A 268985-nucleotide genomic window follows, 5' to 3' on the forward strand; every position below is an offset into this window, starting at 1 on the left:
GGGGGTCATGACTGTTGTTGCCTACTATGCCTTCCTTGTTCCAGAGCAAGCAATTGAAAATAAACTGGTTTGTGGGAAAAGAGGACTGGAAGCTTAGAGGCCTGAGGGGGCCAGGGAAAGGATCGATGGATTCTGTCTGGGGCATTAGGGAAGGGTGTGTGAAGTTGGGGGGTGGGGGTGGTGTCAGGCAGCACTTTGCTAGGAGATCATTGGGAGGCAGTGGGTGGGGGGGTGGTGGGGAGGGACATTGTTGGCAATCGGGGACCAGCACAATGAGAGCAGCCAAGTTTAAAACAAAATAAAGCGGACATGTCCAAGTTGGGATCCCAGTACGAGGCTGAAACCTGCTCCAGGAGGTCTCTTTTAAATGGTACAGCTGCTGACAGAACAGTGCCATAAAAAAATGTATTTTTCCAGGAATGACAGGTTATGGTTTTTACCTGTACTACATCAATGCACTCTGTACTAACTCAATGTAACTGCACTGTGTAATGAATTGACCCATACGATCGGTATGCAAGACAAGTTTTTCACAGTACCTTGGTACAAGTGACAATAATATACCAATACCAATAAATACCAGAACAATGTGGCTGAATTTTCACAGTAATGATCCAGGACACAAGACAAATAACAATTAGAGACACCCAGTCAAATAGCCAGAGTGATGCAATTTGGTATAGAAATAGTTAGAATTGTGCTCCATCTTAGAAATACTTGATAAAAATCAGTGCTATGTACCCAAACTACCAGGCTGATGTTCTGTATGGAAAACATCCACTGAACAACCTTCACAATATTTTGAAATTCTGGATTCCCATTGCCCTTTGGTCCAACTTATGTTAATGAATATTCCCTCCTGCTCTCAGTGACTCTCTTGGAAGAGGAATGTACTTTGAAGCAAATAATTTCTGCAGATCAAAAGGAAACACCGTTCAGTACTATGGCACAGCCAGTATAGTTGCTGCCTTACAGCTCTGGTGACCTAGGTTCAATCCTGACCTTGGATGCAGTGTGTGTCAAGTTTGGACATTTTCCCCATGACTGCATGGGTTTTCCCTGGGTGCTCCAGTTTCCTCCCACATCCCAAAGATGTGTGGGTTGGTAGGTTACCTGGCTGCTGTAAATTGCCCTTGGTGTAAGTGCATGCTAGTGTTGAGGGAGTTTGTGGGAATGAGGCAGAATGGATTGCAGGGAAAATTAGTGGGGGAATGGGATTGCTTTGAGAGCCAGCAGAGACTTGATGGACCAAGACAGCCACTTAAGGAAATATAGAAACTCCAAGTAATACTGCCATGAGGATGATGGTACAACACACCCCCTGGTAGCTGTACTGCGTGGATAACCAGATGTGCTGGTTCATGAGAAGCAGGCTGCTGGACATCCAGTGACAACCCTTTTGTCCAACTTGTACTAGTGAATATTCACTCCTGTCTTTTGTCTTGCATACCTTAACTGCCATTATTGGCCAACATTTATTTCCCATCTCTAATTGTCCTTGAACTAAGTGACTCTCTGGACCATTTCTGGGAGGAAATCGACCACTTTGCAGTTACACAAGGGCAGATCGGGTAAGGGTGCAGGTCGCTTACCCCAAGGGTCTTAGAAACCAGATGGGTTTTACTATAAGCCATTAGTTTCAAGGCCATCATTATTGATTGTTTTTTAGTCAATATTATTTAATTAAGTGAATGTAAATGCCCCAGCTACCATGGTGGGAGTTGTGTCTCTGGATCATTAGTTCATGTCTCTGGATCTCTGGTCCAGCAACTTAACCCTTGTGATGCCATAACTCTAATATATCATTTATATGATATGTTAGTGAATATAATATTGTGTATATTTGTTGAAACAAACTTGTATCAATATGATTTTGTTCGTTATTAAATTGCCAATGATTTTATTCAGATCTTTTCACTAGAATTGTGACAAGTTCCCCAGTGCGACTCTTGCATTTTGTTGAGGCCAGTTGTGCCTAAGCCATTCTCCTCTTCCTCAAGGCCCTTGATGGATTTTGACTTTTATTTTTATATTTATTTTTACTCCAAAGTTGCCTGGCTTGTTCAATATGCCCTGCTTATTTGGTAACACTTCTGCCTTCGAGTCATAAGGTGCCGGGTTCAATTCCCACTCCAGAAGATTTGAGGGAAAATCTAGGCTAACCATCCAGTGCCAGAACAGATGGAGTGCTGCACGGTCAGCGAAACTGTCTTGAAAATCACACATTAAAATGTTTGTTTTGGCAGCAGGACCTTTAAGGATATCATGTCAGTTTTGATGAAGGGCAGGGGACTTCTGCCTGATGCCTAGGACTATCAATCTGCTGTTAACTAACAGCACTAAATCAGAATATCTGGTCATTATCAAAATGCTGTTCCTGGTAGTAAATTTTGGGCAAACTGACTGTCACATTTCATTCATTGCAAGAGAGAAAAACACCTTATTCTGAGCTCTGTTATGGAAGGAGATTTCTAGGTGAACAGAGGAAAAAGGTTCAATGATGTCCTCAAAACATCCTCGAAGAAAAACGACATTCCCACTGAGTCTTAGAAATCTCTGCCCCATGACTGCTTAAAGTGGAGAAGAAGCATTTGGGATGCCAATGAGAACCTAGATTCCAAGCATTGGGAGCACATGGATGCCCTGTATAAGTAGTGGAAGGAGCACAGCTCTTCACAAACTAGTGAGGTACCTCATGGCCCAACTGTGGAAGGGCCTACGCTTCCCACATTGGCCTCATCAGTGGCCCCAGAACCCACAAAACCAGAGAAGTCATCCTCATTCCTGAGTGACTGTCTAAGAAGAAGACAACAGTGATGCATATTAAGTTCTTCTATGCTTTTGAATTCCTGAGGTTGTGGATGGGACTATATGAATGCTCATCATACTTAATACCACAACAATACTTGACACAATGAATCTAGGAATGTTCCTTCATTACATTACTATGGCAGGTTGAGGGAATTTGAAATTTAAATTCTTCCCCCCCCCCCACCCCCAATGTATGATTGATTATGCTCCATCCTTTTTTAAAACTCTCAAATTAAAAAAAGTACTTTCCTCCTCTCTCCCAGAAGCAGCAGTCTGCATTCTGCAGATAGAGATATTTTAATTTGCCTGAACTGATCAGGTCATCTGGCACTGGTCTATAGTTAGTTCTGGAGGTGATAGATGTGGCAATCAGCACCACTTCTCTGGCCTTCCACAGGCATACAAAATATCTTTCTGTGGCATCTTCCCAAAGACACTCAGCATTTTTCTCTCCTTTGCTGCATCTCAGCCAGGAGTATTTGTAGGTTCGACTTGAAATTCTGGGCTTTACTTCACTGGCTATTTCCAATACTTTGCTCTTTCTTTGAGTGACTCGGTCAGGCACCTTTCACATAATATGGTTAAGTGTCATAAAGATTGACGTGAGTCAGTTATTGCACACCATGGCAGTTACTTGGTCTTGCAAAATGTTAATACTTCTACTCCCCCAGCTTTCTATTGGACCCTTTGGCCAATCTGGGCTCTTCAATTTCTCACTGTGATACTCCTGTGTTATATGGTAGCTGACCCACCAATGGAGGAAATTACCAGAAGGGTGGCACAGTTGTGTATAGAACATAGAACACTACAGCACAGTACAGGCCCTTTGGCCCACAATGTTGTGCCGACATTTTATCCTGCTCTAAGATCTATCTAACCCTTCCCTCCCACATAGCCCTCCATTTCTCTATCATTCATGTGGCTATCTAAGAGTCTCTTAAATGTCCCTAATGTATCTGCCTCAACAACCTCTTGCTGGCAGTGCGTTCCACTCAACCACCACTCTCTGTAAAAAAAAACTTACCTCTGACATCCCCCTTATACCTTCCTCCAATCACCTTAAAATTATATCCCCTCGTGTTAGCCATTGTCGCCCTGGGGAAAAAGTCTCTGACTGTCTACTTGATCTATGCCTCTTATCATCTTGTACACCTCTATCAAGTCACCTCTCATCCTCCTTCACTCCAAAGGGAAAAGCCCTAGCTCGCTCAACCTATCCTCATAAGACATGTTCTTCAATCCAGGCAGCATCCTAGTAAATCTCCTCTGCACCCTCTCTAAAGCTTCCACATCTTTCTTATATAATGAGGTGACCAGGACCAAAAAGAATACTCCAAGTGTGGTCTAACCAGAGTACTATAGAGCTGCAACATTACCCCGCGGCTCTTGAACTCAATACCCCGACTAATGAAGGCCAACACACCATACGCCTTCTTAACAACCCTATTGACCTGTGCAGGAACTTTGAGGGATCTATAGACATAGACTCCAAGATCCCTCTGTTCCTCCACACTGCTAAGAGTCCTGCCATTAACAGTACAGTTGGGAAGCAGCAGCCCTGGGAATCATCAGTGTAGGTATGATTGAAATCTCCTGCCATTAGGTCCAACATAAATGAGGAAACCCCCTCCTGATTGCCACCTGCCAGCTTTTGAACCTAGTCTTGCATATTGAACATCACCTGCAAGCAACACTGAGAGCAAGGAGACGGCATGTATTATGGGGGAGGCTGCATAATACACCGTCCAATATCCATGGAGGGTGGTCTCCAATATCCATGGCCAAAGCAAGGAATTCACTGGACAGTTGAACAAACTTTTGATGACTATAACCCTGCGAACTAAAACTCGTTTTTTCTCTTCCCCAGTTTTGACAAAGGGTCTTCAAAACTGTGTCTCTTTCCACACATGTTGCCTGACCTGCTGAATGTTTGCAGCCTTTTCAAAAATGCTACAGCCATTTTCCCCATGATCTTTATCAGCTGTGGAATTCAATAGTGGATGCAGTATCTGCTTTAGAGGTAGGTTTCAATTTCCCTTAGTGAGGGTCTCCACTTTGGGTTTAAGAATAGAAGAATATTGCTTAAATGAATAAGGTGGGCTTGATTACATCGCTGTCAATTGAGGTAACAAAGCCTTGAGAGAAAAAAACCACCAGATGAGGCATGTAGCAGATAGTGAAAGAACCAAGATGACGGAAAACCCATATGACTCCACTTTTACTGACCTACCTGTTGCAGAGGCAGCTGTCCCTGACAGTATTGTGGAGTCCATGATTTAACAAGGAGAGCATGCTCAGAGCAACACCCAAGAGGTAGCAACCTGGTGAATCGACAGCACAAGACAACATGTATGGTCAGCAAAAGAATAGGATGCAAAAGTTCAGTGTGCAAGTGACACTTCAAGGACAGTTAATGATGTCTTTCACATGGGAAATGCTACATTTCTAAAAAACATAAGAGATAAAAGCAGGAGGAGGCCACTTTTCTTCCCCCCCCCCCCCCCCCCCCACCCAATGCCTGCTCTGCCTTGAAATAAGATCATGGCTGATCCTATATTGGCTTCAACGCATTTTCCTGCCGGAGTCCCTTAACCCTTGATTCCTCTATCTTGGCCTTGAATATACAAAATCTCAGCCACCTCAGCTCCCCGGAGTGGGGAATCCCAAAGATTCATGAGCTTACATGAGAAACAACTGCTTCTCATCTCCACGTGAAATGGGTGACCCTTTATTCCAAAACTATAGCCTCTGCCTTTAGATTCCTCCACAAGGGGAAGTATCCACAAAGCATCAACCTTGTCAATCCCCCTGAGAATCCCTCCTCTTTCAGTTTGACCAATTATTCTTCTAAACTGCTCAATCACTCCTCCTAAATAAACTCCTTCATCCCAGGAATCAACTGAATGAACTTTCTCTGAATTGCCTCCAAGGCAAGTATACCACGACTAAATAAGGTGATCAAAACTGTATGCAAAAGTCTGAGGACAGATGAATCAATGCTTCTCTGCTTGTATAGCCCACCCCTTGTAATAAAGACCTACATTTCATTTTCTTTCCTAATTAATCACCGTATCTACATGTAAACTTCCTGCATTTTCATGAATTAAAGCAGTGAAGTCAATCTGTACACCTGCACTCTCTCCATTTAAGCAATATTTTGCGCTTCTCTTCACTTCATCCTGAAGTGGATGACATCACTAATATCGATTGCAGCGGCCCCTGTAGTGAAGACTGCGCCTAGTACTGAACTCCACAGCTGACGTGGATCACAGGAAAAATAGCTGTATTATTTTGAATAAAGGTGGGAAGTTGATTTCTCTGGATTCACTGAGGTTAGTTTACTTAATAATTGCTGTGGAGTTTCTGATGTGTGTGAAACCCAGTCACTACTGTCAACCACCTTTGGACATTGGTTACCCTCTGTATGTATTAAAAAAAACCTGCCTTTCTTAATTAGTTCTTCGTAATCCTGAGCCTATCCCCTCTCCCAACAATTCTGGTATTTCTGAAAGTATTGTCTATTTTCTCCACCTTATTAAGTACTATATCACTCCCCCAAGGCTGAAGAGTCCTAGTTTATTAATTTGTTTCTCATGGTCTTCCTATTACAACACTGGAGAACAATTACATTGCTCTTGTATTCTCCCCAGCCTCAAAAGGTGTTGAAAATTGGAATTGCTATTCCAGGGTGGTCCCAACAGGCCACTGCATAGTTTCACCATGACCTTTATGAATTTGAACAACTGCAATGTAATCTAGCTTTTTCTTTTTTTTTTGTTTTAATCTCACATTGGTGAGTGATAAGTAGTGAACATGCAGGTCTCCACTGGCAGAAGTGTACACATTTCTTACTATCTTTAATGTGAAGCAGCTTACACTTCTCCACACTGAAGCTAAAGTCCTATTGAGCAGCCCAGGTTATAACCCATGATCTGTGAAGAAAATCATCTGTGCCCAATGGCCCTGTCAAATTTAGCCAAATTTAACCCTTCCTCTGCACCACCACTGTGCTTTCCCTATCCATAACTAATATTTCACCCTGTCCCCTTCATAGACACACAAAGGGTCAATGACTAAAGCAGTGGCTGCCACTTCTGAGGTGTTTTCTTCTTTTCCTTTGTCCCCTGGCCTTGAAAATAGACAGAATAAGATGAGCACTTTGAAAAGAGGGACAGGAAAAACCAGCATTCATTGGCTATTCAAGACACCAGGACATCCCAAAACCTGCAATCACAGGCAATTTGAGGAAGCTAATTTACACAAACCATGGTCCCACAAACAACAGTGAGGTAAATGACCAAATAACTTTGTTTTGATTGAGGTATAAAAGTTTTCCAGGACAAAGGTATTTAGTTCTACTGCAAGACCACAAAATACAAGGACAGAATTTTCTTGGATGAATTTTTCTTCCTTTGCATTCGCAGTAAAGATGAGCCCTAGTAAACTTTCCCTTTCCAGGGTCACTGCTATTATTATATAGTTGTTTTAAAGAGGGAGGGAATTACAGGATAGTTAATTTAACTTCTATAGCAAGTGAATTGCTGAAATCAATTGTGAGAGACAATATAAACCTCCATTCGAAAAGACACAGCTTAATCAGGCACAGTCTGCTTGAAGTTGAAGGAAAATAATTTGACTGAATATTATGAGGAAATGACAGGAAGGGTCAATGAGAGCAATGTATTTGATGTGCTCAAAGTCCCATATGGCATGCTTATCAAAATGTAATAGCCAATGAGATTCAATGGAGAATGGCAAATTGGATCCAAAACTGGCTTGAGGGCAGGAAGCAAAGGGTAATGGTTGATGTGTGTTTTTGTGACTGGAAGTTTGTTATCAGTAAGGTTCCAAGAAACTCAGTACTCATTTCCTTGTTTTCTTCAGTGGATATTAATGGATTGGACTTAAATGTATGAGTCGTGATAAAGAGATTTGCAGTTGGTTCAAAACTAGCTGAGTGGTTAGTATCGAGGAGGAAAGCTTTAGACTGCTGTATGTTTTTTGGTGTGCATATTCAGTTGAATAGAATAGTGGCAAATGGAATACAATCTGGGGAGGTTTATGGAGGTGAACCAAGGCATGGTAATCCACAATAACTGGGAGGATAGAGAAGTATGGATAACAGAAGGACCTTGGAATGTACCTCCACAAGTCCTTAAAGCTAGCAGGATGGGTGAATAAGGCAATTAAAAAGCCATATAGCATGTTTTCCTTTATTATTTGAGGTATAGAATAAAGGAATGGGTAGTTATGCGAGAACTGTATACAATACTATTTAGACCACAGATTTGGAACTGCAAATAGTTGTGGTCACCATATCGCAGGAAAGAAGTTATAGGACAGGAGAAGGTGTGGAGGAGATTTACCAAAATGTTCGAAGATTTCATCTATGAGGAAAGGCTTTGAACAGAGAGACTGAATTGTGTAGAATTATGAAAGCTCTGAGTAATAAGAATGACCTATTTCCCCTTGGCAGAGAGTTCAAAAAGCAGGGAGTAAAGGATTAGAGTGGAGAACAAGAAAAGCTTTTTTCATGCATAAGAGTGTCAGGGGTCTGGAACTCACTGACTGATAGGGTAATAGAGACAGAAATCCATACTGCACTCGAAGAGCCATAATAGAAAGAGCTGTGGACCTGTTACTGGAAGTAGGATTAAGCTGCATATCTCTTTTTTTTGTCATAATTTTTCTGTCAGTCTATTTTCAATGCCACTGTTGTGATGGCAGGAACAACATGTATGTATTCTGTTGATATCAATGCTTCCATTGCTTAATTGTGACGCTGTCTGAGTGCTCCCAAAGTTTTTAAGCATTTAATCTTTTTATTTATTTGTGTTTGTCCTTGGTATCTGCAACCAATAATTAGGTCTATTAAAGCCTTTGCCAAAGAGCTTGGTGTGGCTTTAAGATGACTTAATCATTTTATGACCTGCAACTCATAACTATTATAATATAGTCATTAAAAATGACGAAACCAAAATCAATTGTTCTTTATTACACCACTTTGTAGAAAAAAACTTTTTTTAACCTGGTCTGTGCAGTTGATATGCATGTCTGAAGAAGAATAAATTGCAGGTAAATAAGGAAAGAGGGGATGAAACTGATGGGATTATTCCCCTTGGAGCCAACGTGGATCCAATGGGCCAATTGGCCTCCTTTTGTTTTGTGATAAGTATCTTCATGCAGTTGTTTGACAAGAATGTTACTGGACCAAACAGGATTACAGCAAAGATTTCTATTTTTAGTCCATCAACTAATGGCTTCCCAAAAGTATCAACATCATTTACATTCCTCAATGTTTCTTCAATAGAACCAGACTTGATGAATCAGAGCCAGTAAAGAGGCAGCATAGATTCACGGTGCAAGGATTAGAGGGAAGATGAGGGTTTGTTTTTGCATCCAATGAAGTTATGGGAAACTGGAATTTATGGCCTTGAAGGACAATGGAGCTAGAAAGCCTCACAACGTTTTAAAAGTTGAATGGGTGAGTAGCTGAAGTGGCATGTGCTACCAGGAGAGCTGGAAAATGGGATTAATCTCAATAACTCCTCTGCAGATGGAATGGGCGTGATGTGCAAATGGCCTCATATAATTCAGAAATTTATGAAAGATGCAAATTATAGCTGAATTCCTACTAATCTGTTCAATCTCAATTTTTTTATTAAAAGCTAGAAAAGAAAACACAAAATTACTAACCAGTTAAGTTAAAGGCACAGTTAGCTGGAAAATAAACCTTGCAATATATCATAAGCTTCAAGGAAAAGGCTGAACCATATCTAATTATGCCTGTACCTGCAATTTGTGAGGTTGTTTCCAAAATCCAATACATCTGCAAAGCTTGTGAGATCCCATCATTCATAATCTATATGATATTCAACCCATCATTTTAACTAGGGATCAATATGAAAGCAACAGTCCTAGTTAATGAAAACAATTCCAAAGTTTTGAACGGTTGAAATAGCATCTATTTCTGGATAACTCTGTCCAATCATCACCTGCAGAATAAGAACATTGAATCATGTCACATGTATCAGGCCCAATAATTGTTTCATTGTTCTTCAAACAATTATGAACAACAATTGTGAAACAATACATGTGACTGTCAAATGTTTGAGTTTTTTCTTCCAAGCAATGTGTGATTTTATGGGCCATTGCTATACTTACTTATCTTTTTTGAATGTTTATTATGCAAATACTTAATACTAAATTAAATAAATCACAACTATTATTTAACAAAACAAAATCCTTTATGTCTCTCATTAATTGTGGGAGCCCTTTTCCAATATAATTCAAAATTAGGCAATATATCTTGTAAAGATCAATACATTTTCAGTCAGCAAAGTAAATGTTGTTCCTGCATTTAAAATGTAGAACTGTGCAATACATTAAACTCAATTTGTAGTGAGTGTTTTTGCAGAATGACATATTCCCCAACACACGTTTGCATTAGGATTTATTAATCCAATCCACTAATTGGTTAATCTTGCAAAATGCCTATCTTGTGATGGATTGTATTTCAGCCGAATGGAGGCAATAAGCAATTTTGGAAAATGTGCATATGAATAATTTTTTGCTTTTTGGTGGGTTATACAATGAATTGCTTTTAATAAAAATACATGTCTTTGCATGGTATTAGCATTTGTTTAAAGGAAGGAAAAAAATACACAGCTTCACGATGTCCCAAAAGACTTCCGAGCCAATAAAGTATCTTTGATTTACATTCGTGAGGTCAATGCAGAAAAAATGCAGCAACATTCTATAAACTGCAATTTAAGAATAAATGATAAATAATTTCTTTTTCCATCATTCCCTTTGATGGGTAAATTTTGGTCAGGTCACCAGCAGATCAATCTTCTGTTGTTCACGTAGTGTCATGGCATATTTTACGTCCGCCTCAACGTGTAGTCTTAATGTGTAGTCTTAATGTGTAGCAGCATCTGAAAAGTATTACTCTCTCGGACAGCCTGGACTATGTGCTGAGGTCTCTGGAGTAAGGTTTGAACCTACAGTCTTCCGACTCAAAGGAAAGAGTATTGCCATTGAATCTGACATCCTTACAAAAGATGACCAGGTCAAAAATAAAAATATGGCAACAGGAGAAAGCCATTTAGCACCTCAAACTTGTCCTGCTGACAGAGAGACCAGAGCTGTTCTGTTTCCATTCTCCCTGTGTTCTTAATACCATTTGGTTAATAAACGTACATTGGTCTTGGATTGACAGTAAACGATTGCCCTAGCATTATTTGGCACTTATACAAGAGAAACCCAAACTCCTGCCATTCTTTAATTGTAGAAAATTTAGCAAACTTCACTTTTGAAAGACCTGGCTCTAATTTTAGGTGATGTGCTTGGCCCTAGACTCCCCAACTAGCAGAAATATTTCCCCTCTATATCTATCCTATCACTGTACTACAATACCTGGCAAATTTCAGGGAATAGAACGCTCGCTTGTGTAACTCTTCCTTGTAACATAAACATTATAGTCCAGTGTCATTCTGGTACATTGAACGCCATTTGCCATAATTTTGCACATTCACTTAACCTATACATATTTCTTTGTAATTTTATGTTTTTATCTACAATACAATGCTTATGCTACTACTTAATTAATAATGTTCACCATGGGCTCCACTTTTCGACAACATGTTACAGGCCATTTTGTTTTGTGCTGTGTATTTTGAGCTGCCTTGCATTATGTATTCCCTTGAGTCATGTGCATGGTTGAGACAACATTATATTTCTTATTTATTAAGGATATTTACATGTATGCAAATTAAATATTTGAGTTGCAAATTCTATTTATCTTCAGGGAAATGATTTTGGGGCAGAGTTATGTTAAGGCTTGCATTTTGAAATAAATTGAATCCAGACACATTTGAACAGAAAGGCCACATGCTGTTGGCATCATACAGAAGGGCTGAGCATGGAATTTCATCATGTCTCTTGCCTTATTCCAGGGTTATCAGACAACAGTTGGTTATGTCTCGAACATTGGAATTTTTAATTTTAGGTAACATACAACTCCTGTGTTCCTTTCCCACTTCCATCAGTCCACACAGGTTCTCTCTCCCTTTGTTCTCCCATTTCCACACCACTCCCCCCCCCCCCAACTCCCATTACCCTTGGCCACCTGGTTCCACCTGCCCATTACTCACATACCTATCCACCTGGCATTATTCTCCCTTGGTTCACTTTTGCTCTCCCCTCCCCACCTGGTTCCATCTGCCCGTCACCCTCCCATATCTGTTTCCACCCATCACTTAACAGCTTCTGTCTCAACACTCCCATCTCTCCATCCCTCACATGGCTCCATCTGCCCATCCTCTCCCCCACCCATCCACCCATTTGGTTCCACCTATCACCTCCCAGCCTCTGAATCACCCCACCCTCTCACTTCTATAAACTGGCCATCTTCCCTCTAGACTCTCAGTCCTGATACAAGATCTCAACCTGAAACATCGACTGTCCCTCTGCCTCCACAGATGCTGCCTGGCCCATTGAGTTCGTCCACCAGTTTGCTTTTTGCTCCAGATTCTAGCGTCTGCAGTCTCTTGGGTCTTATGCTTTGAAATATCCACACCAATTTCAGTGATACTTTTTTCTCCTTTGCTTTTTCAAGTCATAATTACACAAGAAGTAAAAAAAAACATGATTGCAGCTGTGGTCAAGCTACTCCATCTTTCTCGGATCACTACTCTTGGGATTGACATTTAGTGCCATGTGTCAGCAAGTGCATTTTCTCCCTCTATCTCAAAGCTCTCCTGTTCTTAAGTTCCTCACTAAGTGCTTCAATTAGAGACGTTTTCCCTTCACCTTAGACAACAAATTTTAATGAATGAATTTTAGCACTCCTTCAGATCTTCCTCCCCTTTATATCCTTACCCCCATTTTCATCCTGGCTTTCAATCTTTCTTTCTGTGATCCTGAATAACCAGTTTCATCCCCTACGTACCCATCTCTGTGAATCCTGAGCCCGATATGATGCTGAACTCTTTTTTTCATTCCTTTCATCTCTGTGCTCAATTTCTTTGGTCGGGAGTTTTTACCCAGACTTTGGACTCTTTCTCATATTTCCAGAACTCCCAATCCACCCTGATCCCTCCTTCTGGCCTCTTACCCTCTCTAGATCAATTCACCCATAACTGCTGATGTGACATCAACTGCCTCAATATTTTCTCTGACCATTTTCACTCTAATAACCTATGCCTCTCTGAACTAACAGCACTCCACTTATTGAGAAGCAATAATAACATCACACTGATTGACAAGGTGGTGCTGCTGTTATTTGGCAACATGACCTCTACCTCAATGAGACACCTCTTTACCTCCCTCTGGACCACTCTCCCGCCACTGAACATCAGGCCATTGTCTCCCAGGCAATCACTGATCTCATCTCCTTTGGAGACCCTCCCTTCACAGTCTTCAGCCTTGTAGACCCCCAACTTGGGACAGACCACTTTTATCTCCTCCCCAAGATCCATCAGCAGGATTGTCCTGGTAGACACGATGCTTGTCTACCTGTCTTTGTGACACTGGAACTTATTTGTTTCTACCTTGACTCTACTTTTTCCCCTTGTCCAATCTCTTCCCAATTAGATCTTTGACATCTCTGATGCCGTCTATCACTTTGACAAATTGCAGGTTTCTAGTCCCAACCAGCTCATTTGTATTGCTTGTATCATGGGCATCCAATGTCTCTGCACCTCCATCCCATACCAGGACACATTGAGGGTCCTTCATTTCTTTCTTGAACAGAAGCCCAACCAGTCTCCCTCTACCGCCAGCCTATTTCAGCTGGCTGAATTCATTCTCACATTAAACAACTTTGCTTTTAATCCCACTCACTTCCTCCAAATCAAAGGTGAAAATATGGGAACCTACATGGGTCCAGGTTATGCCTGTCTCTTTGTAGGGAAATATGGAATTGTCCTTGTTTCAATCCTACTCAGGACCCTCCTTCATCTCATTCCTGTTACATTGATGACGGCATGGGTGTTGCTTCCTGCACACGTATAGAACCTGAAAATTTCATGACCTTCATTGCCAAATTACACATTTTTTCTGCTTTCACATGGTCAGTATCTGACTGCTCCCTTCCATTCCTCAATACCTCTGTCTCAGGGGATAGGTTAGTGACCACTATCCAGTACAGACCCATACACTCCCACAGCTTTCATGACTACATCTCCTCCAACTCAAGAGTCTTGCACTCCAGTGCTTCTGAGATGTCTTCCTTGGTCTTTAACCATGGTTTCCCTTCTATATGGATGGACAGGCTCTCAACTGTGTATATTCACTTCCTGCACTTCTTTTCTCACTTCCCCCTAGCTAGAACAAGGCTAAGAACCTTTTTGTCCTCACCTTCTGGCCCGCCAGCCCCTTCAGTTAATAGATTGTCCTCCATAATTTCCAGCACCAGATACATCTTCCCGCCTACTCCACTCCCACTATTCCAAAGGGACTCCCTCCACGACTCCCTGGTTCACTCTTCCATTCCCACAAGTAGCCACTCCCCTTCTCATAGCACTTGCCCAATGCAGTTGCAGGAAATGCAATACTTTCCCTTTTACCTCTTCCCTTTCCACCATTCAGGCACATAATACTTCCTCCCGGTGAAGCAAGAATGCCCTTGTATTTCTTTCAGTTCAGTGCACAGCTTCACGATGTGGTCTCCTCTACAATGGAAAAAGACAAAAGCAGATTGAATGACCTTCTTGTAGAATGCTTCCTCTCAATCTGCATGGGTGATCCTAAGCTTCCAGTTGTCTGTCACTTGTAATTCTCTGTCCCATTCCCGCTCAGATTTGTGCCAGGATTGGCCAGTAAATGACCTGCAACATTAACTTAGTGTTTCTCCATGCACAGATGAAGCCTGACCTGCTGAGTATTTCCATTAATCTCTTTTAATTAAGATTTCCAGCAACATCTGTGTGTCACGGTTTCAGCAATTTTTCTTTTGTTTTCTTTCTCTCTCCTTTTATTCTCATTTACTCAAAACAGGTCAGCCGTGTTTAACAAACATTCACCACCCTCTTTCAGCTGGCACCATCACCTCTCATGTCATTCAGTCTCTTGATTTCCACACCATCTCTGACATTCTCTTTTGATCCTCCTATCCTCTGCAACTTAAAACGTGTTTGATTTCATACTGTTCTAGTTCTGATGACATCAATCTGAAACATCAATTGTGTTTCTCTCTCCATAGATGCTGCTAGCCTTGCTGAGTATTTCTTGAATTTTCTGTTTTTGTTCCCAGCATGTGCAGTTTTTTTTGCTGTTTGGAGACAGGAACCCCATTTGTGGGGACAGTCAAGTTTCAACAAAAGAAGCTGAAATATAAGACATCAATTTGAGCAGTTACAAACTGTTTAGAACGGAAATTATTGCTCAGAATAAACAACTAAACCACCCCGTGGAAGAGACCTGATGCACGTTTTATTATTTAATCCCATATTTTGATGAGAGAAATGAGATTCAGTTAAGTAACTAGAATTTGCTTTGTTGGTTACTCCGCATGATCACTTGTGTTTTTGAAGTAAAGCAGTTTGACAATTCACGTCTGGCTTTGTGCCATTGTGTTTCTCAGTATGCCTTTGAAAAGATTGGAAAAGAACCCATGAATAGCTGATATTGACTCAGAAACTCATGGTGTGTGCATTCACGATTCAGATATGAGGAATGGTGTTTGTATCCCATCTTTATAATGGCAACATAATCCAAAATAATTTCATTATGTTGTAATTAGCATAATAGCAAATCTAGTACCTTATAAAAAACAAAGACAATGATACTCCCTCTGCACAAAATAACTATTTAAACCCACCAATATTGCCATAAACGGAGTCATCTGACTAAATTGAGCTGGCTATGGATGAAGGTTCAAAAGGAAACTGCAGGTGTTCACTTACTCCCAGGTAGGTAAGACTGGGTGGTAATCCAGGAGATGTTGAGTGGTGGATGCTAGTGCATCTGTGCACATTGCGTTTAGTGGCAGACTCTGATTGTGCAGGACTTCCCCAGCATTATACTGGGGAATACACCTCTGCAATCCTGTCCAACCAGACCTGGTGCAGGATCAAAGTCCCATTCACCTGAAAGATGATTCTCAGCCCTGCAGAATAGATGTGGAAAGGTAATTAAGATCTGTTCAGTTACTCTTATTTTTTATTTTATTCTTATGTTTTTCAATATATCTTATGAGTTTTAGGGTATTTCCTGAATTTTAAGAAGTTTTAATTATTTTTATTTTTGCAATTACTTAAAGCAATTGTTATAGTTTGGAAACATCTCTGTAATCAGAGGCTGTCAGAGGGGTCTGGGATGAGGCTTGAAACCTAATTACTGCTGAGGTCCTGTTATGCCTTATCTCCAGAGTGTGGAGAGTCAGCTTATTTGGCCCTGAGTATCCAACCTGTGTCGGTGTGGTCGGACGGGCCATTGGCAGTAGTCTAAAAACAACCCAGTTTGGTCTGCTGTGTTTTGAACTTCAAATCCTTTCATCAAGCATGATTAATTACAGAGGTTGCTTCGGTTTTGGACAAACTCAAACTCCTGGGACCTCTCCAGATTTAACTTAGAGTTTCTGGCAATTCGTGAAACCTAATTTTCATTTTTTATTTTTATAGCATAGAAGGAGACCATTTGGCCCATTGTGCCTATTCTGGTTCTCATTTCTTTCCCATCAGTCCCATTTTCCCACTTATTCCCTTGTAACCTATTCTCTCACATGAAAATCGACTCCACCATCCTGTCCTCCCAACCCTCTCCCCCTATTCTCCTACACTGCGGGCAATTTACAGTGGCCAATTAACCAACTCACCAGCATGTCTTTGGGATGTGGGTGGAAACCAGAGCACTCAGCAGGAACCAATGTGGGCATTGCAGAGCAGGCAAACTCCACAAAGACAGCACCCAAGGCTAGGATAGAACTCCTGTCGTTTGGAGCTCTGCAGTAGCAGCACTAGTTGCTACCATAATGGGTCTCCAGGGACTTTGAAGCAAACTCGCGAAAACTGCAAAGTGAAAAACCTGTCTCCCATGCTCTGTCCCTTCCCATAGTGCTGAAAGTGCCTGTCATACTGTCGGGCTTTTACAGTATAAAACAGTAGAAAACCCATAGATAAGCTATTGTATAGGTTTAAGCCTCAAAGAAATTCTGAGTCAAAGAATGCAGTTCCATTCGCAATGAATCTTATTGTATACCTCTAGCTTACATGATTGGATATCGAGCAGTACAGGCAGATTATACCACATCCAGGAGTGACCAGGACTTGAGCAAGTCTGGCTCAGCACTTTCGGTAATTTACAAATACATTGTTATAAAGCATCTGCTTTTGCCTCACTCAACATTCCAGTTTACAGCAGAATGAAGAGATGAAGATGGCCCCTTGGTATGGTTTTGTTTGTCAGCACTTTCAAGGAGCTCCTTCCCTATTAATGATGCAATTAAGAAGGAACTTGGGGATGAAGACTTATTTGTGGATCACATTACTTATTATTCGGATGGCAATGTTTTCAGAAAAGCTTGAATCAGCTAATGTTGTAAGTGGATGAGTAAAGAGGTTTGGATGACAAATGAATATTGCCTCCCATTTTTAAAGAATAACCAATGAAGTCATTTTTTGTGCTACTTTCGAATTCTAGACCCCATGCTGGAACAACTGTAGGCTTCAGTAAGTCAGCGATGCCCACAATCATTCTTCCAGTCATTTATGCTTTGTGCAGCAGAAAGACTCATTTTCAAAGTGTCCCAACATCCTGAGAGCAGCAAAAGAACCATGGAGACACTATTCAATGCCGATGATTTCAGGATCCATCAATTACTCAACTATTCGCATCCAGGCACACGTTAAGAATGCACAGGTCTGCATACATAGAAAGGTCATCATTCTGTGAGAATGCATGATGATACATGATCGCAAAAACATCATTACAGGTGAATTGGTGTGTTAATAATTCTGCCAATGTCTATGACTGATTTTTTTTTTCTTGCTACTACTGGTACAGTCAGGACCTGATAGTTGACTGATGATTGCTGCTGCATAAAATATTAACTTATAATTCTCTCAGTCATTGAGTTATTTATTTGTGATATTTTATGCAATGCTAGTTTTTTTTTGAAAATGGCAAGCTTATGGCCTAAAGCAACAACTGACAAGTGCAGTACCTAATCATCAACAACGTGCTCAAGAGAAAGAGAACGGGGTGCAAACTAATGTCTCTCAGGAATCCTTTTGACTATCACTTCCACAATCCACCTACTGCATTTCTTTGCTTCCTTATGGTATTTGCCAGATCTGACAGGCAGACAGCCTCCTCTCCTTTATCTTTGGAGGCCAAGGTTTTCCTATTTAAATTAGGACCACCGTGTTTGTCTCTAGGTTGGCTATGAATGTTGACAAGGCTAACCCTTGTTCAACATCCTGTTGCAGTTACATCACAATCAATCATGCATCCAGTTCCCCTGCAACCACTGACATGATCTGTCCTAAGCCATCAGATTACTTGCTCATCCATGACTGTGAATTGTAATGCTGCCTTCCGCTTTGGGAGCTTTTCTTTCCTTCTTTCTTTGAAATTTTAACTCTGGTTCCAATTCCTCTCTGCCTTTATCATCTACAAAAGGCTACTTATATGCCAGGGAAATACTCAATAAGGCTTTGAGGATATATGTGTTTCAGGATATTTCCTAATTAAAAATTTCTAGTCAAGATCAACCTGTTGCTAAAGTGCTTTAATGAACTGCATATATAAAATATGATATTTATTTATTAGTCACATGTACATCGAAACACACAGTGAAATGCGTTTTTTTGCATTACTGAGAAGATGCTGGGGGCAGCCTGCGAATGTCGCCACTCTTCCGGCGCCAACATAGCATGGCCACAGCTCCTAACCTGTATGTCTTTGGAATGTGGGAGGAAACCAGAGCACCCGGAGGAAACTGGAGCACCCCAGAGGAAACCCACGCAGAAACACAGGCAGAACGTAAAAACTCGTTACAGAGAGTCATGCATTGATTTTATTTATTACTTCATTTTTACTGTCCTAAGCTTAAAGTGGCAAACAGGCAGAAATTCTATTGTCAGCTGGAGTACTTTCTCTGCTTGGCAGTAACTTATGAATACAGAAACCTCTCAATACAATGTAACCTGAAGGATAAAAGACTGACAATGCAATTGACATAGATGCGATCGTTTTAATGCAGTAATGTTCTTTATGCCATAAGTACATCAACACAATGGCAAAAGAACAAAGATATGAGACCTGTCCCCATTAAGACCACACATAGCAGAATGGTTCAAAGGTAAAGGAGCACAGGTTAAAAAATGAGGGCATATGTAGGAAATTTAGATAAATAGTTTCATCCAAATGCCTCCATAGGAAGCTGGTCCACTTCCAAAGCTGAAAATGGAGTTGTTGTCTCACTGACAACTGTTCTGGGGTGCGGACTGGTGGAGGTGTAGCACAGGGTGGGGGACGTGTTGGGTGTAAAGGTCTGAGCAGACTCAACACCAGCCATTGTTCAGCAGTAGAGCAATGAAAAGCTCAGGTACTCTGACCAGCTCCAGCTTCTGGTGTCCAGGCCAAATCCATGCAGTAATGTTTCCACTCAGGGCAGCCTTTACAAGGAGTATCCCAAAACAGGTATCCATCCTCTTGTTAGCATATGCAAGTAACAAATCTAGTTTTAGGCAGATGCTCTGGGACATCGAAGAGATGACCAAGCCTAACTTGAGCCAATTGTTTTCTCAGAAGTCCTTGAGATGCAGCATATAGAGCCCTAAACTAGAGCTTGTTGCATCCATTTTACAACTATAAAATGGGTGTCACAGTGGATCCATTTCTACGTTGGTGGGGAGAAGTGCAATAGTGCTACAAAGTGGGCATAAACTCACAATATATGTAAAACCAGCTCCCTCATGAACTATTGTAGGAGCCACATTGAAGTTATGCTTAACCTCATGCAACACACATGAAATGCTGGATGAACTCAGCAGGTCAGGCAGCATCTATGGGAAGGAAATGAACAGTCAATGTTTTGGGTCGAGACCCTTCATCAGGACTGGAGAACAGAATGCTTAACCTCATAATGTTTGCTGTATTCACTTAATTGCTAGCCTTATTCCTGATGCATTCTTCTTAGTTTGTAGCTCAATGGATACAATCCAGGTGAAAGTTTTGATTACGTATGGTTAAGAGCTGTGAAGACATCTTTCATTCCCTTTTCCCAAATACACAATTAGCTTTATGTCCTGAAATATACCAGATTTCAGATACTTAAAGTTTTCACATATTGCCAGCTATTCAAAATTAGATCCAAAATTAGCTTGGTCATAGAAGATAACGGGTAGTGGTAGAGTTGTGTTTTTCCGACTGAAGGTCTGTTCCACAAGGATCAGTGCCGGGATGTTTTTGTTTGTAATATATACACTGTATATTTTGGATGAAATTGTAAATGGTCTGATGAGCAAATTTGCAGATGACACAAAAATTGGAGGTGTTTTGGATGGTGATTAAGGTTGTCAAAGGATATAGATCAGTTGGGTATTTGGGTGGAGAAATCGCAGATGGAGTTCAATTGTTACATGTACCTGGAAATGGTGAAAAGCTATTGTTTGCATGCCATCCAGACAGATCATTCCATACACAAGTACATCAAGGTAGTACAAAAGGAAAACAAAACAGAATGCAGAATATAGTGTTATAGTTAAGAGAAAGTGCAGTGCAGGTGGATAGATAGATGCAGGTGCCATGATGAGGTAGACTGAGAGATCAAGAGTTCATCTTTATTGTAAAAGAGGTCCATTCAGGAGTCTTACAACAGCCGGAGTGAAGCTGTTTTTGACCCTGGTGGTATGTGTTCTCAAGCTTCTGTATCTTCTGCCCAATGGAAGGGGATGGGGGGAGAAGAGAGAATGACCAGGGTGGGAAGGGTCCTTGATTCTGTTGTTTTTACACAGAGAATGGTAGATGCCTGGAACATACTGCTGGAGGAGATGGTAGAAGCAGATACAATAGCAACATTTGAGGCACTTAGTCAGGCAAGTGAAAAGGCAGGGAATAGAAGAGTAGGGATCATGTGCAAACAGATGGGATTAGTTTAGATTATGATCATAGTTGGCACAGACATGATGGGCTGAAGGGCCTGTTCTTGGACTGCATTGTTCTATGTTCATTTCATTGCTGCAGGCACATCATTCAAATACATTGCAACACATTAACTGACACATCTCATTCTTTCTTGCAAGAGAAGGTGGCACACAATCACAAGCAACAGCAGCAGACTGACAGGGCAACCGTGGCTCTATAAATGTAAACCACTACTACTGTCTTGTATGGAATGGAATTCTTTTGTGTGCATCATGGTACTCCAAAGACAATGCACTTTGTGTATGCAAGGTCGAATATAAGATTCTCTGTGTTTAATAACTTTGGTTGCATTAATTCATTAACTAAACCAAAGACAAACTTGTCACGGTCTAAGAAGGTGTCAAGGTTGCAGTTCTGACACATGCTCTTCAATGAGGCATTATGCAAGCTGATTATCTTCCCTGACTTCTGCTTTCTAAATTCAAACCAATAGATCTCCACAATTTCTGACTGCTTAGGTCTGAAACAATCCTCTAAATTCAGTATAACTTCATTAAATGAAATATCTTTTGATTTCTATGATGTTAAAACGTGAAAGTCAACCAAACCAAAAAGGTTTACTCATATATTGTATATTTTAGAACTCATTTCATTTCAAAGATTGGCTTTCTTTCACTCCCATGTAGAATTGTTTTTACAAGCACATTCTCACCATCACCATCACCATGAATTTCACCATGTTATTTGCCCATAAAATAAATTTGCATATGTTTCATGTGCGAATTGACAGTTATGGGGAACTGGTACCTAAGAGGAAGTTAGGCCAACTTAGATTAGCCATGATCATATTGAATGGTGGACCAGGCTTGAGGGACGAATATCTTGCTCCTATTTTTCTTGTGTTGTTGTGTGTTCTTGAATTGAAAGACTCATGCATCCTACTGTACACTGTAAGGCCTGCACTGTAACCAGCTTGAGTATGAGCAGCCATTACATCTACTTCTGATTCTGTTCTGGCCAAAGCTGATGTCATCACTTCAATGCCTAAATAATTTGATGGACACACCACCTGACTCATTAAACTAACTGCAATACCTTCTTCAGTACGATTTCTACGTCAGGAGCTGTTATCTTGGCGTGTGTGTGTGTGCGCATGCGCTCACACACACACACACACACACACACACACACACACACACACACACACACACACACACACACACACACACACACAGAGTTGTTCTGCTGGTTGCACCGTATCCTTGTTCTTCACAGGAGTTATACATATCCTTGCCCTTCCCATGGAGAGTTTTGGTGGACATTGTCTCCCAGACCCACACTCACCAGTGCTCACTCAGCATTAGCCACATTCATGCTCAGCAACATTGCTAGTGGCTCAAACTGCCACTGCGGTCACCAACAATGTGGCTCACAGGGAGGTCTTCCCTTGTGACTCCAAGTTCTGATCTTTCTCCTCACATGAGGTCTGTTCTTGATACCCTTGTTATAGATACGTAATACCTATAAATGTGGGTTCTTATGCTAATAGTACGTAATGGTACATAGTGCCAGGAATGTGATGAATGACTGTGATGTGGAGTAGTGCCCAACACATGCATTTTGCTTATTCTACTTTCCCTAATTGCTCTCAAACGTCATTCATATATATCACATATTTACATACACCACAGATGTGTCTTCCTCAGAATGGGCAGAGAGCTGACTCCAAAGTGGAATGTAAAGACAGCAGGGGGATAGGTATTTGAGGTTCAGGGTCTGTCAGCCAGTTCAGTTTCAGGTCTGAAGGTTGAAGCAATGCTGTAGAGGTCTGAGTGTCAGCAGATGGGTGCACCTTTGCCTGTTCAGTGCCCTGAGAGTTTGCCTGGTGTTGGAGTGCAGCACGGTGATGTCCTCTGTTACGAGGTCACCAATTCACATCCAGCCATTGCCTTTCAGGCTGCACGCTCGCCTGTGCGGACAGCCATCCCAGACTAGTCCTTCGGTTGGTCTTGGCCTGCTATCTGAAGCCAGGCTCTTGAGGCCAAGAGTTCTTATGGGCCATCAAGGACATTCTTGTGGACTCAAAGTGAAAGGGAGCAGCCAGACTGCAGCCATCTGGGGGATACAGAGATGCAGTATTTGGATATCAACATGCACTGAGAAAGTTAACACATGGGAAAGGCACTAGGGTGTGAAACTTTGGAGACACATCATGATTTTCATTTATCTATTATTTGGTTTTACTTTGATTCTCAAGTTGATAGCAACATTCAAGTACTTTGTCATTCTGGGCTTCAACAGTGGTGTGGCAGTTGCTGACACTGCTGCATACTTTGACATTCTTAAGCCATACATTGCTGGTCAACATGCTGAGTTAAAATGTGATTGTGGCGAGACAGTGAAAGATGCTTTTCTTTTAAAAATGATTGCCTTACTGCAATGGAGCGCATGATTGTGGAATATTTTGAAAGATGCCTTTGCTGCTGTGTTATTCTGGCAATGATCAAACTTGACCTCCAATGTGAAGTTGATTCCTATCTTAGGATTCTTCTCCATTGCTTATTCTGCTCTTACAATACTTAGCACAGCAACCTCTGAGAGAGTGTTTGTTAGAAGAGGCTGAAAAAACTGAACAATTTTGCATGGTGTCCATAAACACCTGCTTTCTGTTGCCTATTCTCTTCCAAACTCCCTCTAAGTGGGGAACTGAAAGTTGCAGCAATAAATGGGAAAACATTAGAAAAATATGGTTGTTTATGCAGGAAAGCATTCTGCTTGAATGATTAAATAATGTCTAGTTGAGTGAAAACTAATCTTTCTACCTCTGAGATTTCATCAGTTCTTTCTCATTGTATACCATTTTATGGTCAACTAGTACAAAGGCTTTCAATAAACCGCAATTAGAGCTCTTTGAGGGATCTATCAACGTCAAACGTGTGTGGAATTCATTGGATTGAAACGTTAGTACCTGAATGCATCTTCACACCCACTGCATGCCAATCTGATCAATTTATCATGATGTGTAATATTACTGGCTACAGTGGTGAATATCCAACATCAGGTTTAATAGCTCAAAGTGTTCAAGCTTTCATCTACTGTTCACAGCTGCTCCATGGACATTTTCCAGGAAAAGTGTCTTTTGTGTAGGTTATCTAATAATCCTTTAAGCAAGGGAACTACTCATTACGAAATACAGCCATGTTGTAAAAAGGCATTTAACAAATGGGATCAAGCATTTATTCATTGATGTGTTGTAATTAGTGCAGATAGACCAGCACAGTAGGATGTGAAGGAATTTTCTGCACCAACTGGGCTTTCCCAGCTAATTATTGATGTCCTACATTAGTGTTAACTTTTGGAGTGTGGAGAGGATTATTCAGCTTACATTGGGCATTACTAATTAGCAGACTCCTCAGGAAAGATGCTTCTCTATCAAAAAGTCTCTTATATCCTTTGTGGTCAATGCCTCTAATCATCAACTAAGCTGGGAACTGTGGCTCTTACTATTGAGCTGGGATATTCCCTGCTAGCCTTCTGCTTCCTCCTGCTCCTTTTGTCGCTGCTGGACTTTGGGCTATGTCCCATGGTGCTCAGGCTCCGAGTCTGCTTGCTGCCCTTCCTTTAGCACCAGCTGACCAGGTTGTGCAGTATCGCACAGTGCACTGAAGTATCCATATCTATTGGGTGGTCACTGCAGGGCATTCCTGGACTTGATGTAGTCCAGAGAATTTCATCTCAAGGAGACAAATGGCATTGTCTACTATGTTTCCAGTAATTTACCAGCTCTCATTGTTTTGAACCAGAAGTGGAGGGTATTTCCTAGTGCTCTAGGATCCATCTTGTGGGAGAGTGCAAACCACTGAAAATATCTGGCAGTGCATACACCCTCAGGATGAAAGAGTCATGGGTGCTGCCAGGAAATGTGGCATTCACCATCAAGACATTCTTCACATGATCAATAACCAGCTGGACATTTAGAGAACGGAAACTCTTTCTGTCAATGAAAAGGTCTGAGTTATTAATCAGAGTCTTTGTTGCGCATGAGAGCAGTCAGTGGCTGCCTGCATTCATGGGAAGTCGGAGCTGCTGGCAAATCCCAGTGCCCAAATAGCCCGAGTGGGAAAAAAAAATCCAGGAAAGTGAGAGATAAGACAGAGAGAAACAGCTGCTGCTTGGAATTATCTAGTGGCCAGGACATTGAGAGTCACCTTTACCATGATCTCCATGGAGGGAGTTGTTCAGGCACAAGGGCATAGGCCTTGAAAAACCGCACGTACGTCTGTGAGGATTCTATTGAAAACCTGAGCCTGTGAATATTTTTCAGACAAGTCCAGGCAGGATGTGGTGTCTCTGAAGACTGTGGGAATAGGCTCTCCACAGATGGGCATCTCTTTGCCTTCTGCTCAAGATCTCTGGCTGTCACTGAATGACCTGCCGCACATATCTCAAAGCCTCCAGTGGTAGACTGCTGCAAGTATCCATTGATTGACTAGTTCAGTTGCTAAATGCTGGAAAGAAAACACTGGCTGTCAGTATAGAAGCACATGTAGATTTCTAGAATTACATACTCTGTGGTTTTAGGAAGTGCTTGAGTCACCTGCAATCAGTTCGGAAGGTGCCCAATGAAATCTCCCATTGTCAATGACATCATCGGGAATGCTAACATGGAATGCGTCTAGGATTGACACAATTTCATGCAGAAATGATTGCAAATGCAGCTGATTCAGGAAAATTAATTTTGCACTGCATAGTATCTCAAAAAATTCAACACAGTCCAATTTCTAGGGCTTCATTTTGTATGTCTTGTTCTTTGCATGGGTTGACTTAATTCTTTTCTCTTTGTCTCATAGTCCTTCCAAACAAAACATAACTCTCTGTGTCCTTTCTGTTAATTCCTGCCCCAAGAAACAGCAGGGGTAATTTGATAGAACCACCTCCAAATGCCAGTACTTGTGGCACAGGCAACAAGCCTAATTGACATGATTGCAGCATGCAGCCATATAAGTAGCCATGTTAGTTCTTGGCTGCACATCAGCAGGGAGCCAATGTTGCAAATGCCTGGTACCACGTTAAATTAGCCTAACCTCAGTCTGCTTCTCTTAAAGGAGATGTGTTGTTTGGCTACAGCAAGTGCTAGCAATTGTAAAATTCATTCTGAAGTGGAAAATAATGACACAACCTGGAAGACAGCAGGCTCTGAGGTTTCCCAGTGCTACATTGTTGGAGAAGGTGGAGTGGACCAGGATGCTTGCCAGATAAACTTCCAAAAGACAGTGGGAGGTGCTAATTACTGAGAGACAAAAGTTGTCGAACCTACTGATTAATCCGAATGTTTTCTATTTTTTGAGAAATTTGAAATGTTTCCAGGTTAAATGTGTTTCTTTTATTTTAATTTTATTGTAATGCTTTGAATAGTAAATAAGGATAATAGTATGACCACAGGGGATTGGAGCTACTGTTTGTCAAGGTCAGACACAAACGTAGACCAGATGAGCAAAATGGCCTTTGCCTGTATGACAAGTTCTATGTAATTCTATTAACTCTCTATGTGCTTCTGTTTGCTGATACTCTGGAATAATGCAAGATCATCTGCTACATTGATGTTCTGAGCAGAGAGCCTGAACTGACAACTGTGTGCATCTGTCTATGCCCCTGGAATAATTTCATATGATATTGCTGTTGTACTGTGAGAATCTCAAATAGAAACAGACAGGGAGCAGGGATAATTTTTAGTTTGAATTTGTGGAGAAATATATCTGTCCTCCACTTCGTTCTACTTGTGAAGCAGGTTGGGTGTATAATTGGTCACCAAAGTGCAACGGTTGGTTTAGCTCTCCTGTCCAAATGGACAATTGCACCCAATATGTGGCGGAGTCTCTTCAACCTGTACGCCAGGCCCAGGATTTTCCTTGGGCCTGTACTGCCACTCTTAACAGGCATTTGGTTGGAACCTCACTGATAGGTGGACACTTCTTGTGAGGGCATGATGGAAAAGCAGAAGCAAGTCGGAGGGAAGTCTAAGCTTTAGTGTGTTTGTTGTAGGGAATTGATTAGGGAATGTGGATTTGAAATAATTTTCATTCAATGCAACAAGTGCGGCTACAAAACACAAGAACACAATGTACAGGAATACAAAGAAAACAGGAGCAGGAGTAGGTCACTAGGCCACTGATATTCAATACATTCCTGGCTGATTGGCCCTTGGCCTAAACTCCTCTTCTCTGGCAATTCTCCTTAGCCCTCAATTCTCCAATCTTTTAAAAATGGATCTGTCTCCTCTTTAAATACCTACTCTGCTCTAGCCTCCACAGTCCTCTGGGGCAGAGAATTCCAGTGATTCAACACTCTCTGCATGAACATCACTTCAATGTTTGCCATTTCATCAGTTTCTGTTCTTAATGGTTCCTTGCCCTGCCGATATGTTGAAGGACTACATCCAATCTTATCCTCCATTAATGTTCCAATATTTGCACTTCCAGTAGGGATGGCAAGAATTCAATTAATAGTGGACAGACTAATTATCTTTTTCTCCCAAAAATGCAAAAACCAAATGTACTGTTATGCTGCCAACTCAGTTGGTCCTGGTGAAATTAGTTAAAAGCCATACTTCCAGCTCAAGACCATTCAGCCCAAAGAAGCTAAGCTTCCTTACTCAGCTCATTTGCCACTATACTAGAAGGGGTCATTCTAAGAACTCACCCACACCATCAGCAGCACTTCCAGACCACCAGCTTCCCACCTCCACTCCCACCCCCTGCACATACCCTGACACTCAACCCTGCTGCACAGGAAAATGACAGGATCAGATTAGTTGCCCATTTTACACCCGATTCTGTTTTACATTTCTTTGAACTCATTGAAATTACCCGCAGTATAGTTAATTAACAGAATGACTTGTAAGCACCTTCTTCAAACGACAGAGTCTGACTAATTGCATTTAAATGTATCTACAATTAGATGCTTACGGCTGTTAATATTGTTATCTCCTGCTGCTTTACAGGAGCTCCAGTGGCTGTTGGGCTGCTGCAAAATGCCTGAATGTAGGACACATACCGGTGCACTCAGAACACTGTGAAATGTTGTATCTTCCATATAACATAATGGCTGAGATTTTTAACTTCTATGCTCACTGTTCTACGATTTCTGATCCAATGCATGAAAGGGGAACTAAACAAAAATCACAGGCTGGTATGTAGAAGCAGAAAATCCCACCAGTGAGTCTTGGAAAGGATGAGGATTCTGGGATCAAAAGGAAAGAGGGTCTCAAAAAAAAAGCAGGATTTAAAAAAAAAGCACAGGGTAAGTGACAGATTTTATTGCACTACTGCTGTAAATTTGAACCTTTTCCATTTTCACCTCACCTCAATCCAATGCACATTAATTGAACAGGAATGAATAGTGTGGAGTTAAACTTGGAATGAAAAGGCCCACCTCTTGGCCTCAAAGTTGCCCTGTGCTGTGAAGCAGAAATTTGCATCAGGTTGGCATAGAAAGATGACATAAATCTTCTGCCATTTTCTCCTGAAGAAGAAAAAAATAAATGCATGAGTCAAGCTTGTAATTTAATACCCTCTGGAGAATCACTGCCTCTGGACAATACTATAGATAAATCCCAGAAGGTTCTCAGCAGTTCAGATCATTTTAAATTAACCCAAACCTGATCTTTACTGGGAACCCTGACTAAGCAAGGTAGAGATAATATTGAAAAGGAAGCATACAGACAATATGAGGTCCTGTTTAATTTGCAAATTAACACATGCATCTTAAGGAATTTGAAGAATATGCTTTAAAGATTCTTGCAAAAGCAAGAAAGTCTGTGTTATCTGAAGCTGGAACAGGAGTAGCAAGTGTAAAGAATCAAACTGAAATAACCATGAAAGGGCTTCGTTCTAGTGAGGAGCATAACATAACTACAGAAAGCTACAGGGTGAAACAAGTTACTACTCCAAAGGCCATGGAGCCTATTTATATCAAAGTCCACAGAAGATTAAGAATACTTCAGGCAACTTTTTCTCGGTTACCTTTGCATAAATCTGCAACAATAGTATATTTTGCTATTAAATACTAAATGTTATAACAATGAATTTGAATAGATTTGACATTTGAGAGATATTATTATCGTAAATATCACTCCACTGTATGCAAAATTGGCAAATACTTGCTGGGATAGTTCTATGAAGTCTAATACCTTTTCTTCACCAAGGGATATAAATTTCCTATTTTTTATTTTAATAAAACTTCTAAAGTGTTTTAAATAAAGTAGATGAGTTCATTAAAGTAGTGAATAGAAAAACAATCACTAAACATGTTAATTGGTTCATTAAAAACTGCACAGATAAATTTCTACCCCCAATAGTTTTATATCATGCACACAGCAAATGATTCATGTGAAAGTGATTCAGTATAACACTTATCAGCAAAATTGTATTGATAGAGTCACCAAAGATTTTTCTGGCACATTTTGAGTACTTTGCCAAATAATTATGTTGTACAAAATCCAACTGATGGATTAGATCATATTCATTGAAATCCTTACATTTCTAATGACTGCTTACTGGGAAAAAATAATTTGCTGTTAAAAAGCCGCAGCTAGAGATGAATTCAATACAAGACCCATATGGCTGGCCATCTGGGAATTCATAGATTTACTTCAGGGATATTTGAAACACATCAGCAAAATTGCATGAAGAAGTCATGTGTAATCAGGAGAAAAATATGAGACGTCTATAAAGAAGGCTGAGATTTTATGAAAACAATGACTCGTGCTTTGACTATAATTCAGGGAAGAAGAAAACTGAAACCCAAATACCCTTCCCCAAGATTGAGAGCTGGTGATCAAGCTATATTTCACAGGAATCATTGTGCAAACAGTTCCAGCACACTTCAATACAGTGTCAGTCGGGTAAAACAATGTTTTCAATGGGTTCTCTCTAGTGGCTCGTGTAACAGTAAATGAGGCAATTCAATTACGTTTTGCCTCAAGACAATATTTAGAAATAACCGCCCTGATTTGCTGTTCCTCTTGTGAGGTCCTTGAATACGCTCCCCTCCCTCAATTATATTGTTCTGTCAGACCTGAATGTGTTAATGTGACTGTAATGTGAATAATCATTCCATTTGGTAATTTATTGAAGGTGAAATAATGGGCTGTCATGTGGGCAGTTTGCTGTCAGCTGTCAAACTATAGTTTTTGCTTTGATCCCTATGAAACTCTTTTACCTGCGCTGATCTTGCAATGATTCTTATGAATGCTGTTGCAGCTGTCTGCTGGTTGGACGAGACTTGCCATGTGCACAGCTCTGTGAGGCTGAGTCAGTAATGTGTAGAAGCAGCATGTGACATATGTACTTCTCAGACAGCTTTCAGTATTAGGCTAGTGGCTTTCTGCCATTGGCCCGGTGCAATGGACCAGCAGCTCTTTGTGGTGTGTAATATTATGCCTGTGAGAGACTGAGATTTAGAACTCTCATTCGTGCAGCAGAGATGCAAAGAGATTGGGCACACTGCTTTAAGCAGGACGAATCAGCAGTAGACGGAAAAGCTGACTAGCTAATGCCTCATTTGCTTATGCTGATATACCAGTGTGAAACAAGAGAAAAGAGGAGCAGCATTCAATGAGCGCCGTGTGTTCCCAGCTCAGATCATCAGCAGGCTTCTCGTTTGCAGTCCACTTGAACTGTATGCACTGTGTGCATGGGAGCTACAGCACCATATGGCGTGTTACTATATTGTCATCAGCTCCACACACCTTAGCAATGGCCATTTCAGAAACATCAAGGGAGTTTTCCGGGGCCCACTCTGCAAGAATGGAAGCAAGACACTGGTATTTGTTTTATTTTAAGCTTATTGCAGAAAGTTAATTGAGCACTGACAGGCTTAAACTTTACTTGTTTATCTAGCTGGTATGTGTGCTGAGTGAAATTTAAATCATGGTGCTATTTATTTGCAATTTCTCTCAGTAGTTTTTGGGTTAATGAAGTAAGAGAAAGCTGATATATGCATTGATTACTTGCAGTGACTTAAGATGACTTAATCAATAAATGGCTGTAATAAAATATTTTGCAGGGGGGGCTAGAAATGCCAGTAAAATACAGCAAAATGTAATTACCTGCCATTGTATTATTTAGGGTTCTTTAGCTAAATCAATCCTCACTTTAGTGCTATTGCGAGTTCGCCAAATCACCCAAGACCAACTGTCATGAAAGCAGGATTCTGACAATTTTACGACGGGGGCTGTGCTTAGCTATTTGTTATTTCATTGTCATGGAAATAGCAACAGTGCTTGATTTATATGCAGATTCATTGTTATTTTCATTTTATCCCCTCCATAATCCTTCAATTTGTTACCATTGCTGGGCTACCTAACAACAGTAATGTAAAATGAGTGCAACTTGCTTACACTTCATCGGTTTGTTTGCTTACTGAGTCTAAATTTATTTCATCCTGGTTATGAGATTAACTGCAGAATGACGGGGTGAAAGTGAAAAGTACCTGGTTCAAGCACCAGCAGGGAAATCTCATAAAATGGCCTTTAGGATGCCTTTGCCTTCTAATATAAGTTCTGGTTCCAGATTTAGTCAATTCAATCCAATAGAATATTATACTGCCTTCACCCATAGTTACTTGTTTAGCAGCTTTTATAAAGTTGTACATACTTTGTGTTACCAAGAGCAGTCTGAGACTGCCTGGGTGTTTCTGTTGCTCTTGGCTTCCCTTGTTATTTTACAGTACAGAATAAGATTAACAAGCTTGTATTCAAGTTCATTTGACTTTGTTTTTGGATAAGCTAATACTGAACCAAAAACTAAATGGGAAACTAAATGTAGCTATAGATGGGATTGATTTTCATTTGTATTCCCTTAGTCAGAAGTTTATTTAAAACTTAGAAACCTAGAACATTTTCAAGTAGAAACAACATTAAACATACAGCATTAAGACTTTGATAGGAGGAATAGAGCTAAACTTACAAAATTCTATCAAGCCAATTTTTCAAGAATATTACTTAATTAATTGGACTAATTACAACATAATGGGGCATAACAACTGATTTGCCTACTCTGCAAAGTAACTGTTGAGTATGTTCATGGCTACTAAATGTAACTACATGAATTTTAGTACTTTCATTAGCTTTCAGCTGGTGTTTTTTTCTGTTGTAAGCTCATTTGCCAGAGGAAAAAATAATGGAAAAGAGATTGTAAAAACTCGAGTGGTCGTACTGTAGTGTTTCAGCTGTGTAAATATATATGTTATAAGTGCCTGTGGTTCAAATGTATGATTACTGAAACCATACCAGCAAATGAATAGCCTGGAGTGTGGAACATACTGAGAAACAGAATGTGTGAACATTTTCCAAGCTTGCAGTGATTGCAGGTCAGTAGCATGAATAAAAATAACCAGCCAATCAAGAAAGATTGTAGTTAAAGATTTAAACAAAACAAAATGTCAATAGGAAATACAAATGTTTCCTGACAATTTGGGGCAACTTATACCAAATTTAGCTACTTCAGCATTTTCAGATCTTTACTTTCAAATTTTTGTGCATTCCAAATTTGAAATGGTGAAAATGACCAAAGTCATAATATTCCAGGACGAATGAAAATCAGCAAATTTTCTTGGATTAAAACAAAGAATTGTAGAAAAAGCTGAGAAGTCATACATTGCACTCTACAGCCTCTGGTAGATGGCAAAATTACTCCACCTAGAAGGAATCAAAAAGGATAATGGAATTTTATCCTGAGGAGAATAAGTTTTTTTAATATATATATTAATGTTGCTGGAATACAAAAGTAAGGTATTTATTCCTTAGTGATACTCCAGCTAAAGTGCATAAATTTTTGGGCAGCACAATCCAAAAGCAGACTCACTAGAATGCTCAATGGGTTAAATTAAATTGATGAGTTATGAAATTTTATTTGCATTTCCTTAAACTGGAATGGTTCTGGGATGATCTGACTGAGGTATTCAAAGTGAAAGAATAGGTGTCCCAGAGAAGCTATCTCCTCTGCTGGGAGAAATCGAGAACAAGAGAATTTAACCTTAGAATTAGAGCTAAGGCATTTAGGAGAAAATTAGGAAAGTGTTTTTACACAATGGAGAGTGAAATCCTGGAACTCTCTCTCCCAACAGTCAGTGGCACTAGGCTAATTGCACCTTACAAGACCAGGATTGATAGAGTCTTGTTAAGAACATGGATCAAAAGATGAGGATCAAAAGTGAGCCAACAGGACCAGAGTACAGATTAGGTAGGCGTGATTTGAATGAATGGTGAAACAGACCTGGGGGAGGCTGAATGGCCTATCCTTATTCTATTGTCCCTAAGTAACCCAATTTTCAAGACCAAATTGTGGTAAATTGTACTATTAACTGAGGATAGTTCATATTTTCGTTAGTTTTATGTGCTATAAATGCAGTTGTTACTTGTCATCTTATGGTTTCCATTCACTGTTTGAATATTAAAGATTCCAAACATATTTTGATGAGTTTGAAATGATTTTTTTGAGAATTAAATATTTAACACAAGAACAGTCCAAAATAAAATATGTGAGATTGGGGAGTGTCAGTTCTTATAATACTGCCCTGATAACAATTAGGCACACATATACTTAATGAAGTTAAAAGGGTTGAGGTATGGATTTTCTACTAAGAAGAAAGATGAGAACTAAAATTTGGTTACTTAGTTACTTGTGTGCACAGAATGATTAAACACAATGTGCCTGTACTATTATTATTTTTATTCAAAATGAACAAAGAAGGGGTTTCATGATTAAAACTAAAGTTGGCATTTTGTAAAGCGACCAGGCTGTGGCAGCAGTCAGCAAGAGGAGATGGTTTGGAGCCATGTAGAATATTCTAAAAACGGTGCAAGAGACAGACTGATAAATGATACATTGTTTGCGTTGCAGTAATGTTCATTGAATTCCATCTCGATTGAACAGAGCACATTCAGCCGAGACTGTTGCTAGTGATTACTATTGCAGTATATGGTGTGCTTCAGTAATCTATAAATGGGATTTATTAAAGGATTGTTTCATTGAATGTAAAATCACAAAAGAGGATCTGTAAAACTTTTTTTTTTGAGAAAACAAAGCATTGGCATGTGGCTCATTAAATTAAACTATTTGGGAGTACCATTCTCAGTTACAAGATTGGGAAATCACAAGTGCCCATCATTCATAATAATTTGTGTTAATTGAATGAACTTTACAAGTTCTATTTTGAACTGTTAGGTGTTGCACAACAGAGAAGCTGTTCTGAAGGAAGGGATCAACATTTATGCCCAGCTAATGTAACTGATCTTGGGGTTTATTCTGGCTGTAGAAAATTGTGTTACTTCCATTTCAAGGATTATTCAAAATGTGTGGAAATCAAGGAAAGATTAAATTTGTAAGGGGATGGTACAGGTGAAAGGGAAGGGGGGTGAAAAGTGATAGTACTGTGTTCTCCACTAAACTTATAACTTAATAGGGGATAATTATATCCTGCACCGTGGACTTGTGTGATATCTGAAAACTTTGATGATGGTACATAAAGTGGACAGCTTGGAATTTGTTCAGTTGTAAGTTAAGCATAGATTAGTATTATTTAACTAATTCTCTGACTCAGAACCTAGCTTTCCACATGTGACATTGTTTAATTCACTTTATATCCAGGATGAGTGCATTAGTTTGTTTAATTCACTTTATATCCAGGATGAGTGCATTAGTTTGTTTTTAAAGTAAGGATAAATCAAATTATTGAAACCTTTCTCATTATTTTTCTGGTTTAAAGTAAATGAATCAATTGATTAAATATAAATGTATAGTATGAATGATAAGTTCCATCTACCTTTAATTAAATTAAGAGAGTGTAAAACCTCATCATGTGCATTATCTAATAGAGTGGGTGACCAGCTTCAAATTGAAAATTGTGCTTTTGAATTACATGGTATCTTTCATTTTGGGTAAAATAATCTGATGATGGATGTAAGATATAAACTCCAGGTTTGAATTTTTCTTTTACATGAATTGAGACAAATAAAATACTGGAGATTCATACCACAGTTTGTGGGGAAGGAAAGCATTATTGATGCAAAACAACTTTCATCCATTGTTCAATTCTGCTACCTGATGTTTTAAGAGCCGAATATGTTCACTACTTATTTGAAGGAAAAGATCTAGAAAATGGAGGATACCTGAAATATTTTGTAAAAATAATGTACACACTCATTCTTTTAATGCAGAGACATAAAATCAATACAAATCACTTTAAATTCATTGGAAAAGTTCTTTTAAGGCAGCTTTACTTTGGGACTCAAAAGTGCCCCTGATGGATGTGGCAAAAGTTACAAGTTGCTGCATAATCTTCTTCCAAATGTGGATTAAACTAAATCCCTCTAAATGTGCTTTAATAATCTTAAAGAACATCTGTCCGTCATTTAATTAGTTCAGCATAAGTTGCAATTTCATGGTCTTGTATAGGCAATAAGAATTAATGCAGGTTTATGAAGAATTTAAAACAAACTATTGAAGTTCAGATTAATTTAACATGAGCTGTGCTGAACAAAACTACCTCAATTAATTTTTTTTTTAATTTGTGTTAGGAAGCTGCAGAAGTGCTATATGTAAGGTATATATTGGAACAATTAAATTGATATGTCAACTACATCTGGCTGCATCATTATTCCTGTAGAAAGTTTTTTTTTATTGAGCCAAGGATTTCATTTAGCAGGAATATACTGGATCTCCAAGCTCCTCTGTCGTTCCCTAAATTCGAACGTCCTAAAACATAAGTTTCAACTTTTGGCTTGCAAACGAGTGCTAAAATTGAGTTAAAGATGACAACCAAGGGAGAATTAACTATCAAACTTGTACAGTGTTGGGTTAGCTGAATGTTAGGTTTTATACATGTGGGTATACCTTTGCACAGTTAAGGATGTTTTTGGATGGCTTCTTGTATTAATGCAGGCAATTTACAAAGGTTGCCTCCAAGGATTAAAGACAGGTAATGCAAAGTCTCCATTTGGTCCCCTCGAGCAGAAAGGCAGGGGAATGTAGATGATTTCAATACATGGTCAGTGATTCTCTCTCCCTTCAGTCCTGGAGATTAACTCAGTAAACATTATTACTAAAATACATGTTTTTATGCTGAAGGTAGTTGGAATCAATAACACAAAGAAAAGGCAAAGAAACCACTGGAAAGAGAAGAAGTGCTCCATGGATTAATAATACATTTGCATGTGTACTCAGTGGAGAACTGAAAAGAGCTGAGTCAGTTAAAGGACCCATTTTGTGACTGTGTCCTTCACACATGCGACCTAGTCCTTGTTCCTTGGGACTATGGGAATGTGTGTCCATTATTACATAATGTCATGTCAGCTAATACAATTATGATGTAGTGAGAGTACCTGAAATAACTGTGACCAAATATGATTCTGGCAGGTAACATGATAGAAATTGGAACATTTTGTACACAATTAATATTAATTATGTTACACAAAAATTAGTATCTGGTTTCTTTCCAAATGTTCAAACTGAGAGGTGCTTTATCTAGATTAGTTAATCAAATTTACCCAAGTTTAAAATACAATTGCATTAATATACTGATTTTTAAATCAGAAGTATGCAAAATGGAAACAGAGCTTTGCACTCATTTATAGCATTCATTGTGTAATGATAGAGATTGTGTTCTGAGTGCTTCAGAAGGGATTAGAGTTACAATTAAATAGAGTATGCACTACTTTGTGGAATCATAATTAAACAGGGGTGTGTGTTACTTTATGGAAAGGTGTTTAAATAAAGATGTGCATCACTTGCATGAGACACAGGTGGATGTCCCACTTCATCTGGGATACAGCTGCTCTCTCGATTAATGGTACAGATAAATATTAGTTCAATTACATCGTGGTCCACCTATCTTCAACCAGCAATGATGAATATTTTGTTTATTATGTCACATGTAGGCATATAATTCACATTTAACAATAGTTGATTTCAAAAGCTATGCATTTGGCCCACTGTTAAGATGCTGTTTAACATTGCTACTTCATATTTGACTTCATCCTACTTTTGCTTAACTAGATACACAAACATTGAAATTTTGTTTTGTTCTTCGGTGCTTGTAATACAGTGGGGTGATAACACTCCAGATCTGTGTTTCACTTGAAAGTAGACATTGATATCTTCACTGATGATAAAAATACTGTTGTGACTGGATGTACTTTCAGCGCATCAGTTGACACAGCTGTCGTTCCATTGAAATTTCACAGTTAAAACATCACAGGGAAATGTCTGATGACAATGACATCTGCTTCCCTCTAAGTTTTGCAATATTCTGCATTTCATTTGTGAATAAATAATTACTTTAAAATGGCTGGATTAAAAACAGAGGTCTTTGTTTATTTCACCTCCCAGTTTCACCCTCATTTAATCCATAATTTCTAAAGTACAATCTACTTACTTAGCAAATGCTTATGTTCAATCTGCTGTTTCTGTTACCCTCTTGCGAATACTCAGCCATCTTTATTTAATCATTCAAATTCAAGAAATCAGTGGGTAGGTAAAATGAAGCTGTTGGATTCCAGCACACAGTAGACATCACTACACCATTAGAAAGGAAATTGCTGAGGCAAAGGAGTTGGGGGAGGAAGTTTATTTCAAGTTGAGGGACTGCAAAAGAATTTTCGAACAGACAGGCTGGATTTTTTTTTGTTCTTGGAGAGCAAATTAAAAGGTGCATTCCTACCCACTGAGGGTAAGTACACAAGTATTTTTTCTTTTAGTGCTTCAGTTACATAAATAAATAGGATTTCAGGAGCATGGAGCAGGAGTCAGGGCATACATTGTGAGGAGCTGGATAGGCACTCCTGATTTAAATGACCACACAAAGGAAGGGCTTATCCATAGACCGACAATGGACATTAATGTGTTCCAGCCCTTTGCTTCATTTTTCCCTGAGACAGACACGTGCATGAATTATGTATATTCTTTCAATTTGCCCTTTCCTCCATTTTTGAAAGAACTCGATGAAACTGGGGTGAGGTTCCATGAAGATGGATAGCCATCTGGCGAAAGGTTTAAGTGGGCATTCATTATGTGGACCAGGATTAATGGAATGAAGTGCAGGTCTTGTGCAGATTAGGGGTTGAACCCTGTGATTGCCTTGGTCCATAATGCCCAAGAAAACACTACTCGCTTTCCCACTGCTTGCGATATTTTTGTGGTCATAGACAACCACCATCCTCCAAACCAGTACTTGATCATAAGCATCTAGATTAAATTTCAGTGCAGGACAGAGGGACTACTGCACTGCTGGACATGCTGTTTTTGAATGATTTGTTCTCAGAAGTCAATGTAAAAGGTCTTGGGGGAGCTATTTCAAAGAAAAGCAGGAAAGATACCCTGGTGTCCTGACTAATATTGATCCCTCGATACATATCAGATTATCTGGTCAAGGTCCCAATGCTTCTTGTGGGATCTTGCCAAATCTAAATGATCTGCATGTTTCCTACATTACAACAATGACTACATTTCAAAATTACATCTGCTGTTATAGACTTTGGGTTACCCTGAGAGGGATGTGAAAGGTAATATATGAGTGTGAGTCTTTCTTGCTGTACGTCAGAAATTTGGAAATTAATAGAATTTGGGACAGAAGTTCTAAAGGACTGAGCATATGACCTGATGTAGAGGAGAGTAATGTTATGAGTAGAGCTGAGATCACTCAATTAATGAGCTGGATTTGATTCATAATAAAGCATGCTTCATTTGAAATAATAATTGTCTGTGTCAGCTGAATATTTATTAGTTTCCTTAGTCTTGTATTTGTTTTCTGTCTCCAGTGAGTGAACCTGCAAATAATCAACCCTTAACATCAAAAAAGATGTTGACTTTGTGAAAATATTAATCCTTCTAGATAAGATATATTGATCATCTGACATAATGTTCCAGATGGTAAATAATCTTGGGGTTCAGTAAAACTAACATTGCTTGCACTTTGCTTCTCATTTATTTTATTATCTGTACCCTCTTATTGGATTCCTGCCCTCTAATATGTGGATGGCTATCTTGTTATCTTTTTATATTTTGAATTGCCACTTGAAGTACAATGCGGTGGGGGTGGGGGGGGCAGGGCGGGGCGGTGTGGGGAATCTGTGAAGATCACATGGGTAACATGAACTATGACATAAGTCAGTCCAATGGTTGTTTATAAGTACTGATACTACTCGCATTATGGCATAAATTCCATTGACAAGATATTCAAGCTGAAGTTATCACACATGTAACATGTATTGTTACTACCTGATTATGTTTGGTATCTTCCAATATTTAAAAAAGAACACCATGGAGTTAGAAAAAAAATTACCAAAAAAACTTAAATTTAAATGTTAACCACATATTTCTGGCCTGCTGGAATAACCTCAGTGTAAGCAAATTGGTTGATTGTTTATTTGATTTATAACATTTTCTTTTCCTCTTTGCAAGTAAGCCTAATTTCCATCACAGAAAATTTGCAGAAGAGATAGCTTACTCTTAAAAAAGCAGCTGAACCCTTGCTCCAAATTCTCCTTTCTAAAATTACTATTCTCGTTAAAAAGAATATCACTACTATTGAGTTTTGGTGCCCAAAACAGGGCCCAATGCTGCTTGCGATTTATTTTTTTTAAATTTAAAATTTTTACTTACAGCGTGGTAACAGGCCCTTCCGGCCCAACGAGTCCGCGCTGCCCATTTTAAACCCAAATTAACCTACCCGTAAGTCTTTGGAATGTGAGAGGAAACTGTAGCACCCAGAGGAAACCCACGCAGACACGGGAAAATGTACAAATTCCTTACAGACAGCAACGGGAATCGAACCTCAATCGCTGGTGCTGTAATAGTGTCTCGCTAACCGCTACGCTACATATGCTTGTGCCAGACTAAAACTCTGTCATTCTCTGTAGTTGTGGCAGTGTTGAGCATGCATAACCATTGTTACTTAGTTTCTTTTCTTATCCATGGAAAAAGATTTCCATGGCAGATTGCTATGTAGATGGTGGCCACCATATTAAAGTAGCACTAGAAATTCTGCTGCTACCTCACGGTTCAGTGAAACTGACCTGAGCTCTGAATAACTCCAGTATCTCAATACTATTCATCACTATCACACCTAGCTCTCTGAAAAGCCAGATCCATTAGATTTCTTAATACACTAAAGATTGATTTCAATTTTTTTGTTGCAGGAATATTTGATGACCCATTAAATCACCTATTTTAGAAAAAAATTATTTTCCTTGCATATACATTCAAACGAATGCACAATATTGAAATGTTGGTTTGAGTGACACTCGTACAAAGTTTTTGTTTGGTAGATTTATTTGGCACTAATAGTTTCAGATTTTAAAAGTAAAGCATGGGTTGTATTTCTGCATGATTTCCCGTTTTGACCAACACTTTAACTTTCATTAAAAATCAATGGTCATTTGAGTATAAGGGCTCATGTGTATGGAGATATCTGCCATCGTTCTGTTTTATTTATCAAAGCTGCACTTATTGCTAATGATTGTGGGATGTATAAATTTCATGACTGGCATTCCTCTTTTTTTATCTCAACTCCACAGCACCTCCCTTTTGTTTTTGAGGAACATTGGTGATAGAGAGGCTAATTATTTAGTCATGGGCTATTGCCACAGGCATCATTACTATTACAGTCACAGCTTTGTGTAATTAGCAGTACAATCATGGTGATATCCTTCACCTCAGTGGGGTTCTAAGATGAAGAGGCAAACTGATGTGTAGAAAATGAATTAAAATGAAGTTATAATATCTGTTCTATTTAAAAAAAACTATAATGATGTGATACCAATTCTTGTATCTACATAATGTTCCTGTTTTGGTTATTTGCTGTGGTAGTACTGTCCTACCACACTGTAAAAATATAAATGAATAATAAATTTGAGATGGGACTGCAAAATGTGGAACAGTGGGAAGAAATGCATACTTTAGGCAGGTTAGCAAACCTATGATGGTGTACAAACCCAATGTCTGTTTTCACATTGAAGTGGTACTTGGCTCAGAAGATAGCTGTGCATTAACTTGAATCTGAGAAGTCTAGGTCAATAAGGCAGGAGGGTTCAAATACCCCCATTCTCTGCTGAAAATATCCATATCTATGGACATGAAGAATATAATTAAAGTAGATTGCATTGTTTCGATGGTTAGTAAGTGTTAGGGCAACCTAATGCATCATTTGGAAAAGAAGATGGATGCTCTTTCTCAACACTGTTTCGACACTCCCTACACAGAATAAAGGCAGGGTTTTCTGAGTCTTATAAGAAATGACAATATTCAGTTTCAAAGACAAATTGCTGTGTAACAGGAAGGATGTTAAAATGAGTATTGATTTACTTGGCAAACCAAATTCATTTTGCTGCACTAGAAACATGCTGTGAATTGTCCCTATGACTTGACATTTCATTAAAATTCACCTGGTATGCCCTCAGTTTTTCTGGCTCTGATTGGAGCTTTACACATTTCCTTTCTCCACTCATTTATCCTCTGAATATACCACAAATTAGAACTGATAAATATAATCTTGAACAATGCATTGCATCTTGTTAAAATAGAAAAGAAATACTTGTAACTGATGATGCTTACTGATGCTGCAGATTGTCTTGGACTGGCTGTTGATTCAAGATACGAGGAAAGGCATATTTTAATCTTTGGCTCTTAGATTTGACTTGTTCGCAGGGAGACTGCTATTGAACTACACCTGTAAGGGGCTGCAAGTCACAGAGTTTCCTTAAACAATCTCTAACTCCATGTTCATTCTGTTAATACTTGTCCATACATTATTAAATTGATCTCAGATAGATGAACACTGTGAAGTGAATTGTTTTAGTTTCTAAGTTTGTCAGTTCCAAGCTTGTTCTTCATTTAATTTAATTAATTAGTTCACTTATCATATTTCAGCTTTCTCTCTGTTAAAAGGAACTGATCATAATGTTAGATAATTTCATTTTAGAGGAAATGCATCCACTATAAAGAGAGGGCTGGTGAATCATAGACAGTGTTCTCCTTCATGCTCACATGCTGCCATCAAAAGGATTTGAATAATCATTTTCACTCAGATCTCTCTACTTGTATCAGAGCAAGAGTCACCTAGTGGGATTTTCACTGTAATAGGATACAGAAGAAGTAAGTGAAACTGAAGTTGACCATGGGAATTTCAACTGGACAAAATCCAAGTAAAAGCTTTTTTGTTTAAGCGCACCACGGACACCACCCTCCCCTCCTTGGACTCTTGTCTTTACCTCTCGCTGCCTTGGTGAAGCAGCCAGCATAATCAAAGACCTCACCCACCCGGATCATTCTCTCTTCTCTCCTCTTCCATCAGGTAGAAGATACAGGAGCCTGAGGGCACGTACCACCAGACTTAAGGACAGCTTCTATCCCACTGTGATAAGACTATTAAACGGTTCCCTTATACAATGAGATGGACTATGGCCTCACGATCTACCTTGCTGTGACCTTGCACCTTATTACACTGCACTTTCTCGGTAGCTGTGACACTTTACTCTGTACTGTTATTGTTTTTACCTGTGCTATATCAATGCACTCTGGACTAACCCAATGTAACTGCACTGTGTAATGAATTGACCTGTACGATCGGTATGCAAGACAAGTTTTTCACTGTACCTCGGTACAAAGTGACAATAATAAACCAATACCAATACCTTACCATTTTGATAACTGTTTCTCGAGTGTTAGCCATTCCGCTAGTTGTCTATTTCATCTTGAATAAGCACATGAGCAATTAGTAATCCAAATATATTTCTTTGGGGTTTAGAGCGCAGTTAAGCTGACCTATCCACCTGTTGTCTTTCACTGTGAGTCTTTCCAGGATAAGCAGTGGAGTGGTCACATTGTGCAAGTTATGGTACAAGTGCAGATCCATATTCTCAGAATGTCCTCGGGTGCTTACATTTTTATGCATTAATTGGGATGCCCATCCCTACTTGCCCTTGAGGAGATGGTGTTGTGCTGCCTTCCTGAACTGCTGATGAAGCCGCTTCCTGAGTGCACTCGGTTCGGGACATCCAGGTTTTAGATGGCAGTATATTTCCATATCAGGGCAATGTATGTCTTGGAGGGGAACCTGCAGGTGATGGTGTTCCCATGAACCTGCTGCCCTTGTCATTTTTGGTGCTGGAGGTCACAGATTGGGAGGTACTCCTGCAGTGACCATAGTGAGCAGTTGCAGTGAGATTTGTAGATTCACCTCAGTATTGGATCCTTGGAATGCTGATGGTGTAGAGAATGAATATTTGGTGTGGTAGATGAGATGCTAATCAAATGTATTGTTTTCTAGCGACTTGAGTGTTGTTGGAACTGTACTCATCCAGGAAAATGGGGAGTATACTCCTGAGTTGTTTCATATATACTAGGAAGGCTTTAGAGTGGCTGGAGGTGAATCACTTGTCACTAAATACCTGGACTCTGACCTGCGCTTGCAGCCACTACATTTATGTGACTGGGTTAGATGAGTTTTTCACCAATGGTGATCCCCAGAATATTGATGGTGTGAGACTAGGTGATGATCATGCCTTTAAAAGTCAAGGGTAGATACTAAGGCTCCATTAACCACAACCTACCTCTGTTTTGGCAAAGTATGGTTCCAACTTTTGGAGTATTTTCATTTTGATTCCCTTGACTTCTGTTTCACAGTGAGGCTGCTTGAAGCCCCATTCATTCACATGCTGCTTTAGTCTCATTCTCACTTCACCTCACCCAAATTGATTGCTTTTTGTTGTGAAGTAAGTTCTTATATAATTAAATCCAGGACACAGTTTGGTCATAAAGTACCTGTAGAATGGTTGGTTCAATATATCTGTTAGGTTGTGTTCCAAATGGTATTCCAACAGTTGTCTAGAACATGACTTCAAATAATTGTACATGATTTGGAACATGGATAAAAAGGCCAATTAGTATTGATGTCCCATTTGAGTGTCGTTTCCACAAACATTTCCTCTCTCCCCATGATATTATCCTTCTGTTCTATTCTCGCTCGAGCTCTAATCTCATTTTCCTTTGAATTTTCCCTCAAACCCTTGTTGTAATGTATTCCACATGCTGAGCACCTTGTGCAAAGATGTTCCCCTGAATTCTTTATCTGGTTTGTTAGTGATGACCTTCTATTCATAACCCCTGCTGCTTTTACTTGCTAAACCTCTTCATCATTCTAAAATATTCCATCAGGTTACCTACGTCTTTTTCCTATTTTGCCTTTCACGACAGTTGTATGTTTTGGAGTTGACAAGAAAAGAAATCTTGCTGGATTTAAAGGTGAGCCAGCAGAAGATCAACTCAACAATCTGACAGCAAGGAAGGCACTTGAAAACAGTGACCACAACATGTTTGCTATTATACTTTTGAGGGGAAAAATGACGGTCACAGACTGAAACGTTTAATTCAAGGAAGGCAGATTTCAAAAAGAAGAGAAGTAAACTGACTGCAGTTAACGGGGCTGAACATTGATGCTAAAACTTTAGGGAAGACATACTGGAGAGCATTCAAAGAATTATTTGATACAATAAAAGTAAATACTTCTTAAAAGTGAATGCTAAACATCTGAAGTAAACATCCATATTGAAAAGGTGATATGGTAGCAAGGAGGTGAAGTTATGAGGCAACTAGTCAAAGGACTGGACTAATCTTTCAGAGCAAATGGTCTGAACATACCACCAGGCTCAAGGACAGCTTCTATCCCATGGTGATAGGACAATTGAACGGTTCCCTTATACAATGAGATGCTCTCTTGACCTCACAATCTACCTTGTTTGACCTTGCACCTTATTGTCTACCTGCAGTGCACTTCCCTGTAGCTGTGACACTTTACTCTGTATTCTGTTATTACTTTTACCCTGTTCTACCTCAATGCACTGTGTAATGAATTTGATCTGTATGAATGGTATGCAAGACAAGTTTTTCACTGTACCTCGGTACAAGTGACAATAATAAACCAATACCAATGGTAGCTGTGGAATTTCAATTCAAGTGAGTAAACAAAAATAGAATGAAAAGCTAATGTTAATAATGATGTCCATGAAACTACCAGTTTCTTGCATAAATTAGTTTCTGTGGAAGGAAATGCATCTTCCTCCATTGGTAGAAAGATCAGAGTGGATTTGTGATAAAGATTATTTCACTGAGTGATGCAGATCTGAAAGCTTCATCACATTGAAAATTTACCTGGATAGGTGCTTGAAGCGTCGTGACCTGCTGGGCCAAGCACAAAGAGCTAGGATGTAGGATTAACCTGAAGTCCACTTTTGGCCAGCATAGGATGACTGGTCTCCTGCTGTGCCATAATCTCCATGATTCTCTGTTAACTGATTTGGCCCAGTTTTGACTCTAGTCCACACCGAGGAAGGTTAAAAATTCTGTTAGCTGCATTCTGATGTGACCTACGTGCCAGTCAAAGTGTGACTGAATGGGGGAGGGTTGCAACTGGAGATGAACAATACATGCTAACATTGCCAGTGATACTTGCATCCTATGAGTAAAGTATAAATAAAGTAAATGATAATATAAAGCTAATGCAAATTTGTGCAGGTGCAAGGAAATAGTGAAAATTGGCAAACTAGGAAGGTATAAAGGGCATTAAGGGGAGAGGAACAATCTAATAAGAGATGTGAAAAATGAATAAGAAACCAACTGATGATATCAAAGCTAACATCAACTTTTTTACAAAAATATTTGAAGGATTGTGACAAATGGAGCAAGTTGATTCATTAAATCTGGTGGTTGAAAGATGATTATGATGATAATGAAAGAAAATGCCAGATTTGTTAACTTAGTTCTTTGAATTCCTTTTTTTATACTGAAGGAAGAGAACAAAATACTAACAACATTTGAAAATCTTAATGAAAGAACTATATTAGATTTAGTATAAAAATTATAATGAGACAACATTAGGATGAGATGAACATATCTCCATGATCTGATTGTTCCCAGCATTGGATAATAAAAGATAATTGATTTATTTTTCTTCCTCTTGAAGTTTGTTGTACCTAAATTAAAATCCTGAATTTCCAAAACTCTCTAGATTCACCTATTGAAATAGAAAATTGAACATGTTACTCTGTTATTTAAAATGGAAGTGAGACAGAAACCAAGAATTTTCTGTCGGTTCAGTTGTCAGTTTAATGTCAATTGTGAGAATGTTGCTGGAAAGTATAATCAAAGGCTGAATGGCAGACCATGAGGGTCAGTTGATGAAAGGGAATCAACATGAGTTTGTGAAGCTTAATCCGGTTGAATTTGTTAATAAAACACTAAATAGTAGGATAAGAACTGTACAGGCATATTGTTTATATGACATTTGCTAAGTTCCAAAATGGATGTCATTATTAAAAATGAGAGTATACTGTTTCAGAACTAAACTTGTGACATGGGTTTGTAATTAATGGGAGACAGAGTGGGATTAGAGGGTTCATTCTTTGATATTTCTCATTGGTATTGCAAGTAGCGTTTCAGCATTTGCATTAGTCTTTTTACACATAATAAGTTCATTTTAGTATATAAGTAACAGAGATGTGTATGTACAATTTGTAGTAGGTTGAGAAGCATGGTATGCCCTGAGGGTAGGAAGAGAAAACTGAAAAAAGGATCTATTGCCAAATAAGTAGTTAAAAGCAAGGTTGTAGGTGGGAAAGCACGAGTAGCCGATTTGGATCTGAGAAGTCCAAATCAAAAGCTTAAAAGTTTGTTGGATCAAGCCATCATAGGTTGGGTTATTAGGCTGGTGGTGTCGGATGGTGGGATCACAAGTGGCTGCTGAGGAAGAAGTTGCAATTGTAATCAGCTGTTGTGGGTGTTAGAGGAGCCAAGGGAGGGTGATCTCAAGAGATGGTTTTTAGGCTAAAGTGGGTTCCTGTTGCAGGACACTTCAAACTAAAGACTACGCAGAGCCTACAGTATTTCTGGATGAGCAGACCTTCCTGTTTGCAGGCCTTGCATGTGCCAAAGAAAGTCATGGAAATGTGGTTCAGGCATGCAGCATTGGTTGTCATTGTGTAGGACACGTTGTTAGCTACAGAACAATATTGATGAGTTGGTAAGATGAGCAAAGATATGGCAGATGGAATTTAATCCTGAAAGATGTGACATGATGCATTTTGAGGACTAATAAGGCTAGGATATACACCATGAATGGTACGGCCCTAGGAAGTGATTAGGAACAAATAGAGCATGGTATATATGTTCAAAGATCCCTGTAGGCACCAGCACAGTGGATGAATTATACTGGATGCTTGCCTTTATTATCTGGGGCATAGGATGTAAGAACAGGGAGGTTATAATACAGCTTTATAAAACATTAGCTAGGCCACAGCTAGAGGACTGTGTGCAGTTCTGGTTGCCATACTAGAGGAAGGATGTGATTGCAGTGGAGAGGGTGCAGAGCAGATTCACCAGAATGTTGCTTGAGATGGAGCATTTTCAGCTATGGGGAGACCCTGGATAGATTTTATTTTATTGGAGTGGAAAAGGCTAAGGGGGGCATAGATAGGATACCTAATGAGAAGCTCCCCACCTCCTGCACCCTCCCCCCACCCTCCCCCCACTCCACCCCACCCCCCCCCCCCCACCCCAAGCAGATGTGTTCACAACCAGAGGGCATAGGTGATATAGAGGGGAAGAATTTTTTTTCCACTTGAGGGTGGTTGAAATCTGGAATCTGTGGCCTGACAGGGTGGTGGACACAGGTACTCTCACATCATTGGAGGTTTTTTTGGATGGACACATGAACTACCATGGCATAGAAGGCTACAGGAGGAAATGAGACTGGTACAGATACGTAAATGGTGACTATCACAGACATACTGCAAGGAAACAGACATCCTGTTTCCTTGCAGTATGACTTGATGATTATGTGCATTAACACTTCAAGTGCATTGAGAACACAGAAAATGCTGGACTTTGCATTTTCTCTGGTTAGACCATCTTATTAACGAATAACTTTTTTTCCGCTAAATTTATGTAACATTCATATACAATATACTGCTTGATAGATTTTCTACCCTGAATCTTTTCTTGTCCATGCAATTATATAAAGGCCACATTTTGCTTTCAAAAAAAAAACTGAGTTTGGTCAAAGCAAGGCTTTGGTCTGGTATAGCACTTTCTGATGGTTTCTAACTCAAAGAATGACAGACAGAAAGACATATTGTAAGGGAATTCAGTTTGTTTTGTTTTGGAATGTCTGTTATTTATATTTAATACTTTTGTGCTGTTCTTTACCCAGGCTTGTATTTTGCCCATGTATTTTGGTCATGATAACTCCAACTAGCAGACCTTTACAGAAAGAGCAATGACACACATTGGGGATAGCCTAATACAGCTTTGATCCACAGAACACCAATCCCCATTGCAAATGTCATCAAAAATAACATCAACTCTTCCAAACTACAATAAGGCAATGTAACTCATTAGGAAAAAATAGTCAAGACCCATGACTATTCCATCCAGACCTGTTCCACAGCCACAAGGAGACAAATGACTACCCAAAGCAATATTCTTGCTGCACCAAACTTTGACTAAAAGTGAAAGGGCACTCACCATGGGCTACAGTTTTTTTAAATTTCATTTTCTTCCCCCAGCATGAACTACCTCTTCTGCTATCCCATCAGTCCCAGTGTCACTATAATTACCTGATAATTCTTTCTCACAATTTGCTCTCCTATTTTCCACAGTGTCTTTACTTTTAGGGTTGCTTGATTTTGGTTTTAATTTCACATCATGTTGCGAAACCCAGAATTCCAAATCTTCCATGTAAAACTATCAGCACCTGCCTATGCATTCCTGCTACATTATTATCCAGGGCATTGTGTGTGGAGAAGTTCATGTAAGATGAGGTATGGATATGGAATGTTTGATCAATCTGGTATAACAACTTTTAGTTTAAACAGTGAGATTTGAAACGTGGGTGTATGGGCCAGTTCAGTTCTTTCTTGCAATGGATTGTCTTCTAACTAGATATGTAAAATTTAATTTGCACTACTTTGCTGTTGTAACTGTAAAATTCTAATTAGCATTTCCTATCAGCAGTGCTGGTTTTTGCATATCACTCAGTTAAAATATCTATAAGATACATTTATTTTTGTTGTGCTGCTACTTAATGTTACTACCCTAGTTATAGAACATAGAACAATTACAGCACAATTCAGGCCCTTCGGCCCACAAAGCTGTGCCGAATATGTCCCTACCCTACCTTATCTTTTGTACATTTGTTAATGTCGTACAGTTTCTTCCCAGATTTTTGTCACTTTAAGGATGTGCGCCTCTTTATATCTTATGTTTTCCATTATGCACAAAACATGGCCATGTGATGCTCCATTTTGAAGCATGAACTACAAGAGCATGTTTTACAGCATTTGGAGTTATCAGTCTCCTGTAATTTAGTTGTCCAAAGTTTCAATGATTGTGTTTGAGGGAGTGATACTGATTAAGTGGCTTCTGTGCTGTACAACAATTATTGTCTGATGCTTCTTAATTTCCACAAATAGATCTACATCTGTGAAATTTTACTGTTTAAATATATTTTCCCATATTTTGTTAGTACTCTGTGATTGGCAAAAATAAAAACAATTTAATTTTAAGTTATTTAAAAAGGAATTCTCAGGCCTTAGTTTCAATTATATTTACTTTGGTGGTCAAATTCCATTTGCTTCAGATGAAGCATTACAAACCAGAAACACTTACGAAGCAATTTTTTCAATTGTAGAACACTTACGCTGATTATCAATATGGAGAGTAATATCTCTTAACATCACTTAAGGATTTATATTTATCCCAGTTTTGACATTAAGCTGATTAAATGCTTTCACAGTAACCACTTTCATTGCATCCAAAAGCAAGTATTCAGGGCACTGTGCATTGAATTTTAGCTGAACAGATGATTTTGCATTCAATCCTTTCATTGATGATAATTTATACTGTATTTCATAAATAATGCTTGCCTTTCAATCTTTTCTGTCAATTTTTATGGCTTATTGGAATTCCTAAGCTATAATTGGATTGGTAGTTTTTTAGCTTTACAATGCTAGATAAAGCTTCTGAAATGCACTGCAGATTAGGTATGCAATGCATTAGTGATTTGTTTAGTGAACTAATGGATCTATGAGAATGCTAAACAAAGCTCCTTATTACTTCAACATATTAATGAAAGTAACATTTGTTTATCATTGGCTACAAGATCTTTATGTTCCCATTACATGTTCAAATTACTGGTTGAATACAAATAGAAATGTTTGGTGCTATAACAATAGAATTTAGGAATTAATTTCTTTCTTCTAAATCTCTTCAAATTCTCCATTTTCTTCTGAATTGTCTGAATTGGGTTTCTACATGAGTCTTTGAGCACAGATTTCCTTTTGGTTCCTCATTTAAGTAAAGTTAAGTATTCTCAGGTTATGCAACCATGTGTACACACTATCCACCAGGATTGTCTGTTTAGCCACTGGAGTGGGAGCCTTGGCTGATTTTTTTTCCTCTCCCTTTCAATAAATAAACTTTCTATGATTGATGCTTTGGAATATTAATGGATTTGGGTGTCTTGCTGTTTATTCTGATGAGCTGGTTTTGAACCATGTGATCAGAGACGTTCCATTTGATCCCAACAGATCTAACACACACTGTAAACAAGCAGGAGAATGTCTGGTAACAAAGAACAAGATCCTCACTTTGAAAATGGTGACATTAGGATGCATGTCTCCCATATCACAGAATCATACAGCATAGCAAGAGGCTATTCAGTCCATCTTGCCTCTGCTATGTTTGATATTTCTGTGGCAGCAGTTTCAATTGCCCCTTGGTCTGTTTGAAGCAACAATTTTACAATTTCTGCCTGGTAGAAACAAGGCCAATTGGGATGGGGAGGAAGCAGGTAAAATACCCCCAATGATGACTGGTACTTTGCGTGGTCAGACTGTGCATTCTTTTATTTAAACAGGGACGTACCTACAAAACCAGTATGATCTCCAGGTTCTCGCTGTGCCATTGCGCTCTCCTGCACTGTAGCCAGTTACATCAAGGCCATTGCTTTTGACAGATCTCAGCTGGAACAAGTTAGACTTGAAATAAACAAAATCAGTCAAGGTCAGCAGGCAGAATAATGCACAAATGTGGTAGCCTTCAACTGCCAGTCTTTTCAGCAATATCATTATTTGAGGTATATACAATTGTACAATCTTCCATTTTCAAGTTTGAAGGCTCAAAACACTCAGCATAGCAAATACAAAAGAAAATGGAAGCAACTAAAATAGAAGGTGAAATCCTGATTGACAATTGTTTTGCCAGTTTTTCTTGCCTCATCTTTAGGAATAACAGTAAAATGTGATTCAGTCACTGTTCAGTGATAGATATCAAGTATTAGTGAAACCATAGAGAGTAAGTAAATTGTACATTATTTTACTTTGTAGTGAAAATAGTCTGCCTAGGAAATTCATGTATTGCTAGTTAACATATCTTTGTCCAGAGTAGATGGTCTAGATTTTGACTTTGTACGGTAGTGTCTTACGTGCAAAAATGAGTCGATGAAAATAAAAGTCCACAGAGATGGGCGGCTAATATGCTATTACCCTTCATACACTATCATACAAAATCAAAATAATCCTCTTTAATGCTTGATTTGCGCAGATGTGTAAAATTTGTATAATTTACAAATCAATGATAAGAATTTGAAGACTTCATTATAAACAGTATCCAGTTTGCAATAAATTCCTTCAGATTGCATAGCTCTGAGATTTATTCTGAATTATTTAATCAGCATTTATTTATAAATATCTATTAAACTAACTGAATCAGAAAATCCAACAGTTTTTTTTATATATAATTCTCTGCCATCTCTTATTACTTGCTCCTACTTCTGTGAAATTTCCTTCCTTCCTCATTTTTCTGAAATTTGCAGGAAAGCAGGCAACATAATCAAAGGCCCCTCCCCCTCCAGGCAATTTCTCTTCTCCCCAATTCCATTGGGCAGAAGATACAAAAGCTTGAAAACGCACAACACCAGGGTCAAGGATAGCTTCTATCCTGCTGTTACAAGACTCTTGAACAGATCTCCTGTATGATAAAGATGAACTCTTGACCTCACAATCTACTTCATCATGGCCCTTGCACCTGATTTTCTGCCTGCACTGCACTTTCTCTCTAACTGTAATACCTATATTCTGCATTCTGATATTGCTCTTCTCTTCGTGCTGCCTCGATGTACTTGTGTTTTCAAATGATCTGTATGGATGGCACGCAAAACAGTTTTTCACTGTATTTCAGTACATGTAACAATAATTAACCAATTACTCTTTGGCTCAGAACCTCCTTATCTTCCGTATCCTGGACATGTTTTATTGAAACCTTTCATTTCAGAAATAACTCACTCACTGTACTTATTGCTAAACTAATAACCTCCTGAGGAGAATTGAACATTCTATTTCGGTGGGTGGGTTCAATGGTTACTGATGAAAACCGAGCAAAACACTGAATTAGTTATCAACTTTTTGAAGATGTGTGCTTCAGGTCCTATAAATTCTACTCTCCCAGAACCATTGAAATAAAATAAAGACATTCTTTCTTTTTGCTCGATTGTGCGATTTCAGTTTGCTGGTTTAGATTGAGTCAAAAACAAAGATTTTTCAACCAATTGGAAATGACTTAAACTAACAGCAATTTTAAACTCTACTTCAAAACACAAATGCCAATGCTCACCCTAAACCTTTAATGCTGTCTCCCTCTATAATTATTTGAACCATCACTTAGGGTAGAAATTTGTTATAAGTGTGATATAGTAAACTATGGACATTGTATGCTATTTTCATTGTTGTTTGAGAAGTGTTACAATGCAGATATCTTGCATGTCACACACTGAATGCAGGCAACCATGGACACATTTCTATTCTCACAAATGCAATAAGGATGTAATGTGCATATACTAGAATTGTTATAACAGACAGTCATTCTAATTATGAAACTGCAGTTATAAATGGTAAAAGCAAGGGTCTTCTGTTGGCACGGGTACCTGAATATGTTCTGTAAAAACATAAGGTGTGCTTGCACGATTAATTTTGATTGCCAATTTTACCGTGTCCTTTTAACAGACGTACCAATATATGCACATAGACAAACTCCATTATAAGTGTTTTTAAAGTCTCAGTGGAATCTTTATTAGAAAAAAATTCTGCCCAAAGCAAAATATTACTAGAATTGTATTGCAATTTTCACACTATATTTGGATAGATATTCTTTTTATATGATGATGCTATCTCCATAACATTTTAACATTCCAATCAAGACCCATATAAACAAGCTTATTTGCATTGATTTGTAATATTAACTGAGCAATGGTCCTTAAAAAAAAATCCTTATGGATAAGGTAGTCTGCAGTAATGTAATTGTAATAGAATTCTCAAATTAGAAAAACGCTGTCATTTGTTTTTTTAAGATGTGTGGGGCATCTTACTCTGCATTTTAATTTGCTGTTTATGTTATGGGAAATAATATTTTATAAAATTAATGTGGAAAAACTATTTCAATGTTCATATGGAACATGATGTTCAATTCCCCAAACCAGAAATGCAAAATAATGAGCCAGAATTTGTTGTAGCAGGACATTGAGCATTAGTTAGGTTTTCAGTGGCATCCTTCTATACAAAGGTCATTGCTCATAAAGACGCTGAAAGTGTGACCTGATATTGGTGCTGTGAAAGAAACAGAACATTTGGTATCTGACTTGGCAAAATAACCAGCAGAGTGTCTCTTTAACCAATGAGGCTTAAGGATTGGGAAATTAAATGACATGAAGAATGGAGGGGAATGAACGTGATGTCAAATTGGTTTCATGACTTGTTTTCCCCTTGGCCTCATCAGTCACCTTAGAACCAATATGATATTTGCAGACTCTGCTGTGGGGGGGGGGGGGGTGGGGGGGTGCAGGAGGTGATTGATGGGGTGGGTAGTTTGAGAGGTGGTATCATTCCTTACTGTTAGATTTCTGAATGTTTTGGACACATGGAGTCGGGGTTTCTCAATAGCATCTTGAATGTTCCTCCTTCGTTTGGAAGATTTTGCAGAGACAATGTTGGTGGTGTCACTCCCAGCCCTTTGAAATACCTGCTGTAGTTAATTCATTTGTCAGTGTACTGGAGGGCAGTGATCACTGCTGCCTGGTAGACCATGATCTTGGTATTGCATTTGAGGTTGTCAACTTCAAACTCTCTTTTGCTCAGGCCAATATCAGTGCTATGCTGAGAAGAAAATGAGGTGATAGTGAACTTCATCATCAAAGTCTGCCTTCATTGATAATTGATTGCTGAGATAAAGTGGTCCACAGTTTTCATGTTCTCATTGTGAACCTTTACTGATTGAGCATGATGTTGTACAGAGGGGAAGATTAGCAGAGGGTCTTTGACTTGCAGATGCTGAGTGTAAGGCCCATTCTCGTGTATGCTTTGGTGAATGAGTTGACCTTGGCCTCCAAATTTACATATATACAAATGTCCTCTGAGGACAGCAGCTCAATGATCAAGGTTGGTTGAAATCATAACAGTATACATATACAGTATGATGTATTTAGCAAGAGTGATCAGAGATGAACTTCAAGGCAAATCAGTGTAAGATTTAACATGATTAACTGAAGTGGCATCTTTTTATAGAAGAGGGTTCCTCTCTTGAGTCATCAAGCTTATAGGAGTATTTTGAGTGAATGACATGACTCTAATTTTAAGATTATTTTCTGATTTTAAGAATCCTCAGCACTGGAAGAAGTTTCTCCAGGTCCACCTCATCAATTATTTTAAAATTATAAAACCCTGATCAAGACGCTTGCTATCCTCCAATTTGTCATGTAGATCAGCTCCTCACCTTCTTATTGCAATCATTTTTCATAACCTAACCCTTGGGGCTATAGCAACTTTCTAGTAAGTCTGTCCTTTACTCTTCTCAAGGCCAATCTACTTACTACAAGTTGTGGTGCCCAAGAATCTATATATAGTACTCCAGATGTCCTTCTAGCTAGGCTTTTCATAGCTGTAGTAGAACAACTTGTATTCCAGCTCTCTAAGTTTAACATTCCATTATTGTTTATTTTGAAACTTTATTTTTCTGCATAATTTTGTGATCTATGTACATGACCACCAATCTCTCTGGACTGCTACAGTTCCTAGCTTTCACAATTGCTTTACCCAACCATTTTGTCACCTACCCCAATATCTTATTCTGTTTTATTAATATTGTTCACACTAAGCATTTTGGGATGCTATGCCACCTTCTTGGCATGATAAAATAGAGGTTGTTGTTGAGACCACTTGGCTTACTTAAATCAGTGATTATGTAGGAAAATGAGAGATTTCCTCATTTATTCGCTCCTTTGCTCTGTCCGCCGCAAAAGCAAGGATCTCTTGGTGGCCGACCACTTCAATTCCACAATCCACTCCATGATAACATGTCTTCCACGGCCTCCTCTACTGCCACGTTGAGGCCAGGTGCAAGATAAAGGAACAACACCTCATATTCTGCCTTGGTAGTCTCCAACCCGATGGTATCAACATTGATTTTTCTAACTTCCAGTAACCCTTCCCCTCTCCACCCCCTCCCACCTTTGTCTTCCCTCGTTCCTGTGGCCCCCTCACCCTTTCTTCCTTCCCCCCTGCCCTCATGACCTGCCCATCTATTCCCCACTTTCTCTTTTTTTCCATGGTCTACTGCCCTCTCTTATTGGATTCCTTCTTCAGCCCTTTGCCTCTTCTACCTATCACCTCCCAGCTTCTTACATCATTCCCTTTCAACCCCCCCCCACCTCCCTTCTGCCTCTCACCTGGACTCGCCCATCACCTGCCAGCCTGTGCTCCTCCCCCTCCTCCGACCTTCTTATCCTAACTTCTGCCCTCTTCCTTTCCAGTTCTGATGAAGGGTCTCAACCCGAAACATCGACTGTTTATTTCCCTCCATAGATGTTGCCTGACCTGCTGAATTCCTCCAGTATTTTGTGTGTGTTGAGAGATTTCCTCAGTTGTGAGGTCTCTGATTCATCATCATGCGTACTCTTTTTCTCTGGTTCTTCACTCTGCTCTGGACCATCTGAACAATGGAAACTCGTACATCATGCTGCTGTTCATTGACTACAGCTTGGTGTTCAACATAATCATCTCATCCAAACTCCTGCTCAAGCTTCAAGACCTGGGCCTCTGTACCTCCCTCTGCAACTGGATACTTGACTTCCTCAACAGCAGACCTCAGTCAGTGAGGATTGGTAGCAACATTTCTTCCTTGCTGATCATCAACACAGATGCACCTCAAGGCTGCATGCTTAGCCCCCCTGCTCTACTCCCCATACACACATGATAGCGTGGCTAAGCACAGCTCCAATGCCATCATCAAGTTTGCTGACGACACTACCGTTGTTGGATGAATCACAGGTAGCGATGAGTCAGTTTACCGGAGCGAGACAGGACACCTGGTAGAGCAGTGCCGCAACAACCTCTCACTCAACGTCAGCAAAACTAAAGAGATGATCGTTCACTTCAGGAAGGGGAAGAATGGCAAACGTGCACCAGTCTGCATTGGGGGATCGGCGGTGGAGAGAGTCAGCAGCTTTAAATTCCTGGGTGTTAACATATTGGATGGCCTGTCCTGGGCACAGCACTTGGATGCAATCACAAAGAAAGCGCACCAGCATCTTTACTTTCTTAGGAGGTTAAGGAGGTTCAGTATGTCACCGAACACTCGAACAAACTTCTACAGATGTACTGTTGAAAGTATCCTGACTGGTGCATCGTGGTCAATTCAAATGTACAGGAGGGTATGGAGCTGCAGAGAGTGGCGGACCCTACAGGAGGAGCTGCCTCAAGAAGGCAACGTCCATCATCAAAGATCCCCACTGTCCAGGCCATGCCATCTTCTCGCAGCTAACATCCAGCAGGAGGTACAGAAGCCTGAAGTCCCACACCACCAGGTTCAAGAACAGCTACTTCCCTTCAACCATTCGGTTTTTGAACCAACTGATAAAACTGTAATCACTACAGTTTAGCAACACCATGACCACTTTGATCACTATGCATTAAAATGGACTTTGGCCATTTTGACGTATCCCCTGGTGGATCTGCTCTCCCTTCCTCACCCGCACCTGCCTATCACTATCAATTGCCTGCATCTACCTATCACCACCTTGTGCCCACCCTGCCTCCCATCCTTTGTCCACCTATCACTGCTCTGCTTTTCCCTCCTATATATTGGGCTTCCCCTTTTCCTATCCTTAGTCCTGAAGAAGGGTCTTGACCTGAAATGTTGACCACCTGCTTTTCTCCACGGATGCTGCCTGGCCTGCTGAGTTCCTCCAGCATCATCGTGGTTTTCATCTAAGATTCCAGCATCTGCAGTCCTTTGTTTCTCTAAAATGGACTTTGTTTTTTTTGGTGCTAATTGTATTCTTTCTTCTTTAAAAAAAATGTACATAATTTATGTTTAATTTATGTTTTTCTTGTGAACCATGCTATGTGTCTGTGATGCTGCTGCAAGTAAGTTTTTCATTGCATCTGTGCGTACCTGTACTTGTACATATGACAATAAACTTCAACTTACAGTACTTACAAACTTTTTTTCTATAAAGCTTGGGAGAAAGACTGGGGGCATGAAATTTTCTTCCTGTGGTTCCATTGTAACTCGTGTCTCTGCTCTGAAAGGCAATGGTGAACCATTTAATAGGAATCTGGCAGGGAGCACTACAGTTGGTTCATTGGGACTTGCAACATTTTGCTCCTGGTTAACACTACAAAGGAACAATTTTGAAATTCAGCACTGAACGTGTTTTTGCCTGGTGCTGTCTTTTGAAATGAGTGTGAGCTACCTCCAGCTGTCACCTTGGACAGCCAGCTCTTGCTTTGACAATGATTTGCCTCATTTGATTTAACCAAGATATATAAGCACTGGTGAAACTCATTACTGGGCACCAGTAAATATTTTTTATTGCATTGCCGTTAGAAATTGTGATCTTAGAAGTTAATTTCAAGTTAACTATCTCCCCTTTTGGAATAAAGAACATCTTGCGGATGGTAGTGAATCTCTGGGATTCTTTACCCCACAGGGTTGAGGAGTTGGTTCAGTGGAGGTATTTAAAGAGGACGTAGATACATTTTTGCAGAATTGGGGGCTGTGGGGAACTGACCCATAAGAAGAAGAGATGAGGCCTGTAGCAGATTAGCCATGATCAAATTGAATGACAGGGCAGGTTCGAGAGGCGAAGTGGCCTACTCCTGTTCTTATCTTCTTATGTTCTTATTTATGTCGATGCTTGCAAGTCACTAGTAATTGCAATGAATATTATGCATTTTAATGCAATGTTAATACATTTGGTCACATCTAACTACAACAGAACTATAGCCTGACATTGGTTATGACAGAAGATATAAACAACAAAGAAACTATAATTTCCTCCTATTTAAGTATCCATTGAGAACCAGTGACGTTATTTTAACTATGTGAATCAAGTCTAGAAGATTGTTCACAGCAACTCAAAGCACTGGTAGACTATATATTACAAATGCTTTAATTTAATATATATTTTGACAGCATTAATGTTGATGTCTAGTGTTGTCATGGTAATAAGCTAATAGTGGATTGATGTTTCATATTTAAAATTGCTGGTTTCAATATGCATTATCTTCCACTTCTGAACATTAAAAATCATTTTCCAATCATTTATCCAGTGGCAATTCCATCTAGAGCCATTTTGAATAATAGCTGTGCCACAATTTGCCTTCCTAAGCAATTTTGCACTTTCAGCAAATTTAGGAATATGGCTTCGAATCACATGATCGAGGCCATTTGTGAGATTGAAGATCAGCAGTGGACCTTGTCCAGTCCTGTAATTAATATTACCTAATGTAATTTTCAAATGACCATTTTAATAGCATCTTTTTAGTTGTTTGGACTTTGAACCTGTGACACATGTTTACGCATTTGATTGCAGTGGCTAAGTTCTAAGCTATTATAAGATTTCAGGTCTGCAACAGCAAGTTCTGGATACCAGGAATTTGGACATGCAGTCATAGTTAGACAATAACCACATTGGTTTTGCAATAAGACAGAGCTCTGAAGAAGCTCTACTCCTTCAACTGCTGGTACCACTATTTGATGGGTGATGGTGTTTCACATATTTTATCCAAGGGGAAAGATGGATGGCATGCACCCATTTATTGTGGAGTTACCATTCTGGTTGTCAGAAGCTCCTGGGATATTTTGCCACCAAGTGAGCAGTCAAAATCGAGTTTATTGTCATGTGTATGCATAAGTGCAATGAAAAACTTGCTTGCAGCAACATTACAGGTGCACAGCATTTTATGGAGTATTCACAAGAAAACATAAACTAAACATAAATTATGCACAATTTTTACATGAAAGAACATAATTGGAACAAAAAAAAGGTCCATTTGGCGATAAGTGGTCATAGTGTTGCTGAACTGTAGTGATAAGGGTTCTGCTGGTCGGTTCAAAATCAGAATGATTGAAGGGAAGTAGTTGTTCTTGTGGTGTGGGACTTCAGTCTTCTGTACCTCATGCCCAGTGGTAGCTGTGAGAAGATGGCATGGCCTGGGTGGTGGGGATCTTTGATGATGGATGTTGCCTTCTTGAGGCAGCACCTCCTGTAGATACTACTGACGGTGGGGAGGGATGTACCCGTGATGTATTGGGAAGAGTCCACTGCTCTCTGCAGCTTCTTGCGTTCCTGTGCATTTGAATTGGCACACCAGTCCATGATGCAACCAGTCAGGATACTTCTAACAGTACTTCTGTAGAAGTTTGTCAGAGTATTTGGTGGCAAGCCGAATGAACTTCCTTAAACTCCTAAGAAAGAAAAGACACTGAAGTGCCTTCCCTGTAGTTGCATCTATGTGCTCATACCTCCTCAGTGATGTAATGGCCAACTGGTGACCATTCTCCTAGAGCTGGAGCTAATATGTCTCTCTTTTGGGCTAAACTGACTCCAAAATGACAAATGCAGTATTGGTGGGTTGGAGCAGTGTGAGGCAGGACCACATCTCATGACACTGCTAATGACTCATGAATGAGATGTGCAAGTACAGATGACTGACACTCTTCCAATTCGTCTGAATTACCACTACAAGCCAAAATCCTGAGCACTCAGTATTTTGGCTGTATAAATACTGGAATGTTTTAGCTGCTTCCTTTCCAGCAGTACTTTTGGTCACAACTTGGAGGTACTCAAGCACTGGCTCGATCAACCTGAATCTAACCTCCTTGGATTTACGTCAATTGGTGAATGTATGTAGATTCAAAACACTTAAGTATTGTAATAATCATCGCACACTTCAGGTAATACATGGCCAAATTTATCTCTGAGCAGGGGAAATTTCAGAATGTGTTGATGGCCTATCCAATAGAGGCAGCAGGATATATGGGGGATTTAACCTGCAGAATTTGCTTTAATAACCACTACTGCCTGTCCTATCTAAAAAGGGGATCAAAGAGACTGGTGAACAGCTACAGGCACGCAAAGGTCATGAATGCTGTAGCTGCTGACTAGATTCCAGACAAGTAATGAATGGAGCTTTGTGAGGGTTCATTATTGCCATAGGATTGACTATGGCTTCTATTCTGGATTTTGTTAAAATGCATCAGGATCCTGTGACATTACAAGAACTCTTTGCATAAATTTCTAAGGCTGCATAATTAGATCTGTGGTTTCCAAGACGGTGAATGACCTATGTTCAACTGTAGATTGTGCGGAACCTATCCCCCAGGGGAGAAAAGAAAACATTTCGAGTGTTCGCTACAGATATCAGATGAGTATATTGACTGCTTACAGAACCCCGTAGGATAATATTGGTAGTGGCTGACACCTAGAGAGTACGTAACCAGTTCTTTATAAATGTACACGCTGTACCTGCACATCACCTCCCCCACTCCCACTCCCACTCCCTGCAGTTCCAGTGGTGGGCACACTTAAAGCCAATAGCCAAGTTGCCATGCAAAAAGGAATAGATAAGGAAATGGAACTTAGGCCAAGCTTAGATCAGCCATATGAACAGTGGAGTAAGCTTGAGGGTCCAGGTGGACTGCTCCTGATTCTATTGGTGTTTGTATTTGTCAAGATTTGCACAATTCTTTACTCACCATTTGGAATGGAATTCCTTGGGCTATTCCACCAGCTTTCTAGCATAACGAAATAAAGCAACTTGGATAAAAGCCAGGACTTAGATACATTGGGTTCTGACCATGTTCGTAAAATCCAATGCTGTCAATGGGCTGGATGAGATCTTATTGCTGAGGGATGTGGACACATAGCGACTCAGTGTTGGAGTAGACACCAGTGAACCACTCGGTCAGGACTTGCTATTCTGAATCTAGTAAGGGGATGCCACCTGCGAGGCTGGCACCCTGCAGATAGAGATTGAGTAAAATTCTGCTATTACACGGGGACCCAGAATGGGGGTTCAGCAAGGAGCCTAGGCAACAGTTCCCAGCCAGATTATGGGTGTCAGAGCTTCCAGGGTGAGCTGTTTGCCCATTGGCTCTTTCATGTGGAGTGGCCTCCTATTCATTTCTGGAAGCTGCCACGTCTACAGCCTTATCACTTTTGCTGCCAACATTGGATTCATTACTTAGTCCCATTTTATTTAGTTGCTAAAGAACAATGTAGTGAAAGTACATTATTGGCTTTAAGTTTAAAAAAATCAATTTTGGGAATGATGCCAAGGGAAAATTTTTTTTAAGAAAACTGAACTCAATGATAACTTTATACAATCATCCAGCAATTATTATTCATGTCATGCCATAATAGATTGAGATAAACAAATAAGAAAAGTCTTTATGCGTATATAACATAACGTAAGAGGGAAAGAAAGCCTTGGGTAAGTAGAAGTTATTAACCATGGACGACTGCCCCGAATCACAGACATGCAACTTGCTCAATGAGAATCTACTTCTCCATGTCTAGGAATAATTAGAACATCCATATGGTTTTGATCATTAGTTTTAGGAATTTGTGGCATGATTCGCAAAAAATTGCTGAAGTCTGGATCCCACATTGTCCTTAAGGAGGTTATATTTAAATCTTTCATTCTGTATACATAAACATTTTTATTTTGGTCAAATGTACTATGTGGTCTTGAAGATGGATTTGATTACATACAAAAATGAGGCTGAACTACTATGTATCTCTAGTGAGAGTGGATTTTAATGTGAGACTGAACCAGCCAATTCTGATATTGATCTCAATTAGGAGGAGATTCTAATGTTGGTAAAATTATTAGTATGAGAGGGAGGAGGATTTTATGATAACCATTTGGAAAATAAATCAACTCGTACATTTTTAAATATATTTCACCATTAATTATGAAGATTTCGATCATTTATTACTAACCAGAATGAATATGACTATCCATAGTTGCAGAATAATGCACTCCACCCATTATTCCCATTATTAGTTTGGATAACTAACTGGAATTTGGCTATGCTTCGGGGTACCTATTCAAAAAGCCATAAACTTGTAGCAACAATGATATTAGTAAAGTATTACTTTGGTCGGGCAGAAGTTAGTGTTGTGAGATTAAAAGAGGTGGTAGAGTTGAGTGTTAAGAGCAAATATGTGCAGGAAGAGGAGGAGCACAAAGGTAAAATCTTGAGAAACCGCAGTCAAACCTATATGGAGACAACAATGTAAACCACTGTTGGAAATACATCTGCTGTGCTCAGACAATTAGAAGAGGGACCACGTGAGAATAGTTCCATGGATTTGGATAAAGATGAAGGAGGATAAAGAATTATGAATGTTACCTGAGGCAAGACAGATTCTGTTGCTATCTCCTTGGCAGTTGTTTACAAACAAGACCAAGGATTTCACAAGAAATGTATAGCAATGGTGTATTTGAGATCCTCAGTAGGCACTTAATGGTGTATTGGCTGCAGAATGGATGAGGTGAAATAAAGTGGAGCTAATGGATGCAATGTATTTAGATTTCCAAAAGACATTTGATATGGTGCCACGTAAATGGTGAACGTGAAAACAAGTGCTCAAGGGATTGAAGGTACTGTAATATGTTGGCATGGATAGAGAAATGATAACTGACAGAAAACAAAGAGTATATCAATTTCATGTTGGCAAATTGTAATTATTAGAATAATACAGACAATGGTGAGACCACAATTACTTACAGTCAATTGTTAATTTCTAGATGAGGAGAGTGTATATATTGCATCCTGGTTTTCCATGATACAAAAATAGGTAAAGAAGTTGTAAGGAGGAGAGATTAAATGAGTGGGCAAAAATAACAGATGAAGTGTCATGAGGCAAAATGTGAAGTCACAGAGTCATTCAGCATGGAAACAGGCCGTTTGGCCCAACTGGTCCATGCCAACCAAGATGCCCATCCAAGATGCCCATCCAAACTAGTTCCATTTGCCAGTGTTTGTCCCATAACCTTCTAAACTTTTCCAATCCATGTATCTGTCCAGCTGTCATTTAAAAGTTGTTATTGTACCTGCCCCAAGCAATTCCTCCAGCAGCTTATTCCACGTACATGCAGGTACCACCCTTTGTGTAAATAAGTTGTCTCTCCAGTTCCTATTAAATCTTTCCCCTCCCACTTTAAACCTATGTCCTTTAGTTCTTGATTCCCCAACCCCGGGAAAAAGACTGAGTGCATTCACCCACATGGTCACCCCTCAGTCTCCTACACTCCAAGGAATAAAGTCCTAGCCTGCCCAACCTCTCTCTCTAACTCAATTCCTCAGGTCTAGGAAACATCCTTGTAAATCTTCTCTGCATTCTTTCCAGTTTAATAACATCTTTCCTATAGCAGGGTGACCAAAACTAAACTCCAAGTGCAGCCTCAACAGCACCTTGTACAAATGTACCGTGACTTCCCACCTTCTTATATTCAGTGCCCTGACTGATGACCAGTGTGCCAAAAGCTGCCTTAACCACCCTGTCTACCTGTGACTTCACTTTCAGGGAATCATGTACCTGAATTCCAAGGTCCTTCTGTTCTACAACACTCCAAGGCTCTGCCGTTCACTGAGAAAGTCCTACCTTGATATGACTTTCCAAAATGCAACACCTTGCACTTAACTGAATTAAACTCCATTTGCCATTCCTTGGCCCACTTACTCAGTGAAGTTGTACATTTTGATAGGAAGAACAAAAAGGAGTATTGAATGGTGCAAGAGTATTAAATGATGGATTCCTGGGATGAGAAGGTCGGCCACTGAGGAAAGACTAAGCAAAATTGGCCAGTACACACTGTTTAGAGGAACTCTGAGGATTGTTGGTTCTGAGAAGGCTTAATTAGTTTAGTTGTGGAGTCCAGAACAATAGGGCATAGACTCAGTCTAAGTGACCAGCCACATAATCAAGACATTTGGACAGGTACATGGATAGGAAAGGTTTTGAGGGATATGGTCCAAACGCAGGCAGATAGGACTAGCTGAGATGGACATCTTGGTCAGCATGGACGAGTTAGTCAGAAGGGCTACTTACATGCTGTGTTACTCTGTGAATCCATGGCTCTATAAGATAGATGTGTGGGAATAGCTTCTGAAGGTTGTAAATCTTTGGAAGCCTCAACCCAAGGGAACTGTGGAGGCTGAGTCATTAAGTATGTTTATGGCCAAGATTTTTAGATTGGGGGAAATAGGGATCAGTTGGGCAAGTGGATTTGAGGCCAAAGGTCAGATCAGTCTTGATCTTACCAAATGGCAAAACAGGCTTCAGACCTATTTCACCAACTTGTCTCAAGTTATCAAGAAATCTGTGAACTCTTCACTTTTTTTCTCAGCACATGCAATGTGATTCAAAACTTTTATTGAATTCGGTCTTCTGGTTGGATTATGGAATAAAACAAAGTGCTAGAAACACTCAACAGGACAGGCGGCATCTGTAGAAAGACAAATAAGTTTATTTTTCAGGTGAATAAACCATCATCAGAATAGTTGGATCATTTGTTTGCCCCATTCAGCAAGCCTACTTCACCTGGTGTCTCTAAGTGATCTCCCATCTAGGCACTGACCAGACCTAAGCCTGTTAAGCTAGTTGTTCGTGGGCTACACCACAAGGGCACTGATCAGTTGCTCCACAGCTGTTCACCTAACATTTTAGATGGAATTGGAGGGTAGGAATGAGTTTAAGGAAAGAAGACGTGGATTGTTCTTGGCTTTCAATTTGATCCAGCTGCAGTACTTTGCCATTTAGGACTGGTACAACAATCTGAAGTACAGTGGAGCAAAATCTCACCACGAATGACCAGAGCAGAGTTGTGACAAATACACTGCAGATTGTAAGCCCTTTAAGTTAATGCCAGAGATAAGATATCTTTATTAGTCACATGTACATTGAAACACACAGTGAAATGCATCTTTTGCGTAGAGTTTTCGGGGGGCAGCCCGCAAGCGTCGCCACGCTTCCGGCGCCAACATAGCATGCCCACAACTTCCTAATCCGTACGTCTTTGGAATGTGGGAGGAAACCGGAGCACCGCACCCAGAGGAAACCCACGCAGAAATGGGGAGAACGTATAAACTCCTTGCAGACAGCAGCCGGAATTGAACCTGGGTCTCTGGCGCTGTAAAGTGTTGCGTTAACCACTACACCACCGTGCCTGCCCGTGGGAGGTGGCGAGTGATTTAGATGAGAACAAAGGTGCAAAGGCATAGAGGGAGCAGTTTATCAAGTTAACAGCAGCAGAGTAATTGGCACAGCGACAGACAGGAGACAAGGGAATTGCTAGTTTGACCATGAATGTGTGAGGCAATAACTGGTGGTGGAGGGGCAGTGGACTTTGTGGTAGTTGAAAAACGTTATTACAACTGCTTTGTGATTGGTTGTGGATTTTCAGTAACTGTCAAAAAATTTACATTCTGCCAAGTCGGTAACATTACAACACTTCAAAGTTAATTAATGGGCTCTGATGCCCTCCGGGACATTTTTGAGATGCGATTAAAGTCTCTTTTTTAACTAAGTCTCACATTTAAAATTGTCCTCGTCAGGGTCTAGAAATTGGTCCACATATTTTTTGGCATTAACACAGGATTATGGATCACTCTAATGCTGTAGGTGGAAATCGCATAAGAGGCAAGAGCTTCAATGACCTTCAGGGCAGAGTTTTTGGGTTTCCATGTGTAACGCAGACCTGAAAGTGGCATTGTTGGTTTCAATGCAACATTACCAAGTTGGGGTAGTTGTTACAGGTCTAATCACCTCTCAAAAGATTATACACTGTACAAGCAACACCCTACTAGGTACAAGGGAGTGTTGCTGCTGAATGACTGGTTTGTGTAATGATAGAAGGATATGAGAGGGACTCAGGAGCACCTGGACAAGCTGATGAAGAACAGAGCCTGCAAGACATCTCTACTTGAGTACAGAGCTTGGGTGACATCCCTAGTGTGAGAAACACTATGATACTGGAGGAACTCAGCAGGCCGGGCAGCATCCGTGGAGGAAAGCAGGTGGTCAACGTTTTGGGTCAGGACCCTTCTTCAGGACATCTCTGATCTCCAATAAGCTCATCAATGGGGACAAAGAATGCAGCTGGCTCTTCAAATGGCATAGTTTTCAAGGAAGCAGAGTTGGTAAAATTGTGCATAAGTAAGAACGGTTGTTTTATCAGACAGTTTCGCTGCAAGTAAATTTTGCATGTCACGCTACTGCTGACATCATCTGGGGGAGTTTTATGCCAGAAGAAAAGTACTGGGAGAATGCAAATTCCACTGACACATAAGGAAATTAATTTCCTTACAGATGCTGATGCAGCCAGAACTGTGTGCAACACACTGGTATGGCACTTGGCACTGCCTCACAGACCATTGTTATAGTGCTCTTGGCCCTCCAGTCTGAGATACATACCCCTGTATTTTAAGAAAGATATTTGCTCAGGCTGCTGTGCTGGGAACCTGGTGCTCCCGCAGTCATGAATCACCCCACACCCCGGTGTGGAGAGGCAGCCTGTGAGGACTGGTGTTGGATGGGGTGCGGAGAGTGGTATGGCTTCTCAGTGTAGGGATATGGTGCTCGGCTGCACCCTGGCTGGCACTGAGAACAAACCATTGCTGGGGACTAACAGCAGCTGCTCTGTGTTGATAAGAGCACCTAGATCCCATGGTCTCCCTTCTGTTGGATGTAATGGAAGCTGTTTTCTACCCCCTCTCTTGATTTGGCTGCAGTGACTTCCCTATAATAACAAGCTCAAGAGCCAGAGACCACCATTGAATATTACCGTAGAGATCCCTGTTCTGGAGAGAGCTGTGCAGCCAGATAGTGAAAAAAAACAGCAGCTGTGATCACATCCAACAAGAAGTGATGAGTGAGATCGTAGGGTCTGAACAATCTGTCCACACAAGGAGTGGGTGCTACCGGTGCCCAGTAATGACCCCCAGACAGGGTGCAGCCCTGAGCCCACAGCTCAGTGCTGAGTGGCTGATACTTCTGTTCTAGCCTGCCCAACACCAACAGTCACAGGGTAGCCTTTCCACACTGAGCCATGAGGCAATTCATTGCTTGAGGAGCACTAGGTTACCAGCACATCACAATGTCAATAATCCACTTCTCTATATAGACTGCTGTCATGACCCCTTTTAGCATCGATTCCAATAGGACTCCTGTACCTGGGAATGTATCCTGAGTGCAAAGGGAGGCGCCCATGAATAGTTGTAGTCTGAGTTAGCCTGATTTTTAAACTGTGCAGCACTTTCATTTTATTCTCAGTGATGAGATAAACAAGGCAGATCATACACCCCTGTTTCAGCACTATTGGTGGGACCTGCCCAGGTATTCCTGTGAAAATCCTGGTTAGCACTGCTGGCATCCACCTAAATGGGCAGTGGCTTCTTATGCCCGTCTCCCACTGGCTGCAGTTTCTGGTTGCACCAATGCATTCTTTGTGGAATACCACATGATCATACAAACTTCCACAGGTTTCCCAGCACTCAAACTGGGAAATTTAACCTTTGAGCTCATTCCATCAGCTCCCAGAAGATGGGTAAGTAGTTAAGGTTTTATTATAATCACTTAAGTTTATTTCAATGATTTTTTAATTGGATGTGTTTTTTAGCTTTACATGTTAAAAATAATAATAATATTTTAATTACTTCAATGTGTCCCAATTGTTACTTGAAATTAGTGAGTGTTAAAGAAGTTTACAAACAACATTTTTTATATGTCAACCTGTGGGGTGAGGGAGGGAAGAGGATTGTCTCGCCTACAGTCAAAGTTATTGTGTGAGTACAGCTGACAGCCACTTATGCTGTGCTTGGCTTCACCAGTGGGCTGGGAGCTGGGTTCTGAGTGGAAGACTGCACAGGAACAAACGGTGTGGCACAAGGGCAGGCGGCTAGAGATCTGGGGTCAGTGGAAGATCTGTCATTCTGGAACCCAACAATTCTGGCTTGATCCTCGTTAATTCAAAGCACATACCAGAAGTCTGGTGGCTAGCCAGGCTAGAGAGAAAAAAGCAAATGTGCAATACAATCTACGGAATGGAAACTGACCATGTAAAAAGTTGCAAGCATTAGGAAAAGTTTTTCACTTAGTTGAATAGTTCCTAAAGCAAAATTTCTAAACTAGCTGTTATCCAAATTACCATATTGCAATTTTCACATTTCCATGCTCATTTGGAAGTGCCACAATTCCAGTGGGCAACATAATGCAGATGAAGATGGGCATTGAACTATCATTATTTTTCAACTGCTACAAATATGTTTTCATAATGGAGGTGCACATTTACAGACTTGGCATTCCCACTTGGCCTCAAAGGGAAATGTATGTATTTTGTCAATTGTCCTTTGTTAGTTTAATAAGCTTGGAAAAGATTGGAACAGTTTATAAATTACTGCAATACCGAAATGACAGCGTCAATATTTTACATTTAGTTTTGAGATGTGGTAAATCATTCTTTAATTTAGCCTTTCTACACAAAACAAGGCAACGTGATCTGTGTAGTATAACTCCCAGATGAGTTGAATTCTTCTTCCCATCAAGGTTTACTAGGCAGACGGTGAACTAATGAACACACAAGAGAGGTAATTAATGCTAAAGTTAAGATCATTTATGAGGAAAGGTCAACTTTTCCTCTCACTAGGGAAATGTAAATATTGTGGATTAAGGGAAATTAATAATTAAATTAAACACTTGTTAGCAAAGTTCATTCTGTGATATGGATGACAGTTTAGCCCATCTTCTGTCCAATATTATTATTATAACCTCTCTTGAGAAACAGACTGACCCTGGGCAGTATCTTGGATCTCTAGTGTATAGTTATCTATTATTGAATCTAAAACTAATTCTATGGTTGATATTAAAGGAATGGCCCATACCTAGGAACAGTCTAAATGCCTCAGGGGTTTATGAGCTTGTACAATATTTATCTGTTTAAATATTGGATCTGTATGACTGAGTTTTGAAAGTTGCATGGTTTGGAAAAATAGTCCATTGATTTAATTTATTCATTGCAACACACAGTTTTAAGGACAAATGGAAAGGGAGGAATAGTTGGGAGCAGGAAGTTTTATTAACTTAAAAGTAGTTCACTTGTAAAGCTAGCATTCACTATCCATCACTAAGCACCCTTGAGGAGGCATTGCTGAGCATCTTTCTTGAACTGCTGTGGTTATTCTGGTAAAGATATTCCAACATTGCTGTCAGGGAGGGAACTCCTGGATTTGGACCTAGTGTTGAGAAAGAAATGACAATATATTTCCAAGTGATGGTTTGTAACTCAGAGATGACCTGCTGCCATGTGCTTGGAGATTGTGTCCTTCTAGGTGGTGGAGATTGTGGATTGGGAGGGTGCTGCCAAAGAGATTTTGATGAATAACTGCAGTAGATGATATGCATTGCATCCACAGTGGACCAGTGGTGAAGGGGATAAATGTTTAGGGTGGTGAATGGGTCAATTAAGCAAGTTGCTTTATCCTGGATAAGCTTCATGAGTGTTGTTGGATCTGTATTCTTCTAGGCAAGTGGAGAGTATTCTATCACATTCCTGCCATGAATTTAGATGATTAAAAGCATTTAGAGTGTCAGGAGGGGAGTTATTCACCACTGGATTCTCTGTCCCTGACCTAGTCCTGTAGTCACAATACTCTTACAACTCACCTGGTTAGTTTCTTGGAAGTTGTGATACAATGTTGGAAGGTGGGGCACTCGGCAGTGGTCACAACACTGAATGTCAAGCGCAGGCACTCTCTTGTTGGAGGTGGTCATTGGCATTTGTACGGTGAAATTATTACATGTAGCTCATTAGCCCATACCTGAATGTTGTATTAGAGTTGTGCATGCCCTGCTTCATTTCCTGAGGAGTTGCAGATGGAATTGAATGCACTTCTATCCTATTTTCTGATCTGATCTGGGAGAAAAGGTCGATGATAGGGCAGGATGCAGAACGTTGATTTGGTCCATTGTTTAGCTCTGCCTATTGCATGCTGTTTTTTTCTGGTTAACGTCCATGTCGTCCTGTGTTACAGCTTCACCAGATTGGCTCCTGGCATGCTCTGCTATACTTATTGAACCAGAGTTGTTCTCCGGTTTGATGATAGTGCTAGAGTAAGCATACGCTGAACTATGAGGCAATAGTAATTAATGCAATTCTTCTAATTCCCACAATGGTATCCACAATGCCTCAGGAATGCCCAACTTTAATCTGTTGCATTTTTTTCTGAAAACTGCCTTATTTACCAAGATATCAGTGCCACACAAGGGAGTCCACTGTGTGAAGAAAATAATGTGTTTCTACAAGGATCATGTAGTGGACTTTCCAAGGATGGATGCATCTAGAATGGGTATACTGGTGAGTACAGGGTCAAGTAGGCCTATCCCTCATGTTGGATCTCTCACCGTCTGGGAGAGCCCCAGTCTAACAGCTATGTCCTTCAGGACTTAGCCAGATTGGTCAGCTACTGAGCTACTCCTAATAGTGGACGTTGAAGCTGATCATCACAGAATGTTCTCTGGGTGTTTCAAATATAATTGTTTGTTATTGTGGGTGGTAAATAGTAATCGGTACCTACAAGCTACTGGCCTCTGTTCAACAGGATTTTTGAAATATCTTGAGAGGGATTCCTTAACCTTGGAATCTAAAGGTATTCTCAGGAGTTACATTAAGATAACATGCTTGTGCAATGCTATATTTAAGGAAGGAATTGTGCATTTTGGAAATGGTACTCAATGGAAGGATTTCACTAAGTTAGAGGGAGAGATGTTAGGAAAGTAGAACTGTTGATCTTACTGATTCCAGAATACAATGGGATAAATCTTTATCATCAAAGAATGTGGGAAATAATATTAGCAGGCATACAGGGCTGGTTCCCAGAAAATATTTTATTCTAATTTAAAAAGTTGTTTGATTTATTTTTGAAAAATGAAACTGGTCAAATAAATAACGTTAAGCAGGAGTTAAACTGAGAACCAGTTGAGTTTCATTGTTAAATATTTAAAAAAAAATCATGCATAAAACAAAAATGTAGAACTGAAAATAGGGTGAGGCTCCATTAAGTGAAATGACATTAGCACATCTCCCCAGTTTGTAGTGTACTGATGTATCAGAGAGGACACGGACAGGGCTGAGTAGACAAGAGATTTCTCGATTTCAGCAAAGCTCATGAAGCTCTGGGCCTTAAATCTTCCATTGCAGCTTAGCAGCAGTCTCTGCACCTGGCTGAGTGTAGTAATAGCTACACTGACAGCATGCATACTGGGGACCAGGTCTGCTGTTACTCAGAGGAAGCACAACAGGCAACTCTTCCATGAAGCCAACAGATAGCACCTCAGCACTTCCAGGGCATTGCTAAAGAAGAGTTGGATGCTTGGCTGGAGTCTTGTTCAACGTGGTAGCCATGGCCCACAAACATTTTGAGACAAATCTGAATGTGGCTCCTCCATGCCCTATACATTGTCCTCAGGCTCTAGCACCTAATGTTCCTGTACTATTACTTAAACTTTTTACTCAATATTATTACTTAATTCAAGCTGCTGTAAAGTAAAAGCTTGCCTGTTCTCCATTGTCATATTTTTCCCCCACAGAAAAGAGGTATATGAAAGAATATACAAAGTACAGATATTTACAAAATGTAGTGAAACATTAATTTCGCTAATTTCTAGAAGTGCTTGTTAAGAATAAACATCTTAAGGCCACAATTTATTCTTTGTTGGAAAAGCCTGTTAAGAAGTTTTATACTGGTAGAAAATATTTTTCAGAACTGTGGACTGGATTTGTATCATTGATTTATTTTGGAGGTGGGTGGAGTGATTTTCCAATATATACTTGCCTGGAGTCTTAAAATACAGGTAATAGGATCATTCCATTAGAACTTACTTGCCTAGGATTTTTCTCCAGCATTATATTGTCACAAAGCATCTTTTACACTGTTTTTGAAATAAAACTCTTCACTGTCTGAGAGCCAGTAGCAAAAACTCATGTGTACATAGAAGGATACCTCATGCTGTATTATGAAGGATATTCACCCCATGCTGGACAAGAATAGAGCTATCTAGGTTTCTCCCACTTCCCAGCTCACCATCCATAGCCTGCAATGCTTATCCAGGTACCTTGGAAATGTGATGAGGTTTTCTGCATGAAGTCCCATGAAAACATTTCCTCAACCACCACCACAAATAACAACACCCCCCCCCTCCAAAACTAATGCTTCTTCCAATTAACTTAAATGGATGTCCCTTAGTTAACAACCTGTCTGTCAAGGGAAATAGAATCTTCCTTTTTACCCCGTCCAGCTCTCTCATTTTGTCCACCTCAATTAAATCTCTCCTCAGTCTCCTTTACTGAATACAATACACACCTCCATGTATTTTATTTAGCTTTACCATACATACTTAGTCTTCTAGTTCTGACAAAAGGTCATTGACCTGACATATTAGTTCAATTTCTCTCTGTACAGGTGCTGACCGACCTGCGAACTATCTCCAGTATTCTCAATTTCTACCTTCACTGTCATGTTTATTGGATTTAATCATTACCGCAAGGAGATTAATTTCACCCCAGATATTTCCATAAGTATTACTTGGAAATGACTGGGACGTATGCCACATTTTTTTTATACTTTAACAAAGCAAGTCAATTAATTGCATCAGCAGTATTATTGTATGTAAATAATGGCTCTGTAATTTGATAATGTTTAAAACTCCTTTGGCATTCCCTGCATGCTTCGCTTTCTCTTTAAAATAATTTAAGTGAGGCAGTTCTTTTAAATCGACACAGATTGAACACTTTTCAGACAGATACCATCCTGGCCTCGTTGTTGTGAAGTCTATATTGCTCTGGTTTCCTGAGAACTTCCATGAGATGTCAAAATCTTCATTCCCTGTTTAATTTCCAGAGTCTAGACTGGAAAAAGTGTATTTTTGTTATTTAGCATAATGAAGATGAATTGAAATCATTGACTATGGAACCATAGAAAAGCAGTGAAAAATGAGGCCATTTGGTCCATTGTCCCTGTGCTGTCTCTTTGATAGAGCTATCCAATCAATCCTGATCAATCACACTTTCCTCTTAACCTTACATGCTACTTTCCCGTCAGGTATGCATCCAATTTCATTTTGAGAGGTGCCATTGAATCTCCTTCCAAAACCATTTTAAGCAATGTGCCAGATCACAACAACTCAAGATGTGTAAAGTAATGTCTACTCCTGTCACCTTGTTGCCAATCACCCTAAAATTGTACTCTCCAGTTACCAACCCTTCTGCTGCCAGAAACTGTTTCTTTTCAATTACACTATCAAAACCAATCATCACTCTGTGCATCTCCATCAAATCTCCTCTTACTCTGCTCAAGGGATTACTATCACTGTTTCTCTCTTCTGTCACAGAATTGTGACAGAATCCCTAAACCCTAGTTTTGTTCTGGAAAATCCCTTCTGCACTCTCATTGAGGCCTTAATGTCTTTCCTGTAGTGTAGAGCCTGAATTAAGTCCATTACCCAGCTGATGCTTAACCTATAATAAAAACAGAAAATACTGGAAACACTCAGCAGGTCATGAAGCATCTATGGAAAGAGAAATAGTTAACATTTCAGGTCGGAGATCTTTTGTCAAAATTCGGGAAGATGCCTAACCTGTATTTTCATAGATATTTGACATAACTTCTTTGCTTTAATAAAGCCAAGGGTTGCACATGCTTTTATTAAAAGCTTTCTCAACCTGTGTCATCTTTCTAAGATCTGTGCATATGCAGCTCTGGTTTCTCTGTTACTTAACCCACCTATCTGAATGTATCACTTCACACTCAGTGATCAATTTCGATCATCCACATGCTTATCCATTTCACTACACTGGCTGTCTTCCCCAGAAACCTTTCATTCTCTCACATTAACAAGATTTACTTCATCCATGAACCTTGAAATCATGGCACGGATCTTAAATTTTAGGGTATTAACATAATATCAAAATAAGCAGTGGTCCTAACAACACCACCTCCAGTCTAAAGAACAACCATTCACACTACTCTGTTTCTGTCCCTTAACTAATTTTGATCAATCCGGCCAAGGTTCCTTTAATTATAATGGACTTTAAATTTGCATTAACCGCATAATGTGGTACTTCAGAAACCATCAGAAAGACAATATCCACAGCACCAACCACAGTATCCTCATCAATCCTCCCCATTACCTCATAAAAAAACTTAATCAAATTACACAATCACAATTTGAATTTAGTATCTCTGTACTGATTTTGTACAGTTGTTAGCTCATTTTTTTGTTAAATATGAATTCATTTTGTCTTATTATTTCATAATTTCCCAATTACTCGCTTTAGACTGGATGGCCTGTGTGATTTACCTTGATGTTCAATTACAGGCTCTTGAATAAACCAAAGTCCTTTTGCCAAAGGACAAAAGGTCAGAGCCTCTACACCAAGCCCAGTCATTGCTTGACTCAAGGATGCGGCGTGCCAGAGAGACTGGCTCCCTATATCAGGCCCAGGTGATACAAGCATGCACTGCTGGCAGTGACTTCCGATGGCAGGTCACTTAAGTGTGTCGGGGTCACATGGGTTGCCATTGGTGACTTTAACTGAAACTATTTTTGGTACTGTAAGAAGGTTGAAAATCCAGTTAGAGACATTGTAAAAATTCATTCGAGGTATGAAGGGCACAAATTTGTGAGGTTCAGTGTGTTTTAGGGCATTGGAGAGGAAAGGAAGATTGAAGATAATGAAGTAGTGTGCCAGGAAGGGGAAGTGGCATTTGTATTTTTTTTGAAGAAAAGGATGAAGAGTACAGCCTTAAAATTGAAGGGGAAGAGTACTTGAGAAGAAAGAGAACCATTAGGCATTAAGGTGAAAGGCAGGAGATTTAAAGGGAATCTTGGAGGGTAAGTTTTTTACATAGAGGGTGGTTGATATCTGGGACACGCTAGGAGAGGAGGTGGAATTACATACAATTACTCTGTTTAAGAGGCACTTAGACAGATACCTAAATAGGCAAGGCATAGAAGGATACATTTCTAATGCAGGCAAGTAAGATCAGTGTGGATGGGCAGAAAGGTCAGCATGGACATGGTGGGTCAAAGGTCCAGTATCTGTGCTGTATGACTCTGTGACTCCATCAGCAACATTAGTTGACGTGACCAAAAGAGGAAGTTGGGAGCTCAGCAGTTAATTAGGAATTGAGTCAAAGAACGAGGTGACGGGTATCATGGACAAGGTGAGTGTGGAGACAGTATGAGGGGAGATGATGCGGTGATGGGGATGGGAAGCAAACTTAATTCCAATCAGACCTTTGTACTTACCGTTGGAAGTAAGGTGGCAAACTGGGGGAGGTGTTTATGAAGATGATTTGCAAGAGGAAAAGAAGCCAAAGATTTCCTTCAACTGCAGGAGGAAGATGGAAAACTAAGCAATTTCAGGCGTTATGTGGTCTGGTCATATCTCCTCAAACTTGTGTTGACACGTATCTTTTGCTTCCACCGATGCTACTTGACACTCTGAGTTCTTCCAACATTCTGATTTTTTTTTTTGTTCCAGATTCCAGCATCTGCAGTTTCTTTTGTCTTTGCCTCCTCAGACTTCTTCAGTGACCGTGAGCAGGATTCAAAGTGAGAACCTGATACTCCCAGACCCAGTCAAAATTGCTTTCCTCATCTTCTAAACTTGTCCTTCACTTCAGGACTGCCTTTGGTGACAAGAATTCAGTACCATTAGTTTTATCCTGTGCTGCTATCAACGCACTTTAGGAAGTTAACCTCCCTCGGTACGATGGGACATATAACTCCCAGTCCTAATAACTTTTCTACAGAGGAACACCAGGAATAGCAGTAGGCCATTCAACCCCTTGAGCCACCTCTGCTGTTTAATTGGCTCGTGGCTGATCTGCATCTGTGTTCCTTCTACCCACCTTTGCTCCACATCCTTTATTATCTTCATATAACAACCATCTTGGTATTGTGAGTCCAATTATCCTAACACTCATAGCCTTTGGGGGGAGAGAGCTCCAGATTTCTGCTCCCATTTCTACTTAGAACACCACTACCTTGCAAGTCAGGCTTGCTTTTGAACATTTATCTTTCAGGGTGGTTCTTTCACATCTTCCCATGAGATAGGAAATTTTTATGGTCTAGTGAGACTTGGCTGTTCTGCCTCTCTAAAGCTGTTGCTTTTAAGAGAAACTCTTAGTAACTGAAGCCATTAATAGACAACTGAGATCAATCAGGGGCTATTGTAAATGCATATATATTTCAAAGTCTGGGAACTAAAGTTGACTGTTGTTCTTTCCCTGAACATTTTAACATCTGATGTATGTTAGATGTAAGCTGAATGCAGGACTTTTACACAGATTGTTAGATAGCTTTATTTAAAAACTCTAGAGTGGGCATATCACCTTTTGATTGACAGCAGTAATATATAAATTTCCTTATTAATTGAATAACATTAGAGAGACTCTCCAGGCTAGCAAATGGAAATTATCAGACTTAGGACCACCTTTATTGCTTAACAACAGTATGGACATGAATTATTTAGGCACTGTTAACAATTCAAAGTTTTGCGAAGTTTGACCATAGGGATAACACTGAACTGTTGGTTTGTTTTATCCTACACAATGTTGATTAGTAAATTGGAATTTAATACATGCGCCCTCCATCAGAAATATCTTGAATTAATCGTCAACAATAGGTGTATAGTGGTGGTTTTAATATGCAGTAATAAGCACCATAAATCTACATTTTATACTGAGCTTACGATGGAAATTAATTCCTTTTTCATTTCTTGCTATTTGGAAGGAGCTAGAGAATACCGTAATTGGAGATATAGAAATCAAATCAAAGAGCACATTTGTTTTGTGTGCTAATCGATTGAATGACAGTGGAGAGTCGATTGTTGAATGTGATCAAGACCTTTACGGCTTGCATAGTATATAATGTGATTTTCAATTGCCCAATGGCTGTGCAGAAAGGGTACTTGCACGAAGAATGCAGGAAGTGCAGGAATGCAATCAATCTTCATCCAATGGCCAATTGAGTCCTCCACTGAAATTGATTTGCACATATGTGACTACTACCCATTGTGTACCATTCCCAGGAAATCAAAGCTGATCATCAATTTCTCATAGATGTGTTGGAGAGTTGGTCGGAGTTGAACTCGCTACAATCAGTCACAGAAGTTCAGAGCAGCAGAAACTTGGGAGAATTCTGAACATTGCTGAGATGGTGCCTTTTGCTTGTAATCTAAAGAATGAAAATCAGAAGCAGGAGCAGATAGTACAAATGCCAAGCCTTCCTTGCAGAGTGAGAGAAGGGCTCTGGCCAGTGGAGCCTATCCCCTGGGTCTTCCACAAGCCTTATTCTCGCTGCCACCTGCATGAGGAGCAATGCACCCAGCAGTGGTAACAAAGATCATTCACCATGCCTGCATCACTCTTTTCGGTTACAGCCACCCTGAACTACTTAAGCTGTAGATCATTCAAAGTGGTGGGTGGTAAATATATTCCTGCGTTACAGTCTGCCATAACCTGTTGGTGCATTGGATGTCATGGTTGCTTCCCAATAAAGAAGAGAAAAATTTGCATGAACAATATAACATAAGAAAGATGAGCAGGAGTAAGCATATGGCCTCAAGGAGATCACTGGCTAATTTTGCTCCTGCTCCCCCCATGTCCCCTGATTCCTTTAGCGTCACACACTCCATTGATCTCAGCCTGACTGAGTGCTCACAAGGTTGATGATTCCAAAGGTTTGCATCCCTGTGCAAAGAATCTTCTCATCATCTTAATCCTAATGACCTATCCCCGATGCGGTTACTCTGCTCCCTATTTCTATACTCTACACTACCAGTTCCCTCTCAGAATCTTGTATGTCTCAAAGCGATCACCTCTCGTTCTTCTGAGGTCTGGTATTTATAGGCCAATCTTTCTTCATGGGAAAAGCTCGTGCCAGAAATCAAATTACTGAATCTACACGTCATGATTCCAAGGAAAATACAACTTGCATGAAGTATGAGATTGAAGCGGATTATGGTACACCAAATGACTGTGTGGCTAGATTTGCTCCAACTCCATCTACAAGTTTGCAGATAATACCACCGTTGTAGGCCATATCTCAAACAGCAATGAGTCAGGGTACAGGAAGGAGATAGAGAGCTTAGTGGAATGGTGTCATGACAACAACCTTGCCCTCAATGACATGCACCTGTCTACGTCAATGGTGCTGAGGTTGAGAGCTTCAAGTTCCTGGGAGTGAACATCACCAACAGCCTGTCCTGGTCAAATCACGTAGATGCCACAGCCAAGAAGGCTCACCAGCACCTCTACTTCCTCAGGAGGCTAAAGAAATTTGGTTTGTCCCCTTTGACTCTTACTTTTATAGATGCACCATCGAAAGCATCCTATCTGGATGTATCACGGCTTGGTGCAGCAACTGCTCTGCCTGGGACCACAAGAAACTGCAGAGAGTTGTGGACACAGCCCAGCACATTATGGACACCAGCCTCCCCTCCTTGGACTCCGCCTTTACCTCTCGCTTTCTTGGTAAAGCAGCCAGCATAATCAAAGACCCCACCCACCCGGGACATTCTCTCTTCTCTCCTCTTCCATCAGGTAGAAGATACAAGAGCCTGAAGGCATGTACCACCAGACTTAACGACAGCTTCTACCCCACTGTGATAAGACTATTGAACGGTTCCCTTATACTGTGAGATGGACTATGACCTCATGATCTACCTTGTTGTGACCTCGCACCTTATTGCACTGCACTTTCTCTGTAGTTGTGACACTTTACTCTGTACTGTTATTGTTTTTACCTGTAATACATCAATGCACTCCGTACTGTCTCAATGTAACTGCACTGTGTAATGAATTGACCTGTATGATCAGTTTGTAAGACGAGCTTTTCACTGTACCTCGGTGCAAGTGACAATAATAAACCAATACCAATAGCAATACCAAAATGAGTCTTGCCAAAGTCCTGTTTAATCTTAACAAGACATCCCTTATTTTGAACTCCAACACTTTGCAGGGAAGACCAACGTAACATTTGCCCTTCTATTATTGTTGTATCTGCACATTTGTTTCTTGCCTCTTCTGAGCCAACACACTGATACCCTCCTGTTGGCCAGTGTTGACTACCTGCTGCACCATTGTTGTGGTATGGTAGAACGGTCGGGCTTCAAGCTCTCCGCAAAGCCACACGCAAAGTTGAAGCTGGACTTCGCCCATGTTCTGGACATCTTGTATATGCACAGACAATATTGCAAACATTTCCATGTGTTGGCTTATAACCCCCTCCTCTGTAACTGTTAAAACTGAGTCCTCCAGAGCAGAACTGATGTGAACCCTCCTCCTGGGAAGCTGGTATTTTCATTACCATTTCTCCATGGCCTGCCTGCAGTCCACTCGTGTCTGGTGACTGACCACATGCAGATCCCACCCTCTAACTATCCTCAAGTGCCAGGATCAGAGAGGGTGGATGGATTGAACCAGGGTAGACATCACTCTCTTCAGAATGATATAGACTAGTTGCCAGAGTCTAGCATTTATTGTGCATTTAAAATAAGTAAGATGTAAAGATGGAGAAGAGGTGATGCAGGGACAGATTTAAACAACATGTGTGGTATCAGACATAGGAGATTGTGGGATGAGGGGCAAGTAGAATGGGAGAAGGAGGATTTACTACAAGTATACCTCAAATGTCTTTGAATTGCTGCTCACTGCTGGGTCTGTGGTAGCTCAGCCTATGATTGCCATCACCTTCTCCTCTGACCCACTTAGCCTGTGGGCTGATATGTGAACCATTCCCTTCCCCAGCCCCAACCCATGAACCTGCTGCTGCAATCTGTGCTGAGACATGAAACCGGCTGCAAGAGAGAGGGAAGAACTTCAGTGATTGTGTTGCTACATGCGCATGCCATGATTGAATAACTGATGTGAGATGTGTGGGCGTTGGAGTGGCGCTAAGTGTGTGAAAGGTGGGACCTGTTGTTATGAGTGGTACTTGAGCACAGTCTGAATTTGTTGTCCATCATTGGGACTATTTTCCAAATTTCTCAGACAGTCCCATCAAGCATGTTTTAATGACCAATTGAACTTCCAGGCCATATACTTCAGGCAAACCCACTTGTTAATTTCCTTGGGTGTAACATAGTGCATAACGAAATCTAAAAGGGAAAAAAAAAGAAACTCCAGATGTGGGAAATTGGAAATGCCGAGCAGGCCAGGTAACATGTGCGGATAGAGAAATAGATGAAACATTAACTCTGTATTGCTCTCCAGAGATGCTGTCTGACTTGCTGGGTATTTTGTGCATATTTGTTTTTTCACTATAACAAAATTTTCACTATAACAGAAGTTAACATTCATGAAACTTGCTTTATACCATGTAAAAGTAATATTTTTTAACTTGAAAAGGTGCAGTTCTTCTCTAATATTTGAAAGAATGGGTGTTATGACTATAGTACAATGTAAGAAGGATGCCTTCAAATTTAAATTTAAACAGATTACAAGTGGGAATAAAGTACGAAATAATTATGTTTTGTCTCTATAATTTAATCCCTATCAGTAGCAAAAGTGCTCACAAATGTTAATGTGCACAACAAATAGAAATGAAAAGGCTTTGTAAATTTAATTCTTTGTTATTAGGTGTGACGTAGAATTAGCCACAGAGCCTAAAGCACATATACTTTGTTGATGTAATAATAAGATTCTATGTTGTTCAACTAGTTTTACAAGAGGGTCTCATTAAATTTTCTAATTCATATGAATTAATTTTAAATCCATTTGTTCTGGTTGCCATTGGAATTGCTGGTGGAAGGTAAAAGCTATTGCAAAAAAAATCATTTATTCTTCAGCACAAAAAAACATAATTTTAGCATTCACCAGTAATTAATCAAACCATGGTTACAGAACTGTGACTTTGACTAGTAATACCTCCTGGCCAAAACAATTAAATAAAAAACCCAGAATGATGCTTGTCCGTACCAAGGACTGTTACTAATTGGAATTAACTGAAATGAGTGAAATCATTCACCAAATAAATTCAAATTTATGTATCTATTCGTACTTTGCCTGATCACAAGTGTTTCATTACACTATACACAGAGCTCTTATTTCCATCAGAATGACATGTTTCACGAAAGCACTTACTGTCACAATGATGTGGCAGGTTTTCATACAGCAGCAAATTTGTACGTGGGTTTGGAAACAACTTACAAGAAAAGAGTTGGTGGAGAAAATGATTTCTCAATGTGTGACTATTTCACCATGGAAACCACATGCAACAATAATGCAGAATGATTCCAAGTTTGAAATCACAAATTAATGACCAGATATCATTGTGTTTTCTAATCCCACAAATTACTGGAAGAGGAGATGACTGAAAGGCATCTTGGGCTAGGGTTGTAAGGGCACTGAGAGTGAGTTATTTTTAGAAATCATGCTGAAAGATTTCATTTCAGGAGTGTGAGGAGCAAATGGAAGGAGGAGGAGTAGATGACCAAGAGAGAAATTTGCAGCATTCATTAACCATACAGGTGCCAATAAAGAAGGCATCAAGAAGCTGTGAGATCAAAAGGCAAGAGATCAGAGACAGATACTTCATGAGACAGTAACCCGGTCTTTTATATCCTCCATATGAGCACAGGCTGTTAGAGCTTCTGGAAAGTGAGCAGGAATGAGTCAAGAATTTGAGGAATCTGCATTTCATGGAAAGCTAGATATTTATTATACAGGGAAATCCAAGGTTCTTAAAGAAAATTTAACTAAAGGAGGTGTCAATGATACACTTGAGGTCAACATGGTGTTGATACTTGAAGTAAGGCTGCAATTTGTGATTTTAGCTTTTCTACAACGTACTTTCTTTGCACTCATAGTAAGATGGTAGTTTAATTTATAAGCATGTGTTATGTTAAATGTGTCACAGGAGTAGCAGTTGAACCTTCTTGGTATGTTTCACTGAAGACAAGAAGCAATGCTTGCTATCTTTTCATGTCATTTTGATTGAAATTAATAGATCATATTTATTTCCCATTAATATCCTTGTAACATTAATATCTTGTCGAGGTGACACTCAACAAGATATTAATGTTACAAATAGTAAAACACAGAATAATTGCTCAAAGGATCAAATATAGCTTTTATTGTAAATGTGGGGAGGTGGTTCAGAGAAATGTCAGTCTAAATTTCCCTCATACAAGCTCTTACCAGTCGGTTCATTACTTTAATGACTATAAATGGTAATGGGAAGGTGTCCAGGCATTTTGCTGCCTTCCTTGAATTTAGCTGCTAAAGCAGATGACCTCAGAGATGGTCAAGGCAGAAACTTGCTATACCATGGGGTAGTGGAGGCCAAGTCATTGGGTGTATTTAAGGCAGAGATTGATAGTTCTTCAAATAATCTACTGGAAGAACTCAGCGGGTTGAACTCAGTGAGTTCTTCCAGCTGGTTGTTTGTCGCTCCAGTTTCCAGCATCTGCAGTCTCATCTGTCTCCGTTGTTAAGTTCTTGATTGGTAAAGGGGTAAGCTTTATGGGGAGAAGGCAGGAGAATGTGGTTTAAAAAAATATCAGCCATGATTAAATGGCGGAGCAGACTCAATGGGCCGAATGGCCTAATTCTGCTTATGGTCTTGTAGTCATAGAAGTTCAGCTGAAACTTCTTTTAATATGATCCCTTCCCGCCTTGGCCTTCATTTACCATATTGGGACCTATAGTCTTCCTTGCAGTGAACATCCATTGGATTCAACCCAGATGAATGATCCCGGTGTCGGAGAATAACTTAGATTCACAGCAGAATCATGATGGTGTACAGAGGGGGGGAACCTGGTGAAATATTTCTTGAATGGCTCATGAAAATATTAGAACAAAACAATGGTAGATTCTTCATTTTAAAAAAAATGATTATTTCTGATGAACACCTCGTGCTTACCACATGAAGGCCAATGAGCATGTAGACTAAATTATAAAAATCTACATCTCATATATTTCCTGGGTCTTCAAAGACATGCTCCATCACCTAAGATCAAAAGCATTATGTAAAATACTGTAATATGTAATACTAATGAACAAGTTAACATACATCATTTGGATCTCACTTTGAACTTGTAGAAGAAAGCCACTACTCCTTAGTATTTACATAACAGATCAATCAGCTTGGTCCATTTTCTCATGTATAAACTCCATTTTAAAATGTAGAACAATACAGAAGCCTATCCTCTTGAGGAAATAAAAGGCTTTGCCATTAATGTGCCCTTGGTACTGTTCCAAAAACTATTGAGGAAATATAGTTGTACATGTTTATCATAACCAAGTAGAAGCCACGTGAATGATCACACGAGCAGGGGGATCAGGGGAGATTTTCGTGAGTCTGTGAAACCAGAATACTCAGCTGAATTATATCAGATCATAAATGGTTGGTGTGTGCAAGATATATGTTGTACCAGGACTGGTTCAATTTGGGCAAACATTTGTATTTGCAATTTGGAAATTCTTTTGTCATATTTTGCCTCTCCTCCCTGGCTTGGTACCACCCCACCCCAACCATGACCTTTTTACCTGACGATACCCAAGTTGTGTCTGACAGGACACCAGTGTCATCTCACCAGCCCAATTACTTGTCAAAATAAGAGCATTAGAAAAACAGAGCATTCCATGCAGGGAAGACCTCCATACAAAATACTTTTTTGGACTAGGGAGATTATCTTCTTGGTACACAGAATTTCTGACCCAATGAAGGCTTCACTGGAAAATAAATACATCTCCATAGTACATCCATCTTCTTCCCTATCAGCAGTCCTTCTGGGGCTCTCCCATCTTGTATCTTATGCTTATGACACAGAAAGAGACCATTCAGCCTATTGGTTTCAGGCCAGCTCTCAGAGAAGTAGTCCCATTCCCCCACTGCTTATTACCTTGTAACCCTGCAACCTATTTTCTTTCATTCTCCTCTTTGATTTGTTTTGCCATTAACCTACACTAAGGGGCAAGTTACAGCAGCCAACAAAAATACTAGCATGTGTTTTGGATGTGGGAGAAATCCGGAGTATCTGGAGGAAGCCCATGCAAACCCTTTTCAGACAGCATCCAAGTGAACCCAGTTCCCTGGAATGTGAGACAGCAACTCTAAGTGCTGCATCACTGTGCTGCTGCTATAGTTGTGAAATAAGACTGCAACTATGGTGCATTTTGCCAGGAGTATCAAAGGCTAGGAGTTTGAATCCAAATGATGTCAATTGATACTAATTTTCTGATCCATATTGACTTTCTGTCTGTTAATCCCCATGCGTTTCACACCCACCCTCAAATGAAAGGATTGGAGCCAATGGGGGATTATATGATCCAATTAATCTATGAATTTTAATCATTATGCTTTGAAAGAATTTGGTTCTAGTTTCAGGTTAAATGTGCAAAGTGTAAAATGTATTACATTGGTGAGCTACAGATCATTGGGCATTAATGAATATTGTCAGTGCACAGGGTTTTGGTACCTTTGTCCTTGACACCTAGCTGCCTCACTTGGCCCAGAGACATCCATGAGTGGAGTAACTCATTAGCTTTGCAAGTGAATAAACCGTGCATAAACTTAAACACTAAACACTTCGCAAAGCAGTTCAGAATGCTATACTCATTCTTTATACTGATCTTTTAAAGCATATATTGATAATCTAGTTTCTTAATGAAAACATTCTGCAACATACTCCACGTATAACATTAAAGATTATACTCAACAGGTTTTACTGGAGGTTATAAATTCTACAGTGATACAGGATTTTGTAAGACTGCCCTTGACATCAAGGCAGCATTTGAATGAGAGTGTGGCATCAAGGAGCCCTGGTAAAATTGAAGTTAGTTGGTATAGAGGAGAAAATACCTCACACCAAGGAAGATGGTGGTTGTTGCAGGCCAATCATCTCAGCCTCAGACGTCACTGGAGTTACTCCTCAGGGCCAGTGAACTAGGCACTTCATCACTGAACTTCATCACTAACCTTCCTTCCATCAGAATGCCAGAACATAGAACATAGAGCATAGAACATTACAGCACAGTACAGGCTCTTCAGCCCACGATGTTTTGTCAACATTTTATCCTGCTCTAAGATCTATCTAAACCTTCCCTCCCACATAGCCCTCCATTTTTCCATCATTTATGTGCCTAATAGTCTCTTGAATGTCCCTAATGTATCTGCCCCCACAACCTCTGCCGACAGTGCGTTCCACGCATCCACCATTCTCTGTGTAAAAAAAAAAATTACCTCTGACATCCCCCTTATATCTTCCTCCAATCACCTTAAAATTATTGCCCCCTCGTGTTAGCCATTTTCACCCTGGGAAAAAGTCTCTGACTGTCCACTCAATCTATGCCTCATCATCTTGTGCACCTCTATCAAGTCACCTCTCATCCTCCTTCATTCCAAAGAGAAAAGCCCTAGCTTGCTCACCCTATCCTCATAAGACATGCTTTCCAATCCAGGCAGCATCCTGGTAAATCTCTTCTACACCCTCTCTAAAGCTTCCACATCCTTCCTATAATGAGGCGACAAGAACTGAACACAATATTCCAAGTGTGGTCTAAGCAGAGTTTTATAGAGCTGCAACATTACCTCGTGACTCTTGAACTCAATACCCCGACTAATGAAGGCCAACACACCATACACCACCTTAATAACCCTATCAACCTGCGCAGCAACCTTGAGGGTTCTGTGACATGGACATCAAGATCCCACTGTTCCTCCACTCTGCTAAGGGTCCTGCCATTAACCTTGTACTCTGCCTTCAAATTCAATCTTCCGAAGTGCATCACGACATACTTTTCCGGATCTGCCACTTCTCAGCCCAGTTCTATTTCCTATCAATGTCCTGTTGTAATCTACAGCAACCTTCTACACTCTCCACAACACCACCAACCTTCGTGTCATCTGAAATGTCAATGTCTGCCGATGATTGCACGCTGTTCAATTTCATTCACAACTCCTCAACAAATGAAGCAGCCTAGGCCTGCATACAGCAAAACCTACAAACAGTCAGGCATAAACTGACATGTGGCAATTGACATTCACATGATAAACACCAGATAACAACTATCACCAGCAGGAGAGAATCTAACCATCCACCCTTGGCAATCAATGGAATGATGATTACTAAGTCACCCATCGTCAACATTCTGGGACAACCAACATTGAGAAACTCAACTGGACCAGTCACTACATAAATACCCATTCTGCAGTGGGTGACTCACTTCCTGACACACTAAAACCTTTCCACCATCTATAAGATACAAGTCAGTAGTATAATGGAATACTCTCCATTTTGTGAGGGGCAGATCATGCCTCGCAAGCCTAATTGAGTTTTTCGAGGAGGTGACCAAACAAATAGAAGAAGGTAGAGCGGTGGATGTGGTGTACATGGATTTTAGTAAGGTGTAGGATAAGTGGTAGGCTCATCCAGAAAGTCATGAGGCGTGGGATCCATGGAGATTTGGCTGTGTGGATTTGGAATTGACTTGCCCATAGAAGGCAGAGGGTGGTGGTAGATGGAGCGTATTCTGCCTGGTTGTCAGTGACTAGTGGTGTTTCGCAGAGATCTGTTCTGGGACCCCTGCTCTTTGTGAATTTTATAAATGACTTGGATGAGGAAGTGGAGGGCTGGGTTAGTAAGTTTGCAGATAACACAAAGGTTGAGGTGTGGATAGTGTAGAAGGTTGTCATAGGTTACAACAGAAGATAGACAGGATGTAGAGTTGGGCGGAGAAGTGGCAGATGGAGTTCAATCTGGAAGACTGAAGTGATACACTTTGGAAGAACGAACATGAAGGTGGAGTACAAAGTTAATGGCAGGATTCTGAGCGATGTGTAGGAACAGAGGAATCTTGGGGTTCAGGTCCATAGATCCCTCAAAGTTGCCACGCATGTTGATAGGGTAGTTAAGAAGGCATATGGTGTGCTGGCCTTCATCAGTTGGGGGATTGAGTTCAAGAGCCACGAGGTAATGTTGCAGCTCTATAGAACTCTGGTTAGACCACAGTTAGAGTATTGTGTTCAGTTCTGGTCACCTCATTATAAGAAGGATGTGGAAGCTTTCGAGAGGGTGCAGAGGAGATTTACCAGGATGCTGCCTCGATTAGAGAACATGTCTTATGAGAAAAGGTTGAGTGAGCCAGGGCTTTTCTTTTTGGAGTGATGCAGGATGAGAGGCAACTTGACAGAGGTGTATAAGATTATGAGGGGCATAGATAGAGTGGACAGCCAGCACCATTTCCCCAAGGCAGCAATGGCCAATACCAGGGGACACCAGTTTAAGGTCAGAGGAGGAATGTTCAGGGGAGATGTCAGAGGTAGGTTCTTTGCACAGAGAGTGGTGGGTGCCTGGAATGCACTGCCAGGGATGGTAGTGGCTGATACAATAGGGAAATTTAAAAGGCCCTTAGATAGGCATATGGAAGAAAGAAAAATGGACGGTTATGGGCTGTGCAGGAGGGAAGGGTTAGACTGATCAGGGAGGAGGTATTCATATAGTTCAGCACAACATCATGGGGTGAAGGGCCCCTACTGTGCTGTACTGTTGTGTGTTCTGTATTTATCTGGATGAGTACAGCTTTGTTAAAACTCAAGCAGCTCAGCATCATCCAGGGCAAAGCTTGAGTAGTACTCCATCCATTACCTAAAACACTCATTGCCTCCACCACCAGCACACAGTGGCTACAATGTGTACCAGATACAAAATGCCTCCCAGTTACTCACCTAGACTGCTCCAACAGTGCCACCAAAAAGGGCAAAGACTGCTGGTGCATGGCAACACCATCACCTGCAGGTTCCTTCCACCAGCCACACCCTCCAAGTCACTCACGGTTTTGAACTGGAAATATATCAATGGTCCTTCATTAACACAGAGTCTAAATTCTGGAACTCCTGACTCAACCTTTCTGTGGAGTACTTTCACCAGAAGAAATTCAGCATTCCAAGAAATGATGGACGTTGAACGCAGGCCTCACCAGCATTGCCCAAACCTTAAAAATGAATTAAAAAAGGCAAAAAAAAATCATCACTAGGAGGCCCTGGTAAGGCACGGTAGTGCAGCAGTTAGTGTAACACTATTACAGCGCCAGCAACCTGGGTTCAATTCCCGCTGCTGTCTGTAAGGAGTTTGTACGTTCTCCCCGTGTCTGCGTGGGTTTCCTCCAGGTGCTCTGGTTTCCTCCCACATTCCAAAGACGTACGGGTTAGGAAGTTGTGGGCATGCTACGTAGGCACCGGAAGCATGGCGACATTTGCGGGCTGCCCTCAGAACACTCCACGCAAAAGATGCATTTCACTGTGTGTTTCGATGTATGTGTGACTAATAAAGATAAAGATCTTGTGTCCTGAAGGTGCATCCAACAAGGCGCCATGGCCTGGAAACTGACATGTGCACTGAAAGGTAGATTCTGGGTTTATCGAACAGTCCACCAAAGTACTTCGGTCATGGCTTCACCACTGGTTTCAGGCATCAGGAGTTCCTTTCACTTTCTGCAGAGATTGCAAAGGAAGATGCAGCTTCTGGATGGGATCTGGGGCAGAGAGGGTTAGGGATGAGAGAGGATCAGTGGTCAGGGGATTGCTCATGGGCAGGAGGTTGTGGTAGTGGCTAGCCAGGGATTAGGACCTGGGGTGTGTTGAGGAAGCATGCAGACATTATCAGGGATTTGAGACAGTCAGGGTTTAGGATTTGACCTAATCAGGAGATTGGGATCGAGGTCAGGGTTGGTCCAATGGGTGAAGAGGGCCAGAATAAGGGAGGAAAGGAGAGGGACTTATCTGGGTTGGATCCAAGACCTGGTTGAGGGAACAATGTGCTTGGATTTTCTGGGTAACCCTCTAAAAGGAGGCTTGCGTGAAGAATGACATCAGTTGATGTGAACCTGATGATCAAAAGGCGACCTGAAGCACTTGAAGAAATTTACGGAGTGTTGCAATTTGACCCAGACGGGGTTGCAATAATTTTCCACTTCAGAGCTAAAATGGATTGTCAGAGATGTGGTGCTGATATAAACAGTGCTGCTCTTCTAAATTTCTAGACCCATATTTTCCCTTTGGGTACAAACACATTCATACATTGGAAGTTATGGGAGCAAGAATCTTTTCTGATTAACAAGTATTTTGCCTGCTGGGGAAAAGAAAAACTTTCACTGTGAATTTCATATCAGCACAATGTGCCCAGAGAATTTACACTTTTGAACTAAATTTCTATTCTATTTACTTTTATATTCTTTTCATGAAATTCATTTTGTGTAATTGATGAGAACAGAAATGGGCTAGTCAACCCCTTGAGCTTGTTTTATTTTGTTAGATCAAAGCTGAAATATACCTGAATTCCATTTATCAGCCTTGGCTCCATACTCCTTGATATTATCAGTCTTAAATTTCAATTGCTTTAGCATTACAGAGCCGATTAAGTGAGATTTCCAGATTTCCATTATTCTTTGTATGGACAGCATATTGGCACAACAGGCAGTACTGCAGACTCACAGCTCCAGATACCTGGGTTCAATCCTGACTTTCAGTGCTTGGAGTTTGTATGTTCTCCCCTTGATCATGTGGGTTTCTTTCGGGTGCTCCAGTTTTGACCCACATCCCCAGGAAATGTGGTGGATCAGTTAATTGGCTACTCTAAATTATCTGTCAGGAAGGTGGGTGGTAGAGGAATCAGCCTAGAGTTGATGAGCATGTGAGAGAGAATAGGTTACAAAGAAAGAAGTAGAGAAATGGCATTGATAGGACTGGTCTGCTGAGAGCTGGCAAAGATTTGATGGGCTGAATAGCCTCCTACGACATTACGATAAATAATGTTAAACCAAAGGTGGTTTCTAATTTTACTCTTACTAAACTCGTTCTAATTTAAAGTAATCCACTTTGTTCTGGATTCCCAGATCTAAAGAATATTTCTCTGTATCTGTGCTATTAAAACTGCTAACATTTTAAACACTCCAATACCCCACTGATTTCCAAAGCTGAGGAAATACAAGCCATATTTGTGCAAGGTGTCATCATAGTTTAACCCTCTAATATTCTGGTGATTCTGCCCAAAACCTTACTTTACTCGAGTTGAAAATATCTTTTGAGCTTCAGTGATCAAAACTGAACCCAGGGAATTACCAGAGATCTGAACAAATGAACTGCTCAAGTTGCTCCCCATTATATTTCACTCTCCTTGAGGCAAAGGCCAATAATTTTATTAGATTTTGTACTTGTGAAGTAGGTTTTAATGATTTGAATAACTGGGCAGATAAATCCCTTTGGGCTTATTTGTGTTCCTTTACAACTTACTGCTTCCATCCACATGGCTTACTGTTTTTCTTAAATTAGATTCATCTCCAAGCTTGGTTCTACAACTCTCTATTCCTTAACCTAAGTCATTGATGTATACAGTGAAAAGCGAAGTCTTCAGTACAGTTCACTGGGAAACAATTGCCTCTAATATTGCACTAATCTGAGCATGTGCGCTTCATCCTAGCGCCTTGCCTTTTGCCTCACCAAGAAGGTATTAACCCATATTACAAGGTTAACAGCATTTCCTGCATCTTCCTCTGCATCCCTTTTTGTGAATCCTTAACCATTGTCTTCTCGAGATCCAAACAGACAATATCTATATATGTCCCTCAATCCACCAATGTAATGACAGCACCCAAAAGTTAAATTTGATTACTTGGGTATGCACACAGTAGTGTAACGGTTAGTGTAACGCTTTATAGCGCCAGCGACCCAGGTTCATATCTGGCCATTGTCTATAAGGAGTTTGTACTTTCTCCCTGTGTCTGCGTGGGTTTCTTCCAGGTGCTCTGGTTTCCTCCCACATTCCAGAGACGTATGGGTTAGGAAGTTGTGGGCATGCTATGTTGGCACCGGTGGCTAATAAAGATATCTTATCCTATCTTATCTTAACGAATTAACATGAACTTTTTGTTGATTAGTGTGTGATAAAGTTCTCGATCATTCTTTCTCTGATAGTTTATTACAGAAACTTCTAACTGTAAAGTAGGAAATCTATAGTTCTTTGGTTTTTCTCTCTCTCTTAAACAATAAGGCAACAAATGAAAGTTTTCAATCTGAAGGCACAATTCCTGAATCTAGTGAGGATTGGAAAATTATGACCAACCCATCTCCAATTTTGTCGTTTATTGCTGTTAATAGCCTGGGGTGGATATCATCAGATCTTGGACGATAAAATACAATCTTATTGTATCTTGCATTACTTTTTCTAAACTTACATTAAATATTAAATCCAATAAATTTTTCTCCTTGAGTTATTTTAGGTTCCCAACTCTTTGTATTTTATACTCTTCCTTGACTATGAAATTGGATAAAAAGTATTGATTTAATGATGAGATGTAGGGATAAAGTGGACAGAGAATTGACTTCAAATTCCAGTTGGGAAATTTAAATTCAGCTAATAACCATCCGTAATAATGACAAAAGAACTACAAAGTGTAGTTAAAAACCCATTTGGCCTTCAGAGGAAATCTGCCATGTTTATACCATTCAGCCTATATGTGAGTCCAGACTCGTCATTGTGGTTGGCTGATAAATGACCCAGCATTTGTGCCATTTTACTGCTACAAAAGCTACCCTCGCCAGAAGGATTGCAGTAGTTCCAGGGGGCAACTCACCACCACCTTCTCAAGGACTATTAAGCACGAGCAATAAATGTTGCACCTTACTGATTTCTTCCAGTAACTTCTCAACTGACAGTAAACAAACAAATCTGTTGTTTTCAGAGAAATAAATAAATTAAAACAAGACGACAAGGCTGCTTCAACCTTCGTATCAATCTCAGTGTCTTTACATAAAAGGAAATGTTTCACCTCAATTTTTTTTTCGAAACATTGTGAATGTTCCAAATGTTTATCCAGCTTTGCTCAGCTTGTAGGATGGAAACAATGCGAATTTTCCATGCGAAAAACAAACAACTAATAACTTTGATTTCCAGGACTGGGTGCATTTAACATTCACAGCTAGGTCCCAGTTTAGCTTCAGCTTGGTGCATTTTGCTCAGCAGTTTTAGCCACGAGACTGACAGGGCCCATGCTGATGAGCCCCAGGAGTTAAAACTTCCTGGGCTTCACATTGTCAAAGTCCAGATGCCTGCTGTCTGATTTGGCCTGAGCTAACATCAGGGCTTTTCTGTCAGTAGGGACAGCCTGGTGTTATCAAGACAGGCTCTTATTTTTGGTTTTGTGAATTAGAAGTAGTGCTGCAGTTTTGGTGGTTGTTACAGAATGCTGTTAGTCTTTTTCGCTTTCTGATGGAGGATGTGTTCAGTAATTTGTCTCCTCTTTGTAAGATGACTTATCTATCTCAGAATAAGCTATCTTACTCTGATATAGATAAGGCGTTAGTTGCAAATGCCCTTGACTGTTGCTGTAGAAGTTCACCAGGGCCTCTTCTAATAACTATTTTACTAGCATGGAGTAGGAATGCTGCACACATCCCACTACCCGCAACTCTTCCCATCCCTCTCAAACTCCCCTGACCAACACACCCAAGGTTTGCAGCCCTGTATACAGAGGATCCTCACAATCAGAGCAAAATCCTCCTCCATTTTTTTTCTTAACTTTGTTTTCTTGGATCTGGACATCACTGGTAAGAGCAGGTATTTATTACCTGTCCCTAACTGCCCCTGAGAAGGTGGGTGGTGAGTCAGCTTCTGGAACCACTGCAGTCCAAACATAGCAGGTACATTCTAATGGAGCCTCACTAGACCACTTCATTCAACCACGTAGGTGAGTCTGGAGTTGCATATAGGCCAGATCAAGTAAGGATGGCAGATCTCCTTTCCTAAAGGGCATTTGTGAATGAGATAGATTTTTACAATATTATTACGAATGAAAAGTTTGTTTTTTCCATTTCGGATTAACTTAATATAAATTTCATTGCTGCTATGGTGGGGGTTAAACTCGGGTCTCAGGACTGTCTTGTCCAAGCCTCTGGATAAATGGTCTGGTAAAATACAAAGGCTTGAGAGGACAAACCACCTGGCTCAAGAACAGTTCCTATCCCAGTGTTCGACTGTTGAACAGACCTCTCCTACACTAAAAGATGAACTCTTGATCTCCCAGTCTATCTCATTATGGCCCTTGCACTTTATTTGTGTACCTGTACTGCACCTTCTCTGTATCTGTAACATTATATTCTGTATTCTGTTTTCCTTTTTACTACCTCAGTGTACTTATGGAAACAGAAGGTTTTCATTGTATTTCAGTACACGTGGCAATAATATACCAATCCCATATGCATTATTGTGCATCTTCTTTGTACCTACTATGTAATCTATTCTTCCATCTACTGCTTGGAGCTGTTGGCCTTCAACTTCCCACTCTCACCCTTTTACCAGCTCCTCCAAGGTTTGAAATGCTGTTGCTATCCCAAACATGGCAGGATAGCACAAATTTAGGGACAAGCTTTAAATCAACTTGAAGAAATCCAAAGCACAAATTGAGCTTCAGCAGGTGTCACATGAATGGAAAAACTAAATTCACCAGTTGCTAGTGCTAGCAGCAGAACTATGTTTTTCTATCTTCACTATCCACAGTGGTCTGCATTGAGCAACTGTCCTCAGCATGTGAAGACTAGTTCTTTGCATTTAGACCTTACTGGTACGCAATAAAATAGACAAGAATCTAAATACTGTAAAACCAAAATGATGGACATCATGAAGAGAACAACATGCGGCTAGTGGAAGGTGAGAATGCAGATCTCGCATGTTGTCAACTGCTAGCATTATTATGTTCTTATCTAATGCTCTGCTTCTGACCTATTCTCAAAAATGGACATATTCATCATCACTCAAGCAGCATATAAATTGTAGTGCACGCTTTGCTTGAAGCTGTCAGGAGAATCAAGTTTTCTTTCCTCAGTAACTTTTTTGAAATATAGAAAATACGCTACTGTTCCTGGGCACCAAAGAAAGTAAGCTCAGTATGCAGACCCTCATCAAACCAATGTAGATGTTGTGCTCATTAGTGTGAGCTGAGGAGTGGCCTGTTTTGTAGGCCAGTTCCAAGTGAAGTGACTTCCAGACTAACTTTAAAGAAGAGAGAATATTAATTTGCATGTGTGTGTGTGTGTGTTTGTGTGTTTGTGTGTGTGAGAGAGAGAGATTCCTCAGTCTTCAAACCCAGCTTGGATGATTTCACCTGATTTTTCTGATTAAACCAGCAGAAATTATCAGAAATTCTCAGCCTTTGTTTACTTCTGTGTCTGATATTCTGGTCACTGTGATAAAAGAACCTGAACAAGGACTACTGAAGTAAACTTGCCTTTGGTGGGCTGGTATGTGCCCAATAGCAGAAGCATGGATTTATTTTGGTCCAAGATAGTTTTGAGATTATATACACACACTCATAGCTCAAACTCAGCAAATTTTTGGCCTATTAAGTTTTTGCACAGGTGGGAGTTATACTTGGGCCTAAATCTAGAGCAACCACCTAGACTATGCACACTTCATTGCTGCTCAAATAGACCAGTAGAAATCTGATTTGCAACTCTATTATTTGCCCTCACATGTTCCTTATAATTTCTCTGAGTGCCATGGAATGAAATATCAAAATTACAAATGAAACAAAATGTATCTCAGGTAAAGTATCACATTTTATTCTTGACATATGAAAGGATATCTGGAGTCAGAGACAGAATTACACTCATTTTTCCATTTATTTCAGGGTGATTATTTCAGTAAATGTCAGCATGGTGCAGATAATACCAAGGTCACACATTCAATCTCCATACAGGCTACTAACTTCAGATGCAAAATTGTGGTGCAATTTGGGGGCAAGGTGGGGAAAGAATTAGAGCAAGAGAATGCTCCTTTGAGGTATAAATAATAACGTTGATCTGTTGTGAATGGCCTGTTTCTGTGACATGCAATCCAACCCATTATTTTGAAATACACAAATAAAATTTGTCTACAAAATTTTTGAAACATAAACTAGTTGTCGTTAAATAACTGCAATCTAGATATTATTGAATTGTCTAATCAACTTCACAACTTGGATAAAAGATGGATCTTTAATTAAAACTGTAATGTTCTATCTAACTGCACCTCTCACTGGCTAAAATATCAAGCAGAGAACATCAATCATTGTAGCAGATACATTGTTTATATTTCCAGGAACCAGTGTGTTATTTTACAACTCAAATGTTCGTTTTCTCTTGGACCTGAGTTCTTTAGATAACTGCAGCTCTTGTGCTTTTATTGCTATGAACTGACTTCCAGAGTTCTAAATGTTCAATTTTTCTTCTGCTTGTTGCTATCACATTGATAGGTAGAAACATTTGGGTGTTTAGTGGCACAGATAAATGTGTTCAAATCCAGCTGCTGAAGAAAAATGTCAGAAATAATAGCGAAAGTACTAGCTTCTATTCATCACTACATTGTAGAAAACCAAGAATTACTCCTTTACACAGATCATCAACCATGAAAACCTTCACCATAGTGACATAATTAAACATTAGCTTTTAATAATTCATGTGGACATTTTTAATTATATATTCATGCATTATTATGTAAAGATACCTGATCATTTATCTTTACAGCTGTTTATTAGATTCATTCAAATACATTTGATTGTTGTACTGACTTTTGACCTTGCCGATCTGGAGAACAGATCTTTGAGAGGCATGTTATAAAGAGAAAATAACAACCTCTTGTATTTTCACAGCTCATTGCTCAAGTAAATCTAAAGCATTAACGACGCACAATTTTTCAGAAGTGCAATGAAAATTAAATTATATGGCTTACATCAGAATGCTTTTCTTCATTTTAGTAAAAAAAATACATGAAATGCAATGATTTCATAATTGTGTGTATGTTTCTGGCACAGTGAAACTCATAGCTTTATTTATTATCTTTGATTTTTGTGATTAAAAGCTGACAGCAATCTCTTTTTCTTCATGTACACACTCATCCTACTTTACAGCAAGAGTAGATAATTGAATGGCAGCAAGCTTTGTCTGCAATGCAAGAATATTAGTAAGAAAATCATTTTCTTTTAAAGAGACAAAGCAATCAAGACATTAACATATATATTAGTATTTATGTTTTCTGTATTTCTCAGAACAAATTTAAATAGGATAATGAGGCCGAGAAATAGTGATCTATTAATAGATGTGAAGATCTCTTGTGTCATAATGAACAACCAAAACTAATGAACCAAGTTCTTCAGAAACTTTTGAGTTTGATCTAAAAATGTTAGAATAAGAAATGATTAAGTGAACCTCTCATCGCTTTGAGTCCACACAGCAATATCTGTCTTGTAAGGATTCAATGTAATAGGCAGTGCCAAAAATAGCTAATTTGCTGTGGAGTACAGAAGAGCAGACACATTAATTGTGTCTGGGCACCAATACGGCATAGTGTGTATGAATATGTGGTACCATAATTTTACAGTTATTATAATCTAAGCTGTTGGTCTGTTAGTTGAAAACTCAAACATTAAAATGTCCTTGCCCTGAGAGATCAAAATCAGGTTTATTATCACTGACATATGCTGTGAAATTTGTTGTTTTGCGGCAGCAGTACAGTTCAAGACATAAAGACATAAAAATTACTATTCATTACAAAAATAAATAAACTGTGCAGAAGAGGAATAATGAGGTAGTGTTCATGGGTTCATGGACCTTTTAGAAATCTGATGGCAGAGGAGTAGAAGCTGTTCCTGAAACATTGAGTGTGGGTCTTCAGGCTCCTGTACCTCCTCCCTGATGGTAGTAATGTGAAGAGGGCATGTCCCAGGTGGTGAGGGTCCTTAATGATGGAGGCTGCCTTATTGAGGCAATGCCTCTTGAAGGTGTCCTCGATGGCAGGGAGGGTTGTGTCTGTGATGGAGCTGGCTGAGCCTACAACTCTCTGCAGCCTCTTTCGACACTGCACATTGAAGCTTCCATACCAGGCAGTGATGCAACCAGTCAGAATGTTCTCCACCGTACATCTGTAGAAATTTGCAAGAGTCTTTGGAGACATACCAAATCTCCTCAAACTCCTAATGAAGCAGAGCCACTGGCGTGCCTTCTTTGTGATTGCATCAATATGTTGGGCCCAAAGTAGATCCTCTGAGATGGTGACACCCAGTAACTTGAAGCTGCTCATCTTTTCCACCGTTGACCCCTCAATGAGGACTGGTGTATGTTCTCCCGACTTCCTCTTCCTGAAGTCTACAATCAATTCCTTGGTCTTGCTGACATTGAGCGCGAATTTGTTGTTAACGACACCACACAGCCAGTCAATCTGTCTCACTCCTGTATGCCCCTTCATTGCCATCTGAGATTCTGCCAACAACACGGTGTCATCAGTGAATTTATAGATGGCATTTGATGGGTGTTATAGATTAGTTTGGTGGATATTTATCAGCGAAGGTTTTTTACGGAGTTTATATCTAGGTCCCCATACTGTTAGACTTTAATTTTCAGTGAATAGAAATATTATTCAGAAATGATTCACTGAGATTGCAGCCAGATTTTGTTGTAATCTCCTTGGAGCCTCTGCAACATAGACATATTCCTCATCCATATTATTAGATGAGTATGTTCTTCACACACCAGCAGTAGCCACATAAAGATATCTAGTTTATCAATCACATCCATTCTTGGAGGAAATGCCCTCTTGTGTGGATTGGTTATAAGCTAGACATTATAATTAACCTCCCAGAGGACAGATGCATTTTGAGAAGGTAGCTTAGACGTAGCCTTATTTGCTGGCACACAAGACTAAATTGCCCACTGTAAACTGCAAGGGAAATAGACACTGAAATTTTGCGGATTTGGATATCTGCACAAGATTATAATTGTCTGGGTAGCTCCTATTAGTGCACAGCAATATGTCATAAAAATAATAGTCATTTAAAAAAGATTCTGTCTCTGTTGCTTCAGGCACAGATAATAATCATTCATCTGGCATGCTTCATTGTGACAGGCAGCATATTGACATAAAAGGAATGTGGCTTATCTGTCTGTGACAGTATCACTTTTCAAACTGGGCACGATGATTCCTGACAAGTCAACGTTCACGTTCCCAAGCCAGCTCTTCTTCTCTTCCCACTCCCCATTTGCCCCCACTGCCCCTGTTCTCCTACACAGCCATCTCAATTTTAGCAACACCATTGCAGAAACAGAAACAATGACTATTTACATGTTAATAATTCCAACAACATAGAAAACTATACAAGAGAAACAAAGGACTGCAGATGCTGGAATCTAGATGAAAAAGCAACAAGATACTGGAGGAACTCAGCAGGTCAGGCAGCATCTGTGGAGAAAAACAGACAGTTAACACTTTGGGTCAGGACTGTCCTGAGGAAGGGTCCTGACCCGAAGCGTTGACTGTCTGTTTTTCTCCACAGGTGCTACCTGACCTGCTGTGTTCTTCCGGCTTCTTGTTTTTTTCATCCAGAAAACTATACAGAGTCGTTAAGAAGAATTATTTTCTTGAGAAAGCAACAAAATATATTGGAATTTTTACCTAAATTTCTGTTCACCGAAGAACAAAGTATATTTATTCTATAGTCATGAGGATCAACAGAATTCAGATTGCAAATGGAATAAATGTCTTTAGTTTTGTTTAATTCGCAAATGTTAAAAGAAAGAGAGAGACTTCAATCTTCCAACATTCCAAAATGCTTTAGAGCTAATTAAATACTTAAAAAAAAGTGTAGTCACTTTAGAAGACATGGTAGACAACTTATGTGCAGCAAGCTGCCCAAGATTTGTAAAGGTAACCAGCTATTTAGCTTTAATGATGTGGATTGACATAAACAAATGAGTCAGATCATGGGGTAATTTCTCTTCTTCGATCTTTAATATCCATTTGTAAGGGCTGACGGGGCTCGGTTTAATACTACATGTGAAAAATGGCAATTTGAGAAGAGCAGCTCTTCCTCCCCGGAGCGTCAGCCTCGACCCTTTGGGATAGCACTTGAACCCAGGACCTTCTGACTCAAGAGGCAAGAGAGCTACCTAATAAGCTTGGCAAGTACTTTGCCTAATCTGAACTGTTTAATGAAATAAGACATAGAGATCGCTTTGGTTATGGGGTCAGGTTTCAGGAAGTGGGCAGTGTGAGTCCTTTGACATATACTTCAAGATCTCTAACAAAATTATAGTGAGACTGACAGGACGAAAACAAAGCATTAGACACCACATCACCAATCTCACCACACCACATTGTGCCTGTATTCCACTTAACTCGATTGCATTCATAGAACGAAGCCCCTAACTCTTCATCTCGGGTTTCAAATGGTAACTGGCATCTGGAGTGTAATGCTTGGTGAACTCTAAATATGTCACGTGCTTTGGGATTCCACATAATTATCAACACCCCCAACTGATGACTGTGCCCACTGACCTCTTCCCATGCCCCAGTAGCCAACTTTGCCTCCAACTCTCTACTTACTGCCAAATCTTGACCTCCCATACCCTGTTTCCAGATTGGCCAGATTACCTTTGCACACTCTGGACTGGTAAAGCATGCTAAGGGAAGGCTTCACCACTTGTAAATCCAATTAACTTGTGAATGAGGTCTTGGGCCTTGTGCACCATGAGATTTTCCACAAACAAAACACAGCATCTGTTCAGCATGCATTTGCCAGTGCCCAACAATTTCAAGGTCAGGATGTCCTGAAGTGATTTGTCACCAGTGAAAGATTTTTATTGAAGTCTGTCTGCTCTTGCAACGTGAGAAATTCTGCAAATAATTTGCACACAGCAAGATCCCTAATGACCAGACAACCCGTTTTAATGACTGCTAGGATGCCGACGATATCTCTACTGCTTACCTTGATATATTGCCTGGGGCCAAGATAGTCTGCCCTCCATATGATGAGCAAACTCACTTCATAAAATGCAAAGGTCAAGGCTGAAAATGTACTGAAAACCTACAATTAACCATATAAAGAATCTCTGGTATTGATCAAGAGTCACCAGCATTAAAAGAAAATCACTAGCAATGAAGAACCAAGAACAATGAACAGGAATCTCCAGCAATGAACAACAATTTGCTTGTTGTTCCATTGTATTTAATTTGTTTTCCAAATTAAAACAAGATCTATATTTGATACGGTATCAGAAATGTAAAGAATCTGAGCAGTAAAGTGATTGAAATCTTTGAATAATTCCAGCAACCAGTAAAATGCCAAAATCCATACGTAATGTTTTAAACTTTTAATTAATGAATTCATGCTCTCTATGTCCATCCAAACAACAATCACTTTCTTTCACACTTTTGATTTTAAAGGAAACTATTTTTCTCCTATACAGAAATACAGCTTTTCCCCAAACATTCAGAGTATTAGAAAATGTGGACAGAGCTATTAATTAGTGCAGCTGCACAATTTGTCAAAGGCCAAAATTGTAGACTGATTGAATTGCACTTAAATGTAATGATTTCATATTTTAATATAATCAAGAAAGCGTTAGATTTTAAAGGTTGCTTTTGAAGAATAGCTACACTATAATTAGAATATTTCTTTAATTCCAAAAAGCAAATTATAATAAGCATTCAGCACTATCATTTTTGAATATATTAAATCACTTTAGTAATCATAAACAGAATTCAATATTCAATGGGAAAGCAATAAAATAATGAACTCCTTTTGCATCCATTGAATTTAGAAATGCTATTTCTAAAACTACTAATGAAATTAGAAAAGTTAATTGAATCAGTCGCTTAATATTTTCATTTCATTTTGGTTTTGTTTATTTGGGTATCTTTGTAATAAAATAAACACTGAAGGATGAACAGCAAGGTCTTTGTGAATAATTGTAGTTTATGCTGCAGTTATTTTTTTACTTTATTATATGCTGTGAAAGTATTTAATTATTATGAGATATAGTTTCTACTACTCCTTAGGTCTCCCTTGCCATATACCAATTCCCAAAAAAAGACAAGTCAACCTATCACTTCAGCACACTTTGCTGAATCATCCTTTGAGTGGAGACTGAAGGTATGTGGGAGCTGTTAAGTGACACACTCTCATATTCTTCCCTAACTTTAAACTCAGTCTTAGGCACTCTGTGGGACAGTGCATTGTAATTTCCTAGATTTATATTTTCTTATGACATAAAAGGAGTCGATTTAGCCTATTGGGTCTATTCCAGCTCTCAGAGCAACCCACCAATCCCATTTACTCATTTATTTCTCTGTAACCTATTCTTCCTTACAAGCCCATCAATATCTTCTCCCACCACTCACCTTCACTAGGGGCAATTTACAGTAGTCAGTTAACCTATTGACCAGCATATCTTTGGGATGTAGGAGGAAACTGGAACACCAGTTAGACTCCCCTGTAGTCACAGGGAGAATGTGTACATAGACGGTACTAGATGTCAGGATCAAACTCAGGTGCCTGGAGCTGTGCAGTAACAGCACTACCTGTAGCACCAAGGTTGCTTCTGGTGACCTGTACCATTTTGTGTTTGTATGAACTCAATAATTCACTTTTGTTGTTCAGTTTTCACTGAAGGAAAGATAATTTCTACTTAATGCTGCAATCATTACTTCAAGAATGGAATGAAGAAATGTGGGACATACAGTAGATTGCAACATTAAAATGTAGTTTGTATATCAATAGGAACTATCTTTCTCTTAAAAACATCATTATTTTCAGAATATCTATACTTGTTTTAAACTGACAGATTGCTTTAATTGTAGGTAGCATGAAAGACATGTACATGATATTTCATTCATGGAAACAAAGGTGGAACTTTCACTGATAGCAGCATTTGAAATAGAAACAAAGCATTAAGCAACATGCAACTTCTCCCATTCAATTATATCATGGCCGATCAGCATCTTAACTTTGTATCACTCTATCAACTGCATTAGTCCACTTGGTCAACAAAAACTGATCAACCTCAGTTTTCATATTTTCATTTGACTTTTTGGAAGGAGATTCTTCCTGTTTTTAATTGGCCTTTTTATATGAAGGAACGCTGATATCAGCTCTGAATGATCTAGCTCTAATTTTGAAGGTGGAGTTGCTTGTGCTGGACTCCCACACCAGAGAAAATAGTTTCTCTTTACTGTCCAACAACCCTTACTCATCTCGAACATGTCAATGACATCATTCCATAATCTGCTGTATTCATGGGAATACGAGAAAGGCCGTCGATAAAAACATCCTGAATATTATAGGTATGGTTGCTTGCTTTTATGCAGTCATGGCGTTTTGGTAGAAACATCTTTCTTATCTGGGACTTTCTCTAATTCATTGAGATGCATTTAAAGATTGAAAAGCTTTTGAGATTACATAGTATTATTTTTCTGCAATTTCACCAGGACTAAGGGCGTAAATTTTGTGGGAGTACTTGCTTGTACACGTTCGCTATTGTAATTTGCACAATTAATCAGCAGTATGTTCTGCAGTTGTTGTTGTTTCAAAGGTAGCCCCTTTCAGGATCCCTCTGTAAAAAATGGACATCATGAAGCAGAGCAGGAACTGGGCCTTCTCTGCTCGTTCAAGTTTATCATCATAGGCATTCATACCCAGGGTATAAATGCCATGAAAATTAGCTGTTTGCAGCAGCAGCACAGTAGATTACAAACATGACAAATGTAAGTTAACAAACTTATATTGACATAAGTTATTACATAACTTACATGACAAATTGAACATAAAATAAAAATAACATACTCTTCATTTTTTCTTTAAGATCATTGTAAACTACTGGTTGTGAAACCAAGTTGAGCAGGACTTGACCCTATATCTAATGTACCAATTATCAACCCCACTAATATTAACTAGATAAGGGGTGGGGGAGGAATAGTGGATATTATTTCCCTTCATCTGGTTCCACCTATCACTTACCTGCCCCTCCCTCTCACATCTATATACTGGCTATCTTCCCTCTGCACTCTCAGTCCTGATGCAGGGTCTCTACTCAAAAACTCCTTTTGCCTCCACAGATGCTGCCTGACCCATTGAGTTCATCCAGCAGTTTGTTTGTTGCTCCAGATTCCAGCATCTGCGGTCTCTCTTGTGTCTCCACCAAGATCACCACCCATCAAACCACCATTGTTGCTGCCTCACGCACCCAATCTTGCTAACAGTGAGTTTCAAGTATATTTTCTTAAATTATCTGCTGTGCCTCTCTCAGTGCAACAGATAATTTAAGAAAATATACTTGAAACTTTCTGTTAGCAAGACTGGGTATGTGAGGCAGCAAGAATGATAATTGTGATACTTATGCCCTTGGCTCAGTTTTGGGCAGGGTCTAGGCCTCTCCATAGGGGTGACCATTGGAGCCCTGAAATAGGCCTTTAATCCATTCTGTTGTTAGCAAACACAAACACCTGCAGGGCTAATGTAACAGCATCAGGATTTGCACACCCTTGATTTGTCACTGAGGTTACAAGAACAGGGCAGAGGGTACGAAGTTGCCAATAAGCTGCTCAACTTCTATTCTCTCAAACCTGTTCAACATCTACAAGCTGTAAGTTAGGAGAGCTGCTCATCATTTGATTTCATGAATTTGCAACAATCATTCAGTTTAGCAGGCTCTGCACTATTGTATTCACTGAGCAGCCCCTCAGTCACTGATACACTCCTTTCACTGTTGCTGGGTTCCATGCCTACATTTCCCCATCTAACACAATTGCATGGAGTAACATCAACTTAAGGCCTATAGATATCCAAGGACAATCTGACCACTTCTCTAGCAAGCAAGGGACAGTAAATTCGTATGGCATGACAATGCCATCCATATCCAGAGAATGAATACATGAAGATCCAAACTTCAATCCTCAAGTTGGGTTCCACCCTGCCAATCAGCAAATATTCTCCAGGAAATGGAGACACAAAGCAATGAAGATGCTGGAATCTGGAGCAAAAAAAAAACAAACTGCTGGCTGCTGGAGGAATTTTGCATTTTCATCTGGATTAAGAGTCTCACCCCAAAGCATCCACTGTCCATTTCCCTCCACAGATGCAGCCTGACATGCTGAATTCCTCCAGCAGTTTGTATTTTATTCTGCAGGAAACATTTAGTATGGTTCATCCACCAAAGCAATCTACTTTTTATGCCAGTATGTTACTCAGGACAAAAGCAATACTTTGTAGGATTGCCAGTAAAGAGATTTTGAATGGAGCTTATTGCATTTAACTAATGTGGGAGAATGCCTGACAGAGAAGTGACCTTTCCTTTGTGATTACAATGGTAACCAGTGCAATCACTTCCAAGTGATTCTAGGCACCTCTCAATCAAGATTCCCTAGTTTTTTCAACATTAGTGCCAGCTTGTTTAAATGAGTGTATTTTCTATTATGGTATTTTGTTTTGATCTAATTAGCATTCCTGTAATATATAGACATATATTAATCAGCATATTGTGAAAGTCAAGATAATATCATCATCAAGCTAATTGTTGTATAAATTGTAATTATCAGATTCTAAGACCTATGAATCAGTATTAAGTAAACAGGTGTTTGTTGATATTTGATTGCATTCTGAGATTACAAGGAGGCAATGTTGCTTTGAAATTAAATCTCATCATTTTTGATATTTTAAGTCATACTGCATTCAACACTAACACTCAATCAGGAGACCCACGGAAAAAAAATCAACTCTATTAGTGAAATTACCTTTGAAGTCATTAGGGTTGTTTGCATGCTTTTTACTTCATTGAATTGCTGTCTCAGTCTTTCCTGACAGCAGCTCTGGCTGCTGCATTTTTCCATCTCTGGTGATTGGGGCATGAGTCAGAACCTGAAAGCACACTCTCCATGGCAGCAATATAAAGCTGCCACAGGGGTGAGGGAAAACAGCCATGTGAGGGAAAATCATAACTAATGTGCAAAGTCCAGTTTTGGATTGGGTGAAACATATGCTGGAAATGAATGCAAAACCAATTTTATGCACTTCCAATTTATAAACATATATTTCTAAGTTCATCATTGGAAAAGCCTTCAGGGCAATAAAATAATAACTCTCATGGCAGCATGCAATGCTGGGACTCCTGTTGTTTTGGAAATCACTCTTTTTGTACAGATTTTCAAAATGTTTTCATCGCCCACTCAACTGCCATCATTGAAAAGTCCTGTTTAGATTGTCTCTAGCCCCTTTTGTATCTTTCCATTACCTGAAAATGAGTTTAGTCTCAGCAATTATCAAAGTGTTCTCCCGTATGCTGACTGCTTGAACCTTGTTATTCTAAATTAACAAAGTTTTTGCACATGTCATAATGATATGATAAAAGTAGAATTTGCTGTCTGGTGACACCATTAAGTAGGTGGCTATGTACTGACACTATGGGCTCCTTAGCAATGGTAGATACAGGTCTTGGCTTAATTAACAGCAGCTTTGCGAGGGATGGAAAAATTAATGGGCAGATCAGTCCATGTAGATCCTCCATTATTGCTGGTGGCTGGGTTCAGGATGGCACCTGAAGAAATATAGGAATGTTTTGAGTTGATTCTTTCATTTGAGATGGACTGGTGATGGTATAGGATGGGAAAAGGAGCCCTAAATATGGGAGTGGGAGCTGAGGGAGTGGGTTTTTTTTGGAGGATACATAAAAGTACTAAGAACATTATGCTGTTGTGCAAGTAAGCTGGGAGTGGTGGTAGAATTTCATTCATACTGACCACATCTGGGATGTACATTCGTTAAGTTCCTATTATCGCATTAATGGAAAATAATCACATAATGTGATATATTTTATAAATTCAATATTGAAAGCCACTTAGAACTAAAATACTTAGTAAAGAGCCGCCAGTGTTCAATTTCCCAACCAAGGTTTCTTGTCAATGGATTGTAATCTGCAGTCACAGCACAGCTAATAGCATCTGATCTTCAGCTCAGGTAATTTTTGCCCAATGATTTTCTGAAACTGAGAGCTGATAACAACACAATAATTGGTTCAGGACATCAGGGACCTGAGTAAACAAAGTAATGAACAATATACCTCCCACCAACGAGATCTAAGGACTGGGAAATAAACAGACAAGGAAAGTGAACTAAAGAGACCAACTTCAAAGTCAAGTTGAATGCACCAAGAGAAATAAGTAGAAGAAAATAAAGATAGGATAAAGAGAGAGGGAACAAGAGGCAAGAAGAAAAATGAAATTTCACACATTTAATATCAACAGGAAAAATTAATACCTAAAGGAATGAGGTGGTCAGTGCCAGAGAATTTGGTTAATAGTAATTAACAAATTATTTTGTTGAAAGGGTAGTTAGACCAAATTGAGCAACAATTAATTTCTGTGACGTATCTATTGTAAAAACACAAACTCCACTAGATGCACTGCTTTTAATTGGTGAGATACAACAAGATAATATGTTCATAAATCTAGTCATCCCTGGGTTATGAACGTCTGACTTATGGGCACCCGTAAAAATGAATGAGCTCCTATAATACTATGAAATTCAAGTCCGATGTACATACATAAGTTCGTTCCTACCCATGGCAGAAGTAGTTTCCTTGCTCTCTCCGCTTTTAGTAATTATTCTTTTCTAATCTGTCATATGTGTTTTTCATGTCATTCATTACAATACTGTGGAGGTCTGGTGACAACATCGAGCGATGTTTGTGTATTTTCCAACTTAGACAAAATTGACATGGACGTCTGTAAAAAAAGGAACCTGCTTGTTACCCAGGGTGACCTGTAGGCCTAATCAAGATTTCTGTGTTTAATAATGCATCTAAACCCCTCAGAACAAGTTACTGATGGGGCTTTTGCAGATAAATAATGACAAGCATCATTATGCTCATTGCTATTTTGATAGCAGTTCTGGGTCATCTGGGAAAGGTTATGCCAAGGCCAAAAATTGTAGTAGGAATTTGTCCGGAACCTTTCTTTGCCATACCAGAATATGTTACATGGGCACTAAATGATCTCCTAAGCCTTTGATATGGTGGATTGATGGTTGGAAATATATCATCTACTATATTGGTAATGGTCTAAAGTACAGGTTATGCCTGAAATACACAACATATCCTGTTTGAGGCTCCCACTGAAGACTGGTTTTCTCTAAAATTTGCCAATCCACAAACAACTGTGTTCAATGAACTTTCTTCATTGGCAAGCACCCTGTTATCACTGCAGGTCAGAACTGTAAAACAAGGCAAAAAACAAGGCTTAAGACTCAATATCCAGTGTGCCTCATGCCTTACTCATCAGTTAAAGCCTACACTGTCTGCTTTAGCGATTCTAAGCATCAGCAACAGAGGTAATTGACTTTATTGACTTGCAAAACTTCCTTTAAGAATGGAATGTATTGACTGTGCAGCCAAAACATATAATAATAATTGAGACACATGTGTCTATCAAAAGGCTTTGTGCAAAAGGTGGGCAATATCAACTTTAGAGCACTCCTTACAAGCAGTTCATATGAATTTGCCACTTTGCATTAATCGATTTTTATCTTAATTTTTTTTATTACATATGGAGGTCTTGTGGAATAATACTCAGAGATTCAAGGGACACAGTGAATCCATGGTTGATGACTATTTTTATTAAGTTCCAGCTGGAAAAATTGCTTCATTGCAAATAAGGACTTAGCCTTTTCAGAATTTTTGACTTGGAAAAGTTCATTCATGATAGCCAATTGAAGAAGAGAAGTTACAGGTCTTCCATTAGAGGTGTGAAAGATTGTTATTATAGACTTCATGTTCCATATGATAAATGTGTAATGTTAAGAGGCCAATCCAAACACCATAAGCAGAACAGGCAGTGCAGGAAGGCAAAGGCGCTGTTGTCGTCACCTTTTAGGGAAATGGGCAAATGACTAGCTTGATCTTTTGAAGCTGTATATTTAACGGACCATAATGTCTTGGAGCATAGTATGGGTCACCAACAGGACAGAGCAGATGGAAGTGGCGGATTTCTTTTCCAAAGGAACTTTAGTGTATGTATCAGATTTTTTTTTCAACCAGTCCGGCAGTTTCATGGTCTCTGTTCCTGTTATCAGTTTATTAATTCCAGATAATTTAGTTAAATGATCTTAAATTTCCCAGCTGATATAGTGCGAATTGAACTCACCTCTCTGGATCAGTGGTCCTGTACATGAAGGCCTCTGATGAACAGTCTGGTAATTTAACCACTATGGTACTGTGACCATGGATTGGAATTAGCCCTAAAGTTCATTTGATTATTCCCAAAGAAACAGGCACAGTGCCAGCTATTCTTTATGCAACTTAATTTCAGGAAGAGATCCTGAACAGATAAATGTAGAGGACCTAATTCTGTTCTAGGCTTAGTTGCCAGGCAACTGTACTTCACAATGGTTAGTGTGCACTTCTGGCATGGAATGCTTGTGTACCTGTCACCCATCACATTGGATGCTGTTATGCTCATTTTACGCATGAATAATTGGTGCCACATCAGGAAAATTCTAGGCCAGAGTCTTCTGGTAAATTATCCAGCTCTTTGGCACCTTATGACTACCTTCTCTTGTACTGGAGAACAGAGCAGTGGAGCTATTTATGGGCATTGGATATATTCCTTTCTGATAACAAGGCATCATGCAATTTGAGCATAAATGGTGTTTTCATTCACTTCAACCTAAATGTTCAGCAGATAGCCTGCATTCACTCCTGACTGGCTTATCTGTGCATAAGGTACATATGTAATAGTCTTGGATGAAGCAGTTGTTCAGACGGCGCCACTACCTGCTGGTGTCCACTCTACGGTGTATACACTTCATACATGATAACTTTAGGCCATTTGGTCTCTAATAGTAAAGCAGTTTACATTATAGGATAAATTCACTCAGATTAATTTCATCCCTGAGTGGTTACCTTGTACTATCATAAATGCATCAGTTTGCCCACTTCATATTTCTTATTATATATTTCATCACTGGAGAGGATCTTTCAACTTAAATGACAACATACAACTAATATCTGCCTTTACATTACATTACAAAGCATCTCAGTTTTAAAATTCTCCTCCCTGTCTCTGTGATCTCCTCTGGTCCTTTAATCTGCTGAGATATCAGCGTTCTCCTAATTATGACCTCTTGATCATTCCCAAAATGATTGCTTAACCCTGCCTTTACTGTCAGTGCTCTAAGATTTGGAATTCCCAGTTTAAACCTTACTGCATCTCTATACCTGTTTCTTCCTAAAAATCTTCCTCTTTGCCCAAGCTTTCAGTTGTCTGTCCTTCTATCTCCTTCCATGGTTTACGAGCAAATTTTCATTGGTAGTAATTTTGTAAAGCCTCAAAAAATTTTTGTGATGTAAAGGGTGCTCCATTAAGTGGATGTCTTTTCTTACATTTTTCTGCTTTCTCAGTAAAATGTTTTATTTAAACCCAATGCAACTATATTAATCTCCATAATTTCCTTATACAGTGGCTTTATATAGTCATCAGACTATTCCTTTTACTAACTCTGATCATGATCTTCAACAGTGATTTTGTTTTTCTTTTCCCTTTCCAAATTCTTCTTGTGGTAGATGGCATGCAGTTACATTCTGCAATCATATAGCAGCTTTTAATTCTGCCTTTGTCTCCTCTCCTAATCCCAACGAACTGCTCGTTTGAATCAATGTCATCCTCTAATATTGCAAGGCCTCTGCTTATTTATTGAAGTTTACTTTACCCATCTGTAACACAAGGCCATTGTCTTTGATCCTTGCTTCCTTCACACCACGGCTGTACTATAGATTTTCTTACCCTCTCAGCCACTTCGCCAGTTTTTCTGCTGCTTAAGATGATGAAGAGGCTTATTACTGCAGCTCTGCTCTAATTGGATGCTTCTAGTGTAGACTTGCTTGTAACTGACATCAGAAATTGGTCTGGCAATATAAATTCACAAATCCTTCTGAGCTACACTTGAAAATGTGCAACATAAAAAGAGAATGGTAGGGAAAAAGTGTGGCTGTAAAAGCTGATGGATTCCAAAAATAGCCCCGGTGGACATCATAAACACAATTATTATTTCACAACCTAATGCCAGATTATATTGTTACAGGTAGTCAAACTTAATATCATTTTGATACTGTTCAGTGAGGTGAACAAATATAACTGCTGTTCATTATACATCTTAAATTGTAACATGATTTGATATGCAATAAAACCAAGAAAATGTAACCTTAAGTGTACTGAGAACTTAACAGTACCCATTATCCATTGTAGCTTTACTGTCATCACATCTGCTCTCTGGTTGCTTGAGAAGTGCCCAGCAAAAACAAATCACCTTGTAATAGCCATCAAGTGAAAATTGAATTTAACCCATTAGAGAAGAAACACATCCCCTGGGTTCTCCTCTCATCATTTTCCAAGGAAACCACAGCTATCATTAGATAAGGAAATTGTTCTCTGCATTTGTCATCTGCATTTCCTTACCCTTACTTATGTCAGAAAATGATAAATGCATTGTTTCCAACTGTTAGGCAGAAGGACCTTGAGAACTGGAAACATAAAATAACTAAGCAGAAATACTCCACTCTGTAGGTGGAAAGTCTCTTATTAACTCTAATGGGTTCCATTTGGCTGGAACTTTGTTATGATTATTGTGAAGTTACAGGAAATTGCACCACCATGCTATTTTGAGAGTGATAGTTATTGTACCTTTACCTAATTAGTTTTATCAATGACTGTATGTTTGTGCATCACAGTTATATGTCTCAATAAGCAATGATAGATGAAATAATACTTATCCTGAGTGTGAAATAAACATACAAAGCTGTATTTCCAGATTCAGAATTGTCCATCTATTGCATTCAAATATTTATTTTAATCTATATTTTAGTAAATAACATAGGGTCCTACATAGAACATAGAACACTACAGCACAGTACAGGCCCTTCAGCCCATGACATTGTGCTGACATTTTATCCTGCTCTAATATCTACCTAGCCCTTCCCTCCCACATAGTCCTCCATTACTCTATCATTCATGTGTCTATCTAAGAGTCTCTTAAGTATCTCTCATGTATCTGCCCTCACAGCCTCCGCCGGCAGTGCGTTCCACGCACCCACTATGTGTAAAAAAAACTTACCTCTGACATCCTCCTTGTGCCCTCCTCCAATCACCTTAAATACAACAGGAAATATACTAACATAATTGGACGTGACACCACCCTGACAATCTATTAGTTTCATGGCTTTCATTACTTTTTATTTTCAGGTCATTTGGCTAACTGAATTTAAATTTTCCAGCTGCCATGGTGAGGATTGAACTCAAGGTTCTGGATCAATGGTCCAGGACATGAAAGATTCTGGATTATTAGTTTGATAATTTAACAACCATGTCACTCTTCCAATATAACCACCGTATGGGATGTTGCCAATTTTACCCATGTGAAGAAATTTCTAGGCCCACTTATTTTTCTGGTAAATTGTTGTGTTCTTTGACTACTTTTACCTGCTGTGAAAAAGAATTTATGGGCATTTATGAACAGTATTCAAGTAAACAATACTCAGCAGATTGTTATAATTGCACACTCTGTTTATGTCCTCCACTGCAATTGTGAATTACTGTTTTACCATTTTGCCATGTTTCTGAGACTATTTGATAATATACTTTGGAGAGAAGAAGTGGTCACTTTCCTGCCTAAAAGCATTGTTGAATTATGTCAACAACTCAAAAGTGGTGAGAGATGTTCACACACAAGTTGAAGCTTCCATCTCACTCATAAAATGTTCCAAGTTCACGTTGCCAGAACCTTAGGTTTAGTAAAATAAAAGATCATTTTATTTGCAAATTTAACCAAGTTCAGAATTCTGTGTTTTCCACATTGAGAATATTTAGTATTTCACAAAGAAAGAATGAGGTGCATTTCAATCGCACCTTTTCCATCCATTTCAGTATGACTCAAAGTGATTTACAGCCTGTGAAATACTTTTGAAATGTAATCACTGTTGTAATGTAGGAAACACTAGTTTGCCACAACGATTATAGAGTTATGGAGTCATACAGGACAGGCCCTTCGGCCCACTATGTCCATGCCAACCTATTTGTCCATCCACACTAATGCCATTTGCTTGCATTAGGACCATATCCTTCTATGCCTCGCCTTATAAGTGTTGGTCTAAATGCCCTTAAACTATTTAATTGTATCTGGTTCCACCATCTCCTCTGGCTGTGCATTTGAGATATCAACCACTCTGGGTATAAAAAAACTGACCCCTCAGATCCCCTTTAAAGCTCCTACCTCTCACCTTAAACCTAAGTTCTCTTGTTTTTGATACCCCTACCATGAGAAAAAGATTTTGAGTTATCTTCCCTATCTAGGCTTCTCATAATCCTATAAACTTCCACTAACAAACACCATTGAGAAGGTGTGCAGTCAATCTACTTTAGTAATATTGATTGAGGGTTAAATATTTACCAAGAAAATATGGATAATTCCCCTGTTCTTCCTTGAAACAATGAGAGGCTTAATGTCTTACCTGATAGCTGGCCCTCCGCTGGTGCAGTGCTCCCTCCATCCTGCATTGGAATATGATGGCCTGGCAGTTATACCACAAGCTTCTGTGAAAATAGTTTGGGCTGAATTGTTGAATAAATAGTGAAAAATAGGTCTACACATGATTACATGCCACAGAATTCAGTTCTTCAAAACTGCTTTGCTGTGTAGCCAGTATATTACCCATATTTCCCTAAGAACCAAATGATGTTATAATTTAACCTCTTATGCACACAGTGTTCTTGAATTAATGCAGCGATAAGAAGATTTGACAGTAAACAATAATTCTACGTGGAAGTTAGATCAAGCTATTTAACTATAACTGTTTGCACATTTCACTAAATGAAGCAAGCAGCAGTAAAGCAAAAGCAAGATGTGGCTAATGTTAGACATCTGAAATGAAAAACAATAAGTGCTAAAAGCACACAGTCAATCAGGCAGCATGTATGGAGGAATATACGTACTGATAATCTGTCATTGACTGATAATGTCAACTCAGTTTCTCTCTCCATACATGCTGCCTGACCTGCAAAGCATTTCCAGAAATATCTGTTTTATTTTAAAATAAAAATATGCCTGGATGGCCAGTGAAGTTAACATGTTGATAGCTATTTTTAAGATGAGTAGAACCATAGAACCATAGAACCATAGAACCATAGAACCATACAGCACAAAACAGGCCCTTCGGCCCACCGTGTCGTGCCGTCCATCAGACCACCCTCACACTACCTAACCCCTTCCTCCCGCATATCCCTCTATCTCACGTTCCTCCATATGCCTATCCAACAAGCTCTTGAACCTGTTCAATGTATCTGCCTCCACCACCACCCCAGGCAGTGCATTCCATGCACCAACCACTCTCTGGGTGAAAAACCTCCCTCTGACATCTCCCCTGAACCTCCCACCCATAACCTTAAAGCCATGACCTCTCGTCTTGAGCATTGGTGCCCGGGGAAGGAGGCGCTGACTGTCTACTCTATCTATTCCTCTCAATATTTTATATACCTCTATCATGTCTCCTCTCATCCTCCTCCTTTCCAGTGAATAAAGCCCTAGCACCTTAAGCGTCTCCTCATATTCAATACCCTCCAATCCAGGCAGCATCCTGGTAAATCTCCTCTGCACCCTCTCCAATGCCTCCACATCCTTCCTATAATGAGGCGACCAGAACTGAACACAGTACTCTAAATGTGGCCTAACTAGAGTTTTGTAAAGCTGCATCATAACCTCGCGGCTCTTAAACTCAATCCCGCGATTTATGAAAGCCAACATCCCATTGGCCTTCTTAACTGCTCTTTCCACCTGTGAGGCAACTTTCAACGAACTGTGAATATGAACCCCCAGATCCCTCTGCTCCTCCACACTGCCAAGTACCTTGCCGTTTACCCTGTACTCTGCCCTGGAGTTTGTCCTTCCAAAGTGTACCACCTCACACTTCTCTGGATTGAACTCCATCTGCCACTTGTCAGCCCAGCTCTGCATCCTATCAATATCCCTCTGTAAGCTCCGACAGCCCTCCACACTATCCACAACACCACCTATCTTAGTGTCGTCCGCAAACTTACTAACCCAGCCCTCCACCCCCTCATCTAAGTCACCTATAAATATCACAAAAAGTAGAGGTCCCAGAACAGATCCCTGCGGGACACCACTAGTCACTGCCCTCCAATCCGAGGGCACTCCTTCCACCACAACCCTCTGCTTTCTACATGCAAGCCAATTCCTAATCCACACAGCCAAGCTTCCTTGGATCCCTCGGCCTCTGACCTTTTGAAGAAGCCTACCATGAGGAACCTTATCAAATGCCTTACTAAAATCCATGTAAACCACATCCACCACACTGCCCTCATCAATCTTCCTGGTCACCTCCTCAAAGAACTCTATCAGGCTTGTGAGGCAAGATCTTCCCTTCACAAAGCCATGCTGGCTGTCCCTAATCAGTCCATGATTCTCTAGGTGTTCATAAATCCTATCCCTTAGAATCCTTTCTAACAGCTTACCCACCACAGACGTGAGACTCACCGGTCTATAATTCCCTGGCCTATCCCTATTACCTTTTTTGAACAAGGGGACCACATTCACAATCCTCCAATCCTCCGGCACCACCCCCATAGACAACGAGGACTCAAAGATCCTTACCAGCGGTTCAGCAATCTCCTCCCTAGCCTCTCGAAGCAGCCTGGGGAAAATCCCGTCAGGCCCCGGAGATTTATCTGTCTTAATATTATTTAACAACTTCAACACATCCTCTCTCTTGATATCAACAACCTCGAGAACATTACCCCTACCAGCACTCCCTTCCACATCATCAAGACCCCTCTCCCTGGTGAATACCGAAGAGAAGTACTCATTCAGAACTTCTCCCACTTCCGCCGCCTCCAGGCAAATTCTCCCACCTTTGTCCTTAATCGGACCTACCTTCACCCTAACCATCCTCCTACCCTTCACGTACTTGAAAAAGGCCTTGGGATTTTCCTTAACCCTACTAGCCAAAGCCTTTTCATGTCCCCTTCTAGCTCTCCTCAGCCCTTTCTTAAGTTCCTTCCTCGCTACCTTATATTCCTCACGGGCCCTGTCTGAACCTTGTTGCTTATACCTCACATATGTTACCTTCTTCTCCCTAACAAGTCGTTCCACCTCTCTCATCACCCACGGTTCCTTCACCACGCCATTCCTTCTCTGCCTCACCGGGACATATTTATCCCTAACATCCTGCATAAGATCCCTGAATATCGACCACATCCCCATGGTACATTTTCCTTCAAAAAGGACATCCCAATTTACACTCCCATGTTCCCTCCTTATAGCCTCGTAGTTAGCCCTTCCCCAATTGAAAAACCTCTTGTCCTCTCTACACCTGTCCCTGTCCATGACAATTTTAAAGGTTATGGAGCAATGGTCACTGTCCCCCAAATGCTCACCCACCAATAGATCCTTCACCTGTCCCGGTTCATTTCCTAAAACTAGATCTAACATGGCATTCCCTCCAGTCGGCCCGTCAACATACTGCGTCAGGAATCCCTCCTGGACACATTTAACAAATTCTGTCCCATCTAAACCTTTGACACTAAGCAGGTTCCAGTCTATATTTGGGAAGTTGAAGTCTCCCATTATAACAACCCTGTTATTTCTGCTTCTCTCCAAACACTGCCTGCCAATCTGCTCCTCTATATCTCTACTGCTACCGGGGGGCCTATAGAATACTCCTAGTAGAGTAACTGCTCCTTTCTTGTTCCTTAACTCCACCCATACGGACTCTAGAGATGATCCTTCTACAACATCCATCTTTTCCACAGCCGTAACAGTGTCCCTGACCAGTATCACCACCCCTCCACCTCTTCTCCCCCCTTCCCTATCCCTCTTAAAACATCGAAAACCAGGAATATTCAATATCCACTCCTCTCCTGACGTCAGCCACGTCTCAGTAATAGCCACGATATCATAGTCCCCCATACTTATCCAAGCCCTCAGTTCATCCCCCTTATTCCTGACACTTCTTGCATTTAAGTAAACACACTTCAGTCCATCTACCTTACTACTTTTACAGCCTGTATTCTGCTTCTCCTTCCCCAAAGCCTCTCTGCCTGTTTGATCTAACTTTTCCCCATTCCCTTCTTCCTCTGACCTACTCCTCCGGTTCCCTTCCCCCTCACAAACTAGTTTAAACCCTCCTGTACCACCTTAGCAAATCTCGCCGCAAGGATATTGGCCCCCTTCTGGTTCGGGTGTAACCCGTCCTCTCTGTACAGGTCCCACCTTCCCGAGAAGAGATCCCAATGATCCAGAAATCTAAAACCCTCCCTCCTGCACCAACTTCTCAGCCACACATTTATCTGCCACCTCCTTCTATTCCTACCTTCACTATCACGTGGCACTGGCAGCAATCCCGAGATTGCTACCCTTGAGGTCCTGTTCCTCAATTTTCTGCCTAGCTCCCTGAACTCACTCTTCAGAGGTATAACTTACCTATTGATGAGAAATGCAATTGCATTATGCTATTTTTTTCAGCCTTGTGCAACTGAAAGTGTTTTTTTAGAGTAAAACATTGTAACAACCACTCCCCTGTTGTTTCACTGCATTCTGGAAGTTGGATCATGCACTTCCAGTGATTCACCTTGCATCTTGGCATGATTTCCATATTGGGACCACATGTGATGACAACATTTCCTGCAGAATGCTCCTTTGGGAGAACTGCTGAAGATGCGGAGTGATGGTGTCCCAGGAATAATCATTATTGGACACTCCTAGGATAACCTGGTTTTCTCAGGAACCCACAACCCATCCACCATACCAGATCTCCACCCCCAAAACCCCTGATCACATGAAGTCCAGCACCAATCCTCTGACCTGCCACCGGTTGCCATCCATCACTGCTGATATCCAATGCTCCCTCCACCTCATCCATCCCAACTATCCATCAATCACGACAGAATCTGATGATCCCCTCTCCACCATCCATCCTTGCTAGTATCTGACATCCCACACTCCCAACACCTAGCACAGGTTTGCCCCAAATGAACCTCTAACCATTGGTCATTTCAATCCATTGAATCCTAATCTCAGTACACATTAATGAGGAGCACATGTTAGATACTGAAAATGTCTTATTGAAGCTTGCAGCAGGGTCAGAAGATGGGCAATGTCTAACAGGTATGTCCTTTTGGCTGCACTAGACTTTATAAGTTAGGAACTCAAAAACTCACTGTATGTGCCAGATTGTCTGTGGGTGCATCAGGCATTTGAAGTTAACTTTCAAAGTCCAGGCTTCAGTGTTAATCAGACAGGTTTGATTATTTTTCAGCAAAATGGCTGCAGTCAATTTTCATCATCTCATCAAGTAAAGAAAACAAACCTAGGTGCCAAAACTACGCAGCAAACAGCCTTATTACTCAAACTTTTTTTTGTGTTATTTAACAAGGCAAGCGTCATCGGAGATTGACCTGAATGCGACATTTCAAGCAGATCTATGTTATGTGCCTGTTGTCAGAAGCAGCCATTGATCACAGCCTGAGATTGTATCATAATTTATTGATTTCCAAAAGGTAATTGAGAACCTGAGGGAAAGCACTTTAGGAAATCCTTACAAATTGTGGTCTACCTGCAAAACTCATCAACATCTTGAAAGTGCTTTGTTAATCAAAGCACAATCAGCAACGTTCAAGGAGTATGTCCTGAATGGTTCCAAGCAGTAGCAAATTTAAACAAGGTCACTTGTCATTGCTTAATTTATTTAATACCTTGCTACAAAATGTAATGACTGAAGCATTACAGAGGCTTGCAGGCAGAGTGGGAATTAGATGGAAGGGAGATTTCAAATCTCTGCCTAACTGATGGTATCAGTCCGCATACTGAAGTGGAAGGAAGATTAAACACATCAAGTCAGAGCACAAACGTGTCTGACCTGATAATAGGGTGATAATGGCCATTGAGAAGCAAAGTATTGAATTCTGGGACTGAACAGAGAGTATAAAATCAATTTAAATATCTTGTGAGAAATATTAATCATAATGAGTAAAACAATGCGATCAGAACAGCTGCAGCCCTGCTATGGGCACTGCAGCCTAAAAGAATGCAATAACATGTAGAAATTCCATCACAGTTATATCAAAATTATGAACATTAGCATCTGAATTCCCCTATCTATTAGCAGTTGTGTAATATTGGAGATGCAGAAATATGCTAAAAACCTATGGCTATTCAGAAGGAAAAAGCTGGAAAATTCTTTCTCTAGCTCCCATGTGTGAGAAAAACTTGCCAATCCTCAATATCGCTAATATCTCTTCATCAGGTTTTTCAATGTCTTTAAAGACCTACGTGTGGCCCAATCGCAGAAGCAATCCAGCTCTCTTTTGAAGACAATGAAGAAGCAGTCAGACTTGCTCAACAGGTGCACTATCCTCCAGGGAAAGAAAAAATACCTAATGTCTAATTTAGCCCAACACTTGCAGGGTCCATGTACATTCTTAATCTATCAAACCAAAATAATTACATGAAACATAATCTAGCTAGTCTGTTAACTGTTTTTAGAAATTTGATGAAAATTGTACTGAATTATGAACAGCTATAAAGCAAATACATCTGAATTTTAAAGCCTATCACCAATAGGCTTTGAAAACCTATGCTTTTTCAAGCTGGAAACATTCTAATTTCCTACGTATGTTGTCCAGAGATTCTTTATATAAGACTGCTTTCAGCAGTTTAAAAGTAGTCTAACCAAGATCTTGTACGAAATAATACTCTTAATTTTATGGTGAATGGCCCTGTTGCTACAATCAATGTCCTTTGGTCATGACATCTCAGCATTAGTTATTATTCTTTAGCTAGTTAAGAACACTCTTGCCAAGTTCCTTTTCCTTCTCCCTGACTTTTGTTGTGTTACATGTAAAGCCCAAGGACTTTTAATATTGGACCTGCTCACACAAATAACACTGCTTTTATCTGTTAATTGCCATTTGCCAGAATTTGGCATAATTTCCACTGCAACTAAATCTTTACAGATAGTAATTCTATTCCAAAATTATAACACAAGCACAAACATTATTATGAAAATCAAAATAAAAACTGCAAATGTTGGAAATCTGAAATGAAAACAGAAAATCTATGAAACACGCAGCACATAAGGCAGTGTCTGTGGAGAGAGAAATATTTAACATTTCAGGTCCGAGACCCTTCAACAGAACTGGGAAAGAGAGAAAACAAATTAGTATTCAGTAGGGGAGAAGATGTGGGGAGGAATCGGTAGAAAGAGAGAAAATCTCAAATGTCATTATTATTTTAAAAAATTGTAGACCATTTCCACAGCATTTCCTCAGCATAAAATCAATTTCTTTTGTGAAGATAGCACATCAATTGTTGTGAGATAACATTGATAATTGGTCTCTAAACAGATAAATGAAACAATTTTTTAAACAATGACAACACAGTTAATTCTTAAAGCATTGTAGTAATTTTGCACTGATTCCACAAAATTCTGAGATGATGGGTTACAAAGAAATTAAGAGAGGCAATTAACATCAATGGATTTATTCAGTCAAATATTAAGAAACATGAGCTATAGAAGCAAAATAAGTGAAGGAAAAGTGAATACAATAACAGTTTTTCTAAAAAAAAGAGCAAAGGAAACAAAGATTAATTGAACATATTTCCCATATTCCAGGGAGGGACATCAGAAGCATTTCTCAGTAATGCTATTTTCCATTCCACCCCATTAAGTGGTGCTTCTCATGGACATGTTTGAAGATAAATATCTTCATTTTGTTTGATCACCTGCAAATTTCAGAATAAAAGGGATTTCCCTCAACGTTTATTTTGGAAAGTACATTGTGTTAAGCATCCACATTAAGATGGTCTAACCTTTTCAACCAGCCATAGTGGACAAAGGACATGGAAAATAGTTTAAGATGTAGTTAATTTTGTTCAGACATAGCAATCTCAATGAGAGCCATATCATGATTAGATGTTGTGAGCTCCCCCGATAGGAGGCCACTGTATCATGCAAGCATTATTTAGTATTACAGAGGTGGTCAACAGAAGAGTTGCATGTTTTTGGGCACAATTGGTCATTTCTGGGACCCTTGGTGCCTTACCTCATCAGATGCATGAAGAAATTGGAATGAAAATTTCAATCTAGCAGGATATATGCAGTAAGTCCCAAGCTTCAATAACATTTCGTTTTTCACAGTGCTTAAAAAAACATGGCACTGCAAAAAGAAATGTTTAGATCTTGGATTTTATTCTCTTGCAAGGTTGAAATAAATGTTTCTAAATAGAACACATACTAGAAGGCAATGAAATATATCCTGTGTACCTGATCTTGAGGCATATCATAACACTGGTATAATAAATGCTCCCTATAGCACTTCCATTAGTTATTAATTTTAGATATTGAATTAATTATCATCCAAGAAATTGAATTGAACAATGGCATAAATTAACAGGCAACTATCAGAGGCAGGAAACTAAAAGCTTTCAAGTATGCAAGACAAACGGATATAGGGGAATAATCTGGTATTGATTTTATCACCCACCTACCACTGTGCAGATAATATTCACTGAAGAATAATAAAAGTGCAGTGGGTTGGAAGCAGTCAAAATGTATCTTTTACATGTATCTTTTTCTGATACAACTTCAATAAGACCAATTAAATCAACTGTTGGAGGTTAACTGAATTAGTTTCTTCTGGAGATATCGTGATGATGTTGTGTACCTGTTCTAGAGTCCTAAAATTAAGTCAAGACCTTAAGTCTTATAGCTATAGGTGTCTATCAGTACACTCAATTTAAGGAGTTTATACTGTATCAACCTGTAATGCAAAGACTAATTTACTTAACTACTCTAGTCTCTTTTCTGAAGGGGTTTAGCTGTCAATAATCACTATTTCGAATGGCTGGTCCCCCACTCAATCAACGAAGCTAACGAAGCAGATTAAACACAGTTATTTTATTTTAAATGGAGTACATTTATTTTGAGGAGATTATAATTCTTCAAAGGATTTCCAAACACAAGTACAATTCTTAAAAACTAGAAAACCATACCAATGATTTGCAGGCAAACATGTTGCCCATCGCAAAAAGAAGGCTCTGGGAAGAGATCCTGCATGGGTCGAGGCTGAGGAGTGGACTCTATGTCTTCATTCCTGTAAATGCTCCCCGCCCTCACTGCCTTCTAATATTTATATCTTTTTTTTGCCAGTCATCCAGTGACAACCTCATCTGCATGTGATGTTTTCACAACTGCATTGATCAGGTCAGATGGCTGGAGCTTTAGTTTAACATAGACAATGTTGTTTCTTCTGAGTAGGTTGCAGTCAGTTAAGTCAACAATAGGTTTTCTGAGCCTGGACGGTATTGTTTCTCAAGAGGATGGGTAGAGAGATAACCAAAGAGAACTAGTTAAAAATTAACAAGCATCTTGAACCTTGAACAATTTTTTCTGCTATGCTAAAAAGCTGAGTTTAGCAAAAAACCTTCTGACCCTGGATAGTAAATATCCATCACAATATTAGCATACTTGGACCAAGCTCTAATTTAGCACCACTGCTGAAAATCAGAGTGGTAGAAGTTTTTTTTTATTATCAACCAGAATTCATTAGTGAAGCATGATTATGTCTTGTAATAATGTATAGCAGCTTTATCCAATAACTTGGAGAAGGGCAAATACATTGCTTCACATTGTTTTATGTGTTGTACACTCAGTTTAGATAAAGTTTGTGTATGTTGTAACATATCTGTAAGAAATAGAATTGCCCATTTACAACAAGGCATGCTTAAAATGATTACTAAAATATTATTAGGACATCTATTGGGAAAAAGAAGTTTAAATTCACCTTGATGAAATGGTTGCACCAAGAAGTGTGACACAATTATCTCCGTCCATGAATTAGGTTTCAAAAGCTGGCATATAGTAGATGAGACATTTATTTCTGGAACTGACAAGTCTGGAGATGACAAGGGTCCAGATGGACCTCATAGATCCAATATCCAACTGTAGAAAAACATGGCATCAGTACAAAGGGTATTGACGAGGCTAAGGACCTTGGGGGACTTTTGGCTTGATGAGTATGGGACAAGCAAGAGATCCTGTTACCTTTGGTATCAAGGTATTGATGATGGGGGCCATGCTAGGAAGTGAGAGAATAAAGTTCTGACTTGATTAGGGGCATCAAAGATGGAGGTTGAGACTGTGGCTGAACAGATTGACAGTGCAAAAGTATCCTGGTAAATGTAAGGCAAATTACAGGCAGCAAACAGCTTGGAGAGTGCTGTTGTTGTAACTAATTATTCTTCAGGTTATGTTGAACAGAACACCTGATGTAGGCTGCTAAAGGACTAGACATTACGAACATTTTTGGATGTGTTATTCTTTGTGGATAGTTGAGGACCAGTGATATGTCTTTTAGCCAGGCCTTGTCCTCTATCTTCTAGGATGTGTTTTGAGTTTCTGGGAGAGGTATGGCATTTAGGGGGATTTCTAACCCATCGTCTTTGGGAATGGGGCTGGCATGCAGTTAAAATAGCTGCGCAAATCATTCTTGTACTTGTTCAATTCTGCCATCCTTTTAACTTGCTCCTTCTGGGTCAGACAAAAGATCTATTCCTATAGATAATCACGAAGGTACGATGTCCATTGGACCCTGATGGCACCTAATGATGCTGTATAATTTACTATCACAAGTATATCATCACGTTTTCAGACACATCATCAACAAATTGTCTCATGCTACTGTATTAAAATTGCACACCAAAAAACTGAATACCTCCTTGATTTATCAGTACATGAACCTGGAATATCTTCAAAGTCAAAGTCGAGTTTATTGTCATATGCACAAGTACATGTATGCACAGGTGCAATGAAAACCTTACTTTCAGCAGTATCACAGGCACATTGCTTCACATAAGCAGCATTCACAAGAAAAATATAAATTAAACATAAATTATACACAAATTTTACAAGAAAGAATCAATTAAAGAAACAAGTAGAACAAAATAAAAACAAAGTCCATTGTAATGCAAAGTGATCAAAGTGGTCATAGTATTGATTAGGGTTGTACGGGTTGGTTCAGGAACTGAATGGTTGAAGGGAAGTAGCTGTTCTTGAACCTGGTGGTGTGGGATTTCAGACTTCTATACCTCCTGCCCGATGGTAGCTGTGAGAAGATGGGATGGTGGGAATCTTTGATGACAGATGTTGCCTTCTTGAGGCAGCACCTCATGTAGATACTACCGATGGTGGGGAGGGATGTGCTCATGATGTATTGGGCTGAGTCTACTTCTAGCATTTCTGTACATTTGAATTGCTGTACCAGTCATGATGCAACCAGTCAAGATACTTTCAACAGTACATCTGTAGAAGTTTGTTCGAGTGTTCGGTGACATGCTGATCCTTCTTAACCTCCTAAGAAAGTAAAGATGCTGGTGCGCCTTCCTTGTGATTGCATCCAAGTGCTGTGCCCAGGACAGGTCATCCGATATGTTAACATCCAGTAGTTTAAAGCTGCTGACTCTCTCCACCACCAATCCCCCCATGTAGATTGGTGTATTTTCACCCTCCTTCCCCTTCCTGAAGTCAGCAATCAGCTCTTTAGTTTTACTGAACATCTGCTCACCATTTATGCTGTATTACTGATTGGAGAGTTCTCTTATTACTCATTTTTCAGGATCTGTGAGCTACTGGCAGGCCAGTATTTATTTATCATCCTGAGTTACCTTTGAACTGACTTGTTTGTTAGGCCATTTTATGGTCAACCACATTGATGGTACGGAATCACATATAAATCAGACCAGGGCAGAGTTCCATTAGTGGATCAGATGGTTCTTTTTTTAACACAGTCTTTACTATTGACTAGCTTTAGTTTCAAATTCCTGAATATTAACTGAATTCAAGTTCCACAACTTTCATGATGTTGTTAGGTCTCTGGATTGTTGGTTAAGGGCTCTGAATTATTAGACCCCAAATAAACCACAGCAGTATTACTGTACCCATATTATTTTAATATATTATAAACTTTTGCCCTGACTAAAAAAGTAACAGTAAGTGATTGAATGTACTCCGTGGTATATTGCTGTATCAAATTATGCTGTACACAAAAGACTTATTTATACTTAGCTTTAAAAAGCTTACATTTAGTCAATCCAACTTGAATTTATATTTGAATGCTCCTTACTGTATAAGGATAAGCATCCATTCATTGGGAATTAAGTTGGAATCCAATTAAAATAACTGCAGAAAGAACCACTATGTTTTAAATTTAAATATAAACTCATGTTGAATTGAGTAGGTGTTATATTTATGGAAGGTATTGCAAATAAATCTTTTGTGCATATCATAATTTGGTACTGCAATATAATATGGAGTAGGTTCAATTACTTATTTTGAAAAGATGTAAATCCCTAAAATTTACATCCCATCTTTCCTTCCAGAATCTCATTATTTGAATCACAGTTTTTTTTTCTTGGAAATGGCTCTGATCCAAATCACTGATGCCATTCTATGTGGCTGTCACAAAAGCAATCTTTCCCTTCTTGTCCCTCTTGACCTGTCTGGATATATTGACTCAGATAACCACAATATCCATCTCCAACATCTCTCCACTATTGTTTCATTCACCAGGTTTCACTCTTATTTATGTAGCCATAGCCAGGGAGCCATCAGCAATGCTCCCTGTGCCCTTGCACTGATGCCTCTGGTGACTGCCTCCTTTTTCATTTTCACTTTACACCCATTAGCAACATCATTCAAAAACATGACATTAATTTGCCCATATATTCTGCTGACATCCAGTTCTACCTCACCTTTGAGTTTTGTGACCCCTTAACTGTTTCTAAATTTTTGAACTGTTTGCAATACTGGATGAGCAGAAATTTCCTGTAATTAAACATTGGGAAAAACAAAGCCATTGCTTTAATCCCAAACAAACTTTGTCCTTTAACCATCAACTCCATCTATCTTCCTGGCAACTATCTGAAACTGAACAAGGTTGTTTGCAAACTTGGTATGCTTGGTTGTAATTTGTGCTTTTGGATCTTGTATCTGCATCATCTCTAAGGCTTTGACATCACCCAACACCAGCCTTGTCTCAGTTAACCTGTTGCTGAAATTCTCATCCACACTTTTGGCTGCCTCTCGACTTGCCTATTCTTACGCATTCTTGGCTGCAATCTCTTACTATGTACCCCATAAGCCTGACTATACCCAAAACTCTGATGTCAATGAACTAAGGCACAAGATCTGTTCAACCAAAATCCCTGGGTTTGCTAATCTGCACTGCCTTGAGGTTAAGCAATTCCCTGATTTTAAAATTCTAATCCTCAATGGTTCTTCCCCTATCTCTGTAACTTCCTGAAAGCTATCTGGGTCCCTCCAATTCTGCCCACAATTTAATCACTTCACCATTGGTTGCCATGTCCTAAAGCCTGGAATTCTCTCTCTCTCTCCTCCCTCCCTCCCTCCCTCTATCTCTCTCTCTCTCTCCCCCCTCTCTCCCTCCCTTCCCACCCCCCTCCCCCGTTTCACCAAGCCTTTCATCATCTAATCCTATAACCCCTTACATAACTCATAGTCAACCTTATGCTGTTTATTACTCCTATAAAGTACCTTGGAATGCTTCACTGGTATCAGTTTATTATTGTCACTTGTACCAAGGTACAGTGAAAAACTTGTCTTGCATACCGTTCGTACAGATCTGTTCATTACACGGTTCATTGAGATAGTACAGAGTGCATTGAAGTAGTACAGGGTATAAACAATAACAGAATACAAAGTGTCACAGCTATAGGGAAGTGCATTGCAGGTAGACGATAATGTGCAAGGTCAAATAAGGTAAATAGTGAAGTCAAGAGTCCATCTCATCGTATAAGGGAACCATTCAATAGTCTTATCACCGTGGGATAGAAGCTGTCCTTGAGCCTGCTGGTATGTTTCCTCAGGCTCCTGTATCTTCTGCCTGATGGGAGAGGAGAGAAGAGAGAATGACCCGGGTGGGTGGGGCCTTTGATTATGCTGGCTGCTTCACCAAGGCAGTGAGAGGTCCATGGAGGGGAGGCTGGTTTCCATGATGCACTGGGCTGTGTCCACAACTCTGTAGTCCTGGGCAGAGCAGTTGCCATACCAAGCCGTGATGCATCCAGATAGGATGCTTTCTATGGTGCATTGATAAAAATTGGTGAATGTCAAAGTGTTAATGTTATAAATATGACTGCTTCCAATGACCAAAATAGAAATTGAAACCAGTTCAACCACATTCAAACAGAATCCACCCTACCACCCCTTCAACAGAGAGCTTAAATTAGTAAACATCAAAAGAACACATGTAGACAATTTGACACACTTACTTATCATATGAAGTTATAAGATAAAATAAGATATCTTTATTAGTCACATGTACATCAAAACACACAATGAAATGCATCCTTTTGCATAGAGTGTTCTGGGGGCAGCCCGCAAGTGTCGCCACACTTCCGGCGCTAACATAGCATGCCCACAAGTTCCTAACCTGTACATCTTTGGAATGTGGGAGGAAACCGGAGCACCCGGAGGAAACCCACACAGCCACAGGGAGAACATACAAACTCCTTAGAGGCGGTGGCCAGAATTGAACCCGGGTCACTGGCACTGTAAAAGCGATACGCTAACTGCTACACTACAGTATATCCTGGTTTATTAGGTACCAGTTGAAACATATATATAACACTTCAAAAAATATAGATACGCCCCATTATCTGGAACAACTGAAGGTGAAGTTTGGAGACACAAGAGATTGTAAATGCCGGAATCTGCAGCAACAGGCAGTCTGCTGGGGGAGCTCAGCAGGTTAAGCAGCATTTGTGGGGGGAAAGGAAGTGAAGTTTTATTATTAGATAACTGTTGAACGATGTTGTCCTATTAGTTTGCTTTCCCATGCAGAGTAGAAAATTGAAGCTCTAAATTATTTCAATCAACCTGAGCTTTAATAATCTTCAAGCAATTTAGAAAATAAAGGAATGACAAAGAATAAGTACTTTGCTTCCACAGGACTCAAATGATTTCTTAACTGTTAGTCAATAATATTTGTCCTTCTTTAGCACAGTGGTCACTTATTTACCTGATAACTTCATATGTGTTAGAAAAATCATTCTTTCAGAGTTGATTTTGACATTTATCAATATATTCTACTTTTGCCGTTAGACAGATAAAACAGTATGTTCCACGGCAATGACTGGCTTCCTGCTAGCTTTGCCATCTGGTCACTTGCATTTCATGTCTGATACTTTATAGTGCAATGTTCAACTGACAGATCCAGGGAAGGGCAGGTAAACTGTTGTGCAACATTAAGTATTGTTCTACATTATGGTTGCTGTGTACATTGTCCAGATGGAAAAGGGTAGGTGGTAAAAGTAATTGACAAAAATTCTGAGATAAATGTGAAGCATGACATCAGAAATCAAGTCCAATGTTTGTCTTGAAGAGAAGAATCCAATAGGTATCCAAAAGGCCCAGAATAGGTATGGGTTAGAAATATTTCCCATTAAAATATTATCTTTATGAAGGACAGGGTAGATTTGGAAATGAAGGACAAGGTTGATTTAAGTCACCCCAGGAGAGCTGAAATTGCATTTTATGATATGCAATTTATATGTGTGGTAGAAGGTTAGAAGAGAGATACGGAGCTGAGGGTTTATACACACACACGGACACAAATATATAGATTATATAAATAAATAAATAGATAAATATATATCATGAATAATATTGCAACTTGCTGACTATTTTTTATTAATGAAACACCCACAAATGTCTTTTCTTTTATATATAATAACAAACAATTACAGGATAGTGCCAATGGTAAGAATTACCATCCATTCATCATTTGAAAATAAAGCACTAAGATCACATTTACTGTATATATCAGGCAGGTGTATAAACCACACGTTACTAAAACTTTTCCAGATCAGAGACCTGTACACTGAAGTGATACATTCACCACCATTCCATCCATTGCTTGGGCAATATCAGCCTTATGGAACAAAAATCAGATTGCAACTGCCTGAGCTTGAGTTCCTCCAACCCTGTGGTATTTACCAGGTTGGGAGCCAACAATTTTTAAGTATGTTAGACAACTGCCTGAAATACACGTTGGGATCCCTGCGTATTCAGACCATACCCCAGTTATTGACTGTAGAACCCAGATAAAACTGGTCAGAAAATGAAGGAAACTTGCTGTCCTAGGTCTTGAGCAGCCTATAAGGGGGGAACTGCTGGAGACTGCTCAAAGAAAACAAATTATTTCATTTTTGCGGCATCAAGATGAGCAAGAGTGTCTCTCTTGACTGCAGAAAAATATCGGGACCCCTCTCACTTCACCCCTCCACTCCACATCACAGAACCTGCCAGCAGATTGAATTACTGAAAGGCCCAGCAGAAATTGGCCAGGCCCTAACAGAGCCACACTTAATGGTGTCTGTAACCTGTAAATTTCATGCAGGTGAAGATTCAGACCAGATTTGAATCAGGCCTTGGGCTTCAGGTGCAACCTATTTTGGTTAGGAGTCAGCTTGAGTTGACACCTCTGTTTAGCTTACTGCTGCTCCGGTGATTTAAATTGCTTTTCCAGTTCCAAGGGTATATGAACGTTTTAATGGAACACAGTGAATGTATCTAATTACTGGAAGATTAGAGGTCTAGATATCCCTGATGGTGGTCAATGTCTCCATTGACCTTGCAATGATTTTTACCTTGTAATACAGACAAGTGAGCTGATTTTCTCATTGGTGCTGCTGTTTGCACATTGGACAATCAAAGTAAATTGATGGAAACACTGAATCATCTTCTGATCTACCAGGTTACTTACATTGGATAAGAAATCTCCTGCAGGTTTCCCTTTAAGTTACACACCATCTGGACATGAAAGTTATTGCCATTCTTTCATCGCCATTGGGTCGAGGTCTAGAAACTCCCGACTCAATTATGGTTGGGGATAAAAGTGCTGGCCTTGTCAGCAATGTTCACATTCTGAAAATGAGGGAAAAGAGGGAGCAAATTTCAAAAGTGGAATAACATAAATGTTACTACATTACATGTTTAGCACAAACCACCAAGAAAGACTATCGCTGATGCTTTCAAATATGACAGAAAGTGGTTGATAGCCTAAGGAATAGAAATGATGAACTTGCTCAACTGATTTGCAATTCCTCTGAGGTAACCAATAGTAAAAGTCACGTGACCAAAATAATTTCACTTTTAGTCAGTTTTTATCTCCACTGTGTGATATTATTCAACAACTCAATCTCATTAAACTGAGCTCTTGCTGATGTTAAAGGACCTGAGTTGCATCTGGATTTGTTGGATACAACTTACTTCTAAGTGTCATTTCCATTAAAACTGAGGTCAAGCTCAAGATGAGAAAGTGAAAAATCGAATAATATGATGACAATGTTGCAAGATAAAATTTGGCCTCGAACAACAAATTTCAATTACATTTTAAATGCCATGAAGAAAATATGCTGTGAAATATTCAAGTAGATCTGAGTTAGCATAAAATGAAGTAACAAATAAGCCGCTATGGGAATAAGAGATCAAACTAGTTTTTAAACTAATGAACAGTAGTTATAGTGAAGATTTCATGAAGGTATCATGAAGTTTACCGCAAAACCTCTAACTGAGAAGGGAAAAGAATGTCTTTAAAAATCATCTCAATTGCAGAAGTATAATCTAAAGCAATCAGAGTGATGCTTTTGCCCATTCAGTTTGTGCATAATTATAAATTTTTTTTTGGTGCTATGTTTTGAATTCTAATTGTGCTTCAAAGCCACTCTAAAACATCAGAGATTCTCTGAAAGGTTGCCTCACTGCAGTGAAAGATAGCAAATTATATCTGTATCTTTGAAGAACTATTTTAATCTATATATAGATGTAATGCAACGTGGTGAATTTTAATACTTCATTTTGCTGAACAGACAAATGCTCAGCCAGCATGGGAATCACGATGACAAGTGCTATAATGATTAGATATGACAAGAATTTAGGTCAAAGAGAAACTGAACATTTGTTAGTGCTATGAAGTGAACATAAAATATACCAGTTAATGCTAATGAAAGAAAATAAAGATGGACTGTATCATTGGGCAAAAGATGGGAAGTGTGGGCAAAGAATAAGAAGTTTGGGCAAGAGCAGAAATGTATACTGTTGCAGAAAATCTCAGCTGCAAATTTTCATCTCTTTGTTAGCAAGTTTGATTTGAGCTGTCAATTCTAATATCAGCAACCCTTTGCTCAATATTAAACCTCAAACCCATGAAAGGGATGGTTGGGAGAGGGGTGTTGAGGATGGGGTGGAGGATGGGACAGAGAACTTGCAAGAGGGAAACTCTAGAGTATCTGATACATCTTAGACATTTAACTTGCAGTTCACATCAAAACATTGTAGATGCTGGAAATAAGAAATTAAACAGAAAATGCTGGAAATATTCAGCAGGTCAGGCAGCAGATTTGGAGAGAGAAACAGAACTAATGTCTCAAGTTAATGAGCTTTCATTAGATATGGAGGTTGGGTGTGAAGGCAACTGAGAAGCATTAGCTAAGTAAATGATAGGATCAGGGAATGGGAAGGGTGGTGTCATGTGAAGTTCTTTGTTGGGGAGGGGATGTACAGGAAAGTGGTTGGGGACAGTGATTGGAATATGGGGTTAAATATTGTGTGGCAATTGGAATCAGGGTTTGAGAAGCAAGGTTCAGGATTACATGGGTGGGGGACAGAAATCATAGAATCAGTGAGGGTCAAGATTGCAGAATTTGGAGGACTTATCCTTTTCACTTAGGTTAGTGCCTGCTGTCCAGGATATTGTCGTGATGCATTCGTCATTGGATAAGCTATTACATAAGCCTTATGAAGATGTATCAAGATTTTTAATTGATAAGCAGGGATATACCCATGACTAATAGCTCCAATAAGGCATCTGAAAACAAAGGAGGAGAAAAAATATAGCAAAACTCACAACCCCAAGATACTTCAACAGTGTAAGACTTTGACATCTTGAAGACTTATTGTTTGCTTAGATAGAATTTGATAAATTCTGCTGTGTAGTTCAGAAACTCTCTCCAGAACAAAATTGTTGTTTACTGCATTCTGTATAACATCACCAAACAGTAAGGATTATGTACAGAATTCAGATGTAACATCCTCATGTTCAATGAATATCTTAAAAAGGACCCTGGTCTATATAGGCAGTTTTCACCAGCTAAACCCATCATCAAGTTTCCAACAATTTTACACACTATTGATATTATCATTTCCTATTGCTCCAGTTGATTTACTTGCTTTAATTCCTAATCTCTGAGTTTTATGAGATGGTCTGTGGTAATGTAAGGCAGAGGGCTGAGTAGCTAAAGCTTTTGAGGACTGAGAGGCCTTCTTAAGCAATCTACATCTAGTTTTGGTTTCCTTGTATTGCCAAGGGGAGCTGGGCCCAACTCTGAAAGATGCAGGAACTGAAGTGGGCTTAAAGAGTTGTGGCACAATCCTTGAGTACATGTCCTAAATGTACATTACAGCAGTGGCTCTGTGACATACTCCTCCACTGATCCATTGCCTTCAATGGCACCTAATTTCAGAATCAGAGTATGAATGCCACCATCACAATGGGCATTGGGTATTGCAGATCATTGCAGTCCACCGATGTAAGGCACACATTCGGTGTGGCACTGATTGGTGTTTTACAGCCGGAGTAGTCATGATAATTTAGACTGGAAATCGCTGTAAAAGTATTGAGTTCAGGCCTAGCCTCAAAACATGAATGGAGAAGTAAAAACTGCCACTCCTGAACCACCTATGCCTTCTAAATGTGGTGTTGGTACTGCATAAATCTTGTGATCAGCCTCTTTCTCCAGAATGTTCTGTGTCTCAGAGTAAATTTCCTGCAAGTTGTAGGAAATGTTTGTGGAACACTTTTCCACCCTCTTATCTAGTAAGATTGAAAACATTTCCACAGTGTGCACACACAGGACCAACCTCAGAGCACAGGAGATTTCAGTCTCATGTCATTCAAGAAGAAATCTTTCAACAGTGTAACTAGATGAAAGATTTCCTTTCATCTAGTTACACTGATGAAAGGAAATCTTTCTCCAATGTTTGTGATATGGCCAACACAAAGAAAGCAGAAGGAAGCTTCCTCTCCATGTGGCAAAGCTGGTCACAGATCTCATTGGACAAGAAGATGGAAGGTACCTCTAATATTTGAATGCCCATCAACTCAATGCAATGCATACCTACTGTAAGCAAACTCCCTCACAACTGAATTAGCTTTCCAATTGTGGAAAATGGTGTTGATCACCCAAGAGGTATAATCCTATATCTCTTCACCTGAGCTTTCTAAAAGCTTAACAATGAATGCTACAACTAAAATAGCTCTTTTGGATTTTATTGTTTTTTTATTTCTGGAGGAAATTTGCATATGTAAAATTTAGAGAAACAAATAAAAAGAGAAACAGCCCTGGCTGTCCAGTGTAAAGTATTATAATGTTGCAAATCTTCCATATGCATTTATTTGTCACATTTATTGTTTGTGTACTTTAATATTTATATACCTTACTGGGTATATTAGATTGATGTTGTATTTTTCCTACCTTCAACATTTATAACAATAAATGATATTTTCCAGCACAACCAAAGCTTTAACACTCTTAGACAATTTGCAAAGAAACAATTTTACAGTTCAATAATAGACTCATTTCTCACAATGAAAATTATATTACATTATGTACCACTAACAATATTCATTGCATATTCATAACATCACACCATTTCAGCCACATGTCCAAAGCCAGTGACTTTTATCATCAAGAAACCCAAGGGTTCCAGTTACATGGGTACACCTTTACATGGACCATCTCCGAGTAATAAACAGATTCTGTTTTTACAGACGTCCATAAGTTGATTTTGTGCGTAAGTCAAAAAATGCACAAACATCATTCAATGCGGTAACCATCCCTCCATGGTATTGTAATGAATAGCATCAAAAGCACATAAGGCTGGACAAGAAAGAACAATTACTAGAAGTAAAGAGAGAGAGGAAACTAGCTCTGTACTTCATAGGAATGAATGTATAAACATATATCAGACTTTTGCACTTAATAACATTATAGGAGCTTGTTCGTATGTACGAGTGTTCATAAGTCGGGCATTCTTAACCTGGGGTTGGCATGGATCCAGTTTCTCTCCAAGTCATATACTGCCCTAACAAGGACATTTAATATCTTTTCTTCACTGTTCCAGTCAAAATCATCAAACTCCCTGCTTAAAAGCATTGCATGAGTACTTTCAACACGAGGTGTTGCTCAAAAGCCTGCCACCGTCTTTTCATTGACAACTATAGATGGGCGCAGAAGAACTAGAGAAACAAAGGACTGCAGATGCTGGAATCTAGATGAAAAACACTATGACACTGGAGGAACTCAGCAGGCCAGGCCTGCTGAGTTCCTCCAGCGTCATTGATGGGCAACAGAAGCTGGTCTTGCTGATACACAGATCTGAAGAAAGAAGAAATGATGACAAGATGCTAAAAGGTAACACTTAATGACAAAAAATAAGCATACACAGAGTTTTGGATGTGTGCTAAACGACGGGAGCAAGATATTTGTTGTACATGCAGATATTGTTCTTGACAAGGCTTAGAAGTGGTTTCCATCAGGCCACATTGATGGAAACTATGAATTTACCTTCATCAAGATCATTGTATGACTGATGGGATATCCCTAGTTGGAGAGGTGCAGACAGATGTGTTAGTGCCACAGCCACGTGTGATGGGCAATAGGATAGACATTATTTATCAATAGACTGTTATCTGTACCTTCCTTAAGCTGTTGCGACTCCACCATTTAATTCTTATGCTCTTCATGGGTGTTTTATGAACTAAACATCTCAATGAACATTTTTATTTTTCTGATGTTCTTTTAAAATTGATTTTTATGAATCAATTATTCTGCACCTTTTCAGTAACTAACTTCAAGAAAATATGTACACTGTACTTTAACATAAGATTTTCAGCGATTAAATGAAGCAGCGCTTTATCTCTCCAGTTAAATCCACAAGGCTGTAGATTTCCAATATGTAACCAAATATTTGCAGCAGGCAGTCATTATCTCAGACCACCTCATAAAGGTTTAATGCAGAAGTGTTCGCTCAGCTGAAATGAGGATGGAATAAAACACCAAAGTGGAAAGGTGGCAGCTTTTGTCTGGTTTACAAAGCCTTTAAACAGGTGAATAATAATTTTGATGACAACATAACAGTACTGGAATGTAATACATTATAGAGGCAACTCTCGCTTAGTGTTGTGTGTCCTTAACAAGTGAAGGTTTTATTTACTATTGACATTAGTTAATGGAATCCTATTAATAATGCCATAAGTTTGACAAAGCACATTGCTTGCAAATGCTGCTTGCCACGTTGGATCTTATTTGAAGCTGCTGCCAAAGGGAGGCACAGCACATGAAAGGAACACAATCTGTTTTCAGAATTATAAATGGACATCTTTTTTTCAAATTTGAATTCCACATCTCAGGCTGACAGAGATCCTGGATAATGCAGCAATGTATATACCACAGTGGCAATCAATAAAGTACATCACACATTTGGAATAAGCATCACTGCAGAGAGATATTGAAACTCTCTCCAGTTTGTTGGTTGCCTACAGATGTAAAATGTGTATGGTCCTTTTTTTTAAATCTCAGACCTGTAATGTGGAATACTCTGCATGTGGGATCAACAATGGAAGGCTCAGGGCATATGCAGTTACGAAAAGATGCTTCAGAATAAGTCAGTGGAGCACAGTTTGTGCAATCATTGAGACAAATGAAGCTTTTGCTTCACTATAATATTTGGAAATACTGTTCAATATATACAGTATTTCTTCATATAATATTGATTTAGTCAACTGTTTCATTATGATGTCACTGAGGACACAGGGAATAAATATTCTTTTAATGATGTGATGTTCACTGTTATCTTGTTTGCCAGTGGCTTTCAGCAAACCATGTAATATGCATCTCCTAGACATAAAGGGTGGTGTAAATGCTGCATCACTGCACAACACTTCTTCAATTTTCAGTTTTTGTCTCATTACATTATTTTAATGTTGTACGAAGCATGTGGTTAACTTTTTATTGGAACCTTCAGAAGTTTTTAGTGCTGGTTGTGGCTGGTTGAAATACTTGGAGAGGTATTACAGATTGAATAACATCAAACTGTTGAATGAAACAGCTGATTCTATTACTGAGGCAGCTGGAAGATTCCCTGCTTATTTGAAGGAAGCTATTGAAGAAGGAAGCTATTGAAATCTTTAACATTGATGAGACAGAGCTTTATTGGAAACATATGCTACAAAGAGGAAGAGACTGTGGACTGAGGAAAAGAAGGTTAATTGTTCTGTTTGGTGGTAATTTAAGTCCCTAGCGGTTACGACCCAGCAACATCAAGGTTACTCTAAAGAACAGTTGCATATTATTTGGTGGGCAAGTAAGAAAATCTGGATAACTCTGACAGTCTCTCAGGAATGGTTTTCTCTACACACCATTCTCATTTGAAAGGAATCTTGTGCCAAAGAAAACCTCAATTTTAAAATTTTGCTTTCCTTAGATAAGGCTCCAGGTCAACTTATCATCCTTGATGACTTATCAGAAAATGTTGAGCTTTCTAGATATCTTTATTAGTAACATGTACATCAAAACACACAGTGAAATGCACCTTTTGTGCAGAGTGTGAATGAAACACATGATAATGCTGGAGGAACTCAGCAGGCCAGGCAGCATCCATGGAGAAAAGCAGTGGTAAACGTTTCGGGTCAGGACGCTTGCAGCGCCAACATAGCATTCCCACAACTTCCTAACCTGTACATCTTTGGAATGTGGGAGGAAACCAGAGCAGCCGGAGGAAACCCAAGCAGACGTGGGGTGAGCGTACAAATTCCTTACAGACAGTGGCCGGAATTGAACCCGGGTCGCTGGCGCTGTAATAGTGTTACACTAACCCTGTCACTCAACATGACTTCATTGATATATTTTGTAGATATTCAAATACAATATTCAATTTGCATTTTACCACCTCTAAGAATATCAAGGAAACAGATGGTGAAGATAAGCCAACAATCAAGGAATTCTGGCAAACCACGACACCCTCAAGAATATTGAAATATCACTGATTTATGGGCTGATATTTATGAATGTTGTATGGCAGAAGGCATGACCTAATGGATTTGACAACATTTTCCCCAAAGCTCAGCACAAAAATCAGCTACTTACTCAGGGAAGCTGGCTTTGAAGTGTTGGTGGAGGTCAAGGCTATGGAATTCCTTGAATCCCACAGAGCAGAATTGTTGTATGAATATTTAATGCAGCTAGCTGAACAACAAACTGAAGAAGAAACTGTTGCAACACCCCTCAGATGTTAATGACAAAGCAACTGGCAAAAGCTTTTCAACTTATTTAAAAAGCAGTGGAAATCTTCACTGAGAATGCAATTCCAGAATGAATGGGGGAAATCAGCAATGCCATTAGCTGTTACAAGGAACTTTATCAACAGAAGAGGGAAAAAAAACTGCCAAAAAGTTCTTGGATAACTTTTATAAGGGCATTGAAAAGATGCTATAGTTTCAATATCAGATGAAGATGAGATCCTGCCCCACATCCAATTAACTGCATCACTTGTTCTTTTATCTCATTTCATTTTTGCAAACAAATTCTGCAATCATCACTGATGAATGTTACTTTATTTAAATTATATTTATTTTATAATAAGAAATGTTAAATGTTATTTCACATAATGTACTGCAAATGTACAGTCTTTCATCTTATAATGTATATTCATCTGACAAAGAATTTCTGAAAGACCATAACTCCAGTATACACATTAATTCTAATGGGAAAAATGGATCAATTTAACATTGGTTCACTTAAAGCTGTACTTTTGAAGAATGCAATGGAAATATTAAATGAGGAATTGCTCTACAACATATTCAATATGACTAGAGTGACTGTAAGTGAAAGATAATTCAAAACAACACATACAAAATGGATTTATCCAGACTGGGGATTTCTGGAAGAATATGATATTATTTATCTGGGAGGAGATTCTGAAAAGCTATCCTAAACATTAACAGATTTGTTCAAGAAAAAAAAGAAAAACACGAAGAAGCCATAAGGAAGGTCAAATGTTTGGTTCCTTGTGGAAAGTGGAACTGCCCTTCCTACGTGGTGACAGTGTATTACTTGCTGTGTGAGCAAGGCTGTGTCATTCAATTATGTTATTTGTTCGTGCAGCGTAAAACAACAAATGCATTAAAAGAACATTTATAAATCTCTGTGAAAAAGGATGGATTTGTTCCTTATGCACCTTTATGTTCATGGGTTGAGATCTAATGTGGATAATGCTTTCGTTTGACAGTCAAACCCATTAGATATTTTATAAAATAGAATATCCGTGCTCTGGAGATGGGAATAGCATGAGCTTCTTTGGTTCACCAATTCTTCATCAGCTGAAAGGAAATCACTTCGCTGTGTAATCATAGAGGAAAACTTTGCATGCAGGCCATTCTTAATGTTAATAAGAGTACATAGATACAACGTACAGTGTAGAAAACATCAGGGGGCGAATTTATCTTTTCGAAACGTGTGTGAATATTGGCTGCCGACTGTACTCACCTCTGCACATTTAGCAAAATCATACCCATGGAGTTTGCACCATTAAGAAGTGGTAGGAAGAGGAAGAATACAGATTTGTAATTGCTCAATAGTATGAGCATTCCCTGTTTTGAATGACATAATTATTACTTATTTTTACTACTTTCTCAACTTGGTTGGTGGTTTGCAAGTGGGCTTTTCAAGTCAAATGGAAGATAAGCTATGAAATGATGCCGAGTAATAGGCATCTGTGAAATGCATGCTTAGCTGAAAGTTGACTTATGTTGTAATGCCATGATTCTTTGGGCTAACTCTGTATTTCCATTTTCAATGAAATACCATGGGGGGGGGCTAATTATTTAACTTAATATTGCTCTAATTTGAGAATCTTCTTGAATGTCATATTCGCTTCTTTCATAGTAAATAATTTTCTGAAAATATGATTGGCCGGTGTGCCATGATCATAAAGGTAAGAGACGCATACAGAATTATTTTTCACCATAGCAAGTAGCTTGCCACCTTCCACATGTATGAATATGCTGTACCAAAATACCCCTAATACATTTCACTCAGCCCTTTTGATTTATGAAATGTCACTTCACAATTTTTTTTCAAGTAACGCATCCCTTTCATAATTTGAATAATGGATGTAAATTGACCCATATAAATACAGTTGACTTGGATGAAGACAAGCTGAGGCATAGGAAATGTACAATTTCAGGAGGAGGCAAGGGAGAAGAAAAGTGAGATTAAAATTACAAAATCCACTAATAATTTATAGATTTCTGTAATCCCCCTTTCAGCAAAATAACCTATGAACTAATTATTCTACTTAACGTTGGTCTAATCCTCGAATATTATTGAATATCACATTCACATCTTTCATAATGAACAATTTTCCAAAAATATGATTGACTAATATACCATGATCATGAGAAATAGAGACAAAATGCTGATACATAAAATTTCTGTGTTAGTACAGGATGGGATGACATTCACTTATGTTGATGGTTATCTAGAGTCAGTGAATACCAATTTGCTAAAGTTAGAGTAAATCTACACCACGGGATTCCTTTAAATGAAGCAATGTTGGACTATTTCCTGTTGCCTGGTGTTTCAGTGGCAGAGATTCTTAATTTTATCAAAGGAGCAAATATCTTTCAAATCAAAATGAATAACTAGATTGTATGAGCACAAGGCTTTGAAGCAACCAATTCTCAAAAATTAATTTGATTCTTGTTACTTGAAATAATTTTCAAGCTGCAAATTAACCAGGAAACTGCCATTTTTCATTAATCCAAATGCACATTTTACAGTCTTTGTGGCAACAGGCTGAACAAAACTTGAGTGAATTCTTAAACAATGGCAACACACAAAAAACATTGGCTCCTACCCTCTTTCTTTCCAGTCCTGATGAAGGGACTTGGTCCGAAATGTCAAATGTCCATTTCCCTTCATAGATGCTGCCTGACCTGCTGAGTTCCTCCAGAATTTTGTGTTCATTGCAAGACACCCCTTGCCCTAAACCCACCTTCATATCTTTGTCTTTTCCCTCATGCCTTCTCTGACCTCATCTTTATCCATGGAGACCCATCTTCACGGTAGTGTAGCGGTTAGTGTATCGCTATTACAGTGCCAGTGACCCATGTTCAAGTCTGGCCGCTGCCTGTAAGGAGTTTGTACATTCTCCCCGTGTCTGTGTGGGTTTCCTCTGGGTACTCTGATTGCCTCCCACATTCCAAAGGTGTACGGGTTAGGAAGGTGTGGGCATGCTGTGTTGGCGCCGGAAGCGTGGCGACACTTGCGGGCTGTCCCCAGAACACACTACGCAAAAAGATGTATTTCACTGTGTGTTTCAATGTACATGTGACTAATAAAGATATCTTATCTTATCTTATCTTCTGCTCTCTAGATCAACTTCCCACTAAACATCTGACCATATAATGTCCATTCTTGACTCCAGTTTCAGTTGATATTGTAAACAACTGTTTCTCCTGAGGTACCAACTCTTCACTACAACATCTGGCTGCATCATTACGCTTCACAAAATACAAATTCCCTGGTTCCCTTTGGTTATCACCATCACCCTCAACCCCCACCCCACCTCCCTCACTGTGTTCCAGCTTATTTTTGTCCTGTCCCCAAAATCCTTTAACATATTGCTTCTCAATCTTTCCTCTTTTTTTCTGCAAACACTTTATATGTTCACAGGTTTTTGCTTCTGTTACAGTAACAGGTAACATTAATGAACCTGACATCCTATGTGGATGTGATAAGAGGGAATCATCCCTCCTTGCCCTTCTTAATCTCTCTGCAACTTCTGACATGGTTGTTTTTCCCATCCTCTTGTGACCTTGATCTAGCTGAGTGGTCATTTGTCAAGTTCAATTTTTTTTCTGTTGTACCCAGAGACCCAAATGCAATTGCTTCTCTCTTCTGATCTGCGACATCATTTCTGGTGTTGCCCTGGGTTTGATCCTTGAGGCCATCCTTCTTCTCATCTATATGTTGCCTCTTATGTCACATCACCTGAAAACACCAGTTCTTGAAAATAAAAGAAAAAAAATGCATTTGAAATAAAACCAGAAAACACTGGTAACATTCAGCAGGTCAGGCAGCACCTGTGGAAAGAGAAACAGAGTTAGTATTTCAGATCGAAGACATCAGAACAGAATGTTAACTCTTGTTTCTCCTTCCACAGATGCTGCCTGACCTGCTGAGTGTTTCCAGCATTTTCTGTTTTTATTTCATCTAGAAACACATCAGTTTCCCCAGATACTTGGGGCACATTCTCATCACCTACAGGTCTACTGACCCTTCGACTATCTCTAAATTAGCAAACTGCTTGTGCATTACCCAGAGCTGTCTGAATAGAAATTTCCTCCAATAAAGTATTGGTAAAAATAAAGCCATTGTCCAGAGTTCCCATAGCAAACTGCTTTCCCTGGCCACAAAATCCCTCCCCCCACCTGCAACCATTTGAAACTGAACCAGACATAGTCTGTATCCCAGCCCCACACTCCCTAAGACATACCTGGAAGATGGGCTAATGGAATGTGACTGACATTGAATGAAACTCACTGCTTTGAGATGCAGAGTCAAATGTGCTTGCCTGACACTCCGCCATCTGGAATTGATTCTGTAATCTGCCCATGCCTGCGCTTAACACACATGGATAAGGAGATCTCATCTCTTTGGCTCTCTGCAACTCAGACTCCAGCAATGGGGTCCCATGGCAACAGGGTCTCTGGCAACATAGCGATGAGATTCTATTTCTAAAATGCTCTGACAGCTGGCAAAGCTGGAAGCAAGGCCTCACAGACTGAAAAAGATGCAATTATTTTAAGTTTTTATGTGGTTATGACATTAAAGGATGTGTAAAACCTGTTGAAATTGAAGCAAGCAGTTTAAAAATTAAACATTAAAAATTTTTAAGTATCACTCAAATACCTAAAGTACTTGAGTAATTAAAAACAACAAAGTAATTTAAAAGTGTAACTTACTTTCCTTTTTGCCTTCTGATCCTTTGAGCTACAATCTCCATTAAAATTGGTCATGTCTAGGACCTTGAATCAGGTCTGCCCTGGTATGGAATCTGGGATTTTCAGATTTCCAGCACCATGCTAGAAATGCAGGGAGACTGGACTCCACCATTGGACTCCATGCGCATTGCATCCTTGGAGTGACCTGATAATTTGGCATTCTGAAACCCTCAGCACTTCTGAAGATTGCATGTTTGACAGCACCTGTGTGGAAATTTGGCACTTTCTGGTGCAATACTGGTGGTTCCAATCGGAACTGCCAGCATTTCCTCACAAAAATTTTACCAATGGATTTTTTGATAGAAAGGAGACGTGATAAAATCAGAAAATTAAATAGTACTGAAATTAAGTCAATGCTTCATTTAAAATAATGAAAAATGTGCAAGTTTAGACTTGCAGCAGCTGCTAATACTTGGGTTATTACCATCCAAAGTATTGCTCATTTCAAGTAGTAATTTTTACAATGATTCTGCAGATGTGACATTTTTAATAACCTATTTAAATTTCAGGATATTTATAGAAAACCTACACACTGAACACATTGATAACTATAGCTTTGAAATTACATTTGGTGAATTAGAAAATAAGTACATCTAACACATTTGCATAACACCATCAAATATCTTAATGAAGGAATTAGACTATTTATTCTAAATGGGTCAATGCCTCTGATAAAGAGTGGACAGAGTAACTGCTCAACTATTTATTAACGTGTCATAATATACTCATTTGCTGAGGAGAAGCTGAACAATGTTTTGAAATATTTGTATGACATGTACTGAGTAAATTGCAACCCAGGATAAGTTTGAAGCAGTGGTAAACCTGGGGAATGAAACCAGAAAATGCGGCAGGTCAGGCAGCATTTGTGGAAAGAGAAACAGAGTTAAGGCTTCAAGTTAAAGACCCTTCATCAGAGCTAAGAAAGTGAGCAAACAAGTTAGTTTTAATTTGTGAGAGGGTGGGGAAGAGGTGGATAGGACAAAGTGAGAGGGTGTTGCAATCCTGACCCACCCTTCCCTACCCTAGCTGCAAATTAACTCTAACATCCTAGTTCTGATGAAGGGTCTTGGACCTGAAACATTATTTTTTTTCTCTTTCTGCAGATGCTGTTTCCACAGGTGAGAATTTTCAGCATTTTCCGTTTTTATTCCAAATTTCCAGTATTTGCAGAATTTAATTTTCAATAACTCTCCCAGGAAGATTGATACAACATTAAACAGAACAAGAGAATATTTGCGAAAGATTGAGTAGTTTCAACACTATTGCGCTTATTTTTGAGATGATACATCAAGACAATGCACATTGAAGCCTCCCACCTGCTTATATTCATATTAATAATGGAAATGTTTATGAAAGCAGCAAAATATTGCTGTTGCTATTTCCAGCATTCTCTGTTTTGTTTGAAAAGAGAGGGAATGTGATTATTTTAATATATCTTCCTTTGTCTTTCTTCGTTTCCTATCCTTACTCCCTGCTTTCCCTTCTCATACACTTTCTTTAACCTGCCCTTTCTTCCTGAGATATCTTAACATGCTCACAGGGTCAGTGACCTTGGTCATGCAGGTGGGATGTTATCTGTATAAAGGTACACATGCCTAAGTAGGGAGCTGGAGGATGGTAAAGTTTGATGAAAGAACTGTGCAATGTGTTGGGAGCATGGCAAAGTAAAGGCTCAGGTGAGGGTCACAAAAGAAATGATCTAACAATTCAAGCATGGGTTAGATTATAAGGAACTGAACAGTTCAAATAGCTAAGTTATTACTCAGAACCACGTATCTCTCCATTTGGTGAGGAGAATTCAAAACCAGATTAATTGAACAGGATATTTCTCCAAGAAGGATTATGTCAGGGAAATTTGATTACGTAAGCAAAATAATTTTGTGTGGACATAGGAATGGTGGGAAAAACTTGGCACAAGGGGGTAAAAATGTGCCCATAGTTACTCCCACAAAATGCACAAACATTGTGTATTATACTCCACTTGCAAAATTCAGCTCCATTGGAATTATTGCACATTTATCAGAAGCAACCAAGAATGAATTGCAGCTACTCAGTCAAGGGTCATTCTTTGAGATAAAGAGAGGTAATGTTCATTGTGTGCCTTTACACGAAGCCTTCAGGTTCAAACAAAATACTTCTGACAAACCAATGGCTAAGAGAAAGAGTAACCACAGTAAAACATTGAAAACATCCAGAAGAAATATAATTGTGAGATACTTCTAGGCAATATGCCAGTGCTGGCAGAGTTACAGATCTCCATGAAGTAAATGTACTGTATCACTGGTGCACAAGGTCTAGAGCTCCCATGTACTGCCCTTATGGCACCCAACTGGATAGAGCTCACAAGGACTGGTAATAAATCTCCCTTACTTCTTGACTGGTGAACACAAATTGGTCTGGCGAGATTTAAAAATGCAAATAACTGAAAATAAAATAAGACTTTCCTGGAGAAACAAAACAAAATCACTGATAGATCTAATACAATATTCCAAAGGCAGAAATATTTGTGAAGATAAGTGGAACCTGCAGAATAATCACTCAAATGCACATGAAATATTAATTCTAAGGCAAAAATAAAAACCTTAGCCTGGGTAAAAGCAAATTGATCAGCCATACTACAGTGCAACCTGTGTTAATGGCAGATAAAGAGTAGATTTCACCAGCTATTTCTTTGGAGAAATAGAACATGACAATAGATTTATTAAAACTTCATCACATTGACTCTCTTGTGAGCTTGGGAAAGTAATTGGTGCAAAATGCACACAGCATTTCAGGCAGCTTTCTTTTGACCTGTTTGGATTGCTTCTGCTTCCTGTCCGAAACCATTTAAACAGCCTGAAATGAGAGTATGTTTCCTTCACGTTCAAGGATTCCCCTGTCAACCCAAAGATGAACCATTACTGAATTGATCATGGCAATATTACCTGGAGGTAATCTCACTAGGACCTCAGTTCAAAACCTCATATTTTCATAAAATGTCAAATGCCAAAGAAGTGCTTTAATGGACAATTACCCTGTAATACTTTACTTGCTTCAGTATGCTGCATTGGAATGACAAAAAGCTTATGAGTATGCTGCATTGGAATGAAAAAAAGCTTATTAATTTGTTTGCTGACCTTCCAATGACGAATGCCTGAATTTAGCTTAACTATATTGTAATACGGTGCATTTAAGGACAAACACCCGCCAAATATTTAAGACTAAATATGTTTACTACCACTTTTAGGGAATATAGAGCCATAGAGAATGTATGATACAGGAGAAGGCCAGTTAGCCTATTGTATCTGTGCCAATCAAAAAATGTTGCCCAGCCAAACACTACGTTCCCACATTAGTTTCTTACCCCAACAGGTTACAGCTCTTCAAATGCACATCCAAATACTGTTTAAATATAATAAAAGTTTCTGCCTCCACCACCCTTGTAGTAGTGAGTCCCGGACCCCTATCACTCTCTGGGTAAAAAAATGTTTTCTTCTTCTCCATGCTAATCCTTCTACCAACTACTCTAGATCTATATTCACTGGCCTTTCTTATTTAATATAGGCCTCTCATAATTTTAAACATTTTAATTGTCTCTTACCAGCCTCCGCTATTTCAAAGAGAACAGACCTAGGTTATGCAATCTTTCTTAAAGTTGAACTTTCCCAGTCCTGGCAACATCCTCAAGATGTTGTCTGTCCCCTCTCCAGTGCAATCACCTCTTTCCTGTAATGTAGTGAGCAGAACGCTGTGAAGTACTCCAGTTAGGTCTTGCTAGTGTTACATACAATTCTAGCTTATCCTCCCTGCTCTTTATACTCTATGCATGGCCATCGAAGAAAAGCATCAAGAATGCTTCTTTAACTTCATTATTAACTTGTTCTTCCACCTTTTGTAGATCTGTGGACGTGCAGTCCAAGATCCCTTTGTTCCTCCACATCACTCAATATCCTCCCAGTTATTGTGTTTTCACTTGATGCAACTCCTCAAATGCATTCGCTCACATTCCTCTGGATTAAATTCCATTTGTCACTCTTCATGAGGCAACTGAGACCTTTGCTTCCTGTTGGATCCATTTTGCCACCTTCCCTTAGATTCCATGGGCTTTTACTTCTTTGATCTGGGAGAAAGAGCCAGTGCAAAACTGGGACTGCAAGTGAATGTATTTTGAGGGTACCGTGGGTCTCAGAAATCCAAAATAGTGTCTGCACTGCATTAATTTTAGGGTGAATTGCACTAGATGTCATGTTGAACATGCAATTAGCATCAGTAAAATCTCCCTATCAGTGCTATTTAAGAACATAAGGAATAGGATTGGAAGTAAGACCCTTGAGCCTGCTCCATCATTTTGGCTGATCAGATCTTAGCCTCAAATCCACTTTTTCTGCAGATATCATTTACATTTACATATTGACCTCTTCTAACTAACTGTTGCTATGATTATACACGTTTGATGCTTTCTGCTTGCAAAAGTCTACATGTGATATGGCAGGTACTGATGGGCATATTTCAAGTAGCTGTACCAGATAACCAAGGATAATTTTCCCTACTTGATTGTGATAGCACAACATAAGTGCTCAATATAGTAGTCAGAGTTTAGACATGTAAGCCCTTAACCAGTTTTTACATTACCTGAAGATGGCAAAATATTTGTTTTTGCCTGTGTGTCGAGTCTGATTCTTTTAAACGCTATTTCTGTAATTCATCATATAATTTGTAAAGCTGCACAACCCTTTTCTCCACAATTAGTCCACTCCTTAAAAATAGTTTGGTTGCATTTGAGATTTAAGCTATTATTTGGTGAGGGGGCCATTGTTAATAAAAGAGTGGATTGACAATGATGTCTCACCTTGGCTGAGATGACTATCCCCGCCATTGATCATGGCTCTCCCCACCATCGAGGACATCTACAAGAGGCGATGTCTCAGAACAGTGATATCCATCATCAGGGACCTCCACCATCCAGACCATGCCCTCTTCCTGATGCTGCCATCAGGCAGGAGGTACCGGAGCCTGAAGACCCACACCTCATGGTTCAATAACAGCTTCTTTCTCAGGTTCTTGAACTGATCTGAAAAACCCTAATGCTAGCTCAGACTATATTTTTCTCTCTCTCAATTTGCACTAATGTTGTTATGTTTATTTTGTTGGAAGTTATGTACAATTTATGTTAATTTGAGTTTATGTTAATTTATGTTTGTTGTGTTTGTAAGTACTGTACTGCTGCCGCAAAAAGCTAATTTTCATGATGTTTATACCATGTCAGAATCAGAATCATGTTTATTACCATGTGCATGTGTGCCTATGACAACAATAAACTTGAACTTGCACTTAAAGTATGGATGTGCACTACACTGTGTCTTGTGTCATCCCAGAAAATATCTAGCCCTAGATGACCAGAACTTATTCACTTAAAAAAAATTGTGTGAAAATAATCCATGCTTTTCAGTATGGATGGCAATGAGGGGGGATCTTGAGGAAGAAAAGACAGAGCACAATTTTTTCTTCAAAGTCAATACAGATATTTTCAATCGACATTGAATAACATTCTATCAGTGAACATTTCAGTAGGGAAAATTTAACATTACCATCTTTTTGTACAGCTGTGATTGCGATGCAATAATATCACCATGCCACTGTGCATTCCATTTACAAATCTGGTAAGGCATCTTGTCCCTTATGGTCAAAATGAATCTGTAAAGAAACCTATCTTTTACACAATACTGTCCTCGAAGATTAAGCCCATTGTCAGTGACTAAACTGAAAGGCCAATTGTGGCTTCTGTTTGAGTGCTGGGGCTTGAATCAGCATGGTGCTTGTTTGATATTTTGAAAACAAGAGTGACTTTCATTCTTTGTCATCATGTCTAAGAATCTTTGTTGTCTTTCCTTTTTGTATGCTTTTTCTTGTTTCTCATCAGAGTTTGGAATGTTTTTCAAAAAATAGGTAAAGCTATCTTCTGTGAAATTGACTGGTATTTAGGAAATAATATGGAAGTATCTTTGCTCATTCAAAGGTAGATATAACATTTTAATAAGAGACCTAAATCAGAATTAGAATCAGAATCAGGTTTATTATCACTGACATATGTCGTGAAATTTGTTGTTTTGCGGCAGCAGTACAGTGGAAGACATAAAGACATAAAAATTACTGTAAGTTACAAAAATAAATAAATAGTGCATGTTATGGACTCAGTGAAAGTCCCTTTAAGATAGAGAGTGTGTGTGTATGTGTGTGTGGGGCGTGCTTACGTCAATAGAAGATAAAGGACGTAATGACGTTGTTGAAGAAGTCAGAAGAAGAAGAAAGAGAGAGAGAGAAGGGAGAGAGACACCAGCCTGCTTGTTTTCTCTATCGATGGATGAGAAACAATAACTGTGTTTACCACTGAAATCCATGTATGGAAGTTGGAAGTAATCCGGTGGAGTTCACTTTGTTGCTGACCTGTAGAAGGAAACAGGTATTTGTGTGTGGACGACCACGGTTCGGATGCTTTTCGGGGTGAGGAAGTCACTACCGAGTAAACACTGAAGTGTCGTTTGGGTTCCATCGTGGAACATTTGGATTTCGTATGTACTCTCTCTATGTTTTTCTACATCTACATCTTATCTTCAGACAACGGTGGTTGTTGAAGAAGCCCTTGCTCATGTTTCACCTTATGGCTTGCGGAACTGAACTTTAAGAACCATTCAGGAACTGGGAGTTTTGGACTTTGTCACACACACACACGAAGAGTTTAGTTTTGGGGTTAACGTTCGAGGTTTAACATTCTTGAATTCTAACATACTAACATTTTTTTTAACTTTTATTTTACGTATTATCATAAGTAGTGATTAATAAAATAGTTTTTAACACTGAATCATGCTCAGTGTGTTTCTTTTGTTGCTGGTTCGTGACAAAATTGGGGGCTCGTCCGGGATAGTTCCCAAGGTTAACGAGTGTCGTCTGGGATTGTATCCCAGATTGACGAGATTTGTTCGGGATTCAATCCAAAGATTTTTGAGGAAGGTCTGATAAATTCTTTTTAATTGGCTTGTGTGTGTGGAAACCAGCAGCAATGGATATTAAGGCATTTTTGGAGTCACCAACCCAAAAGGGATTGGAGGTGGCGAAAAAGGATGATTTGATAAAGATTGCTACAAGGCTAAACTTTACAGAAGTAAAGCAGTCTATGAGAAAGGCAGATATTCAGAGATTGATAGCTGGCCATTATGTGGAAAAGAAGGTGTTTGAGAAGGAAGTGTTAAAACAGTTTCCTGGCAGTGAAATAGCAATTTCTGAGGCACAGGTGCAGCTGGCAAAGATAGAAGCTGAACGAGAACAAACCCAGTTAAAGATAGAGGCTGAACGAGAGCAAAAGAGATTAGAGGCCGAACGAGAACAAAATAAATTAGAGGCCGAACGAGAGGAAAAGAGATTAGAGGCCGAACAAAAGAAATTAGAGACTGAACAAAAGCTAACTCAGATGAAGATAGAGGCTGATCTAGCAATGAAGCAGATGGAATTGAAGAGGATGGAGCTGGATAGTGAGGAGAAGGAGAAACAGAGGCAGCATGAGTTACAAATGAAGCGTAGGAGTTCGGAATCTGATTCTGATGATGGTTTTTCAGCCAGCAGGGAGGTTCGATTAGTCCCTCCGTTTGAAGAAGATCAGGTTGATCAGTATTTCCAACATTTTGAAAAGGTTGCTGTGAGTTCAAACTGGCCAAGGAAAGGATGGGCTCTTATGGTACAGAGTGTGATTAAAGGTAAAGCTCAAAAAGCTTATTCTGCTTTGTCTGCTGAGAATGCAGCTGATTATACCAAGGTAAAACAAGCTATTTTGAAGGCCTATGAATTGGTCCCTGAGGCTTATAGACAAAAATTCAGAGACTTGAGGAAATCTGCAGATCAGACTTATATGGAATTTGCCAATGGAAAGAGAATATGTTTTGAACGATGGTGCCTGGCTAAAAATGTAGATGGGGATTACGATAAATTGACAGAATTGATACTGGTGGAAGACTTTAAAAGATGTGTTCCAGCTGAATTAACAACATATTTAAATGAAAAGGCAGTGGAAACTTTACAAGAAACTGCTAGGTTGGCAGATGATTATGCTTTAACCCATAAATCCAAATGGGGACAACTTAAAACCTTTCCAAAGAGTTACAAAGACAATCCAGGTAAACCAGAGATTAAATTGGGAGGTAATCAAAAAGGAAAAGATGAAAAGAAGCCAGGGCTGGAGAAACCTGTTGAGCGTACTTGTTATTACTGTAGGAAACCTGGCCACGTGATATCTAATTGTGCCCTTTTGAAGAAAAAGAAGGAAGCTGGGCCCAATGCTTGCTTTCAGGCAATTAAAAAATCAAAAAGGTTTAGGAGATGCTGTTAAAGATCAGTCCTTGCAAGAGGGAAAAGCGGAAAAGTTGGAGGAGGTGAGAAAGGAATTCCGTTCGTATGTATCAGAGGGTTTTGTTTCACTGAATGATGAGTCACCCCAGGTGCCAGTGAAAATTCTTAGAGATACTGGGGCTAGTCAATCTCTCTTGCTGGACAGTGTTTTAAATTTTGGTGAAGAAAGTGACACTGGTGAAGTAAATCTAGTACGAGGCGTTACAGGTGAGACCATGTCTGTCCCTTTTCACAGGGTGATTTTAAAGTCAAAGTTCGTAGAAGGACCAGTTGAGATAGGGATAAGACCTAGTTTGCCAGTGGAAGGAGTTTCTTTGTTATTGGGAAATGACCTTGCAAATGGAGAAAGTGATCCTGTGGTACGGTTAACAACCAAACCAAGGATTGATGAGTCTGAGGATGATCCAGATGTTTACCCATCATGTGCGGTGACTCGAGCTAGAGCTAAAGAATTAGCCAAGACAGACAGTCCGGTGCAGTCTGATGTAGTTCCTTGTGACAGTCCTAAACAGGAAGAAAATTTTGATGCCTTATCTGAGACTTTTCTGTCTTCACTGGAGGATCAACATCCTTACAGTGAGCCTGAATTTAAAGATTTGTCTTTGTCGAGGAAGGATTTTATGGTGGAACAGACAAAGGACCCTGAGTTGACAGAATTGAAAGAAAAAGCACTCTCATGTGAGGAGATTGAAAAGGTGCCAACTGGATACTATGTCAAAAATGGAGTGTTAATGAGGAAATGGAGACCTCCTCATGTTCCTGTTACTGAGGAATGGGAAGTTATTCATCAGGTTGTTGTTCCAAAAGTTTATAGGGATGAGATTTTAAACCTGGCCCATAGTATGCCTTTGGGTGGTCATTTTGGTGTGAATAAAACTGTAGGGAAGATCTTGAAGCAATTCTATTGGCCTGGTTTGAGAAAAGATGTGGTGATGTTTTGTCGAACCTGCCACACATGTCAGATGGTAGGTAAACCAAATCAAAAACCCCCTGTGGCTCCTTTGAAACCAATTCCTGCTTTTGGTGAACCCTTTTCGAAGGTGATTGTGGACTGTGTTGGCCCCTTACCAAAGTCTAAGACTGGAAATCAGTATTTGTTAACCATCATGTGTGCCACTTCTAGATTTCCAGAGGCAATACCCCTTAGAAATATTAAGGCCAAGACAGTGTCAAAGGCTCTTGTAAAATTTTTTACCTTGTTTGGTTTGCCAAAAGAAATCCAATCTGATCAAGGTAGTAATTTTATGTCAAAAATTTTTCAACAAATAGTCTATGAGCTGGGAGCAAAGCAGATTGTTTCATCTGCATATCACCCAGAATCTCAAGGAGCTCTGGAGAGATTTCATTCTACTCTCAAAAATATGCTGAAGACTTATTGCTTTGAAAACACCAAGGATTGGGACGAAGGTATCCATTTACTTTTGTTTGCCGTTAGAGAATCGATCCAGGAGTCAATCGGATTTAGTCCGTTTGAGCTTGTGTTTGGACATAGGGTGAGAGGACCTTTGGAGTTGTTAAGAGAGCAATGGGTTAATGAGGAAGTTCACTTGAGTCTGTTGGACTATGTCCAAAAATTTAAAACTCGGTTGGAGAGAGTCTGCCAGCTAGCGAGAGAGAATCTGAAAACAAGCCAGATAAGAATGAAGACATATTTTGATAGACGTGCTCGGCCTAGGACATTCGCAGTGGGGCAAAAGGTGTTGGTATTTTTCCCTAGCCAAAATAATCCCTTGCAAGCTCGTTTTTCTGGACCCTATGTTATTGAATCTCGAGTGACTGATCTAACATATATAATCAAAACACCAGATAGACGCAAGAAAACACAACTCTGTCATGTAAACATGCTAAAACCTTATTATGAGAGGGATTCAGTTGTGGCCTTGGTGGATGGTGAAAAGGTTGTTTCTAGAATGCCTGATGTTGATGTTGAGGAAGGCCAATTTAGACCAAATATTGTTCCATCGAAACTAAAAAACCAAAATATCCTGGAGAACCTTGAAACGAAGTTGGACCATTTACAAGTTTCACAAAAACAACAGATGAGAGAATTAATTTTAAAATTTAAAAATCTGTTCCCAGATGTTCCAAACAGAACATCGATAATTACCCATGATGTTGACGTTGGGGATGCAAAACCAATCAAACAACACCCATATCGAATGAATGTGGAAAAAAGTAAACTTGTTGATCAGGAAATAAAATACATGTTGGAAAATGATATTATTAGACATTCTGCTTCAAATTGGAGTTCGCCCTGTGTTATTGTACCTAAACCTGATGGAACTGTTAGATTTTGCACAGATTACAGGAAAGTGAATGCTGTAACAAAGTCAGATGCTTACCCTATTCCTAGAGTGGATGATTGCATAGACAGAGTGGGAAAGGCAAAATTTCTTACAAAGATTGACCTATTAAAAGGGTACTGGTGTGTTCCATTAACAGATAGAGGAAGGGAGATTTCAGCCTTTGTAACCCCTTCTGGATTGTATGAATACAATGTTTTGCCATTTGGAATGAAAAATGCTCCGGCAACATTTCAAAGAATGATTAATTCAGTGATTCATGGGTTAAAACATACAGATGCCTACATTGACGACTTAGTGACTGGGAATGATACTTGGGAAGATCACATCTCTGCGTTAGAAAGGTTGTTTGAAAGACTTTCCAAGGCTAACCTTACAGTTAACTTGGCTAAAAGTGAATTTGGCCATGCCACTGTGACGTATCTTGGTTATGTTGTAGGTCAAGGCAAGCAAGCTCCTGTTCAGGCAAAAGTTCAAGCAATATCTGAGTTCCCTATTCCCACAGGTACGAGGACTGTTAGAAGATTTTTGGGAATGGTTGGATATTATCGAAAATTTTGTAAAAATTTTGCTGATATTGCTCTTCCCCTAACTAATCTTCAGAAGAAGGGAGTAAAGTTTGTTTGGACAGATTCTTGTCAAGAAGCATTTGAGAAGCTGAAAGCCATTTTATGCTACCATCCTGTGCTCAGAACACCTGACTTTGAAAAGCCATTTTCATTAGCAGTAGATGCCAGTGATGAAGCTGCAGGAGCTGTGTTGTTGCAGAAGGGTGACCTTGATGATATTGACCATCCTGTAGCTTACTTTTCAAAGAAATTTAATGAGCATCAAAAGAATTATTCCACCATAGAGAAAGAATTACTGTTGCTTGTTTTAGCCTTGCAACATTTCAGTGTATATGTTTGCACCGCTCAGAAACCATTGACTGTGTATACAGATCATAACCCATTGGTGTTTCTGAGCCGAGTCAAAAACAAGAACAGAAGGCTGTTAAACTGGAGTTTAATTTTGCAAGAGTTTGATCTCATGATAACTCACATTAAAGGCAAAGATAATGTGATTGCTGATTGTCTTTCCCGATGTTAAATGGGAAACATGTATCTGTACTAATCTGATAGTCTGTAGTTGTGTAGCATGATAATTATTAACATTACTAACTGCAAGCGTGGTTAAAATTTTCTTGGGAAAATTTTTTTTTTAGGTGGGAGGTGTTATGGACTCAGTGAAAGTCCCTTTAAGATAGAGAGTGTGTGTGTATGTGTGTGTGGGGCGTGCTTACGTCAATAGAAGATAAAGGACGTAATGACGTTGTTGAAGAAGTCAGAAGAAGAAGAAAGAGAGAGAGAGAAGGGAGAGAGACACCAGCCTGCTTGTTTTCTCTATCGATGGATGAGAAACAATAACTGTGTTTACCACTGAAATCCATGTATGGAAGTTGGAAGTAATCCGGTGGAGTTCACTTTGTTGCTGACCTGTAGAAGGAAACAGGTATTTGTGTGTGGACGACCACGGTTTGGATGCTTTTCGGGGTGAGGAAGTCACTACCGAGTAAACACTGAAGTGTCGTTTGGGTTCCATCGTGGAACATTTGGATTTCGTATGTACTCTCTCTATGTTTTTCTACATCTACATCTTATCTTCAGACAACGGTGGTTGTTGAAGAAGCCCTTGCTCATGTTTCACCTTATGGCTTGCGGAACTGAACTTTAAGAACCATTCAGGAACTGGGAGTTTTGGACTTTGTCACACACACACACGAAGAGTTTAGTTTTGGGGTTAACGTTCGAGGTTTAACATTCTTGAATTCTAACATACTAACATTTTTTTTAACTTTTATTTTACGTATTATCATAAGTAGTGATTAATAAAATAGTTTTTAACACTGAATCATGCTCAGTGTGTTTCTTTTGTTGCTGGTTCGTGACAGTGCAAAAGAGGAATAACGAGGTAGTGTTCATGGGGTCATGGATCATTCAGAAATCTGCTGGCGGAGGGGAAAAAGCTATTCCTGAAATGTTGAGGGTGGGTCTTCAGGCTCCTGTACCTGAGTGTAAATCATCCTGTAAAATGGTATTGACAAAAAACTATAGCCCATTTATCCATATTCTTCTTGTTCGTTCTTTCAATGCAAGTTTTTACCTGTTTTTTCTTAAACTGGTTAAAGACTTTGTTTGAGCAAAGAGGTAGAAAAACTCAGTCAGTGAAATTTGAATGACATGAAAAAATTCATACTGAAAATCAACCCTAAAATAAACACTGCCATTTTATATATGCACTTAATAATTAATGGAAGGAGAATATGAGCAAACCTGTATAGAGTTAAGGTGATTCAGATCCTAGAGTTTTATGCTTCTCAGGTATAAAGGTCAAGTTATGTTTTTTATTAAATTGTATAGGTGGCATTTCACGTTGAACCATCAGAACTGCAGTCAACATTGAAAGTTTACTATTTTCACTCTTATTAATTTAAGTAAAATAGAACAGCAGTAATTTTAAAAAAGTGATTGAGTGGATAAGGTCATTCATGAAATTCACTCAACCATACCTCAGACAAGAATTAATCATACACTGACAGCCAAGTATGCAGCGAGCACCTTCTCATGGATGGATTCAGAGTGCTGGAAAAGCAGGACTAATGAGTTCATTCAAATCCTTCTAGTTATCGCACCCTTTCTTTGCATTCTGTTTCTTCTCTAATAAGGTAAGCATTTCACATTTATGTCTAAAGTAACTTACAACTGTCAATTTCGCTATCAATCTTCTAACTTTATTGGACTCTTTGCTGTGACAGTAAGAATTCCTCATCAGTTGTAGTGTGCAGATAAAGGTATTCATATATAATGGATCAGATGCCGCTGGCCTAGTCTCCTCCTGCTACAGTTGCTACCTATAGAACCCTTTATCCTGCATTCTCTTGTTGTTTTCCCTTGTACTACCTCAATGCACTGATGTGATGAAATGATCTGTATGGATGGCATGCAAAACAAAGTTTTTTCACTGTATCTTGGTACATGTGACAATAATAAACCAATTTAATAACCTACCCCCCGCACTTGTAGTTATCTTGTCCAGATACAAAGTGGCTACCTCGCTGGGCCCCTGCATCCTAGAGCCCAGTGGTGTACCCTCAACACTAGTTGGACCTTGGGCAGGCATGGTGAGGAGACCATGTCCCTGCAATGGTAAGATGAAATAATTTAACAGAAGTAATTAACGTTACCACTTGCCTCTGTAATCTCCATTGAAATCCGAGTCTCAGAACCTGTACCAGGTCTGGTCAGTGCAGGGTCCAAGAGGCAATCTCTCTGGCTCCCACATGGAATTCAGAGGCAGAGATTTGGCCTTCCCTGTCTGTCAGTAGGCCTGGGATTCCAGTCTGATCGTGCACAAGCACAACTCCAGAACCTACCTTAGCTCCGATGTGTCACTAGTTCTGATGAGAACAGCCAGCATTAGCCAGCAAGATCCACCTAATGACATCCCATATCTCATAAACGGTGCAGTGGTGCAGCTGGTACAGTTGCTGCCCCACAACTCCAGGCATCTTGGTTCAATCCTGACCTCCAATGTGTGTGGAGTTTGCGCATTCTCCCTTTGATCACGTGGGTTCCCTTTGGATGTTCCAGTTTCCTTTTACATCCCAAAGACGTGCAGGTTGGTAGGTTAATTGGCCACTGCAAATTGCACTTTGAGTGTGAACAAGTGGTGGTATCTGAGGGGAGCTGATGAGAATGTGGGGAGAATAAAATGGGTTAGCATAAGATTTGTGTAAATGGATGCTTGATGGTTGACACAGATTCAGTGGGCCAAATATAAGCATGCCAACGTATTTTATTGAGACTGAATTACTCTGAAATAATAAAGGCAGAGTTTATTGCATACACAAAATACTGCATTGTACCAACTATGGAAAAAGTAGCCAATTAAAATAACCATGTCATGTGTCTTTGGAAGTACTGGATGAGGAAGGAATACTAGTCAAATTGCTGGGGGAACTGCTTGCTCTCTTTTGAAGAGTGTCGAATATAGCAGCTGAATAGCCAGAACAGATAAATGGATGAGCAAAGGTTCTATCTTTCACTAATGGGCAGGAAACTAGTAATAAAAGATCTGCTGCCCAGTGGATCTAACTTTCCATTGATGTTAATATCTCATCCAAGGGCATTTATTTCACATCCCATCCAAAATACGGCACATCAAAGATCACAGAACCATTTCAGGTACAATATTAAATGGTAAATTGGGCTTGAGGAGCCGAATGGCCTAATTCTTCTTCTTCTTAAGTTTGATGCACATGAATACAGAATCAGCATCAATAAAATGCTCAAACTGTGACATTATTTAGTTGCATAAAATGAAAACTTCTGGAAATACTCAGAACTCCAGCAATGAGACCAAAGAAACATAGAAAATAGATGCAGGAGTAGGCCATTCAGCCCCTTGAACCTGCTCTGTCATTCAATATGATCATAGCTAATCTTCCATCTCAATACAGGTGACCACTGTGTTATGGGGGGTTGCATTCCTACAGGACGGTCTGTATAGAGATTTTCTATAATACGAAGGCATGTCATCTGCACATGCATCAAGAAACAAGAGTTGAAAAAAATGATTGTGTTTATTTATTTACTTTTTTTCACATAAATTCCACGAAAGTGAATTTTATTCCGCATCTCAAATTTTTGGATTGTAATTTGAAAATTCTGTAAGGACGAATTTCTGTTACCTGAATGGCTGTAATGCAGGGGTCACCTGTACCATATTTCCACTTTCTCCCTATAGCTTTTGTGTCTAAACATATCTACCTCCTTCTTAAATAGACAATCCTTCCAGGTGAGGCAGCGCTTCACCTGTGAGTCCGAGGGTGTCATTTATTGCATCCGGTGCTCCCAGTGTGGCCTCCTGTACATCGGTGAGACCCGATGCGGATTGGGCGACCGCTTCACCGAGCACCTTCGCTCTGTCTGCCACAACAGCCAGGACCTCCCAGTGGCCACCCACTTCAATTCCACATCCCATTCCCATACTGACATGTCTATCCATGGCCTCCCCCACTGCCACATTGAGGCCAGACATAAGTTGGAGGAACAACACTTCATAGTTCCACCTTGGGAGTCTCCAACCTGACGGCCTCCACATCGATTTCTCTAACTTCTGGAACCCCACTCCTTCTTTTTCTTCCCCCTCCCCCGCCTCCACTCCTTTGTCTTCCCTAATTCCTGTGGCTTTCTTCCTCCACCTTGATGATCTGCCTACCTCCTATCCTCCACCCTCATCCTCTATTCCATGGTCCACTGCCCTTTCCTACTGGATTCCTTCTTCTTCAGCCCTTTGCCTCTTCTACCTATCACCTCTCAGCTTATTACATCTTCTCCCCCTCCCCCACCCACCTACTTTCCCCCTCTCACCTGGACTCACCTATCACCTGCCTGCGTGTACTCCTCCTCCCCTTCCCCCCAACCTTCTTATTCTGGCTTCTGCCCTCTTCCTTTTCAGTCCTGATGAAGGGTCTCAGCCCGAAACGTCGACTGTTTATTTCCCTCCATGGATGCTGCCTGACCTGCTGAGTTCCTCCAGCACTTTTTATGTGTTGTCTTAAATATGTTCATTGACTTGGCCTCCACAACCCTCGTAGTCAGGAATTCCACAGGTTCACCACTCTCTAAGTGAAGACATTTCTTTCTCAGTCCTAAATGTCTTGTGGGTCCTGAGACTGTGACCCCTTGTCCTCGACCCCCTCAGCCAGGGGAAACAATCCTCCCTGCATCCAGTCTGCCCAGTCCTGTCAGATTTTTGCATGCTTCAATGATATTCCCTCTTATCTTTCTAAACTCTAGTGAATATGGTTCACCCAATCTCTCCTAATAAAACAGTTCTGCCATCCCAGGAAGTAGTCTAGTGAACATTTGCTGCACTCTCACTAGTGCAAGTACATCTTTTCTTAGGTAAGGAGATCAAAACTGCACACCATGCTCCAGGAGTGGTCTCATCAAGATGTTACACAATTGAGAGAAAGGAAATGTGAAGGTCAAGACCTCAGACCTGGGACAAAACTAATTGTCTACTGTGTGCTAGTGATCCTTTCCCTTCTAAGACCTGGACTACCTAGAGCAGGCATTTCAAGGTACCGAAAAGATACCATCAACTGTGCCTTTGCCAAATCCTCCAACATTACTGGAAGGATAAGCAAAAACATTATCAATGCCTTCTCCAGGCCAATATCTCCAGCACTGAGACTTCAATTAAATTCAGTCAGCTACTTTGGGCAGGCAATGTCACTTGCATCTCAACACTTGACTCTTGAACCACTCTATTCTGAAGCTTTATCAGTGGAAGAGATTACTAGGCAGACAGAGAAAAAGATTCAAGGATGTGCTCAAAGTCTCCTTGAAGAAATGCAACATCGTCACCGACTCCTGGGAATCTCTTGCTCATAACTGCATAAAATGGAAAAGCAGCATTCGGGATGGTACTGAGAACTGTGAGCCCATGCATCAGGAGCACACAGATGCCCTGTGTAAGTGGTGGAAGGAGTGGACCACCTCACAAACTACCCAGCCACCTGCCTAGCCTGGCACCCCCTGCCCCACCCGGGCAAGGTCTGTGGTTCCTACATTAGCCTCATTAGCTGCCTCAAGTATCCACAGAAATGCAGAATGGCTGCCTGAAAAGATGAAATGTAATTTACCAAGCCATACTTACTTGAGTACTCAAATCCCCTTGCAATGAAAACCAAAAACATGATTTGCCTTCTTAATTGCTTGCTGTGTGTTTGCTTTCAGTGACTGGCATACAAGGACACCCAGGTCCTCTTGGGAATTAAAATTTCCCAATCTATCACTATTTAAACAATACCCAGCCTTTTTGCTTTTTCCTTCTGTTCTGTGTCATCAGCAGACTTAGAAATATTGTGTTTGGTTCTCTTGTCCAAATTATTGATGTAAATTGTGAATAGTTGGGTCCAAAGAACTGATTCCTGAGGTTATCTCACATCACCACCTGTCACCCATTTATTCCTATTTGCCAATTCCTGTCTGTCAACAAGTTCTCAGTCTGTGCCTGCATGTGTCCCCCAATCCCATGTGCTTAAATTTTGCACATTAGCCCCTTTTGTGGAACTTTATCAAAGTCCTTCTGGAAATCCAAATACATCACATTTTTAGTCCAACAATCACTTAAAAAACTACAGTAGGCTTGTCAGACAGGACTTCCCTTTCATACGTCCCATGTTGGTTTTGCCTGTTGATATTTTCGAAGTGTCCTGCTGTGACATTCTTCCTGCACATCACCTTCCAAACTACTTGGAATCCTTGGCACAATCAAGAAATAAAGGGACTTTCATCCTAACCATCTGAGCTTGTTTTCAACATAATGTAAGACTGTAAAGACAGTATTCTTCCCTGTTCAACCAGCTGGAGCTTATACTTTCTCATTTCCATGAAACTGTGCCAGTTACAATGGCAACACTGAGGGTATCTGTATTGCTCCAGGGATCAGAAGTGCATTCCATCCAATGAGACTTTGAAACAGACTTTGTCGATTTGGTCTACAGTGAGATGCCTCATGAAGTATCATCAGCTGCAGCTGGAAAATCTTATCACAAAGTGCAAGCCTTTGCCATTATGCCATGGGGCCATATTATTACCAAGGTGGATTTAAACAAAAGCTAGTATCCAACCTTTTAAAGCTTAATGCACAGCATAAGAACAATAATAATTCTCCAAGGCAATTCCTATTTTTGATAGAAAGAAAAATGTTTGCAGAAATGACAGCTTATTCACAAAGGCACTATCAGAATAATATCTTTAAGACAAGTGGCCTTTCAAGAAGAATTGCTTGGAATTCATCTCTCTCAGACAATACACTTGTGGTTCAATACAAGCTGCCAATACACAATGTTTTCATTTTGTTGCTTCTACGTTCAGTGATCACACTACAAGGCAATCAAAATTACCTGTTTTAATTACATGGATTCACCTAAAGTTGAATAATCACAGTGCACAGAGCTGACACGAAATGTCAATGCTGCAGCAAACAACACATGCATGGATGTTTTCTTTAAACCCAGTGGCTAAATGTGCGTGGCAGGTAACTCACAAGAAATAATGTGCAGTCAAGAATGATGAGTTTCATGAAATCCAGAGGCAATATGATGCCAATGTCAGTTTAATTAAGAGGGCTATAGCAAACAAAAAGAAAAAGGCAATTTTATTTAATATAAATTGAGCCCAGAACGAAAATAAAACTTCTGAATTTCGCACTCAGGAGATGTGACATTAAGCAAGAGTTTTATGCTTGAGTTAGAAATAATGCTATGTCCAGTTTGAGCATCTCCATATCGATCCCTCTGTTATTGGATATTATGCTGCACAATATTTTAAAGAAAAGAAAAGTTCTGGATTCATCCAGTTATCTTTGAAGTACAGCCACCTTGTGTGTTATTTTCTCATGCATGCAAATTCTAATGGAATAGAGGGAATAAAGCAGAGAACAACATCCCATGTTCAACTCCATATTTAACAAATGAGGAAAAATATCATCTGAAAATAAATATACATGGACCAAAGGAAAGAAAAACTCAAGGTTATATGATAAATTTTTGCAAGTTTTGTAATGTCTAAATTATTAATTTAGATAAATTATTAAAACCTGCCAATTGGGTCAAATTAGGGGAATGGAAAATTGCAGTTGATTATAAAAGGCTGCAAGAGTATTTAACCAGGGGAGTATAGTGAACAGCAGCAGTTGCTGTCCAGTGTTGAAAATTATGAATAAATATATTTTGGAAATGAGAACAGAAAAAGAAAACATGCTTTACATTTTAAGGTTTTAATTGAAGTCAAAATGTAGATGAATCTTATGGATCAGATACCTCTTCTAAAATGGCAATGTCATAAGAAGGATTACAAGTGCAATGAGGTCACATTGAAATTGTACAAAATCTTTGTCTATGCTAGAGTATAGAACTTTTTGCCGACTCATTAAATGAGAACAAGGTGCACCACATTGTAGCAGGGGAACCACCAGTATGTTTGATGCAGGTAAACAAGAGGCAGCTGCACATAACCCTTAAAGGACTGAGTAATTTAAAATAATTGCACCTGGAGTAGGAGCTGGCAAAATATAAATAGGGGTTAGAGGGATGTGGGCCTTAAAATAAAGTGGAAGTTGGAGGAGTAAAATGGGTTTAAAAATTGGGTTATTCAAGTATTGCTACTTGGAGGTGAAAGGACACTCCTGGATGGTGTCGGCTGTGAAATTTCTAGCAGAAAGAGATTAGCCTAATTGAAGAAAGTAATTAGGAATTTAGTGCAGTCTATATAAGCTCGATATGCAGCTGAAGGGGAATTAAGTGTATGCCACTGAAGAGTGGTAAATAACTTACCACCTCAAATTCTGGGCTAACAGTTACATGGGGAAAAACTGTAACCTCAGTAACAGGTGTGGAACTAGACTCACCAAACTGAGGGAGGTGCCGCAATATGAAAATGACATGCATTTTAAAGAAAATGGAGGGAGCAGAGGGTGTTATTCCTCTGGTAAGAGCTCCTTTAAAAAAGAAAGCCAGAGCCTCATATAATGAGGCTGTGCTCAATAGGTTTGCAAATAAGTGACCATATTATAGTTGATTTATCCAGGCCTGAAAGTAAGCAGTAATGGCTGGAACCTTGAGACCATAAAGAAGGTGAACTATAAGATCAGAATCTACCAAGGAGAAAAGTCTGAGCAGATAATCCCATGAGGTTCTGAAGCCACAAGGAGAAGTTATTGCAAAAACAATTGGAGGGGCCTTAAGCCCCAAAAAACAATGTCTAAGATCACATTGACATTATCTTGACATCTAATGAAATCCTTATCATCTTTATTCATCATCACCATCAACACCCCACCTTCACCAGTACAATTAAAATGCTTGTTTATTAAAGTCTTCTAATTCAAAGGGCTCTGATTCAGAAGAGTATGGTTCCTTTAACAATATTCCTATAATATTCTTAACTTCACCTGAACCAGAATGAGATAAGAAACTGGATTCAAGACCTGAAAAAGGATGTGATCTGAAAACTGAAAGGCACACTGTGTGGTCTTGCTTTCTGAAATGTGGTTGGAACTAGGATTAGTCATACCTCTTTGTTGCTAAGAATGTGAAATAGAAAAGTAAAACTTGTATATTCAGTAGTATGTTACCAGGGATAAAGTGTTACAGCCTTCAAAAAAGGCAGCAAGTTAATTCTTGAGCTGAGATGTGGACTTGATCAGATAAATGCCTTCAGGAACATGCCAGGTTCTTTTGGGTAAATGGTGATTGATTGCAGTTGGGACAATGACACAAACGTAAGATATTTACAAAGGATTCAAACAAGAAGAGGTGATATGGATCCTCACACAGTAGGACATTAAGACATGATATTGATTCTGTTTGAATCATTGCTCACATAGGCTTTAAAAAGCAATTAGGCAGATACTTGAAAAAACGGGGATACACAGTTGTTATAGGTGTGGGCTAAGTGGAGGAATTTCTATGTGGAAGCTTGAATTATTAAAATGTACCTGTACAACAGAAAATGGGTGGGCTGTAGACTGAATTATCAATATGAGTTGGTTTTACATCCAAGTCAAAAAACATTCAAGCTCTTGTCCAATGTGAAATTCATCACCAGCTATTGCTTTGGATAAGATATACAAGTTATATATTAGTTCCTCACAATTTTTGTCTGGTGTGGTTTAGCCGGCAGTTTACCTGAAGTGATGTGACTGCAGAGGTGAAAAATGTTAGCATGAGAAAATTGACATTTGAAATAGCAAATGTAAAAAGACAATGAACAACTGACGTTGAAAGTGATGAAAATGGGAGAGGGAAAAAAGGTTTGGAAAATCTGATTCACAATATATCACGGAACACTTTTTATTTTCAGAAAATGAAACACATTAAATTATCTGATAGATTTAGCTGTTGAATAAATATTTACCATTTTAAGGGAAAATTCTCCTGGAGGGCAATGTGAATAAATGAAGCATTATAGACTGAGTTGGAAGTATGATTCCTGAGGACATAAGCTTAAAAGAGAGAACCCAGTACCACACCACTAACAATACCTTCACTTGACTCATTTAAAGTTTTCTTACTCTTGAAGAAATACTTGTTCAAAGGCCAGCATTCAGACTCTAATAAATTAATGAGGTGGTAATAAGGTAGAAATGTTTGAATCCTTATGCAGGATACAATGGTACCTTTACTACTGGAACTGCAGGAGTGGGGAGACTATTGAAGGAAATGTAAGGTTCTGGAACTTTGTTGTCTTCCTAATTTTTTATATGTAAAGGACTGCAAACATTCAACATTATGTAAAGGGTCAGAAAATATAGTCACGTGTAAAGGGTGGATTTCTGTCAGATGACCCCATCCTATTTCTATGAGTTGGATTTAATTATATATTCTGAATGGATTTAGAAGGCTTAAGTGATATTCTCTCCCACTTAGAGGAGGGAAATAGCATGCTGTAGCCTAATCTACACTGAACTGGGACCACTTTTAAAAGGGACAGTAGTTCTCAAGGTCATCAGGGTTCAAATATGTGAATTGTCTTTGAAAGATGTCCAGACACACAGACAACTAATAGTCAAGAGGTTTGTGCCTGAAATCCTAAAAGTGTATCCTCTAAACTGTAGGTGGGCATCAGCATGTGACTAGTGAGAGATGGAGTAAACTGCAACCATACTCTTGTGTTCACAAGTTCACAACTGTAACCAAGACTTAGTTCATTGTTATTCTGTGTCACTTTAAGGAAGATAAATGTAAAATAACAAACTCATTACCGTAGATGGACAATACAGCCTTTGGATGCATGTGTGTTGAATTATACATGTAACATTTCCAGTTAATCAATAAGCATTTGTTAATGAAAATGTAGTTTAAGCTCAGAGGTATTGGCCTTTGCTTCAGGATCTAGATTATGCTTTGAATGTTTGATATAAGATTAACTGGAGATTACAGAGCTCTGCAGAAGGTAGTCATAAATACTTGGGTGCCAACAGATTGATTTGTTTTCATTTGTAATTCTTTTGTATGAATTAATTCTTGGATTTCTGAGACCTTTTGTGATTACAGCACGTTTCCTCAGCGTTTGTTAACATTTTATTGCTCAGATTCCTTCTAATACTTTTGAGTCATTATTTGTACACTGATTCTAGAAATCCCCCTCTGATTCTGCTGAAAGAATAAGTGGTCAATTGAAAACAAAGTTTTCTATAAGAATGGCTGTGATTTTCCAGTAAGGGCACAATTTGTGACATGCACTATAAATTTTGCCATCTAGCAGGTTGGTCTCACTATTGCTCATGTCTCTGTTTATCCACTTTTCAGTTGTGGTTTACCCATGGGCCAGCAGGAAGGCACGGTTCTCAGTGATAGCTTTTAAATAACTTGAGTTAACACAGTGATTGCAGTTTTTCAAACTAGAAAACAAGAGCATTTTAACATCCCACATTTATGAAAACTCGGGACATGCCTTAAGGTGCTGTATAAATGCTAGATTATTTTATAAAGATAATACTATTAATGAGTGAGAACAATACAAAAATATATGCTAATATTTAAGGAAGAATTTGGCTATGCTTTTCTGGACTCACGTCCAATTGAATAAAAAAAATTATCTAAGATCCAATGGTACCTGAATAACTTGGAATAACTTGAATGGTGCAGTTTTGGAATGATTAAAAATGTATGATTGACATTGCATCAAACAGTACATGCAGCAGTAAATGTTAAACTCTGAGTTAATACTAATAATGGACTGAACATCTGGAATTATGGCAGTTAATCCCATACCGTACACATTACTTCCTGAAAGTATTTTACTTACAGCTCCATAATCCAGGTTTGTGGGAATACAGTGCCACAAAAGTGACTTGCATGAATTTATCATCTGTTCCACAAGGTTTCCAATCCCAGGATGTATCTACCCTCAGTAGCTGACAATGCATAGCATATTATAGAACATAAACCATTACAGCACAGTACAGGCCTTTCGGCCCACAATGTTGTGCCGACATTTTATCCTATTCTAAGATCTAACGCTTCCCTCCCACATAGCCCTCCGTTTCTCTATCATTCATGTGTCTATCTAAGAGTCTCTGAAATGTCCCTAATGTATCTGCCCCCACAACCTCTGCCGGCAGTGTGTTCCACACACCCACTACTCTCTGTGTAAAAAAAACTTACCCCTGACATCCCCCTTATACCTTCCTCCAATCACCTTAAAATTATGCCCCCTCACGTTAGCCATTGTTGCCCTGGGAAAAAGTCTCTGACTGTTCACTTGATCTATGTCTCTTATCATCTTGTACACCTCTATCAAGTCACCTCTCATCCTCCTCTCCAAACAGAAAAGCCCTAGCTCACTCAACCTATCCTCATAAGACTTGCTCTCCAATCCAGGCAACATCCTGGCAAATCTCCTCTGCACCCTCTCTAAAGCTTCCACTTCCTTCCTATAATAAGGCGACCAGAACTGAACACAATACTCCAAGTGTGTTCTAACCAGAGTTCTATAGAGCTGCGACATTACCTCGCGGCTCTTGAACTCAATACCCTGACTAATGAAGGCCAACACGCCATATGCCTTCTTAACAACCCTATCGACCTGTGCAGCAACCTTGAGGAATCTATGGACGTGGACCCCAAGATCCCTCTGTTCCTCCACACTGCTAAAAGTCCTGCCATTAACCTTGTATTCTGCCTTCAAGTTTGATCTTCTGAAGTGTATCATTTCACACTGTTCTGGGTTGAACTCCATCTGCCACTTCTCAGCCCAGCTCTTCATTCTATCAATATCCTGTTGTAATCACAGCAACCTTCTACACCATCCACTACACCACCAACCTTTGCATCATCATCAAACTTACTAACACCCACCCTTCCACATCCTCATCCAAGTCATTTATAAAAATCACAAAGAGCAGGGTCCCAGAACAGATCCCTGTGGGACACCACTGGTCACCAATCTCCAAGAAGAATATGCTCATCTACCACCACCCTCTGTCTTCTATGAGTGAGCCAATTCTGAATCCACACAGCCAAGTTTCCCTGGATCCCATATCTCCTGACTTTCTGAATGAGCCTTCCAGGAATAACCTTATCAAACGCCTTACTAAAATCCATGTACACCACATCCACTGCTCTACCTTCATCAATGTACTTTGTCACATCCTCAAAGAATTCAATCAGGCTCATGAGGCATGACCTGCCCCTTACAAAGCCTTGCTGACTGTCCCTAATCAGCCTATGCTTCTCCAAATGCCCATAAATCCTGTCTCTAAGAAACTTCTCCAGTAATTTGCCCACCACTGAAGTAAGACTCGCTGGTCTGTAATTCCCAGGGTTATCCCTACTCCCTTTCTTAAATAAAGGAACAACATTTGCCACCCTCCAATCATCTGGCACTACTCTTGTGGCCAGTGAGGATTCAAAGATCATCGTCAAAGGCACAGCAATCTCTTCCTTCGCTTCCTGTAATAACCTTGGATATATCCCATCCGGCCCCAGTGACTTACCTATCCTAATGTTTTTCAAAAGTTCCAGCACATCCTCTTCCCTCATGTCGACATGCCCTAGCATTTCAGCCTGTTGTATGCCATCCTCACAAGTGTCAAGGTCTTTCTCACTGGTGAATACTGAAACAAAGTATTCATTAAGCCTTGTTTGAGCATGTTAGGATGGAGCATGCTCATTACAATCTTAGAGGTCAAACGGGCCCAGTTTTTGACACTGTAAAGTGAAGAACAAGAGGCTCAATTCAACAGATTCATCCCAATGGAAGTTACAGACCATAGTTGGTCCAGCATCAATCCTTGAGAAATATAACCAACATGTCTCCTCACTCAACACTGCTCTCCTTGCTTCCTCCTTCCCTTCATCCAGTTTCCTGGAAATTTCCAGAGTTAATTTCCTAAAACTGCTAGCGGATTTCTTATCTGCTGGGGCCTCGTTTGGGAAATCAAGAATCTGCTACCCATAATTCATTCATTCTCACTAATCACGGGGAATCCAGATTTTCCATGTGAGTTGGCAGAAGTTAAAGTTAATTAACAGTGCAGATAGGGATGATTCTAGTATCTATCTACAAGGCCATATTGGAACAGGAAGAGTCACATTGTGTGCCTGCTCTGTAACAATGCGACAATGACACCGACTAAAACAGTCTGTAGGAGGAGTTTGAAGATTCCACTGGTAGATAGGTCAAGTGTTCTGCCTTGCAATTAATTCACTACTCCTTTTGAACCATTCAGCTCATAGAACAAATGAATGAATGTAGTCTTTAAAGCTAAAGATATTGTGGGAAAATGAATACATGATGTTTTGGGCTCCTTCAACAATGTTACATGCCAACATAAAACAAAAACAAACAAAACCCCATACTGAGATTGGGCTGGAAACATATGGCACACCAGCAAATCCTCTCCAGCCACACAAAGTGAAAGATGTCTTGTTTAAAGCTGTGCAGAAAATGGAAAATTACTTTAATGAAAAGACTTTAGAAATAACTGAAATGTTTAATTTTGGGACAGTAGGCCAGAAGCAGGGTGGGATGATTGGTTAGCATATTGTTTCACTAAAGAACTTATCCTTACATGTCAATTATTGGTACCTTTTTTGGATCATGCCTTATGTTTTAGTGTGAACTAGGAGATAAACAGATTCAGTTAAACCTGTTGAGCAAAAAAATTGACATTTGAGCTTGCTATATCAATGGAAATAGTATTCATAAATTTTAGAGAATTTTGTAGCTGCCTAGTATAGCTACAGTCATGGTCAGAGTTGTAACAAGTGCAAAGTTATGAAATCAAGTCCAAAGTCTGTTGCTGAGACATGTTCAGTCAGTTGCTGTTTTTACAATAGCCATCACTCACCACAATCTTGCCAGTTTAGAACAGCTAAGTGATTTAGTTGTTAAAGGAAGCATAAGCTACATTGGAAAAATATTTTCAGCTCTGATGCTTCAAAGTTGCTTGAAAGGTTTGACAATATGTTTCTCTGCATCACAGGGTGCAATGCACAATTTGCATCAGATTAGATATAAAGCTGATCCATTTCAAGCCCACATTGGTCCCATATGCTCTAAGGAGTTTAACTGAGAAGGAACTAGATAGGTGAGAACAAAATAGTGTACTTGTGAAAACTGGTCGAATTGAGAGGGACATGCCAGTATTGTTGCGCCTAAAGCAGACAAGATGGTGTCACAATGGAGACACAAAAGATTCTGCAGGTGCTGGAATCTGGATCAACACACAAAAAGTTGGAGGAACTCAGCAGGTCAGACAGCATCTATGGAGGGAAATGGACAGTCGACATTTCTGGTCAAGACCCTTCATCTGGAATGATGTTAGACAAGATGGTGTGTTGTGTGGAGGCTGCAAAGTCACAATAAATCAAATAGTGATCTATATCCACACACACTTTGCACACAGGTATAACAGGAGTAGGGCCTGTTTCTGTGCTGTATCTCTATGCCCTCAGTAGAGAGTTGCACAAGACACTGCTGTTTAGTTTGAGGATGGTTGCTTGCAATAAACAATGTTCTCTTGTTGGCACCTGCCTGATCTGAGTAATAGGTACTTGCAGCAACTCCAAATAAATCCACAAATACGATTGTAATAACTATCCTATGACCATTTGATGCAGTCCTGATTTGTGGGCAACTCAGTGTCTGTGATGGAAAGGTTTTATATTCGCATCCAAACATGCTCAGCCTCTCTTGGTGAACTCAGGTACAGTATATGTTTGCTTTAATACTGGATCTTTCTGCATCAACCTTGCTATTTCCACTGCTGTTACAGGATAATCATCCATGACTGCCTGCAGGACATATAAAGCATGTTCTATACTTTATATTCATGTTTCTGCAAACTAATCTTGATAATTCTATTTGGATGTTCGATACTCAAAGTCATAATCATACTTGAACAGGACGATGGCCCACAGCTGCATTCTAAAGGCTTCCATTGTGGGAGTTGAAGATTTGAGTCCAAGAATGGCCAACAGAGGCTTGTGTTCAGTGACCAGCATTAAGTGGTCTATCTAACAATAGCTGGTGAAACTTGGTAATCCCAAATGTAATTGCCAGTTCACCTGTCTCTATCTGATCATTGTTCTTTACACTCATTAAACGCAGGTAACACAGAGGCAAGGAGTCCTTCCTGTCCATTGTCCATTTTGTGGTTTCTTACTGCTTCAATTCCATTATTAGATGCATCACACGCAGGTTTCAGTGCATGGATGTAGTCATCGTGTGCCAGGAAGCACTTGCATTTAAGACTTGCTGAGGTCACATGCCATCTGGTCCTTTTCCCAATGCCATGGTTCATCCTTCAGCAGTTGGTGCAGAGGTTGTAAGGCCTGTCTGAAACATACCATAATATTGGACCGTACCGAGGCAAGATTGAAGATTGGTGACATTTGTGTATGTTGTCAACAGCCTCAATCTTCTCATCTTGTTGCAGACCATTTGTGTCTGCCCTCAAGCCCAAGTAAACCATTTCTTTCTGCACAAAGGCACATTTATTCCTCATAAGTTTAACATTTTGCTCATGAAGTTTCCTAAATAATGCCAAGCATTTGAAAGCTTCCTTCATGGCAGTAGAAAGCAAAACACCATCTTGGTTTCATAGACAGCTTGAACTTCCTTTATGAAATTGATGGTGACCTGAAGTATTTTGAGTGATGACTTCATGCCATAAGGCAATTTAGTATATGTCTAAAGCCCTGTAATGGGTGTAGTTTTTTTAGATAATGTTGGCATTCTTTATCCATACTTAATTGTACAAATTGGCAAAGATCTTGGACACGGTGAATTCAACATAAAGATTAAGTGATGTGGAAAAAGAGTATTGTGCAGATGAAGGTTATTTTGTAAACCCTTGGGGCATCACAACAATGGATGTCACCCAACACACTATATCATTTGAGTTTATTCAAGACTTCTTCTACTTGGGCTTCCAGCATAAGGGATGCTGTTCTAAGCCTTCTGATGATTAGTTTAGAGTTCAGTGTAATGTATTTATGAATCTTGTGACCTTGAATTCTGATACACAAATCTTTGAATGGATCTATGCATTGATTCAGAAACTTATCGACGCTTGTTTGCAAATTGCTCATATGAAATACATTATTCCAGACCATCCTTAATTCTTTGAGTTGATTTTTCCCTAAAGTTCTGTTTCTGTAGTTATCAACTATGGTATCTTTTTGACCATCAGATGAAATGTGATATATATTTTCTCAAGAGTTTTCATTGACCCACAAGAATGCCTTTGGATTCAGTGTGCTATTCACCGAAGGCACTTTGCTGAACGTCTTGTTGTAATATCTTTGGCTATGGCTGCATTGGTGCTCATATCAACACGCTGTCATTAAACTTTCACTGTAATTTTAAAATCACTGCATTTCTTATTTTTGTTATGGTGGCATACATGCTTTTTAAATTTCACCCTGCTCATTGGTTTCTGCACTGGACAATTTTTTTGTGGGTTTCTATCATCAGTGTTTGCCTTATGCTAAGGAACTGGCTTGGCATACTGGGTCCATCCCCACACACTGAGGCTATTCACTCTGTTTACAGTAAAGCATTTCGCTGCCTTAAACTGGCATATTTATACAGAGTGATCTCCATTACATTGGGAACAGCTTTTCATCACCTGTCTCATGCCAAACTTTCTCCTGTGACTCAGTCAGAGCTCCTGCCTTTGCTCCTGCTGTTGCGGTGTGACAATACACAACATCAACACTAACATTATGCACTGCCAAAACTCTTCTGACATTTTTAGAAACCAATTCCAGTGAATTTTCATGAACACGTAAATGTTAAATCTTGTGTATTAATAGCGTATTGAATTTGCTCATCTGTTCAACTATGCATGAACTTATCCCACAGTGCATAGTGTAGGAGAGCCACAAAGTTACCCTGTTGCAACAAATTTGTTAATGCCACTAAATAATCACTAATGCCGTTAGCTGGTCTTTGTAACTTTCTGTGATCTTGGAATAGAGTCTGGAGTGAAGAAATTCCATCACTTTTTATTAGACAGACTTTTCAAACTTCAGCCTAATATAGACTCTCTTTACCTGAGGGGAGAATTTTCCTGGCATCTCCTCTGTCGAGCTCTCTAAGACTAGATACATAGTTCTCATTTCAAACAGACACAGTTATTAAGCAAATCAAGACTATAAAATATGAAAATGTCTAAAACTTCATTAATGAGTCATTGTCAGGAAACCATCTCTCTCTAGCTCCCACGATAAAACCAAAAACCTAATCTCTGCATCATCAAGATGTATTCCAATAAGGGATCTCAAATGACTGTACTCATTTTTTTCTCTTCATTCAAATCCATGTGGGACATTGTTGTCTTCAAACCTAATAGCAGCATCTAACACTGCAATCTCTCCATCTTTACAGAAAATGATATCAGGGATCCAAACCTTACCATAAGTATCCTTGATTCTCAGTTCTTTAAAGGCAGACCAGCCATATTGTCAACAATTTTATGAAGTGCCTGATTCTTCATTTTTAGCATGCATTTATCTGTTGGAGATGTGATCTCACCACCAAAACAAATGCACATACTGTTGTTTTTACAAGATTTATCTGCATCTTGTCTCCCTACACCATGATAGGGTATGTAATGGTTTTTAAGGGAATGAGATAATAACTTAAGATTGTTTAATAGATCTAAGTAATTTAGTCTATTTATCTGAGTTTCTAAAGTATTTGATTCCAATACCTTGGTGTGAGGTGTGACCAGATTTCAAACTCCTAATCTCTCCAAAGAGCAGAATCATTATTTGACTTACTTAAGGACATGCTACTTTGAAATTAATCAATTTCTTTACACAGCTAAGACTTTTGATGTATATGAAACATAGCAAATTCCTAGGTTTGCTGATTTTATCTTGCAAATTAATGCCTGTATAATCAAAAGAACTCATTATCAAAGGGCCTTTGGCATACCTAAAAGACATCATTTTCCTAATTATAGCCACAGGAATTTGTATTTCGAATTTAGACAGACGTAGACAGCTACCATGAATATTGGCAGAACAGATTCTTTTTAAAATACAGTCTGAGAGATGCAGAAAGATCTTAACAGCATTTTTGATCATGGAATCTGTTCTTACTAAAATGTTCCAAAAGGCTTCGATCAAAGTTAGATAATCATAGAACCTACGGAATCATATACATTCTTAATATTTCTACATTTTGGGTGCATTCTACACTTATTTAGATTACTAGCCCATATATGTATCATACCATTTGTCTCCAATGGAATCAATCCAATGGGTCATGTGGAGCCCAAGAAAATTTTCAATCTCAGCAAGATTGATAAAGTCACATTTCTGTTTAACTGCCCAGTTATCCAATTTATTATAGATGTAAAATCTACGCCTTGATTATCTAAAATACATAGAATTAGGTCATAACAATTTAAAAAGGATTGGGAATAAAGGTTCACCTTGCATATTTTTGAATAAAAATTGGATTAGTTGATGGTCCTATACCATCAAAGACTTTATATGTTTTGCCTCATCACCAGAACTCACCAACAAGCACCAAGACCTTGCTTGGCTGGTGGTGAGAGGAGACCTCCCTATCAGATATTTCCTGTAAGGTCAGAATCTTACTCCTAATGTATGCTGCCCTCAGGACGGCTGCAGCTGCGATGAGGAGGAGATGGTTACCCACCTCTTTGCAGACAGTGTATTTGCAAGTTGGGTTTGGAGAAGAATGCAAGCTGCCTTGTTGCGATTCATCCTGAGAACTCTCTGATTTATGGGCTGTTCCCAGGGACACACAAACAGACGGACATCAAGTCCTGCTGGAAGATCATCAACCCAATGAAAGACACTCTTTGGTCTGCCCAAGTCTTGTTGGTCTTCCAATACAACAAGATGTCCATCAGGGAATGCTGCTGACTGGCACATTCCAGGCTGCAGGAGTATGTGTGCTGAGGGATGCACTGAAGCTCAATGCAATCAACACAAAGACTTTGTGGGGAAGAATTGCAGTCTAGGGTCCTTCGGCCACTGGACATTGAGAGGCTATGTCCGATATGGAAATCCCTCAAACAACCAAAGTTTGTATTTCCCACAAGAGGGCGCACATGAGTGTCAATAGTGTTATGTACATAAAAATGTGCTAACACTACTAATGTATAGAACCAATGACACTGTGAATGTATAGACAGAACAACACAATGAATGTAAAGAGCCATGCATTTTTTTTCTTCTTTGGTACTTGTATATATTTTTTATTATGAATAAAATTTATTTTTGAAATTCAAAAGTATGTTTTGGAACACATGTTACCAGTGAAAGCTATGAAGCGCCTCTTGATTTGAAATTAATATACAGTGGCATACAAAAGTTTGGGCACCCCTGGTCAAAATTTCTGTTACTGTGAACAGCTAAGCGAGTGAAAGATGACCTGATTTCCAAAAGGCATAAAGTTAAAGATGACACATTTCTTTAATATTTTAAGCAAGATTACTTTTTTATTTCCATCTGATACAGTTTCAAAATAACAAGAAAGGAAAAGGGCCTGAAGCAAAAGTTTGGGCACCCTGCATGGTCAGTGCTTAGTAACACCCCCTTTGGAAAGTATCACAGCTTGTAAACACTTCCTGTAGCCAGTTAAGAGTCTTTCAATTCTTGTTTGGGGGATTTTCGCCCATTCTTCCTTGCAAGAGGCTTCTAGTTCTGTGAGATTCTTGGGCCGTCTTGCATGCACTGCTCTTTTGAGGTCTATCCACAGATTTTCGATGATGTTTAGTTCGGGGGACTGTGAGGGCCATGGCAAAACCTTCAGTTTATGCCTCTTGAAGTAGTCCATTGTGGATTTTGAGGTGTGTTCAGGATCGTTATCCTGTTGTAGAAGCCATCCTCTTTTCATCTTCAGCTTTTCTACAGACGGTGTGATGTTTGCTTCCAGAATTTGCTGGTATTTGATTGAATTCATTCTTCCCTCTACCAGTGAAATGTTCTCCATGCCACAGGCTGCAACACAACCCCAAAACATGATTGATCCACCCCCGTGCTTAACAGTTGGAGAGGTATTCTTTTCATGAATTTCTACACCCTTTTTTCTCCAAACATTCCTGCATCCTCATCACAAAATTCAGTGTCAGAAGTTTGCAAAGGAACATCTAAACAAGCCTGATGCCTTTTGGACACAAGTCCTGTGGACTGATGAAGTTAAAATAGAACTTTTTAGCTGCAATGAGCAAAGGTATGTTTAGACAGGGGTGGATCGATGATGCTTTGGGCTTGCATCTCTCTTGCCTCTATCTCTCTCTCGTTCTCTTCCCCCCAAACACCCCCCCCCCCCCCCCCCCCCCCCCCCCCCCCCGGTCCTAGCTCATCTTTAGTTTCTTTGCCTCGGCTCATCTCCCAGTAGTCTAGTGCCATGTGCTCTGTGACTGTTTCTTTGTTTTAAACTTTTCCAATAAAGCTTTGTGAAGCACCAAGTTGTTTTCAACTCATTCCTGGACTCCTGAATGAAAGAACCTGCAGGTTCGAAAATAACCAGATCTGACATGGCCTATCCCTTACTCTGAGACAGAGGCCGCTGTTCTAGACTCCTCAGCTAGGGGAAGCAAATCCTTGCATTCAACCATGTAAGAATTTATGATGCAACATGAGAATGCAAGCTACGTTCACACAATCCCACATTGATATAACCTTTCTTAGCTCTCTGGTGAATATGTACTTTGCCCAGTGCTTCCTGGAGGTAAGGTATCTGAAACTGAATGCAGTTCACAAGGTGGTAACTGACTAAGGTGTTGTGCAGTCAAAGACCAGCTTTCTATTAGCCTTTTATGTTGACCACAAGCTTTGCATGATTTGTGTACCTAAACACGAAAATTTGCTTGGAGACACAAGAGACTGCTGATGCTGGATTCTGGAGGAACAAACAATCTGCTGGAGGAACTCAGTGGGTTGAGCAGCATCTGTGGGTGGGGGGGGTTGGGAAAGGAATTGTTGATGTTTCAGGTCAAAACCCTGCACCAGGACTGAGAGTGGAGAGGCCAGTATAAAGAGAAGAGGGGGAGGGGTGAGACAGGGGCCAGTAGGTGATTGGTGGACCAAGGAGGTGTGAAGGATGACAGGCAGGTGGAGCCAGGTAGGGAAGATGGAGAGGTGGAGCTGAGAGGCAGAGACAAGTGCATGATAGATGGAGATAAGCCACACACCAAAAAAAGAAAAGGTTGCTGGAGCCAGGTGGAGGGAGGGGGGAGGGTGAAGATGGAGACAGCCAGGAGGGTGATAACTGAGAACACAAAGGCTACCAGTGCTGGAATATGATAAGTAAGGAAAATGATAATGGGAACCATTTGGAGAGAGGTAGGCAGATGGAACCATATAGGGAAGGAAGACAGAAAAGGTGATAGGGGCCTCAAAGGAAGGGTGTGTGGGAGAAGGACAAATGTGGGAGGAGCAGAGGTTCAGTGTTCACACCACTGGGTTGTAGACAACCCAGGTGAAATATGAGATGTTGTTTCTCTGGTTTGTTTTGGATCTCACCCTGGCCGTAGAGAAAGCCAAGGATGGACAGGTCAGTGTGGGAATAGGAAGGGGAGTTGAAATAGCAGGTAACTGGGAGTTGGTCACGAGGTCTGCGCTTGGCCCCACCAATGTAGAGGAGGCCACATCGGAAGCACTGAATACCGTAGACAAGATTAGAGGATGTGTATGTGAATACTTGCCTCACCTAGAAGAGCTGTTTAGACCCCTGGTTGGTGGTGAGGGAGGAGGTGTAAGAACAAGTGTTACACTTCCTGCGGTTGCAGAGCAAAATGCCAGGGATCAGAGGAGGGTGGATGAGGATAGAACATAGAACACTACAGCACAGTACAGGACCTTCGGCCACAATGTTGTGCCGACATTTTATCCTGCTCTAAGATCCATCTAGCCCTTCCGTCTCACATAACACTCCATTTTTCTATGAGTAGACCAGGGAGTCACAGAGGGAGTGGTCCCTGCAGAGTGTGGAAAAGGGTAGGGAGAAGTTGTGGCTAGTGGTGGGATCTCACTGCAGCTGGCAGAAGTGACAAAAGATGCAGAGGCCAGTAGGGTAAAAGTTGAGGACGAGGGGAACTCTATCTTTGCTTCTCCATTCTCATGTCCTTATGCTGTTAAAGGCCTTTGTGCACCTTTCTAAATATTGCTAGGGAAGTTCAGATGAGCTCATTTTCTTTGGGACAGAGGAGGCTGAGGGGAGACTTATGTGAATAGGAAGGATTGATTTTGCTTAACAGAGAGCTCTCAACCCAAAGGATGTAGACTTAAAGTAATTGGTAGAAACATTGATAAAATAAGATTATTAGTCACATGTACATTGAAACACACAGTGAAATGCATCTTTTGCGTAGAATGTTCTGGGGACAGCCCGCAAGTGTCACCACGCTTCCGGCACCAACATAGCATGCCCACAACTTCCTAACCTGTACGTCTTTGGAATGTGGGAGGAAACCAGAGCACCTGGAGGAAACTCACGCAGACACGGGGAGAACGTATAAGCTCCTTATAGGCAGCAGCTGGAATTGAACCCGGGTTGCTGGCGCTCTAAAGCATTACACTAACCGCTACACTACCATGCCTGCCCCGCTACACTACCGAAAAATATTTTAACCAAGAGGGTGGTAGAGGTCTGGAACTGACTGCCTGAAAGAGTGGTAGAGATGAAACCTTCATCATACAGAAACAGTATTTGCAAATGTACCTGAAGAACCATTACCGGCAGGGCTACAGACCTAGCTCTGAAGGTGGTATTAGATTTGATAGTTCTTTTTTGACTGTCACAAACATGATGGGCCAAATGACGACCTCCTCTGTCATTAATTTTCTAAAGATTCAATGATTATGACCTTGCTATGTACACTGGCCATACATGGTTTTATAAAAGGGACCACACCTAAAGTGCATCCAACTCCTCAGCTCAGTATGATGGAGCTCAGCTGCTTGGCCCCCATAAGTGACCTCCAGCACATTGTGTACATGAGTGTGTTGACGTGGAAGTGAGTACACACTGAGGAGTTGAGTGGGAGATAGATGGCAGTTTCCTAGGGAGCACAGTCTGCCCCATTGCTTTCTGAACATACCATTGAAACATCTCTCAAGAAATTCATAATCTTTGGGAGATTAAGCCTTCTGATCTCTTGTTAGTTAAATGACTTTATTAATGATTTATGTCAAAGAGTTATTAATACTGAAGCTATTTTCTTTTATTAAAGCTCGCATGACACATTACTTCCAAGAACAAATTCAGTAACACATCCCTTTATGCGTTTCTTTCCCATTTTTTCTGATGTTTATTAAGATTATGGAATATGCAGTTTATAACATACATTAAATAGGAATCCGTTTCCTCGATTGATACTGGGCACATGATATTAACATTCCTTTTTCAGTGTTCCATGTAACTATCAAAGATACAGCAACATTTTTTCCACGAAACGTCACATCAAATGTTTTGGATCATAAGTGATTCAGGCTAACCATGGTGTTAATGTGAAGGGTTTATCAAGGTTAATGCTGCATTCTCCACATATGTTGTTAGATGCTCTGGTACTCAAGCATCTGGAAAACAGATCGTTAATAAAAATTGAGAGATTCTGCCAAGCATTCAAAAAAATTAAGGGCTTTTTTAACCAGACACAGCTAATAATTAATCAGGATCACAATAAAATGGTGAAGCAATATTCATGTCTGCATGATTTATGGTGAAAGCATTAAAGCAGGTGATTTGAAAAAGCTGCAATGCTAGAGAAATGAGAATTTAGTAACTAAAACTGAGGCTCAGTTGCTTTTAAATTCAGACTATAGAGGCAATAGTCTGAACCAGTGGGTGAATCTAGATTGAGTATAATTAAAATCAGATAGACACATTGTTCCTTTGTTTTTGTTAAAGTGGTGCGATCTAAGGTTTTTTAAAAAAGGCAGCATCACACAATTGCACATTGTATCCAGTAAGGATATCCAGCTATTATCTCCTATGACAGCATTGAGGACTTTATCTAGTGTGAATAAGAGTATGCAATTTGCATTCTTGAGTCACGTTAAAAATCACAGGCTTGAAATATAGCATTTAAAATCCAATGAACATAATGCTTTATCTTAAAGAAAAATCTAATTTGTTGTAACATTTACTTCACCTTAGTTTAAAGGAGAACTAAGTTACATTTTTAAATTAAAAAATATGAAATGCTGGAAATACTAAGCAGATCAGGCAATATCTGTGGAGGGAGCAACAGAGCTAGCAGGTCGGATGACATTGGCCAGCTGCCATACTGCAGGCTGAAAGTGTGGAAGGTGGAGCTCTGACCTCCCATTTACCTGTGACCAATCACCTACCTCCACCTACCCCACAACCCCACCCCCTCCCCATCATTCTCCTTCTGAGTCCAGGAGTCTAGAGAGCTGGATGCACTTCACCTCTGCCTGCTCAGCTACACGTCAGCCATAGTTGCCCCTATTCATTTGAAGAGGTTGCTGAGGTTCACTAAAAAGTTAAGAGCCGCTCGGCTGCAAATGGCTTTCTTCTATTTTAATTTTAATTAATTTACATAAGTTGAATGTAGTTTTACATGAATTTATTATTTTTTAAGTTTTAATTATTTAAATGTTTTACCATTATTTAAATGACTCTGATCATTGAGATTTACAAATTGATAAAGGCTTTTGAGTCAAAAGGAAGTGTAAATATCCACAGCAGAATTATCAAAGTCAAAGTCGAGTTTATTGTCATATGCACAAGTAGATGTATGTACAGGTGCAATGAAGTACTTACTTCCAGCAGCATCACAGGCACATAGCATACATTACCAAGATTGTTTGATTGGTACCCCATCCACCACCTTAATCCTGCATTCCCTCCACAACTGGTGCACAGTGGCTGCACCTTCTACAAGATGCATTGCAGTTACTTGCCTAGTCTACTCTGACAGCAAACCCCCAAACCACAAGAAGGACAAGGGTAGCAGGCATATGAGAACACCATTCCGACTTGGAAAATATATTGTTATTCCTTCATTGCTGGGTCTATATCCTGGAATCACATTGTGGGAATGCTTTCACCAAGTCAGTGGTGGTTCAAGAAGGTAGCTCACCATCACCATGCCATTTAGGGATGGGTGATAAATGCTGGCTGCTAGCGACATCTGCATTGAATACATGAGATTGGGGAATAAAAGTTGCTATCATTAAATAAAAATAGAAACAATAATTCAATTACCAAATATTAAATCCAGGAAGTTGTTAGAAAGCCCAAGTAAAAGATCGGGTGCTGTTTATGAGTTTCTATCAGGCTTGATTAGAACAGTGTGGGAGACTATTGTTGGAGAGGGAGTGGAACAGTGAATTGAATTGATCAAAGCTCGGAGCCATGTTGGCACACTGAATGAGTTCTTCCATTAATCAATCACTATATTTCCATTGTTTAAGAAGACTGGCAAGGATAAACCAGGGAACTACAGACCGGTCAGCCTGACATCAGTGGTGGGGAAGTTACTGGAGGGAATTCTGAGGGACAGGATCTACCAGCATTTGGATAAACAGAGTCTGATTAGGAGGAGTCAGCATGGCTTTGTGTGTGGAAAGTCGTGTTTGACGAACCTTTGAAAGTTCTTTGAAGAGATAACCAAAAGGGTAGATGTGGGTAGGGCATTGGATGTTGATAATTTGGACTTTAGCAAGACCTTCGACAAAGTCCCACATGGCAGGCTGGTCAGAAAGATCCAATGGAATCTAGGGAGAGCTAGTTAGGTGGATTCAAAATTGGCTTAGAAGTAGGAAGCAGAGGCCGGTGGTTGAAGGTTGTTTCTCAGAATGGAGGCCAGTGACTAGTGGTGTGCCGCAGGGGTCGGTGTTGGGACCCTTGTTATTCATTATTTATATAAATAATTTGGATGCCAATGCCCAAGGTTTGATCAGTAGGTTTGTAAATGACGCGAAACTAGGAGGTTTTGTTGATAGTGAAGAAGATTATCATAGATTGCAGGGGGATCTTGATCAGTTAGGGAAGTGGGCAGAGGAGAAGCAAATGGATTTCAGTACAGATAAGTGTGAGGTGATGCATTTTGGAAAGTTAAACCAGCGTAGGACTTGGTAGGGCACTAGGGAGTGTAATGGAACAGAGGAACCTAGGAGCACAAGTGCATAGTTCATTGAAAGCACCACACAGGTAGGCAGGGTGGTGAAAAAGGCATTCAGCATGCTGGCCTTCATCAGTCAGAGCACTGAGTAAAGGAGTTGGGACATTATGCTGCAGTTGTACACGTCTTTGATGAGGCCTTATTTAGAATACTGTGTACAGTTTTAGCCACCCTGTTACAGGAAAGATGTGGTTAAACTGGAAAGAGTGCAGAAAAGGTTTATGAGGATGTTACCAGGACTCAAGGGCCTGAGTTATAGGGAGAGGTTTGCCTGGCTAGGTCTTTATACTTTGGAACATAGGAAAATGAGGGGTGACCTTAAAGAAGTGTTTAAAATTATGAGTGTCTCAGATAAGGTGGATAGTAATGGTCTTTTCCCCAGGGTAGGGGGGTCCAAAACTTGGGGGAATAGATTTAGGGTGAGAGGGGAAAGATTTAAAAGAGAACTGCGGGGGAACTTTTTCATGCAGAGGGTGGTTAGTATATGGAATGAGCTGCCAGAGGAAGTTGTTGAGGTAGGTACAATAGTATCATTTAAGAAGCACTTGAATAGGTACGTGGTGGGGAGGGGCCTGGAGGAACATGGGCCGGATGCAGGAAATTGGGACTAGCCAGGTGGACAATGTGGTCAGCATGGACTCGTTGGGCCAAAGAACCTGTATCTGTGCTGTATTGCTCTATGACTCTATGTGGACACTAATCTGAAAATTTTGTTAAATCTTTGGTTCAGTTGGAGGAGGTGATTGGGGCTCTGGAAAAAGCGAGGGCACGAGTCTAGGTCTGCACTTCCCTTTTTTCTTGGGAAGGTACGACTGGAAAGGAGAGCATGTGGGGGTGTGTTTGAGGTGTGGATTCAATTGTGGTGGAGAAAATTGTTCCTTCAGAATTCTAATAGGGGAGGTCGGGGAAGACATGTTTGTCTTCAAGTTGGAGGTGTGGAAATAGATCTCTGAGTATGGTGGGGTGGAAGGTGACGACAAGGGAAAGGCATTCATGATAGGAGATGAAGGGAAATGTGTGAAATGGGATGGCATGGTTGAGACTCTTGTCCACTATGATGAAGGGGAATTCTCAATTAGAAGAGAAAAACAATCTCGTTATAAAGAAAATAAATCAGAACAACAAAGCAGTAAAATGAGAAAGAATATTTTTGGGACATACTGTAGATATGAATTCATTGTATGCACATATGCTTTACTCTGAGTAAAAAAGCTACAAGCACAAATTTTGACTGCAGTTTAATTCAATAGCCTGATCCAATTTATAGAAGCAGCTTCAGCCACAGCAGGACTGAGAGTTAAATTTAGTTTAGGAACAAAAAATTCAGGAGCGATTGAGATGGAAAGAAAAGAATCTTGAAGTATCAGCAACCATTCACTTACACTGTGAAGCAGAAGCATATGATCATGAAAAGCTTGACCTATTTGCTTAGAATGGGGAATAAGGTAGTTTATCATAGACTGCCAAGGAGGGAAAGGAGATAATTAATTCAGCTGTAGTCAAGACATTCCTGCAAGAAGTTTAAGATAAAGTAAACCTTGATTTTCTTTTGTGTGATGAATTATCATGAGATTTAGACAAGGCATGGATTCAAGAGTCAGCCAAGCAGACTGTGTTCCACCTTTCAACAAGATCATAGCTGATCCTATGGGACATACACTTTTCCACTCGTCCCATCTATGGTCATTCCATTTAGTAGCCAAAAGTTTACCTTAGCTTTGAAAATACTCAACAAAAGACATTCCTCCTCATCTCAATCCTAAACAGCTGACTCCCTTATCCCGAGACTATCCCTCCAGTTGTAGCCTCTTCAGCCAGAGAAAACATCCTCTCAGGGTCTTATCTGTCAAATCTTGTATACCTCTTCCAAATTCAATGAATATAGGCCAATTTTCCTCTTCATCTCAGAAGTTCATCTAGTTAATCCATGTTACACTATTTACAAGACAATTATAATCTTTCTTAGATATGGACATTGGAAAATGTATACGGATCTCCAGTGTGGCCTCACCAAATTGCCATACAATAACATACATATTTACTTTCTGTATCTCATGAACTAGAACACTGAAATCTCTGTCTACATGCATTTTACTACTCTTTCACTTTTTAATAAGAAATATTTATTTTTTCCTAGCAAAGGGCATAACCTCATATTTTCCACAAGGTACTCAGTTTACCACTTTCTTGTCCATCTGCTAAACCTGCCAAGACTGACACTTCTCCACACTTTCACAGAAATGTAAAAAAAAAGTGAAAATGACATATCTAATGTTAATTAGAAGAAAATATTGTGATGTGGAAAATCGGAGGGGAAGCAAATTTAGAAGGCGTGTGAAAAGTAGCAGCAGGGAATACAGAAATAGTAAAAGGTTTGTGTATATTGATGATAGAGGTATGATTAAAATCTTGTGTAGTTTGGTGTGTTTTGCTTGTTTTTTTTAAACAAGATATATTAGTAAGAATAAATAGTAAATGGGAAATTGGATCTGTTAGTTTGACTAGATAAGGAAATAGCACTGGAATGATTGATCACTTCAAATTGGAAATGCAATAGGCTTAAGTGTAGATGGTCCATCTCTTGTGGTGGATTGTCACTCCAGGCCTGGTGTTACATCATCTACTATTATTCTACAGAAGCACTTTGGTTACTGAATTTTGTGCGTTTGATGTTGCTGTGGAAAAGAAGGTCTGCTTGGGTGTTAACACTTGGAATTGTTTGATGATCTACACCCATACAGAGATCAGCAACCATATCTACAAGTATTGTTGCAACTAGCTGGAGGTGAACATGGGAATTTTTTCAGCTTTGTAAACTTAAATATGATTTATATTATTTGAAACTACAATTTTACCAACAGCAAAGTCGAATCATTTGCAATATTATCAAATGCAGAATACTATTAATGATGGAGCCTTTGTACATGTGAAACTGTCTTGTGTAAATGTCTATTTCAGTGTCTATTTACTTCTTTCTGATAGATGTTAAATTTTTGAAGAGCTGAATGGGCAAATGATGAACATATAAAAATATCACTGATTAAATTTGCTCTGATATGAAAGTAGACATTAGCTGTTTTTTGTTGCAGAGTAATGCAGAAAAGTGGCTAAGGTTTAAATTATGCTAACCGTATATTAAGAATTTACAACTTGTTAGGTGAAGTACCATGTGGCATCAGTTGAAGGTCAGATAGCATTTAGACACAACGGTCTAGAAATCTGTTTTGAAAAGTTGCATAAGCTTACCCTGAGTTAGTTACAAAATTAATGCCAACACTGGTTCTGTGCAAGGCTAACAATTTAATGTTTGAAATTACTCACAGTTATTGCAGTGTAAAATTTATGTATTAAGTCAGAATGTTAGAAGCTTAAGGCTGCATAGTTGCTGAATATTCAACAGGAACACCACATAGTTCTAGAATATTTTGAAACTGATGTCATTTGGACTGACAGATTCTTTCATTTCTTCACAGGATTACACTGAAAAGGAAAAAGCAATAACAAAAGCATTGGAAGATCTGAAGGCCAACTTCTACTGTGAATTGTGTGACAAACAATATTACAAACATCAGGAGTTCGATAACCACATAAACTCTTACGACCATGCTCACAAGCAGGTAAGGAAACAGTCCTTGCATTGGGACATTTGCAAATAAGTATTCTAACACATTCTCCATTTGTAATTCTTGTTCTTACAATAGCATATACCTTTGTGGCATTAATTAGTGTGGACACGGAAAGTGACATTGGTGTTGAAATTAACTACTTCAAATTGTTTCCACTCTGTTTTATTAGGGTGACAAAGTATATTGTTACACTGCCAGTCTTGCATCAATATAAAATGATTTTGGATGTGCAATTGAGCAATAACATAAAGGGACAATGAATCAAACTGCCGCTTGAGTCTCAAGTGCATAAAGACTATTTTGAAGTATGTAGTCTCACATCATCAGCAGTTTACAATTTTATGCAATAATAGTCCAAGTAAGGGAAGGGCAACTTTTTTTAAAGTGGCAGCCAAGAAATGTTTAATTAAAAAAAACTTATGGTGATAGAAAGCATTCAAACCCATTTTCATCAAACTACATGGAGATTATAGTTCTATGTTCAAGGATAATTCAACAATGTTTTAACTCATGTTTGGCAACTGAATTGATGGTACCACCTGAAAATAGCTTCAAAATTGGTATATAACACTAAATTCTTATGGGACTTTGTATCAGAAGAGGAGCCACACAATATTTACCATATTTGGAAGTGTGATATCACTGACTACTCTATAACCTTACATTCATACATACTTAGATACCATGCTATAAACTGAGCAAGTAAGCAAAGTAGATTTCGCTGTATTGCCAATGATAATAAATACTGCTTTAATGTAAGACATAAACTCTTCTGCTTTTGGGTAGTAATGGCGAGCCAATAAAATCTCAATTTTAGGTAATATCATGGCCAATGAAGTCATAATTTCTGGTTAAGCCTGATCCAATCCGAATTTTCTGTCTAATCAGAGCCAATTTCATTGTCGGATCAGACCCAATTTTATTTAGTCATAACCTAACACAACAGCATCTGTTATCCAGATATAACCCACGCACATGCCACTTGATCAAATACAAGCAGCAGCAGATCTTCAGAAGTAGAGGTTGTGAATGTTTCTCAGCCCCTGAAGGATAAGTTCTTGCTAACAAGATCCACTGGTTTTAGAATTGTTTTCCTCCCAGTGTGCTACTTGATTGCTGTGGTGGGATCAGGTTTGATGGTATTTCATTTGACAGCAAGGTTATATAATTGAACTAATAGTTATTCACTGTAAGGCTCCTTTCTGTTTGCACATACATGGAGCAGCAACCTGACCACAATCAGTCACCAAAAATCCATGCCTCCTGTTCCTTATCTTCATAACATATTGTATTTGACTTATATGCATCCTCTAATGTATTTCACTTTGTCAAATTTGAGAACATCAAAATATCAGCTTCATCCAGTAACTTGTTTGCTTTCAAGAAGATGCTGCAAGCATTTTGCAAGAGCTTCCAAACAAGTCAATCAATATTAGAATTGGAATTATTCATTTGCCTTATACTTCCAACAATTTAATTCCATCTTTTCCAAATACAGAATTTTTTTGACCCAAGTTCTTAAAAGATATAAACCTAGAAATTATTATTGGAGACATTTGTAGATGACTGCTTCATCTAATCATTTCTTCTGTTTATCATTTTAACATTAGTGTTAATCTATTTGTCTTTATGAACTGCACACTAAGGTAACAATGCAGACATTTCATGAAACTTGGTAAGCACCTACTAATACATAGTAATTCTAGACTATTGGTCCACAGATAGGAAAGCCACAGTGAAACAGGAGTCCACGTCTAGATAACTGGGATCATATATATTTAGAAAAGCTTAAAATATAAGTAATAACAATTATGCATTATGCAATCATCTTAACTGTTTCCTTTCAATAATACTCAATATAATTTGTGATATATATGGATTAAACAGCATGTAAAAGAAGGACAATAAAGTAGTTAAAACTGTCACAGTATTAGAATTTTGAAATTACATATTTTCAAATACTCCAACCGATGTTTTATTTTTGAAAGGAGAACCATTAAACAGGATGGAATCTAATTTCATAATCATTTTTGTCTTGGAACTGTTGCTCTAGTGCATAACAGCTCAGGCACAAAGAGTAAATGCTAGCTTTTCCCTATTCAACTGGGGTTGATGCACCTGCGACCTCCAGTTACTATAAAAAACATAGAAATAATGGTTAAATGGATAGTGTGTGTCACAGTACTATGTTTAATGAGGAGAACAGGGAAAGCAAGCCTGTTGAGATCTGCTCCTCTTAACACATCATCCAGAAACTTCAGGGACTGATGTTAACTGTAATACAGAATTTAACTGTTTCTGTGAATTAAATAGGAACCATCTGAACAATTGTACAGTTTGGCTTGGATTTTTCAAAATTAGCATTAAAAGAATTTATTTGGCATAATCAAGCTGAGACTTATCTCTGTTTCCCAAGAGATGGTTGAAAAGCTTCAGCTAGAAGGTTGATAGTGCAGGTTGTGGTAAAGATGAGGTAATGAAGATGTGCAGTGCTCCTTCACTTCCAGAGAGCTGGCGATCCTACTCCAGTACCCTTTCCAATTCAGGGCACAGGAATACCCATTTAGCAAAAGCATGGGTGCAAACCACAATTACACAGTGATTTATCACTGCCTTCCATTTTGTTCAGGTTATATCTCACATTCCTCTTGCCAGTGGAGACAGTAGATCCATAGCTGTAAAGTAATGGTCAGGCTTCACCATCTTCACCCTTCCCACCCCCTCCAAGCCTTGCCTTTGCTCATTGGAGCCAACATCCACGTAGGACAGCCTTTGTCTCCTGAAAGCCCTGACCCTATCCCCTATTGTTCGCCCTTCCATGTTCTTCCCAGTTTTTCCAAAATTAAGGCCTCCTTGGTTTGTAGCTTAATGTTGGTAAGCTTTGTTTCTGAACACACAATGGTATTTGTAATATATCTGTGGCCAAATCTCAACTGAACAAAATTGACTGTGGCTGTTCTTTGCTTGATTTCATGTGTTTCAGATGGACATTTTAGTTCTTGCATATTTCATTTACATCACCTGGCACTCAATATCACCCAGTAAAAGATCTGTTTCATTTACAGTCTGAACTTCACAGGAAATATTTCAAAGATGGTGCTTCCTATAAATTCAGGTTGTGAGTCATTTTGCACGTAATGCAAAATGGGTTGATTTTTGTTTGGTTGGATTTTACATAATGTTCCCAGTTTTGCTTTCCACAGGTGGAAATTGAACTCAGAGGTTACAGGAATGACTGGTCTGTTAGGGTTGGTGTTAAACTGTAACAGTTGAAATTATCCACAATATCTATCTCTGGCTGTTCTACAGTCTGGTCAATGTAGTACATTTCTGGAGCAGCTGGTTTGGAAGGATACAACAGCATGAAAGTCTGATGGCATTGTAACCTTCCTTTATGTCAGCATTTTCACCCTCTTCCAGAAATCTACTGTGGAAATATTGGGTCCCATAGACGTTCCCATCTACATGCCATGGTCTTGATGGATATGGAGAAAAGGCTTCAAGCTGAAACTGCATCTCCACTAAATAACCCCTCCAGAGATTGCAGGCAAGCAGCTTGGGTACCAATAAGACAAATTTTGTACTAGGTTTATACAGTATGTGGCTAAGAATGAGAGAAAGCAATGCCTGATTGAACTGAACACTTCCAACAATTTTCAGTTACATTAATTGAATGATTCTTATAACTTCCAACTCAGTTCTGATGAAAGGTCATCGACCTGAAATATCAACTGATTTTCTCTCTACAGATGCTGCCTAACCTGTTGAGTATCTCCAATTTTATTCTGTTTTAATTCCAATCCCATTGATTTTAGTGTTGTTGGCAAATACTGACCAGCTATTGCATTAACAATGTAACTGTATGGAGGCAAGGAAGAATCTAAGTAACTTGCATATGTTCTGGATTTCAAAACATATATCTCTAATTTTCATTTGTTAAATCTGGAACAAAACCAAAAATAGTATTAGTAAGAGTTTTAATGCCTTAAACATGTGAAGAATACACTTTACACTGATTTGAAACAGACAGATAATATGGAGAAATACTTGGAAATTGTCCTTATTGGGCAATATTAAGTAAAGTTGACCTTCCTTATTACCAAGAGGCCCATTTCTACAAAATAGAAGTGACTTTCTGCAGAGCTTTCCCTTACCAGCATAACATCAAGAGAACCTGAATGCAAGCTGGAGAAAGAGTAAGTGTCCATTCTTAGTCATTTGTCACATATCTCATTGGTTCTGCGGATCTTCTAAAGTTACACCATGCTGGAAATGCCTCACCAACACATTAGTGATTCTGTCCAAAAGCCACTTAACTGCAATGAAAGCACTCTGTGTACAAGCTCACAATGTAGGAAAGTAGGAAACCATATCAGCTGATCCATTCTTTAAGTGAAATCTCAGCATTTTCATCACATCAACTAATTGTACCTTGAATGGATCCTATGTTTTCATCCTCTCATGTCCTATCCTATTGATCACCTCTGTATGAAGAAATCCTTCCTGACATTAATCCTAAATTGAATTTCCACTGTGCCTTTGTTCTAATGTCCTGGTCTGCCTTAAAATAGTGTTTCAATTTTACTTTCTACGGTTAATATCTTTTCTATTTCTGCAAAGTCCTCACTCATCTATCCCTTGCAAGATTAAAGCAACTTTGTTTCTGGAAGCTTTCCCAGTCAACCCTGTGCTGAAGATTTCCTCCACACTGTCCTTGTCATCAGAATGTGCCCATTTCATCAAACTGACCAAAAGTGAAAGTTCACTAGGTGTCAACATTGTAAGTGCATCATATTTTGATAATTGCACCATTATCAATTTTTTAAAAAATAATTTGTTCTACAATAATCATTAAGAACTGATTATATTTGAATTCCCCGATGAAGTTCAACTTCATTCTTGCCTATTTTGCAGTATTTGCATTTAATATGAATACATAATGATCAGCATTGCTTACAGACTTGCAGCTATTGTTAATTGTACCGTCAGCCCTAAATTAATAATCGGCCATTGCCTCCAAATAATGTTTTATTAAAATTCCCCATCTATAATAACCAAGTAAGTGAAATTCAGAAAAAAACTGCAGATTTTGGAAATCAGAAATGAAAACAGGAAGTGCTGGAAATACTTAGCAGGTCAGGCAGCATTAGGAGAGAGAAGTAGAGAGAATATTCAGGTTGATGACCTTGTATCAGAACTCTGTGCCATAGTTTGATTTGAGTTTGCCTGTCGTGCTGGAATTAAGATACTCGGAAGCTTTTCAGCAATTCTGCTTCTGAAAACACATCTGCTGCAGACATCTTGATAAGTATTTGCATCCAGCAACCTCCGGTAAATTTTTAAACTTTTAATGTAGAATTAGATTGATTTCCTCAAATTTTAGTTAGCTTACTTTTCTCAAAAAGTACTTTGTCTATTTTGCATCATTCACTTTTCAAGAACCCAATGCTGAAGAACTTTCCAACCAAGCTTCTTCCTCAAGGTTGTTTCATCTTTGCCGATGAAAATAGTTCCCCATGTAGTGGTTGCTACCGCGGAATAAAACAAGACTCACTCGGAGGATTGCCAAACAGAACTGGTTTATTTTCCCGCCTTGCGCAGGCCCTTTAAGGGAGAAAAATCCCGCCCAAAAAACCGGCAATGACGTAAGTCCTACGTCATCAGGACTTTCCCGCGCGCGGGTTCTCCCCGTCGCTCGGAAAGACGAGGCCCGCCGCCATCTTGGGCCTCGTCGCTCCGACACCGCGCGACCCGACTGCCGAGCCGGTTCGCCCGACTAGACGGTGAGTCGCCACACCCACTACCTTCCTCTCCTGATGTCCCTGCCCCTGCTTGCTTCTCCTCCCCTCCTACCTTTTCCTTACCCTATCACTCCTGGCCTTTTCCCATTCTGTTTCTTTTCATCTCCTCCATTTGCTCTTCCTTTCCTTCATCCAGCTAATCTGTTATCTTCCTATTCTGCTAGTCTGAAAACATGTCTCCATAAGAAACATCATAAGAGAGCAATTGAGACATTACTTTGTTTGAGTCTATTTAATCTTCATTTGCTACTGTTCTTCCCTTTGACAGGTTCTTTGCCTCTATTATTTTTCCCCCAGCTATTAATTTTATTTGCAAGTTTTATCATTCTTTACTGGCTTCCAAATCTGAATCACTGATGTGCATCAAAAATTGTACCGACCCCAGTGCCAACTACAAATGGCACTGCACTCCCACTCCAACTTCATCTCCAAATAAATGCCAATTTTTTATGCCAATTTTATCCAGCAAGCTAAAAGAGCTCATTGGTTCTAAACTGGATGGCAATATGTGGCTGTTCACATCGGCCTTCCCATAAAAGTTTGCTTGTAACTTTTCACAGTATTTTCCTCTTTTTTTCCAAGCTGCCATAAATGGCCCAATAAAGTTTATAGTCAAAGTAATAAAAGCACTGAATCACAAACCAAATAGCACGGACAGCCACATTTCAAGTGTACCTGGAAGTTAGTTGCATGATTTATCGATTACGTTCACCTATTTACAAACACATAACAAGAGTGGAATTTTATTGCATGTTGCCATACTTTGCACCACAGTGACACTCTTTGTAAGCAACTATAATTTATAGGTCATTTGGGAGATTGTAAATCACCTGTTCTGGCCCTGATGTACAAATGAAAAGGATCAAAAAGGGAATCACATTTAGTACAGCATCTTTCATGGCCTCAAGTCATCCTGAAATACTGCCGTTTGCTTTCAAAGTGTACTTACTGTTGTAGTATAGTAAACAAGGCAGCTAATTTGCCCACTGCGAGTTTCCCCAATGTGATAATGGCCAGATGATCTATTTTTATGATGTTGATGGAGGGATAAAAATTGGCGAGGACGCTGGGTTTATGTCTACAGTTACTCTTCGAAATTGTGTCTATACAATCATTTCCATCCACTTCAGAGGGCAGAGAGGACTTCAGTTTATTGCCTCAACCAAAAAAGCTGCACCTCCAATGGAGCCACACCCCCTCAGTACTGCACAAGTGTCAGCCTGGGTTTTTGATCTGAGTCTCTGGAGTGAGGACTTGAATGCTCAACTTCCTGATCTAGGATGGGAAATGTTACCAGCTGAGCTATGGAGAGAACAACAGAGCAGTGTAATTGGAAGGTTTATCATCAGCAATGAAGATCAATTGTCTTGCTACTTTCAATCAGCTGCTAATGTTTTCCATTCTACAATTTGTAGCACATGTATAGGAAAGGTTTAGAGGGACGTGGGCCAAACGTGGGCAAATAGGATTAGCATAGATGGGCATCCTGATCGGCATGGACAAGTTGGGCCGAAGGGCCTGTTCCTGTGCTGTATTACTCTATGACTATAAAATTCAAGTTCGATTTCTTTATTTACTTTATCTCATAACCTATTTTTTTGTTTTGCTCCAATTGTTTTCGCTTTCTTCTCCTCCCCAAAAATGGTAACTCTATGACAGAATGTCATCTATTTTTGTCATTATTATTCATGTTTATGTGAGCCTTCACGGTCAGAAGGATATCACAACTCAATCTTCACTCCTTATCTAAGCATAAGCACACTTGCTGCAGGAATGGTCGGCAATGCAGCCTGATCAATTATATTCTCATGAACTTGGATGCTAAGACACTTATAATCTTTCCTGGCTGAATGCAGATAACTTACCACATTGCAAGAAATGTTTTTTTTAAACATCATTAGGGAACACCTGAAGACATCATTTGATTTCAAAATCTCAACATACCACTTGAATATTGAGGATCCAATATGATCTAAAAACTTAGCACCAACTAGAGATAAGATTTAAAACTCTTACACCCTTCATTGTAAACTGCTGAATTGGTTTATTATTTTCACATGTACAGTGAAAAACTTTGTTTTGTATGCCATCCATACAAATCATTTCATTACAAGAGTGCATTGAGGTAGTACAAGGGAAAACAATAACAGAATGCAGAATAAAGTATTGTTACAGAGAAAGTACAGTGAAGGCAGACAATAAGGTGCAAGGCCATAACGAGGTCAATAGTCCATTTTATCGTACTAGGGGACCATTCAATAGTCTTATAACAGCAGGATGGAAGCTGACCTTGAGCCTGGTGGTACGTGCTTTCAGGCTTTTGTATCTTCTGCCCGATGGGAGAGGGGAGAAGAGAGGTGGGGTCTTTGATTATGCTGGCTGCTTTACCAAGGTAGTGAGAAGTATAGACAGAGTCCTTGGAGGGAAGGTTAACTTCCGTGATGTGCTGAGCTGTGTTCACAACTCTCTGCAGTTTCTTGTCGTCTTGGACAGAGTAGTTGCCATACCAAGTCATGATGCATCCAAATAGGATGCTTTCTATGGTGCATTGATAAAAATTGGTGAGGGTCAAAAAGGAAATGCCAAATTTCTTTAGTCTCCTGAGGAAGTAAAAGTGCTGGTGAGCTTTCTTAGCCGTGACGTCTACGTGGTTGGCACAGGTCAGGCCATTGATGATGTTCACTCCTAGCAACTCAAAGCTTTCAACCCTCTTGACCTCAGCACCGTTGATGTAAATAGGAGCATATGCACCATCTCCCTTCCTGAAGTCAATGACCAGCTCTTTTGTTTTGCTGACATTGAAGAAAAGGTTGTTGCCATGACACCATGTCACTAGGCTCTCTATCTCCTTTCTGTACTCTGATTCATTATTATTTGAGATTCACTGCACTACAGTGGCATCATCTGCAAATTTGTAGATGGAGTTAGAGCAGAATCTGGATGATGTCATGAGTGTAGAGGGTGTAGAGTAGGGAACTGAGGACGCAGCCAGTTGGGCATCAGTGTTGAGGATAACCATGGTGGAGATGTGACTGCCTATCCTCACTGATCGCGGTCTGTTAGTCTGGAAGTCAAGGATTCAGTTGCAAAGGGAAGTGTTGATTCCAGGTCTAGGAGTTTGGAGATGAGTTTGCTTGGAATTTTAGTATTGAAGGCAGAGTTGTAGGTTCAGCTTTTGGTTGGATAAACTCAATAAGAGGTTAGTAGAGATTGTTCTGTCCTTTTCATCCTTTGACAATGGTTTTATTCAAATACTATTGCAAGAAATCAATTAAAAGTGATTGTAACTAGTGATCAGTTAGCATATGTATAAAGCAGACAGTGCTCTCTTTCTGCTTTCTCCCTTTTCTTAACATTCGTCGCCACTATATGAACGTTCTACAACTATTTAGAAAGTCTTGGAGTCTGAAGGCATATACATTCTCAAATGTGCATAGATTTCAATTGTCACTGCATTCAGGCATTCATTGTGATAAATAAATTCATAATATAATTGCACCATTCATTGATTTTGTGTGCAATTACACCTTCTCACACTTCTGACCAGTGACATCATTTACTACTGTACTCCTTCCTGACAACGTCAGGCTAGTTTAAGTCAACCACCACAGATCTAATGATCCACTCTGAATGGAAGAAAGCAGCATATTGGAAGTGGTGCCATTCAATAGAATTGATCAGATGAAATTTCAAAGTAAATCAATTTGTCAAATAGCACAATCTGTTTCATGATGAATTTCTGATGATTTCTAGACACAGACAAAAAAATAAGGATAAAGCTGGAATCACAGTTCAATTGTTGCATAAAGCCACAATAATTATTTGGCATTAAAAATATCTTTAAAAAAACAGAGATTATTCTCTTTACTATTTTAAGTGTAAAATGAATTGGTAGTGAGTCATGTATTTCATTCACATGCTGGTAATTAAGGGCAGTCCAAAATAGCATAGATGCTGTCACTAGTGTTGTGATGACATGTACAACATTCACGTTCTCATAATTCAGGCTGCAGCCATTCTGCAGAATGCGACTCTACATAGCTATAGCTATTGACTGAGAGGCGAAGTTAACAAAAAAATTATCAACACCTGTGGAAAGTGTACACTCTTGCTAAAGTTCAATATTTATTTCAGTACGGTATAGTTTTACAATTCTATGTCTCCCTTGATCTGGAGTGACTATCTAATATCAGACCTTCCTATTGCATCATTACCTGAGAACTATACTTTTTCCTTAGCTTTGCATTTCAGGATATTGACTATGCTCCTTCCCATGGCTCAAGAAGACCCAGTTCCATTGTATCAGCAGTTCTTAAATATACTTATACAATTTCCTTGGTCAGGGAATGACATAGAAGTTACCAAAGGTAACAGTAATAATCCCCCATTAGTCAATCAGAAGGAACAGTCAACCCACCTAGGTTCTCGTGTAGGGAGTTTTCTACAAGAATAATTATAACAGTTAGTGTAACGCTATTACAGCACCAGCGACCCCGGTACAATTTCCCCCCACCACCTGTAAGGAGTTTGTACATTCTCCCCGTGTCTGCGTGTGTTTCCTCCGGGTGCTCTGGTTTCCTTCCACATTTCAAAAATGTACAGGTTAGGAATTTGCTGGCATGCTATGTTGGTGCCAGAAGCATGGCAACCCTTGCGGGCTGCCCCCAGAGCACTCTATGCATAATATGCATTTCACTGTGTGTTTTGATGTACATGTGACTAATAACGATCTTATAAAGATCTTCTAAATGATAAATTGCCCTTCCTCGGGCTTAAGCTAATCAATGACTTTCTGTAATGCTAACTTTTTATGTTTCACTTGTAGGCCCAGATCTCTTGCACTTCAACATTTATATTCTCACTTTGCTTTAGTAATAATTCGTTCTTTTTTCTTCTGAAGTGGATAACTCACATCTTCTCATGTTATACTCTAACTGCCAACTTTGTGCCCACCCTCTTAACCGAACCAGATCCTTATGCTATTTGTTTCCTCCTCATAACTTGCTAATTCATCTAACTTTTATACCATCATCAGATTTGTCTAAGAACACTCCACCCCCTCATCTAAATCATCAATATAGATAATAATACTTAAGACCCTAGCTCTGATACCTGTGGTACCCCACCAGCTACTGATTGCAGGTTCAAAAATGACCTATTTATTCTGACTCTCAATTTCCTATTAACCACTTACTTATCCGTGCCAATATATTACCCCAACCTTGTTCAGTATACACTTACATGGCCTGGAAATCCAAATTAACTACATCTATTTGTTCCCCTTTATCCATCTTGTTTGTCATATCTTTAAAGAAGCCTAGCGGCTTTGTAAAACACTCTTTCCCTTTCATAAAACCATGTTGATTAGCTTGATCATTTTATGTGTTTTTAAATGACCTGCTATTAGATCTTTAATGGATACCAGCATTTTCCTGGCAACAGATGTTATTACTACTTCCTGCTTTCTGTCTCCCTCCTTCCTTCAGTACTGGCATTACATTTGCAATAGTGTGAACCAGATGTAAGGTTCTGATGTAAAGGGATTGACCTGTTTCTTTCTTTACAGATGCTGCCTGAGTATTTCCAGCATTTTCAGTCCTTTGAAGGAAAATTAAGGGGAATATCTGACTTGACAAATTAATATTTCCTCAGGCTATGAAGTCCAGAAACAAGGGTCACAGTCTCAAAAATAAGGAGTCAATCTTTGCCAGCTCTGGTTCCACCCCTTCCCCTCACCTCTTTATACTGAATATCTCCCCTCTACTCTCTCAGTCCACATTGTTGGATCCAGTTATTTTGGAATCCGCAGGTTCTTCCAAGAGTCCAAGAATGAGTTGAAAACAACTTGGTGCTTCACAAAGTTTTATTGGTAAAGTTTAAAATAAAGAAACAGTCACAGAGCACATGGCACTAGCTTTACTACTAGGAGATAAACCGAGACAAAGTAACTAAAAGGAGCTAGGGCCGGGGTGGCTGGGGGTGGGATTGGGGGTGGGGGAAGAGAGCAAGAGAAGCAAGAGAGAGACAGAGGCATGAGAGAGGTCGGGGCCAGATAGTGATTAACAAAAAATGACACCTTTTATACCTGAGGTAAGAGGTACTCCTTAGCTAACAATATTCCAATCAGAAAACCTATTCGATACCTGTGGCAAAATCAACCAATGAGAAACACATATTCACCTGATGGATGAACCAATAAGCTAAAAGGCTGTACCTTGTACAGCCACTTGAGATGTATTAAACACTATACATGTTAAAAAAAACTACTTAAAACAGTCGAATCCAACAACATGAAAGGTCTTGGTCCGAAATGTTGACTGTCCATTACCCTCCACAGATGCTGCCTAACCCACTGAGTTCCTCTGGTAGTTTGCTTTTTGCTCCAGATTCTAGCGTTTGCAGTCTCTTACATCTTCAGAATGAAAAGATTTGTCTTCACCCAGAGAGTCATAAATCTTTAGAATTCTCTAACCTAAGAGAGCTGTGGAGGCTCAATCACTGAGTATATCCAAGACACAAATTTTTGGATTTTAAGGGAAATAAGTTTGTGCCACTTTCCTGCACTGAAGTAAATGATGAGGCATTAATGTTATTGGATGGTGAAACTGGCACAAGTGGCCAAATAGCTCTTCCTACTTTTCTTTCTTATGCTCTTGCATTCCTTCATTCTCTCACTGTTGATTTAGCAGTCTCAGCAATAACTTGCATTTGTTGTGTGGTAACAAGCAAATCTCTGGGCTGGAGAGAGTAGTGCAGCCAAACAAAGAGAGGAAGAGACAGTATCTTCCATCACATCCAACAGAAGATGTTGAGACAGACCATAGGATCCATGTGGTCTGCAACACATGGAGGAAGTGCTGCCAGTGCACATTCTCCATGCCAGACCCGAGTACCACCTTACAGCACTGAGCAATGTCACCACCCACTGCCCATCTCCCCCATTACCAGCTCTCAGAGCAACCTTTCCACATGGAGCTGTGGGCAGTTCCTTACTGGGGGAGTTCCAGCAGAGGGAAGGGATTTGCGCCAGGCTCCTAGCCCAGCAACAGGGGCAAATAGAGATTCCTGTCAGCTTCCTGGCACAGTGCGTAGCCCAAGCAGATGTTGTTTTTAAAGTATAGTAGGGTATGTACCTATAACGACAAAGAGCACTACAATAAATCAACATCTAGGGGGTTTGGCAATATGAGGTCCCAGTATATCTCAAATAGATCCACGATTTTTCTTGTTGTCAGTTGATTTTATAAGAATTGCGTATCTGGATATAAATTGCTCAGTACATTTCTTAATAATTACTTGCATGTGAAACTATCATTGTTTACAATTGGGAAAAAAACAAAGATGTATCCAAATATGTAACATGCAACAACAAAACACGTAGACTTAATATAGGTTGTTCAATATCTTTCAATCTAAAAGGATAGTACAAAGAAATAAGTCAGGGTTGCATACAAGTGATAATTTTGATTCCTCACTCCTGATGAAGAGCTTCATCCACTAAGAATGGATAACAGAAATTTTAGTGCTTGCAGTATGATCCTGCAGACAATAAAATGATAGGAATATCATACACATTGAAGGTCTAAATTTCCTTTAAAGCACCATTAATGGACAAATCAGAAAATGATCGCTTATTGTAACTGAGAAGCAAATGTATTGGAGTTGTGAGATTGAACTAAAATCTGTGAAAGCAGCATTCCTTTAGTACTATACAGAACTCTCAGTCTCAATGATGTGCTCAAGCCTCCACTTGGAGCTAAACCAAAAGGGAAGATAGTTCAACACTTTAAAAGAGGTAGAAGAGCAGAAGGGACAAAGGGCCACTGTGGTTGTGTCAATACTGATGTGTCTATTTTCATGTACTGGAACCTTTCTTACTGTTTCTCTTAGGAATATTTAGTTACAAGGCAGGAGGCCCATCAGCCCAATGCCAATTCCCAACAGAAAAAGCCATCAGTTCCATTCCCCACCCCCTTACATAGATCCTATAGTCCTGCATCTTATTCCCTTTCATATGCCCATCAATTCCCACTTACCCATTCTCAAGCTAATTTACAACAGCCACTTAACCTACTAGCACATCCTTGAGATATTGGAGGTAACCAGAGCACGTGGTAGAAGTCCACACAGTCTGAAGGAGATTATGCAAATTTGATATCGGCAGCTTCTGAAGGCAAAGTCCCTGGAGTTTTGAGGCAGCAGTTCCGACTGCTGTGACACCCTTGTATGCTTGTATGATTGACAATACACCAGATGGCTGATGAATAAGCACAATGATTTAAGGGCTTGGATTCTTTCCTATTTTGTATCTTTTGAGCATAATAGAAAACACCCCATTGAGACAGAACTCATAGCCAATTTACCAGAATATAATAAATGGAGATAAATATGAGAAGCAAACAGAGTCAAAATTTCCAGGTTTAGCACTTCTCAAATTACATTAAATGATAAAATCTAGCTCTTGTATTTTTTTGTTCAATTGGTAGAACAAGTGTCATGAGAAAATACATTTTGAACCAGAAAACTAAGGAGTTAATCACTGGGACCATTGTGCAGGTCTACAAACCTGTTGTACAAAGCAGACCCTTAAACTGTAATTGAAAAGTATTTTTTCTCTTCCTGTGTGAATGTGAAATTGTGCAGAACTCCATGTCAGACTTTGGTGCTGTTTTGGGTTCGAAGGGTATTGAATGTAAAGAAGTCAGAAATCAGAATAAAGGCAAACAATAACTTTACCATGAGACTGATTCTCTTGTTTGAAGCTGTTTAATTCGCAGAAGGCAACTTGCTATCAAATTTGGTAACATATGAATTACAATAACGTCAGATTTTTGTTAAACTTCAGTTCATCTGTCAATATTTTGTATCGGGGTGAATTCTCATTTCCTTTAGACATCTGAGGGGTGACAACATAAATATTACTGCTTCATCAAACTGTATTGATGCCACTGAGGAAATGAAGTATTAGTGTTAAGGATCTAAAGAACAGCAGGGAACAAAATATTGAGCTCTGGATAGTTCCAAGTGGATGCCATTCTAACGTCATTCAACCTGAGCAACTAATGACAGAGAATCATAATAACCAACTCAAAAAAAAGATAAAGTCAGCCATCAGGATATATCATTGGAGAGATATATTCACAAAAGACTCAGCATCTTCAAAGTGATCCCAAATTTCCACCTCAGGGTTGCCAGCAGAAACATAGTTGCAGTTATAAATAAACTGACCAAGAGTTGCATTGATGACCTTGCTGATACAAAGGTTCTTCCACCAATCAATGCTGTGACTGATTAGGACCTTCACTGATAGTGATAGTGAAAGAGAATGATTTAAAGTAAGCCTGTGCATTGAGGTAAAGATAAAGCCTTCAGACATAATTACTACTCTTTCAGATCACAGTGATGTCTGCTGAACTAATGAAAGTAAATGTACACACAGTGGTAAATGCAAGGAATGAGTTTGACGTGAAATGTCTTTCCAGACAATTCTAACAACAGTTCAGGGAACATCATTGGCATGTTATAGATACAAACACACATGTTAGGAGCAGGAGTCGGCCACCCAGCACCTCAAGTTCACTCTTGTTCCTATTATGATTGTCCGTATATACACCTTGCAAATAGTGTCAAGGCTGATCTGATTGTAACTTCAATTCCTGCATTCCCGTCTATCCACAGAAATCTTCTACCTGCTTTCTTATCAAGAATCCATCTGCCTCTGCCTTAAATATATTCAAAGGTTCTGCTTCCATTGTCCTTTAAGGAGGAGAGTTCCAAAGACTCATGACCCTCTGAGAAAAAAATCAATGTTTCTGTCTTAAGTGAATGGCTTCTATATCTCAGAGTGACATCTAGTTCTAGATTCTCCCCCAAGATTCTCCTCTCCACATCCATCCTTTCAAGACTCCTTAGGATCTCATTTGTTTCAATGAAATTCCTTTTCACAGTCTTAAACTCCAGTGGATACAAGCCCAGCCTGACCAATCTTTCCTCAGAAGACTGCTAGCCCATTTCGGGCATCAGCAGCGCAAACTTACCCTGAACTGTTCCCAATGCATTGACATCCTTCCTTAAATAAAGATGCTGATACAGTACACAATACTGCAGTTTTATTTCTGCATGGCCTTTATAAATCTGGCACCTGAAAGACCACCTGCTCCAACTGTTTGTCAATTTGGAATCAGCGGGAGTGAAATCCCATGCAATTGGGCCACTAGTAAGTCCATCTATCACCAATGAAGGCAAGAAACTAATATCATAGCAACCTTTTCTAACATAAAAGAACATTCCGTCTGCATTGTTTGGTAACAAATTAAAACAATAACATTTTGTAAAGTAGGTCTTTTGAAATATATTACAAACCAATGATCAAAACAAGAAACTGTTATGTAAAAACATGAAAATTATGTTGTCATCTTACAGGTTTGTGAATCTTTTCTTAAAGTCACGTTTTTTTGAAAATTACACTTTAGGCTGAGTGTACAATTTTTTATGGAAAATTACAACTGGGAGGAATAATTCCTTGATGCAACTCATTCAACAAAGATTACAACTTCAACCACAAGCAATGTAAAACAATTCTTTGAGCCAATTGATTGTTCTAACAATTAGACTGAAAATCATTTTGTGGATTTCAGAAACTTGATTACCTCCATGAAAACAAATTCCCCACATTTGAGCACTATTGTCTCAAATCCATTATGTGGGAAGTTAATCTTATTAAAACATTTAACATACAGTTTATTCCATGCCATTCATTTCTTAAACAACTAAACCACTATTAAATTCCCTTAGGATAGCAAATAGTCAGAAATGAAGCTATTAATATTTAATTTACACTAAAATGTTGATAGATTACTATTTTCTGTCTTGCAGTTTTACATTGGCATTTGGTACCTTCCCTAAAACAAGGAGTTTGGGTTTGAACTGAAGTCTATACTTCTTAATTACTGTGACAATCCCATCCAGATTTTACAACAAACTTAAAGGAAGAATATTAAGCAATTTTGAAAATATTATCATTGGGTCCAAATCCTGGAACTACCCATACACCACCCCATCCCACAACAGCATCATTTGGAGTATGTTCACCAGGACTGCAATGGCTGAGAAGGTGGTTCAATGCCACCTTCTCAAAGACATTCAGGGGTGGGCAATATATGGTGGACTTGCCAACAATGCACTCATCCAGAAAAAGAAGTTTATATTATTCCGTTCTTGTAGGTTCTCTTGCTTTTTGCTCTTCAAGTTTTGCGTAGTCTTTGAAGCAAGCAGCAGATTTAAGGAAATTTCTCTGCAGTTCTATAAATATTTCACAAAGATACCTTCAAATTCTTTCAAGAATAACTTGCATAATTTGCAGTATTACTGTGAGCAGCTCCTCCATTACAATTCTTTTGTAGTGTCTATCAACAATTATGGAATTAAATTAAATTTGTTTTCCTCTTTACTTGGAAAAATGTTATTTGCTTGCTATATTTAATTCTGATAATCTGCCCATGGAGATCCCTCTGCTGGCCAGTTGAGCTCATGCTTGAATCAAGGAGTAAGCCTCTTTTCAATGTAAATGAAGTCCTAATGATGTTGATTCACAATTTTCTGAAGGATACATGCGCAGAACGTGCTGTAGGTCTTCTCCATTCATCTGTCCTTACATTCAGGTCAGGAAACAATCAGAGAGGCTTAGAACATTTTTCTGTGTGGCACAGAATGACAATCTCCCAGCTACACACCAGCCTAGTCTCTGCTCAGCTTGTACCGCCTCACCTTCAGCCTGCCGCTCATCCGCAGGATTCAGCCAGAGTCCCATTTTTCTGATATCTGTAAAGTCAATGAGCTGCAGCATAATGCTTACCCAATCATACTTGCCTCTTTGGTACCAAAGTGTTGGCCACCCTGAAGACAAAATTGACCTTGAGGAATACTTGATAACAATTTACAAACCATTGATTATTCACAGGTCGCTATGCATCTGTCTGAGTGAAAATAGATAAATCTGAAACAATAAAATTCACTTTGATCCAAATTGATAATGAATGTAGATAATCACCTTATGGCAACACAAGCTAATGAGATATCAATCTGCAACAGAACTAAGAGGCAGGGTTTAGTTTTTATTATTTGCTTTTGGCTATTAACAAGAGTTATGTGTTTGTAAATTTAGTGAAGTTAATTCATATCACAATATGTGGACAATAAAAGCAGTTTGGATGCAAAAATGAACAATTTATAAAATAGAGTTAGAGAGTGTGATTGGGTCTTCATGCAGGGTAATTCATTCAGAAATCTAAAGCCATACTCTGTGTTATTTTAATATAACATTTTGCTTTGATATTAGATATGAATGAATAGTAAAGCTTATGGGAACTTGAAAAGCAGCAACTTAAGCTTGTCAGCCAGCAGTTGTGTTTTTTTTGTGTTCCTGTTGTTTTTGCCTTTTTAACATAATATGTGTCTTTTTCAAGCAATGAGGCTGCCCACTACAGAACCTCACAAATGTTGTAATGAGACCTGATGAAATCATTTGCAGCCTGGACTGAAGTTAATAGCAAAATGTACACAATTTGCACAGTCCTGCAGCTGGCATTTACAGCAAACTGTGTTGTTGCACCAAGGTTCCCAAGACAGTTCCATTTTATCCATTTTTATTTTTAATGTTTCCTTGTGCAGCCCACAGATATAGATGTGCTCTCCCAGTCCCTGCTCAAAAAAAATTGGAATTCTCAAGCATGGGATTCTTTAGTCACAGACCCCTCCACATCAGTGACCAGGGAGAATGCATCCTTCTATAATTTCCGACCTAGGGACTTTCCATCAAGGGCAAACAGGGGAGCTGAGGTGTTGCATTGGTCAACAATGATTCAAGTGAGAATTTGCATCAGTTTGTAACAGAATTTGCATGCAGACATAAGCTTCTTCTTCATTACAAAGTGATCTGCAAGAGGGTCTGCGGTAGTTAAATTGCTGGAGTAATATCCAGGCACCTGGAATATTGAACTGGAGGCATGAGGGTGAATCCAAATCCAGCAGCTGAAAACAAATTCAAGTAATCAAATAAATCTGGAGTTAAAAAATTAGTCCTAATAATGATGACCATGAAAGTACTAAATTGTTGTATAAATCATCCAGTTTACTGAGTCATTTGGGTAAGGAAATCTGCCGTCCTTAGCTGGTCTGGTCTATAAATGAATTCAAATACATCCCCATGACATGGCCTACCAAGCCACCCAGTTCACCGTGGCAATGAGAAGTGGACAATAAATGCTGGCCTTGCCAATGTCATCCACATCATGTGAAAGAATACATTAAATTGGGGTGAGTGATCAAATCATATCTTTGATTCCTATTTATATCTTCATTATAAATTCCTATGCCCAGGCAAAGTTGTGATGCTCACCAGCCAATAATGTGCAACTAAGAGTTTTAGTATAAATGGTGGGAGAGAGTCTGAGAGTTCTTTCACTTTATCATTGTAACTTTGGAAACCACTGCAAAATAGATTGAACAACTATTTTTGCCATTCATTTACCAAAGTTACGATGGAGTATCTACCCACATCCAAAAATCTGTAATATGTATATATGTTGATAGGTAATGAACATACTTAAAGTAGCTATAAAGCAGTACAGGATAGTTTATGACAAAAAAAAGGAAACTAAATTCTGAGCTGTAACCCAAATATATCAAATACATTGTCCTACAGGTTTTTCAAGCTCCTAAAACAGTGATTATAATTCATGCTGCTCAAGTGTGAAAGTGGGAATCTGGTTTCGGATAACCAAAAGATCCAAGTCTAACTTCACAATATCATTTATAATTGATCTTAAATTAGTTTCTTAGAAGCTGCACAAACAACACTAGCATTGTTGTTCTGAGTTCTTTTCAGTAACAACTATAGAATTATTTCATTGGCAAATGCACTATTAAAATTATTCATTCTATTTTGTCGGTGAGCACTTTTGCAACATTTTCAAATGCAATCAAAACATTTATATTTTTACTGAGATGTGACTATACTGGGACAAAGTAAATAATGGTTAATTCAACACTTTGACAGCTTTGAAATACTTTCCCACTGAGATTTTTTTTAACCAAATGATCATATATCCCTGTATTGTTTGAGTTTCACCATTTTTGCAAATAGTTATTGTTTATCCTATTACAGTTAACACTTGGTGATGAAAAGGAGGTCTAATTAGAAGATATAATTGTCATTTTAGGAAAGTACACACCTGCCATGGCATTAAGAGAATGACTGAGAAGGAGGAATATTTACTGGTTTGAGACACTGAAAAGTGCCGAGTGTTTCCTTTACGCCTATTTTCTTTCTAAATGGCAATTAGGAACAACAATCTGGCCTGTAAAGCAAAGAGAACTTTCCTTTCAAGTCCCAGAAGTATCAAATGGCATAAGTGACCAATAGAATGACCAACAGTCCCTGCTATTAACTGGTAACTAAGTATGTTAAAAGTGAATGGTCCCATGAAACTGGTAAGATGTTACTTAGAGTGAAAGCACCATCTTAGGTTTGTTCAGAATGATAAAAGTTTCACATTTTTGAACATCTTTTACCTGGAAGGCATTCCTAATTTGGTTACGATATCAAGCTAAATCCCAATTTTTTCAGATTTAATTCATAACATTCTTGCAACCTCATTTTTGTTCTCATTCAATGGAATACATGAACACGTTGGCTGAAGTAGAAATTGATCAGCATACAAGATCACTGATGGCAGCTCTGTGTTGCCAACCCAACTGGTCCCACTTGCTTGTTTTTTCTCAACCGCCTGCTAACATTTTTCTCCTCAAATTGTTTTTATTGTTGTCATGGGAGACACTTATGGAGAAGACTAGTGGAACTGAACCTAGCCGAATGTCTAGAAAGAATCCAGAATTTGTCGAGCATGACTTTTTGCAATGATGGCTACAAAGAAACAAAATAGACCATTCAATGGAGCTTGTTTAATATTCATCTTGTATCTGAGCACACAGCTTGTCTTGAATTGAATGATACCAGCTTCTATGTTTCAGATCTGTCTCATTCCACCCCACTCATTTTAGATACATGTTTGGAATCCAATTAATTTTCTTGCTATTAAATCGATGGAGGTAACTTTCAACTTCAGGGATAGAAAATCTGTCTTCAGTCAACCCTCCAGTTAAACACTCAACTCTTTTTTTTCCAACTAACTTTGAAGTTCAAAGGTGGTTTTTCAAAGTTCCTCTTCGGTTTTAACCGGCGCATAATTTGTCAGTAAATTATTCTCATTCATCTTTATTGGTTGTTTTGGTCTGACGCTCGACAGATAATGAAGGCAATGTGAAAGAATAATTATCTGAGTTGCCAGTTCACTATCATCTAATTTATCTGCTCATAAAGTCAGATGTTTTGTTCTTTATTTATTACTAGGTTGTGTTGAGGAAACAAAAGTGGAAGTCCTATCTTTACTACTCCATCTAAGAAAAAAATTACATCCTAATCTATTTTAAAGACATTCACAGTCTGTCAAAATATACAACATTTGCATTTGAACTATGATTTATTTTTATGGAGTCATGGTGTACAGCACAGAAATGAGCCCTTCGGCCCATTACATCTATGCTGACCTTTATGCCCATCTACATTATCAGCTTGCAATTTCTAACGGTATAGCCAGTTGCTGCTGACACTTATCCTCCTGAGTTTGCTCTGAATGATCTGAGTGGGGTAAAACAAGTCAAGGCTCACAGAGCAGCACAACCCAGAACTTCTTTAAAAGTTTATGAAGATAGAGCAAATCCCAAAAGTAAAATAAAATGAGCAACAACAGTACAAATATTATTACATTGGACGTAAAAACTATCAGAGGTCATAGGATGTAGAGCATTACACAATACCATGCATTGGTATGACCTCTGAATTCTAACAACTTGCACAGCCTTAACGCTTAACTGTAATTTCAACTTGCATGTAATTCTTCCAACTCTAACCCTTAAAGCAACTCACTCTGGTGATCATTTGAAGCATGTAGTTTTCCTGAACAGGTAATCACTCCATCCACAGTTCCCTTGCAAGCTATGATTTAACTTTTAAATATTATGCACATGTAGAACTCTCTCAAGCTCCAGATGATTTTGAAGACAACGCACCGATGATTACTCAGAGGAGTCTGTTGACATTTGTATGGGGGATCAGTCCAGTCCACACACTTTGCAAGTTGGCAAAGTTTACCCAGAACCCTCCTTATTTTCTAATACAAAAATCACACCTGTGATAATTTGATTGATGCGACCCCCTCCTTCTTTAAGGGTACCCTCTTTGTAAATCTCTGAGTTGTTCTCTGAATGAATCAGTCAAATTTACAAAAGAAAATGTAATTATCACAACAAAAAATGGAAGATTCATGGTTTATTAACATCCTGAAAGATTGCTGAATAGGTTTTACTCTCATGACAATTCTGATGTTTAACACTTTCAAAAGCTGTTGGGGACAAATCCAGTTTTGAGTTGTAAACCTTGTTCATCAGCCACACCAGAGGGGTTTAAAGAAGGAAGCAGGTAATTCATTTCCTTCAGCTTACAACCTGTTTTGAAAGTTTCAGTTAAAAACTTTTGGAACCTCACAGCTTGTTGGGATAGAAACATTGATCAATTTTTAGTCCACGTTGGCTTAATGTGAGTTACATACATTTTTGCTGCAAGTTTTGTTGCAATAGGAAAGGATAATTCTGTTAACAATTTAAAATGACAATTTGAGGTCATTCAAAATGCAGACGACTTGCATAAAGTCCTGCCAAGATCACAAAGGCAAATTTTCCAGTGGCTATTACATTTGTGGGAACTTGCTGTGTGTAACATTGGCTGCTATTTTCCTGCATTAGAATGACAACTAAGTAGTCATCCTCAATGTTTACAGTGCTAGATATTGTACATCTGAAAATAAAAGTATGTTGAATCATGTCATATACAATAAAACTTGCACATTTGTTAAGCACATCTATCCACACTCCACATTGGCAGAGCTGTGAGAATCATTGGTTCCACTCAGCTATGTTATTCAGGTTTTTTATATCGCCAAGTCACTTCAATTTCCTATATTTAATTATCTGATTGACAAGATGGATACCAGCAAATCCAAAGCAATTTTGCAATTCCAGCTCACCATCACAGATTTAGGGTACAAGATGCCACTCAAAATATTCTCTGGCAGTTTGCATTATTTTTTAATGGCATTCTTAAAATCATCATCAAATAGATGCCTTCCAAGAAACCTCCATTAAAATCAAATAATTAATAATAATAAAAAAAAACCTAAGAATTACATTCTAAGAAGCTTTACTTTCTGAGTTGGCTTGTGTTTACTTTCATGAACAGTACCATCCCAATGATTTAATTCATCCTCCCAATTACCTTTAAAGCAACCAACTGAAAGATCAGCATGAGGGCCCAAGTATTTTTCAATATCCCCAGGATCAATAAAATCCAGTCTTTCTGATTTAGTAGCTCAATTCTCAGTACACATGAACATTTTATTTTTGGAGAACACATAAACCCTGCAAATTTACTGATTAATTTCCAAACTGGACTTCAAACTACTAACATTTCTCTACAGTCCAAAAAACTGGTTACTGAACAAAGCTATATCATTAACAAAAGTTAATGACAAACATGTAAACTTTTTGATTCTACCAGATCCTTCCTTCATTGGTTCCACATTTGGCAGAGGTGAGAGTTTGGGGGTGGAGAGGACTGGGGAAGGGGAGTGAAAAGCATTGGGCTGGAACCGTGTGGACGGATAATTGCAGCTTAATTGGACAGGCAATCAAGATAGAGTGACAAAGTTGTTGCCTATTATTGTACTTCCCACCTCATACTTCAGCTGGGGAGGTGGGAGTTTCACTTGAACTACCCATTAAATATAATTACATAAAACTTTGGGCCACTTACAAAACAACAGTAAGAGGGAATAAGGAGGGATTTCTTCCTGAGACAAGTGGCAGTCTGTTTGATTGGCAATAAAATTAGTCAGTCCACAAGAATGAAGAATTTAGTAAGGGTTAAAGGTCTAATTCTTAATGCTTCGTTTGGAAGTAAGGTAACAAGTATGTAAATGGATTGGCTGTCAGCAAATCAAATCAAAAGCCAGGCTTTAAAGATTAAAAATTTCAAGGTCCAATAGGATTCACTTTGACTTTTGGATAGCCATTAAGCAGTTCTGGGTGTCCTTTTGTTGACAAGAAGGACGGAAACCTGACGGGAGAGCTATGGCTGACTAAAAAGTTGTCTTAATACAGGAATTTCAGCCTTCTGGAATTCCCAAAGACTCATTGATGAATCCCTTGGAATCTTAACTGGGGTCCCAATTTGTGTTCACTTGGGACTCCAGTTTTTACATGGAGGACAACTGCTTGATCAGGTAGGCACTTTAACCAAAGGGCAGTGTGGTGATTGCCAGCAAAATAACTAATATTCCCCTGAGAAACTCAGCTTCAAGAAGAATTAATTTAACCTGTTAACAAGGCTGTAGTGGAGTGCCTGTACTTTGATACTTTGTTGCATTTTTAAACTCTCGTCTGTATTGTGAATTAAGCAATACAGAATCTGAGAGTACAACTGGGGTATTACCTGTCTCAAACTCATTATTGATATTGGTTTATTATTGTCACTTGTACCAAGGTACAGTGAAAAACTTGTCTTGCATACTGTTCATACAGATCAATTCATTACAAATAGAACACCACAGCGCTGTAAGGCCCTTTGGCCCAGAATGTTGTGCCAACATTTTATACTGCTCTAAGATCTATCTAACCATTCCCTCCCACAGAGCCCCCTATTTTTCTATCATTCATGTGCCTATCTAAGAGTCTCTTAGATGTCCCTAATGTATCTGACCCCACAACCTCTGCAGGCAGTGCATTCCATGCACCCACCACTCTCTGTGTAAAAAAAACTTACCCCTGACATCCCCCTTACACCTTCTTCCAATCACCTTAAAATTATGTCCCCTCTTATTAACCATTGTTGCCCTGGGAAAAAGTCTCTGACTGTCCACTCGATCTTTGCCTCTTATCACCTTGTACACCACCATCAAGTCACCTCTCATCCTCCTTCTCTCCAAAGAGAAAAACCTTGGCTCACTCAACCTATCCCCATAAGACATACTCTCCAATCCAGGCAACATCCTGGTAAATCTTCTCTGCACCATCTGTAAAGCTTCCACATCTTTCCTATAATGAGGTGACCAGAACTGAACACAATGCTCCAAGTGTGGTCTGACCAGAGATCTATAGAGCTGCAACATCACCTCGCGGCTCTTGAACTCAATACCTCAACTAAAGACTGCCAACACTCCATACACCTTCTTAAGAACCCTATCGACCTGCATGGCAACCTTGAAGGATCTATGGATGTGAACCCCAAGATCCCTCTGTTCCTCCACTCTGCTAAGAGTCCTGCCATTAACCTTGTGTTCTGCCTTCAAATTCGATCTCCAGAAGTGTATCACTTCACACTTATTCAGGTTGAACTCCATCTGCCATTTCTCAGCCCAGCTCTGCATTCTATCAATATCCTGTTGTAATCTACAGCAACCTTCCACACAATCCACAACACCAGAAAACTTTGTATCATCAGCAAAGCCACCCTTCCACCCTTCCACATCCTCATCCAAGTCATTTATAAAAATCACAAAGAGCAAGGGTCCCAGAACAGATCCCTGCAGAACACCACTGGTCACCAACCTGCAGGTAGAATACACTCCATCTACCACCACCCTCTGTCCTCTATGGACGAGCCAATTCTGAATCCACACAACCAAGTTTCCCTGGATCCCATGCCTCCTGACTTTCTGAATAAACCTTCCATGAGGAACCTTATCAAATGCCTTACTAAAGTCCATGTACGCCACATCCACTGCACTACCTTCATCAGTGTGCTTTGTCACATCCTCAAAGAGAAATCAACAGGGTTACATGCTACTGTGTCTTTAGGTGTAACTTGCACGCAAATTAATTTGTGCATGTATGCTGGAAAGCCCTAAAATTATATTTTGTACATAATTATACAGATATTTATGCCAATGATATATGACTATTATATGTTTGATTTTATGCTCATTTTTCCACAAAAGGATTTGTAAATACTGGTTTTGTGGGAAAATTTAAAATTTGGCTTTCTCAGACAAGTAAAAGTTAAGAAGAAAGAAATGGCAAGAGGTTAAGATACTAATAAGCAAGGCTTTCATATAGCTTCCTTAAAGTGCAAATTATATGTAATTCATTGTTTTTCTTGATAATCAAAAGACACCTCACATCTATTCGATTGGAAAGTCTTTGATCCTTTTCCTGCTGTGAGCAGCAATATAAAACCGAGAGGCAGACAGAAGCAGTTAGTATTTGTTTGAAAAGACAAGTTGTACCAGTTGTAGGAAGCAAATCTGATAAAGCTCCTGTTCTATTACATTCACTCACAGTGAAAGAAAACATCTTGCCTATTCATATCCATACTTGCCTCATTAACTATTTGATAGGCCCACATTTGGAAAGATTGAAGAACTGCATGTTAGAAGTAGATGAATCACTTGGATCTTGTGATTGTAATGACAACAAAACTGTCAGTGTTCATTGGTGCACTGTGTAACTGACACCAATTTCTGGAGAATGCTTATGCACAATCAGTTCCAGAAATCCAGAAAATGCTTTCAGTGATTCCCTGTTCCTCAACAGAGGATGCTAATAATACCCTTCTCCCACATAGTCGTCAGAAATTAGTGATTTGGCGAGTGATCTGGAAACTAGTTCTTGCAGAAAATCCATCCCTCCCCCCACCCCTGTGAATATATTACCTTGTTGAGTGAGGTATACCAGCTTGTCAAGCTCTTCAAAGAAATTCCTGCTTGGCAAACTCTTTGCATCACTCTCCCTCATCCCCACTCCTACACCCCCACCAACAAAAATATTTGCATGCTTTGTCATTCCCTAAGTTAACTATTCCCAAATTCTGCGTTTTTAACAATTTTAGTTTTTAATACTTATGGTACTTCAATTATAACTTAAAGTCATGTGAAGCTTCCAGTTTTTATATTGTGCTTTGTAAAATGTTTAAGATGTTGGTTAGACATAGTGCATTATACTTGGTTTGCTCTCTGTGCGAATATGTTACTGTGACAGACCTGCTTGATGATTTTACTGTTGCTGATGATGGAAATGCTTTTGTTTTGCTGCTGACCTCAAAATTTAGATCATAGTTTTTTCTATGGTATAATATTTTTGCTCTAGCTCCATGATACATAACTGTGCAAGAACGTAAGCGGCAGTGTGAAGCAACTTGTGGGAGTGAATTCTTTAGGCACCTTATGAGAGTGACTGATGTTACTGAATCTGATAATGTATTTACAGAAGAATAGAACGTATTCAAAACACAGTTCATGTGTGTCTGAAGTGAAAGCAGGCCATCATACCTGAGCAATTCATCAACCAGGACTGGGAGACCTTGGAAATGTGTAAAAAAAAAAGGAACTTGCAGAAGACCCAGATCTCACCATACAGCATGATGGAAATGGAGGATAGAAAAATATTTGGCTGAATCAGATTGGTGTGAAATGCTATGAGCAATGTTTTTTAAAGGCTGTTGAAAATCCATCATGTCCTCGTCTGTGTCATCATCACGAGTTTCTACTGGCAAATTGGCCAACATTAGTGACTTATGCTATTCTTGCAGTTACACAGTGCACTCCATGAAACAATGTGGCTAGGTGCCATGTGACACTCTCCTTTTGATATCCACTATTCTATCCTCAATTAAATTGCTCTTTGACAATATTAATCTTTTCCTGATTTAAATGTTATTTCTTGTTCCCTGAATTTTAAATTAAGAATCTTGCTGTCTGTGTCACATAAATAATTGTGCAAATAAGATAAATGAAATTCTAATCAATTCAACTTTTACTCTCTAAATTTTATTAGTCTGTGTTTTTGTCTCCAATTGATGGCTTCTTGATATAGGGATTGATTTTTTTCTTAAAGGTAACATTGGGTCACTTTGTTTCTGAGTGTGAAATAGACTTCGTGCAGGTCAAATTGTACACCTTAATGAATTAAGCTCTAGTAACAAAATCATTGCCTTATTTTCATTTCTCTTCTCCCCAACACACCACTTATTTAAAATAGTTCTCAAACATCTTTATTTTCTCTCTGCTTAGGAAATCTTGATTTGCTTGCTTGGGCCTTATACTTCTGGCAAAGAATTACAGCTAAATGGTGGAATTGAGGATTTGAAGAAAGAGTCAATCAGATTGTCAATACATCAAAAACCTAAGATTGGTATATTCGCTTCTCCCTGCTGCACTCAGAAAAAGGATAGATGATTCACATTTTGTCTCTGTAATCATCATTCTTTGTATTACGATGTACTGAAAAGCAGAATTTGTTTGTCTTTATCTCAATTACTCAGTTTTTTTTTAAGTGAAAGGGGTTGCATGTACCCACATGTAGGAAAAACCATTCTTCACCAATCCACTGAAGGCCTCTAGTGACCCAGGATCCCAAAGAAATGGAACTTCTATCAAGGTTTTGGGAGTCAGTTTTTGATCCCCTATCCTGAGCCACAAACTACTCCAGATTCAATGTATATAGTTTCAGTTCATATTGATAAAAACAGAAGGAAAAGGAGTAGTTAAAGCAGATCTTCGAGTCCATGTGATGGTGCAGTTGTAATTAATTTCTCAATCATCAAAAACAATCTTTGGATGGTAGCATTAAGGCATTTATACAGTTAAACATGAATAACTGGCAAACTAAATTGATGTCTACTTGCCCATGACAATTGGATAAATCTGATGCCTGCGGTTCAATCATGGTAACCAATAGCCAGTCCATATCTTCAACCTGCAGGATGTAAGCAATGCCACTGAAATTACCCATGCAGACTTGTACAATTTACTGGTAAGTTTATAACAAGGGATTCAGTGGGGTAATTTTTAAATAAGTTGGGAGATGGAGCATTGGCAAGGCCTCCCTGATGCTATGAAGATTTAATTGCCAATGCTAACAAGAAGCCATTGCAGGTAGATCACCTATTTGAAAGGCAGTGAGTATAGTGGGGAGATGCTGTTGTTTAAAGGTAGCTTGCACCACAATAATGGGCAGTTGTGAACACAAACTACCCCTCTATTTCATAATAATGCAAATGTTTTGAATTTGAATATGGACTATCCCTTGAAGAATTAATTTAAATGGAGGGAAAAATGCATTAGATAACATACAACTGGTAAAGCAATGTCCATCTTCACATTTCTCACTCTCTTTGCACAACCTTGCTCTAGCCTCAGCATCAGAAGTTCTTCTGATGCTACTTTTCTATGAATGACATCTCAGAGAAAAGGCATTCAATCTAAATGGCCTTTGTTCACTTTTATGCTCCACACAAGGCTTCTTCTTTCCTATCTCATCTTATCCATTTAATATATCTTTCTCCACAGGTCCTGAAAACAATACAGGATCCTCCTGCCATACATAAGGGACTCTTTAAAGTGGACAGCAAGCACTTAAATGGAGAGTTTAGATTAGTAGTTTTGAGTGTAAAATCAGTGATTACCTTTTTTGATTATTTATATCCAATTAGTGCAATAAAACACAGCAGACTTTTGAACAAAAACTACCTCTCTGTATTTTATAGTAGTGCAGATATTTTGAATTTGAATATGGAATATCCCATACAGATGAAGAAATCACTAAAGTGGAGGGGAGCATGAGTAATGCACTAGTTGCCATAACAATGACTTCAAAGGAACTGAATTTTGAAATTACCATATAGCATGTTTAGTGCTACTGAGGAAGCCAATTTCTAGGTAAATGTGATATGGTATATGCAATATGCTATATTGTAAATTAGGTAGAGCACTGTAACTGATTTTACTTTGAGCACCAATGCTTTCCTGTTATCTTTTTGACAAGTTTTATAGGTAAACTGCATCACTTGCTGGAACTAAATGGATTTTGTTTTGAATTACTATCATTAATTGCATTGATATAAATAGAAATCTCCGCAAGTTTTACTCTAGAATATACATTTTTTCTTACTTTTTATTATACACTTTAATTAATCTATCTACTTAATAGATTGGATAAGTAATTTCATGGAATAGAAAACCCTTAAAGAAAATCCTTTTCTGAGCTGAAGATGAATAAAATCAATTTTTTTTCTGTTTTTATCTTTAAAGACATACACATTTCCTGAAAGTGTGACCACTAAGCACTGTCCCCTGCACACCTTCGTCACACATCCGGACAAATGGTGAACTTGGTGTTCCTGCTGAGAGTCGCATGCCATGTTATCTTAAAAATAACATTGCTGATTGTCCACGCATTATAGAATTTGCCCAGTTTTTTTTTCATTGGCTTGTACACCACTCAAAGGCTAAATCAGGCCTGTTTCTTTAATGTGCAAGCAAGCACCAAATTAACAAACCTCTCATTGTATAGGAGTTCCTTAAACTGAGAGCAAATGCAGATCACTGGCAGCTGTTTGGCAGGAACTGGAAGATCTTGCCTAAGAGCTGACTTGTAGCACCGCATTTTTGTTGGTCTCCTGGCAATTTACTTTACAAAGTCAGCAGAGAGCTACACACTTCAGTAATGTAAAATCTCTTAGAATACCTGAAGTTACAGTACTGGAGAGTGGACTCTGCCGTTCCCAAAAACAGTTCTAGAACTTGAGCTTGTGCATTCACTGCCCTTGTGATCTTTTTTATTACTCATCATAGTGAAGGATGTTAGGGCTGAGGAATTAAATGCTGTCAACATCAAGCTTCATCAGGTCAAGGACATCTTGGTGGATGGATGATAAATCTCCCTCTTTGTGACCTAACAAGTTATCTCCTGACATCAAAAGAGCAGCATCCACTGCTGTAGTATGATAGAATTCACCCTGCAGTTTGAGAGGGAGAAGATAAAATGGGATGTATTGGTACTATGAGTAAAGGTAACTACAGAGGCATGAGAGAGGAGCTGGCCAAAGCTGATTTGAAGGGGACCCAAGCAGGGATGATGGTAGATCAACAATGGTAGGAGTTTCTGGGAGTAATTCAGCAGAGGCTGGATCAGTTCATCCCAAAGAGGAAGAAGCATTCTAAGGGGAGGATGAGGTAACCGTGGCTGACAAGAGAAGTCAAAGACATCATAAAAGCAAAAGAGAGTCCATACAATATTGCAGAAATTTGTGGGAAGCTAGAGGGTTGGGAAGATTTTAAAAACCAACAGAAAGCAACTAAAAAAGCAATAAGGGGAGAAAAGATGAAATATGAAGGTAAACTAGCAAATAATGTAAAAGAGGATATCAAAGTTTTTTCAGATTTATAAAGAGTAAAAGAGAGGCAAGAGTGGACATTGGACTGTTGGAAAATGACGCTGCAGAGATAGCAATGGGGAACATAGAAATGGTGGACGAACTGAAAAAATATTTTGCATCAGTCTTCACTGTGGAAGACCCCAGCAACATGCTAGAAATTCGAGAGAGTCAGGGGGCAGAAGTGAGTGTAGTCGCTATTACCAAAGAGAAAGTGTTTGGGAAGCTGTAAGGTCTGAAGGTGGATAAATCACCCAGACCAGATGGACTACACCCCAGCATTCTGAAGGAGGTAGCTGAAGAGATTGTGGAGGCATTAGTAGTCATCTTTCAGTACTCACTAGAGTCAGGAATGGTTCAGGAGGACTGGAAAATTGCAAATGTCACTCCACTCTTTAAGAAGGGAGGGAAGCAAAAGACAGGAAATTACAGGCCAGTTAGCCTGACTTCAGTGGTTGAAAAGATGTTAGAGTCCATTATAGAACATAGAACAGTACAGCACAGTACAGGCCCTTCAGCCCACAATGTTGTGTTAACCTATATAAACCTTCTCCACATTCAGTCTATTCCCCTCTCTCTTTCACCTCCCATAACCATCTATTTTTCTTTCATCCATGTGCCTATCTAAGAGTCTCTTAAATGGCCCTATCATATTGGCCCCTTCCACCACCCCCGGCAGTGCATTCCAGGCACCCACCACTCTCTGTGTAAGAAACCTAACTCTGACATCTCCCCTGAACTATCCTCCACGCACCTTAAACAGATGACCTCTGATATTGGCTTTAACTGCCCTGGGAAAAATGTGCTGGCTGTCCATTCTGTTTGTGCCTCTCATAATCTTGCATACCTCTATCAAGTCACTTCTCATCCTTTGTCGCTCTAAAGAGAAAAGCTCTAACTTGCTCAATCTCTCCTCAGAAGACATGTGATTACTAGGGATGAGGTTTTGGGGTACTTGGAAGCTTATGATAAAATAGGCCAAAGTCAGCATGGTTTCTTCAAGGGCAGATCTTGCCTGACAAATCTGTTGGAATTCTTTGAGGAAGTAACAGGCAGGATCGACAAAGGAGAGTCAGTGGATGTTGTTTACTTGGATTTTCAGAAGGCCTTTGATAAGTGCCACACATGAGGCTGCTAAACAAATTAGGAGCTTGTCGTATTACAGGAACGGTACTAGCATGGATAGAAGATTGGCTGACTGGCAGAAGACAAAGAGTGGGGATAAAGGGGGCCTTTTCTGGTTGGCTGCCGACGACTAGTGGTGTTCCGCAGGCGTTGGTGTTGGGTCCGCTATTTTTCACATTATATGTTAGTGATCTGGATGACGGAATTGAGGGCTTTGTGGCCATGTTTGCAGATGATACAAAGATAAGTGGAGGGGCAGGTAGTGTTGAGGAAGCAAGGAGTCTGCAGAAGGACTTGGACAGGTTGGGAGAATGGGCAAAGAAGTGGCAGATGGAATGCAGTGTAGGGAAGTGTATGATCATGCACTTTGGTAGAAGGAATAAAAGCATAGACTATTTTCTAAACAGGGAGCGAATTCAGAAATCGGAGGTGAAAAGGGAATATGGAGCCCTAGTGCAGGATTCCCTAAAGGTTAACTTGCAGGTTGAGTCAGTAGTTAGGAAGGCAAATGCAATGTTAGCATTCATTTTGAGAGGACTAAAATATAAAAGCAAGGATGTAATGCTGGGGCTTTACAAGGTGTTGGTCAGGCCACATTTGGAGGATTGTGAGCAGTTTTGGGCCCCATATCTCGGGAAAGATGTGCTGGCATTTAGAAAGGGTCCAGAGGAGGTTTACAAGAATGATCCCGGAAGTGAAAGGATTAACGTATGAGGAGCATTTGATGGCTCTAGGCCTGTACTCGTTGGAGTTTGGAAGGATTGGGGTGGTGGGGGGGAGGAAATCACATTGAAACCTATGGAATATTGAAAGGCCTGAAAAAGTGGATGTGGAGAGGATGTTTCCAGTAGTGGGAGAGTCTTGGACCAGAGGGCACACCCTCAGAATAGAAGGATATCCCTTTAGAACAAAAAAGAGGAGGAATTTCTTTAGCGAGAGGGTGGTGGATCTGTGGAGGCCAAGCCATTGGGTATATTTAAAGTGGTGGTTGATAGGTTCTTGATTAGTACGGGCGTCAAAGGTTCCGGGGAGTAGGCAGGAGAATGGGGTTGAGAGGGAAAAATAAATCCACCATGATTGAATGGCAGAGCGGACTCGATGGGCCAAATGGCCTAATTCTGCTCCTATGTCTTATGGTCTTATGATCATAATAGCTTTTTTTTAACTCTCTCTATTCTCTATACTTGCTGTTCTGCTATCTCTCTGTCAGATTATCTCCAAAATAGGGTCAGTCCTATGTTCTTGGCCTATAATTTTGGACAGGCCTTCTTCATTTAGATCCTTACAACCAGCAAGCAGAAAGAAAACTTGATCCAATGAATCTGAGGTGGATGTGAATGTTATTGTATGCAAGGTCAGCGCATATCACTTGCACACCATGTCACACAGTAGCCCACTAACTCTGTTGCATTGAATGAAAGTGGGGATTCCTTGCACTGCCTGATAAAGGCCAGCTGCTGGTTTGAATTGATATTGATTCAACCATTTTGTTTTTGCAGAGACTGAAAGAACTGAAGCAGAGGGAGTTTGCCCGGAACGTCGCTTCCAAGTCAAGAAAAGACGAAAAGAAACAGGAAAAAGCGCTCAAGCGTTTACATGAGTTAGCAGAGCTCAGGAAGCAAGTGGGCTGGTGAGTTTATAAGTAATATAATGTTCAAATGTGAAGGCACAAGCACAGATATAATTAAAGGAGCTTTATGACAATTTAGTTTCCTTCCTTTAGCCAGCCATAAAAATTAAGGCTGAAAATTGTTCACTGTAGGACACTTTCATGCACTGTCATGCACTTTCACACTGTGCATATGAACCACCAAATTACTCACTCATTTCCTACAGGAATTCTAAGTAGCAGACAGAAAAAAACTTGACGCTAGCTGGATATGAAAGGTGGAAGGACGTCAAGGTCTGAATTGGCTTGATAAGTTACCACATCATAGATTTGTCAGCAAGATTGAAGGCTATGGAATAAAAGAGGCGGGAACAAAATGGATAAAAAATTAGTTAAGTAATAAGAAACAGAGTATAAGTGAAAGGTTGTTGTTTGGACTAAAGGGAAGTGTAGAATGGAGGTCCCCAGGGGTGAGTACTCGGACCACAGCTTTCCTTAATAATTAGTAATGATTTGGATTTGAGGAAACAGAGCGCAATTTCCAGATTTACAGATGATACAATGGCTGGAGGCATGGTAACCTGTGAGGAGGACAATGACAGACTTCAAGGAGATCTTAGCAGGCTGTTAGAATGAGCAGATAGATGACAGGTAAATGTTAAATATGTGAAGAGTCCCACTTTGAAGGAAGAATGAGGAGGGACAATATGAATGAAAGAGCACAATGCAAGAACCGAGGAATCTAGGAGTATATGTGTATAGTTCAGTGGCACAGCAGGTTGAGGAAAAGCTTTAAAAGAAGGATTCAAGATCCTGTGCTTTATATGAAGAAACAGAAAGTACAAGTGCAGTGAAAGTTCAACCAGAACTTGTAGAGAAATAAAGGCCTGCAGATGCTGGAATCTAGAAGAAAAACACCATGATGCTGGAGGAACTCGGCAGGCCAGGAAGCATCCGTGGAGAAAAGCAGGTGGTCAACATCTTGGGTTAGGACCCTTCTTCAGGACTGAAGATAGGAAAAGGGGAAGCCCAATACATAGGAGGGAAAAGCAGAGCGGTGATAGGTGGACAAAAGAGGGGAGGCGGGGTGGACACAAGGTGGTGATAAATAGATGCAGGTAAGAGATAGTGATAGGCAGATGTGGGGGAGGAGGGGAGAGCAGATCCACTGGGGGATGGGTCAAAGGTAAGGAGAGAAAGGAAAAAAAAGAGGTAGAAAAAAGAGAGAGATCAGAGATATAAGAGAACTTATAGATTGTTTGTCGCTCCAGATTCCATCAACTGCAGTCTGTACTGTCTCCTCTGGAGTACTGTGTCAAGTTCTGGGCACACTTCACCATGGGTGTAGAAGATGTACAAAATTAAGGGTCCTTAGTTACCTGGAGAGACTGGAGAAGCTGGTGTTGGACTATTTGGAACAGAGAAGGTTGTGAGAAATCTGATTGAGGGAATTTAAAATTGTGAAGGGTATAGACAGATAGATGGAGAGAAACTGTTCCAATTGGCAGAGGACTAAAGAATTAAAGGACATAGAATGTAGGTGATTAGCCAAAAATCAGAATTTACTTGTGAAAAAACTGTTTTAACATAACAAGTAATTAGAGTTGGGAATGCATTGCCAGGGGTAGTAGTGGAGCCAGAGCTGACTGCAGTGCTTGAAAAAGGAACTGGAGAAATATCGGAAAGGTAAGAATGGTTAGGGCTCTGGGGAGAAGGTGAGGGAGTGGGACCAGCTGGATTATCTTAAAATGGGGCTAGTACAGACTATGGGCTGAATTCTCTCCTGCGTGGTAACCATTCTGTGGTTCTGGCTACTACTGTTAATGGTGAGTGATATGTTTTGTAGTGCAAGATGCAATGCCTGTCATAATAGTAATGGTGTTAGAGTTTTCAAGGATAACAGCAGCTGGAAATATGCAGAGGAGGCAGATCACATCAGTCAGTGTCGAGTCATAGAGCCATACAGCATGGAAACAGGCCCTTCAGCCCAACTTGTCCATGTTGACCAAGATGCCCATCAAAGCTAGTCCCATTTGCCTGCCATGCAGTTTGTAGAGCACAGAAATGGGCCCTTTGGCCCACAATATCCATGCCAACCTTTTAGTCTTTCTATGTTAATCCCATTTGCCCCCATTAGGTCTGTATCCTTCTAAAAGAATACATTCGATGCTCAATACTACTAATAATATTCTCCATTAACTGTAAATCTGAGTGTATTTTCAGAAACAGGCAGGAACCCCTTTCCCTCTCATCCATTCCATTGCCACCAATGTTATTTGAAGAGTTTGTTGTGTTCTAGAGCTCTCAGCAGGAGGCCATATCCACCTGTGGTGTTAGGGGACTATTCACCTAATGCTTGCATCTTACCTTCAATATAATCAGCTGTCCAAAGCAGTCACAATTCCAACCTCTGGATAGGATGAGGACCACAACGACGGTGGCTGTCGACGTAAGTGGGCCCATTTACTTGGGCTGGGCTCCTTCTAACATTGAGCTCAAAATCAACATCCAGTAAACACAAAGGAGGCCACTGATGCTCTTTATTGACTCTTGCCTGTGAGTGGCAGGTAGAACAAGCTTGTAACTTTAGGAGACTGCAGTATTCTGCAAGTGCAGAGTGCTGGCAACTGCCTTCTGGGTGATTTACAGATACCGAGATTCAACTGATACCAAGTGGTGGGATTGCTTGCCATCTTGGAGGTGGACCACAACAGAAAGGGATTCCACTCCCTCAAATTCCAGCTGGTGTGTGAATGTATGCAACATATTGTGCAAGTATCCTGGCAGCAGTCACGATGCCTTCATTCTGTCGCAGTTGCTGTGCCATCTGTACCTCAGCCACCATGACAAGCCCAAGAATGGCCTTTGGTGAAGTGATCCCTGCTGATGACATGAATGCTTCTACAATGCATGGGCAATCTGCTTGAAATAAATGGGAGGCTGCTACATGCAACACAATAAAGTGGACCATTGTCCTCACTACTTATTTATTTTTGTAAATTATAGTAATTTTTATGTATTTCTGTCTTGCATTGCAAAACAACAAATTTCATGACATATGTCATTGATAATAAACCTGATGATGATTCTGTCATGTTCAAGCAATAATTCCACTGCCAGGCTTGCACTGGAGGAGCCCTGCCATCCATGACAGTGTGGGTCTCAGGATCTGTCCTTATCTACAGTAGATTTCACAGCCTCCCCATCATGCCAGCTTAGTCCTCACCACAGCTATAAGGTGAACAGCTGAGGAGTAGGTGTGGTGGAAGAGGCGGGGTTACACAATCTGTAGCTTGTATATCAGAATTCTGCAGGGTGAATGTGAAAGGTAACACTAATGATTGATCCGTACACAAATGTAAAGGTTTGCACTGTTTTATTTTTGTATATAGTTTGTTTTTTTTTATGATGAATAAAGTTTATTTTGGAATAATAAAAAAAAGAAACTGGATAAGAGTAGAATTATCTTCATTTCCTCCTCACCACAGTCTCAGATACAGTCGTTCCAATGGCTACAAGCCCTGTTTTCCTCATGGGATGGCTGGAGCTACTGTACCCACTGATTCAGGTGACCATGAGCCACTTTGTCCTATAAGAGAGATGGAATTGTGTGGAAGTGTAACTTCCCTCCACCTTGTGTGACAAAGACTCCCACAACAGTTTTGGAAAGTGGAGCAGATACTTTATCCCCTGTCGTGGCACTCTTGAATATCCCCCAAGTTAACTTCATTTCCAAGATGCTTCTGAACACCATCTTCAGCCACAGTACAAGAGTCTTTTAAAAGGTTCAGGTAGATTTTAAGTTGCCCAGGCTGGATTTTAATGGTGTTCCCCACTCACAATAGAGGGTACCCTGCTGAGGCAAGAGGCCAATTATCAATATGGTTGATGCTGGGCTGCATTCTGAAATCCTGGTAATGAGCAGACATCACAGATATCGCATGCTGTCTTTTTTGTGACAAACCAGCACTGACTATTTGTGCATCCTAATTCCTGTGCCTCTTTCAGGGTTAACTAATTTAGCTCACTGAATCATTTAAATAGATTGTGCAAGTAGTTACCATGACCATAATTTGAGAGAGTGTGCAATTTAACTTCCATGCAAAACAATTAAACAAATATTTTACAACAGATCTAAAATAGAAGAAAATAGAAATTAAAAGCTGCTTCCAACGAGCCAGTGGCGCTCAGAAAGCAATTTGAGTGGTGTTTAAATATTGATATATAAAAATGTTCTTGGGAAGCATATTTTTTCATCAGTATACTGTAAGTAGAGTAGGTCTTCGAGGATTACTGGTGTTAGCCTAACTCATTCCAAAAAAATGTACTTTCCAAAACCCCTGCAGTTCATAATCAGTAGTTAGTGACAGATTAGTTCTTTTCCTTCTTTACCACTTCATTTTGGTTTAATTTCAAGTCCAAGTGCAGTTTGTGCATTAGAACTAATAAGGGAGGAATTATTTTGTATTTTACTGGTTGTGTAACGGTTGGAGCAATTCATTTATCAAAGGATTCTCCATGTAACCTAAGAGATTCAAATCTAATATTTCCTGGGCGATTGCATAACAGGCTAACGTTTTTTACTTTGGCTATAATTTGTAAATGAGTGTGCAAACAGGGCATGAAATTAATCTGGTTATTGTAAATCGTGGTTAAAATTTCTACTCAAATCTAGCTACAAATGTAAAAACATTCATGAACCAGCATAATCAAGAAGGATTTTATAAAATAATGGTTCCATTTTGGCATGCAAAAATAAATCAAAGTTTTAGAGCAATAACCTAGTTTTATTGCATCTGATGAAAATATATCTTGGTCAAACTTGTTAACACTATGGCCCTAAAAATTTGCTGCCTATTGATCTGAACATTTATTGGACCACAGCTATCAGGAACTTGTACCACTGTGGTGGATAAATCTTTCAGAATCAGTCCAGGCACTTGTATCACTAAAGGTGACCAACATACTGGGAGGGCTTGGAAATCCAGCAACATGTAGGGTGAAGACATCTCCCAGTGCTGATGAAGGGTTTTGACCCAAAACGCCGACTGTCCATTTCCCTCCATGGATGCTGCCTGACCCACTGAGTTCCTCCAGAGGTTGATTTTTGATAGTAGATCACCTTAATCAGCTTTCTGTTGATTCCCAGTCATTGCTTACAAAGGGATATATATACTTTTGAACAAAAAAATCATCTATTTTGGGAATTGAGAGGTATGAAGTTAGTGCAGGAAGGCATGGAAGTAAAAACAATGATCTTATTGAATAGAACAGGTATTCAGTCCTGAATAACCCATCCCTGCTTCTATTTATGCTCTATGTTCCTCTGATCACAGACTGAGTGAGTTGTCACTCCCATTACTCTGGGTGATATTTGTGTATCATGGTGTTCATGATCGGGTGTATCTCTCGAGACCACATGCTGGGTTGCTTTGAAGTACTGGAGGCAGCTGTCTGACATTCAGGGACTCCCACATACACTAATCCCTTTTCATGAATATGGGAAGTTGATGCTGGCTACAGGATTGGTTAGATCACACCAGGCAAGCTTCACAGGATAACAACAGGTCAATTTAGCTTTGTCCTTGGTCTTGTCTTTTCCAGACTGTTGTTATTACACATTATCAGAAATGTCTTCTGCCCAGTCATGTTCAGCAAAGTTTGAGAGTGGTACCAAAGTTGGAGTTCTCGATGAACCACCTCTACCCTCAATCCAACATCAGTATGTAATCATCTGACATTTGTGAAAATAAACCTAGACAACAAATGGCAATCAAGGAATCTGTGATATTCATTTCTTGATTCTTTATCTAAAAGTTGTCAAGAGACAAGATAGATCATGCATACAGCATTTTGTATTTTGCATAACTTTTTATAAGATGTAACCTACCCTGTTATGAATTAGTGCAGGGTTCCTTTGAAGGATTATGGTGGACTGAATTCATCATGTGAGTTAATACCTCACTCTACAGGTTTACTATCCTCTGGGATAAGACAAACCATCCATCTTCTAATCTAATCTTACCCTTGCACTACTTATATCCACAGCATCAGGTCTTTCCCCAACCTAACTTATTGAAATAGCTTCAATTGAGAGAAACAATCAAGCTCTTTAACTATTTTACATACGTTAAAAATGTATAGATTTTAGAATGAAGGGAATTTTTCACACCGATGTAGCCTTTTAAATTAAGAAACATCTTCTGAGCTCACATGATTTTTTTCCAAAACTTTGAAATTGTACTCTGTGATGGGATCAAGATTGGATGTAGTATTTCAAATGTAGTATAGCTAGGGACTTGCTAAAAAAAATATGCTTTGCTTTACATCTTGTCACTCTCTTTCAGTATTGATGCTGACTTGCAGTGAATCTTGAACAATAGTGTCAAAGGCCTTTGTTCTTACTTGAATTCAGTTCAATAACTTATGTAAAAGTGTACTTCATATTTAACCCACCTATAAGCAGTGCCCTGCATTTATATCTGCACAGTTCCTGGGATGAACCAGTGTAGATAAATATACTGTATGTATCCTTTTGTACAATATCAAGTTTCTATATTTATTTCCAACTTGAGACATGTTTTTAACTCATGGCAACTACATTCCATTGCAGAGCACAACCAATTTCTTCAACATTCTGATTATAAAGGATCCTATTAGTAATCCACTAATCTATGTAACCTGTATAGAACCTTACACATGGAAGGAAATAGAATGTTACTTGCCAGTTTCGAGGTCTTAATATTTTCAGGGTACTCCCTGCAGAAAGAAATGAGGCTGCTAATATATTCTGTTATAACTTTGTTTTCTGCTGTCAGTTGGGTTGACAGTGATGTTATATTTGTATTTTGTTGGTACAGTGTTTCACTACCATCTTGTTTGTTGTACTCTAGTGCCCCAGGGAGTGGTCCAATGTTCAAGTCCACGACCGTTGCTGTTAAGAATCCCCCAGGGAAAAATCATCAGTGTGCCGGCCTGGACACTGAAGGAGCAGACAGTAAATTGTCAGATCCCGAATGTGGGATGGCTGGCAGCACAACAGAGACCAGCAGAGGAAAGAACAAATTGTCTGCAAGCAGTGCAGCTGAAATGTGGAAGGCTGAACATTGTAATCTGGGGAAGCAAATCCGTGGACAGAAAATAGGATTCTCCTTTTCCTTTCCCAAGAAAGTCCCTGTTAAACTGGAATCATCGGCAGCAGTTTTTTGTGAGAACAGCGAAGAAGGAGCGAGTAAAAAGAATACAATCCACAAACACAAAATCAACAATAAAACTTTTAACACTCAAACAGGTTCTGGACCAGAGACAGTTGTTGATCTGGAAAGCAGCAAGCACCAGCAACAAAACAATAGCTGCAGTACCGCAGAGACCTCGTTTAAAGAGGTACCACAAGATTTGGTAATAACAGACTTTGACAATGGTGTAGCAGAGACCAATGATTCTTCTTGTGCACCTCAAGTTCAATGGAAGAACAAGCCAAAGCTTCCCTTGTTTGTGTCTGTGTCATCAACAGACCAGGACACACCGCAGATAGAAGAAAAAACCACAGAAAATGCTGAGTCAAAGGATTTCATTCTTAATGAGGACAAAAATGAAGATATGACTGTGAGCAGCCAAGAGACAAATTCACTCATGGAAGGTGAAACAAGCACACCATCTGAGGAACTAAGCCAGGCGGTTAATGGCATTGAGGAGTCCCTCCATAGTTTGCGTGAGGATTGTTGTTCTGAAAATGTAGTGACAGAGACTGCAGGCATGCAGAATAATCCTTGCTTGTGTAGAAGACCAGGTGCTCCTTTCTTTCCTGTGCTCAGTAAAGATGACTCAACTGTCCTTCAGTGGCCTTCAGAGATGTTACACTTTACCAACACACAACCTTCTATAACGTTTTGTTGCAATCCCCTATATTTCGACTTTAGGTCATCCAAATCTAAAGGCTGTGCAGAAGAGATCAAGTCCAAAGTAGACGATTTAGATGCACCCCAGAGTTCACTAAAAGAAAAAGGTAAATCTAATGTCAGTGCCAAAGGGGATTTTCTCAACAGGTCTTCTGATATGAAACTAGACAGCCCCAGTTTGTACACACAAGGTGTTATCTGTAGTGATGAGAGATATCATGCTGTTCAAGATAGTGATCTTGATGTTTGTAATGAACAAGTGGTTGGATTAAAGCATCACTACGATGGGACTGAGCGAGAGGCATCCATTAGAGAAATTATATCTTATTGCAAACCTAAAAAGTTAAAGAAGCACAGAAGGTCTTCCAGGCATTTAAGACATAAGCGAAGGAAGCAAAGGATTGCAGAAGAACGTTTTAAGAACTGTAAAGGAGAGAGCAAGCCAATTCACTTATGTAAAAAGTTGAAAAGGAGGAAAGTAACAGTGGAGTGGAAAAGTAGAAACACAAGTGAAGTCGGCGAAGGCTCCAGTAGTTCAGGAACAATGGAATTGTCTGATGAAGAACGTGTTACGGACAGTGCCGAATGCAGACCTGGGCAGGGGAAGATGAGAACAGAAGATTCAGAAGGAAGCTCTGATCACCTTGAAGTTAAATTTGATCAAAACAATGAAACCTCGGAGAAGTTGGGTGGATTCTGGAAAAATATTGATAGTGACAGTCCAAAGAGAAATTCTTTGAAAAATAAGTATGACGACAGAGTATGCAATACAAATAATGAAGCAGAAGGAAAAAGTAGTGAGAACAATGGGGAACTTGACAATTTTCTTACAGTTAATGAGACAATCAGGTGCAGACAACAGAAGCTGGCCAGGAATTCTGAAGGAGACTCATCACCTAACGCATCTTTGTATAAAAGAAAGCAAGGTAAAAGTGGCAATGGCTACAATTCTTTTTCAGACGTGGAATATTCTGATCAACCAACTGATGAAAGACATTCTTGCCAGAACCATTCAAAGAAGAGAGGCTATGCATCTCTGGATGGTGAGGCAGTCATAATCTATCACAAGCGCTGTAGGCATAGATATTTTTCATCACCACATAAAGATAATAAACAAATTGTTAACTCGCCACATAGGAGTTGGAGCCAAGTGAGTAGTTCCAGTGCAGATTTTAACCACAAAAGTAGAAAGGAATCTCACCAACAAAAGCAACAATGTCAAGCTAGGCACAGCTTAAACAGCAAAACATTGGAGAGAGAAGGGTGTTTATCACCAGGTGGGTTGCATCCTTGCTCCACTTCATTTCAAGAGAATACCTGCGAAGTATCACTTCCAGGGAAAGATAAAAATATGATAAACGCCTCTCCTATCACCACAGGGGAAGACTACAGTTCAGTGGCCAAACCACCAACAGGATCATTTGTGGAAGATTACCATTCAAAGACAAACAATCATCTTCTGGACAGGCCAGTGTCCAAAATGACGACATGTGATGGGCATAAACTTGATGAACATATGAAAAATAGTTTTTCTGAAATGTGGGTTAATCACAAAGACCCTTCAGGGGATATTTTATTTCCTAGGCTTTCATTTGTCTTAGATGATGGTACTGTCTTGCCTCACAGTGAACAAGCACATAATCAGGGTCTGTTACAGAAAGATGTAATTCCTCAGAAGCAGACAGACTCATGTGGGGATAACATTAAAGATATCAAGGCATCCCTAAATGAAGTCTTTCTCTGCCATTGTGAAACTGCACCTGAGGTACACACAGGAAGAACATGGCTTCAAGATAACTCAGACATTCCACACTATAGTCCCCAGCAATCCCTGCAGAATGACGCAACAGTATTTATTGGCAAACAACCTCAAAAGTCAGAGCAAATGTCCAAACCTTTCTCCCCACTTTCTCAAACAATATCCTTTGCACCAGAAGAAATTGAGAAATACAGGCAACTGCAGATTCAAGCTCAGCAGCACATTGAGCAACAGAAGCTGGACAGCAGGGTGAAGACACCTTCCCCTGCTACAGCAGCCCCCATGCAGCAGCCTGCCTCTCGCCAGCAGTCAGTGACAACTGCATCGATTACAACCATTCACCGCACTGTGCTCCAGCATCACCCAGCTACTGCTGCTGCCATGGCTGCAGGATCATTCATACAGCCTCATCTGCAGTCCATTCCACATGCTCACCCTCTCCCACCGCACGTAGCTCATATTTCATTAGCCCCTGCCCTTTATCCAGGAGGTCCCCCAGCTTTTCTAGCAGCTCCACAACTTCACATCATCCCTGCCTGTGCCCTCCATCCAGATCACTTTGCCCTCCACCCATTGCCAGCAGCTACCTTGTTCCCCCCATTACTCACGCTCCACACACCTGCCATTCCTCTCCATCATTTCCTCAATTCCAGTTTTACCACCCAAGATTTTCTGCATCTAACAGGAGCACCCACGTAAACTATGTGATTAAATAAATGTTTTCCTAAATAGCCTGGAATCCAGGTCTGGATTTTCATTAAGACTGTAAATAATGATGGCATTACCAATTTTGGGTGTGTTTCCAATATTTTTTACAAAGTGGTAGAGGAAATATAAATGATACCTTGTATGTAATGTCATACTAATCTCTTTCTTGCATCTTATTATTAGAATTGTAATGTTTCCATTTTGCTGCAAAACTTGCTATAAAACTTGAAGTCTACAGAGTATTAATGTTGATGTTCTGCTGGTAGTGTTTACAGTAATGTAAATAAATATCCATAAATTTATTCAGAACGTACACACAAACATTTTCAAAGATTAAGATAAGAATTTACTTCTCCTTTTCCATGACTATTTGTTGTATGCTTTTTTTTATAAAGTGAATGCTGTGTATATTCACGCATCTTACCACTGCACTGAATTTTGTAATGCTACATATAACTACAAGATCATAGAGCTCTTTAAATTGGTGGGTCCACACACGTGCACACATGCATTTATGCAATCAATGATAATATGAATTTTGATAGTTACATTTGACTTCAATATTATTTTGACATCTTGTAACTTACTATGATTTCTTCTCTTCACAACCATAATGATGTCATAGAATACAAGATGCAAACTTCTGTTTTGTAACCAATAGCAACTTTTTGACAATGTGATTTGTTCACAGCACAGTATCACGTTATTCTTGGTAGTATGTAATTCCTTGGAAGACTTAATTGAATATATTATTATTGAATAAAAGCCGAGTCATTAAAATAAGTTACTGCACATGGTAAGTATCTCCCTAAAGACTAAATTTCTAGAGGAGCAATGTAGAACAATGATATTTAAGTGCTTGTGAAAAGGTATTTCTCTGTAAATATAGAAGTAATTTCAGAGACACCCTGTTCAATGTGGAAGCAAGGCATCTGTATTAGAAAGTTAATAACTCATCATTAACAGTCATCAATTAATCAGTTCTGCTTTACACATCGTAAATAGGGGAAAGTACATAAGATGAAATTGTTTTGGCAGTGTAGTTAGAGGCTGTTTTTCTGAGGTACGCAGTTAAATACTGCATTGCACCTTATTTATGACATATGAGGCTTAATACTGTCAATGGCCAGGAAGCAGAGGAAGGTTCTTCCCTGCAGTATCACTATAATGCTTTCCAATGAGCACATTAACATGAGAACATTGTTTCTTAGGTGATAGCATTACTGACAGTGAAGATAAATTTTGTATATCAAAAACGTGCAGTTTAGGATTGAGTCCAACGTCTGCAATGAATGAGGAAATAATAATCTGGCCATTATCCTGTCGCGTGATATGAACGATACAGTTGGGGAGATAGTAAAGTTCACTGTTGCATATAAATGAGGTCAGAGGCCAACAGAATTTTACTGTTTCTATTTAGTATAAGACAAATAATCTTCAGTGCTGTGATAAGTGCAGCTTTATGCTTTCCAACGCCAGCAGGGTTGTCATAAATTGTAATTAAGATCATTAGTACCAAAATGATTGGGCTTGTTTTACACTCAGTGGTGTTGATGGACAAAAACCCCTAGCTGCTCAGAATTATATCCGATACCTTTGCCTGCATCATCAACTGCTTGTGTGGCACAATTTGCTTGAGATCGATAATCAAAAACTTTTTGGATATCCTCACAGCAGATGAAATATCCTCTTCAAACAATGGCAACATGGTTCATCATTATCTAAATCTTTGAGCCATAATATGCTATGTAAACAGAGGGACAATAGCAATACTTCTCCCCATTTTGGGTGTGAGAAAAATAACCATCAGTTCCTAGTCTTCAGAACTATGTAGACATGTAATTATTTTATGGGTGCATATCAAGCCTGTTGAATATCTCAGTGCTGTCTGGTATAATTTTTACAACAATACTATTTTTATGACAATGTTAGAGTTAAGGGTTCACCATCAACATTCAAGCATAATTAAATAACCCTGCAGAGTGCTCCAATGCCAACATGAGTAGTTAAACTGACTGCATGCAACTTGAGAGACAATTTAAAACAATGCATGAGACAGAGGCTACATTTCTACTGCATTCTCCCTCCATCCATCTAATTAAGTCCAACTGATTCTCAGCTGCACCAAAGAAAAATACAGGAGGAACAGCTTGAGTTTTCCACTGCCTTAAAACCCCATGTGCAGATGTAACATATATCACTCTGGCTATGATCATTCTGAACCTGCTGGATCAGAGTAAGGATATTGTCTAAGAAGAGGTGTACTAATGGTTGGCAATGGATTGCTGCAAGAATAGTAACAAGTGCAAAATAAGACAGTTCTCTAAAAATTTCATTGCAAGGATCTAGAGATGAAATTGCAGAATTATTTTTAATGCAGTAAGTCATTGTCATCTGGAATTTACCACCTCAGAGAGTGGAGGAAGCAGATTCCAGGGTAATTTTCAAAAGGGAATTTGCAGGGTTATTGGGAAAGTGCAAGGGATAGACTGACTGAACAACACTTTCAATGAGCCAGCACAGATCCAATGGGGCAAATTGCTTCCATGCTCCAGTCCTTTTCCATAATTCTGAATTGGAGAGCAATGCATCTTTTGGACATGGCTTTAGATATTCTTTTCGTTTCGGTCTCACTAATTTACTTAATTAAGAATTGATCGGATATATCATTTCACTACATGAAGCTCCTTCCTTGCTCAGCTTATTGTATATTGTGATATTGTTTGATGGTACAAGGTATTGTCTAACTATTGATAAATGGCATGCCAATAAATTTTCACAATGGCCAATTTTCAAGTGCCAATTTTTAAGGGACTTTTCAAGAACACACCTTATAATTCATTTTCTGTTGGCTTACTGAATTGGAGCATTATCCTAACTTGACCAAATCCAGAAAATATTGCGAATACACTGTAAGTTAAGCAGCATCAGTGAAGAAAGAACAAACCAATTAACTTCCATAAGAGTTAGGCATGGACAGTGTATTCGTTCTAATGAAAATCTATTGCTCTGAAGTGTAAAATCTAAGATTGAGTGTAACTCAATTAGATGACAGGGAATAACTGGAAATTGAGATGATACTTTCTGGGAGATATTAATCCCCAACTGTGGCCCTGAAAGAAGCAGGAAACATAACTTTGATCCTTCTCCAGACCAGGAAAGTAAACTTGTGAATGAAGCTACTCAGTTACCTTACACAGATATGTGCACAAGTTTGATATTGGGTAGACATCCTATCTGGTCACCCATCAATGAAAAGAATAAAAATCAGAGGAGTAAATAAAAAAATGAGAATGATAGAAATATTAACCTTAGTTCTCCTCTCAATCTAAAGCCATAATTTCCATCAACTGACCAAAATGAAATTGGCACCTTGAGTATCACATTTTGATTATGCTGTTATTCCATAGTGTGGCCAATCACCACAAGAGAAAAATAATGAAAGGTTGTTGATATAATATAATGAAAGGCATTAAACATGTCCCCATAATAGTCTCACTAAAACCATAAATTTTCTCATCAGTAATGATTTGAGCATTCGGTGTAAATGTAATGATGACTGATTAACTATAAATATTCATGAGCTAACATATTCTGCCTGCTCTCCCGTGGAAATCTTTCTTATCTAGTCAATCATTCTCTATTTTCTCACTCCTTTATCCAAAATGTTCTAAATATTAGAAATATCTGAAGTGATTAATATTCAAACTGTTCCAGACAATAAAAATGAATTCATATATACAGGATCCTTCCTTTATTGTAGAAGCCCATCTGATACAAATAATCCAAAATAATGAATTTGAGATAAAGCATGTGTAAATAATAGAAAGTAATTATCTGTACATTTTTTTTCTGACCCTGCTTAATGTTATTTTCATACTAAACAGCTTTGTCAACTAACTCGGCGTATTTCTGCAAAAATCTCTCCCATATCAAGATTCACTTCTCCTGCACAATTGAAACTACATTTAAAGGGATTCAACTGTATCCGTATTAAGTCTTTTTGTACCCAGTATTGGACAAAACTCTAGGAAGAAACCAAAACAGTTTAGTGAATCCAGGTTAGTTCTTCATTACTTAACGATAAACAAAAATCAGTTAATGGAAATCTTTCACATACAAATCAGTCTGAACAATAGCTGCAATGCAGCAAATGATTGAAAAATATAAAAATTTCCGAGAAAGTTTATGAGAAGTTTATGTTGCAGCAATGCTCAAGGTTTTGACCTTCTTGCAGACATATGTAGCAATCAACAGTCATGTAAAACAGATTTTCATATTAAAGTAAAGGATTCATGTGGACTAAGTTTCTCCAACTTATTTACAGTTAGTACTGGTTGATTATGTAGCACTATGTAAAAATGTAAATTTGAAAATAAAAACAGGAAAATATATTGAGTCATCAATTCTAGTTATTTGAACTGAAGTGTTTCTTATCTTTAGTCAGTTCCTTGGCTACCCATGTACTTACATTCCTCCAATGTTTCTCCATTACCTCCTGAAGAAACTACTAATGTTGAAGTTCGGCTCCACAGATCCTGCCCACTGGCTTCTAATATTCCCATACAGCATTAATAACATTATGACTGTGACATGGTAGCAACAGATTCAAACAGTGGGGAGGAGATCACAGTCAAACCTGGGGCTGGGGTTGATCTATTCAATTTGCCCTCTCAACCCTAGCTCAGGTGTACTGAGTCCCCTTCTAGCATTTGAGTCATAACACCATTCAACTGGCCTAGTGAGCATACCTTCCTGATCTATATCACTCAATTAACTAAACCACCAATAGCCAGAATGAATGTTATTAATGCTGGTAGATTATCTTTTAATACTACTGAATGAAATTATTTTGCCTAATGTTTTAGTGGAGGCTTCATCCTAGTTAAAATACATAGGTTCATATCGGCATTAAATCAACACATGAGATTGCCCTACAAATATATAAGCATCATCCACTTACTCTGCCAACGATAAATTTAAGCTTTTTATTACAGGATTTTTCTTATATTTCAGAAAAAGTAGAGCTCTAAAAATCATTTTAATGGAAATGATTTAAAGTTATAATATCACCATGAACAAAATTATATTTTATTTAACTAATATTTGGATCTATTTATTTTTTGCTACCATTTAGCATTAATTTACATTGCTAGCCTTACACTTAATGTCAGAGGCAGCAATGGGATTCATCCTAAAAAGCACGAGCACTTCAAACATGAGACTAATGATCACAGGCTATTTCTTTGTGCTGTTGTCATCTCACAACACATGTATTAATACAGTGTCTTCACATCCAAAGGCACAGACTTCATAGGAGCAACAGCAAATAAAATATGACACCAAGTTACATAAGGAATTCACAGAAGGAGGCCAAAAGCCCATCACTTCCACACTATCTCTCTACCGGAGCAGATCATTAGTTTCAACCCCTGACCTTTTCTCCTTAGCCTTGCAATTTTTTCTCAACCATCTATTAATCTAGTTCCTTCTCGAAGGTCACAATGGAACCAACCTCCACCATATCTGCAGTCAGTGCATTTCAGATTTCAACCATGAGTTGTGTAAAAGAAATAGTTTCCCCATGTCACTTTTCATTCTCTTCCCCTTTATTTTATACCTGTAATCTTTAGTTCCTGACCCTTCTACCAAAGGGAACAGTGTCCCTCTATTCCACCCCCCTCAATGAAGACCCATCATCATTTTATATACTTCTGAAAAAACTCCCCTCAGCCTTCTTTATCCAAAGAAAACAGTCCCAGCCCTTCTAATCCATCCTTGTAACTACAGCTCTTCTCCCAGGGACCATTCTCCTAAATCTTTTCCGGGCCTTCTCCAATGCCTTCATATCCTTCCTATAATGCAGCAACCAGAACCAAACACAATAGTCCAGTTGAAGTCGTACCATTGTTTCATAAAGGTTCAGGATATCTTCCCTGCTTTTACACTGCGAACCTCCATGCCTTATTAATAATCTGCCCTGCCACGTTCAAAGATTTTTGCACATAGGTCCCTTTCCTCCTGTACCCCTTTTAGAATAGGATCCTTTATGCTATACTTTTTCTTCTCAATCTTCCTACAAAATGCATCAGCTCATATTTCTTTGCATTAAACTTAATCAGCCATGCTTCAGCCTATTCTACCAGCCTGTTTATATCCTGTTGCAATTTATCACTATCCTCTTTGCAGTTTACAATACTGCCAAGTTTTGTGTCTTCTGTAAATTTAGAACCTGTGGCTTGTACCCTCGAGGGCACAAATATAGATATTTCTAAAAGAGCAATGGCCCTAATATCAGTTTGTTGGGGAACACCAATACTCGCCTTCCTCCAGTCCAAAAAAAACAAACATTTACCATGACCTTTGTTGTCTGTTACTTAGCCAATTTCATATTCATACGGTCAATGCTCCTTTTATGCCACATGCTTCAACTTTGCTGATAAAACCTGTTATGTGGAACCTCAAGTACAGCCTTCTGGAAGTCCAGGTATACAACATTGCATTGGACCCATCATCTCTATATGTTACATCAAAAAATTCTATTAAATTGATTAATCATGATTTCCCCTCAACAAATCCATGCTGTCTTGCCTTAGCTAATCCATTTTCCTCCAGATCACCATTAATCTAGTCCTGGATCAAATAAGCTGCTTCTAATATATTTTTCACCACTGAGGTTACACTGGTGTGCAGTTGCTGGGTTTGTCCTTACTCCCCACTTTGAACAAAAGAGTGACATTTGCCCTCTGCCACCACCTTTTGTGTCCAAAGAGCATTGAAAGATGTTAGTCAGTTACCCATAATTTCTTTCTGTGCTTTCCACATCCTCTTCAGTCCTGGTGACTTACCTGCTTTAAATTCAGCCGTCATGTTCAATACTTCCAGCTATCAATTTTTAATGTACCTAGTGTCTCAACTATCTCTTTTATTATTACTTCGGAAGCACCGTCTTCCCTGGTGAAGACAGATGCAATATACTCATTTAATACGTTAACACTGCCCTCAGCATCCATGTGCATACTACCATTTTTGTCCATTATAGGTCCCACACCTCTATGTACTTTGATTTTATTATTTATATGCCTATAAAACATGCCTGGATTCCCATTTGTGTTGGAAGCTAAACTCACTTTGCCTGTCTTATTTTAATTTTAATTTCCTCACTGATCCTTAAGTAATCAGCCTGTTTTCTTCTGGTATTTGCAATCCGACATTTATCATATGCATCCTCTTTTTATGGATGCCATTGGTACCAATATGGACCACAGCCTCTAGCTGTTTCTGGATGCTCTGCAGTCATTCAGTCACATCCTTGTCCCCCACACCAGGAAAGTAACGTACCATCTTGGAGTCGCATCTACAACCACTGAAACAACTAGCTGACCCCCTATCTATTGAATCTCCCTTCACTATTGCTCTCTCTTTCTTTTCCTCCCTAGAGGATAGGGCAAGTGACCATATCTTGATTTTAAGAAGTGTTTTAATGGAGAGACAGCTAAAGAGATTTAGGAAAGGAATTTTGGAGCCAAGAGCCCAGGAGCTAAAACAAAATGAGTAGCAATGGAGCATTTAAAAAAAATAAGTGTTTGCGTAAGTCTGGAATGGAGAAGAGCAATGACCTTAAGGAGTACAATAATGTTGAATGAGGCTACAGAGATAGGGGTAGGTGGGTTTGAAAAGCAGGGTAATAATATTAAATTTGAGGTGCTTTGGGAAATGTATGTCATTGACCACAGGAATGTGGGTGTGATTTGGGCTACAGACTCTAAAGGTTTGAATAAGTTCAAGTCAATGAAAGGCAGAAGGTGAGGGCCCAGCCAGGATCTATTGAAATAATTAAGTCCAAAAGTAAAAAAAAAGGGCACAGACAAGAGTTTCAGTGGCAGGTGAGCTGCGTCAGGTATGATAACTCTAAATTTTTATGCCAATGGAAGGAGGTGGCCTCGATGATGTTGCCATTAAGAAGCATTCAGACTACATCAGCCTCTCTTGAGTCAAAGTATGACAAATTGGCTGCTATCATTGTATGGTTGATCGTTTGATTTTTGTTTATCAAAATGGTTGCCTCCAGATTATGATAATCCTGGTAAGAAAATTTACTCACATACCTACTCAGTAAATTGTTAAAATATTGCTCATGAGACACAAGGGAGGACAAGTAAAAACAGTAATCAGTTAATGACCCAGCCAATAAATCAATCAATATAAGGAGAGGCCAGGAGGAATATGAATTCATTACTCTCTGCCGTTTAACTGTGGCAGCAGTTCAAAAGGTTATAAAGTTGGGATATGTGACTAGGTACACCTTTAATCATTTTACACGTACATCTGCAATAATTTGACTAATAAAGACATAACAATGCTGCAAGACCACAGGTTTCATATAAAAGTTTTCATTGGTTAGGCCAACGTGTTCTTTGTCACCAAAAAAAGTAGAACTTTTAACTGATCAGTTGATATGATCACGTTTTCTTCATTAGCATTGAAAGGTCAGTGACCTTTCACTACCACCTGTTCCCTTCAGTGACCCAAGAAATGGCTGAGCAGCCAAGGCCGAGCTGTGCTGCAGAATGTTTTCACATTTCTAATCTCAGGTTATTCTCCATGTCCCTTCAGGTCCCCACATTGATATGTCTGTCATTCTGATAGAGGCAAAGCCTGTTCTCTCCTGATGCCTGCTGTCAAGAAATCTAGCTACCCAACAAATTTTTGTCACTGGGAACACATTTCAGCCGTTCCATAGTTAGTCATTTCAAAGTTATTAATAATAAAAGTCAAAGTTGAAGTATTCAACTCGAGAAACAACACTGAACTGTCATTTCAATGTAGAGTCATAAAGTCATATTCATGCAGCACAGAAACAGGCCCTTCGGCCCAACTTGTCCATCCCAACCATGTTGCCTACCTGAGCTAGTCCCATCTGCCTGCGTTTGGCCCATATCTCTGTAAACCTTTCTTATCCGTATATGTGTCTAAATTCTTTTTAAACTTTGCAATTGCTCTCGCCTCTACCATTTCGTCTGTTTCCACATACCCACCACACTCTGTGTGGAAAAACTTGCCCCTCACATCCCCTTTAAAATTTTCCCCTCTCACCTAAAACCTTCCCCTACCCTGGGAAAAAGACTGTGACCATTCACCTTATCTATGCCCCTCATGGTTTTATATACCTCTATGAGGTCACCCTTCAGCCTCCTGCACTCCAACCAAGAAAGCCCAAACCTATCCAGTCTCTCCTTATAACTCAAGCCCTGCATTCCTGGTAAAATCCTTGTGAATTTTTTCTGCACCCTTCCCAGCATAATGACCAACTTTATATAGCTCGGCAAGCAGATTTAGAAGTACTTAGATTTAGAAGTATTTAAATTTAGAAGTATTTATTGTCACAGTGTTAGCCTTCTGCATCACCACAAGGTGCCCAGATTGAAATGCAGAACACTGGAATGGTTAAGTGATGAACAGCAAACATGAAGCTCATTTAAACATAATTCATTGGATTAATGTTGTTAAATCTGTTTAGGCTTGTGAAGCATAGACAACAGGACACCCATCCAAGACAGTTTGCGATAGTCAATCTATCAAGGAATAACCCCTGCACCTTACAATGAGCAAACTCTTTTATGATTGCTAACATAAATTCTGTAACGTACACACTGCACAACTTTGTTTCTTCACATTTTAAGATTTCAAAGAATCAGTGATGTATTAGGCAGGTTGAAAACTCTTTCCACATCATGGGCTGGATTGTCCAACCTGACAACAGCCCACCACTTAACGCTCAGTTGCTTGGCACTCTTCGATGTGCAGGGGAGGCCATGTGACTAGACCCCGCTCTAGCGTGTGTGTGATGCCTTCACTTCCTTTGTTTGACAGATTGCCATGGAAAGCCTTGATGATGCTTCTTAGTCATGTCCTTTTAGTGGGGCAGCTTCATCTCCTCTCACAACTACATAAAAGTGCACAGTTGAGAAATGTTACTGAGTTTACCACATCAATTATCTTGGAGAAAGCAATTAAAAATACATTTAAAAAATTAAAAATATCTGCCTTCATTTAATTGTTTACCCAAAATACCACCTGCCTTGTTATCTGACATTTCGGGCAAACCATTATGTGGGCAACCTTCGCCAAATTCACTTACATTGCCTCAGCCCTTCTCCACTCATGACCCAGCCCTTCTATCCTTCTAGCCACAGCCCCAGGGAAAGGCCGTATTGTGCTGAACTTGAAGCCTCTTGCAGCTGTCCAACTGTGGGAAAAATTCTCAGCAGAGCTGATTGTTGAAAGGTGGCAGCTGCCAGAGAATTCCATTGGAAGTCTCCAACTCCCAGTGACACAGTTAGGAACCAGCTTGGTCAGTGAGTGGGCAGCTGGAAGGCAGCTGGCTCAATGGTTGGTGAGCCACTCTGCCAATCTGGCCTCCCTCTGACTGGGAACAAAGTACCATTGGTTACTCCAGTAACTGTCCATCAAATGATCTGGCCCAATTTAAATGAAGGTCTGGCAAAGGTGACTTCTGAACTGTATTGACCCTAAAAGCAGGCCATAAGTCATCTGTTAATGAGCAAATTTGGATGGTGGAATTTCCAGATTCAAATGATGGCCTCTTTATATACCTCTCCAAGAATCTGTAGGATTTGCCTTCAGCAATTGAATCTTTAACAAAGGATTTGCCATTGATAGAATGATGGCTCTATAAAGCCCTGCCTCCATTAGGTTTCTTATATAAATGGAAGGCTGGGAATAGGGAGAAAGCATCGTCCTCTCTCTGAGAAGTGATAACCTCCAGTTCGTCCTTCCATGATTCAATCCTAAATACTCGCATTGCCAATGATTTCCCGACAGGACATGGTAATTTTGTTGAAAGATCAGCTAAGCCAGAAGTCACATTATGCGTAAACTGGATTTCCACAAATCTTTTGTCAGAGGATGCAGCATCCATTGAGGAACTCCAAGAAACTACTTGGTGCTGATCACAGTAACCCGACTTCCATTGCCTCCTGTACTCTATTTCTACCGTGAACAATCAAAGAACAGATATTTTGCGGTGACAGTTTTTACTTCAAAGATTAAGCAATAGCCTTTTGCTTTAACTGCTGCTAAACAAGATTACAACTCCTGTTTCCTTTATTGTCCAACTTTTTAAACACATGATGTCACCTACTCAATAAAATAAATAAAATTGCAGAAGCAAATGATTGCCGTAAAAGGATCCCTTTAGGTTTGTGCCTCTTATGATTAAATACGATAAAACCCATGAGTTCTAGGAATTTCCATGCCAAGACACCGTGAAGAATTTGTTTCAATAAAACTGCCTAACCTGTTAACATGTGCTTTGTCATTTCTAAAACTGCTATTAGATCTCTTAACCTTCTCTCCCTGGAGAAATTAACAATCATACAGCAAACAAACTTTGATTCTAATTGGATAATCAGTGGTAATTAATTCCCAATTTATTTGGATTTGTAAAGCTAACTCTAAGTTCTTCACTTAGAATCATCAGAAAGGAGCAAATAGAAGAGACATTCAGGAAGGTTAACTGGGGGGAAAGAAACAGAATAAACTCTTAAACAAATGTTATAGCCCAGAAAGTGGATCATCCTTTGCCTATTTTATTTTAGCACTCGCTGATCCAATTTTGATTATATTTGGAGTATAGTGTGCTGAGATCACTTCCAGCTGAAACCATGGCAATGATAAAACAGACTGGACACTTTGTGCAATCTGTTCCTGGGATCAGGCGTATACCAAATGGGTGAGACTATGCTCATTTCCACCTGTATTATGTAAATTGTAGTTTAGAATTCCACACTACATTTGTCAAAGAATAGTCTCAGTAGAACTAGGAGCACATCATGCTAGTTTGTCGCTTTTTCTGCTAACTAGAGGGACACTCTGCTTGAAACATCTTTCAAAGTTCACAGAGTGTGCTAATTCTAATGGAATGTGTTCACTAGCACTTAACTGCTGACTTATTAATGCAATTAGTGCCTCTGTGATGACACTACTGATTGAACACTGTTACTGCAGGCATCATTATGGCTAGCGCTGGTCATTCAGGATAGGGACCTTGGTCTGGAAGGAAAAGCTATGCTTGACAGCAAAGAGCCTGCTTCCAGAAATTTTTCAGAGACATCACATCCTACCTGCAGAAAAGATGAAAAACACGATGATACTGGAGGAACTGAGCAGGCCAGGCAGCATCTGTGGAGAAAAGCAGGTGGTCAATGTTTTGGGTCAGGACCCTTCTCCAGGACTGAAGATAGGAAAAGGGGAAGCCCCATATATAGGAGGGAAAAACAGAACAGTGATAGGTGGACAAAGGAGGGGAAGTGAGGTGGGCACAGGGAGGTGATAGGTAGATGCAGGTAGTGATAGGCAGGTGCTGGGGAGGGGAGAGCAGAGCCACCGGGGGATGGGTAAAAGGTAAGAAGAGAGAGAAAAAAAGGGCTAGGAAAGGGAAGAAGAGAAGAGGCATGATGGGGGGGGGGGGTTTTGTGGGGAAGGGGTGTGGGGATTACCTAAAGTGGGAGAATTCAATATTCATGCCGTTAGGCTGGTTGTGTGGGGTACGTAGGGTGGTGGGATGAAATGTGAGGGCAAGGGGGAGCCCCATCCCAGTTGGGTCAGGGAGGGGCAGGGGTGAGAGCAGAGATGCGGGAAATGGCAGAGATATGGGTGTGAGCTCTCTTGACCACAATCGGGGGGGTGGCGGGGGCAAGCCCAGTTAGAAAAGAAGTTAGACATCTCGGATGTCCTGGACTGGAAAGCCTCGTCATGGGAACGGATGCAGGGGAGGTGGAGAAATTGAAAAAAAGGGATAGCGTCCTTGCAAGAGACAGGGTGGGAGGAGCTGTAATCAAGGTAGCTGTGGCATCATTGGTGATGGTGGAAGTGACGGAGAATGATATTGGAGATGGCAGAAGTGGCCATCCTATCTGCACCTCTCTGATACACTATGTATTCACAAGCTGAGGCTTTCCAAGGTTGTTATAACAGAGATGTGTGACATATTGCGAGGAGACCTTCGGTCATGGTCTTGTGTCTCCCCATGGAAGGTTGAATTGACACTTCCTTGCCACAGGATCTTTCCAAGTAAACTCAGCAGATCTTTGTTATTGTCTCCCAATCTGCTTCTCACTATTGCATAAGAGAGGTCAGTCAGGCACTGTATCCATGAAGAAATGATTTCATTTCATTTCAGTGGGGAACAGGTGGCATCATGGGCACTGAGATTTGCCAGCTTTGTTGGCTTGCCATGAGTGAAGGCTGCCCTTGACTGCTCCCATGTGCCAATAAGGGCTCCCCTTAATAACCTGGATCTTTTTGTAATCAGGAAAGGTTTCCAGTCCCTCAATGTGCAGGTTGTTATGGAACAGCAGGAGTTTTCACACGGGAAAAGTCAAATTCCCTGGGAGCACATGACACATTCATCCTGAAAGATGGATCCTGGGGAAATGGACTACCCTCTAACTCTCTGCTCCTCACACCAGTAAGCTTATCAACTACAGCAGCTGAGAGGAGATACAATGAGATCCACAATGGGATCATAGTGCAAAAGGCCACAGGTCCCCCTGCATTGGTCCAGGGCACAATGGTATTGGTTTTGGTTTATTATTGTCACTTGTACTGAGGTACAGTGAAAAACTTGTCAGCATACCGATTGTACAGGTCAATTCATTACACAGTGCTGTTACATTGAGTTAGTACAGAGTGCATTGAGATACATAGAATTTAAATTTAAAAGTGTAGAACGATTATAGTAAAGGTAATGATTAGATCTGTGGAGAGCAGCTTGCAACGAGTTGCCACGCTCCAGTGCCATCTTGCATTGTATTCCTTCGCATTGTATTGCAATGTGTAACACACTAAGCAGATGCAGAAACATTGTCCTCGTTAAAACGTTGCTGGTCAGATCCATCTGGTGGCAGAGGAAAAGCAGCAGGGAGACCCAGAGCCTGAAGGCCATGAGATGGAGTCTAAGGCGCAGCAAGAGGAGGAAGGAAATTACCAGGGAGATATCTTTTTGGACATTTAAGAGACTCTTAGATAGACACATGAATGATAGAAAAATAGGGGGCTATGTGGGAGGGAAGAGTTAGGTAGATCTTAGAGCAGGATAAAATGTCAGCACAACATTGTGGGCCAAAGGGCCTGTACTGTGCTGTAGTGTTCCTATGTTCTATGTTTATCAATATCCACAGCATCATCTCCAGCTGAGGGGAGGCTTCAAGAGTTGAAAAGGACTCCATAATGGAGAGACGACTTTTGTGAGGCACCTGCAAAATAAAATTCCTCAAAGCAAACCAAATGACTGTCTCCACTCTGTAATCCTGAATACTAACCCAGTCCATGAATAATCAGTCGGGAGTGCCCTGTGATGTATGAAATCCTGTCACATGGTGCCGTGTAGGTCCACCCGTGCAGAATATAAACTTCAATGAATGAGTCCCTGACATGATAACAGGAAAGACATCCCACAACACTTGCTTCCTGATGAGTCCACCCTGTTTAAACAGCAATCACCTCTGCATACTGCCCTCAGATAAGCCCCACTCTGCAGATCCTGAACCCTTTGAACTTTCAAAGTTTCTAATCAGCATTGTAACTTCACCCAGTTGAGAGTAATGCAAGTAAACAACACTCTAGGCCAGACTGAAAAACACGATGATGCTGGAGGAGCTCAGCAGGCTGGGCAGCATTCGCGGAGAAAAGCAGGTGGTCAAAATTTCAGGTCAGGACAGGAAGGGTCCTGACCCGAAATGTTGACCGCCTGCTTTTCTCCACGGATGCTGCCTGGCCTGCTGAGCTCCTCCAGTATTATTGTGTTTTTCATCTAGATTCCAGCATCCGCAGTCCTTTGTTTGTCAAACCAGATTATCAGACCCACTGGCTGCCAGCCACTGCTGTAACTGCCAGCAATTACTTACATTTCTATTTGAAATGCGGTCAGACCAGCAGAGTCACTCAACAACTGCTGAACCACCAACCTTCCTCCCACTGGACAACAACCAACCCATTTAGTCTCTGTGCTGATAAACTCAATAGATTTCCATCCCACCAGTTCAGTCAGGGTCAAGTTCTATTGATACCCTGGACTACAGGAAGGACATGGACCCATCACCTCCAGTACAGTACCCACCTACACCAACACTTCCTTTACTTGTTTTAGAAGTGGATTTGTGATCGGCAGATTAGATCTTCAAACAGCAACACCTGTGGAAATTGTGGAAGCAGTTAAGTTCCAGATCGAGGTCCCTCAAGGCACCTTCCATACCCAAATGAATCCAAAGAGCTAATAAGAGAGCAAAGGGAGAGTGAAGAAAAGAAAGGCTAGCGAGGTGTGGGGATTTGGAAAGTGGTGGCAGAGAGAGTGAGAAATGGAATAGCAGAAGGTGGGAGAGGAAAGAGTGGATAGAAGGGAAAGATGAAATTGCAAAATTGGGAGAAAGTAATTGAAGTATTAGGTAGCCTTGCACTTGGTTTTGTGGTCTCAAGATATTGGTTGTATGCACTTGCAGATATAGTCAAACGTGACATCCTGTAAAATTCCATTTTGGTCACCATAATAAAACACGTCATGATTATTTTTCTACACAAAATCTGAAGGAACAGAGAGTTATCATCTCTATGCCAGTGTAAAGTAAAGATTATCACTTGTTGTTTGTGCCCATCTCTGGTTCTGATGCAACTTACTATGTTAAGAGCCCGTTCCTTGTCATATTCCTTTACCTCTTCTGTCTCCCTTTAATTAATCCATCTTCACCTTCCTGTTTGTGGTAGCTTGCTGCACTTACAATGTTCGAAACTAACAAGGCAAAGGAAAGGTCCAAGACTTGAATCTCTGACCCAAACTATAAGAGGTCTAAAGTCAGTCTTTTATTTGCTCAGTGATGCCTTTAAAGATGAAATGTGCTCTGAGGCAATGACAGACAGTCGCACCAAAAATAAGTAACATTCAGTTTCAGAAAATTAAAATGATTGCATAAAATATGTCAGTACATCCAAAAAAATCAGGTTTTTCTTCAGATGTAAACTGAGTTAAATATTTTATTTTTAATATATTGATGGATGAGCTTCATGATTTTTATCACGGTAAGATCATTGTTATAAAATTCCCAATATGTGTTCATTTATTGTCTAAATAGGGAACCATGACCTGTTCACACCATTCAACTTATGCCCTTGTTTCTCAGTTACAATATGAAACCTGATTGATCATTCATGATAAATGTGATGGAGTTTTAAAAAGACTTTTAAGTTACATACCAAGTAAACTTGCACAGTGCTTGTTATTAAAGGGTTGGTGCATTTATGAAAAAGTATCTCCTAAATTTTTCCAAGTTGGAGAGGAATGTAATTTACATAATTCTATCCTGTGCTAGTAAACGCTTGAAAAAAGTGCCAAACATGTTTTCATGTAAACGCTTCACCTTTAAGTTTATCACAGTCCAAAATGTTACGAGGTTCTAAGGTGAATTTGAGCAATGTTCTCTGGATATAATAGATGAAAGGACATGAAATCAGTCTGTTTTTTCTGACAGCTCACCTTTTTGTTATATGTTCTGCCACAAAATACAAATGTTATCAATGCACATTCCTGTGACCTGGCCAAAAGGCATAACTGACTAAATCTTTGCTGAATGAAATGCTTTAAATGCAGAAGGTTTGAATCAATAATTCAACTGAAGTGAGATAACCATTTAAAAAAGAAGTGAATTGGTGTTGTTTTACCAGATTGGGTCAGTGATCAATACCTTGAATCAGAAATGAATGACATGCTACAGATGGTTGTGCTGTTATTGTTTGACTTTGAAATGAAATGGTGGTTCAGGAAGAGCAGTCAAGAGAAAAAAGCATCTTGAGTTCAAATACTTCATGGGGTATTATTTGACATGAGCTGTTTTTTTGCAAGGTGAATGTATAAGATTGAGCAAAGTCAATTTTCTTCTTTACCATGTGATACAAAAGTTCAACTATTCCATATTTATTTGACAGTGTGATTCATGTTGCTTCAAGGAATAAACTAAAATAATCAATAACTGAAATTATATTTAAGTGTCAGCTTGTCTCTGAGAAATGAGGCTGTGGGTCTGAGCCCCACTCCACAGACATGAACACAAAAATCCACATGCCACTTCAGCACAGTACTGAAGGAATGCTGCACTGTTGGTGATGTCCTTTAGATTAGGTTAGTATTGGTATTGGTTTATTATTGTCACTTGTACTGAGGTACAGTGAAAAACCTGTCTTGCATACCGTTCGTACAGATCAATTCATTATACAGTGCATTGAGGTAGTACAGAGTGCATTGAGGTCGTACAGATGTTAAGGCAAGCACCTGCCTAGTCTCTTGGATGGATGTGGAAGGTTTGTTGGTGTACTGCATGATTATTTGTCCCTGAATCAGCAGCACTGAAATAGGTTATTGAGTGATTATCATTTTAATGTTGTGTGTAAATGGGGTGTTACAGTTCCTTCATTGCAACAGACACATTTCAGAAGTGAAAGGTGCTGCAGAAATTCCAGCCTTCTTTTATCTCACTTTTCTCCTTATATAGGCTGTAATGCTTTTAGAGAATATCTATTAAAAACTGTTTCTTATTTAAACAACATTGATATTCATAAGCATTTTTTCATTTTACATATTATTTTCCTGTAATCTTAAGCAGGTACATTTCGGAAGCAGAATGATCTGCTCTGTAAGCTTGCCTCCAAATAAATGGCCCTGCCTCTCTTTGTGCTTGCGGTGAAGCAGTGAAAAAGCCAGTTTATTTCCCTCCTGTGACTGCAGATGTCACACTATTTTCTAATGCACTAGTTAGCAGCCTGGCAGCAAAAAAACAGATGCTATCATCAACATCAAGCTAACATAGGAGTTCCAGTGTGTGGCCATCTGTTAGGGAACAAGGAGAGCTACAGAACCATTTTTAATAAAAAACAGTGTTCAGCTAAACTCCTAAATTCAGGAATGAGTTCTTATTTCTTGTGGAATTCTCTCTAATAATCAGCTGTCATTACACACCAAAATTGTGGATTTAATTCTTTGTACATAAAGTATACATGATCATTTAGCTTACTGTATAAATGCTATGACAAAGCATTGCTCGCTCAATGTTTTTTTTTAACTGCATGGTTACATGCATTGATTAAAGCTGTTACTGACATTTCTGGATTTTCCCTGTTAAAACTTTGCAATGTGCATCTTCGTGTACTTATTCTTAAGGCAATTATTTAGGCCTAGGTATATTTTGCGGTTAGTTGTTGCCAAGTTGGAAATAAAATTAGAAAACTACCCACCAAATCAGGTGTCTGTTCACAAAATGCTACTTGCTCCATGATATGTGGACAGGGGAACAGTTCTCCATTCCTCTTGTGGGAGAAAGTATTTTAAATTTAATGCAGGGAAGTAAAACCAACCTGGTAGAGGATTTTGGCCAGAGGAAAGCAGCTATAAAATGTTGGTTATATAATTATTTTCCAGCTGAATGCATCATCACAGAACATAAATGGTATTGTCTCGGAAATGTATCCAACATGAACATAGTTTATATATTCTATGAACAAAGGAATAAAAGGGAACCGGAAAAGACCAGCTGGCCTATCACAGACACTCTGCCTCATTATAATGCAACTGATCTTTTTTCTAATAATCAAAAGAAAGTCACAGTTACAACATTCTAGGGAGAGTATTATCAGAGACTTCTGTTTTTTAAAATCCATTTTAAGTTTCACTCATGTTTTCTTATGGGGAAAATTTTTCAGACAATCATCAGGAATAGCACAAGCTTTATCCATGGGGACAAGGCCTCAAGTTCTTCTCAACATCATATATCAGTCTAATCAACACAATTCTCCGAAGCCCATCTCTCTTGCTTAGCTTAGTTTCCAGCAATGGAACAAACACAACTTGCAATTAGATAGCACTCGATCTATAAAAACACCAATGACACCTTAGATTTGTAATTAGAAAATAATAGATGCATAGGCAAAGGGTCTTGATATTGGTTAGTCAAAGATATAGGTTCTAAGTGAGCTATTAAAGAGGAGAGGGAGATAGAAGGGCAAATTAGGAAGGAATTCTAAAGGGTGGGTTGTATATGCTAAGGGACAACTACTGAGGGCAAAGGCTAGAGTATGTAGAGGACTGTGTAGCAAAGAGGTCAATCCGGGTGTTCCCAAACCAAAAAAACATGGATGAACATGGAGATTCACACCCTACTGAAGTCCAGGACTGTGGCATTCAAATCGCGTAATCCTGACCTATACACAAAATTGAGATACGACCTCCGTAAAGCAATCAGGGATGCCAAGAGACAATACCAGTCCAAAATTGAGTCCCAGTCCAGCCATTAGTTGTGGCAGAGCTTACATGCTATAATGAGCTACAAAACAAAGTCGGGCAACATCGCTGACAACAGTACCTTCCTGATGAGCTTGTGTTCTATGCATGTTTTGAACAGAAGGGGAAGGGAATGTCACCACCCGCCCTGACAGCCTCCAATGCACCTGTACCCACAGTCACCATTGCAGACATCAGATCAGTCTTCCAGAGAGTGAACCTGCAAAAAGCATCTGGCCTGGATGATGTCCCCGGCCATATCCTTAGATCCTGCACAGATCAGCTGGCATGGGTATTTGCAGGCATTTTTAACCTCTCCCTACTTCAATCTGAGGTCCCCACTTGCTTTAAGAAGACCAGTATCACCCCAGTACCTAAGAAAAATAAAGTAACATGCCTTAATAACTACTGCTTGGTGACTCTGACATCCACCATCATGAAGTGCTTCAAGAGGCTGGTCATGGCACACATCAACTCTAGCTTCTCAGTCAAACTATGACCAAATGCAATTCGCCTACCACTGAAACAGGTCCACAGCAGATGTCATCTCCCTGGCCTTACACTCATCTTTGGAGCACCTGGACAGTAAAGACACCAACATTAGACTATTGTTTATTGACTACAGATCCACCTTCAATACTATAATTCCAAGCAAACTCATCTCCAAACTCGTAGACCTGGGACTCAACACCTCCCTTTGCAACTGGATCCTTGACTTCCTGACCAACAGACCACAATCAGTAAGGATAGGCAGCAACACCTCTGCCATCATTATCCTCAAAATTGGTACCCCACAATGCTGCATCTTGAGCCCCCACTTTATTCCCTATACAATCACGAATGCATGGCCAGATTCTGCTCCAACTACATTTACAAGTTTGCAGATGACACTAGTGTAGTGGGCCAAATCCCAAATAATGATGTCAGAGCATAGAAAGGAGATAGAAAGCCTAGTGACATGGTGTCATAACAACAACCTTTCCCTCAATGTCAGCAAAACAAAAGAGCTGGTCATTGACTTCAGGAAAGGGGGCGGTGTGCATGCACCTGTCTACATCAATAGTGCTGAGGTCAAGGGGGTTGAGAGTTTCAAATTCCTAGGAGTGAATATCACCAATAGCCTGTCCTGGACCAACCATATATATACCACAGTCAAGAAAATGCACCAGCATCTCTACTTCCTCAGGAAGCTAAAGAAATTTGGCATGTCCCCTTTGACCCTTACCAATGTTTATCGATGCACCATAGAAAGCATCCTAATTGGATGTATCACCGCTTGGTATGGCAGCTGCTTTGCCTGAAACTGCAAGAAACTGCAGAGAGTTGTGGACACAGCTCAGCACCTCACAGAAACCAGCCTCTCCTCCATGGACTCTGTCGATACTTCTCACTACCTTGGTAAAGCAGCCAGCATAATTGAAGACCCCACCCACCCTGGACTTTCTCTTTTCTCCCCTCTCCCATTGAGCAGAAAATACAAAAGCCTGAAAGCACAGATCACCAGGCTCAAGGACAGCTTCTATCCTGGTATTATAAGACTATTGAACAATCCCCTAGTATGATAAAATGGATTCTTGACCTCACAATCTACCTCATTTTGGCCTTGCACCTTATTATCTGCCTGCATTTTCTCTGTATGTCTAACACTTTATTCTGCATTCTGTTATTGTTTTCCTTTGTACTACCTCAATGCACTGATGTGATGAAATGATCTGTATAGAAGCAAAACAAAGTTTTTCACTGTACCTTGGTACATGTGGCAATAATAAACCAAAAAAAAACTTCATCAGAGGAGTGGAGAGTTCTAGCAGAGAGATGGTGTGTGAGGCTGAAAGAGAGTGTAGTATTTAGAAGAGCCAAAATTTGGAGAGGGTATAAAGATGAGGGTTAGCCAATTGAACTTGTCGGGGTCTGAATGTTGCATTCATTTGAAAAAGTTGCCTGGGAGATGAATCAGCATGCGACATGTTTTACTCCTAAGGTATCTTATGTTGGCAGCATTGTAGAGAAAGCTGGTTTCCTCACAGATATTCATCACACAAGAGAAGAAGACATTTAGTATTTAGACTGCATGAAGAATCTGCAGAAGAACTGATTGAAAACCCTTTTTAGCTTTTAATCTAGTCCTTTGCATAATTAACAGCAAATTCAAATATTATAGCCCACTCATATTTTGAGTGACACTCTTAAAGCAAACATTTTAATGTGATCACAATGAGTGTTAGAAAAAATTGTGCAGTGTTTTAGTATTGAACGTTAATGTATATTTTGTGCGTTTGTGGAAATATTTGATTTTAATGCCGACAATTTTATCAAAACTTCTGCTGTTCTCATAGAACATAGAACAGTACAGCACAGGAACAGGGCCTTTGGCCCATGATGTTGTGCCAAATTAATTAAACTAGTACTTAAATGCCTAACTGAACTAATCCTTTCTGTTTACACAATGTCCATATCCCTCCATTCCCTGCACATTCATGTGTGTTTCTAAGAGCCTCTTGAACACCTCTATCATATTTGCCTTTACCACCACTCCAGGTAGTGCATTCCAGACACCCACCACTCTCTGTGTAAAAAAAACTTGCCTCACACATCTCCTTTGAACTTATCCCCTCTCACCTTAGATGCATGCCATCTGGTATTAGACAGTTCAACTCTGGTAAAAAGATACTGGCTGTCTATCTTTGCCCTTCATAATCTTATAAATCTCTATCAGGTCTCCCCTCAGCCTCCACCGCTCCAGAGAAAACAACCCAAGTTTGTCTAATGTCTCCTTATAGCATACGCGCTCTAATCCAGACAGCATCCTGGTAAACCTCTTCTGCACCCTCTCCAAAGCCTCCACATCCTTCCTATAATGGGGTGACCAGAATTGAATGCAAGACTCCAGATGCGGCCTTACTAAGGTTTTATAAAGCTGCAACATTACTTGCGACTCTTGAACTCAATGCCTCGACTAATAAAGCCTAGTATGCCATATGTCTTCTTTACCACCCTATCAACCTGTGCAGCCACTTTCAGGGAGCTATGGATTTGGACCCCAAGGTCCCTTTGTACATCAACACTAAGGGTATTGCCATTAACATTGTACTGCCTCTTTACATTAGATCTCCCAAAGTGCAACACCTCACATTTGGCTGGGTTAGGCTCCATCTGCCATTTCTCCGCCCATATCTGAAACTGATTTATTTCTCGTTGTATCCTCTTACACTATCCACAATACCACCAATCTTCGTCTCGTCTGTGAATTTACTAACCTACCCATCTACATTTTCCTACGCAGCTCCTAACTAATTTCACCAGAAGTGTGTCATAAACTCACTCACGTGGTAAGAGAGATTTGCGATGCACCTCTCCCTCAACTATAGCAGCCAAGTGGGAGCAGCTCAAAGAACATTTTTGTAATGAGTCTCCTCACACCTTCAAGAGATCATTTCAATCAAAGCAATGAGAAGATGTTGTGGATGACTCATGCATTTCATGTTTTCAAATAGTGACTACTACTGGGGCTCTAATGCTATCATTTTGACCAATCAAAGTGTTATTTTAAAATGATCGCAGTGTTTGTAACTAAGTCACATAAATGGCTAAAATAGAATTGCCTGTATGTGAGTTATTAACTTACAAGCCATCACTGTCATTTCTTCATAATGGTAAGACATACGTATTATTGAACATAATAAGCATGAGGTTTGATTGAATGAATGCTGCTCCAAAGCTAAGTCGCGTCGACTATGTCATAAAAGAACTTGTGGTGTTGATTTTATTGTGTTTTGATGTAGAAAAAAATCATGTTATAAGCCATTAATCTGATAGCTATAGTACCGGCAGATTTCTCATGCAATTCTTTATGGGATGATTTGGAGAATAGGTAATTTTATAATAAAAGTGAATCTTTATTCTTATGTGCTCGTTTTTACTGGTGCTTGGGTTCCACAACAACATGTGAATATCACGATGATCATCAATAGCATTCTTTGCTTAGTGGGTGTCAAGATCAGAGGCATTTATTGTGGTCACCTGATATTAAAAAGTGGAGGAAACATGGAGCAGGATTGAACCAGTTGGTCAGAAGTTGCTCGGTGAGGATTGAGAAGAATAGACAGTCTGAAGATGTTCAGAGGATGGAGAGTTGGTCCGGTAGTACATGTTGACTGCACAGCTCCAGACCGTCACTCTCTTATTTCATCTTGCCTTGTTATCTCTGAAGTGATCTCCACCCATTACCACTGTCTTTGGGCTAAGCCACAAGTCTATTTGCTTACCGCTGACTCCAGCTTTCTCATTGGCTCCTGTCCCTGACAAACTCAGCTTTCTATATGACCCTTTAACAAGCTTCTGACCCCTGTGCTTACCATAACAAAGACCACTGATTCTAATATCATAACAATATCATCTCTTTCAAACTCACCTCACTGAAGCCCCACTGAATTTGTTGCAACTGGTCTTTATTAATAAAATTATCTCCTCACTGCTCTCCTGCCTTCTAACCTCCATAATTTGAATGTGCTCAAAGCAACTCCTAGTTTAGGACATCCCATTCATCCATCATCCCTGTGCTTACTGACATACAATGACATTCACCCACCACTCTACATAGAGGAAGCAATAATGTTGTCTATAGCTCTGGTGCATGTATTCTTGGCTCTATGTCAGGTGTTCCAGGTTCAAGTCGCATGTCAGAGTTTGAGTACAAAATATACACATAACATTACACTTACTCATTCACCTTTCTATTCCATCAGTAGCAGATGCAATTTTTGCTATGGTGTTTTCTGATCTATCGGTCGACTATGAACCCTGCATTGATCACAACATCCCCAACGTTCCATGCTGCAATGAGAACTACAAGAGGTGCATTGCCCCCTTCCTCCTCCTCCTCTCCAACCTCTGAATTATCTGACGAACATGTAAACCAAGAACATGAGAAATTGTTTGTATGGACTCTTGAGCCTATCCACTTTTTATTAAGCTGATCTGATCTTGGCCATTGCTCCACGTTCCTGCCTGTTCCCCATAACCTTTTAAGGCCAGATAGTTCTAAGCCTCCCTTTCTTATTCCTCCCTCAAGTCCAAGCCTTGCTTTTGATCAGTACTGAGCAAAGCATAGCAAGGCAAGGCCATTCTGAAACCCTTAGTAACTAAGGGTGCATGAAGTGCATATTCAACATGTCAGTGACCTGATTAGTCTCAGAACTGGCTGTTATACAAGATTTATTGTGAAACACTGTAATGCTTTGGGATTGCAATTTCTGAAGATGTCACAAGCTGAGTCTGCAGTGGGCATCTGTCATTATTTAGCACTATAATAGGTGGGAAATTAAGTCCATTAATAAGCTTTGAAGAACCACATTTTTTGTATTACGTAAACTGAAATGCTGACAAATTTCTTCCATGAGGGTAACGTTCAGCAAAAAATAGCCTGTATATTGCGATAATCATTAAGAACCAGGGATTGGAGCAATAAAGCCTGTTTATCTAAATGGTTCTGTCTAGGAGAATCTTGCAGAATCTTTTGCAAGGATAAACAAAGGAATGGTAATCAATATTTGGGTGAGTACTTGTCCCCTGTCAATGGGAGGCTCAGTAGGAAGGTATAACTAAGACAATGAAAATAAATAAAACTGCATGTGCTGGAAATCTAAAATAAAGCAGAAAATGCTGGACACACTCAGCAGATCAAGCAGCATCTATGGAAGGAGAAATAGTTAACGTTTCAGATCTGGGACCTTTCATTAGAACTCATTAAAAGAACCTGTTACAGGAATCTCAAACCCTTTAACAATCTTAAAAGAGAGAAACCAGTTATGATGAAATGTCCTAGACCTGACGCATTAACTGTTCCTTTTACCGAAGGTGCTGAGTTTTTCCAGCATTTTCTGTAATTAAGTTAATGATCGATGTAAGGGTCTGGCCCACTGATGTAAAAGTATAGTTAGAGGATCTGGAGTCAGAGAGAGGATTTGAGAGAGTTCAATCTGACAGAAAGAGAGAGGGGGAGAGTGAAGGTGTGAGCCCCCTTGGCCACCAAACTTCCGCTCGTTGTTTTGGATGAATTAGTGACTGAAATGTCCGAAGTGCCATTCCAGAGGACGTTGTTTCAACTCTGTCAGTAGTCTGGTTGCTGAGCTGTAATTCACACCTCTCAATAAACTAATAAAGCATATCATTTCTCAAACCTCAAGATAACTTGTGGTCTTTTTAAAAATGTTTACATTTTTTCAGCATCAGCCCCTTGAGTTGGATTTCAGGTGCAGGGAAACTCAGGAAGTTTGCACAAATCTTTTAAAAAATCTTTTTGTGGTTGTGCATCAGTATGCCATGGGGATGGCATTGGCAAGTATTCGTGGTTGTTCTGGGGTTACATGGAACACTGACTTCCTTGTCCTTAATCCAAGGATGTTGAGATCAACTGTGATCTACATTCATCTTTCTTCCATTACCTGAGATCAAAAATCAAGTGTAGAACAAACACACTGTGTGCATGTTTTGGATATATCAGTATATCACTAAAATAAATGTTGAAAAAAAAGTTCAGTTCCTTCATCTGACCTTGAAATTCCTGTAACATGTTCTTTTAGTAAGTGGTCTCCCTCCCATATAAATACTGTTGTGTTCCATCCCCTGCAGAACATGACAGCTAATATTAGATTTGTGTTCTAATCTAGGGATGTATGTGGAAATGGTTGATATTAAGTGTCCTTATGTTTTATATTGATGGGAATTGCATACAGGCCATCTGGTGCACCAATGACTCCTGGCATACCTGCCAGTCTGAATGTGCTTAAAACTTGAAACAAAGTGTAATTACATTTTGCTCCATATCCCCTTCATATTGTGATCTGTTCATTCCCATCTCAGTAGCTTAGATGTAATGACTAAATCACTGGGCTAAGAGATACTTCAGAAAACTAGAGACAAAATGCTTTTGCAATTTAGGCAGTATGAAATAATTAACAGTGATACTGTAAAATTTCACACTTTACTATAACTAATGACCCACACAAATGGGAAAGGAATTTGGCACCTTTTTAATACATTTTAATTCTCAGAATTCTAGATTGATAAGAGGCATAAGCACATTGACTTTGTTTCAACTCCAAATCAACACATGAAGATTAAATTCTGCCATCCTGCATTTCCCATTAGACACATCAACAATCCTGATTTATAGTTAACAGATTCTTCTTGAGACTAAGGAATTGAAGATTGTCATGGTTTTACACCCCATTAGATGCGTATGTGTTTTTGTTTTTCAAGAGATTAGTGGCACATTCTGTGTCCCAAATATTGGCAGTGGAAATTGGCAATTCATAATAGAATCATGGGACTTGATTATTGCTCACAACTTAAAGGCAACAATATAATCAGTAAGCAGTGTTCTGGGATGCTTATTCGTCTCACTAATGATTCAAGCATCAACTCCTTATTATAACCAAAGGATGAAGATCTTGTAATTTTATTGTCTCTCTGGTTACATGCATTTTAATGCAACATGAGAAGAAAAATTCCCTCTATTTCACATGATAATTCTAAACGCAGCATTTTTAGACAGCATCTAAGTCACTTTCAATACCCAGCTGGCTGGTTTTGAAAATGTTATGTTACTACAATATAATGGTCCTTACCTGTTCTCAGCACACATTTGTGGCTATGGATGCCCTTTTAATAAATCATCTCTCACCTCAGCAAAACCTAATAAAGTTTTTCCCAACCAACAAAGGCTTTTACCATAGCACAGGAAATATAGCCATTCTCCAGCCAATCTTCAACAAATTATAGAAAACTAAGCATTTTTATGTAAGGTCCGTTCTCAGTAACACAAAAAGATGCATTTCACTGTGTGTTTCAATGTGCATATGACTAATAAATAAATATCTTAATATCTTATATAAGTTTTGGAAATTGCATTCTATTATTTTACATTGAGCAGCTGAATGAATGATTAAAGGATGCATGGCAAAAAGCCTTAGCATTTGGCTACTTTTATGTTTAATTTGTAGAAATCCTGATCCAAGGCTCCCTGATGTCCCTGTATTCCTGCAGTTAAAGCATTGCATGCAGCAGGAGCATTCATTTTTTATATCTACAATTATAAGACCCAGTGAGTTCTCAATTTTTAATGGATCATTTTGGAGGTATAATATGAAGGTAAGGGGCTTCTGTGTAGACAGGGTATTGACAGATAAAGCCTCTCCTGTTTGTTCTCGCTCATTTGCCTTCTGCTAGGCTCTGAGTTGCTCTAGTGAATAGGGAGAAAATTACACCACTGCTAAGAGAACAATGAGAGATGAGGAGATAATAGAAAATACTTAGATAAGATAGGATACCTTTATTAGTCAATATACATCGAAACACACAGTGAAATGCATCTTTTGCGTAGAGTGTTCTGGGGGCAGCCCGCAGGTGTCGCCACGCTTCCGGACCAAACATAGCATTCCCACAACTTCCTAACCCGTACATCTTTAGAATGTGGGAGGAAACTGGAGCACCCGGAGACACAAGGAAAATGTACAAACTCCTTACAGACAGTGGCCGGAATTGAACCCGGGTTGCTGGTGCTGTAATAGTGTTACGCTAACCACTACACTACCATACCTGCCCGATTACAGAAGAAAATATACCACTTGGTGCTGACAAGTATTGGTTCCAGAAGCCATGTATTTTCTTCTTGTATCAACAAGGTGCAGCTTCAAAGGAAGAAACTGACTTTGTACAGCATTTAATTAAAAAGTGTAGGTAGTAGCTTACTTTAAATAAATATTCATAACTTTATGGCACTGCAGCTCAGATTTCTTTTAATGAAATGAATTCTCCCATCACTCCAAACTAAATTCCCTTCTTGTTGAGTCCAACTTTCCTTTGGTAGTCTTTACAGGCTTTATCCTCATCTCCATTATATTATTCCATATCCCTCCATTCTATTCAACCTGAACTAACTTCTGCTGCCACTGCTCCCTTGACAGGCAGCTTCTACTTTTCTTATTATATTAAATAAACATATAGTTTCATCTTTTTTGATCAATGCATTCATTCAAAAGATGAAAAGTTGATGCATAAAAGAAGAACTCTTGATCACATCTGGTATATATTGATATATTTCTCTTTTCATAAATTTCCATGATTTTAGAACAAATTCACTTTTTTCAAAGGTTCCAATTGCAATATTGTAAAACAAAATGAAGACTTTATTTTTCTTTTTGTAAATTGCATATGTAATTATTTTGGTAGCAAGTGTGGAGCTAGATCTCAAGTGCCCAAATTACAGGGCTGACTGATAATGTGTACAGGTATGGGATCAAAATGCAAGGTAAGACAAAAATATACACTGCAGCAGACTATGTGATGAAAGGGACATTTACACATCAGGTAAGTCAAAATGACAGAGGGACATGCATCAGAACAGAATGATAGAAAGATACAAAGACGGACAATATGATACCGAGATAAACAAAAACAAAAACCTATGGAAGGTAAGAAGTGTCTTACAATGAGGTGGAGAGTGAGACAACGAGCCAAGCCATACAAGCTCAGCCTCACTGCCCACTGCCTTGTCTCAACAGGTCTGGGGTGTTCCTAGCCCTCTGCATCCTGGAGGCAGAGAGCCAGGAGCACCCCAGTCTCCAACATCATTGCCTGGTTAACTTGCATCTGAAATCCCCCAAAAGCTTTGTCAGCTAATGCCCCAAGCTTTGAGGGTCATTAATTAGTCTCTATCATTTAGAAATATGTCAAATCGACTAAGGATGAGGTAAGTCATTTAAAAATTTTGTTTTTAATTACAATATAAGGTGAGCAAATTCACACAAACACATAAGTAACTAAAAGCAACTTTTAAAGGGAAATTTCCATTTGTTTCATATCCATAGTCCTACTTTCCTCGTTGAAATAGGTTGGATCCTATGATTGATCTAGTGCAAGATCCAAGAGGTGATTACTTTTCCCTTCCCCACTTCCCTGGTACAACTTCAGGAGAAAGCCAGTAACTTTGAGCTCTGTTGCCACACCCAGCAGAGTTTGCCAATGGAGTATTTTGATAAATTCAGCTCAGAATCTGTCACCAGGACTTTTGCGTTTGGGAGTGCATGCACGGATTTTTCAGACTTCTTCTGTTTATGCAGGTAAAAACCAACTTTTCTGTTTGAAATTTCAGCATGTACCTGAAAAATCTAGTCTACAATGAGAGAGAGCGGCATAGAAATTAAATATGAGGAAAAAGTTCTCAAAGAAATACATAAAGTGAGACAATATATGAGAGATACCAAGATGAAGAAGAATATGAGGGAAGAAGGCAATGGGTTTGAAATAATGATCCAGAAGTACATTAACTGAAAAAAATACTGGAGGAATTATCAAGTGAGCATAAAAGAAAAATGCAAAAAAGCCAGAGCATAAGAAAGCCATTATTATAGAGAATATGTCATACCATTATTAAAACTTAAGGCCACTGACATCTTCTCCTTCTTCTCCATGTCTCCTCAATAGTTAAAGTCAAAGATATTGGGAGATATAATTAAGGTTGCAATAGCATGGCAAATAGTCACCAGTTAATATTGGTAAAACAAAGCTTAAAAATAAGTATGCACAAAAACTGAGTTGCTAAATTGAGATATTAATGTGCTACTTAATATCTCATAAATACTATATCTCATAACTTGTTTATGACCTTGTGGCTTATGTATTAGATTTTGTTCACTCAGTAACAGTGTTTTTCCGTACAAAATTGAAAATCTCATGTCTAAAGCATGTTGTGTTTTTCCTCACAGGAAATTAAGATTACGTTAAGAAAAGGTTGGCAGCTGATTTTATACATGCTGGCTGGCAGAACTCTAGCAGCCTTGTAATTATACCTTCTGCTACGCTGAGCTACTAAGGTGATATGTTGGCAATTCAAGATGGAAAATAGCTTGTCCTGGGAAATTACATGAGATTAGTTTCCTCCAGTGAACCTGCTGTGCTCAGTGTTATGTGATGCACTGTTCCACAAGAGAAGTGCAGAATCTCAAAATTAATTTTATATGGCTGACTATGATTGGCAGTAAGTACTGCTTCACAGACCAAAGACTACATCAAATGTTAAGGGTGAGGTGAGAGGTCAGGGACTTCACTAAAGAAAAATTGTTTAATACATGGAGAGGGTGTTAATGAAAGAAAACAGAATCTTATAACACAGCAGGGCCCATTTGGCCTTTGTGTCTGTGGAAAAGTCTCTGATCATTTCTTAGCATGAAGTTAACCACTTGTCGAGATTGTTTAAAAAGGTATCTATAGGGTTTAATATTTCTTCCTGCCTTGAAATATTCTTTGTTTCCTTTCTTTATGTATTAGTCTTTATTTTCATGTGACACATATTTATGGATTCAATAATAACTTGCTTTGCAATAATGAGCAATAATATATTGCTTTCATGGGTTTCAAGAGACATTTCACAAAAATAGAGCAATGTACATCAATCCAAAGAGGGTGATATTAAGATGAAGTCTACTACCTTTTTCTAGAAGGCTTTAAAGAAGGACAAAGTTGGGTTCAAGGGTGTAATGCCATTGAATGTCACGGGTAGGTAGTCAGAACCTCTCTTGTTGAAAACAGTCATTGCCTGGCACTTTATGATGTGAAAGTTACTTGCCACTTATCACTTCATACAGAAATGTTGCCTAGGTCTTGCTGCATTCAGGAATGGACTGCTGCAGCTGCTACAGAGTTGCAAATAGAATTGAACATTGTGCAATCAACAGCAAATATCCCTACTTCTGACCTTAGATAAAAATATTGAAGAAGCAGCTGAAAATTGTTAGGCCTAAGCAACTCCTGTAGTGATGTCCTGGGGCTGGGATGATTGACTTCCAACAACCACTCTTGATGGTGATCATTGAACACCCCTGAGTATATTCTGTACCCTTGCTACTGTCAATCCTCCAAGAGTTGTTGAATGTAGAAGAGCATCAATTCACCAGCTGAGTAATCGAGACTTCTTTATGCATATTTGACCTGATGCCATCAAACCTAATGGGGTCTTTCCCCATATCCCTGAAGAAACCCAGGCTAACAAAATAAATCTCAAATTTAAACTTGCATCTGCAAGAGGTCAGTATTTTTAGAGCTATCCATCACTATTTAAAGCCAAACTGCAGTTCTTAGAACAAAGATACATCACAGCTATAGCCAATATAGACAGGAATTTTGCAAGTCTTTCTGAACCAGGAGGTTGGGACAACATGGGAGAGTGCAGGATCAAGATTTTCTACCTTGTACTGGAGGTTTTGATGTAAGAGGTAGTGAAGTCACATGTACTCTTTCAATAGGGGGCCAGAAGATACTGAAGATGAATTTTTTACATAATGCAGTTGGAGGACACAGCAATGATGGTCAATGTCAGCTCCCCAAAGGATGAGATTGTATAACCAGGCAAGTTTAGCTGTTAAACATATGGGTGGAAAGTTAACCTGTAGTTGAAGGCTGCTGGTTACAGGCAATGAAACAAATAAGGAATTGTTGTTTATCGCTATCACACTGGGATGAGAGCTCTGAGTTACCGTTGGCATCTGAAAAGTGATGTGTGTGCATCTTATATGAAGGGAAGCCTGCAATCTCTGCAAAGCCACATGCTCCATGCATCTGTTGCCGTAGTGGTAAAATAGAATGAAACATCGTCAGATACTGACTTGGTCCCTCCATCTTTTCTTCTGTGACAGTGAACAGCAAAGTTTTGCAAGTAGTCCCAGCACCAGCCTGCGTCGAGCCTACTGATGTATATTTATGGGCATGGTAAGCTTGGCAGCCACTGGCAATAGAGTCCTCACCCTCCTCGATTGCAATCAGGGTGTCTTTAGTAAAGTGCAGTTGTCTCACACATTGCGTTTCTCACTGAGGTTAATCTGAGCCAGAGGGAAAAAGCAGCCCTGGCATCAGTTCCCGGAACACAGCTATGGTCTCCCACTGTGGTTCATTTCCCCTTCTTCCTCCCAGCAGCTTGTCCTACCCTGTGTGCCCTCTGCTTACTTTCCCAGGAAGTAGAAATATTCCAAGGGGAATGCTTACTAATGCATCCATGTCTGCAAACTGGTTTACAGATAATCCTTGAATTTATGACAAAGTCCTTCAGCAACATGCTCACCATTCTGTGCAGAACTCTGGAAAGCAAACACCACTTACACAATCAAAGCACAGCCAGTAGGAATCAGTCAATAACTAGCTTGAAAGTATTGATTATCCCTTTTAAATAACACTGGTGGGGACTCCTGGTGCACTCATGCAGGTTTGTATAGCATGTCCTGCCAGATGCCATTTGTGTAAAGGTATTAAAATGAACATCTTCCTAATGCGTGCTGTATTTCTGCTGAAAAGGTAGAACAACATACTGCTCTGACTTAACACCAGTACAGCTATTTAGGAGCTAACCCCTCCAGCTAATGCAGCACAGCCACCAGCAGGAAGTAATTGGGAGTAGTAAGCCGAATAGGTTTGCCTCAGAAAATGGTAGCACATTTACTTCCTGGAGAAGTTTAGTCAACACACAACCAGAGGTGTTAGTCTGTAGTATACATGAATCTGTGTATCTTTATGAATAGAATGCATCATCTGATATATTTTTTCATACATTGTTGTAACAGACACTACTGTTAGTTCAATAATGACCACTTTCAATGAAGGTTGTTTTGTTGTTAGCACTGTTCTTGTAGAATCAGTTGGCATCTTTGCTGTTGTTCATTAAGGAAAATAACAGGTTCAACTCTACAATGGCAGCTGGGGAATTCAAACTCAACTAATTAAATAAATCTAGAATAACCAAGGAATTATTGGATTATTGTAAGAATGGACACTGGTGCTCTTTCCTCAGTCTAGCCCACATGGTTTTTTACGCTGACTAAAGTAGTTCCCTAAAATGATTCACCAAGCAAATTTTGTGCCCTTAATTTTGCTGATAAACTTAGTTTGGCTGCTTTAGTACTTTTTTTTATTCATTCCAAGGATTTAGATATTTGCACAGCTGGCATATATTGTGTATCACTAAGTGCCTGGCACTGACCTGAGGGGAGTGCTCAGGCATTACAGAGGGAAGGGAAGTGGTTCATTGAAAATATGGCATATAATTGTACAAATAAATATCGGCAAAATCTTGATCTATTTAACATAATCAGTGCATTTTCATGTGCGTCAGTGTATGTTTCAAAGCTCAGATTTTGCCCAATGATTTGTATCTTGATTACAGAGTTAAATGGCTGAACACTAGGACCTGCAGGTCTTCCTGCACATGCATTTATAACCAGGATAAAGAGTTCACCAAAATAAACACTGGGAAGTTTGAAGAAAGGCTTATGCTTAGTGGTATTGGGCATATCATAGCCTGCAACATGTATCAGTAAAGTGTCTTCATGCACAGCATGACTGTGTCAATATTATTGAATATAAGAGACAGCATTTAGGATAATGACACCATCTCAAGAATAGGAAAAAATGTTACATCACCAGTGGATTCCGAAGATTTTTTTATTGGAAATATTTATTTCAATAATATGTTTGTGCTTAACTTAATTTCCTTTAACTTGTTCCACCCATGGAAATATCAACATCTGTCACTTTCAACACCTGTTTAAGCTACAATGAGGGATTGCAAATATTTTGTTTTAGATCAGGTGTACCTTCAAAACCATGGTAAATTAATTACATTATTAAAGATTTCCTTTACTGCACAGGCCACCATCAATCAATCAGTTTGCTAGGCAGTTCATTACATGGGCAAAGGAAATATATCATTTTATGCTTCTCTAAATCTGACATTAGAAAGAGAAAAGACAACTGATTGTTGGTTTTCCATGGGTCAAGGATCTTTCATATTCAAGATATGAGGCGCTGAATAATCCTTTGCCAAATTAAATAACTTTCTGCATTGGTAGGAGAATCAATTCAAAAATGTATAAGCAGTTACTGATGCTGGAATATTGTCACATGAGTTTATTAAGCTCTTAGGCCCTTGGTATGATACATTCATCTAATTTCACTTCTCCCTTCACAGCAGTTGGAAAGTTTCCACTCATGCTGCAATCTTAATACCACCAACTTGGATCAGTCAGTAAAAATGTTTTAAGGAGGTTACTAACCTCCAACTTTTTAAATACTTTTTTTTTAAACCACGTTGAGCCAATTTGCCAGGTAAACAGAGACAAGATGTATCTTTTGGGCACAAATGGTTTCAAGCCATTTCTGGGATTCATTGCTTCATTTCAATGGATATACTAACATTACACTTTGCTGACAGCATCATTAGCACTTTAGCTACGATGAGTATTAATAAGGCTGGTCTATTCCCAGCATCTCACTATCTCCCTTATTTTGTTGCCAGGGGACAAAAAGGGGAAGGTTTAAAAAAAAATTTGTTAAAAAAATTCAAGTGTCAAAGAGCAACAGGCAACTGTGCACAGATTGAGAGAATAAACTATTCTTTTTTTAAAAAGTCATTTCAATCGGATCTTCCAGTCACGTTATGCCATGGAAATTAGCACTGCCACTTCCCCTCTTCCCCAGGGGCAGCGAGCCCATCACATCATGAATATTGTCATGAACGCACAATCACTGGCCACCAGGAATGCTTGGTGCAAAGTCTGCCACAGTTAGATAGTGAGATCCATACTTGGTCATCGCTTAATCATTTTCTAGCATCTCCCCCTGTCCTGTCCTTTCCAATGCCCTCACCTCATTCCACCCACAGGCTAAATTCTATACAAAACTCTCACTCATCCAGAAATCCATCACTTTATCCCATAACAAAGTTTGTTCAACTCTTCCCATTCTCACTGATTTCCATAGGGGCAGATCGAGACACGCTGTTGCCTCGGTATTATGTGTCAAGCATTTCTGGTGCATTAACTAGGTGCTGTGTAAAGCACATAATGTTCTCCTGCAAAATCCAGTGAAATGGGCAAAAAACAACTTCTAAAAAAAAGCACAAGGACATTTTTGCGTAAAAATCCAATAAATCAGGACGTGCTATTTTACAAGGTACGCACTTTACAATCAAATTTGACAGACTGGCACACACTTTACTATGTATCGATCCCACAAAGACATCAGTGCTTAAAGGCCCACAGCCCAGCAACCATAGATACTGTAGCTAACATATAATGATGGCAAAGGTCGACAGAAAGACTGCAGGGGAGAGGATGAGGGCTCCTGGATTCAGGTGTGACTGCAAATGAAGATTCTTGCCACAGAGGAGAGGAGGGAGGTCCTATGCTGAGGAAACCTGGCAGGGAGACATTACGAGAGCCTGGTAGTAAATGTCTGCCCACAGTGACAATCCCTGTACCGTGACCAATGTCACAAGGATTATTGTGGATATATTAAGGTGAAATGTACACTGCCATGCAACTGATCCATTGAAACATAGAGGAATGTAAAATAAGAGTAAGAATAGACCATAGCCCTACAGACTTGCTCCTCCATTGAACACAACCATAGCTGATGCTCTATCTTAATAACATTTACATGGTCTCTCCCATACTTCTGTAGAGATCTATTACCTTCTTATATAAATTTAGCAAAGAAAGATAGATTCATTTCAAAAAGAAAAAACACATTGCCATTCACTCCCCATATCCTTCACTGTGGTATTGACATATTTGTTGGTGTCATATTAATACTGACAATTACTCACATTTGCACCACCCTCACACCACCAACACCACCATTCCCACTCAGAGATCAAGCATTCAAACAGAAACATATGACCATTCACCCTTTTCTCCAGACTATTCATCCTTTTTTGATTTATGGTTTTCTACTGAGGCTTATTACTGAATGGCAGCTGCTCTCTTCATTGTAAGAGTGTACATTCATGCCACACTGATTGCATTCAAACCTAGATTAATTCCCTCATGATGTTTCATCCTTTCCAGTTCAATCACTCCAATTGCCATAGCCAACTCTGAGCCTGGGGCTCTTGTTGAAGGCAGTAAAGTATGAGGGTCATAAAAGCTTCTGTAATGCATCCCTTCTGTGTGGACCCCTAGCTTGAAAGTGAATTAAACAGACACATTCTTGTGAGAGGGTTAAACAATTGTTAGGGAAAAGGCACAGCTCATTGATCCAGTAACTTTATTGAGAACCACGTGAAACAAAGTTCTTGTGACAAACATAATCAGCAGTTGTGTGCACTTGCATCAACCCCCTATTCAACTACCCCCAAGAAGTGCAATAGATTTTGATTAACTTCAGATAGAATCTCATGACGTTTTTGTCAATAATGACTGAGATATGTCTCGTCATCTCCGTAACCTTTGCATGCTGATCAGATTGCTTGAGAAAGAGGAGCAGGAGTAGATGATCTGGCCCTTCGAGCCTGCTCCACCACTCATGGCTGACCTTCTACTTCAGTGCCATTTTGCTGCACTCTCCCTATATCCCTTGATTCCTTTACTATCCAAATATTATTGATCTTTTTTTTGAATGAACACAGTGACTGAGCGTCCATAGCCCATTGGGCTAGAAAATTCTAAGCATTCATCGACCTCTGCATGAAGAAAGTTCTCCTCATCTCAATTCTGATTCTTGGCTCTTCAGCAAGAGGAGACATCCTCTCTGCATCCATCCTGTTAAACCCTGTAAAAATTTCATAAGTTTCAATGAGATCCCTATTCATTTTTCTAAATTCTCAAGAAGAGAGGTCTGGTTGACTCAATCTCCTCTTAGACAGCAAACCCGCCATCCACGGAACCAACCAAGTGAACCTTTGCTGCATTCCCACTATATCAAATTACACTGATGTTATGTTTATTATCATTCATTGTAGTTACTTTAGTTCTGACTGAAATTGAAGATCTGGTTCACCAGCAATGACAAAAGGTTCAGTTGTTGAAGCAATGATTACACCTACAGGATCAGAGGCAAAGGGAAAGAGTTTTTCTTGCCAGAGGACATCATCTGTTCAATAGTTTCCTATCTTTGATCAGCTCATCTAACTCTTCCTCCAACTCTTGCTTAATGCCCATTTATATTTCTGAACAATTCTTCTCTCTTCCACCATATTGATCCAACCAATAATTTTTCAGTGGAAGCAATAAGCATGAATGCTGGGACTGTGTGAAAACATCACCGCTGTTCTTTTCTCGGAGTTAACTTAAAGTATAGTTCAGTTTTGTTTTCATTCAATGTCAGTGCATCTTTCAGCAGGCGTCATTGAACAGCGATCAGGAGAGGGAACCACAGCTTGTTATAAGTCACCAGACCAAGAGTGCAGAGGTTAACTCTTTTCCTGGCAAATTATATTGTGAGCCAAGCAGCTTGCTTTCTTCTGAGAAAGTGCAGTAAGCTAATAACTATATAACAGTTATTTATGCAAATTACCAAATTACTTACTTATTCCTTTTCAATACGAATAAAATATCAAGGATTTTCATGAGAAGTTGTTCCCCTGAGCTCTGTTATGATCAGTGTGGAAATGTTGGTTATTTGAAATAAATTGAAGTGTTCACAGCATGAATAGCAGTTTTATATTGTAACTACTTTAATACAGGAGACTTGGGAAGTCATCAAAGAAATTGCATTTGAAAAAGTTTCAAATGCAAAGCCTTTCCAGTTGTATTTTTACAATCCATTTTTCCTATTCATATATGTATATAAGAATGGTTGTTAACAAAATACTGTGGCCTGTTGGCAATCCAGCAACTGAAAGATAATATTAAAATATTATCAAATCACGAGATGTAAATTAAAATGTGAGGTGTGGTGGAGGGCACGGAGGGTAGATTCTAATTTATTTATGCAAATTATCAAATTTGATTCTCTTGGGGACAGAAAAACAGAGCATTAAATTAATCAAGGTTTTGCCTTGCAGCCCAGTTAATAAAACAGAGCAAAAAAAAATCTACTGGTGGAATCCAGGCACTTTCAAGTAGGTTTCTATTTGTTGGTGCTAGTAAAAATAGAAGAACTCATCAACTGATGTAAACATTTTTAAACATGGTTTACGCCCACATTTTTAAAACTTCAAGATCAGTCCATGCCCATAAAAATGGTGGCATTCCAAGTTAAAGTTGCAAGACACACTCACTGTTTTGCCTCAGAAGAGCCCTTCAAAGTACAATAACTTTCTTTTCCATACATTAGAGGCAAATTGGAAGATCTGCTTCAGTTTACTTTTCACATGCTCTATTCCCATCCTCAGTTTCTGGCTATAGGTGTGAGGACATTGGCCACTTCAGGAACCTCATCCAAATGTGCATTCTTACTTGTTGTCCTAAAGTGACCTATGATAATCTTTTAAGTGATGAAGGATATGAAAGTCAATCACCAACCTTTTCAAAGAGCTTCTATGTGTACTTAAGAAATAGAAGCAGGAGTAGGTTGTTTGGCTCCTCATCCTGCACTAGTCCCATAACCCTTAATTTCTTCAATAATCCAAAGATCTATTGACCTCTGTCCTGAAAATACTTAGCAATCAAGCCACCACAGCCCTCTTGAGTAGAGAATTTCAAAGAGTCACCACCCACTGGGTGAAGGAATTTTTGTTCATCTGTTTTGAACTGTAGATCCGTTATTTTGAGACTACTCTCAAACTCCTTTGTATGGTTCAATGAAATCAACTCCCATTTGTTTGAACTGAAGAGACCATACATCCTGTCTGTTTACTATCTCCTCATGTGACAAATCTGTGATTCCAAGAATCAATATGGTGAATCTTCGCTGCACTCCCTCAATTGCATATATATCCGTACTTAGAGAGACCAGACATGAACACAATATTCTAGTTGCATCATCATTTTTGCCCTGTGTCTCTACTCTTGTACTTAATCCTCTTGAAATAAAGACCAACATACCATTACCTTTCTTATTGCTGTACCTGCACGTTAATTTTCAGTAGGTTTTGTGTAATGGCTCTGAACAGCAACAACTTTCAATCACTCATTATTTTAAAAAAATACTCCAACTTACTAATTTTCTACCAAGTAAATCTCCCTTTTCAGAACTCTCTCTGCCACCCAGCTTTGTATTATCAGCAAACTTGGATTTATCACACTTGGTCCCCTCATCCAAATTATTCAAATGGGGTCTCAGCACAATCTGGGAGGCAGTTCATCAGTCTCAGCCTCCTAATTGACTTCTTAATTCCTCCTTACTGTTTTCTTAAGCTTAATCAATCCTCAATTAAGATCAGTATATTACCCTGATTCGATGCGATCTAAATTTGTTTAATAAAGTATAAATGCATGGCAACTTATGGAAGATCATCTGAATATCTAAAATCTGCATGTCCAATGCTTGCTCCCTGTCTATTCTGCTAATTACAACCTCAAAAAAAAAACTCTAGCAGATTTGTCAAACATAAATTCATATTGATTCTGCTCAATCTTGTCAACATTTTCTCAAAGCCTTTCTTAGTAATAGATTCCAGCATTTTCCCTACTCCTATTGTCAGGCTAACTGGGTTGATATTGTCTGTTTTCTCCTTCCCTCATTTTTTAAAAAGTGGGTCGTTTTTTTGACCTTTCATTCTGTGGGAGCTGATCAAGAGTCTATGGAATTTTGGAAAATGACAACCAACACTATTTCCGTCAGCACATATTGCAAAATGTTCCCCACTACTTCTGGAGGTTTTCTGTGTTGTCTTCCACAAAGACAGCTACGCAATATTTGTTTAATTTCTCTGCCATTTCCTTATTCCCCCATATAATTGCCCCTGTCCCAGTCTGTTAGGGACCTACATTAACTTTGGTTCATTTTTTTTCTTTTTACAATCATAGAAGCTTTCACGTTCTATTTTCATGTTTTTTGCTGATTATTCATATAGCACCCGCCATCTCTTCATTAAGAGATAAGATATCCTTATTAGTCACGTGTACATCGAAACACACAGTGAAATACGTCTTTGCGTAGAATGTTCTGGGAGCAGCCCGCAAGTGTCGCCACACTTCCGACGCCAACATAGCATGCCCACAACTTCCTAATCTGTACGTCTTTGGAATGTGGGAGGAAACCGTGGCACCCGGAGGAAACTCACACAGACATGGGGAGAATGTACAAGCTCCTGACAGACAGCAGCGGGAATTGAACACGTTTTGCTAGCACTGTAATAACATTACTCTAACCGCTACACTACCGTGCCTGCCCTATTAATGTTGTGATTCCCCCTTTGCTGAATTCTGAAATATTCCCTATCCTTGGGCTTTTACAATATTAATACTGCCTTTAGCTTCTATTGTCAGCCATGGCAGGAATACATTACCTGTCAGGTTTCTGTGCCTGATAGTAAACTCTTTATTGATTATTTAAATATTGTTTACTGTGTCACCTTTTAATGTAGGGTCTATAACTAGCTCAAGCCACAGACCTTCATAGTTTGCTTTGTTTAGGTTAAAGACTCAGGTTTCAAATTGAACTAAATAACTTTCAATTCGTACGTAAATTCTACTGTAATATGACCACTTTACTCAAAAGGCCCCTTAATTACAAGATCATTAACTTCCTTTCGTTACATGGGCATCCTTCAAGAGGGTGAATCCACGAAAGGCATCCG

At 39.4% G+C, this 268985-nt stretch overlaps 1 protein-coding gene across 1 annotated transcript; it reads left to right on the forward strand.

The window, feature by feature from the left end:
• Window positions 1-30338: 30338 nt before the first annotated feature.
• On the forward strand, window positions 30339-232512 carry znf804a (zinc finger protein 804A). Its single transcript, XM_052023765.1, has 4 exons — window positions 30339-30727; window positions 183762-183905; window positions 217661-217791; window positions 224664-232512. The coding sequence occupies exons 1-4, from the start codon at window positions 30617-30619 to the stop codon at window positions 228124-228126; spliced, it is 3849 nt and encodes a 1282-aa protein (XP_051879725.1). The 5' UTR covers window positions 30339-30616; the 3' UTR covers window positions 228127-232512.
• Window positions 232513-268985: the final 36473 nt, after the last annotated feature.

This window comes from Pristis pectinata, chromosome 1, assembly GCF_009764475.1.
Source record: "Pristis pectinata isolate sPriPec2 chromosome 1, sPriPec2.1.pri, whole genome shotgun sequence".
Taxonomy (NCBI): Eukaryota; Metazoa; Chordata; class Chondrichthyes; order Rhinopristiformes; family Pristidae; genus Pristis; species Pristis pectinata.

Excerpts from the sequence above, each read along its gene's own strand:
- znf804a (XM_052023765.1), top strand. The coding sequence starts at position 30,617 with ATGGCGTGTTACTATATTGTCATCAGCTCCACACACCTTAGCAATGGC. Across the intron at positions 183,906-217,660 it reads ACGACCATGCTCACAAGCAG|AGACTGAAAGAACTGAAGCA; the intron begins GTAAGGAAACAG and ends TTGTTTTTGCAG. Across the intron at positions 217,792-224,663 it reads CTCAGGAAGCAAGTGGGCTG|TGCCCCAGGGAGTGGTCCAA; the intron begins GTGAGTTTATAA and ends GTTGTACTCTAG.